The sequence below is a fragment of the Acanthopagrus latus genome, chromosome 7, assembly GCF_904848185.1.
Source record: "Acanthopagrus latus isolate v.2019 chromosome 7, fAcaLat1.1, whole genome shotgun sequence".
Classification (NCBI taxonomy): Eukaryota; Metazoa; Chordata; class Actinopteri; order Spariformes; family Sparidae; genus Acanthopagrus; species Acanthopagrus latus.
Window position 1 is genome coordinate 3,066,804 of NC_051045.1, and position 244,944 is coordinate 3,311,747.

General features: G+C 41.7%; 16 protein-coding genes, 3 long non-coding RNA genes and 1 other non-coding gene across 32 annotated transcripts in view; 10 read left to right on the forward strand and 10 right to left on the reverse strand.

Annotated features, from left to right (window-relative positions):
- LOC119022396 overlaps nt 1-3,798 on the reverse strand; it is a 4,898-nt gene extending 1,100 nt beyond the window's left edge. The window contains exons 1-6 of one of the 3 annotated variants that reach the window (XM_037103200.1): nt 3,694-3,798; nt 2,404-2,742; nt 1,950-2,075; nt 1,574-1,672; nt 160-197; nt 1-84 (exon numbers count right to left, since the gene is read on the reverse strand). The exon at nt 1-84 is cut by the window's left edge and continues 75 nt beyond it. In XM_037103200.1, coding sequence (XP_036959095.1) covers nt 1-84; nt 160-197; nt 1,574-1,672; nt 1,950-2,075; nt 2,404-2,742; nt 3,694-3,733 — 726 coding nt within the window. In that variant the 5' untranslated portion in view covers nt 3,734-3,798. Of the gene's footprint in view, nt 85-159; nt 198-1,573; nt 1,673-1,949; nt 2,124-2,403; nt 2,743-3,693 lie in introns of all 3 variants that reach the window. The other 2 variants (XM_037103199.1, XM_037103198.1) reach the window with 2 other exon arrangements.
- A 1,178-nt stretch (nt 3,799-4,976) lies between these two features.
- On the forward strand, nt 4,977-11,209 carry LOC119023030. 2 transcript variants are annotated; one of them, XM_037104636.1, is made up of 6 exons: nt 4,977-5,127; nt 5,690-6,016; nt 9,514-9,834; nt 10,677-10,772; nt 10,867-10,901; nt 11,019-11,209. In XM_037104636.1, the coding sequence occupies exons 1-6, from the start codon at nt 5,088-5,090 to the stop codon at nt 11,166-11,168; spliced, it is 969 nt and encodes a 322-aa protein (XP_036960531.1). In that variant the 5' UTR covers nt 4,977-5,087; the 3' UTR covers nt 11,169-11,209. The 2 variants fall into 2 exon arrangements, with proteins under 2 accessions (XP_036960531.1, XP_036960532.1); XM_037104637.1 differs by having other exon boundaries at nt 5,693-6,016.
- A 30,105-nt stretch (nt 11,210-41,314) lies between these two features.
- On the reverse strand, nt 41,315-47,236 carry LOC119023420 (interferon-inducible GTPase 5-like). Its single transcript, XM_037105336.1, has 3 exons — nt 47,083-47,236; nt 44,703-45,273; nt 41,315-44,065 (listed from the first exon to the last, which is right to left on the reverse strand). The coding sequence occupies exons 2-3, from the start codon at nt 45,256-45,258 to the stop codon at nt 43,428-43,430; spliced, it is 1,194 nt and encodes a 397-aa protein (XP_036961231.1). The 5' UTR covers nt 45,259-45,273; nt 47,083-47,236; the 3' UTR covers nt 41,315-43,427.
- A 577-nt stretch (nt 47,237-47,813) lies between these two features.
- Nucleotides 47,814-51,530, reverse strand: LOC119023421 (interferon-inducible GTPase 5-like). Its single transcript, XM_037105338.1, has 4 exons — nt 51,482-51,530; nt 50,719-50,875; nt 49,878-50,445; nt 47,814-49,470 (listed from the first exon to the last, which is right to left on the reverse strand). The coding sequence occupies exons 3-4, from the start codon at nt 50,431-50,433 to the stop codon at nt 48,833-48,835; spliced, it is 1,194 nt and encodes a 397-aa protein (XP_036961233.1). The 5' UTR covers nt 50,434-50,445; nt 50,719-50,875; nt 51,482-51,530; the 3' UTR covers nt 47,814-48,832.
- A 5,913-nt stretch (nt 51,531-57,443) lies between these two features.
- LOC119023422 lies at nt 57,444-64,703 on the reverse strand. Its single transcript, XR_005076263.1, has 3 exons — nt 64,593-64,703; nt 63,096-63,188; nt 57,444-58,124 (listed from the first exon to the last, which is right to left on the reverse strand). It is a non-coding gene; the product is annotated as an uncharacterized LOC119023422 (long non-coding RNA).
- Nucleotides 64,704-66,204: 1,501 nt separating this feature from the next.
- Nucleotides 66,205-67,914, forward strand: LOC119023067 (fibroin heavy chain-like). The gene is made up of 3 exons (XM_037104699.1): nt 66,205-66,272; nt 66,618-66,643; nt 67,193-67,914. Exons 2-3 carry the CDS (start codon nt 66,637-66,639, stop codon nt 67,654-67,656), a joined length of 471 nt encoding a protein of 156 aa, XP_036960594.1. The 5' UTR covers nt 66,205-66,272; nt 66,618-66,636; the 3' UTR covers nt 67,657-67,914.
- Nucleotides 67,915-74,112: 6,198 nt separating this feature from the next.
- Nucleotides 74,113-80,182, forward strand: ccnt1 (cyclin T1). 3 transcript variants are annotated; one of them, XM_037105571.1, is made up of 9 exons: nt 74,113-74,332; nt 74,992-75,073; nt 75,173-75,301; nt 75,910-75,970; nt 76,618-76,680; nt 76,793-76,850; nt 76,997-77,160; nt 77,320-77,390; nt 77,490-80,182. In XM_037105571.1, the coding sequence occupies exons 1-9, from the start codon at nt 74,160-74,162 to the stop codon at nt 78,768-78,770; spliced, it is 2,082 nt and encodes a 693-aa protein (XP_036961466.1). In that variant the 5' UTR covers nt 74,113-74,159; the 3' UTR covers nt 78,771-80,182. The 3 variants fall into 3 exon arrangements, with proteins under 3 accessions (XP_036961466.1, XP_036961467.1, XP_036961468.1); XM_037105572.1 differs by having other exon boundaries at nt 76,796-76,850; XM_037105573.1 differs by having other exon boundaries at nt 76,805-76,850.
- Nucleotides 80,183-81,254: 1,072 nt separating this feature from the next.
- On the forward strand, nt 81,255-91,458 carry kansl2 (KAT8 regulatory NSL complex subunit 2). The gene is made up of 10 exons (XM_037105574.1): nt 81,255-81,385; nt 82,724-82,977; nt 83,121-83,293; nt 83,462-83,576; nt 84,439-84,602; nt 84,726-84,889; nt 86,413-86,509; nt 87,198-87,451; nt 89,585-89,791; nt 91,176-91,458. The coding sequence occupies exons 2-10, from the start codon at nt 82,727-82,729 to the stop codon at nt 91,263-91,265; spliced, it is 1,515 nt and encodes a 504-aa protein (XP_036961469.1). The 5' UTR covers nt 81,255-81,385; nt 82,724-82,726; the 3' UTR covers nt 91,266-91,458.
- On the forward strand, nt 86,666-86,799 carry LOC119023635. The gene has a single exon (XR_005076304.1). It is a non-coding gene; the product is annotated as a small nucleolar RNA SNORA2/SNORA34 family (small nucleolar RNA).
- A 171-nt stretch (nt 91,459-91,629) lies between the features above and the next one.
- Nucleotides 91,630-126,453, forward strand: nckap5l (NCK-associated protein 5-like). 2 transcript variants are annotated; one of them, XM_037105568.1, is made up of 13 exons: nt 91,630-91,905; nt 109,139-109,224; nt 116,361-116,492; nt 117,734-117,802; nt 117,902-117,940; nt 118,029-118,148; nt 118,585-118,677; nt 118,962-121,834; nt 122,168-122,297; nt 122,546-122,618; nt 123,875-124,153; nt 124,437-124,585; nt 125,209-126,453. In XM_037105568.1, exons 3-13 carry the CDS (start codon nt 116,361-116,363, stop codon nt 125,467-125,469), a joined length of 4,218 nt encoding a protein of 1,405 aa, XP_036961463.1. In that variant the 5' UTR covers nt 91,630-91,905; nt 109,139-109,224; the 3' UTR covers nt 125,470-126,453. The 2 variants fall into 2 exon arrangements, with proteins under 2 accessions (XP_036961463.1, XP_036961465.1); XM_037105570.1 differs by lacking the exon at nt 91,630-91,905 and adding an exon at nt 92,132-92,430.
- A 1,126-nt stretch (nt 126,454-127,579) lies between these two features.
- On the reverse strand, nt 127,580-134,588 carry tegt (testis enhanced gene transcript (BAX inhibitor 1)). Its single transcript, XM_037105255.1, has 10 exons — nt 134,384-134,588; nt 132,933-133,037; nt 132,739-132,847; nt 131,960-132,080; nt 131,778-131,826; nt 131,509-131,606; nt 131,279-131,358; nt 131,077-131,177; nt 130,695-130,770; nt 127,580-128,533 (listed from the first exon to the last, which is right to left on the reverse strand). The coding sequence occupies exons 2-10, from the start codon at nt 132,986-132,988 to the stop codon at nt 128,510-128,512; spliced, it is 714 nt and encodes a 237-aa protein (XP_036961150.1). The 5' UTR covers nt 132,989-133,037; nt 134,384-134,588; the 3' UTR covers nt 127,580-128,509.
- A 979-nt stretch (nt 134,589-135,567) lies between these two features.
- ctdsp2 (CTD (carboxy-terminal domain, RNA polymerase II, polypeptide A) small phosphatase 2) lies at nt 135,568-145,377 on the reverse strand. 2 transcript variants are annotated; one of them, XM_037105132.1, is made up of 8 exons: nt 144,660-145,377; nt 143,942-143,987; nt 141,988-142,151; nt 140,669-140,770; nt 140,210-140,266; nt 139,475-139,567; nt 138,093-138,278; nt 135,568-137,477 (listed from the first exon to the last, which is right to left on the reverse strand). In XM_037105132.1, the coding sequence occupies exons 1-8, from the start codon at nt 144,783-144,785 to the stop codon at nt 137,352-137,354; spliced, it is 900 nt and encodes a 299-aa protein (XP_036961027.1). In that variant the 5' UTR covers nt 144,786-145,377; the 3' UTR covers nt 135,568-137,351. The 2 variants fall into 2 exon arrangements, with proteins under 2 accessions (XP_036961027.1, XP_036961028.1); XM_037105133.1 differs by lacking the exon at nt 143,942-143,987 and having other exon boundaries at nt 144,660-145,374.
- Nucleotides 145,178-149,838, forward strand: LOC119023306. Its single transcript, XR_005076229.1, has 3 exons — nt 145,178-145,316; nt 147,693-147,807; nt 149,162-149,838. It is a non-coding gene; the product is annotated as an uncharacterized LOC119023306 (long non-coding RNA).
- LOC119023301 (natural resistance-associated macrophage protein 2-like) lies at nt 149,145-160,561 on the reverse strand. 2 transcript variants are annotated; one of them, XM_037105127.1, is made up of 16 exons: nt 160,248-160,561; nt 158,501-158,590; nt 157,475-157,629; nt 157,127-157,249; nt 155,359-155,478; nt 154,595-154,701; nt 153,697-153,767; nt 153,506-153,573; nt 152,384-152,539; nt 152,145-152,303; nt 151,930-152,016; nt 151,559-151,678; nt 151,197-151,346; nt 151,028-151,101; nt 150,798-150,951; nt 149,145-150,007 (listed from the first exon to the last, which is right to left on the reverse strand). In XM_037105127.1, exons 1-16 carry the CDS (start codon nt 160,273-160,275, stop codon nt 149,900-149,902), a joined length of 1,770 nt encoding a protein of 589 aa, XP_036961022.1. In that variant the 5' UTR covers nt 160,276-160,561; the 3' UTR covers nt 149,145-149,899. The 2 variants fall into 2 exon arrangements, with proteins under 2 accessions (XP_036961022.1, XP_036961023.1); XM_037105128.1 differs by lacking the exons at nt 157,475-157,629; nt 160,248-160,561.
- A 3,838-nt stretch (nt 160,562-164,399) lies between these two features.
- On the reverse strand, nt 164,400-179,396 carry march9 (membrane-associated ring finger (C3HC4) 9). Of its 2 annotated transcripts, XM_037105130.1 has the most exons (5): nt 179,272-179,396; nt 178,409-178,678; nt 168,280-168,435; nt 166,501-166,693; nt 164,400-165,822 (listed from the first exon to the last, which is right to left on the reverse strand). In XM_037105130.1, the coding sequence occupies exons 2-5, from the start codon at nt 178,631-178,633 to the stop codon at nt 165,491-165,493; spliced, it is 906 nt and encodes a 301-aa protein (XP_036961025.1). In that variant the 5' UTR covers nt 178,634-178,678; nt 179,272-179,396; the 3' UTR covers nt 164,400-165,490. The 2 variants fall into 2 exon arrangements, with proteins under 2 accessions (XP_036961025.1, XP_036961024.1); XM_037105129.1 differs by lacking the exon at nt 179,272-179,396 and having other exon boundaries at nt 178,409-178,785.
- A 929-nt stretch (nt 179,397-180,325) lies between these two features.
- On the forward strand, nt 180,326-191,827 carry LOC119023305. 2 transcript variants are annotated; one of them, XR_005076228.1, is made up of 3 exons: nt 180,326-180,464; nt 183,597-183,763; nt 191,618-191,827. It is a non-coding gene; the product is annotated as an uncharacterized LOC119023305 (long non-coding RNA). The 2 variants fall into 2 exon arrangements; XR_005076227.1 differs by lacking the exon at nt 191,618-191,827 and having other exon boundaries at nt 183,597-183,933.
- On the reverse strand, nt 188,060-196,553 carry tspan31 (tetraspanin 31). The gene is made up of 6 exons (XM_037105134.1): nt 196,357-196,553; nt 192,887-193,054; nt 192,687-192,767; nt 192,415-192,555; nt 191,679-191,789; nt 188,060-190,849 (listed from the first exon to the last, which is right to left on the reverse strand). Exons 1-6 carry the CDS (start codon nt 196,417-196,419, stop codon nt 190,775-190,777), a joined length of 639 nt encoding a protein of 212 aa, XP_036961029.1. The 5' UTR covers nt 196,420-196,553; the 3' UTR covers nt 188,060-190,774.
- Nucleotides 196,554-206,950: 10,397 nt separating this feature from the next.
- agap2 (ArfGAP with GTPase domain, ankyrin repeat and PH domain 2) lies at nt 206,951-228,262 on the forward strand. 3 transcript variants are annotated; one of them, XM_037105256.1, is made up of 19 exons: nt 206,951-209,532; nt 214,172-214,230; nt 214,425-214,512; nt 214,767-214,852; nt 214,945-215,080; nt 216,285-216,419; nt 216,529-216,647; nt 218,631-218,783; nt 218,935-219,009; nt 220,259-220,363; nt 220,694-220,874; nt 221,704-221,829; nt 221,929-222,063; nt 222,484-222,543; nt 222,862-223,013; nt 223,839-223,929; nt 224,103-224,325; nt 225,370-225,634; nt 226,959-228,262. In XM_037105256.1, the coding sequence occupies exons 1-19, from the start codon at nt 208,413-208,415 to the stop codon at nt 227,163-227,165; spliced, it is 3,516 nt and encodes a 1,171-aa protein (XP_036961151.1). In that variant the 5' UTR covers nt 206,951-208,412; the 3' UTR covers nt 227,166-228,262. The 3 variants fall into 3 exon arrangements, with proteins under 3 accessions (XP_036961151.1, XP_036961152.1, XP_036961154.1); XM_037105257.1 differs by lacking the exon at nt 222,484-222,543 and having other exon boundaries at nt 206,955-209,532; XM_037105259.1 differs by lacking the exon at nt 218,631-218,783 and having other exon boundaries at nt 206,955-209,532.
- A 1,729-nt stretch (nt 228,263-229,991) lies between these two features.
- Nucleotides 229,992-236,596, forward strand: LOC119023323 (zinc finger and BTB domain-containing protein 39). Its single transcript, XM_037105164.1, has 4 exons — nt 229,992-230,113; nt 231,318-232,578; nt 232,662-233,021; nt 233,639-236,596. Exons 2-4 carry the CDS (start codon nt 231,343-231,345, stop codon nt 234,611-234,613), a joined length of 2,571 nt encoding a protein of 856 aa, XP_036961059.1. The 5' UTR covers nt 229,992-230,113; nt 231,318-231,342; the 3' UTR covers nt 234,614-236,596.
- A 376-nt stretch (nt 236,597-236,972) lies between these two features.
- On the reverse strand, nt 236,973-240,963 carry gpr182 (G protein-coupled receptor 182). Its single transcript, XM_037105165.1, has 2 exons — nt 240,811-240,963; nt 236,973-238,742 (listed from the first exon to the last, which is right to left on the reverse strand). The coding sequence occupies exon 2, from the start codon at nt 238,737-238,739 to the stop codon at nt 237,648-237,650; it is 1,092 nt and encodes a 363-aa protein (XP_036961060.1). The 5' UTR covers nt 238,740-238,742; nt 240,811-240,963; the 3' UTR covers nt 236,973-237,647.
- Between the last annotated feature and the right edge of the window lie 3,981 nt (nt 240,964-244,944).

Genomic DNA, 244,944 nt, shown 5'->3' on the forward strand with positions numbered 1-244,944 from the left:
GGCACAAGTGTAAACTGTAGATATTTCTACAGGAGAGGATCTTCTCTCTCTGTCCTCTCTGATCTCCTCATACGCTTGGCTGGCCTGCGGGAGGTGAACAAGGGGTTTGTATTATTATCAGTCACAAACACTGATCGTTACTGATTTACTCAAACTCACCTCAGTCACGTCAGCATACTCAGTTTCCACAGGTTTTCCTGAAACACATCCAGCTCAGAATATTAAAACACATCCAGCACGGATTCACCAAAATGTTCTGGTAACCAGCTGCAGGAGTTCACTCAGACGTGTCACCACCTTTAATTTCTTTGAGGCATCCTGTTATCTCAATCAACCTGCTCAGGTTTCTGATTATTGTTACTCTTGATATGCGGTCATTTCTTGTGTGCAGGTCAATATTTGCATCTATTAGGGGAATCGGTGGGTGAAGGAGTAGATAGAGCTGGGAGAGGTTACATCTGTTGCTGTGTCCCAATTCAGGGTCTGCATCCTTCGAAGGACCTGATCTTTGCAGTCTTTGAAGGCGAGTCCTTCGGAGAGACACTCAAAAATTTCTGTCACGATTTCTGCCACCCAGGCCCGCGAAAGCGACAATCTATGTCATGTGATGTCGCCATCTTCTTTCTTTCTTCTTATTTTTCGGGCATGCGAAGAATCTTGGGACATGTAAGGCCACGAAGGGATAGTAGTGGTGCATCCTCCAAAAACGGAAAAGAAGGAGCATTTGTGGGCTGCCTTTGGAGGAACCTTCGAATCAGGACAGTCTTTGCGCGACCCTGAACTGAGACGCAGCAACAGTGTGTGTGTGTGTATGTGACAGTGTTGAAACTGAAAGATGACCTCACTGCTTAAAGTACCTTTCACATGCTTGTGTTTGTGCTTCCACCACATCCGTCTGAAAGGCCAAAATGAGGAAGTAATTTAGACTGATGATGAGTTAAAAAAAAAAAAAGCAGCAGTTTTCACACACAAGGAAACAATCTGTCATACATGCAGGACTCAGATGTTTAGGTTGGATGTGAGGTTTCATCAGGTCTCGTGTAGTTTTTGGGTCCATAACTGTCAGCTGAAGCGAGCTAGATAGCACTTTAAATCACAAACTGATGGTGTGAGTCGCAAAATGAGCTAACATCTGGTGCTACTGTAGCAACGAGAGAAGGTTTTATTGCTGAGCCAGTTTCTGTTCTGTGTTGACATCAGAGATATATCTGACATACCAACGTACAGAAGGCATCCATTCAGTTGTGGACTCACAGTTCTGCAGGGTTAGCATTTGAAAATCTCCTGCTGGTGCTGAATGTCAAGGTCGAGCACACACACACACACACACACGTCTGTACTTCCCGTTCTGGCTGCAATTTCATCAGACATAGTTCCCCAAATCCCACAGGAAACCGTGATGCAGATTGGTTGTGTTGGTGTGTTTTTGTTGCTTTGCTCGCACAGAATAAAGTGAACGGGAGGCAAATGTTGATATTGTTTCTCACAGCCACACACGGTGTGTGTGTGTGTGTGTGTGTGTGTGTGTGTGTGTGTGTGTGTGTGTGTGTGTGTGTGTGGTCTGTAGCCTCACCTTTGGGTTTGCTGGCCCTCCCCCTGCAGAAAATCACCACAGCCACTGATAACATGACGACCATGAAGAGCAGAGCCAGACCCACATACAGCTGCACACCTGTGGATGTTTGATCTCAACATTATTTTACATGTTGTTTTGCATGACTGGACTTCCAGGTACACGCTGGGACTGAGAGGTCCATTCATGCAGCATCATCATTTCAATAGTGACATCAGCTAAAATCAGTAAAATGATATCATAAATCAACACTTTCTAACAAAAAAAGGTTAACCATCATGTTCCACACAGAGAAGACTACACATTCAGGTATTTGCAGAGTGTGCATGTATTTACACTAACAAACACAAAGTCTTATTGAATCATGTAAATGTAACTGGACCTGCAGTTCTGTTACTCTGTCCAGACTGGCTGCTGGTGTAAGTGGAGGCTGATGAAGGTGTGGAGCTTCTTGGAACGACGTTTGAACTCTGTGTTGTTGTCGGTGCTGATGTTGACGGGACTGATGGTGGACGAGGAGGGAGAGGGCGGTTTGGTTCTGTGATCAGAGCTGTGAAATATGAAAGTCACAATAAAACAATCTGATGTTAAACATTTATTCTCTGCAAACCAGCCTGTGTGTTTATAATCATACAGCTAAATACTGGAGATGAATGTTTCTGGAGCAACAATATTAACTACAGTGAGAGTTTGAGATGATGATGAAAGAGATTTAATCAGAAAATCTGCAGCTATGAATAAAGAAAAAATAGAATAAACATGTTGGTTTATTTGAATCAGCAGCAGCTGACAGTGAACAGTTGATCCAAAGACTCTCAGTAGAAACTCACCATCTTCAACTCTGATCTCAAACTCCTTGTTTGCGAGATAACCTCCGTCCACTCTACATGTGTAGCGCCCCGAGTCAGACTTGGTCAGGTTTGTGATGCTCACATTCAGAAGTGAATAACCTAATTTACTATCTGCTTCTTTCCATTCGATGCTGTATCTGCCTCTCTGAGCTCTGTCAGCAGTTGTTTCAACAAGAATGTCTTTTTCTTCACATCCTTCCTTACAGAAGATCTTCCTGCTTCCAGAGAAGAAGAAGGAACACTCATGTATGATGTTTCCTCCTTCCATTCCTTTAATAGTTTCTGCATTGATGAGTCCAGTGTTTCCATCCTGCAGAGCTGTTGAAAAGATGAACCGTCAATAGTTACTATCTGTTTTTTCCTGCAAGATGTTGCAGTCTGCTTTGTCTCATTTACGGTCACACTGGGAGCTGCCCAGTTCAACCAGTCTGTGACTGTGAGGGGTAACAACATAATGCAACAGAAAAGAATGATTTGGATTACTTCATTTAACATTTTGAGCATGACAATCTGAAACTCTGACTCAAAATGTTCACTCGTATAAAAAGAAGAAACAATAAACCCATTAAAACCTTCAGACTGAATGTGAGGTGAGTCGGCATGATTGTCTGAAAATGTTTCAACTTGATTTTTTACTTAAATATTTGAGGGAATTTAGTGAATCATAGGATTGTTTTTTCTCATCTTAAAACAGCGTAAAGGAAAATATAAAAGAGGAATAACTGATGATAAGGTGTTTTTTATGCAAAACAAAATTGTTGAGCAACACATACGAACATGGACATAAGTAAATATTCTGCTATTATTCTATTATCACTATTATTGTAGATAAAACAAAAAGTCAAAACACATCATTGTTCAACTTCCCGCTCTTTTGCATAAACATAGTTACAGCAGATGTGAAGTTTCGTCTGCTGTGGGACTAAAACTCACTGCTGAAGCAGAACTTGTCTCTCTGTTACCGTCAAAATACAAGAAAACTTACCAAAAAGAACATGTGCAGCAAAAAACGACAGGCGTATTTAAGAAATAAAAGAACACCAAGAAGAGGAAGAAGACGTGTATTTCTTGGAACATTAATATTGCAACATAAAGTGACTCATGCCGGATGCTGCTCATATTTAACCACAAAAACCAGCTGGATGCTGTGAAGTCTGACTGATGAATTGTGCAAAGTCCACTAATAGGAAACGGTTTTCCCCTGCTGAACAGTAAACTATAAAGACAAGAAAAGAGAGAAAAACGATGCATTTAAACAAGATTACTCACAGAGGATGATGAAGCAGATCAACGTTTGGCAGAGTTTCATTTCTGAGGCTCTGATGGTTTAATGACGCTTCTCTTTTCTCTTCACTGGCAAACCAGGAACTTCTCACTTCTCTAAATAATCGAGTCCCTCCTCCAAACACTCTCAACTCTCCTCCCCTCTGGCCAGTTACCTCCGAGCTTGTGTGTGAGTTTGCTTGCGTTGTGACTCAAAGTAAGATTAAAGCAAATTCTTCTACAATGCAAAAGCAAACCTCCATCCTCCCTCCTTTTTTTTTATGTGTTATTTACTTTTATAAGACTTTTTGTCTTCCTAAAACAAGTGAGAATATCAAAACAGTTGAACCGGTTCCCATTAAAAAATCCAGTTCAAACATATATATATATATGTTTGGTTGATCGGAGGTCTTGTGAAAGGCAGACTGGTGCATCAGTTTATGAATCTTGGACTACTAAAGGAACCAATGTTTTTTGTTTTTTGTTTTTTTTCCCCCACATCGTCTTTTACTTTGAAATCCACCAGGAATAATTGCTGTAAAAGTATCATATGTTTCATGCGTCTGATTGTGAGACTGCAGTCTGACCCACAGTCAGAGTGGGTTCGTTACGATTACCGTAAATGTTTGTGCATTTGTGCACTGAAAAAAAAAAAAAAAAAAAAAGGAGCAGCTGATTTGACCAAGCAAATGAAAATAGGAAAACAGACACAAGTTTTCAATGTTTGGTGCATACAGAAAAACTGAAATATCGACTTGTTTTTTTTTTCAATTTTCATTTGCCAGATTGAATGAACTAATTGAATGATCAGATGATAAACGGACCAAATAGTTTTACCAAGGAGACACTCCTGAAGTAAATGTGCACCCACGGTAACAAATCAGATGTTCTTTTGTTATTTAAACATTTGGGGTCAAATAACATGATGGTGTTATCTGCATAAAAATGGATGCTAGCAATACCTAAAAATATGTGTTTGTTGACTTTAAAGTGCTTTTCTCTTCCGTTATCTGATGTATTTCTGCTAAACAATAAGATACCGAGCAGGTAACAGAGGGGAGGTTTTATCATCAGGTATCAGAAGTGAATGGAGGGTCAGACGCAGCTGTTTAAAGATGGTTTCTGTTTGTGTTCTCTGCAACAGCATGAGGTCACCATTCACAAATACAAATACAAAAAAAAACCTTGAGAGGAAGCAACAAGGTTTTTTTTTAAAATGCTTCAGACTGGCATGTTGAGCAAGAGCTAAATTCTGAGAAGTCAGAAAGGAGTGAGATCATGTGTCAAAGGTCACTGAGGAACTACAGACGTTCCGTGCAACAATCAGACAGAAAGCAGCAGGACTGAGAGACGTGATCGAGGCAGTCCTGCAGTTTCTTGACTTTGGTTTTCATTTCAGAATGAACATCCACCATGTTGTGTTCTTCTGCTTCTCATCAGGTGAGACTGACTGTCTCTTGATTGCTGCAACACACATTTCTTTTAAAACACACCCTCGTTGTTGTTTTTCTTGTTGTTCATAACATGTTGTTTCTTCCTAATCTATTGTTACTTACTTAAAAGAAGTCAGGGTAGGGTGTCATCTGTATGTTCAAGATATATATTGATAGTATAAAAGTTACAATACTGCTATTTTTTTTAAGTTCTTTCAGTGAAACCACAGCTAATATCTGATCTGATACAGTACCAATATGGTTATTTTTTAAAATTTTTTTACATGAATCGATATTTGGTAGTACCGATGTAAGTCGGTACTACCAAATATCGATATTGATAGTATAAAAGTTACAATACTGCTATTTTTTTTAAGTTCTTTCAGTGAAACCACAGCTAATATCTGATCTGATACAGTACCAATATGGTTATTTTTTAAAATTTTTTTACATGAATCGATATTTGGTAGTACCGATGTAAGTCGGTGCATAACCCCAGTCAGGATAAGGAGTGTTGCGCATTAAGTCTACAATAAACTTCTGACCATAAGTCTCACTTTATGTTTCAGCAGCAGTGATCAATGGAAACGCAGCCCCCGTCGATTATCATACAAAACTGGAAGGCCTAGATTTCATAAATCAATATAACCTTAACGTGCAGCCAGGAAGCAGCATATATCTCTGTAGGAACGACTGCAGGAGGGAAGACATCCTCGTAGAAACACAAGGGAAACTAACGCAGAAGGACAGATACAGAATTAGATACGACAAAATTGACAAAAAAGTGCACGTCGTCATCGCAGATCTGAACCCGTCTGACACGGGAAGCTACAAAGTTGGTGTGGGAGAATTTTCCTCCTTCAGTTCATACAAGGAGTTTGAGATCAACGTTCGAGGTAAGTTTCACCTGTAAATGATACACAGAAACAGAAACTTTTCATAGAAGAACCTTTATATTCTAAAAACATCCAGTGTGTTCCTTAGTCGACTCCTACGAGCTAAGTGATGATTTAAATCTATGTGATCTGGTAAAGTTTAGGAAAAGATCTTGTTTTGACTTAAAATACCTGGTTTTGTCACCACAGATACTGTAAATTAAAAACAAAAAAAAAAAAGCACTCAGGTTCATCTGTACTTGCTTGTTACTGCCTGTGATCAATTAATAGTGGCTGACCAATCTATTGTTTACTGACGGCAAGTTAAACATCAGTAAACACTGTCTGTATAAAAACAGAGCAGTTTTAAGAACCAAACCTTTAACTGTCTGTGATTATTGACAACGAAATTTGTTCCCACCAGAAAATTGAGAGAACATAATAATCAGCTGTGTCCAATCATGCAAATTCAAGAAGGTGAAAGCTGGTGCAACAGCTTCACGAACACTGGAAACATTTTTGATAAACATTCTTACCAACGTCTTCTTTTCATGTCACAGTGGTATTTTTCTGCCATAACATTCTCTTAAGTACACATTCTGTTAGTTACCTGTAAAATTACCCTTCAGATCCGACTGGTTCACCTGAAGACTGAGATTGTAGTCGGCCAAAGAACATAAGCTTGTAAAAAATAAAATAAAATAAAATAAAAAAATCCTTGTTGCTTGTGATCCCTCCAAAAGATACACATCAGTTAGTTTTGTTAAGTGACAATTATTTGAGGCCAATATATTATAGGATTGGCCGCCTATGAACCTCACGTTTTTCTGTTAACGAAATCCACCAAGAAAATTAAGATTGACTGTCAAAATACTTTCCAACCATGAGACCTCAAAAAAAGGGACAATTTTGAAACCAAAAGAACAAACGACAAAATAAAAAGTAAAATGCAACAAAATGTTCATGTCAATTCATTGACATTGATGCAGCAGATTACACTTTGTACAATGACAGAAATAGGTTGTGGTTAATCTGGAGAAAATTTGAGAAATGGGTGATGAAAGATGTCGGTCTCCTGAGTTTGCAATAATGATTGTAGATCCAGTCAATCTGGCACCATTTCTACCTGCTTTCATCTCCACTATAGACCAACTGAATGGTTAATCTCATGTTTTGTGTTGTGTTCTCAGTAGTTGCATGACTACGTTTTCTTGACGTCAGCAACACAGTCAGTGATACTACTTATAAAATGCAGAGGAACATGGGGGTTGTCTTTTTCTACTTAAAGTTAAAAAAAGGATTTTTTTTCGACCGCAGCTGATTGTCAAAGACCAATCAAAAAGTAGGTCAAAAGTTGCTGCAGGTCTAAAAAAAAATAAATAAATAAATTTAAAAAATGGCGTGAGGTAGTCATGACAGTTTGTGGTCTGGTAACACTGAGTCACTGCAGAGGAACTCAGAGGAAAGCTGAAATCGTGTCGCAGTAATTTTTGGATATGCTTGAGTCATGATTTTTCCTCAGAGGAGAAGAATCACTAGAGACTCTGAAACTCTCGTAGCTGTTTTGGGCAAAATTTCTCCTTTCGCTAAAATCGCTTCCTGTTTCTAGAGAGCGCCAGACTGGGCGGCTCCTATTCAAGTCAGCAGGAGTTGAGGCTGCTTACGAGAATTTAGGTTAAAGGCCACTGCCCCCAAAAAAGTGATTTACTCTTTGTTGCCATTGTTATACATCTGCCTGACTCAGTGTTTCAATTGTCTCTAATGTGCCTTCTTTAGTTAATAAAGAAAATAAGGAAGAATAAATGAAAATAAAGCAATAAAGGTGCAGTGTGTAAGAATTGGAGTTCAAAATATTCACAAATTACCTAAAAGTATCATCTGAATTTAAACAGTGTTGACGTGACACCAAAGAAAGCTAAGTATAGCATGCTAACCAGCTAGCTCTGGCACGTCCTGGTTCATAATACCACTTTATACCTCAACAGGTGATTGTCGTGGTTTCAAAATCCTCTTAATTTAAGCAACATCAAGCTAGTTTTTCTGTGAAGGCTGTTAAAAATACTGGCAGATGTGGGCTGCTTGTTTGTGGCTTTGTAAAGGTGTAGCTGCCTATTTGAGTTTGATTCCCAGGGCTTTTTGTCTTCGCCATCCATAGTTTCAGCTGGGAAATCTTCAAGTTGTAAATTTAGAGTTAGAATAGTTAAAGTCAGCCTGTAAAGACGAACTAGTAAGTCTCCGCATTCGACGTGATGACCTTTAATGTCCCTAGCAACCTCCATAGTCTCATTTAGCCTTGTGTTAGCAACCGAAAGGTGCAATATGTATGTAACGTAAGAATTGTCCACCTGTCAGATACCTATACAGCAACAAATGAGGGGCAGCACATCACCAGAGTAACCGCTAGCTGTAGCTGCTTTTGCCTAGTTAGCTCAGTTAGCTGTGCAGCTAGCTTGGTACCAGGGGATTGTTAGTGTTTAAGCCACCAAAGGAGCTTTAAAAGTGACAATACAGAGTAAGTTAGCATGCTAACTTTAGTAGATATCGTCAACACAATACACATCATATCAAAACTGTTATTTATTCACATTCTGCTGATTATTTTAGTTCATTTTTGACTTTTTCAACCAGAAATCTTACAGAACACATAAACACCTTTTTAATTAAAGCTTAAAGGGAAATTCCGGCGTAAGTTTAATGGTCTAACACAACGTGACCCCAAGTAAGACCCCCGTCAAGAGATCAAGTTTTCCGACTGCTAGCTTATGTAGTTTTAGCAACCTCAGAAAAGACCGCATGATAACAACACACTGCAGTCTATGCCTCCAGCAAGAAACCACCACCAAAAAGCCACAAATTATGCTCAGAACAGCACCAAACTTCAGCAACAGTACAAATAGAGTCCCAGCACATAGTTCGAGGCATCAAACATCTGCTAGCTTTGCCTGATTTCTAGTGAAAAGTGAACACAGCTCACCACTCTCCTGCAGCAGGTTGCTCATTGTGGGGAAGCCCTGACGAGTCGATTACAGAGTGCTGTTAGAAATGCTCAATTCCATTCTTTTCCCTGTCAGCTCTTGATGATAACTGTTATAAACTGGTAGGTAAGACACATATGAACTTTTATTGCATTTCCATGGAGTAATAAACATACATTTTCATCCTTGAGCTGCGGAACTCTACTGCACTCGGTAATCGACTCGTCAGGGCTTCCCTACAACAAGCTAGCTGCTGCAGGAGAGTGGTGAGTTGTGGGGGTCTTATTCTGTGTCACGGTGTGTTAGACCATGGATTAAATTTAAGATGGAATATCCCTTTAATCTTGTGAACCACAGACCTCATTTCAGGACTGAAAACCCTGTTGACTTGGAGACGATGGAACTGGGAAAGGAAAAACTAATCTTACTAGCTAACTCATTTCAAGGTTTTAGGACTCATTCATGCAGCATTTTAATAACCTTAGAATTCATTTGGTTTCATTTGGTAATTTACTTCATGTGTTTTTTGTTTTTTTCCAACAGCTCGATGTGAGAAAGTGATCTATGGAGAGCAGAGAGTCTACAGAGGCAGTGTTGGAGGAAACATCACAATCCAGTGCTCCTTGTCTGCACATTCTTTAAACAGGAAGTTCCTCTGTCGGGACACATGCCACAACATTCTCATTGAAACCACTGCTGAGAGAGCCATTAGCAACAAATATGAAATCACATATGGGAACAACGGGCTCTTTAATGTGACCATCACACAGCTGAACTTGTTGGACTCGGGACGCTACAGTTGCGGCGTGGGACGACAGTTTCAAACAAATCAGTGTCAGGTGTTCGAGATCGCTGTTACAGGTGGTGAGTTTCTAATGGAAGACACAAGGATGTCCCTGCATGTTTCTGGAGGCCTGAAGAACGTGTTTACTTGCAACAATCTCATATATTTTGACAAAAACAAGATTAAGAGCGCAATATGGCCATCTGTTGATTTCATACTCCAAACCAATAGGGGGCAGCGTGGCTGATATTTTTTCTAGTTTGCTCAGTTAGTCAGCTGCAGCTAATGGTCCAAACTTGGAGTTAAGAGCAACATCAAAAATGTTCATTCCTCACATTCTGTTGTTAATTTCTATGAATTATTGCATGTTTTCAAGTCAAATTCTTACGTATTGCACCTTTAAATCAAGCTTCTCTGCAGAAGGTGTCAAACTTTTCTTTGAGTCCAGAATGAACCGATTAAATCCGTCTAGCTTGGTTTGAGTTTGTGGCTTAGTTGTCACCCATTATATCCATATTTACAGCATCATTTATAGCATTTTGTTGCAGTCCTCTTTCATTTCATTTAGTCTTGTGTCACGTCAATAGTCTAATTGGATTTCAGTATTAATATTACAGTCAATTTGTCCAGCAACGTGGTACCACCCAAAATTAAAGTGATGTTCAAAACCAGCCAGCGTGCCACCAGAAAAAGTAGCTCCCAGAGAATTGTCTTGGAAAAATGGCTGCAGAATCAGACTCTTTTTTTTAAGTTTCCTTCTATTACTTTGATTTTATAAGAGAAAAACACATAAATTTGAAGTTCAGACTTCGTACTGAGAAGCTGAGGGAAAATCTCTTTGAGTGAATGAATCTGTCTTTAGTTGTTAGTGATTTCTCTTTGATTGATGGTTATTTTTTCCTCTCTCGTGTCTCTGAACCAGGCGGCGCCTTGCGTCCGCTCATCTGTCTGACTGCGGTCGTGCTGTTGTTCGTTTGCGTGCTGCTCCTCTACAAACGGAGGATCAGAAGTGTTGAGTGTGAGTTGATCTGTCAGCTCTTATCTGCACTGTGAAGTAATTACATCCAGACAACACACAGGGAAATCACCTCTGTCGTACTTTCTGTTCACAGATGGAAACACCAGGGAAAGTGAAGGAAACCCGGAGGTGACTTTCTTTAATTCTTTGAATCTCATCGTCATCCATCGTCTAGGCCTTTAACGTGGCTGCCCATGTATTGCTTGTTACCTCGGTAAAGTGATTGTTTCTTGTTTGCTTTTTCAGACTTCCGTCTACGACGACTGTGCTCCCGTCTCCACATATGAAGTATCAGCCTACTGGGAGCTTGAGCCTCAGAGCAGGGATCACACCCTGTACTGCACACTGGAGATGCTGCCGTATGTGGATGTTCTACCCTCACAAGAACGAGCTTAAAGTTCAGCCGACACAGAATAAAATGAAGCAGTTCATGTTAATTTCTTCCAGTTTTATTTTATTTTTTTTCTTTTAACTTTTTTCTGCTCTGAGCTTTTTACTGTTCAACACAAAGTCGTACTCATCCATCTGCAGCCCCCAACAGAGCTGTGAACCCGGAAATCACTTAGTATTTTTGCACATCTGGTTCCAAAGTCAGAGAGGTTTTTGACATGGTTTTCAGTTAAATGCTCGAAATAAGATGTGTGGTTACCACAGGCTGGAGATATTTACACGTTCTTGTTCCACAACATAAAATGTCCCACGGTTTAATTTTAAAGCTCTTACGCGTGTTAATTAAGGTGTCTAAGTGAGTATAGAGGTTGTCGGGGAGACTGAACGAGCCGTGGAGGTGAACGACATGGAGCCAGAACCTTAAACAACCCGAACGAATCTTAATAAACTAGTTAAACCAGCTGTTTGTCTCCGTCCACCTGTCAGGATGACATCACAGTGCATTTAACCTCTGATCTTTTTGATTGGTCGTCTCTTTTCTTTCTCTCTCTCTCTGTTTCAGTCTCATTTGCATTCTTCCCGTCTTCTTTCCTGCCATGTTTCACTTCCTCCGACCTTGTTTCGTTTTTCAAGACTCTTTTTATCTGTGGTGACGGTGTCTGACCCGCCTGGCCTCAGCTGCGTGGCATCATCCCTCAAATGTACTTTTTGGTCCATAAGTAAAACTTCTCCGCCCTCCGTCCCCACATCTTTCTGTTGTAGCACCACAAAAAGGAAGTGACTCACTGTGAAAGAAGCACCTGGTGTCTGTTTAATTTTCTTTTTATATTACGGCCCTGATCGGGTTTGAAGTAAGAGACTGTAAAATGCTGCTGAGTGAAACTCTTAAAATTTGTGAGAAAGTTTTGCAGCTACAGCGGCTGAGTGAGTCGTTGATATTGTTTTAAACCGGATAAGAATCTAGAGACACAAAGAATAAATAATAACTAGAAAAATTTGTATTTCCTGCGAAAATACAGTGTGAATGCTGAAGGCTGAAACGCTCTCGGAAATCTGCTGAACGTCCTGGCGAAAAGTTGAAAAAGTCAAAAAGCTGGGAAAAAAAAGTTGAACATATTAATAGTTGAACAGTTCCACAGCTGAACAGGAAGCAGAATGGTTGAAGGAGTTGAAATGGCAGAAAGATGAATATTTTAAGAAGATGAAGAGACAGGAAAGTTGAAGAGGGCTCAAAGAGTTTAAAAACATTTTCATAGCTGAATATGAAGATGAATACTTGAAGGAGCTGAAAAGTCAGGAAGATGAATACCTGAAAACGTTAAAAAGCTGTGGCTTAAGAGGGCTGAAAAAGCTTTAAAAGGTGAAAAAATACTGGAAAGGCAAAAAAGTTGTAGAGTAAGAGGGCAGAAAGAGCTTAAAATGGCTGCACACATGCTGGAGCAGCAGCAGAGCTGAAGATGACAATGTTCCCATGAGAATGAATGGGCAAACGCCTGCCAAACTGTGATGAACAACAGGAGAGATTGCTGAACATGGGGATGTCCTTTAATTTTCTGTAAAGAATATTTTAATAAGATGAAAAAGGCAGAAAGATGAATATCTGAATAAGTTGAAAAGCTGTAGAGTAAGAGGGATGAAAGAGCTTAAAAAGGTGAAAAAAGACTGGAAAGACAGAAAAGTTGTAGAGTAAGAGGGCAGAAAGAGCTTTAAAAGGTGGAAAAAGGCAGAAGAGGTGAAAGAATAAAGGCATAAAGAGCTTAAAATGGTTGCACACATGCTGGAGAAGGAGCAGATCCAAAGATGAAAATGTCCCCATAAGGATGAATGGGAAAACGTCTGACAAACTCCTGCAATCTTTGAAAAAACTGTAATGGTTATGGCCAAAATATGTAAGTATGAAGGACAGGAAGAGGTCTGAAAGAAGGTCTGAAAGGTCTGAAGGTCTGAAAGAACTCAAAAAGATGAAAAATGGCTGAAAAGTTTAGAGGTGAAAGGCTAAAAGAGCTTAAAAGGGTGAACATTTTGATAGCTGAACATAAAATTGAATGTTTTAAAGAGTTGAAAAGGCAGAAAGATGAATATCTGAAAAAGCTGAGAAGGCCGAGAAGCTCTGGAGTAAGGGGGGTGAAAGAGCCTAAAAAGGTGAAAAAAGAGTGAAAAGTTATAGAGTAAGAGATCAGAAAGAGCATAAAAAGGTGAAAAAAGACAGAAAATGTGGAAATTTAAATGCAGAGAGGGCTTAAAATGTCTGCCCACATGCTGCAGCAGGAGCAGAGCCAACGTTGAATATGTCCCCATAAGGAATGAATGGGAAAACACCTCCCAAACTGATGCCATTTTAGAAAAAACTATGATAGTTATCACCAAAATATTGGTATGTGGAGTTACAGGAGGAGTTGCTGAATGCGGTCATGTTATTTATATTTCTAGACAGTGCGAAATGAGGGCACAAGGAGTTGGAATGACAGAAAGATGAATATTTGAAAAAGATGAAGAGACAGAAAAGTTGAAGAGGGCTGAAAGAGTTTAAAAAATGTAACATTTTCATAGCTGAACATGAAGTTGAATGTTTGAAGGAGTTGAAAAGGCAGACAGATGAATATTTGAAAAAGCTAAAAAGCTGTAGAGTAAGAGGGCTGAAAGTAGTTTAAATAGGTGAAAAAAGACTGAAAAGGCAGAAAAGTTGAAGAGTAAGATGAAAAGTTAAAGGCAGAAATAGCTTAAAAAGGTGAAAAAAGACTGAAAATGTGTAAAGTTAAATGCATAAAGAGCTTTAAATGGCTGCACACATTCTGCAGCAGGAGCAGAGCCAAAGCCGAATATGTCCCCATAAGGAAGGACAGGGAAAATGCCTCCCAAACTCCTGCAGTTTTCAAAAAACTGTTGACGGTTATGGCCCAAAGATGTATATGTTATGAAGTTGGAATGGTGTCTGTAGCTCAAAAGAAAGACGAATATTTTAAGAAGATGAAAGGACAGAGAAGTTGAAGAGGGTTGAAAGAGTTGAAAAAGTTTAACATTTTCATAGCTGATCGGGAAGCTGAATATTTGAAGGAGTTGAAAAGGCAGAAAGATGAATATTTGAAAAACATGAAAAGACAGAAATGTTGAAGAGGGTTGAAAGACTTTTAAAAGTTTAACATTTTCATAGCTAAACATGAAGCATAATGTTTGTAGGAGTTGAAAAGGCAGATAGATGAAAAGGTAAAAAAAAAAAACTGTAGAGTAAGAGGTCTGAAAGAGCTTAAAAAGGTGATAAAAGACTGAACAGGCCAAAAAGGTGTAGAGTAAAATGGCAGAAACAGCTTAAAAAGGTGAAAAAACACTGAAAAGGTTGAAAGTTAAAGGCAAAAAGAGCTTAAAATGGCTGCATCATCTATGTAAAGTAAAAGATGTGGGATCCAAATCCAGCTGAAGAGAGAATTCTCTCTCCAGTGTTCCAGCTGCTCTCCAATCAGGTGATTGTGTCACTCACTCTCACTGACGCAATACACACGCATTCTACAGATACACACACTGGAGAAGTAGCAGAGACAAAATGTCCCCATAAGAATGAATGGGAAAATGCCTCCCAAACCCCTGCGATTTTACAAAAAAACGTAACTGTTAGGGCCAAAATATCTATATGGTGAGTGAGGGGAGACATGGCTGAACTCGGTGATCTTGTTTTTATTTCTGGAAGGTGAGAAATGAGGGCACAAACGCAAGAGACAAATCAGGTACTGTCTGCTGTCTTCCAGAAATTTAGGCTCAATATTAACATTGCGGCTTATGGGGCGGCTTAGTGACTTCTTGTCACTCCAGGGCTTCCACATCCAAAACTGTAAGTTGTACATCTGAAATGAGACCATCACCTGAAAGCCAACAAGTTTTCCTACATTTCTATGTATACATTGTCCATGTTGAGTGAAAGGTTTTGGATGGAAATCAAGCTGAAGAGAATTTTTTTTTCTCACTTTTGGAGCTGCTCTACACTCTGGGGTGCAGCAGTTGATGATGTCACGCACTCTAGCTCACGCAATACACACCCATTATAAAGTCAGAAGACGGGCTAAAAGTTCTTCAAACTAAAACTGTGATTAGTCCAAAATCGTACAATATCTTTAAAAACTGAATACAAGGCCAGTAGTTCAAGGTTTTGTGACTCTTTTAAAGTTGGAATGGTGTCTCTAGCTCAAAGCAGGAGGGAGAAGAAGAGGCTGAAAGTCGAGGATTTTTGAAGAGGATTTGAAGCTTTTCCCATTTGCGGCAATGTAAAAAAATGTTCATAAAAAGCTGAATTTATGAAAAAGTTGAAAAGGTGGGGCGAAAGAGCTTAAAAAGCTGAACGTTTTAATAGCTGAACGGTTTCAATAGCTGAACGTATGCTGAAGTTATAGCTGAATGAAATTTGAAAAAATCCCCATAAGGATGAATGGGCCAAATTTTGCATAAAAAGCTTAATATTTCAAAACGTATAAAAGATAGAAAAAAGAAAAATACAAGCAGTAATGTCCTTAAAAAGCTGCACACTTTGATACTTGAATGGTTTCTGTAGCACAAAAACTGTAGGAGAAGAAGCGTGTCAAGAAACGTACGGAATCATGAAAAACTTTAATAAACGAGAAGAACAATAGCGTGAATGCCTTCAGCATTCACACTAATAACATAATAACATTGACAACTTACACAAAAGTGTCACTTTGCTTCCATTGAATCAAAATGACAGATGATTTGGAGTTTAAAATACATAACGATTTTAAAATTGTGTTAGTAAAAAAAAACATTAGAAATCAAAGGGGCGTCCTTGTCATGAAACCATATAAAACAATAAACATTATTAGATAAATACAAACAAAGAAACAATCTTCCAGAACTTCAGTGAGGCCATAAAACATACTTTAGTAATAAACCTGTGCTCGTGTTGAAAGAAAATGTTTTAAATGAATAACTGACCTCCGTCATCATCATACTGTGGGTGTGGATGAAGCTATAAACTGTTTAAACCACAGAGAGGAAGAGAAATGTAATCGAGCCGACCGACAGAGACCGGAGAGATCGTTGTGATCGAGGCAGCTCTCCTGCAGATCGATGAATTTGTCTTCAGCAGGATCAATTTCAGAATGATCGTCAACCATCTTCTGTTATTCTGCTTCTTATCAGGTGAGGACCGAACACCTGAACGTCCTTCAGCAGATTTCATTCATCTAAAGGTTGGAAGTGTTTTCTTGCAGTCGCTTCCTATTTGTTGAGATATCTGAGTCACGCTGCTGCTCCATGATTTTAATGCGGTAAATCAAAAAGTGTGTTTTGTCCATCACAACATTGTTGCTGCTCTCTGATGTTACACACTTTATTTTCATGTTTTTGCAAGTTTGTCCTCAAACAAAAACTCAGGTTTCCATCATGTTGATGATTCCTCTTGTTTCCTACCAGCCATTCAAAGATCCCCTCCGAGTGTGTAGTGTAAGAGAAAAGGGACAAAACTCACAAAGTGAATCTGAAGGTAACACAAGACTCAGCAAATAAAGTGAGTTTCTACCAAAGTCATGTGTCACTGTCACTCCTCTGAGGGAATTTTGCACTAATAGTTTTCATGATAGCTTTATTTAAAACAAAGATACAAAAGGGCTTTTTTTTTTTTAGGAATAAAAGAACTACAACAAACAAGTTAGAACAAATACCATCAGGTGAGAGAAAGATAAAGATAGAAGTAACTTTTATGGCGAAACATAAAAAAAGAGGCTCAGTCCGTCTGCCTCAGGGGAAAAGAGCGCCACAATGCTCTCGCTAACTGAGCTTCTGTCGGTTAAAAGCTGCAAATATCTGTATCACCTCAGCTTCTCTGGGATTATGTTACGTTAACCTGCAGTCTCTTCTACTGTAAGTCTACAATACAAACTGTGACAATGTCGATCATCAGTATCCACTGTTTGTCTTTTCAGCGGCGCTGCGTGGAGATCACACCGGCCTCGTCGATGCTAAAACATTTGTCGGTACTGAGGGAAGCAGCATCACAGTCACGTGTACCTTTAGGCTGTTCGGGAGGACGAAGTTCCTCTGCAGGGACTGATGTAAAGAAGAAGACATTCTCGTTCAAACCAGAGGCGACAGAGCTCAGAGTGGAAGATACGGCATCTTGTACAAAGAGGGAAGTTCTCTGGTTTCTTCTTCAGTTGTGCTGGTGATCATCACACAGCTGAACAAGTCTGACCAGGGCCGGTACAGGTGTGGCCTGGAGAGAGCTCTCCTACCTGATTCACACTGGGAGTTTGACATCAGAGTTACAGACGGTGAGTTTCTACTCAGAGTCTTTGTCACCCGTGTACATCGTGATGCTCGAACGCCTGCTTTGCATTTGAAAAATTAACTTTTGAACGTGATTTTAGTACAATTCTAATCTAGATGTCGTCTTGCTTCCACAACCCAGTGCTCACTGTGAGATAGAATATCCTCAGGAGACATAAAAACTGTGTTTGAAAGTCAGTGGCGGTGGTGGACCGCACCTTGAGGCTACACAACTCTTCCTGTTTCATTTCCTTTTTTTTTTTTTTTTCAATGGTGACTGGAGGTTGGAAACTTTCACATGTTCACTGACAGCTGTCAATGTTTTAAATATCCTGGCGACCACGCAAAGAGCAGCTTTATCTGAAATGTGTAAATGTTCACAAATACGTGTTTATGAGCGAATGTGACCTCCTGTAGAAATGATCGTTATCTTTCTGTGTGTGTGATTGTGATTTATTTTTGATATGCTTTTGTCTCTCACAGCTCCAAAGACTTTCCCTGAGACCGTGAAGCAGTCTGAGCAGCAGCAGGCAGCGGAAACAACGTCTGCAGCTCCAGTTCACAGTGTGAAAAGTTCAAACCTGCAGAGCTCAACTATCTGTCCTACGGAAGCCCTGAAGGGCAAGTTGGTTTTATTTATTCATATATATGGAAGAATATTAGGACCAGGGGTGAGAAAAAGAATGAGAGGAGGGCGTTTTATTTTTCATTATCCAGAAAAAAGTTGAAATGTGGAGAATACAGTCGACATTTTGAGACAACATCAACATGCCTTCTGTAGATGAATCGGTGAAACTGTAAGTCAGAGTCAGTTTTAATAACAAAAGACATTATTTCTCTTTTATCTCATGAACACAGTGTAGCTGTCAGTATGAGGACTTTGAGGAGATTGTGTCGACAAACTGCGTTGAAAAAATCAGGTCGTTCCTCCAACTGGATTTGAAGGACCAGAAGAGTTGAACATTTTACTTTATTCTTGAAGTGCATGATAAAAAAAAAAATAATAATAAAATAAAATAAAAATGTCGTCCGCTCATTTTTATGCCTCCTCCCCGGCCCTAATACTCATCCGTAGGACCTGTGATCTGTTCGATGTAAAAAGATTTGGGCAGGATAATCGTTCTATCTGTCAAAAAATGTTAGTAAAAACTGTTCAGTGGGGAAAAAAAATAATTTAAAGTAGGAAACCAAGTGATAAGAATTTGTTTTAGCTGTATGTTGAACTGAACACACAAGAAGAAGAAGAAGAAAAATCTCACAATATATTTTTTGTCACTCAGTTTCACACAAAATTCTTACTTGTCCTTCAGGGCTTCCGTACCGTCCTCCTGTTCTAATGGTTTGTTTTTTGTTTTTTGTCCGCTCTTTCCTCAAAAATCCAAATATTTAGGCAACATGTCGAATACGACATATGAACATTCATAACCTTAGAATTAAGTAGAAAGATCCAAACATTTATAGACCATGTAAGAAAGATGTGATATAATCAAACACGTGTAAATATTAATATTTATATCAACTTCAACTTTCAAGATTTCCAAAATAATTTGCTTCTTTTATGAAACCGTTTCCAAGAAATTGTGTTTATGTACTTTTTAATTTCGACCAGCACATTTTTAGTAAAGTCAGAATAAAGTGTTGGCATTGTACATTTCTGCAAACCACTAATACGTTTTCATATCACGTATTATATAAAATTCGGATTACATGTTTAAGAGCTGACAGTCTCATCAGGAACAGGAAGGGATGATGGTGAAGCGACGTGTTTTTAATGACGAAACGTTTTTAGCAACAAACATAAATGGGACATTTCACAAAAAGAGACACTGTAAACAAACTCAAAGTTGCAACAAAATTCAATTTATCTGTAGTTTTGCAGAAAATGTACTCAGCAAACATTTATTCTGTCGCTTGTAAAGATAATTTAGTCAAACTAGAAGACCGATTGATGGACCGACCATCATTTTTATCACTAAATAGTCAACGGTAACTCGAAATTAGACAGTTTGTTTACTTTTTTTGACGTTTAAACAGAACTTGGATCTTTCCCTTTAGTTGTCTTAATGTAAGATATTACTGTAGCGTAGAAATGTAACTTTTATTTTTGCTTAATTCATCACAATTCAGTGTTCACTTCCTGAATGACTGTACCTAACATCTCTCTCTCTCTCTCTCTCTTCTTTCTCCCTCTAAGTCTCTCGCCCGGGTCACATCCTGCCTCTGCTCGTTTGTCTCACTGTGGTTGTGCTGTCGGCTGTCGTTGTGTTGCTGCTCTACAGGTGTAGGACAGGTGTAGGTGAGTTACCCTCCGGCTCTGTCAGCACTGATGGGGAATATTCCCTCACACAGAGAGACAAACCAGTGTGTTCTTACTTTGTGCTGCACAGGTTTGACCACCAGAGGGCAGTCGGACGAACGAAACACAGAGGTGACTTCCTTCACCTCACTTGTTGAATGTAGGACTGATGATTCGTGTGTAATTATACAATATTCACCGTCATCTCTTGCTCTCTTTTCCAGGTCACCACCTATGAGAACTGCTCCAAACGTGAAGACGACGCCTCCTCAGCTGTAGATGATCAGGACAAAATCTACTCCAACTTCTGACGTTTTATTTTATTTCCAGTAAAACTCTTTATAACATCATTACCCTGTTTTCTTTGAGAAGAATTGATCTTAGCCGTCATTATTTTAAATCTTTTACTTTATTTTTCCCACTGGCTGAAGAAGTACCACTGTATGTAATCATGTACTCGAGTATAAATAGAGATGTTTTTAAAAGCACTTTTTAAATGTTTGTCTAACAGTAGTTTTACCCACTTTCACAGTATCCTATCTTTAAAGTGATGATGTGTTTTGTTTGTAAAATCTAAATATTTAGAGCAGCTCAGTCTGTTCGACAAATGGTGGAGTGAAATGAGCAATTTTTCCCCAAAAGTTTAAAGTTATATTCACATTGACAAACTCAATTAAAATAAAAGTACCTCAAAGTTGTACTTTAAAGGTGATTCCACCAGTTTTACACATTAAATTGTGTTTACAGGTGTTGGGGAGTACAGATGACGTGAAAAACTAGCATAGTGCCTTTCGTTGCTACGGAGGAAGCTGCAAGTAATCTGATAATAATCCAGTGAAGGTGCATTGTGGGTACACCAGATCTGTACTTTATGTATCTTTTGTGGATTGTTTTTTGTGGATTGGACGGTAACTTCATCTCTTATGATCTCTTTCTGTACGTTACTGGCCATCTGAATTTCATCTGTGAAAAACGCTGTACACATACATTTGACTTCCTTAATTATTTGCTCAGAAATGTATATTCTCTGAGTATTTCTAGCAGAAACTACAACGGAAGCGGTTTTAAATAATTCTCCAGGTTTTTATATGTCGGTCACCAAACATTACAGATGTGTAGTTGGGATCAAAATCAAAAAGTCTGAGTATGAAGATGGGTGTGAGGACTAATATACTGATTTCTGAGTGGTCCTGAGTCTGACTGTCGACGTGTTGATGGGTGTCACAGCTGGTGTTGTCAGGTTGGGGTAAAAAGGGGAAACTATGGAAAGGGGAGGTGGACCCAAACGCAGTTACACATGAAGGCAAGGATCAAGGGAAACAAAAGGCGAGCTTTAATTTAAAACTGATGGCAACAACAAAAAACCCCAAGGAGCATGGAAAAAAGAATCAAGGACAAAAACCAAAGTAGCAACGCAACAGCAAAACAAAGTAGCAAAATAAAACAGTACAACAAAGTGCAAAGAAAAAGGCAAAGTACACAAATCAAACATGGAAATCTCAAAACCAAAACATACCAGGCAGGAACAAGGCTGACAGACAGAGGGAGACAGAAGGCAGACCACAGGAAAAACTAAAAGGACAAGAGACACAAGAGGGCATGGAAATACAAAACAAGAGACACAGGACAAGATACTGAGGCATAAATCAAATACAAGAAACCAAAAACCACATACAAAAACACCACTCAAACAGGAATCATGACAGGTGTGACCTGTTGTATCTACAGATCTATGCAGAATATTTCCATCCATCCATCATCTGTACATATTCTATGTACGCCGCTTAATCCTCTGCAGGGTCGCGGAGGGGCTGGAGCCTATCCCAGCTGACTTAGGGCGAAGGCAGGGGACACCCTGGACAGGTCGCCAGTCCATCGCAGGGCTGCAGAATATTTCACCACAGATATTTTATTCCACTTGCAGCAGTTCTCACTCTGGTTCTAGTCCGCCGCCAACATTTCCCTTCAGTGTAAACTACTGACAAGGTCATTTATTATCTTGTTTTAAGCAAGAGCCCTTGAGTCCTGCTACATCTCTTTTAGAAAATGCACGATGAGTTCAGGAGTCTCTTGTCCTGGGAGTGAAGCTGCTCTGTAGTCTGGTGGTACGTCAGCAGATACTTCCGTGTCTTTTACCAGATGGCAGCAGGGTGAGCAGACTGCGGCTGGGGTGAGTGTTGAGTGATGGTACCAGTGATGTTCTGGGCGGTTTCAATTAACGTGAATGTGCCAGTTTGTGATGTTTCCAGTCACTATGCTTTCTATTGCTCCTCTTTAAAAGTTGGGCAGATTCTTGCTCTGGAATTTGGCCTTCAACAATCAGCTTCTTGGTTTTGCTGGTTGTCTTGGTAGTTTCTTATGAGCAGGAGACCGAACACAGGAGAGACGGTCTTCCTTATTCAAACATTTTCAAGTGGACACTTCAACCATCAACATGAAATGCTCTGCTGAAGGTGTGAAACATCTTTTGTCTTAGATACATGCACATAAGCTAAACTTACACCTACACCTGTAGTTCATACGTCACCACTCTGGACTGAATTACCCTTTGTGGCTCCAAGTCAAGAGTAAGACAAGGAGGTTATGTGTCCCAAGTATCATTCAAGGTCTGTCAGGTGATGTAAAGACTCTCAGTGACTTAAATGACGTCACATCACTCTGTGGTCTGATGTCTGAGGGCATCCAGTATCCAGCTGCAGATTCACACCCAGGGTGTTTTCTATTCACTACTTCTGGGAAAGGGAAGTCGATATATTTTCATCATCAGTGGTTGTTGTGTAATGGTGTGTACAGAAGCTTCATTATCATTATTATTATTATCATTATCATTATTTGTGTTGTGTTTATCTACCCCAAGCAGACAGCTGGTCATGGCCATCCAAAACCAATCATATTTTAATTTCCTTATATCTAAAGATGTTCATCAAAGTTCATTAAATTTCCACCTAAAGGAATTAGCGCATACTCGGACAGACAGATTTGGTGCAAACCCCTTCAACAAATGAGAGGAAATTACTGTAGAAACACTCTGCAATGAAACCACCTAAAATTACTTATGCCAAGTTCCCATACAGCTGTTTAAAAAAATGCAGAAAGCACTTTCAACTTGACTGACGGGAGGAATAGTTTGCTGGCCTTGTTTATCTCCTGTAATAAACACTCTGGCCTGCCCAGTTTTAGAAAAGAAAAAAAAAAAGTAAGCAGTAGAGGAAATGTGAGGATAGACAGGGAGGGTCTCTTCCTGTGTGCATTTGTTCGGACATGTTTAATGACCCAGTTTCATACTTTGATTTTCTGTTGCAGTTAATTCAAGCACTTGAGTTGAGCGCATCTTATAACAGCTAAGAATCATGGTAAGACATGATTTTACGTTTATTATGCAAACATGTTTAGACATGATTGTCCAAATTAGCAGTATTGATGGATTTTATTGCTTTTATTCAGTACAAAATACTTCATTGTTCTTCGCTTTTCCTTTTGTTTTAATGTTGCAAATTTGCTGAACTGCTCACGAGTTCATTAGCACACTTATGTTTACTGACCAATGATGTACACATTTTTGTCTCAATGTGTAAATGTAAGATGTCATAAATGATAATTTTCTGTATATCTATACAGAATATTTCCATGACCACACAGTTGTCACAGAGAAGACTCCTCTGCTGATATTTCCTCTTTTTTTTCTAGAAAATAGACTTTTCCAGAAGCGCAAGAGGTAAGCAAACGTCATCTGGAAAAATTGGTTCATACATTTCTCTAAGAAATATGCATTATGGAGGACTTCTGGGGAGACGGATTACATTTTACAGTAATAAATTTATGGTTAATTTATAGTGCTGCCAAATGATGAGCTCACTGGAGGTTAACAAAGAAGCTCAAACTTAGGTTTTTATTTAAAAAGTCTTCTGCTCATGTTCTTATAACGATGAAATAATTGTGATTTCACATGTTTTTATGTTACTTTTATGGATGTTATAAAGAAAAAAATATTTGCTTATAAAAGCCAATTTCTAACAAAGTTTCCCTTTCCTTCCCTTCAGTCATGGACCGTGAACGTAAGTGAATTACTTTGAAGTACTTTTTAGATTTGATTATCTTTTTTACTGCATTGAATAGATTTTGTTTACTGTAGATACAATGATATTTGGGAACTTAAGTGTTCATATTTTGAAAAAGAAGTAATCGTACTTTTGACTTGATTTTAAAAAAGCATCAACAATTATACAATCACAGGAAAAATGTTTATTTAAAATTCTTACGTATAATTTATCATAGAATCATAGAAGAGTAGCACGCTATAATGTCTCATTCTGTGCTTTGCAGAATCATTTTCTCTATAGAAGTATGTTCACTGCAGTGTGCATGTGAATGTCAACTCTTAACAGTAACGCAGTGATGTTAAAGTGACAGTTTGAAACTTGTGAAGTGCTTCTACTTCGTGCTTCCTTCTAAAACTGGACTCAGTGATGGAAAATAAATTATGAGGATGGAATGAAATGTCAGTAAAATGCTAAACTGATCGTGGCCACTATCGCTTATCTACAGATGTTGTGTTATTTTGTAGATTTGCAGACAGATGTTGCCTAAACTTCGGGGCCACACTAGAAGTATTAATACAATAAAAATAAATTTTATTTCAGCTTTGACATTAAATAATGTGTAACTTTGTTTACAGGCCATGCAGAGGTGAAAGCTGCTGGAGAAATATCTGCTAGTTTATCTGGAGCGCTGGACATGATTGACACCTTCGACCGGCCCCGTGATGCTTCCTGTGCTGTAGCCTTTGCAGCAGCCAATGCGTACGCAGATGGATGTAAGGATAAAGCTATGAAGCGTATTCCCAAGGCAGGAGTTTACGCTGCTGCAGGAGTGTTCCATGCTCGAGCTGAATGGAGCATCTGTGAGGCTTCGGCCATGGGCCCAAATGTCCGTGCAGTAGCTACGGCATCTTTGACATCAGGCGCAGGTGCCTTTGTCAAAGCAGAGCTGGGCAGTGCTTCAGCCTCTGCAGGTCCATTGAAAGCTACAGTTGGCCTGTCCATGGAAACCGGTGCCAGCATCAGTCTATTACATGTAGAGGCAAAGTTGCTGGGCACAGGCTTCTCTTTTGGAAAAAAAATGGGCATTTCTCTGTTTGGGAATTCGTTTGAATTCAATATATTGTAAACTGCATGTCTGTGCCAAATACAGCTGTTTATCTTCACTGCAGATAATCCATTTGGAAATGACGAGTGATCTTACAGTGTCTTTTAAACTGGACATACTACAAAAAAAGATTACTGATGTCATACTGACATACAAATAAAAGCAGTTGTACTTGCACTGTGCTAATCAGAAGACATCATTGTCTTGATTGTTCATTTCCTGCCATGAACTTCCTGTTTCCTCCCACTTGTCTTTATCCTGCTTTGCTGACATTAAACTTGTAAACTTTCAAGTAATCTTTACTTCCTTTTGTCTGAGTTTGTTTTAACATAACATCCTGCAGCTTGCAGAAGAAGAATAAGATGCACAGTTGATTTACCCCTGAGCACAGCTAATCCAAGGCAGTGCAGAAGAGTGATGTATTTTAAAGTAAATGTTGATGAATTCAATCTTGTATATTCAGTTTGTATAGTTTCACATGAAGATTTGACTCAAGTCCTGATAAACAAGCTTTTAAAAGTCTATAAAAAAAAACTTGTTTTAAAGAAGTTATTTTTACTATTAATCAATTCCTTATTTTTAAGTTTTTCCAAGTATGGTTTTACAGTCAAACAGACACTGAAAAGACAGAAGAGACGCAAAAAGGGCGTAAAGGCGTAAAGACACAGAATCCCGAACCATCACTAGAAATGACTCAGATGAAAACCATAAGAGGAATCATGGCAACACTTTCTGTGAAGCCCGAGTCTCTGACACACTCTAACACGTTATGAACATACTTATAATGGGGACGCTCTGAGTGAGTTGGACTTTAATAACTTTTCTGTCTTTCTGTATAGAAAATTATATCTCTTCTCTTAATACTTTGATTCAGTTGACCCTAAATATGACACTCAAAATGAATCACTCCGTTCAGTGCAAACAAACAAACAGCTTGAGACGACAGACACATCAGTGCAGCTGACCTGTACGCGAGCTGCTGACCTTCACCTGTTATCAAAGTTTGTACCAAAGTACTCATCATGTTTCTGTTGGATCGAGTAAGTGAAAGTAAAGACTTACGGGAAACTGAAGGTTTTACAATAAGCTCTGCAGCTCTGTAATACAATGATATCAGCAGCTGCATATCAGTGTAACGGAGCATCTTAGGTTTCCTTATTGGTCAGACTGGATTTACTTTCACTTTCTTCTGCAGTCTGGTATTAATGAACTTTGTGTTCACTCCAGCATGACATTTCAAGAATAACAATCAAAGATATACGTTTAAATTTCAACTTAAATATCCATCTCCTCCTCTAAGGGCTGCCACAGGTCAACTTTAATTTATGTAATGTGATTTTTTTTTTAAAGCCTTTCCCTGAGACCATGCAGCAGTCTGAGCAGCAGCAGACTGAGGAAACGACGTCTGCAGCTCCAGTTCACAGTGTGAAAAGTTCAAACCTGCAAAGCTTAAACTGTCAGTTCTATGGAAGCCCTGAATGTGAGAAATGTTTCTTTTCTGGTGATCAGTTTTATGATCTAAATTATTTCTCTCCTGTGTTTATGATTTGTGATCTGACGGATAAAAAAAATAAAAATAAAAAAAATTGCCAGGATAATCTTTCTAATCCTGTTTTCTTCCAATCTGTGAAAACATGTGGAAAAAAAACTTTTCACTGGGAAAAAACATCATGTTTCATAACGAAACCAAGTGAAAACACGTTTTTCAGACGAAAAAAGAATATCATGTTTTGAACCGAGAGAAAATATTTTAATTTTTTCATGAGACAACACACAAGAAGACAAAAACTTCTCACAAATCAAACATGAAAAAAAAAAACAAACAAAAAAAACAAACAAACTTGTTTCTCCTGAAAAAAAAATATTATTTTATTACTTGACAAATTAAAAAAACAAATAATTCTCACTTGGCCCTCAGGGCTTCCATACCATCCTCCTGTCCTCACAAGTCCAAATATTTAGGCAACATGTTGAATTCCATATATTTATTTATTTATTTTATTTTATTTTATTTTTTTTGACATTTCAAAAGACTTTATTTTCAAAATTGTCACAATACAGTTTTACAAACAACAGCCCCGATCCCACCCAACCACCCACCCACCCAAGGGTACACATAATACACACACACATACACGGTTAAATAAATAAATAAATAAATAAATAGATAAATAAATAAATAAATACATAAATAAATAAATAATAAAAATAAATAATACAATAAAATAACATTTTTAAAAAATAAATAAATTTAAAACAAAAAAGGGGGGGTCTGCCACCTGAGGCTAAATTTGACATACTGAGCGACACCCTGTAAGTTTTGTTAGTGACTGTTTATACATAATGTAATTATACTGCACCAAGCTTCCCATTACACTGGCTGTCCTGTGTGCAGTCGAGGATCAGGAGAAGGGTAGCCTGTCTGTGAACTGTATGAAAGGACTCCAGGTTTTGTGAAATTTGTCAGAGGATTTGCCCCTAGAATATCTAAGTTTTTCTAGGGGTAGAAAAGCAAGGACCTCCTTTACCCAGCAAAGGAAAGATGGGGGATTAGCAGACTTCCATTGCCGTAGAATAAGTCTCCTAGCTAAAAGTGAAGCAAACGCAATAGCACGTGCTTGAGATATAGAGATCTGAACCTCCCCAGCTATAACACCAAAGACAGCGGTGATAGTGTCAGGTGAGATGGGCCTGCCACATATATGTGTAAAAGCCTCAAAAATCTGGATCCAGAAATTTGTCAATGCCGGGCAAGACCAGAACATGTGCCCAACAGTACCTATCCCTCGAAGACAACGCAAACAATGAGGGTCAGTGTTGGGATAGATGGCAGCCAACCGATCCCTAGAGAGGTGAAGCCTATGTACGATCTTAAATTGTATCAGATTGTGTCTAAGGCACAAAGAAGAAGTATGGATGAAATCTAGGCTATCTTCCCAGGTCTGCGCTGAGAGTTGGACGCCAAGGTCCTGTTCCCAAGCGCATCTGATCTTCTCTGATGAAGGCATACTGAAATTGAGAATAATGTTGTATATAAAAGAAATGTTGCCCTTAAGAATTGGATCACGCCCCAATATTCTGTCAAGCAAATCATTATCAGGTAGGTGTGGGAATGGATAGTGTTCTCTAGCAAAACTACGGGCCTGTAGGTACCTGAAGAAGTGAACCTGAGACAATGTAAAATCCTTACGCAAAGTCTCAAATGAAATGAAGGTGCCGCCTACAAATAAATCTTTAAAAAACACTATGCCATTATCGTGCCAAGAACGAAAAGCTGGGTCAGATTGTGCAGCAGGAAAAATATCATTATGAATCAGGGGCATAAAGCCACTTGTATGCGTGAGGTTAAAGTGTTTCCGAAATTGACGCCATATTCGGAGAGAGTGCTTTGTCACAGGATTGGAAGAAGAAAAGTTAGATTTCTTAGAGAAGGAAGCACAAAGGCTAGGTAATGGTGAAAAAGAGGGACAAATTTCAGTTTCCATGGCGACCCAAGTAGGGCTTTGCCCTGTTCTGAATGATGTAATCCAGTAGGGCAATCTGGAGAGATTGGCTGCCCAGTAGTATAACATGAAGTTGGGAAGTGCAAGTCCACCAGCTGATTTGGGCATCTCTAAAATAGCCTTTCTTGCTCTTGGGACAGATTTATTCCAAATAAATGATGAAATATGTGAGTACAGATCCTTGAAAAAGGAGATGGGGAGAAACAGTGGTAGCATTTGAAATGCATACAAAAATTGAGGTAAGATTGTCATTTTCACAGTATTGACACGGCCTGCTAAGGAGATGGGCAAGGTGGACCACCGCTTCAGATTGAGTTTCATATTTTCAAGGAGCTTTTTAAAGTTGGCCTCATATAAATTCTTGTAAGAACGTGTGACCACAATACCAAGGTAGGTAAAGGATTCTCTGTCCAGTCTGAATGGGTAAGCACTATAATTAAGATTCTGTGCTAAACTGTTAATAGGAAAAAGAACGCTTTTGGAGAGATTCAGCTTATAGCCAGATATCCTTTTAACATCGTCCAACAGATGGATAATATAAGGTAAGGAATTTGTTGGGTTAGAAAGATACAAAAGAAGGTCATCAGCATAAAGTGAAACCTTGTGGGCAGAACTCCCCCTAACAATTCCAGGCACTCTATTGTCAGCTCTGAGAGCTATGGCCAAAGGTTCTATTGCTAAATTAAAAAGAAAAGGTGACAAACAGCAGCCCTGCCTCACCCCACGTTGGAGAGAAAATGAATTTGAATTTATAAAATTAGTGCGCACAGCTGCCCGTGGGGTGCTATAAATGAGATTAATCCATGTGAGAAATGTTGGGCCAAAACCAAATCTACCAAGCACTTCAAAAAGGTATGACCACTCGATGCGGTCGAAAGCCTTTTCGGCATCTAGGGAGAGTAGAACTTCTGGTGTGTCTGAAGAATGATTGGAGTGAAGTATGCTCAGAAGACGCCGCATATTAAAAAAGGATTGCCTACCAGGTATAAAACCTGTTTGATCAAGGGAGATGAGATCTGAGATAACAGTTTCTAGTCGATGTGCTAAAATCTTTGTAAGAATTTTGTAATCGTAACAAAGAAGACTAATTGGACGATACCCACTGCATTCTAGGGAGTCTTTGCCCTTCTTTAGTAGGACTGTTATTATAGCCTGATTCATTGTTTCTGGTATTCTCTTTGTGGATAGAATATCTACTTATAGAGAACCTAGTATAGGTGCCAGTTTGTTAGAAAAAGCTTTATAGAATTCAATTGATATCCCGTCGGGGCCTGCTGCTTTTCCGCTTTGCAAGGAGCTAATGGCTTGTGTAATTTCTTGCCATGTTATACGGGTATCAATAAATGTTTGTGCCTCTAAACTTATCTGTGGGATGTCAAGTTTATCAAGGAACGCTTGGATCTCCCCAGTATTAACATTAGCTTCGGATGTATAAATATCCGCATAGTAGTGTCTGAATTGGTCATTAATCATCTGTGGATGGGTGGTGGTTTTTTCTGGTGCAATACGGATTTCAGAGATAGCAGTCTTAACTGTTTTCTGACGTAGTTGATGGGCGAGGAGTCTGCCTGCTTTATCGCTGTGTTCATAATGTGTTTGCTTTGTTTTAAAAAGGAGCCATTCTGTGTCTCTGATGGATAAGCAGTCATACTCTGACTGCAATAGTAGACGCTCTTTGTGGAGATTAGAATCATAAGGATCGGAAGTAGCCCTACAGTCTAGATCTTTTATCTGTCTAGATAACTCAGTAAGTCGCAAATGACGCATCGATTGCAAGTTGGCTGAGTAGGAGATGATTTGCCCTCTTACATACGCTTTAAATGCCTCCCAAATGGTACTATATGACACCTCTGGAGTTATGTTGATCTCAAAAAAGTAGTCTATTTGACTATTAATAAAATTTATGAAATCCTTATCAGCTAATAGCAGTGGGTCAAAGCGCCACGTTCTGTGTTTTGTGCTACTATTAGGCATCTGCAGGTCTAATTGCAGAGGGGAGTGGTCAGATATAACGATACTGTGATATTTTGAATGTTTGACAAAAGAGAGAAACCTGTCATCAACAAGAAAATAATCAATTCTTGAATAACATTTGTGTACTGGGGAGTAAAAGGAGTACTGCCTGGTTGTCGGATTAGAGCCTCTCCAGGGGTCCAGCAGCCCGTAGTCATTAAGAAAGGACAGAAGTACCTCCCTCGACTTAGAGACATTAATTTTGGTCCCGGCCCTGAACCTGTCCAAAACTGGGTCAAGAACACAATTGAAATCTCCTCCCAATACTAGATGATGTGAGTTAATATCTGGTAACTTGGCTATAAGGCGTGAAAAAAACTGTGGATTGTCCCAGTTTGGACCATACACGTTAGCTAGGATGATCGGAGTGCCAAACAGTTTCCCTGAGACTATGATATATCGTCCATTGGTATCAGAGATAACTTGAGATGAGACAAAAGGGGTCCCCCTTTTAATCAATATTGCCACCCCTCTGGATCTTGCCCCGTAGTTAGAACAGAATATTTGATCAACCCAGCCTCTTTCCAATTTTGAACGCTCGGTAGCCAAAAGATGTGTCTCCTGTAAAAAAATTATGTCTGGGCCTAAGGATTTCAGATGTGTGAAGACACGGGTGCGTTTAATTGGGTGGTTCATTCCCTTTATATTCCAACTAATAAGACGTGTGGCGCAAGGCGCACCGCTACTTTGTGAAGTCATATGATATTTCAAATGAACAAGTGGGTGTAGTAACAAAAGGTCCTAGTGGTGGGCAGACAGAAAACATACAATCAAAAATACACAAAGTGTGCTGTATAGAAAGAAACAAACAAGTAAATATGTACCCTGTATCCCTATGCCGACCTCCCCCTGAACTGGAGATCGCATAAACAACCCCTAAACAGAGGTAATAGCACATGGCTATATAGGTGGCCTAACTACTAACCAAGCTAGTATGCAGTCCGCAGGAAATTAGAAATGCAAATAAACAGAGGAACATTTCAAACATTGATAAAACATGAGATTAAGAAAATGTAACAAGAATGACAAGCTACCATATTAGACCAACCATTAATCAGATAGCCATCATCTAAATAACTGAATTTATATTGACCAAACACAATGCAATTCAGTGAGGAAAATAGTAATAATAAAAATAAAATATCACCCTAACAGTCGTCACAAATTACTATTGTGGCTTTGGCAGCCCTAGTTGCCTTATTTTAAGGTCGGATATAATACAAAACAGTGAGGAAAAGAGGGGAATAAGAAGAAGAAGAAGAAATAAATAAATTGGCAGTCCTCACAAATGACTAATGTGGCTTTGGCAGTCCTTGTTGTCCAATTTACAAATACTATTATGGTCAAACATAATGCAAAACAGTAAGGAAAAGAAAAATATCACCTTGACAGTCCTCACCAGTGACCATGTGAGCACGGCAATCAGTCCTCATTGACGGCGGACAATGTCCCGGGAAACATACGCACGGACAGCTTCAGGATCAGTGAAAAACGACTCGGCCCCGCTGAATGAAATGCGGAGCCGGGCTGGAAAAAGAAGACCAAACCTAACTCCTGGGACGTCCTTCAGCATCCGCCTGACGTCGTTGAATGCCGCTCGAGCTTTAGCCACTCGCGCAGTGAAATCCACAGAGATGGTCATGCCGTCAACTTGGATCTTCTGTTTGGTTTTTGCCAGGCGCAGGATATCGTTGCAGTCCTTGTAATAGTGAAGACGCGCTATGACAGTCCTGGCCGGTTGCCCTCTTTGTGGAGCTGGCTGTAATGACCGGTGCGATCGGTCAACCAGGGGTGCTTTTTCCAAGTTGAACGCATCTTTGAGCAAAGCTGAAATTGCTGAGGTAGAACAACTACCAGGAGATTCAGGAATTCCAACAATCCTTAGATTATTGCACCAACTAGGTCTTCGCGCAGTTCAAGTTTAAATCGGTCAAAATCGAGAGGCATTGCTGTGGAGCCCTCCCCCGTCGACACTGGACTCGGCGGAGAAGGCCTCGACGCAGATATGGTTGTTTGTCGTGTTTTTCCAGGCTTGGTCGACATCTCGCACGTCTGGCAGTTGCACAAAGCAAAAACGTCCTTAGTTATACTACTTAATAAATAAGTTGCCCCTGAAAATAGTAGTTTTAACGTAGTTTCCTGCGGAGCAGCACAAACACACGTCCTACTCCATGCTTGCTCAGCAGCGCCCCCCTCATATGAACATTTATGACTTAAAACAACCAGTTTCAGTTCATTATAATGTACATAAGGGTGTTCTGATCAGGAGCGCACCGATCGTTATCGGCCGATAAACGTTCATTTACTGTCAGATAAACACATGAGACAGATTGATTGTGCTACAAAGCCACAGCCACACACAGCGCAGGACTCTGCTGCTCCCTGGCTGCTAACAGCTAACTAGCTTCACCCCTGCTAATATCAGTACAGATATTTACTGCCCTCTCGGTTTAACCGGATCAATATATTCACAGGCTCCAACCAGAGAGCTGATAGTGACTCAGGGCATAAAAAGAGCACACAACTCCTCCTGTTAACAAATCAACTCGGCTGGTGCTCCTTCCTTGTTATAACTTGTGGAGTCCACTGATACATGTGATGGCTTCCCCGGGGTTCAGTCGGTAATGTAATGACCTTACAAAGGCTTTGTCCTTTTCCAGTTTATGCAGATATTCTATAACCTTCTTTTTGTATCTACAGGTAGGATATCGCCTCAGCGTCTCGTAGGTGTTAGAATCACTCAGCAGATCAGTGGTGTGTTGGTGTGGCAGTCTGCTGAATGTTTACAGGATGAGCTCAAGTCTAATGAGTCCCATTGGTATGAGTGACTTTCACTTTTTCCACAGTAATGTTTTAGTATGATAACCTTTACATAACACATACACAGAGAGAGAGAGAGAGACTCATACTAAAGGCTACAATTTCCCCCAATTTCACTTTACTGTTGACCACTGTGTGCTGAAAAAAACTTCACTTACACCCGACGATGAAACTAATCAGTGTCAGTTTGTGGTTTCTGCTCAGTGTTTGGCTCCTTCGTTTCAGGCTGGTTAAGCTATTTTCATACTTTCACTTTCTTCTCCCGTCTTGTATATAAGCACTGTGCACTCCACTGTGTTCACTCCAGCATCCGAGCTGATCGCACGCAGCCCACAACTTCTCCTGTTAACAAAGGAACCTTGTTCAGGTGAGTAATCCAGATTATTTCATCTGAAAGTAAACATGCTTTATGGCTTTCCAGATGCATTATAGAATATCATTTTCTATAGATCTGTACAGAATATGTTCAGTACCACATTTATTTTTATTCCACTTGAGGTCGTTCTCACAGAGAAACTCTGGTTTTATCTGCTGCTGACATTTACTCTTTTTCTTTCACAGTAAACTTCTCATCCTGAAGATGTCAGGTAGGCAAAAATCATACAAAAAAATATGTATTTTCTTCTGAAAAGTATAATTTCACATATGTACTGTCAAGTCAAAATGTGAAGTTTATCACTGTTTTGGCACAAATTGAATATTTGTGAATGTGACAAGTTTCATGTGAATATTAATCTGCAAAAGCAAATAACAAAGTTTCCCTTTTCTCTCTTTCAAACACGAGTAAATCATGTTTTTATTAAGTTTTTGTCAGTCAAATAGATTACTTACTCCACTAGGCTGTTGTTAAAATTGTATTTTGGGACTTTATCCTCTGAACCGCGTAACAGGCTTTCTATAAAAATCACTCAAATTAAACCAAATATCAGTATGAATTGTATCATGTGATCATGTGACATATCTGCCAGGAGAAATAAACAAATCCAACGTAAAATATTATTTAATCAAAATCACCTTATTCTACTTTTTTCATTTAAAAAAAAAAAAAACTATTCAACAAAAACAGATCCTGGACAAAATAAACCGAAGTTATTATGATATTATTTTTATTGTAAGTATTGTATTACATTTTTCCAACGCTGACAACAATTTTGGTCATGTTGTAAATGTTTATATGTATAGATTATTCTTTTTTTTAATCAATTTAAGCAGGATAAATTATCAAAGGAAGTCATTTTTCAATTATTTATGGCATTGTAACTGTTATACTACGTAAAAAGCTTCTTCTTCTCCTCACGTCTTTTCACAGAGGTGCAGGACTACTATATTCATGAAAAATGAGTCACAGTGAAGAAGAATGTGACAAATACAAAACATGCTTTGGGTTCAGAAGGTTTAGAGTAGATATTTCAAGAAAAAGCTGTAATGTTATGAGAAATAACGTCATTAGATACAGAGAAGAACGTCAAAATTGAACAGGGAATATTACATCAAAGCAAATAACAACATGTGAAATGATTTTAGTGATGACAGTTTATTCCACCACTGAGAGAATTCTCTCTGTCGCATCAGTTCCTCAGGTGCAAAATGTTTTATGGAATTGATACAATCTGGCTTGATGACTTCTACTTGTCACCCTAAACTAACAAATCGGACTAAAGTCCAGTAAATGTTCTTCTGTGAACTGATTTCTGAGACAAACTGTACTTTTAGAAAGTTTCATCCTTTATGACTCCTTTGAGACTGAAGATAAAATACACAGATAAGCGCACTGTACTGTCCATGAGAACAACTTCCTGTTCTACCTGCTGGCTTCCTCTCAATTTTATCATGATTGTTGACGTCTGAACATTAAAGAAATGTTGACTTCTGATTCTGTTTTCCATTTTCTTCTCTTGAAGCAGAAGATGTATTGTTAAAACTGTCGGTACCAAAGAATGATGCTGAACATGTACTGGAGGCTTTTCATATCAAGCAGCAGTAACTGTGATTGCATGGCTGCACATGAAGCTTTGGCTCAGGTCTGGCCTGAATTACAGCACCTTTTAAAGCATTCATTCATATTATTTTACTGAAGATTAATTAATCATTTACTCATTAAAGACCTGAGCCTGAAGTCTTGTAATGTTTCTCAGCAGCCAGAAATCCAAACATAATGATTTGGTGACATAAAACCATCTTCACACATGTCACAACGCGGTGAGGGATGTCCTGTCTTGGGTTTTTGTCCTGTGATTTTCATGTTTTATTTTGAAAGGTAACTCTCCTCTCGTTTCAGGTCACTTGCCCTTCCTCCCGTGTCCCCGGTCTGACGTCATTCCTGATCCTTGATTGTTTTCACCTGTGTTCCCCTCCCTCATGTGTATAAAGTCTTTGTCTTCCCCTGTCCGCGTCGCAGAAGTATTTCGTCTTATGTCGTATACGGAAGCCCTTATCACAGTCTTGCCACGAAAACCCCTCGAGTTAAGTATTGTCAAGTTTTGTTTTCTGTATTTGTTCTCTTTGGATGTTTGACCCTTTTTGTTCCTAACGTTTCTGGTTAGTGATTTGATTTTCAGTTAGGATTTTCATAGCTTGTTGTTTTCCTCCGGTTGGAGCGCTTTTTGTTGTATCTTTTGTAAATTGAGAGTAGATAATTTTTATAGCCGATGTGCTGTCCTCTTCGGAGTAGTTTTTGTTTTCACATTAAGTTTCATACTCAGAAAATTAAGATTAGTGTAGATTCCTCCTTCGGGAGCGCCTTTCGTTTTATGTGTTATTTGTCTTGTTCGTCTTGTCTGTCTTCATAGAATATTTCATAGCCTCTACTTTGTCAATCATTCTAAAGAGTTTCAAATCAGTGAAATAAAACCTGTCATTACTACTTCATTCTGCATCTGAGTCCTCTCTCCTTGTCTGAGCGTGACAGTATACTTCTGCCAGACATGGACTCAGCAGAAGCCGAGCGACTGTCGGAGGTACTGCGATCACAGGAAGCTCGTCTGACCAGGCAGGAGGAGTTCCAGACCGCCATGGCTGCCAACATGGGTCAACTCTCTTCTCAGCTACAAGAGCTTCTGGTTCAACTCAGCCGACCCAGCCCTACAGCGCCGCCTCCGTCTACCCCCGTCACCTCGGAAGCAAGTACATTCTCTGGAGGAGCCTCATGCAAGCTGGCACCGCCAGCTCAATACAACGGAGACTCTGGTTTATGCAAGACTTTTTTGATCGATTGCTCCATTCATTTTGAACTAATGCCTCACGCTTTCCCCACTGAACGGGCGAAAGTGGCTTTTATGATCTCTCATTTAACAGGTCGAGCCAAGGCATGGGCGTCCGCAGAATGGAGCCGGAATTCCGCTGTGTGTGGGTCCGTTGCGGCATTCCAATCAGCACTGACTAAGACATTTGACCCGGTGAGTTCACACCGAGAAAAAGCCCAAGAGCTGAGTACCCTGAAACAAGGCAGAGAGTCAGTGTGCGATTATGCTATTCAGTTCCGCACGCTGGCGGCTGAGAGCGGGTGGAACAACATCGCGTTATATGACATCTTCCTGAAGGGATTATCCCCTGCCATTCAAGATCTCCTAGTACCCCTGGATTTACCCACAAGCCTGGATGAACTCATCGCTCTCGCTATTCGCACCGACAATCGGCGAAATCAATTGAGACGACAGCGGGAGCCGAAACCGGGAGTTCGAGAAGCAGCGGGGTCCGCTCCGGAATCAAAATGGCGGAACACCGCTCCTGTCGCGTCTGAAAAGCCTCTCCAACACGGCGAGGAGCCCATGCAGCTTGGCAGAGCTCGTCTAACCCTCGAGGAACGCCAGAAAAGACAACAGGAGGGGAGGTGCTTTTACTGTGGCGATCCAGGTCATCTCATCGGCTCCTGTCCAGTGAAAAAGAAGCCTACGGTGAGTTCGAATCAGGTCTCCAAGACCAATTCTCGTCACCTTATGTCGGTTACCTTGAACTCTAATCACATATTGGATGTCATGATCGATTCTGGAGCCGATGAGAGTTTGATAGATTGGGGTCTGGCTCACAAATTACAACTTGAAAGTGATCCATTAGTCAGACCTATCCGTGCTCGCTCGCTCAATGGCAAGGAAATTTTTAATATCACCCACATAACCAAACCAGTTAAAATGTCTATTGGAGAACACCATGAGATGATCCAATTCCACCTCTTCACATCCACATCTCATTCTCTGATTCTGGGACAACCATGGCTATATGAACACAACCCTCACATCAACTGGAAAATTGGACTGATCAAAGAATGGGGGGAAGATTGTAAACGACAGGGGCATATGGAACAATCTGCTGAAATTAACTTGTTTTCTGCAACCCCTGTCACAGATGAGGATTACCCCGACCTGACCTCAGTACCACCCTGCTATCATCACTTAAAAGAAGTATTCAGCAAATCTAAAGCCCTCTCTCTTCCTCCACATCGACCCTACGACTGCTCCATCGAGTTAATTCCAGGATCCACCATTCCTAAGGGGAGACTATATTCCATTTCAGGACCAGAACGCCAGGCCATGAATGACTATATCACCACATCCCTGAAGGCTGGATTAATCCGCCCATCGTCGTCTCCTGCTGGAGCAGGATTTTTCTTCGTAGGAAAAAAGGATGGATCGCTACGCCCTTGCATTGATTACAGTCCCCTGAATGATATTACTGTCAAGAATAGATACCCTCTCCCACTCATGACTACTGTATTTGACCAGCTGCAACAAGCTAAAGTATTCACTAAACTAGACCTGCGCAACGCATATCATCTGGTTCGCATTAAAGAGGGGGATGAATGGAAGACTGGGTTCAATACACCTAGTGGTCACTATGAGTATTGTGTCATGCCTTTCGGCCTCACTAACGCACCTGCTGTCTTTCAGGCCATGATAAACGACGTCTTGAGGGATTTCTTGGACCAGTTCGTCTACGTCTATCTAGATGATATTTTGATTTACTCTCCTGACTTTGCCACACACAAGAACCATGTCACTCAGGTTCTCAAGAGACTACTTGAAAACCAACTCTATGTCAAAGCTGAAAAAAGTTTGTTTCATGCCGATACTGTCTCGTTCCTGGGCTTCATTGTAGCCCCTGGAAGAGTACAGATGGATCCGGCTAAAGTGAGCGCTGTGGCCGAATGGCCTACTCCAGACAGCCGCAAGAAGGTTCAGCAATTCTTGGGATTTGCGAACTTTTATAGGCGGTTTGTCAGAGGCTTCAGCGCAATAGCAGCGCCTCTCCATGCTCTTACCTCCACCCAGGTTCCTTTTCGCTGGTCTCCTGAGGCTGACAAAGCATTCCTGGATCTCAAACATCGCTTCACCACGGCTCCCATCCTCACCCTGCCGGACCCTCGACGACAGTTCGTGGTGGAGGTCGACGCATCCAATGATGGGGTGGGAGCTGTATTATCCCAACGATCTGAGAAGGATGGCAAGATGCACCCCTGCGCCTTCCTATCGCGACGGCTGTCCCAGGCAGAGCGCAATTATGATGTTGGCAATCGGGAGCTGCTAGCGGTGAAGCTTGCGTTGGAGGAGTGGAGGCATTGGTTGGAGGGGGCCGAACAACCATTCATTGTCTGGACAGACCACAAAAACCTTGAATTTATCCGAAAAGCTAAAAGGCTTAACTCACGCCAGGCCAGGTGGGCTCTATTCTTTAACCGTTTTTCTTTTTCTCTGTCCTACAGGCCGGGATCCCGGAACGTCAAGCCGGACGTGTTGTCCCGACTATTCGATCCCGAGCCCAAGACCAAGCAAACCGAAACTATCCTTCCACTGAACTGTGTGGTTGGAGCGGTGACTTGGCCTATAGAAAATGAGGTTAAGCAAGCAAATGGTGGCGCTCCCTCACCTCGTGGCTGTCCCGACAACCGTCTGTTCGTTCCCTCTGAGTTACGGCCACAGGTGATCCATTGGGCGCATACCTCGCTGCTTTCTTGTCACCCGGGAGTCAAAAGAACTATATACGTCATCTCCCGGAGGTTCTGGTGGCCCGCCATGGAGTCGGAGGTACGGGAGTACATCGAGGCTTGTTCGGTCTGTGCACGCAACAAGACGTCATCACGGGCTCGCTCTGGGTTACTCCAACCGCTTCCCATCCCGTCTCGACCTTGGTCACACATTTCGATGGACTTTGTCACTGGGCTCCCGGTCTCTCGAGGAAACACTACAGTCCTCACAGTGGTAGATCGATTCTCCAAGATGGCGAAATTCATCGCTCTCCCCAAACTACCATCTGCCAAAGAGACGGCAGAGACTATGATGAACATTGTTTTTCGTGTCCACGGGTTCCCCAAAGACATTGTTTCAGACCGGGGGCCCCAGTTCGTGTCCAGGTTCTGGAGGGAATTCTGCCGACTCATCGGAGCCAGAGCTAGCCTGACATCCGGCTATCATCCTGAAGCCAACGGCCAGACCGAACGCCTCAACCAACAACTGGAAACCGGCCTCCGATGCGTGGTTCACCAGAACCCCTCTACATGGAGCCAACACCTGGTCTGGGTTGAGTATGCGCACAATTCATTACCCACCTCTGCTACTGGTCTCTCTCCCTTTCATTGTGCTCTAGGATACCCCCCGCCTCTGTTTCCAGACAATGAAGGGGAAGTTTCGGTTCCCTCAGCCTACGCCATGGTTCGACGCTGCAGACGCATCTGGGCAGCCGCTCGACAGACTCTTGTTCGTCAAGGAGACCGCGTCAAGAGAACCGCGGATCGGAAGAGACGTCCAGCCCCAGACTATCGACAAGGCCAGAGAGTGTGGCTGTCAGCGAAAGACCTCAATCTCAAAGTTCCTTCCAAGAAGTTGGCCCCTCGTTTTGTGGGTCCCTTCCCCATCACCAAGATCATCGGACCCGCAGCCGTACGACTTCGTCTGCCCCGGTCCCTGAGAGTTCATCCGACGTTCCATGTGAGCCAGATCAAACCTGCCAGAGAAAGTAAGATAGCTACCACCACGCCCCCACCACCACCCGAGGTCATTGATGGGGGTCCGGTTTACAAGGTGAAACGACTGTTGGCGGTTCGTAACCGGGGCCGGGGCAGACAATACTTGGTGGATTGGGAAGGCTATGGACCCGAGGAGCGACAATGGGTACCATCTAGGCATATTGTTGACCCCGACCTCATCACAGATTTTCATCGGGCCCACCCTGAGCAACCTGGGCCGTCAGGTGTCGGCCCTAGAGGGGGGGGTACTGTCACAACGCGGTGAGGGATGTCCTGTCTTGGGTTTTTGTCCTGTGATTTTCATGTTTTATTTTGAAAGGTAACTCTCCTCTCGTTTCAGGTCACTTGCCCTTCCTCCCGTGTCCCCGGTCTGACGTCATTCCTGATCCTTGATTGTTTTCACCTGTGTTCCCCTCCCTCATGTGTATAAAGTCTTTGTCTTCCCCTGTCCGCGTCGCAGAAGTATTTCGTCTTATGTCGTATACGGAAGCCCTTATCACAGTCTTGCCACGAAAACCCCTCGAGTTAAGTATTGTCAAGTTTTGTTTTCTGTATTTGTTCTCTTTGGATGTTTGACCCTTTTTGTTCCTAACGTTTCTGGTTAGTGATTTGATTTTCAGTTAGGATTTTCATAGCTTGTTGTTTTCCTCCGGTTGGAGCGCTTTTTGTTGTATCTTTTGTAAATTGAGAGTAGATAATTTTTATAGCCGATGTGCTGTCCTCTTCGGAGTAGTTTTTGTTTTCACATTAAGTTTCATACTCAGAAAATTAAGATTAGTGTAGATTCCTCCTTCGGGAGCGCCTTTCGTTTTATGTGTTATTTGTCTTGTTCGTCTTGTCTGTCTTCATAGAATATTTCATAGCCTCTACTTTGTCAATCATTCTAAAGAGTTTCAAATCAGTGAAATAAAACCTGTCATTACTACTTCATTCTGCATCTGAGTCCTCTCTCCTTGTCTGAGCGTGACAACACAGTTCAGTTAAAGCTTTTATGAGAAGCTCAAACATTCACGTGATTATTCACAATAACAGTTTATCAGGTTAAACACAGCTGAATGAATGGCTGCTGCTCAGATGATGTTGCAGACTCAGGGAAACTATGACAAAAATAATGTGTAAACAATTTGGATCAGACAAAAATGACAAATATCCAGAAAGTTCATATAATTGGAAATTTAATATTTCAAGCAATAAAACTGCTAGTCAATCAAAATGAGCAACTGAAAATAATCAAGGTATAATTAGGACACAGAGAATTCTTTGTGATTAAGTATTATGTTAACAAAATAGCCACTGAGATCGACCAATACATTTTATACACCGATAATTTGACTGACTTGATGAATGTTAACATGCTCTCACTGTGTCTTATAGCAGAAGTGGATCACATCACCCAAAACAAAAACAAAAAAACACACAAAATAATACAAATTAATACACTTTCAGGACAGTTTGGCTGAAATTCATTTCAGAGTCGAGGTTCTTTCATTGTCAGGAGGAAATGAAACATAAGAGCCGTTAATGGCTGATGGACCTGAAAATACGAGAGAATGTGGAAGACCTGGTGCGGGTCAGTGTCGTACTATGGGGCTAAACTGTCACATAACATTGTGTCATTAAAATGAAAACAAAACCTGACATAATAAAGAGAAGTCAAACCCAGGTTGCATCCAAGACTCAAACACTGGTCGCTGCCGAGGACTCAACTCAAACAGGTTTTAATTTCAACAACACATTTTATTTTGGACATCAAGATTTAATGTAACTGTAAACTTATATTCAACAGTAAAACAATTAAGGGCTCCAGTTGAACCCTCTTCAGATATGATTTGCAAGAATTTACTTGTGATACGAGTCTTTTACATTTACATTTACGAGTCATGCTGCATCTAGAGAACTACAGTAGATCTGCTCATCACAGACTGTGACTGGACAGAAAGTAACTGAACAGCTGCAGTAAAATCTGTCTGATGCTGAAAAAGCTTCAGATATTATAGAAATGAGAAAAGCTGAAGACAAAATGTTTTAGATAAAGCGTAACAGCTGTGATACAAATACTTGATCTTAATTTTGAATGATTCATAGAATACACACACAATGTCATTAATGAATAAGAAAGTTAATAAAACATGTTTTATAGTTAAAAATCACATGTAAAACCTATATTTCTGAATATAAATCTGAATTGAATTTAAAGAAGAGTTAGAAGGGTCACACTTTGTACACTGTGATCAATATCATTTCAAAAAGCTGCAACAATAATAACATTCAGTAAAAACACACTTGCTAATTAGAGCAATTAATATGAATTGATATACGTTTTTGCACAGATCTGTGACATGAGCAAACTCTCTCACTGAATGATACAACAACCGGTTTCAGTTCATTATAATGTACATAAGGGTGTTCTGATCAGGAGCGCACCGATCGTTATCGGCTGATAAACGTTCATTTACCGTCAGATAATCACATGAGACAGATTGTTTGTGCTACAAAGCCACAGCCACACACAGCGCAGGACTCTGCTGCTCCCTGGCTGCTAACAGCTAACTAGCTCCACCCCTGCTAATATCAGTACAGATATTTACTGCCCTCTCGGTTTAACCAGATCAATATATTCACAGGCTCCAACCAGAAAGCTGATAGTGACTCAGGGCATAGAAGGACCGGTTGGTACCAAGGAACGTTTCTCGTAACGTTAGATCTCAAACTAAGAGGCTAGTCAGTGCTGTGGAGAGAGAGATAACTATGGCAACAACATGAGAAGATGATCTCTTTTGTAATCAACACACTGTAGTTGGAAGCAGCCCATTCAATGTATGATTTGGGATTGTCTTTTCAAGAAAAGTATCATTTTCTGTCACTCCTGAGTGAGTGAGTTTACAGTAAATAAACGAGGTCGAGCAGCGGCCAGGTTAGTGGTGTAGTGTCTGCAGGGCACAAAGACTGAGACAACTGAGAATGACACACAGAATCTTTCCTATTTTATCTGTCCTATTGACTTGTTCTTTCTACAGTTTTCACTTTCACATTTAGTTTAACTTTTTCTTTAAATCAGTATTTAATAAATTGTTTTTTTTCTCAACATTTTGGTGTCAAATTTACAACACCACTAATAACATCTATAGATGACAATAAAGTGAAGGAACATCCTTTTGATTGGTGATTGATATCAGCCATTACTGCTTCCACTGATCAGTGATCAGCCACAGAAATCCTGATCAGAGCACCTTTAAATGTACATCTAAAACCAGTCTATCATGATATCACTCTGTGGTGTTACAGCCCAGGGCCTTTTCAAACACCCTCTGTGCATCATCAGCAAGCTCGTTGAGTATAAAATTCAACATTCTGTAAGTTGTGGTGAAAGACAGGGCCATCGCTGCTGGGATTCCAAGGAATGGAATGAATCTGGATCCTTCCTCTGCTGCCATTAATGCAGCTGCGCTTGCACACTGAGTTAACACCTTGATGATAAGATCAGGGGTTATTTTGGTTGCAGCCAGTGGTGACAAGATGGAGGCCATGAAATCTTTAAATGGCACCCCTGTGCTTTTAGCCAGATTCTCCAGTGATGGGACGTCAAGACCAAAACTAACTGCATATTGTTTGGCAACATGAGCCAGCAGAGCTGCATCAACACCAACAGAAAGACCAGGAAGTGGTACAGCTGCTACAGCTGCAGAAAGAGCAGCATACCACTTTATGTTGGCTTGGAAAGCTTCTTTCTTCTTGTTGATGATCTGCTGGTTGATGTTGGGCATGGCAAACAGCAGAGCGTTCCTCTTGTGTTCAGGAAGTTCTCTCTCCAGTGTCTCGATGAAGAGACTGAAGTCATGCAGGTGGAGCTCAAAGCTGGACACCAGGAAGACCTGTGGAGACTGAATACCTTGTTCCTGAAGACCTGTGTCACAAAGATATAGAATAGATGTAGATTATACAATGTCATCATTCTATAATAGATCATAGAATGATGTAACCATTGAGATTGTTAGTTTTTTTATATTTACACTCAATAATATGCACTTTTCAGTTTGGATGTTGTTTTGCTTCTCATTTTGTTTCTCATCAGTGCAGTAATCTCATGTGCTTTTATTTTCCTAGATGGGTGAATTGAACCGTTAACAGCTTTTATTGTGAAAGTCAGACACTGGCATTGGGTGACTTATTGTTTCTGTTGCTTTGACTGAACATTCCTCCAACTAGAGTTTCTGTACCACACTAAGCCGCAAAGCCTGAGTAATATTGAGTATATGCAGGCATATGATCATCAAATAGAAATGTAATTTCAACTGGTTATGACAACAACATACATGTGTGAAGTCTTTCTAAGTCTCAGCTGCTAACCTTTGCTAGATTTTTTTCTTGGTGATGGATCCATATACTAGAAAATTATGTGTATTGAGGTCAGATAAACATAATGACTGACATAATAAATCCACTCACTTCTTTACTGTGACAATGGGGCTTGTCAGGTTTTAATGATGGAAATCCAATTATTGATCTCACAATTATTCTTACTTGTAAAACAAGTCACTTACATTTAATGCAGTCTTCCTTGATTTGTTCCTTAATCTCGGCCTCACTGAACTCACTCTGACACAGTTTCTGAGCTCGTATATCGTTGTCAATCTTTGAGCGAACAAAGTAGAACTTTTTCTTCATCCTCTGGATCTCCCGAGCGAGTTTCACATCATTTTCTCTGAAGCGAGTGTCTGAGATGATGATGAAGAAGTCATAATTCTCGAATCCAACATCGTTCAGGTACTGATCAGCTGGAAAATGTTTGCCGCCAACACCCGGAAGATCCCACAGTTTAACATTGGGATAGTTTGGATGGGTGTATGGTGTAGGCACTTTGGTGCATTCTCTAACCCCAGTAGGAGCATATCCGGCATCCCCGTGTTTTACGCCTCTAAAGGCATTAATAAAGGTGGATTTACCAGAGCCGGTCTCTCCTGTGATGGCGATATTTAGTGGAATGTTATTCTGCTTGTCCACATACTCTTTGATCTTTTCCATAGCTAAGGCCTGATTGTTTTTTTGCAGAGCTGCTTTAATTTCTTCAACTGATTCACAGTCATGTGGAGTATCCATGGTGATCCTTGGAAACTGCAGTAAAATATAAGTAAATGACAGTTAGAAATATGATCAGATAAACAGTTACATTCAGACCAAATCAGGTGGTGCAGCCAAATGCTGCAGGTTTGTGCTGCAGTGTGGGAGAGTGCACACATAAGGCCCAAGGGGTGCTTGCACCCCTGCCCTCTTTGTCTCATATCAAAAAGTACCTTTTCTGTTTTGTTTTTTTGTTTTGTTTTTTTTAATGAATAAATAAATTCCTATTACACATAGATGAGACTTGACAGTGGAGCGATTTCAACCTTTGTGAGTTTAAAATCCATAAAGGTCGGTCCTCCTGTCTGTCCTCCTGTCTGTCCTCCTGTCTGTCCTCCTGTCTGTCCTCCTGTCGGTCCTGCTGTCTGTCCTCCTGTCTGTCCTCCTGTCTGTCTTCCTGTCTGTCCTCCACGTGAGCGTTTAAGTCCCCCAGAAAAACGACGGAGTCCCCGGTTGGAGCACTCTCCAGTACCCCTCCCAGGGACTCCAAGAAAGCCGGGTACTCTACACTGCTGTTCGGCCCATAAGCCGAGACAACAGTGAGAGACCTTTCCCCGACCCGAAGGCGCAGGGAAACGACCCTCTCGTTCACTGGGGTAAACTCCAACACATGGCGGCTGAGCCGAGGAGTTATAAGCAAGCCCATACCAGCTCGCCGCCTCTCACCACGGGCAACTCCAGAATAGAAGAGAGTCCAGCCTCTCTCAAGGAGTTCAGTTCCAGAGCCCAGACTGTGCGTAAAGGAGAGCCCGACTATCTTTAGCCGGTACCACTCAACCTCTCGCACCAGCTCAGGCTCTTTCCCCCCCAGTGAGGTGACATTCCATGTCCCCATGGCTAGAGTCAAAGGCAGTTATTGGGTCACCAGGGCCCACGCCCACGACCGCCACCCAAATCACACCGCGCCTGCCCCTTCTGGACCCTCCTGCAAGTGGTGAGCTCACTGGAGGGCGGGCCCACGTCGCTCCTTCGGGCTGTGCCCAGCCGGGTCCCGTGGGCAAAGACCCGGCCACCAGTTGCTCGCCCCGGTAACGCCAATCCGGGCAACGTACGCTTCCTTGATTTTATGTCTATCATTAGGGGCTTGACATGTACCTCTAATTATAGACTGATTCCAGTATCGAGGGTGTGTCGGTTACACAGTCTGATAACTGCACAGGTCCTTTGCTCAACTAAATACGGAGACATTCCCCGCAAAACAACTTTACAGGACCAAACAAAAGTAACGTAGTAACTTTAATTATCTTTGGCAACTTATATGAGAAAAATAATAACACAGATATACGTGGAGAAGTGTCCGTCCTCCTGTCTGTCCTTGCGACTCTTCCTCACATTTCTGAACGTAAAACAGCATCTGTCACCGGCAAAAAACTTTAATTCACCAAGTATTTGTGTTTAAAAAATTTTTTTTAAAAAACACTGCGACAGTCAGCCCTCCCGACCGAGACTTCAGTGAACTTTCCCCCAGAAAACAGCCTCCGTCCCCTCGAGTGACAAAGCCAGACAGTGACCTGATTACTCAAAATAAATGATTAGTGTTACTATTTCTGTGAGAATATATTTTTGGAGAAACTGTAATTCATGTGCTTGTAAACAATATTTTTCTGAGCCTAAAACGTTCCAACACAGAACTGAAGCACATGTACTGTAATTCCAAAAGTTTGACATAAGATGTGACATTAAACAAAACAGCAGTGATAAACACAAAGAGAAAAGTGACCTCAGCTCTCCTTTTTATGGGTCAGAGTGGCTGACAGAAAGAGAAATCATTATTTCTTTTTTAAAACATTGAAAACTACTTACACAGAACTCTTTTCTTGATGTTGTAACAGGCGATACTGGAACAGTTTGCTGTAAATGTATGACTCCGACCCGTGAGTTGAAGTGTTAACGTTCAGCTACTGAGAGTTTGGTTTCGATTTAGCTCGTTATATAAGCCTTAAAGAATTCAGTCCAGTTTTTTCCCCCTCATACACTGACCAATACCCTGCAGAGAGGGCAGAGGATATAATATTACACCTGACTGAGACACATGTTTACTCATGTTTCCCATGTGAGTGATTCAGTATTATCTATGAAGCAGCTGATTTACAAGAAATCAGAGGAGTGAGGTGCAGGTCCAGAGTTTCTATGCTTTTCTGTTTTGTGCTTCATAATTTGCTCCGTTCAATAAATGGACTGATTATCGTGACTGTATTGTCTATACAGACGAGTCCTCAGTAACCTGTATGTGAACTGTGCAGGATTAATGTCTCCTCTGAGCAGTTTGGACTGTATTTATCTTCATTCAGCTGCAGAGTGAACATATTCTCTGTGACCAAACCCACCAAGACACTGAGGAATCCCTACAATCCACCTGGCTCAGATTGTTTCCGCTGCACACTGTTATTCTGAGTTAGTTCACAGGATCACAGCCTAAATCTTCTACTGATGAGCTACTTCTAGGAACTCATTTACTTAATTAGTGCTTAAACCATCACAAAAATAATGCGTGAACAATTTGGATCTGACAAAAATGACAAATATCCAGAAAGTTCATATAATTGGAAATTTAATATTTCAAGCAATGAAACTGCTGGTCAATCAAAATGAGCAAATTAAAAAATAGTCAAGATATAATTAGGAGACAGATCATCATAATCAAGATCAATACAAATCAATGAAGAAATAGCCACTGAGACGGACCAATACATTTTATACATCTAGGGTAACACTGTGTCTTACAGCAGAAGTGGACAACGTCACCTAAAACAAAAACAAAAAAAACACACAAAATTATTGCAATTAATACACTTTCAGGTCAGTTTGGCTGAAATTTCTCAGAATGGATAGGTGTTTCCTGAATGACCTCATGGGGTCAGTGATGTACACTTTGACTAATTAAGTCAAATTGTTCCTTGTTTGAAACAGGATGTGGAATTATTGCTGACAACAACAGATCTACAAGACTCTCTGGGGTAATTTCTGTATTTTCAACTTCTGGACACATTTCAGGTTCTCTCTCTGAGTCGAAGGTCGTCTAAGACTCTTAGGTTCTTAAATTTAAATGAAACATTAAAGCAGTTAATGGCTGATGAACCTGAAAATAAGAAAGAATGTGGAAGAACAGGGTCAGTGTCTTACTATGGGGCTAAACTGATTAAAAAAAAAATTAAAAAATCTACATCGAAATAAAACTTGACATTGAAAACAAAACCTGACATAATAAAGGATATTCAAACACTGGTGGCTGCCGATGACTCAACCTTAGTGTGCCTCTGCACAGGTGAGCTACTGAGGGTGCCAAACAGGTCTTAATTTCAACAAGTTTTATTTCAGAGGCAGTGGTGTGCACAGACTTTTTGAAGGGGAGGGGCGAAAAGAAGGGCACTTTAGCGCACATTTTGGCTTCCAAGAGGGCAGTTTATCATGTTTTAACCAACCAAGAGGGCACTTTAGCATGCATTTTTCAACAACTGGGCCAATTTACTACGCAACTACTAACTTACAACAGTAATCAGCCCCAAAAATCCTGATCGGAGCACCCTTAAATGTACAACTGTTTATTATAATATCAGTCTGTGGTGTTACGTCGCAGGGCCTTTTCAAACACCTTCTGTGCATCATCAGCGAGCTTGTTGAGAAAACCATTTAGAGCTCTGTAGGTTGTGGTGAAAGACAGGGCCATTGCTGCTGGGATTCCAATTATTGGAATGAATCTGGACCCTTCCTCTGCTACCATCAATGCAGCTGTGCTTGCACCCTGAGTTAACACCTTGATGATAAGAGCAGGGGTTATTTTGGTTGCAGCCAGTGGTGAAGTGATGACAGACATCAAATCATTAAATGGCACACCTGTGTTTCCAGCCAGACGCTTCAGTGATGGGATATCAAGACCAAAACCAAATATGTACTGTGTGACAACACCAGCCAGCAGAGCTACATCAACAGCAATAGAAAGTCCAGGAACTGGTACAGCTGCTGCAGCTGCAGAAAGAGTAGCAACATACTTTATTTTGTCATGGAAAGCCTCTTTCTTCTTGTTGATGATCTGCTGGCTGATGTTGGGCATGGCAAACAGCAGAGCGTTCCTCTTGTGTTCAGGAAGTTCTCTCTCCAGTGTCTCGTGTAAGAGACTGAAGTCATGCAGGTGGAGCTCAAAGCTGGACACCAGGAAGACCTGTGGAGACTGAATACCTTGTTCCTGAAGACCTGTGTCACAAAGATATAGAATAGATGTAGATTATAGAATGTCATCATTCTATAATAGATTATAGAATGATGTAACCATTGAGATTGTTTTTCTTAAATGGACTCAATATGTACAGTTCAGATTAGTTTGGTTTTATTTTTCTGCCCTCAATTTTCTTTCTCACCAGTGCTGTAATCTCCTGCGCTTTACTTTGTCAACTCTGGTTATTTGAATAACTAACAAGCATGGGGTAAATTGTCTCAATAAAGAGGTATACCATTTCAACTGGTAATGTCAACAACATATGCATGTGTAAAGTCTAAGCCTGTCCAAAAACTAGAAAATGAGGTGTATTGAAGTCAGATAAATAGAATGAACATGATTATTAATCTTGCAGTTATTGATAATGACTCCATAAGTCACTTACCTTGAATGCAGTTGTCCCTGATTAGTTCCTTAGTCTCTGTCTCATTGAACTCTCTCTGACTCCGTCTCTCATTGTATAAATCACTGTCAATCTTTGAGCGAACAAAGTAGAACTTTTTTCCCATCCTCTTGATCTCCCGAGCGAGTTTCACATCATTTTCTGTGAAGCGAGTCGCTGAGATGATGATGAAGAAGTCAAATGTCTCAAATCCAACATGGTTCAGGTACTGATCAGCTGGAAACTTGGTGGTGCCAACACCTGGAAGATCCCACAGTGTAACATTGGGATAGTTTGGATGGGCGTATGGTGTAACCACTGAGGTGGTTTCTACACAGCCAGTGGGAGCAGCTCCCTCAGCCTTGTTGTCTACGCCTCTAAAGGAGTTAACAAAGGTGGATTTACCAGAGCCGCACTCTCCTGTGATGGCGATATTCAGTGGAGTTTTATTCTGCTTGTCCAGATACTCTTGGATCTTTGCAATAGCTAAGGCTGGATTGTTGTTTTTTAGAGCGTCTCTAATTTCTTCAAGTGATTCACGGTCATGTGGAGTATCCATGGTGATCTTTGACTGTGGTGAAAAATAAGGGAAAAAAAGGTTCACTGTTATCGACCATCATACACAAACATAAACAGAATGCAGTGTTTTGAGGTCAAACACATAACACATCATGGAAAATAAATACTTAAAATTACATTTTCTTTTTATGACAGTTCATGTATACAGCTGATAGAGTGTATTTTTGTCCCAAGCGGAACATTAAAGAATTACAAGTACAGTCAGACCACTATGATTTTAATCAGTCTAGGCTCATATTTTGTTTTAACAGAGTGAAAACTTTACCTGATGCTGTTGTGAAGAATGTGTCTTCCAAAGAAAAATGCAGAGACGGCAGCTTGTAAGTTCAAATGACTTTATATCGAAAGAAGCTGAGACGAAGTTTCTTTTATGTTCCTCTTATTCGTTTCCTTTTTTGCAGCTCAACAGCTCAACCCACTTCCTGTAATAAAAAACCACAGGTCTTAAACGAAAGGTCAGAACAGGACTCATAAGTTCACGTGAATTTTATTTATATATATTATATAATATTTATACACAATAATGCCAGACGGACGGTCCAGGGCATCGGCACTACAGGCAATGTTCATGTTCACACAGATGTCAAGGTCATGATGTGTGCTGTCACACGTCTTGGTTGTTATGACCAGAGCCCCACAAAACCAAACAAACCAACTGTGGTAACACACACACCACAAAAACAGCAACGGGTGACCAACACAACTGTGGAGCACAAGAGCCGCCACACAAAAAGGCGTCACTGTGCAGTCACCACTACACACAAATGTTGCTAGCATACACCTGAGCTGCAATCACAAGTGACCCAACAAAAGTGAACTGCCACTACCAAAACACCAACATGGACACCTTGTTGTCTACAGCCAAACGTTACTGTAATGAATTGTGTTCAAAAGAAACAAAGTGACCGGACGAACTGAGAAGCCACGACCACAACTCAAGATCCACTGATCTGTGGAGTGACTCCATCCCAAACACACCAACTAATTAACTAACTCACTAATTAATACAGTGAAGCAGCAACACCTACATGACACACGTCCCGTCTCCCGACTCTGCCAGTTCGGGCTGTCCATCATCGACTTCCTCCCACCTCCCGTTGAAGGTGGACGCCAGTCAAGTCCCTGCAAGAGTTCCTCAGCACGTTGAACTCTTACCACCGCTTCATCCCAAAGGCTGCCCAACTCATACATCCTTTTAACGAAGTGTAGAGTCCAGCCTGACACAGAGAGGCGACTCATTCAAGAGTTTTGAGAGGGCTGCAACTGTAAAAGTGCGATCATCCCTGTCCCCGAACCTGGAATGATCTGAGTGTCCTTGATGGAGCACGTAGTTGTAAAAGGTCAGAGTTGGAGTCAGTTTATAGGTAAACAATAAAATCTTATAGTCAATCCTAAAGTAAATTAGTCACCATGTCATGTTTGTTTGTGATCGTGGAGGCTAATCGTGAAACCGAAAACAAAGAAAAAAGGGACATCAGAAAAGTTGAGTCTCACATGAACTGATGACCTTCCTCTTTTATCACAGTTTGTCCAAAAGTAATCTTTTCAAATTTCATTTTCATACTTGCCAACACTGGGTTAGGGTTAGGGAAGTATTATTTTCTGTCACGCTTGAGAGAGGGGACGATTATAGTCCAGTTCCTGTGTAAAGGTTCACTTCTTGTTTGACCTGCTGAACTTAAATGACTTCATAAATGATATTCAATTCAGTGTTACATTATATTTTATATAAAATTTGTGTTATTGTTTGATTTACCATATTTTCCCTCTTTTTATGGTATTATAGTTTTGACCTGTCTGCTGTGTTTTCGCCATAAGGGGGCACCAACTTTCTGCTGCAGCCTGACTGATGCCTGTCACTGCATATCTCTCTATAAAACCAAGGAATCTCTGTCTGTTTGTGTGGATGTGAGGATGTGTTGATGTGTGGGTCAAATATCTCTGCACATCAGGCTCAGACTGACCTGAGATTCTCAACATGGCTGCTGCTTGGTTCAAGGGTGTGCAACGTCGCATTTGTTTGGACTACGATGATACCGTTAATAAATTATTTCATAAATGCTTTACCAATTCCGCTAGCATTGCTAACCGTAGCCACCATAGTCACTTCCACGACAGTGTCAGTGGTTGAGATACTGACTGTTTGGATGTTTTCAGAAATGTTGTTGTCCTCCATAATGACGCTCTTTATCTCCCTCAGTCTTACAGCATTGTTTTCTACAACCATGGTGCAGATAGCCTCCTCCTGTTCAGGTGTGATAAGGGGCCCTCTGCTTGTTCAACCAACCTAAATGTTGTGGGGGGTGAGACTATTCAACAGAGACGCATTATAATACATTTTGATCAAGACGATAATGTAGGAAACAGCAGAGAATTTTACATAATCATTTGCATGGATGTACCGAAGCATTTCAGAATCAGAATCAGAAATCCTTTAATGTCCCGCAGCCCGGGAAATGTGTTTGTCACAGCAGCAACAGTATCTTACAAAAACAGAAACGTATCATAAGCAATAAAATTAAAAAGGGAGGAAACAGACATATATACATATTTACATGATGTAGCGCAACTTGTTCAAAGAAATGAGGGAAACTGCTTTTTTTATGTGCACAAGTGACACAATGATGTGAAGACTGACCAAGTAGTTTTGAGAATTTCAACTCTAGAAAGTGGAGCCACTGGTGTTGCAGTCTGCATGTATATACAGTATTTATGATCAATGTGGAATGTGTTGTGTTGTGTTGTGTTGTGTTGTGTTGTGTTGTGTTGTGTTTGCTGAAGGCTTTACAATAAACCTGCAGGCTTACTGTAAAAGCTTCAGTTTCCCGTAAGCCTTTAATGTCACTTACTCACTCCAACAGATTTTAATTTGGAAACAAACATCCTGAAATAGAACCAAACGATATCAGCAGCCAGCGGCATTCGGTTACATCAGCTGCCACTAATGTCACACAGCGTCTCAGTGGTCAGAGCTGACATACTTTCACTTTCTTCTGCAGTCTGGTACTTATGCACTTTGAGTTCACCCCACCATGACATTACATGAAAGTCAATCAAAGATATACATTTACACTTCAACTTAAATATCACGCCTGTCCATCTCCTCCTCTATGGGCTGCCACAGGTCAACTGTAATTTATTAGGGCCCGAGCAGGGAACCTGCGAGGACCCTATTGTTTTTGAAGCGATTCTTTTTTTTTTTTTTTCTTCGGATGAAATGATTGCATTTTTCACTGCCTGGACATACCCAAAAACTCACCAAACTTGGAATATAAGTCACACCTGGCGAAAAATTTTATAATCTATTGTCGTCCTGAATTTCCACCACTAGGTGGCGCTGTTATTAAGCACAGCGCGTTTTGGCTTATAACTCCCATATACTTTGTCGCACATTCAAATTCCTTATATCCACGTGTTCAGTGAAGTGGGCTGAGTCTCGTGGTATAGGCCACGCCCATTTCCGCCTACCGTTTTTTTTTCGCTACGTCGCAAAATGTCGAAAACCTACTTTTTCGAACTCCTCCCAGGCGATTTCACCGATTTGCACGAAACTTGGCACACAGCATCTGTGGACCCTCATGACAAAAAGTTATTAAAAGAATTTTGATAGGCCAAACAATACTCACGTTATTAAATAACAACTTCCTGCAGATTTCCTGCCAAACAGGAAGTGTTGGATATCTCCACAAGGGTGTGTCCATATGACATGAAACTTGAGATAATACTTTGACATGAATTCCTGATGATGTGTCCAAAAGGTTAGGCGATGACCACAAGGTGGCGCTCTTTAAATTCAAATAGTTTATATCTCCACATCAGTTGGGCGGATTGACACCAAACTTGGTATAGTCATTGCCACTGCGCTCTTGAGGATATCTGACAAAGGACTTATCAATTGGCCACTAGGTGGCGCCCTGATGCCAGTTTAAAATTATATTTGGCCCTGTGCCCAAACCATAACACTTATGGGAATGAAATTCATAGGCGTGGTATAGACTAGCCCCTGCAACTTACACACCAAAAATGACCAACAGGTGGCGCTGTTTTCCACTTGAAGGCGTTTTTGGCCCATAACTCACACATATTGTGTCACACATTGGTAAACCTTTTATCTACATGTTCCCTGCATGCAGCTGAATTATTTGGTGTAGGCCACGCCCACTTTTACATTAACTTTCCATTCGCAAAATTGCGACAAATGAAAAAGCTACTTTTTCGAACTCCTCCTAGGCAATTTGACCAATTGGCATTAAATTTTGCGTGAAGCATCTATGGACCCCCCTGACAAAAAGTTATCAAAAGAATTTTGATAGTCCTTAAAACGGCCGAAATATAAAACAACAAATTCCTGCATATTGTGTTGAAAGCAGACAATCTTGCACATCTAAACAAAATACGGTCTGATTATCACGTAAATGTTCATAATTGTGTTCCATGGACTGTCGAGGCTCTGTGTAAAATTTGGTGCAAATCGGCCAATAGATGGCGATCTGGTCGCAGTCTGATTACTTTGAATGGAAAGTAAATGGGAAAATCTTAAAATCCTCTTCAAAACTCATCGACTTTCAACCTCTTCTTGTGCTTCATGCTTTGAGCCACAGATACCATTCCACCTTTTAAAGAGTCGGAAGACCTTGAACTGTTGGGCATGTATTCAGTTTTTAAAAATCTCTTACGGTTTCCAAACCATCACAGTTTTAGTTTTACAGATTTTTAGGCCTTCTTCTGATTTTATAATGGGTGTGTATTGCGTGAGCTAGAGTGCGTGACATCATCGCCAGAGTGTAGAGCAGCTGGAAGAACTGGAGAAAAAATTCTCTTCAGCTACTGGACGATGATACTTTCAGCTTCTTCCTGAAACTATTTCGTTGCATTATGCCTCATGTGGACAAGTAATTAAATTAAATGTGAACGATGACTTCATGGGGTGATGTCACAGAAAGGGGCGGGACACTTGTACATATTATGTTTATAGGAATCTGTTTCTTACCTTTTTATTATGTTGTTCATTTTGTACTATGATTATTCATTATTGTTAAATTGAACTGTCCTTATGCTGCTGTGACACACAGATATCCCCATTTGCAGGATGAATAAAAGTTCTGATTCTGATTCTGATCACGATCCATGGGAACTGCATGAGAAAGTCAGTGATGTAATATTCCAATCAGCCATAAATAAGAAAATGTTTCTAATATTTTATCACATTATGTTTGTGTTGGAGGCTGGACAAGCTGCAAGGAGCCATTTTATCTTATTTTCTGTGGGGGTTTTTTGAAGTTTTTATTTCAGTTTTTTAGGAGAATGCTGCCACATTGTCTTGCATTTGAAGCTCCAGAAATGTTTTGTGGACCACAAAACTTCACCTGACTTTCAGTCAGCTTGGGGGTGAGTAGATAAAGAGTGAACTTTCCTTTTTGGTTGAACTTTTAACTTACTTAGTTTCACTGTTGCAGAGACATTATTTCCTGATAAACTTCAGTGGGAGGACACATTGCTTGATCACCACAGTCCTCATCATCAGCACAGTTATCATCACAGACAAACAGTGGAGGAGTTCTGGATGAGCAGAGTTCAGATCCAGAATGACAGCAGTGTAGGAGACCGTGTCCCTCATCTTATTCCAGATGTTGAAGCTCAGGTTGCCCAGATGTTTGGCCTGGTCTATCAGAGCTCCTGAGACCAGCTGTGGATCCTCCAGCAGGAGGCGCTGCTGGACTCTCTTCACTTCAGCCTTGTAGTTCTGCAGGATTGAGACGTCTTCAGCTGTCTGATCCTCCTCTGTGGCTCTGACTGTGAAAGTGCCGCTATTTCTCTGCCCAGAGCAGAGATCCTGGCCTCCTCTTCCTCTTGTAGAAACTGATGAAGCTCTTAAACTGCTCTTTGATCTGCGCCTCTGTGTGTCGGGCCTGGACCTTGATGCCTTCTGCTGTTTGATCTCAGTTTCCTTTAACTTGTTCAAAGACCTTTAGGTTCTCCTGTAAGGGCTTCAGGGACTTCTGGAGCTCTTATTTAAGACCCTGTGCAGCTTCATCGATGGGTCTGAATCTGTGGTTGCTTTGAGACGAGACGCACCGACTCATCTGCAGACAGAAGAGTTTTTCTTTAAATAAGTTAAATAAGACACAAAAAAAACACATACAGTTTAGTGTATTTTTTTAAGTACATTATGGAGCAATACACATTATTTTACCATAAATTACGTTCAGTTAACTATACATCTTTTTATTTTAACCTGGTGAGCTTGTTGTGGAATAATTAGATGGTACAGATAATAATGCAAATTATACCTACAGAGTTCATTGTACATATTTATTATGTTGTGAGAGTGTTTCTTATATTTTTGCTGTCATATAACCTGTCAGGTTTTTTTTAATTTCTTTTTTCTTTGCAGTGTTTCTGAAGCAGTTAAAAGACAAACGTATCTGTACATATCTTTAATGTGAGGCTTCTGAGGAATGTGGACATTTTTACAATCTCATACCGTTAAACACTAAAGAACACACTGTCCTCCGTCCCTCCTCCATTTCTTCTCCTTTGTTTTCAGGTGTTTCACCTTTTGTTTTGTGATTCGTATCTCAGCAGGCTGGACTGAACTTTACTGTGACTCTCAACTGCCTGTGTGGTAAATCATCAAAATCATAATGAAACTAAATATGTAAACTGTTTTTAAAGGTGCTCTAAAAACAAATACATTATTATACATATTATTATTTTTATAAATAAGGTCAATAAGACATACATCCTGGTCATGTGCCGCCCTCATCACCTCAAATGTTGACCGACAAACAGAGATGACATCATGTCAGCTCTGTCACTTAAATCCAGTTGGAATAAAAACAAAGTTGAGAGGTGAAATAAGACTTTAAACAACATTTAGATGTGAAGGTGTGAACATGTGGCCTACATTTAAGACATTAAATGTCCCACACAAGAGCTAAACGGTGTTGACAAGAAGCACCAGTCACGTAAGTCATTTCAGTCACACAGTTACAAAGAAAATGTCTTTATTTTGATTCCATTTGGTTACAAAGAAAAAAATATCAAAAATATTCTTCATTACATATTTTTAAATGTTTTCTCATTTGATTTTTTTTCAAATTAGTACATTTCTGCTCACCAGGTCTCATCTTCTATTTGTTATTAGTAAGTACTCAGTTTAAAAAACCAAGCTTCTCGTACAGGATGAGTAGGTCGGTAGCTGCCTAATTGTTTCCATCTTCTCTGCTTTAATAAAAGCAAAATGCCAATAAAAAACAGGGGAGTTTGTAGAAAGATGATGTGAATTAAGTGAACAAACTGAACCAGGTCTGTTTCACAAGAGACTCATTTGATGCTTCATCACAGACGGACAGAAACCAAAGAGTCTATTTTGATGAGGATGTTCGGGAGTCTCACAGTCTGAGAACAACATGTCAGTCCAAAAAACTAGATTTACAGGAAATCAGGATTCATTTCAGGAAACCGTCGTCCAACTCGTCCTCAGCAGCCTGTTCCTCTGCCCACAACTTTCAGCTCCTGGCTGCTCTCGTTCTGGAGAAACGAGCAGTGAACTGCAGATATATCAGCCATGTTTGATCCCCCTCGTGAAGTACAGGTTCAGGTTCCTGTGGCGGCTCGTCTCCATCGATTGGCTCATCTTGGTGATTCGTCCTTTCAAATGTCCATCACCTGCAAGATGAGAAAGAAGAGCAGTGGTAGTTTCACGTCTCTTGTGCAGGTTTTGTGTCTATTTGTGGAAGTTTTTAGTGAATTTGTGGAGGTTTGAGTATATTTGTGAAGGTTTGTGTATTTGCGGAGGTTTTGTGTCGATTTGTGGAAGTTTTTAGTGAATTAATGGAAATTTTTAATGAATTTGTATAAGTTTTTTGTGGAGGTTTTGTGTATATTTGTGGAAGTTTTAGTGAATTTATGGAAATTTTTTGTGAATTTATGGACGTTTTGTGTATTTGTGGAGGTTTGAGTGTATTTGTGGAGGTTTTGTGTATATTTGTGGAAGTTTTTAGTGAATTTATGGAAATTTTTTGTGAATTTGTTTAAGTTTTTCTGGATTTGTGGAGGTTTGAGTGTATTTGTGGAGTTTTGTGTATATTTGTGGAAGTTTTAGTGAATTTATGGACTTTTTGTGTATTTGTGGAGGTTTGAGTGTATTTGTGGAGGTTTTGTGTATATTTGTGGAAGTTTTTAGTGAATTTATGGAAATTTTTTGTGAATTTGTTTAAGTTTTTCTGGATTTGTGGAGGTTTGAGTGTATTTGTGGAGTTTTGTGTATATTTGTGGAAGTTTTAGTGAATTTATGGACTTTTTGTGTATTTGTGGAGGTTTGAGTGTATTTGTGGAGGTTTTGTGTCTATTTGTAGAAGTTTTTTGTGAATTTATGGAAATTTTTAGTGAATTTGTTAAAGTTTTTTGTGGAGGTTTGAGTATATTTGAGAATGTTTTGTGTATTTGTGGAGGTTTTGTTTGTATTTGTGGAAGTTTTTAGCCTTTTTTGGGAGGTTTTGAGTGTGTCTGTAAAAAGCAGTTAACACGTGTAAACACTGAGAGCCACAACATTAGAACCAGTGACAGGTGAAATAAATAACATGGATCATTGTGTTCCAATGTCATGTTCGGCTGTGAAACTATGGGTCCCAGCATTCGTGTGGATGTCTCTTTGACAAACACCAGTCACCCAAACACAGCTGCAGACCAAGTACACCCCCTCATGGCAGCAGCACTCCTTGGTGGCAGTGCGCCCCCTGCAGGACAACGCGCCTGCAACGCTGCAAAAACTGCTCAGGAACGACCCGAGGAACGTGGGAAAGAGCTCAAGGTGTCAACATGACCTCCAGATTCCCCAGATCTCAATCCAACTGAGCTTCCACTGGATGCAGTCAGAGCCAAGACCGATCCATGGGGGCCCCAACATGGATTGGAGTTGGTTCTGGCGCATCCAGCAGATGCTCAGCTGAAGTGGGATCTGGACAATGAGGAGACCAGTTTGAGGCCTTGGGTTCTTTGCCATGAGGGGGTGCAGTTGGTCTGAACGGTGTTTGGGTGGCTGTGTTTGTCAAAGAGAATCCACAGAAATGACAGAACTCAAAGTTTCCCAGCAGAACATTTGATTGTAACAAGATGATCAATGCTCACTTCACTTGTCAGTTGTTTTAATGTTTCAACTGAACAGTGTATATATATATATATATATATGTTAAATAATTTCCATATTTTGCATTAATTTAGTTTTAACTATATTATTCATACTTTCACAGTACTTTGTCTGACAGCTTTAGTTACTAGTTACTTTGTCGATTCATATCAATATTAAACATTTGCTGATGAAACATGATATATTATTATAGATTAAGTTAATCAGCATTAAAAGCAGAAAGTTGAGATCTTAGAGAGGCCATGTGAGACAAGCCAGTGTCCTGCATTATGGAGGACAATTATTAATTAATTGATATATTGCATGATGCCAGCATACTTATAAAGCAATTCTGTACAAAGACAGCTGCTTTTTGAGTCTCATTCTCAGGTCGTCAAATAACGCACTTTGTGAGCTATTAACAGGACTCATAGAGAGTCAAGTTGTTAACAGTGAGAAGACATGTATTTTCAATTACATTTTATTTCAAGATACATTTTTTATATACATTTTTTGTAATTATCCAGTGGCTGTAAAAACTCTCCTTGAATCCTATGGGTTTTGAGGTGGGACTTAAGTCTGGTCTGGTTGGTCAGTTCACACAAGCCTGACCACAAACAACTGGATTGCTATTACTGAACTTTGGTGCCTGGAACTCTACAGTGGCGAACTGGCTATTGTAGCTTACGGCACTCAACATTGTTTAGCTAACAATGTTAGCCTGAAAACCTTCATACCACGATGTTTTCGCCAGCAGAACAACAACTTCCGAGGGTTCATAAAGCTCATCAAGCACTCTCTGAGCACACAGTTGCGCACTCAAGTGCACATGTACAAGAACTAAAAACAAACCTTCAATACACTCAGAAGGGTGCAAAATAACTAACAACCGCTCAAGCTGTTCCTAGCTATCAGTTCACAAGACAACAACTCCAAAGACTTCATAAAGCTTATCAAGCACTCTCTGAGCACACAGTTGCGCGCTCAAGTGCACATGTACAAGAACTAAAAACAAACCTTCAATACACTCCGAAGGGTGCAAAATAACTAACAACCGCTCAAGCTGTTTGTAGCTATCAGTTCACAAGACAACAACTCCAAAGGCTTCATAAAGCTTATCAAGCACTCTCTGAGCACACAGTTGCGCGCTCAAGTGCACATGTACAAGAACTAAAAACAAACCTTCAATACACTCAGAAGTACTCAGACAAATTAACAACCACTCAAAGTATCTGTAGCTATCATTTCACTACATCTCTACCATTAACATGACAACAACAACAACAACTGCTTCCAAAGAAAAAATGTCACCACAACACATTCAGATCGTTATCAGTGGTCTGCTGGGCAGTGAGGCCGAGGGCCCTGTAACAGCTTTGTAATGATCTCTGCTTGGTGTTATCAAGCAGGATGCTGTTGCACACAGTTGCAAAGAAAATGAATTCCTGCAATTGTTTTCATTTAGTTTTATCACAGAGGTTCAACATTATCTTCAAGCAAAGGCATCGCGCCCATACACACTGAACTCGCGAGGGAAATCGTCATGGACAGTTGAGGGCAGAGATCCAAGCCGCTTTAGTGGCGTCAGGCTAGCTTCTACCGTGGCCCTGAGCATGTCCCTAGCCAGGCCGAAGCCCAAGCTAAACACGCACACCATGTGCACGCTTCTACCATACCATAGGTGTCTGAACATGAGGGACCTGTAAGTTGGCGGGATCGCACGAGGGCTCGTAAGATACGCTATTACCAATACCAGCAACTGATCAAAGGCCTGACTACTGCCATTCATGGAAAACACTGCTTACAGCTCCGATGGACTGCACTCGGGCATTTGCCATTGAAGATAGCTGAAGTCTGGCCAAGTTAAACTATAAATTACAATAACACCAGGTAAGCCTGGCAGACCACTAACAACGGGACTGCTCTTACTGAACTTTTGTCCCCAGAAAGCTCTACACCACAAGGCCTCCAAAACAACACGTCTCAGCTCAGTTCTGCTGGTGTCGTAGCTCTCAATCTGCTGCACTTCTACCATGAATAAGAATGCTACTGCTAACAAACCTTACACAAGCCACCAAAAATTAACATGTCTCCGGTCATTCTGCTGGTGTTTACAGCTCAGTTTGCTGCACCTCTACCATGAATGTGACCACAAGAACCGCTTCTAAACCAAAAACTTCCCCACCACACAGCTGCACGTCAGAAACTGAATAGGATCCTTATTAGTGGCCTGCTAGGGGAATACGCCGAGGCTAATGTTAGTGTTGAATCTACATAAATGAAGCTGTCCATTTAAATGTAAAAGTCCCAGCTCAAAACCAACAGGGTTCAAAGGAAGTACAAGTATTTCAAACAGGTTTTGCTTTATCAAATCAAATCAGGTCAATCAGATTTTGATTTACTGAGAGGAAATATAGACATATAGATATTTTAGACATATATAGAGTATTTAACATGTGTATACACTGAGAGTCATATCATTATAACAGTGACAGGTGAAATAAATAACATGGATGATTTTGTTCCAATGCCATGTTCGGCTGTGAAGCCATGGGTCCCAGCATTCGTGTGGATGTCTCTTTGACAAACACCAGTCACCCAAACACAGCTGCAGACCAAGTACACGCCCTCATGGCAGCAGCACTCCTTGGTGGCAGTGCGCCCCCTGCAGGACAACGCGCCTGCAACGCTGCAAAAACTGCTCAGGAACGACCCGAGGAACGTGGGAAAGAGCTCAAGGTGTCAACATGACCTCCAGATTCCCCAGATCTCAATCCAGCTGAGCTTCCACTGGATGCAGTCAGAGCCAAGACCGATCCATGGGGGCCCCAACATGGATTGGAGTTGGTTCTGGCGCATCCAGCAGATGCTCAGCTGAAGTGGGATCTGGACAATGAGGAGACCAGTTTGAGGCCTTGGGTTCTTTGCCATGAGGGGGTGCAGTTGGTTTGAACGGTGTTTGGGTGGCTGGTGTTTGTCAAAGAGAATCCACAGAAATGACAGAACTCAAAGTTTCCCAGCAGAACATTTGATTGTAACAAGATGATCAATGCTCACTTCACTTGTCAGTTGTTTTAATGTTGTGGCTGAACAGTGGAGATATACATGTTAAATAAAATATAATTATATAATTCATAATATATATAAATGCAGGTGTTCGTTAAACTGAAACAATGCCAGCTGGCTACAATATCGCACTTAGTAAATATTAAAATACTATGACTTCCTTCTTTTATTCCCCATTGAACTAACCTGTACATTGCTTGCTTGCACATTTGTTTGCCTTTTTAATTAGCTTTTTTAAAGACAAACAGAAAAAGAGGGAGAGAGACTAGTGTCCCAACAGTGACACTGTCATGGCTTCTGCCAACCCAAACTGTCGGTATTCAACGACCTGTGAATGAGACTCGACTATCCTCTAAAATCATTTACTGATCATAGAGTATTAATGAGCAGAAATTGACAAAACTCACACTTTCTGCCTCTAATTTTTGCACCTATATTGCACTGACCTGGTTGGACCAGGTGTGTCTCCTCTCCGGGTCTGATCACCATACAGGTCAGAGCTGTTCCACCTGAAGCTGAAGACAAGTCCCACTGTTCACCTGGAGAGAGGAGGAGGCACTTTAGTATAACATGATGACTACATGCATATATGTCTGTGTGTACACACATATTCTGATTGTAAGCAGAAAAAAGATGTATGGACAGAGTATAGACACATCTGGCAAAATGGGATTTCTTACAGGATTATCATTTCATAATAAAGAATGATATAGCGGTCTGTGACCACGTGCATGACATCACCTCAGGAGTCTCACATCACTCTGCACTATAAAATCTACTTTCATCTGATTTAATAAATGTGTTTTTTAAAGGTAAAACAAATGTAAACCAAATGTAATAAGTTCTGAGAACATTAAGAGCTTTATACACGAGTAATATGATTTCAAAGTCTATCTTTTGACACACAGTGCAGTGATTGCAGTAACACATTAAACCAAAACTGAGACAAACACACTGAATACATGCTGTGCAGCTACAATGAGGCTGCTTATTTTGTGTATAAACTACTTTAGCTGCTCAAAATGACCTTCTAGATGCTGACATACTAACATACTGAGACATTATTGAGCACCTGGAGCCTGTTAGCTAACTGTGCTGTACTCAGATATTCAGCTGTAAAGATGATAGTATTAACAAGCTAACATTACACAGCACGATAATGGCGTCATGCTAACACTCTCCAACAGACACACACCTTAGCTAACATGCAAACCCGTCTGTAAAAACACAACGATGAAATGACCCAGACGTCTTTATAAGCTCATTATAGTGTCAGTAGCCCGTTAATAAAGCAGCTGAGCCGCTGGTAACATGTTTCCAAACCTTGCATTGCATCTCCAACAAATTTAAACTCAGCTAGCTAACATAACCACTGACTTAAACTGACCAGTAAACGTTAGCTAACCAGCTTTCATGCCGTTTAAAATAATAAATAAATAAATAATACTTCAAGCCGAATTTAACGAAACTAGCGACTTGTTCTGAGACAGTGACCCAAATTTACTTAACTGTGCAGTGTTCATGTAATAAACACCGCAGATATAAAACGGCCAAAATCACAATGGAGTTTGGTGCATTGGGCAAAACATACAGTCCGCGGCGCGTTTAAATGGATGTAATTACAGAATTATGTTCCAGCCGAATTTATCTCAACACTAAACAGTTACACGAGACGTCTACAGTTTCGTGTTCAGAGTTATTTCAGAAACATTTGAGGCAAAAACAAATCTGACCGACATGAGAGGGAGGCTGGCTCCATTTTAACCGGCACTAGGCTGAGACAACATGGAGGTTACTTTGCAGTGTGGAGCTCTTTGATATAAAGGAACATCACCTGGGCTAATCACCTGAGATCTATACAACTCCCATACAGACATGAACACGCCTGAACTGAGCAGGTAAGCACACACATAAAGCAGATTCGTACAGAAGAGTTTACTGACCGTATTCGTGTCCTCAGAGTAGAGCCGCTGGAACCAGAGTGACGATCCAACAGCTATTTAAATACACATCTACAGTTTTGGAGGGAAATCCACTAATTTCACGCGGGAAACTAGCGAGACCGCCCCTTTTCGGCGCGCTCCACCTGCATTCGTCAGAAAGTCTGTGGGCGGGACTCATTGTGTTTATTCATCCAGTGTGAACTCATAATGGTGTTTAGCTCAGGTGGTAGAGCAGGATGTGAATGGAGGCTTTGCTTCTGCTCTGGGTTTGAGTCCCGCCATGGATCCTTAATTAGGGCCCGAGCAGGGAACCTGCGAGGACCCTATTGTTTTTGAAGCGATTCTGTATTAGGGCCCGAGCAGGGAACCTGCAACAAAATTCCTGCATATTGTGTTGAAAGCAGACAATCTTGCACATCTAAACAAAATACGGTCTGATTATCACGTAAATGTTCATAATTGTGTTCCATGGACTGATGAGGCTCTGTGTAAAATTTGGTGCAAATCAGCCAATAGATGGCGATCTGGTCGCAGTCTGATTAGTTTGAATGGAAAGTAAATGGGAAAATCTTAAAATCCTCTTCAAAACTCATCGACTTTCAACCTCTTCTTGTGCTTCATGCTTTGAGCTACAGATACCATTCCACCTTTTAAAGAGTGAGAAGAACTTGAACTGTTGGGCATGTATTCAGTTTTTAAAAATCTCTTACGGTTTCCAAATCATCACAGTTTTAGTTTTACGGATTTTTAGGCCTTCTTCTGATTTTATAATGGGTGTGTATTGCGTGAGCTAGAGTGCGTGACATCATCGCCAGAGTGTCGAGCAGCTGGAAGAACTGGAGAAAAAATTCTCTTCAGCTACTGGACGATGATACTTTCAGCTTCTTCCCGAAACTATTTCATTGCATCATGCCTCATGTGGACATTTTCGTCAGCCAGCTCCAGAAGCGGACCGTCATCTCAGTCTTTGTCTGGTGAATCGTGCAGCAGTACACGCTGTTTTTTCTGTCTTCAGCGTGCATTACTTAATGCCAGCGGGAGCAGGGCACCAAATTATAAAGAAACGGCTTCTTCGAGGCGTTGCGTGCGGAAGCCCTGATGGCAGCATGCCCCGAGGTGCGTGGACTGCGAGGGCCCGACCAATGCTGCTCGCAGCTTTAATTCTTTATTTATTTATTTATTTTTTTTTATTTGTTTGTTTCCATCTGTCTTTTAGTGACAACACGGTAAATGATAGTAGTTCTCCAGAATCTGTAGGATTTATCCACTGAGGATCATGAATGTCTGTAAACAATCACATAACAGTCCAGATGTTTCTGTCTGGACCAAAGAGGAACATCGACCGACAGACCAACACTGTCGTCCACAGACATCTTACATTAGACCTGCAAGCTTACTGTAAAACCTTCAGTTTCCCACAAGTATTTGCTGTCACTTACTCACTCCAACAGATATTAACTTTTAAATAAACATCCTTATCATAACCACACAATATATCAGCAGCCGGCTGCATTCGGTTACAACAGCTGTCATCAGTGTAACTTAATCTCAGAGGTGGTCGGACTTAAAATACTTTCACTTTCTTTTCCTGTCTTGTATTTAAACACCCCGATCCGTCACTGCAGCAGTTGAGCTCAGCGCACACAGCAAACAACTTCTGTTAATAGCAACCTCATTCAGGTAATCCATCGTGTGAGATTTAATCCCAACTAAATGTACACATGCTGGTTTAATTCCTGTTTTACCATATGTGCCAGATAGTGCAGCATGTATCAGTTATTGTTTTCTTTATTGTCGAATGAATTGTTCTTGAATTTTTTTATTCAACTGACTCACAGAAGGAGGCGCTTCACTAACACAATGATGCTGACTGGCCATTAATGAACAAATACATTTCTGTCTGAATGTGTTATGAATATTATTTTCTTTGGATCTGTACAGAATATGTTCATTACCACAGCTTGTTCTTTCAGAGAAACTCTGTTTTTTTATCTGCTGCTGACATTTCCTCTTTTTCTTTCACAGTAAACTTCTCGTCCTGAAGATGTCAAGTAAGCAAACATCACCCAGAAACATAAGTGCAAACTTTCCCTCAGGAAAAATAGTGTTTTGATGAGACAGATTACCTTCTAATAGACTTAATTTATGACTTGAGTGAATGGAAGTGTCACTACAAGCTGCCAGATCTCACTAGAGGGAAACTCCACATGGCCAAACTTCTAAAAAAAATTAGAAAGGAAAACAGTATAGAAGATGGTACGGAAGCTTTAAAGAGTCATGAGAAAACAACTACATAAGATTCCTGAGAGTGGACCGTGACATGCTCACTGCTCTGGAGGCTCGGTTTTGTGAGTTTCAAAGCAAATAACAGGAACTTTTTGCCATTAATAAAGGTTACTCGAGGAAACAAATTATAAATATTATCACAATATGTTCAACCAATTAGCATTTAGGGTTTCAGACATTATGTTTTCTGTGGACTGATATCTGTTATTAACTGGCAAGACTGTACTTTGAAATCATGGATGAAGCACTGTTAGTATAGAGAAGTATTATGATTTTCATCTTTGTGACTAACCGAAGTGTTTCTCTGTTCACAGAGAAAGCTGCTCGACATGTCGGAAAAGACGTGTGTGTCAGTGACCCCGAATTCATAAAGTTTGTTAAAAACATTGAGCGGCCTGGTAAAGCTTTTGCTGCTGGTACCTACGCAGGTGCCGATGCATTTGATGACGATGATAAGGTTGGAGTATACGCTGCTGCAGGAGTGGGTTATTCCCGCGCTGAGTGGAGCGTTTTTGATGCAGAGGCCAAAGGGCCCAACGCCAGCGCAGGAGCCGGACTCTCTCTGGGGTCGGGTGCTAGAGCCATGGCCAGGGCGGAGCTGGCGAGTGCTTCCGCTGGTGCCGGTCCACTGAAAGCTGAAGTCGGACTGGGAGTAGACACTGGTGTCGGCGTCGGTCCAAGAGGTGTAGAGGCAAAGTTTCTGGGAACAGGCTTCACCATCGGTCCGACTACAAGCATTTCTCTGTTAGGGAATACGGTTTCGTTGAAGTTGTGGTGAAACCCCTTCAGCATTTATACATGAAACTAATTATGCTGCTGCAAATGAAACACTTTGATGAACCTGATGAGTGATTTTCTTATCAAAACTGTCTGTACTGTCCACTGTTTTTTATCTAACATAGAAAATCATACTGAAGGTAAAATATATAAAATGAGATAATTTCCTGTTTCCTTCGTCTCCTTCCAACGGCTTCCTGTTCCTCCTGCTGGCTTCAACCTCAGCTTTATCATTGTTTCAATAAAACACTCAACCATCTCATTTATTTTTTTCACAAAACATCCTGCAGCTAACAGTTAAAGAATAACATGATCACAGAAGCAGTGGATATTTACAGGATGAACTCAAGTTTATACGTCCATGTCAGCTGTTAATATCAGATACTTTCATACTTTTACTCAGGTCACATGAGTCCTGTTGGTATGAGTGACTTTCACTTTTCCCAGAGTAATGTTTTAATACGATAATCTTTACTTCAAGTATGAGTTGTGGCTATTTTTTATTTCCTTCTGTACCGTCTGTCTTTTAGTGACGACACGGTAGAAGTCAGTAGTTCTCCAGAATCTGCAGGATTTATCCACTGAGGATCATGAATGTCTGTAAACAATCACATGACAGTCCAGATGTTTCTGTCTGGACCGAAGAGGAACATCGACCAACAGACCAACACTGTCGTCCACAGACATCTTAAGTTAAATTTCAACTCTGCTACAGTTCTACTGCAGCCGTGTGGCACTGAAGGCTTTACAATAAACCTGCAGGATTATTGTAAAACCTTCAGTTTCCCGTAAGTCTTTACTTTCACTCTCTCACTCCAACAGAAACGAACTTTGAAACAAACATCCTGTAATAAACCCAATCGATATCAGCAGCCAGCAGCAGACACAGCTGCCACTAGTGTAACGGAGCGTCTTAGGTTTCCTGAGTTGTTTATTTTTTAAAAATGTTATTTTATTGTATTATTTATTTTTATTATTTATCTATTTATTTATTTATTTATTTAACCGTGTATGTGTGTGTGTATTATGTGTACCCTTGAGTGGGTGGGTGGGTGGTTGGGTGGGATCGGGGCTGTTGTTTGTAAAACTGTATTGTGACAATTTTGAAAATAAAGTCTTTTGAAATGTCAAAAAAAATAAAATAAAATAAAATAAATAAATAAATATATGGAATTCAACATGTTGCCTAAATATTTGGACTTGTGAGGACAGGAGGATGGTATGGAAGCCCTGAGGGCCAAGTGAGAATTATTTGTTTTTTTAATTTGTCAAGTAATAAAATAATATTTTTTTTTTCAGGAGAAACAAGTTTGTTTGTTTTTTTTTAAATGCGTGAAAAGAGTGAAAAATGATTTGTGAGAAGTTTTTGTCTTCTTGTGTGTTGTCTCATGAAAAAATTAAAATATTTTCTCTCGGTTCAAAACATGATATTCTTTTTTCGTCTGAAAACCGTGTTTTCACTTGGTTTCGTTATGAAACATGATGTTTTTTCCCAGTGAAAAGTTTTTTTTCCACATGTTTTCACAGATTGGAAGAAAACAGGATTAGAAAGATTATCCTGGCAATTTTTTTTATTTTTATTTTTTTTATCCGTCAGATCACAAATCATAAACACAGGAGAGAAATAATTTAGATCATAAAACTGATCACCAGAAAAGAAACATTTCTCACATTCAGGGCTTCCATAGAACTGACAGTTTAAGCTTTGCAGGTTTGAACTTTTCACACTGTGAACTGGAGCTGCAGACGTCGTTTCCTCAGTCTGCTGCTGCTCAGACTGCTGCATGGTCTCAGGGAAAGGCTTTAAAAAAAAAATCACATTAAATAAATTAAAGTTGACCTGTGGCAGCCCTTAGAGGAGGAGATGGATATTTAAGTTGAGATTTAAACGTATATCTTTGATTGTTATTCTTGAAATGTCATGCTGGAGTGAACACAAAGTTCATTAATACCAGACTGCAGAAGAAAGTGAAAGTAAATCCAGTCTGACCAATAAGGAAACCTAAGATGCTCCGTTACACTGATATGCAGCTGCTGATATCATTGTATTACAGAGCTGCAGAGCTTATTGTAAAACCTTCAGTTTCCCGTAAGTCTTTACTTTCACTCTCTCACTCCAACAGAAACGAACTTTGAAACAAACATCCTGTAATAAACCCAATCGATATCAGCAGCCAGCAGCAGACACAGCTGCCACTAGTGTAACGGAGCGTCTTAGGTTTCCTGAGTTGTTGGGGTTGACATACTTTCACTTTCTTCTGCAGTCTGTTATTTATGCACTTTGTGTTCACTCCAGCATGACATCACAAGAAAAACAATTAAAGATATACCTTTACACATCTGTCCATCTCCTCCTCTATGGGCTGCCACGGCTCAACTTCAATTTATTAAATGTGATTTTTTTCTTTGACATGTTTTCGATCTTTTGTTTTGTTTTTGTGCTTCTCTTTCATCTGTCACAATTTAGAGAAAGTAATGACTGTCCTGTCTTTATTATTATTAAGTATTGAAGTTTTGACACACAGACACACACACACACACACACACACACACACACACACCCACACATAGAAGTCAAATAATTATTAAACATGGATGTGTAAGAAATGGATTTTATTGAAATAACTCATGTAAGAACTTCTCTTAAAGCTGCACTACTGAATAAACAACTCGACCTTAAAGGACAACACAACTTCATACTGTTTTACTTTGTTTAGATGTGGCGGACCCTGCCATCTTTCTTGTTTCAAACATGGTTAAAAACTAAATATTTCTGAGTTTGTCTCATTACCTCATTAATAATGTAAATATTAAAATTCAGAGTTTTAATTCCTTCTCCAAAACTATGTAGTGCACCTTTAAAGTCATAGAACTAAAGAGCTAAAATTTGGTCCTCTGAGCTAAATGTCATTATTTCTTCGTATGTATATTTAAAACCTCACTAAATGCTCATTTTCACTGGATCAGGTTGAAATCTGTCCTGAATATCCAAGAGACTGAACTAAATCTAATAAGCTATAAATGCACCATTTATTAATAATTGTTACAAAGTGTTGCTCACGTCAGTGCGTCAAAATCCAACACATTATTTGTTCTTTTCAGAAAATGAAGGTAAAAGCCAAATAATTATCAAACATGGGTGTTGTAAGAACTGTTGTTGAAATGAGCTTTAAGACACACCGATCAAGTAAGTTAATTGTGAAATCACGGTCAATAAGTAACCCATTTTCTACGTGTTGAATTACTTTCACTTCAGTTTATTGACTTGATTTTATCTCTTTTAATGTGTGTGACCGTTTTATGATCCTCTATCTCAAACCTTCACTTTCCTTTTGCCGTTTGGTATTTATACAGCCTGGTGTTTTCACTGAGCTCAGTGCACGCAGCAGCACACAACTTCACCTGTTAACAAAGCGACTTCTTTCAGGTAAGTAATCCACCATGTGAGATTCATTATGCAAACTAAATATGTATGTGCTGGCTTGAAGTATATAATAGCGCAGTATTAAACATTTATTGCTATTTTCCAATTCAAATCTGACTCACAGCAGCTGATAGATAGATAGATAGATAGATAGATAGATAGATAGATAGATAGATAGATAGATAGATAGATAGATAGATAGATAGATAGATACATACTTTATTGATCCCGGAGGAAATTCAAGTATGGAGGAGCTTCACTTGCACATAGCTGCTGAATGATATGTTCATTAACACAGTATGGTTCTAATCTGCTGCTGACATTCCCTCTTTGTCTTTCAGGTTAAACGTCTTTTCCAGAAGATGGCTGGTAAGCAAACATTATCTTCAAGAATAAGTTCACTGTCTTCTAAAAAATCTAGTATATTGAGGAGACAGATTGCCTGTTGTAATTAATAATAATGTAATCTATAATTTAACTGACTCAAAGTGAGACAAAGAGCTGGGTTTGGCTCCAGCCACACCCGTGATTGTGAAACAGATAATGGATGGACATATAATATTATGTCATCGGGTGTGGGTACTGTAGCTGTGGACTGCAGCAGGCATTTTTACTTTTTATACGGTCAGCACATTAACATTTACATACCGCAAATGACACACTGGACTTGTTTTGATATTTGAAAGCAATAAAAACACAGTAGATTACATTATTTAAGTCTGAAATTTTAGGACTTTTCCATAGTGAGTATTGTTTTTCTTTGCAGTGTTTGTTAGAAATTTGCATGATTTTCTGTTCACAATAATTGTTTATTAAGTAAGTAAATCATTTTTTCAGAAGGAGCAATGCTGAAAGATTCTGGTGATGGTGGAGCCAGAGATGATGAAAGATTGTAATAATTTTATCTAAATACTTTTGTTTTTTTTCACTTTCTTTTTTTTCAGCGCCTGTCAATCTATGTGAGTACATTACTTTTTTTTCTTTTTTTTTTAAGTAAAATATTGTTGGGACTAAAGTTGAAGCTGTTATGTTATTATTTGGAAAAAAGGCCATGAGATTTCACATCAAAACATTTAAGTGAAATGTATTATAAAAGCAAGTTGAAACTGTACAACAAGAGAACAAAGTAAAGAGCTGAACGTAATTTTAGTTTGTTTCATCGCTAAGACAAAACTGACATCTGACATGTTAATCAGTTATTATAACATTGAAGACATGTTTCATGTGACTTGTATGTTTTTTTTAAATAAGCAAATAACAGAGTTTCCTTTTCTTTCTTTCAAACACAGACACAACTGGTAAGTCAATTCCTTTTGAAATGATTTTGTCCTCCTTGACCAGCCCTGAGATCGTCAACCAAACACGACAAATTTGATTGAATAGTTTCAGATGCTCTTCAGTGGACTGATATCCCAAATGTATTTCTGTAATCAAATTGTTGAATCTATAACAACCTCAAAATATTACTTTCTTTCCAAAGTTATTCTCTTGTGCAGCTTTTTTCCCAAACAAAATGTCACAACATCCTTGAAATCTCCAGACCACAAAACTTTTTTCCACTGGTGTTGTCGTTCTCTAGTGTTTGAGTTTAAATGTAATGTCTCTGTTTCAGGCCTGGGACCCGCAGGAGCAGTCGTGGACAAAGTCTTAGAACAACTGCCAGAAGCTGAGGCCAAAGCTGCGACTGGTGTGAATCATTCTCATGAGGAAGATGGAATCTTTGCTCTTGACACCAAAGGGCCTAACGCCAGTGCAGAAGCTGGAGTCTCTGGGAAGGATCGCAGTCTTAAAGCCATGGCCAGAGCAGAGGTGGGCAGTATCGCAGGTTCAATTGGCCCAGTGACCGGCACACTCGGTCTATCTGCTGATACCGGCGCCCACATCAGTCCAACACAGCTGGAGGCAAAGGTGCTCGGAACAGGCATCTCCATCGGTCGTGAAACAGGCATTTCTCTGTTTGGTACTGAGCTAAAATTTAAGTTGTGGTAAACTGTGACTTTGTGCCAAACAGGTCTTTGTACCTTCGTTCTCAGCAATGAATCAATGAAAGAATTTCAAATTTCCAACTGAAATCTGTTTTTGTGACAATGTTTGTCTTCAATGCAGATAATAAATGTGAAATAGAAAAGAGATTTTTCAGTGTCTACTGCTTTCAAATAACAGAGTGAAAATAGATAGATAGATAGATAGATAGATAGATAGATAGATAGATAGATAGATAGATAGATAGATAGATATACCACTATATGAGAATGAGTCTTTAAAATAAGTTCATTCAAACAAGATACTGGCAATGAAATTATAATTAACATTAAGTAAGTATCATAAGTAAGTAAGTAAGTAAGTATCATAGGCAGAGGGAAAAGAACAAGAGTGACTGAGCTATAGGTTTAAAAAATGTAAAGCAGACCCAGCAAGACATGAGTACGATATAAATAAAATAATGATGATGTAGAAGAGTAAATATTATTTGTGAGAAAACTTTGCAGATAATCTGTCTGTTGTTGTTGTTGTTTTAAACTGAGAAGAATTTAGATAGAGAAAAAAGAAAGTGTCTTTTTTACATATAAATTTCCTGACGCTGTTCGACTTTCATTTATTGAAAAATGGCAAGATGTAAGGACGAGACCATACAACATAATATACTTTATTTAAACAACACAAACTAAGTAATACATTTTCAGGACTGCGATATGGAAAATAACATCAAACGACAATAACAATACAAAAATAAAACTGCATAATATTAAGGAGAAGAAGAAGAAGAAGAAGAAGAAGAAGAAGAAGAAGAAGAAGAAGAAGAAGAAGAAGACTAAATACACTATTTGCCTTTAACTTACAGCTTGGTCTCTGTAGTTTTATTCATAAAGAATAAAAGCGACATTACATTTTTAATTATATTCATTGTATTTTTATAACCACCCCCACCCCCATCTTTATCCCAGTTTGGAACGGCATCCATTTTGGCGTTATTTAGTTCCACCTGCTGGCCACCAGGAGGAACTACATTGACGTTACACCCCGGTGTGACGTATGTTCCTGTGACGCGCAGAAATTTTAAACTATCGTCCTTCTCAGTGATGGCGGCTTCGTTTCGTTCTCTCCCTGCAACCTGTAATAACAAATGGTACTACACCCGACAGCAGATCGACAACAGCCCATCTCGGCGAGCTGGACTTGATCCGGATAAGGAACTGTCCTACAGACAACAGGCAGCGAACCTGCTCCAGGACATGGGACAGCGGCTCAATGTGTATCTTTTTTTACCGAGGGACGGCTAGCCTCTCAGCTAGCCACCGTTAGCTGGTTAGCTAGCGAAGTTTAGCTCCGCATGAAGCCGGTTCGACCGAGATCAAGGCTGTTGGTTGTTTCTGTGTTTCGTTCGGAGGCCTTTGGTTTGTTTTTGTGTTTTCTGTCTGTTTTAGACGGTGGCTTGTGAGCTTACGGTGGTACCGTTAGCAAGCTAACGGTGTTCCGACAGCGTCGTAGCAGGCTAACCTGAAGGCCTGTGTGGTCGGCGGGCCCACCGGACGTTAGCATTAGCTTTACCTCTTACTGTTAGTGTTAGGTTAGAAACGGTCTGGAGTGGAACAGTATGTTTACGTGTGTTTGTGAGTACGTGTTTTATCTACACAGCCAACCCTTGTATGTGTTATTTCTAAATCACCGCCTTCCAGTCACCGCAGAGAAATGTGGGAAGCTAACGGGGTTTAAACTTTGTTGTTCTGCCACTGATGTGGTAAAAGCTGATCTGATTGATTGATTTCCATTATTCAGAATCTGACTTGAAGCTCTGTTAATCATGTTATTAAACATGCAGATTAATAACCCCACTCATATTCACAATAGCAACTGCTACAGGTGTTTTGATCTGTACTATTTTCTGCATTGTCCTTAACCAACATGTTTCAGGTCCCAACTCACAATTAATACAGCCATTGTGTACATGCATCGATTCTACATGGTCCAATCATTCACCAGGTTTCACAGAAACGTAAGTATTGTTCATCCATCTTACCTGATGTCCCTAATTTAACTGTCTTGTGCTTATGTCATTGAACTCGTGGATTTATTTTGCTTCTCCCCTCACCAGGTTATTTCTCCTGCCGCGCTCTTCCTCGCTGCAAAGGTTGAGGAGCAGCCCCGTAAGCTGGAACATGTTATAAAGGTGGCCCACGCATGCCTCAATCCTCAGGATCCTTCTCCAGATGTACGCAGTGATGTAAGTGTTGGGCTGTAGTGGAAATTGCCTACAATTGTGCTCCTTCGTCTCCTGCGTTTACCTTTAAGGGTAGAGATTATATTTCCATGACATTATTTGATAAATGAAATGTACTTTGACTTTAGACGCAGGCACTTTTTAAGTTGCTAAGTTTTCTGTGTTTTTATATGACACTCGTCATCACAGTTTCCTTCTCCTAGAATGTTTGATTTTCTAACAGCAGCTGACGCTTTTGAACTGTAATGTATCTTGGCGTAAAGTTATACAACACTTGTTTTTTTCTTTCCTGACTCCTTCTTTTCACATTACATTTAAACCGGGTGTAAAAATGCTTTATGAGTTTTTCAGTTTTGAGCTGTTGCACCTCAGGTGTTCACACTGTTGGTTACATCTTTTGAGAGCTCAAAATGCATTCAAGTGTTTGTGTAAGTGGTCAGTCACCCAGGTGTTGTGATGTTTAGCAGTTGTAAAGAGACTCTATGTAGCATTAATTGTCTGAGTACTTGGCTGTTTAGGCTTCGTCAGATCTACATGAAAGCTGGGTTTGATGTGTTAGATAAAGGTTAGAGGCCTCCCAGTGAGTAACGTGCCTGTCCTCTCAACCTCAGGCCTACCTGCAACAAGCCCAAGACCTGGTCATTCTTGAGAGCATAATACTCCAGACCTTGGGTAAGTTGGGAAGGAAGAACTGGGTCCCTTCATTTCCCTCCAGAAACACATATGATTATAAAAAATAGTACTAACATGTTTTACTTTCATCCACAGAAAATCTGTATGTGATTGGCAGCACTGGAAAGACATTCACGCCTCATATTAGCTGCCCTTCCTCATTTGTTCCTTTTTCGTATTGTGTCGTTAACTTTGTGCATTTCCCTCCTTTTTCTTGCCACCTTATCACAAACAATGGCTATTTCAAGCTCGCTATAACCCGCTTAATCCTTTCCCGTGCATTCAAGCTTGGAAATAGATGTCCGAAGAAGATATCATTGGCGTACATTGAAAAAAACTAAATTGTATAATTTTTTTTTTTTACTTTTTACAACAAAGCGAGAGTTGGGAAATGACTTATAATTTTATGTTTTTCACATCAATCTAGTGTTTTTCAAGTCGTCCAGGATGTTATTGGAAGACCCCATGCAAAATAATATTCCACGTTGTTCTGTGCAACACATAGTTTGTTATAACAGTATTCATTTTCTATTTTTCAGGGACCATTCTTAATCTTTATCATGGAAATTGGATGGAAAGAAATCTGCGTGCTGCATGTATTTGTTTCATTTATCAAACATCTCTCTCTTTGTCCCTTTTTATTACAGCTTTTGAAATCACCATTGACCACCCGCATACTCATGTTGTCAAGTGCACTCAGCTTGTCAGAGGTGAGCATCAACTCTTCAATTTTGATAAATTCTGTTTGGATTTTGTTTATCTATTGTAACTTTGCAAATAATATACAAATTTAGCAGATTTTAAGTGTGTTTTTTTGTTTTGTTGTTGTTCCAGCGAGTAAGGATTTGGCTCAAACATCATACTTTATGGCTACGAACAGGTATATTCACAGTTCACTATGAAACTCAACATTTGGTGTTTTTTGCTCTGCTCCATTAAAATTCTCTAACTCAATATACTGAATGTCTGTTCTCTCTCTTCCTGTTTCTGTTTTTATTTCTTGCCGGAACGTATCCTGCCACGTAGTCTGCACTTGACCACGTTCTGCCTGCAGTATAGTCCGCCCGTCGTGGCCTGTGTGTGCATCCATCTCGCCTGCAAATGGTCCAACTGGGAGATCCCTGTATCCACGGATGGCAAACACTGGTGGGAGTATGTTGATCCCACAGTTACCCTCGAGCTGCTGGATGGTATGTGCCGTAAATTACCTCATAATTAGGTCCATTCCAAGCAGGGAAAATGTGTTGGAAAAGGGCTGATCACAAGTCATACACCCCTTAAATATTAGGACTTCCAAATATTTAACTTTGCCTGTTTTTCTTTGCCTGCTTCTTCATAACTTCTTTCAGAGCTCACACATGAGTTCCTGCAGATTTTGGAGAAAACACCCAGCCGGTTGAAACGGATTCGCAACTGGAAGGTACAGATTTATCTCACTGCTTTGTTGTGATTTACAAGTTCAGCCAAGGCATCGTGCTTAGGTGTATTTTTGTTGACTGTCTGTTTTCCTGACTCCCAGGCTGGAGGTCAGACGCCAAAAGCCAAGCCAAAAGTCCAGGAGGAGGGTGACCAGAGGGACACCATGATGAGCATGATCTCCATGGCTTCATCAGAGAGCACCGTGGCAGGCCTGATGAGCCTCTCAGCTCCACCCTCTGCCTCTTCTTCCTCATCCACGGGTGACAAGGAGAAGGGTGCATCTGGCAGTGCTCAGACTTGGAGCGGAAAAGGTGCAGCTGTATCTGAGCAGCAGCAACAACAGCAGCAGTCCAACAACGAGGTTCACGCCCCAGCTAAGGTATCGCTGAGTGAGTACCGTGCCAAGAACGCAGACGTCCTGGCCGCTCAGAAGAGGAAGCTGGAGAACATGGAGGCCAGCGTGAAGAGGGACTATGCCAACGCTGCCCAGGCTCTTATTGGTCAGCAGCAGAGGAAGGAGAAGCAGCCGCATCATCACCAGCAGTCCAGCTCTTCCTCCTCTGACGTGTCGAATCCGTCCCCCATTATTCTGAAAATCCCCCTGGAGAAGGAAAGGCACGACAGGAGTTCTCTCAAAATGCGTTTCCCCCTAGCTGGAGGAGGAGGAGGCAGCGGGCACAGTGCCCGGGGTCAGGATCAGGACATCAAAGTCAGAATACGAGTGCCTGAGAAGCAAAGGGGGAGTTCAGGAGAGGAGGGCAAGAGCAGGGACAAACACAGGGAACGCTCTAACCACCATCACCATCACCACAACCACCATCACCATTCCTCCTCTAGCAGTGCCTCACTCTCCTCTTCACATAAACATTCATCTAGTTCCAGTGGGGCAGTAGGAAGCAGCAAAAAAGTCCCCAGTGACTCTTCTAGAACGGGCTCTTCATCCTCCTCTGCCTCACGTAAGAGGACGCACTCCCAAGACCCCACAGCAGGCTCTCATCCTGCCTCTAAAGCCAGCAAGTCGTCTAGGAATCCCTACCAGCTACCGTCCCTGTCTTCCTCCTCTGGACAAACTCTGGGGCATGGTCCCGACATTCTGCCCACGCTGGGCCTTCCCAGTTTTTCACACTCCAAAGGCGACAAGACAGACACTAATGGGCACGGTGCAGCAGGCGGAGCCCAGTCGAACGAGTACCAGGACACTTTTGAAATGCTAAACTCACTTCTGAGTGCACAGGGGGTCCAGCCGTCCCAGCCGTCCATGTTTGACTACAGATCCCAATATGGGGACTACCGGTACAGTGGTGGGTCCAGAGGCAGCAACTCCAGACCCCCACCTCTGCCTTCAGATCCACCTCCCCCTCTGCCGCCGTTACCCAAATGAGTTCCGGATCGGGAGACGTATTATGTACATTGTACCTGACATCACAAACATACATATTAGTACATAAAGTATTGTTTTTTGTTTTCTTTTTTTAACTCACCTGTCATTTTTAAAGGCATCAGTTTGACAGCAGCGAAATGTAGTGGTGAGATAAAACTTTTTTTTTTTTAACCTTTTTCTTTTTCAGCTCGCTTGTTGGGCAATAATGAGGCTTTAAAAGCTTGAAAATGTGATTAAAAAAAAAAAATAACAGAAAAGTGTAATAAGATAGATAATGTTTTGCTCTTCTGTTCAACTCAAATGAAATGTGATGACAGGACCTGGTATTTATACCATCACTGTTTTGGAGGAAGTCATCTTGAAATCATGAGGAAACTAAAAGATTTCCATCATGTACCTATTAGGTCTTCTTATCAACTGTCTTTTTATAATGTTTTTATAGTATGTTATTTATTGATTGAATGCTTTTAAAAAAAAAACAAAAAAAAACATAGTCCCCCTTTTATACCTTTTTAAGGTTTCCCCTCTGCGTGTGGGCAGAGGGATGTTTCTTCATCCAGACTGTACAGGCTAGTTTGAGAGTGCATGTCTCCAAAGCCATCTTTTTAATATTTTTGTCTTTTTCAAAATATTTTTTTCTTTTAACAGCCATAACCTAAGGAAAATAGGTGACTGCCCCACCCCTGGTGTTCTATTTTATTTCCTGCATTATTTGGTAAACTTGTACAAAGACTGTAAAATGTTTAAAACAAACATGAAATATTTTTTACTTTTTGTTATAAAAGAAAATCTGCAAAAAAAAAAGAAAAGAAAAAGATGTAAATTAAGGAAGCGTGTACTTCTGTTTTTAGATTTTTGAGTGTTGCAGTCATTGTTTTAAATGGTTGTAAGATATTCATATTCAGTTCTCTGATTACACTAATGGACCGTTCATACCAACGATATACATCTGTAGTTTATCAAAGAGCTCAGAAAGCTCAAACATATCAACCTGGTATGGTCACAATGAAGGACGGGCCAACAAAATATATCATTGATCTGTCACGTGTTCATTGGTTTAGGGTGGACATGAGAAAGACAGGATATGATGTATTACATTTAAGTGTTGTTGTAAAATGCAACATGCATCGTTAGAACAGCTGCCCTGAAACTGCCCCCCAAAAGTTTTCCTGCCAGTGCTTTCTTTGTGGTGACCATATTGATCACAGTATATAATAAAGTATTCAAAAAGACACAATATCAAAGACTAATCAAATGCCATCTGTCTGTCATTTCATGTTATGGTTGACTTTCATTTATGCGGTTTCTTTGGTGATGTTTGAAATGTGTAAACCCAGTGTACACCTGTCTGTTTATTTGACAGGTCTGATGTAATGTTTAAAGCGTTTCTTTTTACTCAATACCTTCAAACTACATTTGGTGGATATTCAGCTTCAGTTTGTTGTTTATAATCCATCCACAAGCCATGATTCATCAAAAATGTTTGCACGTGTTCCTCAGTTCTGTAAATCATACACTGCAAGCAGGTTCTCAAGATACCTCCACTACAAGGTCATAAGCATGAAGTATAATACTGTTTAATGAGTTTGAATGAATGAATTTGTGTTTTAAAAAATAGCGGAAGAGGTGCCATTCCTGGCGAAAGAATAGGAAATCACCTGTACATTTAATTCCAAGTTTATGGTTTTGATTGTATAGTATTACTGCTTTCTTTTATCAGTTTTTAAATCCAAAACTCATTTTAGGCAGTTCACAGTAATGCAGTACAACAAAGCAGCCATACAATTGTAAAATATTTTTGTTCCCGTGATTATATGGAAGATTTGCTGTCAGAGTGCAGCTCTTTGCTCAGGCAGCAGAGGTTTTATTAGTTACTCAACTCTTGGTTGTAACAGGGAAACAGTAAATGCACTGAATATTTATCTCAGTAGGTTTGCCTACAATGCAAATGATGACAAAGTGTTACATGTATAATGCTTAGACTATTAGAACAGATGTCTGATATATCATTGCCATTTTAAAAAAAAATACAAATGTTTTATTTGATCTGGACGAATCTTCCAATTTAAGTATTAACTTTATGCTGTGAGAAAGTCATACAAAAGGACGCCCATTTCAAAACAAACCCACATGTGAGAAAAATGGAAGACGCTCATGCAACCTAACAATGCAAAATCACAAAGCTACAGCAAGTTTCATGTTTTTCACGTCTTGGTGGTTTTAGTGACACTCAGGTCTGGAAATGAAACGTTTTAGGATTCTGTTTTTTGTTTTTTTATTTTCAGTTACAAGGTTATATGTGAACACTGTTCTTTTTGATATTATGTGGTTGCTTTATTCTCAATTAAAGTCAATAAATATTTTAAGAAAACGCTCTTTGTGCAGCTTGTTTTGATGGAACTTCAGTGCTGCAGGATTGAGGGTGTTGAAGGAAATTGGTATGTTTGATTGGCTACTAGGTGGGCCAATGAAATGCCTTGTAGCTCAGCCAATCAGAGCTCTGCGGGGGAGGGCTCTATCTGTATCTGCAGTGGCTGTGGCAGTTATCGGGGAATGCAGGAAAACCGACGTAGTGCGCCTGCGGAGCGAGACTAGGGTGGACGACAGACAGGAAGGTAAGCAGTTTTAAACAAAAGAAGAGCATATGTTCGTTTTCTGGCACCGAGGCGTTTCGATGATGCCGTGAAAGACGACTGTATGTGGCCATCGGTTAGCAAAACTCCCCTCATAGCCGCAAATTGTTGAAAGTAGCGGTTAGTTAGCATCAGCAACGGCTAAACAAAGATGGCGACTCCGTAACTGAAAGAATGACGCAGTAAAGAGAGGCGGGCTAAACGTCGGTGTGGCGCCTGGTTAGACTCATTCAAGACGGAGAAATTCATTTATTCTACGTTTTTACATGTATCAAACACATTTTTATTCCTAACGTTAGTCAGGCTTTAACCGCCTTTTTATATGTACAAGTTGTGTTTATTTTCATAATGTATATTAACTCGTAACAAAGTTGACCAGTGTCCAGTCTGACATGCCACCTGATCCGGCACCGCCTGCTTTACTATTATTTGACAACTTTCATTCATGTGGGGTAGACTGTTTGAAACACGGTGTTATCAGTATGGATAAACATAGTTATGTTTGTATCCTGTGTGTTTTGAAATCAATAACTTGTATACCTTAATATTTCTGACCTTTGGACCCAGTTTATTGCTGAATAAGCCACGCGGATCTCTGAAATGTGGACATGTGTAATCCTGTCTCAGAACAGCCTCTCACAGGACATTTCTTTGTTTTTGATTGTAAAATGTAGTTTGTGTACCTCATAGCCTCCCTGTTCCATTACTAGCTAATTTATTCTGTCTATAGAATAACAATAAACGTACAGAAACGTTCCCTGTGTTTTCTCCTAACACAGTAATAGTTTCAGAGGTCTTGTTCTGTCGGACCAGTTCTGCACAATAGACAAGCTTGATGTCTGTCTAGAATATTCACAAAACACAAAATAATGATTCAGATATTCACTGAATGAACAATCCACTGAAAAACTAGATTATCAATAACTCGTTTTGAGTAGTGAATTGTCAGTGCTAGACAAGAACTCCTCACATTCAAGCATAATTGTGGGAATGTCTGGTAGTTTTGTGCCAATATCTGTAAAGTATAGGGCATAGACATCAGATGTCCATTTTTATTTCATTTCGTTGTTGTCGTTGTTGTTGTTGTTTTTAACTGAGCTATATTACAAATCCAAAGATAGTCATTTTACTGTTCTATTTAGCAGAGAAAAGCAGAAAATCCTCACATTCGAGGAGCTTCAAAAGCAGTGTTTGCAATTTTTTTTTCTCTCAAGAAATCAAATTATTAACCAATTATCAGAATGGATGATTAGACTATGGTTCTGTCAGTCGGCTAATCAATCTGTAGATTAACTGTTTCAGTGATCATTATTCTTGCAGACGATGAACAGGATACGAATCCACGTTTTGCCTTCAAGCCGGAATCGGGTGGCCCAGACACCCCGTCCTCAGGAGCCCCAGGCATGCGCCTTCACCCAGCGACCGTGCTCCCAGCCCCGCCTGGAAGGCCTGGAGTTTTGCATCAAACACATTTTGGAGGACAAGAACGCTCCATACAAGCAGTGCAGCTATGTCTCTGCTAAGAACGGCAAGCGCTGCCCCAACGCTTCACCGAAGGTCGAGAGGAAAGATGGGTGAGTTGAAAGTTTAAACAGCAGACCTCAGCTCAATTCATGTCTTGTTGTGAAAAGTAATTTCCAGGTGGACAGAAGACACAATCTCTACACATCTAGTAACAACCCTACCTGCATTCTGATATTTCTTCTCCAATTTTTAGAGTAACGTTCTGTGCAGAGCATGCTCGCAGGAATGCCATGGCTCTCCGAGCTCAGATGAGGAAGCCGCTTTCTGGTCCGTCCCCTGAGGTACTGTTGTCTCAGCTAAGTGGATACAACCGTGCAGAGGCGCACGGTGTCGAAGGAGGTCGTTCTGAAGCTAACCGCATTTTAGGTAAGTCTTACCGAGGCTGAAATATATGCCTCTTTATTGCAGTTAATCTCATGTACAGTGATTTATATAGTATGATAGCGGTAGAATGATGGGGGATATTTTTCTTGTAGTGCATTTTGAACAAGTTTGTATGTTATTGTAATGTTTGATTACATCCACTCACAACAGATGAGGACAGTCTCAGTGAAGAGGAACAGGGTCCCTTGGTATTAGACCAGACGTGGAGAGGAGACCCTGACAGTGACGCAGACAGCATTGACAGTGATCACGAGGATCCGTTGAAGTACGTTGAATTATCTGACCATCTCTTGCTTTTGATTTAAACTCATTGCTGCGTTATTAAGGATCCTGCTGGTTTTCTTGCAAGGCTTTTCCTACTCAGTTTCTGATTGACTTGCATCTATCGTTTTTGGGGTGACTAAAGTCTTTATATCAGCTTCTTGCCCGTGCAAAAACTACTTAAAAATGTTGGAATTCATGTAAGTGGACATAAAGAGGGAGAGTTTGGTGAGGCAAATGTCCATGGTAGAATCAGGTTCTCGGCTGACCTCCCATGTTTTACACACCCCTCGGTGCCCTGGTAGTCCACTGGAGGTCAGTGGGCCATGATGACTTTACCGTTTAATCACAACACAAATGAGACAAGAATTAGCTATCTACTCTGCCGTTTTCCTAGCTGTATGCTCAGTGGTTTTCTGGTATGAATGGGTTGTATGTGTTTTTTCTAGCAGTGCATTTTTAAGCTTCATTCGGAGCCACACAGTTTGAGTATAACGTAGACAAACCAATCAGACGAAGTAGGGCAAGTCTTGTGAGTAAACCAGTGGCAGCCATAATAAATGCACATTGTTACATTTATTAGAGTGAAGTTGGATGCTGCTCAGACATTCATCAGTAATTGCCATGACTCAGTTCGAACTACAGACTTATCTTCAGCGGGTTTTGGGTTTGTAGTGTGATCACACAGGAAAATCTAAAGTCAGAATGCCGTTGTCAGCATTGTCCAATAATGTGATGCACAAAGAGAAGCAGAACCACTCGGCTGCAAAAAGAGAAACAAATCTCTGAAATCTCTCTGATCTTCTTGCATAGCTGTAACATGGCTCCATTCCAATGAGTGTATTTATCTGTTTTTGTTTCTGCAGACATGCTGGAGTGTACACTGCAGAGGAGGTGGCGCTCATCACTCGCGAAAAGCTCATTAGACTTCAGTCGCTTTACATTGACCAGTTCAAACGCCTGCAGCACCTGCTTAAGGAGAAAAAGCGCCGATACCTTCACAACCGCAAAATGGAGCATGAAACTCTTGGTAAATATGTGACCATTTAATTACTAACTAAACATTTCTCCTTTGATAGCGTGGTAACGAATTGTTTCATGTCCACATGGCCTCGCAGCCCTCAGCAATATTTGTGTTTGTTCATGTTGTCAGGGAGCAGTCTGCTGACAGGACCCGAAGGCCTGTCCATGAAGGAGAGGGAGAACTTGAAGAAACTCAAAGCTCTGCGCCGATACCGTCGTCGGTACGGTGTGGAAGCCCTGCTGCACCGGCAGCTTAGGGAGAGGAGGCAGGCTGTGACCGAAGGAGCTCCTCAGGTGAGACCCCATCACAGTTGAAATTAGTAAAACTTGATAAGCGTTTGAAAAGATGTTTAAAGGTCAGGTCACCAAAAAATTAAAATTTACAAACATTTCATTCGCATTTAATGGTTTAGAGACGTGATACATGGGATGATGGAGCTATCTTGTGTGCATGTGGATTTAAACTCTAGGGCACTTTGCCTTCCCAGAAACAACTACATGGTTACAGTTTCTCAGCTTAAACTGTTTTCACTGGAACAGAATTACTAATGAAAAACACAGTCATCCCTAATGAAAACTGTAGCAGCAAAGGGGCCTCAGTTTGCCAACAACTGCTTGATGTAATATATTCTGTGAGATACTATCTCTGCAACTCGATGACAGTAGATATAGAAATTTTTTTTAGGGCTGTAATGATACATGTATTGAAACTGAAATCGCAACACTCAGATCCACAAACCTGTCTCATGGTGTGAGAAGGCAGAATTGCGACACAACCTCCAGTCCAGATCCAGCCCTATGAGCTATAAGTAGCCCCTTTCACACAGACGCCGCGTGATTGATATCCTGGAAAGTGACAAAGTTACGTTTTTCTCTCTAAATTACATAATCGCCATCAGTAAACGGGTCGCTGTCTGACTCTGTCACTCGCGAGGACAGAAGCTGTTTTCTGGGGGAAAGTTTACTAAAGTCTTGGTCAGGAGGGCTGACCGCCGCAGAGATGTTTTTTTTTTCATTAGACACTCAAAAAGAGGCTGTTTTTTGGGCAGAGTCAGGAGGACAGACGTTTCTCCACGTGCAGCTGCGTTTTTTTGGGGGTTTTTTTTCCCCTCGTTGCCAAAGACAGTTACAGTTACTACGTTACCTTACTTTGGTTTTGTAATGTTGCTTTGTGAGACATTTCTATTTATTTAGTTGAGTGAGGGACCTGTGCAATTATCAGACCATCCGATAGACACGTATCGAATCGAACCGTGGCTCAAATCTTGATACAAACGAAACCGAGCACTGAGTACCACAGACAAAATGGCATTTCCATTCTTCCATTGTACTGCAGTGAAGGCTGAAATCTCAAAACCTATTTTTATATGTAGAAGATGTGAGGTTTCTCATAGATTCATGCCATAAAATCCAGTGTGGTAGAGCACAGAGCCAAAACGTAAAAGATGACAGGAGAGAACGCCCTGTTTTAAAAAAAAAAAAAAGGAAAAAAAAACATGATTCATTTCATATATATGTGAGCCTTTATCCATGAAATGTTGCAGGGCAGTTGTGTCCTCAAGTATGTTGATTATTACAGTGAAAGAAGGATGAGACTTATTTTTGATTTTGAGTTTATGCTCCACATATTTGAGTGCTACAGAAAACCCATCTCATGAAACACATCTGGAAGACAAGAATGCCTGAGAAAAGATTCACTTTTACTTTGGGGATTTTTTTTTGGTTAGTTGATGGTATACAGGGATGATTATGTTCTTTATGGATAAGTATACTTTTAAAGGAAATAATGTTGTTTGTTTATCTTTCATTTGTTGTAGCCACACACGAGAACAGCGTTAGAGAAGTGCATCTCCTTTGTGGAGGGAACCCGGTGTACCAACCCCTGCCTGCCTATGACCCGGCACTGTGTCTCCCGTATCCTCAGTTATGTTTTCAGCTTGAGTTTGACCACAATACTATGACCTGTTTATATACAAGTAATCACAGATGTGTTTTTGTGCATATATTTAGAAAAAACCTCTCTGGTCATCCAAACACTCCTTCATCTTTCCCTTTTGAGTCATCTTCACCATGGCCCTGATCAAGACCAGCAGCTTGCAGTAGCTGCTGGTTTCAAAGGGAGCCTATAGAACCTCCTTCCTGTGGTCTGTTGATTTCTCCCAGAGTAACACAGGAGCTGATCTGTTCAGTTGGAAGGAACAAAATCCCTTCCCGACATGCATTCATTCCAACTATTCATACGTAATCTAATCTTTCAGTGAAGTGTGATGTTTATCAACAGGATTAACACTGAGGTTTCCTCTGTGTCTGCAACAAAATAGTTTTATTGCAAGCTTTGTGTTCTGTGTGACATTTCTTACAAACTCTGCTAAGAATTAGTGCTCAGTCAAAGTCACTAACCAGTTTTACAAAACCACCCGGGCATGCCAATAATACCGTCAACATGAAGCTGCTTTAAGGCTTGAGAAATAATTATAGCAAGATCATTTTCAATGATTGTAGAAGCTGAGTGCAGTTTTCTTCATCCGTCTTATTCTTGTGCTTGTTGTTGTGTTTGTGTGTGGACATCATGTGCTGTTGTCCTTGACAACCAGGCCCTCAGACATCTACCAGGACAGCAATCAGGTGCTTTTCAAAATGTGTCCAGGCATGAAAGATGTCCCATGTGACCGTACCGTGCACATGGGTCAGTCTGACGATCCACGCTGCCCGCTTCACCTCACCCTGCCTCCCCCCATGTACCAGCCTGAGCAGGAGCCTCCACCACAGGAGCAGCTCACCGCTGCGAGCAGAGACATGTATCTGAGTGCAGCAGAGCTTCAGCCCACAGAGAGCCTTCCCCTAGAGTTCAGTGATGTACGTAGAGATGATGTTCCCCTAACACACTCCTCTAATGTGTATATGCATTGTAACAAAAATGTTATGTTCAACAATTATTAGTTGATGGTGTTTTGCCTGTGCAGTTTATTCTGTTGGTTCAGCAGGGATGATAAAAAAAAAAAGAAATCAGTGAACCAAAATCTGTTAGTAAGAGCCATGTGAGAACAGTCACTCTACTGGTTAGATACTTCTGGGGCAGGAGTAAGAAACGAAAGAAAGAACAGTCCTGAAGCTGCTCCACGCTTCTCAAATACCAAATACAAATGAAGATGAGATGATTAAAAAAAATGTATAATTAGTCTTTTTTTTTTTTTTAATCTCAACGCTAAGATTCTCAATTTGTGTAACATTTACTCACAAAGTCACAAGAACAAGAGTTCTGGCTGTGGAGGGCAGCAGTAGAGTTGCACTGTTGGAGACAAAACAAACGTAACAAATCAAAGACAAATAATAAATTGCTGAGTCATTAAATATCAAAACATTCATCAGCATTTAAAACACACACAGGTGTCTTTCCCCACACGCCGTTAAGGATCATTTTAAATGCAACAACCTGCTCCTTAACATTTAGGTAATGTTGTAACTAATTCCAAGCACAGGAGCAGAATAATTAAATGTTTTTTTGGACTTTGGTCTAGACAATGGAAATAATGCTGCATTCATGTACTCCCCGAATGGTCCCACTTCCGAAGTTTAGAAGTCATTTTTCCGATTTAGGTGTGATTACATGTGTCAAGTCAGAATGTGAGAGCAACGTGGACGAAATCACCCAGAGCGTTTAAACAACCAATTTAAAGCTGTTTTTTTTCAGAATTTGACAAGGAACAGCAAAGTAAATGGATCATGTAAGCCTTGAAATGTATTTCATAGATATGCATATTACTGTCAACCCAGTGTTTTTCAACCACCATGTTTCAAACATCATATGACAGCAACTTGTGTACCACAATTTTCTCAGATTTTCCAAGGTGTTGTTTTGACTTCGGGGGGGATTGTGAGAATTTTCCTATTTGGAAATGCGTCTTTCTGATTAGTCCAACACCACATGAATGAATTCACTGTAATCCTGGGATTGAAGATGGAAGTATACCAAGAATAGCCTTGTCAATAACAATATGCCAACGGTTGTCCTAAGTGCCATTGGGTCTGCCAGCAAGAAGCTATGGAAGAAAAGCGCTCATTTCCTCATATGAGCCAGAACTATTCAAACCCAGCGAGTCTTGTCTAAACAGGCTAATTGCCTCTTTCACCATCTTTTTTCTCTCCCATAAATATTGTGTACACAGGTGAAAATTCAGGAAGGCATGAAAAAATAGGATCAAGTTTCCACCACAACAGAGCCGCTCCATTTGCTCCAAGAAAGCAACTCAGTCTGGTTCAACTCGACTAAAAAAAACAGTGGTTTGGTTATAGTGACTGGTGCAGACTCAACAACCAGACTGAGACTGCTTGAAAAGAAGGATCAGTGTCAGTTTTGTGTGATAGTGGGTATGAAACTAAAAGCTACAAGTAGTATTAAATTAAACTGCTGATTGTGAAGTGACAAAAGTGTATGTATATCCTCAAGCTGCTGTCGGTCATTTTAAATGCTTCCAGCTCTGTTTGTTGTACAAAGATAGTTCAAACATAAAGGCAAAAAAATATAATTTTCCATCTCGATCCAGACCAAATGAATCGGACTACAGGTGTGGAAGCAACGAGAAAGCAATTTGGGGTTTCGATATTTAAGAGTTGAAAAGTGGACTATTTACAACTCTTAAACAGCTGTTGAGGTGCCTCTACTGTGAGATATAGTTGTACGGCTGCTTTCCAGAAATGCTTTTACAGATCTTTACAGCTCAGCATTTACTGTTTAGTACTGTTTAATGTTCTATGAACAGAACAAAAATGAGCAAAAACTTATAGGTGGATGCAGCATGAAGACAATCAAAAGCTTAAGGTGCATTGACCTCCTCAAGATAATTAATTATACCAAACCCTGTTATGCCTCCTGGTGGCTGGGGATGTAAACACAGTAAGAAAATTAATATATCCGTACATAGAGTTCAAGAAGGCTCCTATGAGGTCTATGTTAAGATCTGGATTTCATAAATGTCCCCTGTTAAACAGGACCTGGATGTGGAAGGGGATGGCATGCAGGGTCCTCCGTCCCCCCTACAGTTTGACACTGCCCTGGCCCTGGAGGACCAGACCATCAGAGCCATCGCTGAGGCCCCGATGGACATCCTGACTGGAGAGGACCCAGACCAGGTCGACCTGGACGCCTCAGGACAGGAGCTCTCAGAGAGAGATGTGGATGCCATCATGGATGACCAGGTTAATTCTCATTTAGGAGCTTTGTCGTCTTGAAAATCTTGAATCCTCCTTTTGAGAAATGGAGCCCAAACATGGCAATATAAAAACACTCCTACAGTTAAATCACCTCACACTGCAAGATGGGTCGGATAAGGTTTCAGTCTCAATCTGTGTCTGTATGATTTCAACTTTAACACATGTCGGATTGTGTGATTGACTGACTGGTTAGGTGTAATAATATGATGTAAGTCGGAATAAAAACCATTCAACTGAAAGCATAGGGTCACATTTTTTCTCTAAACAATTCTCTTATGATCATATTTACATTGAAACGGATGTTTCAGCTACAGTAGTTCCTCCTGTTCACGCTCAACATTCAGAGGTCCTTTCCTGACACACTCTGTGTAAATGACTCCCTGTTTGTGTAACTTTCCCTCCACTAGAGTTCAGTAAGGAAACACAAAGAGGGACTTGTGTATATATTAAAATGACAGCCTGTCTGGAATATGTCAACTTGATTTGATGAACGCAAGACTGCTGGCAAGATTAATGCCAGATAACTTTTGGAATATATTTGTTGCTCATGATTGATGACTGTGGTTATTCTCTTATATCTTACATCAGAAGAATGTTAGGAAGGAATCTCTTCATGGCCTGAGCGAACATGAGGAATGATTAAAGCTAAAGTTACTAAAGTGTTCATATGGCACCTGACTGTTGTATTAAAGGGGCATTATGTAGTTTTGGAGAAGAAACTGAATCTCAGCATTTTAATATGTACAATATAAATGAATGTAAAGGCTGTTCACAGAGGAAAATAAGATCCCCAGAACACTATATGAGGCTAGACAGGTAGCGAAATATAAGCAGAGTCAAACAGTATGAAACTGCATTTTCCTTTAAAGGTCAGTTTGTTTATTCAACACAAAGGGAGTCTGTTTAAGGCAGAAAAAAGATCAGTCAGTGAGATCTTTATCTTTCTCTCAAAAACTACACTAAAGCTCTTGTGAAGCCAAAATTGATGATTTAAATCATGTAATTGTTGCTCTATATTTCACCTACATGTCAGATTCAGGGCCAGCACAGGACAAAATGCCATTTTGTGTGTATTTGTAAAATGTTGATGACTCATCCTGCACTTTGGGGCGTATGCTAATCCCATCAAGTGTTTTCTAAGACCGGGCTTCACTGATTACTGTACAAAAACACAACTTCAGAACTTTTACTCACTGATTTGGGTGAAAGTGGATCATTTCTTTATGGAGAATACGACTCCAGCCGCTCTGCCTTCAGCACCTCTGGACACATTAGCTTCGGTTGTTGCGAGCAGCCAAAAAGAAAAAAGGCGCCTTTTAATCCAAACAAACAGATCTTCTCCTGTTTAACGTCCTGTTCTTTCACCCAGGTGGTGTCGGAGGTTGTAGGAGGTGAAGAAGACACCACTGATAATTCCCTCCAAGATGTGGACACCGCTGCAGTCGATGCACCCAGATGAACAACCCTGTTTTTAAAGTTAGACTTTATGTTGGAGGTTCAGACTCCTAGTGAACATTTCCAATAGACTCTTAGACAATACGTTCATTGATTGTTCATCTGTTTGTCATGTGGGTGTATTTATTTCACCCAGCTATGAAACTATTACCCAGTTCCTTGACGGTTTGTCAAATAAAATAACATTTAAAAATGGACACTCACCTCACATCCACTAATAAACTATTTTCTGATACTTTTGTTGAACCCTTCTAAATGACATCCAGATTTATGCCCAATGCATAAGCATTTAAAGCTTGCAGAGAATATTTTAAGGCACAGAAAACCACTATATAGAGGCAGTTTTTTTTGTTTTTTTTTAAGTATATGGTGAAGTTATGTTTGGCAGCATGGGACAGCCTCTGAAGAAGAAGAAGAAAAAAAATTGGGGCGGGTAATGCAATTTCATGCAATGACATCACTTTTCCTCAACCCAAAACACTGAACGCTGAGGCTGCTGCCGCCGCTGCTGCTGCCGCTGCAGGGAGAAGGACGACACCGCTACAAAATGAGCACAAGCTTACACGTTTCTCCAGAAAACTAGTGTTCGTCTGCGTTTTCTGTCATCATGGCACGGCAGCGTTGACAGTTCCCAACCAAATGAGGTGAGTTTAAAAAACGATAAAAATGTCGTTTCACTGTTAGGCTTGGTTGGGGAGGTTTTTTTTTCTTTTTTTTTTCTGCTTGCTTGGAATACCGACACAGGCTTTTGGCGTGTCTCTCATTGATTTTAAACATCACCGGCGAGCTGACCGTGTGAACGGCACGGAGGGCTCAAACCGCTGCTAGCTTGTTTTAGAACGTTGGTAACGTTAAAACCGCCGCCAACGGTTTTTTTTTTAATTTCTCCATGTTTGTGGAAGAAGGGCGTAACATCGTTAACCCTGTCGGAGGGGGACTCGACTCGGTGTAGGCAAGGGTTTGGGGTTTTGAGGGCCTGTCCCATGAAAGAAAAGACATTTTTCTGAGCCCTGTCTCTCTCTTTTTTTAGCCCCTTTAACGTTTTTTCGGTTTTGTTTAACGGCATAACATGCTAGCTTAAACGCAGCCCTGTCGCAGTTTTAGCCTCGTTTTTTTAGGGGTCGAAACCTGAAACAGGAACATGGAAAAGGAACTGTCATCAGAGTCCTGTGAGTGTAATCACTGTACAGTGTTTTATTTGTCGCCTCACACTGATTCAGAGGACATAAAAAAATGTTTTGATTAGTCATTTAGTGTCTGTCCCAACACTGCAGGGCTGTGATCCTCCACAACCAGCAGGCTAACACTGGTGTTAGTGAATGAGTTGTGGTGTTAATGTGTCTGCAGCAGAGGATAAACCAGCCTGTTATATGTAATATGAATTCAGTGATGGAATGTAACGAAGTATATTTACACAAATGTCATACTTAAGTGCAATTTTGAATTGCTTGTATTTCAGTATTTCCATTTTCTGTTACTCTATGCTTCTATTTCACTTTATTTTGGAGGTAAATATTGTAGTTTTTACTTAATACTTAGTTAATAACTTTAGTTACTTGTTACTTTACAGATTACATGCTGCATCAGAGCCCAAAAAGTTCATTTCTAGAGTAATTTATTTTATCAACTAACCAACAATCATGTAAACATTGCCCAAAAATATTACCATTGATACTTAACTACATTTAATGCATAATACCTTAAGACTTTTACTCAATTAACATTTTCATAAATGACTTATATTTACTTTACTTTGGCCCAAGTAGTATTTCAACACAATGTCGTCACGATATTTGACAATATCACAATACTTATATGGAAGTACAACTTTCAGTTACTTTTTACAACACTGGCGAATATAGTACTTTTTAATCCAAAACATTTGATAACTTTGGTTACTAGTTACTTTGCAGATTATTGCTGTATCAGAACCAAAATAGTTAAACTACATTTATTGTCAGGTACTTTAAGAATTTTACTCAATTAACATTCTCGTAGGTGACTTAGACTTTTACCTGAGTTATATTTCAATATCTAGACGAAATCACAATACTTTTGAGTACTTTTGACAACACTGGCAAAAATTATACTCCTTGATCTACTTCAGTCACTAGTTACTTTGCAGATTACACAGAAAACAATGATTCCAATAATCAGAAACATGCTGAATATCTGATCTGAAGATCTGCCAGGCTTATAGTCAGTTGATCTCTATATACATACATTTAAGTGTATGCAGAATATACTTTTACTTGTGCTGAAGTACTTGTTATATCAGTTACTTCAAGATTTGATGGTTTAAGGATTTCATAAAAACCTTCGTCAGATTACTTGTTTTTCTGACCAAACATACTGCACAAGAAAAGCAACAATAGATGGGGTTGTACTTCAGATTATACATAACCATCAGAGTAATCGATTGGATTGGTGCCCATATGAATTTGGATCGGTGTTGGCACTGAGTACGTGTTATTGAATCATACTTAAACAATGCTGCTTTTCAGTAACTGTGATCCCCTCCACATTTTCTGAATGGCGTTCTAGTCACGAGGAGTGGATTGTTTCTTGTTTGTTTTCACATCGTGAAGGATTTTATTGGCAATAAAACATGTGCCAGTAATCTCAGTAAGTTGGAGGCCTATTTGGAGATTAAACAAGAGTTAAAACATCTAAGATGATGCAGTTTAGCTATTACAGAGTCCTTTTGTCGGGGGAAAACATCCACTGCTTAATGATCTGTGCCTGTTGGTTCAAGGCCAGATACATGCTCATGCTGTTTTCATTGTCTCATCATTTTCTGAACAAAGACCAAACTTTAGGTCAGAAGAAATGAGGATGGAAGGATTGTTTGAACAGTTTTGGCTTGCAGAGATGGCTGGCATTCAGGCTGTAAAATATTTAAGTTACACTGAAGATCCTCTATGAAATGCCCGATGAATCTTTTAGTGTTTGCAGGCTGCTTTCATTCTTGATTTTACTTTGAATAGAAATGACGTATCCCCTGTTCCTTTTCCAAATTGTCTGTTGATGTAATGTTGCAGCTTGTTGTTGTTGGCAGTTGAAGACAAACACCGTATATCATGTAAGAAATCCTCTATGACTTCATGGTACAACAACTCATCAAAACATTGAGCTCACGATTGGAACGAAGTGATGGGAAAAAGTTTGTTATTGTAAAATTCAAAATCCTCTATGGACATTTTTTTTAGAGTACTCCACTGATTTGGCATTGCATTCTAACTCTGTTGGAGGATGAACAGTTTAAACCAACTCAAGTGACATCACCTGAGGACGCAGCGTGTCTCGTCCAGGTAGAGTTTTCCAGCAAATTCATAAAATCCGAAATGTGGCCGGGTGTTCGCTTTGGAAATATTGGCTGTGTGTTTTTATCATGCGCAGCAGATTTCTGCCTTCCTCTGTGGTGTCACTTAACATGAGCAACGTTAGCCTAATGCTCACCTACTATTCAATGTAAAAGATGTAACTTTACAACTTTATCGTCCTGGCGAGGCTGGAAAATCAAGTATCGATGTTGGCTGCATACTCACAATTATGCTCTCTCATCAGAATTGCAGTGCATCTTAGAATAGTGACATTTCTACACCTGTAGAGGTGCAAATCAATCAGAGAGTTCAACCCTAGTACATACCCAAATATTTCTCATTTTAACTAAGAAGTAGACACAAGATATAATTTTCATACTGGAGCTTGACTGTCTCAGATTTAAGTCAGGCACAGGGTAACTTTCTACCTTCAGCAGATGGAAGTAAAAACACCCTCCTAGTTCAAAACTCCGCTCAGTGAAACTCAAATATCCAAATGAAGTAAGAATAAGCAAAACACATTTTTGAACGGAGGGGGCCTTTAAAATCAACCACAAGTGGAAACATGCAGCAGTGAATGTATAGTTTACCCCACTGATTGGGTGGAATTATTGGAATTTCTTCAGTTGATGCTTGTAATTGAAGGAATTGTAAACATGCATGTGAGAGGCTGCAAGGACTTAAGAATAAAGGTGTCACATTTGAAACAATATTTGTTGAAGAACACGGAGACCCACAGGTGCTGTGAACATTTCATCCTGAAGAATGACCTCAGAGCTGCAAATAAATGTGGTTCCACTCGACGCTCGCTAGATTACATTTATGGCTTGTGTGCCCGTGTTTGAGCTTGATTGAAGTTTTGTGAGAACTCTGTCCCGCTGCAACTTTGAGATTGCATATCCAAGCTGTGCCGCATTACATCATGAAAAGCAGAGCCAGTGACTTATTCAAGTGTAATGGGCAGTATAAGTGCTTGCTCGCTCTGTTCGCCTCTAATTGTTCACAGATGTTCTGCACGCCTTTGTGTCCCACATCTTGTAGCAGCCGGCTCACACAGACGCCACATACGGTGCTCAGACTTTATTACAGGGAGGAAACGTGGCATGGAGTAAGTGTTTAATTTGGCTGTTGGGTCTGTTAACTGGTTTTGGTTATTAAAGTATTTATAAGGCGTTGCAGTCCACCATGAAACATAATAGAGTTGAAATGATGAGTTGGAGTCTCGATTCATTAATCCACAGAGAATTAAGAGGCAACAGTGTTGATAACTGAGCCGAGCAAGTATTTTTAAATTTGATGACAAACAAGTAGCATCACAGGGGAAGTGAAATGAGGAAGCGCCATCGCAGGCAAATTCTTCTTGAGCTCTGTCAGTAACTTCAGACTGTTCCACAATCTGTCAGAAACTAACAGATAAAACACTGAAGCTTCTTTTATAATAAATTGATCATTTATGACATGTTTTCAAATAAAAAGGCCAAAAATAGAAGTTTTAGAGCAGAAGCAATTAGTTGATAAGTGAAAATCAATCTTAAATGTTCTGATAATCAGTTGATTTTTTAAGTCATTTCTAAAGTAAAAATACCAAACATTTTGTGGTTGTAGTGTTTTAAATCTCATATCTGTCTTATACCATTTTAAAGGGACAGTTAGCCCCAAAATCACCTAAAGTCAGACTGGGCAGATAATAGATAGTATTGAATATCTCGGTATTTGCAGCTGTTAATTGGTCTGATGTAGTGGCTGCATGCAGGCGCGGAGGCCAGCTTGCCAAACACCACTATTTCAGTTACAGTGACAGTTTTGCTTGGATATGAGAAACATTCAGAGAGAACATATGCCACAAATTGTACAGTGAACCCTGTAATGGTGCATTGTTGATGCAAATGTTGATGATTAGAAAATAGTGTTTATCTATCTAACCCTAATTTGAAAACATCAAATTAGACCTGTGAACTTGTTGAGTATTTTTTCTGTATTTTCTGATTGTGATTGTGATTGGCCTAAAAGCTGAAGATATTTAGTCTAAAAAGATATAAAACAGAGAAGAGCAACAAATTCTCACGGTGGAGAAGCTGGTACCAGAGAACGTTGAGTGTTTTACCCCAAGTTTGCTTGAAAAATGTATAAAACACTAAATCGACTATCAGAATGGTACCGGATGATTTAACTGTTGATCAGTTCAGGTAATTATTTCAGCTCTATGTTGCGGTATCTGTTTTGTTACTGACTCTTGCATCTTGAGACAAAATGTGGGCTTTTATGGAAACAACCTTACAGACTCTTCAAGGTCAGACCGACTGTGACATATGTTGGGTCGTAGTTGAGCAGTTTTACAGGGAGGACAGAGCGACGGGGCAATAATTTAGTCAGTTTGAAGTCTAGTAGGGGAGCGCAGACAGGTCAGAACCTCCTGCAGTCGGCCTATCTCTCCAGTATCTGCCCCCCCCTCCTCTACATAAACGGCCATGCTTTGAAGATAGGCTAGGTTGGGGCCTGGACCTCTCCTTATCAGCTATCAGTTCAGAGCTTTATCAGCCAGATGTCAGATGCATGCAGGTACTGTAGTTACCATGGTTATACACACCAAAGGCAATTCTGGAAGCCTGCATTAGCATCCCAAAATATTCATCAATTACCCCACAGAGTTGGAGCGATAAAACGGAGCTCACTGTGGGAGGCAAGACTGACTGAGAGCATCATCATCATCATCACGATCACCATCATGACTGTTTACACGCATACAATGCAGATATTTAGATCAAAGGAATTATTTCTGCCTGCGTTGTCCCTGTTGAGCCCAACCATCTCATCTCAAGTCTCACTGTGATTATTTGCATGCACGCCAGAGAGAATATTAGAGGAAGAAGTCGCAGAGAACAACTCAAAGCTGCTGCCTTGTGTTTCTGCATCTTCACACAAACTGTACGGCTGCCTGCTGTGTCAGACCTCTGAAATATGCATGATTGAAAACGCTTGAGGAATCCTAATAGTATGCAAGAGAGCGAAGCACTCACACCAAACGCAATCCACCCTACAGAGGAATCTGTGGTCATGCAAACATTGAATTTGGCAAAACACTGCCTTAGCTGCTGCAGCTGTAACAAACATTCAATTCATCCGCCTGGCCAAAGAAAATATTGCTTGGAATGTAACTTTAATCAATTCAAGCAAACCGGGTTCCCTCCACGTCCTGTTTGGCCAAATAAGGATTATTTAAGCAATCATTTTCTTCAGTTTTCATGCTGTTACAATCTATTAGACTACACTCAGATTTATATTGAGTTATGGCCTGCGATAACTTAGATTGTGACTGTAGAAGAAGAATATCAGCTACAGAGGGAGATTCAGACTGTGCTGTATCCTGTGAGTTGAACAGTCTTCCTTTGTGCACCTCTGCAGTTTATTTTCATTTGTCTTAAAATAAAGTTGTTATTGAGGAGCTTTCTGCACCCTCCCCCATCCCCTTCAATCCCTAAACCCTCTCCCACAAGGTGCTCAGTGAACTGCTGGTGCTTCAGTGTTTTTCAAACTCTCGTGAGCTTCCTGTTTCAGAAAGCCTCTCCATCAGCTCGACCTACATGCCTTGAAAAACATCAGCACTCTTCCCATGGAGGTTGTGTTTGTTGGTGTGATTGAGAGCAGATTGTTTGGAGTCTTAAAAAAGGATCTCCATATATAACCCTCCATATTTTCTTTGATTCTGTACCATAAATAGGTCTTCCTCTTGGCCAGACCTTGGGAAGAGGAAGTGGATGATGAGTGTGCTTGACTCGGCTGAGTCCTGGTGGAGTCTGAGCCGCTGCGGCTGGTGGCCAGATGTGGACAGATGTGAAGGCTCTGCCCATCACCAAACCACTCACGCTCCTCCTATAGTCCCTCTTGTCTCACAAAGTTAGTCCAGTTCTCGGTAGATGGATGCACCATTCCCCTTTTTTGTCAGTTCTGGTCCAATAATAGTTTTTGATTAATAAGCTGTATGCCCGACTGTGTGGAAGAGACCAAGATGGGAGTGGAGACCATCTTGTGATGAGATCACATCCTTCAACATGTTCCAACTACACAGAAGTCATTACTAAATTATTACGTGAGTCCTCAGAACTCAACCAGCCTAGTTGAACCACACCTGTAAAGTTCCCCGACTGTTTCTCACGATTGTGATGCTGTCACACTGACAAAAATCTGCGCGGACAGACAGAGAAGCGCCAGGCAAAGTATTTAAGATTGTTTCTGTGGTATGTAGTTTAGCTACTATAGGTGTGTCCAGGAGCACACTTTGTTATGATGACACGTGTCACAGCTGGTAATGATTAAATCATGATCTTGATAAATTGTAACATGGTAAAAACATCAAAATAATCTAAATTCTTGATAAAAATATGCACATTAACGTAAGACATAGAATTCAATTGAATAGAACCAACCACATTGTCATAAAATACTGATCCAGCTGATTAAGTCAGTATCACACTTTGATCAGTGAATACCTACTATTTAGGTCACCTGGCCTTTCTGAAGTTTATCTCCTGTTACATCTTAAATGTCTGTCAAAAGGTTTCATCTCCTCGGGAATAAAAGAAACATTATTCCCATCTATACACAGCTGAGGATGCTGTTATATCCCTGCTGAGTGGAAACATAGCTGTGAGTTTAACTGTCATAGACTCTGGTTCTTATTGAATAATGACTTAGTTTTGTCAGAATCAGGTGTCTTGCCAAGTAGGTTTCTTGACACACAAGTAATTAGCCTTGGGATATACTGGTGCATAATGTGAACATTTCAGTGCTCTATATTCCAGCAGCTCTATAGGCTGGACACGATGGCTGCTCATGACCTGGATTAACTCGTCTGGCCTCGACAGCGTGTCTTGTTCAACCTCCACATATTTTCCAGGCATGTCAGGGTTCAGTAGTTTGATGTGAATATGACTCACAGAGGATCAGGTATTAAAGGCGTTTGCTGACACACATGGAAATGTCGTGCACGCTGCAGCTGGACAGCATGCAGTTGTTCCTCTGGCAGGCAGTCTGGTCAGGCAGCTCGTAGTCTGGTTGGCAGGGGACGCCACCATCTCTCCGGAGTATTTACAGTGGTATGAAACCTGCCTTTATACGGGCCATGACAAATGGTTTTCATTACCAGGCTTTTATGATTGCAGAAATGAACTGGAGCGCATACTTTGAATCTTTTCACATGTGAGGGATTTATTAAGGTCAGCACAGCTCTGGAACCTCTAAAGGGCTGCAACCAATGATTATTTCCATTATAGATTAATGACTTTTGGTCTATAAAATGTCTGAATATGGTGGAATGTGGCTTACAAGGTTCATGTTTTGTCTAACAAACAGTTCATAACACAAAGGTGTTTGGTTTGAAATCAGAGAATACTTTGAGATCTGCTAAGTATTCATAATTAAGATGCTGGAACAAGTTATTTTTATTTTTTTCATTTATTTTTCATTTCAACTACAAAACTAAGTTTTCAGAGAGACTGTTTTTTTTCTTCAGAATTCAGTTTACCACTGAACTCATCTGAAAGTCGGGTCCTGTTAGTCCACGAAACATTTCTGGATCTTCACAGGATCATTCTCCTGAACAACTGAAGTAGACAGGGACTTCTTTTAAAATGTGAAAAAAACAGAGAAAAATGGTTACATACAGCTTGACATCTGATGTAGTCCAGATATCAGGAAGCCCAGAGATCCCAAATTGATTTGACAACCCTTAATACCCTCGATGCCTGTCCAGTATGTGATCACACTTTATATAGTTTTAGCTCAGCAGGTACAGTGAATATTTCAGCTCAAAACAGGAGCATAAGCAACGTTTTTTTGAATCAGTATGGGGGCACCAGATGAGCCATCTTGTCCCAAAACAAGTCCCATCTACTTTTTTTGTCAGTTTGTCGAAGAATGCTTCAACGCCGTTTTGCTGTGAAGCTCCAGAAATACTTTGAGGACTACAAAACTTCACCTGACTTTATTGACGTGGCTGTGAGGAGATGATGATTGAGTGCAGCTCGAAGAAATAGCTCACATTTACCAAATCGATTATTTAAGGTGATTAATTTCATACTTGACAACTAACCTACGAATCTTAGCTGCTCTAATGATTGTCGAAATAGTTGCAGACAAATTTTCTCATGATAAACAAATAATTTTAGCTCTACATGTGGAGTCATTTCTCCTCGCTTTACATATGTTGCACAAATAGCTCAGACTAGAGGCAGCCACTCACGATGGCTTATCGGCTTCACTGCTGACTTCCTAATGAGGTCCGACTAAGCCGAGGCTTCATGCAAATTAACACAAGCAGCCTCCACCGTCACCACAGCTGTAGACCCTGCACATCTCCTCAGGCCGGAGTGTCACATTTCTTCTAGGTGCATTAGCTCTCCATCTTCACATGGAGCTTTGCACATTACTGCCCATTAAACTGTCTGCCCCTCAATGGGTGTTTGTGCCCAAAGAGTCTGATTTACAGCTCCAATTCAGAAGTTCCTTGACAGTTCCCTCGCTTTAGCCGCCATCTGACCAGAAATGGTGTACCATCTGCTAACAGATCGTTGCTTTCTGTATTTTTACTAAGGCTGCCTGCAGCTAACTATTATTTTAATCATCGGCCAATCTTCCAGTTGATTTCATGCATTGATTGGATGATCTCTAACATATCAGAAATATCAGCATCTACACATTCCCCCCCAACAGTCCCAAATCCCTAAGAATTCAAAAGACCATGATATGTAATGAGCATAAGTTCTCAATTACACATTCAAATGTGTAACAGGTGGCGAAGAAAAGCTAGAACCAGCAAGTGATGGAGGAATTGTAGCTGGCAACAAAAGTTTGTTAAATTTATGATTTTCTACAGAAACTGGACAAAATGCTGCAAATGCTCACAATTGAGAAGCTTCATAATTATGTGTTTTGCTTCAGAAACTAAATTATCAAGAAAAGTTTCTGATTATTTTTCTGTTGATCAACATAAGTTCCTTTACTATCATATATGGAAAAGAGAGGCCTCAGCTATTATCAGTTGAGAAACTAGAATCAGAAGTTTTAAGTGATTATCAGAATGCTGTAGATTCCTTTTCTTTACAATCCGCTAATTGACTTATCATTTCAGCTCTAATCTTGTTTGTTTGGATGATATTGTCCTTTGTTTTCGGGGGTCGTTGTCACCTGATTGTAGTCAGGACAGGAGGAGCTGCATGTGAGTAGATTGCTTGTTTGATGATGAGGTGCCAGTCGGTGTCACTTTACATGTTGTTTGCATTGAATTTGAACTCAGTCACATGTCCTGAGCTGGTCTGAATGGAGAAGTTTCCAGGCAACTTTCCCTCCATTAGTCCACACGTTTTACTGCCTCTTGACGTTGTTATGTCTGGCTGTCTTTATGTCCACATTAACGCTGAGTTTTTTTGTTGCAGTTAGTGAAGATCCTCACTTGGGGGAAAGTGGATGGCAGAGGGGGTGACAATAGGCCTTTTATGTTGAGAGTTATCCTCATTCCCTTGTGTTAGCTCCAGGGTACCATGTGACCGGCCCTCATTCAGGTCATGTTGGCCTGTTCAGCCTTTGACCCTCTTAGAAGGGAAGCGAGTCCCTCAATGTCCCATTCATGCCATACAGATGTCTGTGTGCGTTAATGTCTGACACAGCAGAGGTATGACAATCCCCTGACAGGCCTCCATTCAGCTTTTTTTAAAATCTGATATGAGTAGTTAACTGTTTCTGTGCTCTGCTGACATCTACTCAAGACAGATTCCTCCAGTCAGTGATTGAAAGAAGAATAAATTCACATTTTTAAAATAATGTTGATATACCTGCACGAACTAGGGCTTGACTGTCGTATTTCCTTAGATTATGCTTCCTCTCCAGTACAGTTACTTGATGAATTTAGTTACTAGATTCAGGTAAATCAGTGTTTCTAGGATATTAATTAATGATGTGTTGCAGGCAGGACATTGTGTTCGAGAATGTTGCATCAGAGCCAAAGTAGCACATTTAAAAATTTAGTTTATACACAACATTTTGACAGAAACTGATACAGATAATTGTAAAATTCTGAATATCAACCCCAATACATCATCCAGGGCCAAAATTCCCTCTGCCCCCAGTGTGAACATTGAAAGTGTTTTTGCTTGCTGCAATCATTCCTCTTGTTCCTAGTAGGTATTAAAATATCTTTTCCTTGCATGTTTTCAGTGGAAGTGATGGGGAACAAAATCTACAGTCCATGTTTGTTCTTAAAAGATGAGTTTCCCTGGAGAGTAGTTGGGTTCCCATACAACTATAAAGTATTTTTTTTCCAGCTGGGACCACTGACTGTAAAAACAGTGGACAGAGACAGCACGATGTCATTCATAGGTTTCTGAAGAGCTAAAATGAAGCTCAAAGTGGGTGGTACAAGCTAGCAGCTGTAAACTTTTCTTTTACAGGGATTTAGTCAGTTTAATGTCCGGACTCACCTCCCAACATGGAAACCAAGTTTCCCACGACTTGATTTTGCATGTGCATCATTGCTGCATCCTAGGTGTAGTGCCGCCAAAGATGATAGATGTTGGTTTGGAGACATGAAAACTCTTCTTTGTTATTAACTATAGCCTTTCCACTCAGGTTTACTAATGCCCAAATTAAACAGACAGATGAAGACAGACTTGTAGCAGAAAGACAGCAACATGAAGACTTTTTTTGTAAAAAGACAGTAACTGTAGAAGATAACCACTCAACTGAAGCCTCATGAACTGTAGATAAACTCTGAAATCAGTCTTTTTCTCAGATTGGACAGGATTCGTTTTCCATCTCTTCAGGCTACGGATTATTGTTTATCAGACAGAATAATTAACCTCTGTTTTAAAACCACTCGTAATTGAAGCAGTGATGGTCACATGCCGCTTCTCTCTATTTCAGCCACTAGGTGGACACAGATTAGAGATCTGATGAGACCAGACTGAGCAGGACCGCCATATGTGGCACTAATAAGAGGACAAATCCTCACTGGACTCAAGCTCTTTTGATCTGGGTGATTTTTGATGTGAAGCTCAGCGTCTGTCGTGTGTTTTTCTCTCTCTTTCTTGTGGTTAATTCTTGCTGACCTGTGCAGTTTTTTTTCTTTTGAAGGCTCATCTGAGTTCATTTATTTTCTCCATGTTGGAATTATCAATTTGTTTTTGTTGAGTTTGTTCTTCATTTCAGACAAACTACAGTTCTGCTGTGAATCTGGGACATTTGTATTCTCCCCAAACTGGCTCGACTGTTTTGGTCAAATCTGAATGACAATAGCTTGAAACAACTGACATCCATGCGAGCGCCCTCAGGCACTTGATTTTGAGTATAGGAAGTCTGGTGTGGGGGCAAAGTCGATTGAGGTCAGGTCTCTTGTCGACTCAATTAGGGTCAAATTCAAAAAGGAGTCACTCGGCATTCAAATTGGTACATATAGATTTGTTTTTTTTTTAAAAAGTAGTGTTTCAGAGGGATGTTTAGCCATCCGTGTGTGCTTTATTGTGTTTTCCTCCCACATTCAAGCCATGAGACCCGTGTTTTCTACGTCCTGTTGTTGTTGCCTTGGCAGCCAGTCATTTTGTCATCAGACTTGGTTTAGTGTGTCTGGTATGTCTGGGGGGGGAATGAGGATGATGTGGCTTCATTAACTACGAGCACAGATGAGTCACTCGGGGTGAAAACCTGGACAGATGAACCACACTGAGACACTGTGCTGCTCGGATAGAAAACCTGAACTCTGCTGACTAGTTGAGACACGACACAAGTTTTAGAAACAAGCTGCGGCTGTAATACTCATTCATAAAAAGTGCTGTACTGTATGTGAAAGAGTATTAAGGATTTAGAGAATTAGTCGGTTCATGTGGAGCTATTTTGTAATTCCAGCAAAAATGACAAATATTTGAATAGCTTTTCAGACGTGACGATTCAGCGCTTTTGCAAAGCAAGCATTTAAAAGGCAGGCTATTATGAAACAAAATCCACTATTTTCCAATACTTATGCCAACAATCAATCAATCAATTGACAGTTTAATCAGCAGACATGTATCAAATTATTGTTTTCAGTATCGATTGATTGTTTTGCACAGAAAAAGTCAAACTAGTGAAAGGTAGTTATCATTTCCCACAGCGGAATATGACGGCATGAAATTGCTTGTTGACAAATAAAAGCATCAAATCATCACGCCTGAGAAGCTTTATTGTAGCAAATATTGTAACAAGATATCATTTTAGCACAGATATCGCAATGCATAATAGTCACATCGCAAAATGTGCGTTTAAAAGTAAGACAAATTAACTGCAACACATGATGCCATGACCTTTGCTTCATGATACAAAAGCAAGACTAGCAAGCTTGTAATCTTAGCTCTACAAGAGACGACTGGCTAATTTAAGGCTGCTTGGATACATCTGACTTCTGCGGAAACACCAGTCACAATCATGGTTGCTTGTCAAAGCGTGGCCTGCTTCTATTGTTTGATAAAATACAGTCTTCTACGAAATCACCCCAATCATTCTAAAGTGACATTACCAGATAGACCTACTCAAGTTATCTGTTTGTTTTTATAATGCAAAATATATCACAAACAAAAATAGCATGGTCATTTTTTCCAGCATTGTGCAGCCTCAGTTACGACTACTAGGCACAGCTGTAGATTAATCGATAATTAAAACGTCAGCCTTAAATTGTGTAAATCATTTTGTAAAACAAAGACTCTTCATTTACATAAATGAAAAGCAGCAGATCCTGTCATTAAAGACGCTGGAACCAGCAAATATTTGACATTTTGGTTGAAACGTTGCTGAAATGACTGACTTATTGAATATCAAAATAGTTGGCAATTAATTGTCTTTTTTTTCCCACTCATCAATTACTCGAATACTATTGACAGAGTACCGTTGTAACTCGGTCGATGAGTGCTTGTCACTCCTGTCAATTCAGCATCCTGTGTCGTAGACAATAGTTATGATCGTCAATGTTTCGCTATATTCTAGCATTAAAAAGCACAAATGATTCATTGATTTATCTTGGGGGAAATAAAATTAAAAAACAATAAGTATTAGTTGCTGCTCTGTATCTTCTTTTCTGAATCACTTCTGATCTCCGGTGACTTTTCGTCTCCTCAGCACAGTCTCACAGGACTCAGTCTGACACTTATAACCAATGTGACTGAGAAAGACAATCCTCTTAGCACAGAGCCTGTTTTCTTTCTAGGGCACTGAATGGATCTATGCAGAAGTCCTGTCAGTTCAGCCCGGCTGTCGGATATCCTCTCTCTGCTACGTTCCTTTGTCCGCTACATGCTAGGGTCTCTTTTGAAACACAACCCCCCTCTCCACCTCTTTATGGCCTGAGCCGGCAGCTGCAGGGTTAATGTTTAGCAGCAGCAGAAGCAGCAGCAGCAGCAAAGGCAGAGAGGCAGGAGTTGTAGGAGGAGGAGGAAGAGGAGGAGGGGAGTGGGAGAAGGAGAACGGCAGAGAGGTGGGGGCTGGTCCACAGCTGTTGTAGTAGGCAGGGTCTATTGGGGTAGGAAGCCTGCCTCACTCGCCCTGGAACAATGGGAGACATGGCAGCCTCTGCAGACAGCACAGGCACACACACACAATGCACATGCCCAAGGACGGGCCTTTTCTAGCTGTAGCGTAGAGGAAACCGGCTTCCTCGTCACACTCGCAGGGTGACGGCACTTTTAACAGGGAGGAAAATAATCTCCTCCGCAGCCGGAAAACAGAAATGTGAGGTTGTGGCCTTTCTGTCGCTCTCTGTCCCTTTTTTTTCCTCCTTCTTCTGGTGCCTTACATTTCATTCTGCTGTGAGGAGATGACTGGATGACTGAAAAGGCAGCAGGAGCAAGGTGAGATGACACAAAATGTGTTGATAAAGGGATCGGGGGGGAGTGTGTTTGTAAATCTGTGGATACTGATTGAATTTTTACAGCTGACATGGTGTTTTCTGGGCTCCTCGCTGTGTGTTGTGACGATGTTACTGAGTCAAAATAAAACCTCCGTAGCACCGATTCTTACTTGTGTTAGAACTAAGTGACATGACAGTGTGGGGACACATGTTTTATGAGGTTTGATGGTGTTGACTTGACATGAATGGACTTGAGGAGACTCTTCAGGCAGGTCTGATTTGCTGTGTATGTGTTTAGGTTAGCATAAATGTCCATGGGCTAGCTTACATTTTAGGACCGCAGCACTGTTTCCACACAGTGTCGTTTTTTTTTATTTTGGATGATATGACACATAGTCCTGTTGGACTGCAGGTAACGATTGATTTATTATCGATTAATCTGCTGATTAGCTTCACGATTAATAATTATAGTAGAAAAAGACTCATCACAGTTTCTCAGAGCTGAAAGTGTCATCTTCAGTTCGCTTCTTTTGTCCAACCAACAGTCCACAACCCAAAGAATTTTCATTTACTGTCATAAATGACAAAGAAAAGCAGCAAATCTTTACATTTACAAAGCAGAAGGCACGAAAAATGACTAAACGATTAATCAGTCATCAAAATAGTTAACAACTCATTTTCTTTCAATAAACAAATCGACTAATCGTTGCAGCTGTACAGTTTTATATAGGATTGTTTTGGTTGCAGCAAACAATGTGTCATAAATCTGCCAAATGTATATACGACGGCGGGGGACAGCGCCGCCGAAATGTTTGTGGTTGAACGTGTGATAAAACAAAAACACGCTTGGTGTTTGTATCAGAGATGGAGCACCCGAGATGTGCTTCCTTTCTGGGTGTGGAGGTTGCCTGGCACAGATTTTAAGAAGGATCCCTGCGTTCAGTTTTGATTGCTCTCAGACGTACATGGCGCACATCCAACCTTTCAGGCCTTTTGGGAAGGGAGCTTCCCCTCCTCCTCCATCCCCTCCCCCACCTCCTCTCCGCTGCCTCCACTCCTCATCCCCAAAATATTGCTTGTGTACGATTCGTCTCGGTGCATATAGCCAAACATCAGACAGGAAACGGCGCAGAGGGAGTCCGCCAGCCTGATTCTGTCTCACCCACATTTCTGCTGCTCTTTGATATCTATCTGCATCTTTATTAGCGATGCAGACAATCATGTGATAATAGTGTGTCTGCAGAAAGACACCCCACTCTGGCCTACATTTTTTTTTTTTGGGAAGAGATTCAGTCTTCGCCAATCCAGTTTAATTCCGCCATGTGAGGATTTAGGTTTTTGTCACATTGTTTACATCTCCCGCCTACACACTTTGCCTACACAGCAAGAACTTCAATCTGCGCCTTTCCAGATTGGCAGATGGAATGGGTGGCGTTTGACATATCCTGAGACGGCCTTGCCTATGCCAAATCCCCAAGAGTGCAACTGACATGATTTAAGAAGCTTTTGTGCATTTCTCCTCTCTGCTTTGGCTGAGTTGCCTTTGAATTTTTTTATTTTTTATTTTTTTTCGCAGCCTTGCCCTCATTCTATGAATCTCATCTACTCATCCTCATCTGCAGCATCTCACAGAACCTCTTTGAAAAACACTCCATATTTCATCAATTTGTCTGCATTCGGTCGTCAAAAAATCAAAGATCGTCCTCGGTTAATAAATAGTGGTGGTGCGCAGTCGTCAAGGTTTCTCATGCTTTTTATTTTCAAGTCATGTGATCTGCCGTCTTTGTGATCTTGCTCCATGACACGGCTCAGGGATCACGGTCTCTTTTTTTCTCCCAGGACCAGGTGTACCAAGCAGGACACCGTTACGCCAGATCCTCTGCCCATGCTCTATTAAAACCCAGATTAAGAGGGCAGATGCTCAACACCTCTAATCCCATTTCTGTTTGACAAGATCTGAAAGGATCAGGCCCTGCTACCTTATAGATGGCTCCTGGAAATGAAGAGTTAACGCTGCAGCTCGACACCTAAACTTATCTGAACTGATCAGCCAAACGGCAGCTGTAGCGACACTGCAGCAGACTGAACGTCCCACTTAGGTTTTAAATTAAGCCTTTGTAGAAAGTGAACATAATTAACAGGGGACCCTGTTAATAGGGAAATCCCACATTAAACTGAAAACTCAAGAAAAAATCATTGTGTGGCACTCAGAGTGTAAAGTCTGCATGTCCTGCGTTATCAGAAAGACATAAAGGGGAGTTCTTAAACGCTGTGTCTACTGAATTATTCATCCATCTTTCTTTCATTACACTTTACAATGACTCAGAGATGAAAGGAAAGACGAGAGGAGGAGAGGCTGAGAGCGAGATAGAGGAGTGGGGGGGCTTGTGGTGGTGGCATGGCTGGCGTCTGCCGAGCGCTGGTATCTCCCGAGGGCAATGGTGCGCCTTCCTCTCCTCCCGGTTTCCTGTTCACTCACAGATCGGAGGGAAAAGCTCTGCAGCCTTTGCCCGTCCGTAACGGAGGTGACATCGGTCTCAAACCATCCGAAAATCTCCCGCCAGCAAGCTTTCAAACTCTCATCGCTCACACGGGCAGATTTTGTGGTTTCTGTCTCATGATTCAAGAAGACACAAATAGAAAGAAGGATGCTGGGAGTGTGTTTATTAAAATGTGTGCTGTTCTGTCCCTCAGCTCCTTGGTTTTGTTGTTGGGAGACAGAGGTGCCTGACTGGAGACTGACTCCTCTTCACGGATCATAAAGAGAGCTGAAACTGCAGGTGAGTGCGCTCGTTATGACGTCATTTTGGGGGAAAAGAGATTCCGACATTGTACAAATCTTTCACTAGTGTCGCAGCAAACAGATAATCTCCTGGCTGTTTTCTTCATTGAGCAAAATCGTCAGTCAACATTGGACTTCTTCTGGTCACTTGTTTTGTCTAAAAAAGAAAAAAAAAAACCCAAAGATATTAATTATACAGTGACATAAATCAGAATAAAGCAGGAAAGTCTCACATTTTTTAATCTACAACCAGATAGTGTTTTGGTGTTACTGCTTTAGAAACGACTGAAATAAGTCAAAGATTAGTGAAAAAATTTTCTATCTAGTGATCAATATATTGACAAAAAATTTGATCTCTGAAATTCCTGATTCAAGTAGCAGCACGTCACAACAGAGAAGCTGTACAGGTTGCCATTTTATTTGTTAGTTTTTGACGGAGTATTAGCTGTTTTTTGTTTAATTGATTGTTCATACTCGTAGTGATGCTTTTAATTTGCTTGTTTGCGTCTGATTTTCCTCAGACTGTTTCGTATGTCGAGATCAGCCGTTGATTGCAGAGATAGTGTTTGGTATTTTTGATTGAGAAAGAACTAAAATGATTAATAGATGATAGTTTGGTTTAGTGGAAATAGACACACTTCACTGTCTGGACGGTGCTGCACACACCCATGAAAAGTTCAGCTGAGCTCTGCTGCCGTCGCTGGTGGGTAATTTGTTTTAAGGACACAGTGGAGATTTATTTACAGTAGATGACATGTTAGTTTTTCCTCCAGGGTCGAGTTGCACCTTATTTGTTTGCAGATGAATGTACACCAGTGTCCCCACGGCTCACACTCCTCATGTACAGGTATCCATCCGAGTCATTTGAGAAAGAACAAAAGCACCACATGCTCACTTGGCTCGGAGGCAAACACATGATCCTCTCTGTTTTGTTCACTGATTGGAGCTTTAAGCTGTGAACGCTGAGCTTCGCTGCACTGTGTTTACACTTGGAAATGTCGCATTTAGCGGCTGTGTTTTTGAGCAGGGCGGATTTTTTAAAAAGGCAAACAAAAAGCTTTGTGCTGACTTTGACCTCTGCGCTAATCAGTCAGCTTTTTCTCTTATTTGTCTTCTACCTCTTTCCCTTTTTACTATCAATAACAGCATCCTTCCTTTTATTATGTTATATTTCCCCATTTATTGAGTCATGTAACAACATAACAAAACGTTCATTGTTGGATCACTGCAAATGTTCTGTAGAAGCAACATGGTTGTTATGTTGATTACCGGTCAAGCCTGAGGGTTAACGGCAGATATTACACATTACACTTCCCCTGTAATGCCATCTCATGAGCCAGGCTGCAGTCAATGAATATTTTTATTACTGACTAAACAGACCGTCCTTTAATAATTTGGTCTATAAATGTCAGAAAATTGTTAAAAATGCTCCCACATTGACGATAAAATGCAGTAAATCTTCACGTTTGAGGAGCTGGAACCAGCAAATATTTAGCATTTTTGCTTGAAAAGTGACTAAAACTATTGACGGAAGTTCAACCAAAAATGTAAATTCAATTATGATCCAAGGATGTTTAGTTATCCATGAAACATTTCTGGAGCTTCACAGCAAAACAGTTTTGCAGCGTTCTCCTAAACAAGTGAAGTAGATGGGGACTGAAAACGAACATAAAATGTCTCCATACAGTTTGTCTGGAGGTATCCAAGTCTCTGGAAGCCCAGAGATCTCAAATTGATTTGAAAAGACATTATTTTAACCCTTTTTTAGGCTAAAATCTTCACTGTTGCTGCTAAGCTAACAGCATTATCTTGCACTCCAAACTCTTTAAATCACGTCTTTTAAGTTAAGAAAATGCTGCAACGCTGTTCTGCTGTGAAGCTCCTCCTACTTTTGCGTGAACTATAAATGAATGTTAGAGGTCGTAAAGCTCCATAAGCACTTGTCGTATATAGAACAACATTATTGGACTGATGCGTTTCAGCTCGTAGCCTGCATTAGGGTTGGAAACGAAATGTGCTGGTTTGATGAAGTTTGTCTATGTACTACAAGTGTTGCCTGAGCTCTGTGACCTCTTTATACTTTCTGGCTTTTCCATGCACCCTGGAAGTAGTAGGTGAAGTTGTGCCAGAAAACCCCTACTCTGAGTTTAAATTTAAAACTTGCTGCTGCAGAGGCAGAGATATCCTGACATTTATTCTCTAGTCTCAAAAACACTGGATGCTGACGCCTCCCACAATGAGTTACTTCTTTCAAACTCTACACCTCCTGTTGGAAACACACACTAACTGTTAAAACATCTGAAGACTCAGATCCAGGCTGAGATAACCCGGGGGGATAACCCTTAGGGTTATTTTTTTCAGTGAATTAATCATCATATGGTAGCCAATCACTGCAGCCTATCAGATGGACTAAAACAACTAGAATGTAATGGAGTGTTTTCACAGTGAGGTGTGAGGCCTTGACTTGAGTAAAGGCTCAGCAGCAGCAGCAGCAGCATTGCAGAGCAGCAACATCAGCTCTCTTTGCATTCCCCTCGTGGCTTCTCTCTGTCGCCTCTGACAGCTCCAGCAGCTGAACGTCTGCCAGCAGAGCTCAGTGGAAGGAGCTCCCTGGCACTGCAGCCCCACTGGGACACATTGACCCTCTCCTCTGCCCTCTCAATGAGCCTCTGTTCGCTCTGTTTCGAGCCGGTCACAGGCTCCGAAGCCGCCACAATGATGACAGTAATACAGTTTACAAAGCAGCTGGTGGCTCTTTCATTTTCTGTCTCTCACTGTGCTTCTTAGTTTCTTTGCTCTTTCTTCCTCTTTCTGCCATTCCAGTAACAATTCAGACATTAAGGCATGTCGTATCAGATATTTTCACAAAAAAAGGCATGAACATCGAATACAAACAAAATAGTGAGACGTGTTTAGTTGCTGACTCCAATGTGAAAATGTGGTGCTTTTCTCAGTGATTTAAAATTTGTTTCCAAAGTCATCAGTCAGTATTTAATGGATTTTGACAAACAATTGTAAGTACTCGTAAGACCCCTGCTTGAATGAAACTGTTTCCGGCATTCTCCTTGAAGAAAATACTTAGAATAAAGGCAAGACAATAATAATCTGTAGTTCAAATTATCAATAGTTGGTATATTTGCTCTTAACGTCAGTTGTAGTGTTTAAGAACAATTCCAGTGCACCAATCAGAGAGCTGCAGTGATGTGTCCTTAGTAATGACTGGACCTTCTCATGATCTTTAGTCAGTTGATCGTCTCTTCGATCGGGCGTCAGTCAGACTTAAATCCAGCTGTTGTTTTAAATGTGAACGCCTGTTGGATTCTGCATAAATGGGACACAGCTCGTTTTAAGAGACGCTTCTTTCTGGTGGCATTTTCACTGAGGCTTGTGACGTTGCCTCTGCACATAAAAAGAAAACCACAGCGGCGGTGGCAGAACCACATTTTCATGTTTATATTTAGCCTCACTTTTGTTGTCTTTTGGTCCACGCTGTAATTTCAAACTCAGAGACTCTAAAGTGTGCATGTTTCTCGTCTCTGCTGCCCGGAGATTTAATGTGCATTAGTGAAGAGAAAAGCTGGTATTTATAACCGCTCGGCATCGTTCTGGTATCCAAGGTCAAACGGATGTATAATATCTACTTCCGTTCTTAGATGGGCTGCATTGATCAGGCCTCCATTATACGTGCAGGTCTAACTGTGCTCAGTCAATCGCAGTTCAATAAGCACCCTACACTTTGGATGGTGCTGCTCAGGTTTGTCAGTCAGTGAGGATCCACAGGCTGCTGACGTTCAATAGTCTTCCTGTAAACGCTTTGCATACAGCTCCAGTTACACGAGGCCCGGCAGCGCTCTACTGATTTCTTATGAAACTGTTGGAAGCTATTGAACATTTCCCATTAGTGCGTTATACTTGGGGTGTGTGAGTTGTTTGTTCGATTTAAGTGCCAAAATACACGATAACTTTAGTATTTGTGACAACATGATGGATATGTTGACACGATTTATTTCACTATCAGTTAATGTGATGATTATTTGGAAAATAGACTCGTTTTTCTAAAGCGTTTTTCCAGTCGACTGACCGCTCAAAGCTGCTTTACAACACTTGTCAGATTCACCTATTAACACATGCATTCATACACTGATGGCACTTCAACATGCAGCTAGGAGAAGCTGGGGTACGAACCAGTGACCATAAAATGAAAATGTCCAAAATGCTCAGAGACATTCAGTTTATTATCATGTATCACAAAGAGAAGTGTTTAATATTCTAGACCTGGATTCTAGTCAATATTGATTTGGGTCAGGGGTATTTCAGTTACAAATAGTTTTGCTTGGATTCTGGTGCATTGTTAAGAATAGAGACATTAAGGTTATTACATTTGTGGTTAAAATGTGTCTGAATTTTAGCATCTTATAAAAAATGCTGTTGTCAAAGAAAGAGAAAGTGCTGTTAGATGAATGGAGGTAGAAACCTTTTGGTTTTAAACAACCTTTGTGGCTATTCGAGGACAGATTTCAGAGTAGGTTCTCTGTAGGTTCTGATTATTGAGCAGGTGTCGAATGTTGTTGCTCTGCTGTGCACTTAACACGCTCGATGCACTTTATCTAGTAGGTTGTTGGTGTGGCGGCTCATCCCTGTAACGGGTCCTAGTGTCTGTTCACACTGTTTTCTTGTATTTTATTAATTTTACTTCATGATTGTGTGGTTCCCTTGTCTGTGTTTGGGTGAGTCAGTTTTGTCAATATGGCAATAAAGTATTGATTTTGAATCTGAATCCACATTTGCTAATAGGCAAGTGATCCATGGGAAACAGGAATATATATAAAAAAGATCGATCTCAGGATTTTATGGATCAATATTGGATTACGCAAATGAAGATTATGACGAAGTGGAAAATTGATTTTTATTAAACCAAGCCCTAAAAATCGTCAAGCTTTGAAAGCTGGAACTGGTTGGTTTGTCATCAGGATTTCACAAAAACTAGTGAAAATATTTCCACTTAATCTGACTCTCAGCCAAGATGAGACAGCTTTTCCACATTTTCATTCATTCCTCAGGAATAATGCATAGATCTTAACGAAAAATAACAAATCAGCCTAATGTAGGTGCCTGGTATCCATGAGTGAGTACAATTTGATGCAAATCCAAATAATCCGGATCTGTCATATTTGAATATGTTCTATTTGATATTGGATAAGGCTTGTTGAATTAAAGGCAACTGTTGGGCCTTGACAGATGTATACGCTCTACTGAGTGACATTCCAGTGTGCATGACAACTCTTTGAATGCAACTCAGAGGTTATTTCTCACTTTGTAGGTGGTACCATAAAGTCAGTGCTGCAGCTGGATCTCTGATCTGTCAGGCTTTAGAGTCACACACAAACACTTGTTTATGGGATCAATTCATAGTGAGTTTTGTTTTCATGGAATTTAACAACAGTAAGAAATATTAGTTAGCAATAACAAATTTCTGGTTGAATAGTAAGTAAGAAGGTATTGATGATGTCGGCATGAGTTACTTCAAAGTTTTCGTGACATGCTTTGGTTGGCGCATAAAAGACTATTGAAGTTTGATACCCTGCCGTCTAAATATTTGAATGTTTCTGTATATATTTACACTCACACACACACACACACAGCGGTTTGTTTGTGTGTGTCACCTGTAAACTGTGCCAGTTCCTGATTGGCCTCCAGCCACAGAATCAGGCTCGTCTCATCCGCTCTAATGACTCTAAAGACGTGACGGTTGGATCTGGGTCCACGTCTACACACCTAATTCCCCTCACGGCCCTTCGCTGCTCTGACAATCAGCCCGCACGCACACGTACACACACACACACACACACACACACACACACACACACAAACACACCTGGAGCCGTGCCTACGAGACTGGTAGTCGGCCATATGTCCTGCAGTGTAGCGTGCTCACAGACTCGGACAGCCTGTGTGCTCAGCGTGGTGCTGAGGTTTGATCTGTGGAGTCACTGAAGCCGCAGAGGAAAATGGACACAAAGACTTTTCATCCTACGCAGTCTGTGTATCTGAAACAATGCAGGGCGGGTGGATTAATATGTTGGCTCATTGATCCTCGATGTACAGCAGGTACCATGATGTAGTGTCAACAACGAGCTCTGCACTGAAGATGTCTTAGTGCTGTAGATGTGTTGAAACAAAACGCTGCTGCTGTCAGATAAACAGAGTGTAGTGGTGGTAATAACATTAACGTCGGTCTTGGAGATGAGAACGGAGTCTGATGTGAAGCAGATCTCAGTTGAACGTTTGTTTCGGTTTGCTAAGAGCACCAGATGGGTGGGGTTTACTGTAGCATGACAGGTCAGAGACAGTCAGCTGAACTGAAAAGTTTTCAACAACTTCGATCTTCAATTAAGTGACTTATGATAAAAATGTGCCAAACATTCACAGTTTCCTTTTTCTAAAATGTGAGGATTTGCTGCTTTTCTCTGTGTTTTTCATTGTTTTTTTGTCAGAACCCGGCCCAGCCCGGTGGGACTCATCTGGTCGAGTATCCACGCACAAATTCAGAAAGAATTACCATACTTTTTGCTCACAAAATTAATGGACAGCTTTAGTTATTAGTTACTTTACAAATGAGGGTTTTTGCACAAAATGTGCAGCAGACTTATTCAACTGGTGGCCCTTTAACAACCTCATTCTGGCTATTTGATTATTTTGTGAGTAAGCTAATTAGCCCATGAATCATCGCGTCCGTTGCTAAGAACACAAATACAATTATTCCATACAAAAGTTTTAACTTGGGCTGTTCAAGGAGCCAACTGCATGACTGATAATCATCTAATGATATATGATATATTCTAAGGGTCACAGGGGACATGTTTCCACTATGAACACTTTTACTTTTAACGCAAGTTACATTTTCAGTGTGGTATTAGTACTTTTACTCGGTTAACTGCAGTTCAAAGAAGCAGGGTAATAGCTTGTGACAGCCAACAAAAATATAAACTTTTCAGAGAGAAACATTTGCTGTGACTTGAAAGAAATATAGGACATTCTTGTAACGTTAGTCGTGTTTTCAGAGCTGCTGATGTTTGCTGTGTTGTGGCAGAGATTATGACTCTGACTGTTGCAGTGTCACTTTCTGTGTTTCAGATGAGAACAATGTCTGATGAGACAGAACAGAGAATGGGTGACGAGGACTTTGGCTCGGACGAGGAGGGAGACGTGGAGTCTTACCTGGAGGACAACAGCAGTGAGCTCATGGACCGACTGAGAGAGCTGGAGGTGAGAGAACAAACAAAACTCAATCCAGTGCAAGTTATGGGTCATTGGGTGATATTAGTTTTTGTTGTAATCACATAATCCTGCCGCAACGGCCAAAACCTGGCAATTTTCTCTCCCTCCAATCGTGCTTCATGTGTCTCTCTGATCAAATAAGAAAATAAACCATCAAACTAAACCATTTAAAAGGGAAACAAATCATTGAATTACATAAAAATAATAGATTGACTAATACAAGATCTTCTTTTCCTGCATATGAGAGGAACTCTGTCAGTCCAGATAAACTGCAATAAACACATAATTTATGTTTACAGTGTAAACATCATGATGGTCAGTGTTCATGTGATGTGAAACAATTTCTCATATGATGTTTTAAAGGAAACATTTTGAGATATACACAATATTTGATTACTTTCGTAGAATGTGATGAGTCGATTGATATCACAGTGGTGTTTGTAGAAGTATGAAGCTATAGACAGTTAGCTTAGCATTAATACTGTAAACAGATGGAAATAGCTAGCCTGTCTGAAGTAGAGCCCAATCAATATCTGGGTTATTAGTTGAGATTATCGGTGGATATTGGCCGATCACAGATATATTGATATCATTGTCCAGAATGTGCTGATATAAAACAGAATGTTTCTCTCTCTAATATCGGGCCCCAAATATGGATTATCAGTCGAGCTGTATTCTGAAAGTGACATAAACCAACTACCAGCACCTCTAAAGCTCACTGATAGACATGTTGTGTCTCATTTGTTTCATCTGTACAAAATAACAACAATATGCCAGTTTAATAGTGGCTTGCATGCTGGATTATTTCATGTCCAATAACCTCCAGCAGTTTCAGCTGGTTGCCTGGCAACTGATCTTGCCAAAAAGCGAAGAAGAGCGTTTCCCAAAATGTTGAACTATTTCTTCAAGAAATAAATCATCTTAATGTTTCTAAATTTCTTGTGAGTCTTGATTTATTGGATTATTATTAAAACATTTGTGTGTTTTTGTTTTTTTAAACATAACTTTTATATTGATTTTGTTAGTTATTTTCCTGCACTTTGATCTTATATAAGAGGTTTTACTGTGTCTGACAAATGTGTCAGTGCAGCTGTAGTCTTGGTGTCTTATAAGTCAGTGTGAGCAGGACGATTACATGTTCATGACACAAGAACCAACAGACGTGACTAAATAAGGCTTGTGTGTATTTCTCAGTTACATGTTTAATTGTTGTTGTTTTCTCGTCACAGGCAGAAAACTCTGCTCTGATGTTGGCCAATGAGAGTCAGAGAGAAGCGTATGAGAGATGCTTGGATGAGGTGAGTTCATGCTACAGAATATGAATAACTTTAGAAACTAAGAATGACAAGTTCTGCTCAGCAGACTGAATTAAATTTAATGCTCTGTTGTGTCATTAGGTGGCCAACCACGTGGTCCAGGCTCTGCTGAATCAAAAGGTAACAAAGCTTCATTCCTGCATCTGTTTTTTTGGATTGTCTTCACTGAAGTCTGTCAGTTATCTCACTGCTGTGTGTCACTGAACAGGATCTGAGAGAGGAGTGCATCAAGCTGAAGATGTTGGTGTTTGACCTGGAGAGACAGAACAGAGCGCTTTGTGAGCTCTTTCAGCAGAAGCTGCCCAACCACCCCACCGCTCACTACCAGGTGACGTCAATTCACTCCCTCTGATACTGACTTCTGGCTCATATACTGGTCCATTTTTACATTTTTATCAGCAAAATGTACTGTTAACGTTGTTGTATGGAACAAATTCTAACTACTCTAACTAGCAGGTAGTTTGATCTATCTCAAATATTCAGAAATATGTTCTGCTGAGTAAGCAACAACTACAGCTGTCAGATAAATGTAATGGAGTAAAAGTATAAAGTAGCATGAAATGGAAATACTTGTACACAGTTCCCACTTCAGCCTCATTCTTTCAGACGCTGGCGAGCCAGTAATGGATCTCAGCCTTTTCACTTATGCTCTTTATATTGTTCCAGCAGATGCCAGGACAATGTAGCTCCTAGTTGTGTGTGTATACAATAGCCTGCAGTGTATACACAGTCATCATAATTGCCCCATGAATCTCCTGTTACAGGTCCAGGCGGGACCCCTCCCAGACTACAATGCACAGCTGCACAATGACTCTGCCAAACAGGTGGAGCCTGCACAGACTGAAGCACAAGCCAAGGTGATTATTACAAAGCTTATACAGCAAAGCTTCATCAAACATGACGAGTGAAACAGTGGGATTATATCACAGCCCCTGAATTAGACCGCAAACCCCACCTGTGTGTGACGTTAGAACTGGCTCTGACATTTTTCAACTATTGTGCTTTAAAAAGACCTGCTGCTAATCTGCTCTGTGCTCATTTCCTGCACGCACACGCTCTCAAAGGTCTTTACGAGCTAAATTGTTTGCCTCTCACTGAAGCAGTGAGTTGTGCCCTGATAAAGATCTTTTTCTGTCCACAGGGAAATGGCTACCGCACACAACATGCCTCCCCAGGGCCTCGTGGAACAGCCGCCTCCATGGAGGCCCTGTCTCCCTTCTTCAAAAAGAAAGCACACATCCTGGAGGTCCTTCGGAAGATGGAGGAGACAGACCCTCTGAAGTTCCATCCATCCACCACAAGCTTGTCTTTCTGCGACTACAGCCAGGTGCTCATGTCCACGGAGGCAGTTTTGGCTTCCGCGGACCCTCTCCCATTACAGTGCAAAACCCACCACACACACTGCCACTGCTCCCGCTCTGACACTGACACACACCAGCATGTCAACGGCGACGGTGCAGCGAAGTGTGAGGGAGGGAACACCTGCTGTTTACACTGCAAGAGGAGCCCGGACAGTCCTCCAAAGCCATGCAACCATGTCTGTAGTCCTTCTAAAGCCAACTCCGCCACCCAGAGCCATGTACTTCCTGCAGCTGCTATAAGCGAATGTCACAGTAAGAGCAGAACAGAGTCTGTTCCCTCGTCTAAACAAAGCACCAAGAATGAAGCCCACCAGCAACCAGCAGCCGCCCACTCCTCACTGACGGAGACAGCCGGTCAGAGCCTGGAGGTGATGGGAGCAGAGCAAGAGCAGGATAGCTCTGACAACGCTGCCGCTTCTGAAGAGCTCACTGGTTTCTCTGCCACCTCCCACCTGCCCGGTTCTGTGAAGGAGAGCGTGCAGATCCCTCACTGTGACTTGGAGACAAGCGATGGTATTCACAATGGCCTGGCGCTCAACAACGCCATGTCGATTGACCCCTCAGCCGTCCTTGATAAAGACAGCATGGACCAAGAGGCTTCAGTGAGAGCCGGTGCCACCGTCAGCCCCAGCCCCTCCTGCCTCAGTGATGTCAAAGCCGCCGCCATCAACTCCCCGTCCAAACTGCTCAAGTTCTTGAAGATCCCCTCGATAGGCGAGAAGTCTCAGGCTTCAACCTCCGCCGTCCGTCTGAGCCCCCAACTCACCCGCAGCTCCAGGATCCCCTGTCGCACCAACAACTACGAGGTGTACCACTCTCCTGTTCCCACACGCAGAGCCACCACCACAGAGAGGTGTAGGCAGCCCCCTCCACCACCCTCCAGGTCGGAGTCCTACCCCGCCACACACTCAGCCCCGACCTCCCCCCCGCAGCCTGAAGACGTATGCTCCCTGCCCGCTAAGGAAATAAGCTACAGCAGTCTCTCTGCACCTAAAGCCAGCGCAGGCTCAAAGATGGGCGCTCCCCAGTCCTCCTCACCCAAAGTATCTCAGAGGGTCCCTCATTATGAAAATGTCTGTAACATGTCTAGCAACTCTAGAGAGGAGGATTCGACTCAGAGCCTTGAGAAAAGAACCACACTTCCCTCCCAGATAAAGGCGAACGGTGGTGAGAGGAAGCTCGTTAAGTCGCTACCAGAAAGTGTCCTCAACCCCCCTCCTCAACGCAAACAGTCATCCTCGTCCACGTCAGAGTCCACATCAGATGATGAAGAGGATTCAGACAGCCCGGTGTGGGTCAACCATCACAGTCTGCCCAACTCCGCCCTCAGCAAAGCCCAGGGCAGAGTCAACTACTCTCAAACCAGAGAGAAACAGGAGGAGATCACTGTGCAGAGCTCTGAGGTCGCCCATCCTCTGCCTCCACCCAGGAGGAGCGATGCCTCTTCCATCCCCAAGAGGCCTGTGGCTGGGGCAGCCAGAGCCCAGGCTGATTCCAGTCACCACGCTTTCAAAGACAGGCTGGCTGCGCTGGGAAAGCTGAGGAGCTCTGAGGATTTACAAGTTGGTCTCAGGCCAATTGAGACGGTGAATGAAGGCACGTACGGGGAAGAAAGGTGTAAGACAGCTGAGAGGCCCATGGAGATCCATAAAGAGGAACAGAGACACTCAAAATTCACAGACTCTTTGGATGGTAAACCCAAAAGTAGTGGTAGTGGTTTGAAGTACCCGGGGTCCTCTCAGCTGTATGAACAGGCAGGAAAGTCTCAGTCTTCTGGTGCAGCTGTGGTTAAACAGGAACTGTGTGTGACCAAGACTGAAGGCTCCAAGAGCAAAATAGGTCTGCCGTCCCCCAACACAGACGCTCCGCAGGTACTACGCAACAACATCAAGTGTCCTGGTTCCCTGAATCTGGCCTATAACCTTAAACCAGGTGTTGGTCCTCACAGTAGCAACAGCCCCAACAAAATCCCTCCGAAGTCGCCGTCCAAACCTTGCCAGCCCCCGTCCGTCCACAGAGGGGGGAAGCCCTCAGAGGCCCCACGGTACTCGTCCAAATCAGAGGAGAGGACCAAGATCAGCGGGAAAGGGAAAAAGAATCCGATGTACGGAGACAGCCTGCCACCTCCTCCTCCCAGACCGCCAACATCAGACGGGGAGAAGCAGGTGCAGCCGGCCCCCAGCCCGCAGTCAGCCATCGAGCAGAAGGTGATGAAGGGCATCGAGGAGAACGTGTTGAAGCTGCAGGAGCAGGACCGAGGAGTACAGAGCACAGAGGTCAAGCAGAAAGCCTCCAACGGCATCGCGAGCTGGTTCGGCCTGAAGAAGAGCAAGCTGCCCGCTCTGAGCCGCAAAACCGACGGGACCAAAGCAAAGGACGAGAAGAAGGAATGGAAGATCAACATCCCGTCGGTGGGCAGGGACTCTGTGAAAATGGCCTCCAGGTGTAAAGAAGGAGTGGAAGGTCTGAACATCTCGACTCTGATGGAGAAGGCCGAGGGGCTGAGGAGGGCCCTGGAGGAGGAGAGGGCGTACGTGGAGAGGTCAGGCCGGGGTCACTCCTGTGAGGTGGTGATGGACCAAGCTCAGGGACAGCTGGCTGTCATGTACAGAGGAGCGCGCTCCGACAACTTCATGCAGCAGCTGCTCAACAGGTGAGGACGAGTGGATTCTGAGGCTGCTATAAAAACAAATCTTAGCTTTAAAGGAATATTTGACATTCTGGTGATAAGATTTATTTACTCTCTTGCCGGGAGTTGAATGAGTAGATCGATGCCGCTATTTGGGCTTCAGGAGATTTGGATTAAGCTGCATGGAGCTATTTTATGCATTTTCTTATGATCATTTATGGTAATCAGTCATTAGTAATAGTAAAGACAAGCATTAGCCCTATTCACACTATTCTTTTAAATGCAGTAATGTGTGATGAAGGCTAACGCTAACTGTTTGTGGACAACTTAACTGACACTTGTGTTTGATGAACGCAGAGTGGACGGGAAGGACATGATCAGCATGCCACAGCGCCGCCTCTCCTTCGACTGTAAGACCTCCAAGCCGGTGTTCAGCCAGCAGAGCGACATCATCAGTCACACCACCAGTCGAGACGACATGGAGAAGGTACGTCTGTGGTTGTTTCTGTGCTGGTAGATGCGCACATGTAACAGTTACAACAGTGACAAAACAAGAGTTAATTTAATGCATCAGGCTGTCAGGTGTCAGAAGTGCATCAGTAAAACTTGCTCTTGATCATCTTAGAAGCCTAAACTTGGCTCCTGATTTGTTAGTTTTGCTGCATACTGAAGTGCAGCGCAGACTCTCAGTACACTCACTCCTCCATCTGCTGCTCGCTTGTTCTTTTCATGCAGGGATCAGACAGAATCGGCAAGATCACATCAGACGAGAACCTCGCTGATTCAGTTCACTCGCAGCACTTCGCAGGTAAGACGAGTCTGCCAGAGGAAGAAATATGACGCGTTTATTAAGGTTTACGACTGAGTGGAGGATCAAACCCGAACTGTGCGGATCTAGTCTGAACATAGTTAATTTAATGTAAATGAATAAATTAACTGAGCGTGTAAAAATACAACTCCAAACAAAGACGATGCGTGTCTGCTGTCAACATGTTGCTGATAGCGAGATAGTCAAACAAGCTTATCACATCATCAGTGGAGAGTACATTTACTCACATACTGTGTTTAAGTACAATGTTCAGGTATCTGTCTTTATACTTCTACACTATTTCATTTTAGAATAAAATATTCAGGCCCACAGGGAAGCTGCAGCCGACAAATTCTGACGACAGCTGCAGATTTTCTGGCAGAATACAGTTGAAAATGTCAGAACGTTGAGGCGTCTCCACCCTCCTGGTGTCGTGTTCAGTTAGCATGAAGGTCAAAAGTAATAATAATATGCTGTGAGTAACCCAGTAATTAGTAGTCTAGTGTCTTCCTTTAACAGACTCCAGGACAACTGTAACAATAATACAACGATTTGATGTCTGGACTCTGACAGGCGTCTTTCATAATGTGATATTATTCTGTAATATTACAACTTCTCCTTCAGTAAAGAGTCCAACAGTATTTCCTTCAGCGATGCAACAGTCCATAAGGGTTTGACTGAAATATATAATTTGCATATCACGGAAAATTAATTAGCTGATGCTTTTATTAGCATATCAAAGGTGAAATAAACGAGACCACGCCCCCAAGGAAATCCAATCAGAAGCTGCAGTAAAAGATCAAATAAATAATGCAGAAGTCATTAATTTACACATTTACTTCTTAATTATTTGGTGCCTTTTTGTTGGTTTGTTGGTTCCTAAAATGTGAGCATTTCATTCATTTATTCATTTTAACAGGCAGTCTGAGGAATTGTTATTAAATTATTCTATTTTCATTTCAGTTTGTTGTCAGATGTATTTGTTAGGTTTTTTATTATAATACAGCAGGTTTGTCAGGGGGAAGATTTAAGATGTTAAAGCTTTTTACAACACACACGAAGGCAACTGTGAGACGTTGTGTTAACAAATTTCACCAAATTGACAAATATTGAATTGAATGATAATTTTTGCATATTTTTATGCAAGATTACAATTTCTTTTCAGTTGGTTTGTTAAGTTTTATTTTTAAATGTACGATTACTTGAACTATGATCACCTCCGTCACTGAGCCCTCCATCTTCTCCGTCCTCCGCAGGTTCTGGTGCTTCCACGTACACTCTGGACAGCGGCATCGGTACGTTCCCGCTGCCCGACTGCAGCAGCGGTGCAGCAGGACGGGGCCTGTCCAAGACGAGGGCCGGGGCCGAGCACCACTCCTCGGGCTCCCCGGGGAGGGCCGGTCGACGGGCCCGGACGCTGGAGAGAGATCTGACGTCACAGGAGGAGTGCTACGTGCCTCACAAACAGCTGATACCCACCATTCAGTACGGCTCCATGCTGGAGGGGAGAAGCTCCGCCGGCGTCATCAGAGAAGGTGAGAACAAACTAACCAGCTTACACTCAATAACTACAGGTCACTCAGTCCCCTCATGTTACTTTCTTCTGTTAAATTAAGACTCTCAATGTTGATTTACAAGCACAAGCACCAAGTCTGACTTCTCCAGACTGCAGCTCAGACTGATGTGTGACACCCAGCAGGAAAATATTCGAAGAGTCTTTAAGGCTCATACCAAAGGAAAACCTGACAAATATTATTGTGACTTTATGATAAACAGTTAAATTATTTTGATCTGTGATTTCACTCCTTGGATCTGCAGGAGAGGCTCATGGAGCGAACATGTTTTCTCCTCGCTCCAAGACTTGGACCTTCCCCAACCTGAAGACTCCAGCAGGACCTGCAGAGGTTTACCTGGCAGTGGAGGAGGAGGAGGAGGAGGCGGTGTCCTTCGGATCACCATTCAGAGGGGTACGCAGAGAGTTTTTATATAAAGCTTAAAGTGAGAACAGATAACTTGTTGCCTTTCCTTGTCGCAAAGAAGGTGTTAGCAACAACTGCTAGCAGCCTCACTTCTGTCTGAAAAGGCAGAAGAAAACACCTGATTATATTAATAAGAAGGCTACTGATCAAGTCACAGTGCGAAGAGGAAACAGACTTAGACACAACAGGAGCTCTCCATCAAGTGAATGCCGTCTGTTTCTCTCACTCTTCACCTCCATCAGTGGGGTTACCCGGGGATAGCGACCTGAGAAAACAATGACTATTCTTGTTTTAACTGAAGGTTGAAAAATGTTTTTTTTTATTTGATTGTGTAATCGTGGTAAAAACCAGAGAGGCAGGAGCATGAAAAGGGAATTATCTGGGTCACTTTCAGACTGAAAATACTTTGCAGGCAGCAGATACATTTTTAAATCTGCACTCACATCTTACATAATGAAAAATACACAGAACCACATTCTCCCTTTAGAAATTATTAATCAGCTGAATATTAAAGTGGGAAGGTTTCTGTAACCCACTTCTGTTTGCTGAAGGCGTTACATAAGATGAAACACGTGACCTGAAACGTTTCCCACCTCTCTGCGTCCTCTCAGGGCATGAAGGCCGGCGGTCCCTCCTCCAGCCGGGTGGTTGACCCGGGCAGCCTGCCCGTCCCCGCCCAGTCGGGGATGAGCCGCAGGGGGAAGACTCGCACTCCCAGCGTCCCCGAGATGAGCCGGGAGCCCGGGCTGGAGCTGCTCAGGGAGCGTCCGGAGGAAGCCATCTCCCCGAGCCGCCCTCAGGTCCTGGAGACCCCCGAGTCGCTCAGCGATTCTCTGTACGACAGTCTGTCGTCCTGCGGCAGCCAAGGATGATCCAGCCAATGGCGGGGGAGGACAGAGAGGACTGGATGCTCATCTCGTCCACAGACAATAACACATCTCCTGGTCGCTGGCTGTACTGTGATGCTGCTGACCCGCCGCCACCTTTGAGGAAAAGAAACTGTGCCCCGTTGATGTCCGCGAGAATATTGTGGTGATGAAGCCGTCTCATCAGCTGTTTCTCTGTTGCAACTGGAAAGGTGGATCGATAAGACTTCTCCTCAGGATTTCCAATAAACATGAAGCCAAAAGCCACCCAAATAATATAGGTTGTTCACTTTTTCACAATCAGACTTGACTGTGGACTCGTCTCTTTAATTCATGTGTACAGGACTACAAAACGCATGGCTAAGCTAATGATTAGCACAAAAGTTGTCACTCCTGGTAGTTGTTCAGCAACCTGTCTTTTGTTTTTCTCATCCTGGTAGATGGATCTTTGTTCAGTGCATCAATGCAGACGTGACGCGCCGATCAGTTCTGTACTGTATCGATACATCATCATTTCACCACACAATGTATTGAAGAAAACAAAACAAAACATGGAGCTCCTTAAAAAATGAATGTTCATGTCTGTGATTCTTTATTGCTAAACTCATGCATCACGATTTTAAATGTATAAACGATTTTATTGATCATGTTGATATTGTTTTGCGACCGAGGAAGGTTGTCAGTATATGTCTGTTTTAAATCATAATGCATTTAAAGGTAATATATACCAGCAATAATAACATAGATAAGAGAAATGGCTACACTATTCAATGAATATGTATTTCTATTATTTATTTATTTTAAATGTACATCATCTTTTTTTTTTTTTTTTTAAATCTTTTATTCTGTGAAAATTGCAGTCTCTTCGCCTAGTAGATTATGTTCATATCTTGTATTTCAACATCTCTGTTGCTGTTCGTTCCCTAGCCAATAGAGGTCCTATGTACCTACTGCCGTTTTTCAACTTTCTAATTAAAATGTTTTGATTTAGCTCGTTGTGCGAGGCAGTTATTTTGGACGTGCCGTCGATTACAGACGGGACATTTACCTAAAGGCGTTTTTAAAAAAGGGATAAAAGTAGTTGAAGCACCAGAGAAATCTTTTTTTTTCTATTATTCCACCTGTTCGCCATCCTTGTCAAATCCTGATGCCTACATTACCCACAATGCAACCCAACTGAAGAGTTTGTTCAGAAGATTAATGTAAATGCCCTCTCAAGTCAAACAACTTGGCAAGTCAGAGAAAAAATGTTGGTCCAAGAGTTGCAAAGACGTCATACTCACTCAGAATACAGGAAACAGCTGTTTAAATGCTCCTGAGCAATTAAAAAAAAACAAAAAAAAAACTTTTTGGCCTCCATGCTCCAATCTTCCAAACTCGGGGAAATGGGACCAATAAGAGGAGAAGCTCAATGCAGCAAGAGATTCAAGTTTGATGTTCTAGAAGCTGCTAATGTAGCTGCTCGACTCAAGAAAACACAAGGAGCAGCTGTAACATCTGAACCCGTCTTCAGCTCACCTGACACGGACTCAGCTGACGTCACCCGAGTCATCTGCTGAAATCCCTAACACATAATTACAGCGCTTGAGTAAATGTACTTTGTTATATTTCAGGAGGTGTTTAAGCGCAATTTTTAACTTGTGCTTTAGTTGAGAATTTCCATTTTCTGTTACTTTTAACTTCCACTCCACTGCGTTTAACATTTCGTTTACAACGTTAGTTACTTGACAAATTACATGTTGCTTAAGACCCAAAGCAGCACATTTTTAAATAATTTAAAAGTACCTCAACTCGTGTGATATTTTAGGGGCTGCATCCAAAGAATATAATCATGATCGATGAATCTTGGGCGGTACTGACGGTCCAAAACCTAAAGATATAATCAATATACAGTGATCCTCACAGGAGGGAAGCTGGAACCAAAACATTATGTAAGCGATAATAATAATAATAATAATAATAATAATAATAATAATAATAATAATAATAATAATAATAATGCTTTAAAACTTACTTTTTAAAATCACAAATATCATTGGTAATGAGTATTTCTACTGAATATTTATTCCACCACTAAATCTAAATAAATAAAAATAAATAAAAGCCACTTTGTTTCTTCAATACGTTCAACACATTTATTTGAGCAAATGTATCAAATTATTAGTTTCAATTTTACATCAATAAAATAAATTCTTCACAGTATACACCTTCAAATAATTGTAAGGTTAACATCATATCATTTGGCAAACTAATTTCTAGACAACAGATATTAAAGAGAGATTTACAGTGGGAGAGGTCTGAAAGACTCGCCTGTCGTTCTTTCTAGGTTGAGAATATGGACAGATGGCACCGACTCTCCTCCGCCAGCCAAAAGTCCAAAATCCAAGACCACCGAGTGGCCGCGAGTCTGAGTCGGTTACTGTGACAGGTTTTCATGGTTAGCGTTACCAGACTTCACCATTCTTTACTCAAAATGTTGGTCACAAAACAAAATCTGCGGGAACAAAAACAATCACGGGGGAACTTTCTCAAAAAAAGGGGGAGAATCTGTTGTCAAAATTAATGGGACACCATATCCACTAAAGACAACTGAGGAAAAACGATAAATAAGCAAATCAACGACTGAAAATCACATAACTTCAAATAAAACAATAATCGGTCTCAGAAGCTTACACGACCCACTAAAAAGGAGCCTATCATGTCATTAATTTATGGCACTAAATAACAGTGATATCAAATCTTCTGCTCAGCTTCTGGGAGTCTTCATAGGGCAACGCTGCCCTCTACAGGCCAAGCGTGTTCACTGCAGCATTAGTCTATTTCTCCATTCACAGCCATGATGGGACTAGCATTAGCATACCAGAAACTTACATTCAACCCTTGTTGTAAGTTTTTAAAAAATAAATCAAAAAAAGAATTTCTCAATAGTATAAGACCACATAGGAGTTAATTCAATAAATGAAGACAGAAAGTGAAAAGCACCAAGTGCGTTGCAAATTGTGCCTTGTCTGACAGATTGTTTTTAATGTTCAGCCACTCAAACCTTTTACTTCTTCTCCTTCTTCTTGTCCTGAAAGACAGAAATGATCAGAATCAGTATTACACAGATGCATCTATCACGATCACTCTGAGCAATTAAAAGGTCAAGAAATGGAAGGAAAAAAAAGGGGTTTCAAAGGGTAAAGTCATCACATTTGAGTGCACACTGTCCTGACTGTATACTTTCTATATCGTGTTACTGTTTAACAGTGTCTCTGAAATCTGGAAGAACCTGTGCAGAGTCAGTCAGCCCAGGCAAACTTCAGCTTTGGAGGAAATACGGAATATGAAACACGAGTGTTGACTTCAGAGAGACTCTGAGATTAGACGCAACCTCAGATTCTCTGGGAGTGCAGAGGACCACGATGTTTACTAGAAGTTACTGTCATTTTGATGCTCTATGATCTGTTTACGCCGGAAATAATCTTGAATTTAGTATTTTTTAACACGCAACTTGCAGCTCAACTGATTATACATACAAAGGGCTCGATCACAAATGTGGTGTGTTTTTTCCTCATCTCTGCATCATCTCTTCAGTCTGTTGTCGTAACAAACGTCTTATATTCATTGTTTCAGTTAATATCTATATGCAGAACACACAATTAATTTGTTTGTTAATATTTATATCTCAATTTGCCAACTTTTACTTCACTCACTTTAATCTGAATTACATTTCATATAAAAACTCTGTTCACTCTGACTTCTTTAATCCAACTACACATCATGTTGCCATCACAGTAAAAGCAACAGCGTTAGATGGTGAAACAGAAATTGCCTGCTGGGTTCGTCTCTACAGTCAGATGGTTTAATTCAGTGGTTCTCAACTCGAGATTTGAAACCTCAACAACAACTGATCTACTGTAAGAGGTCTCAACTGTCTTTCAGAAACTTACGGAGAATTGAAAGCAAATAGAAAGTGTATGAAATAAATGTAGTGCAGTGAAAAGTAAAATACCTCCCTCTAAACTACAGTAGAGTCCAGGTGGAGAGCGGCTTTAGTGTACTTAGTTTAATTCCACCACAAATAGAATGAAGGTGAATGAAAGTTTGAATCACATTTCTGACTGATGTCACAGATGTCTGCTGATCATATAATCATCATAAAATCTGTATTTGTGTAAAAACAAATGTTGCTGCTGGACGATTTCTTTCTTGATGTTTTCTGCACCACGAACAAAATTCCCTCTGCAACATTGTACTGAAGTGAAGCCAAAAGTCTCGACATCTCAAAATGAAACCAAAAGTATCTGAGCAGCTTCATCTGCTAGAAGATTCTTCCAGTCCACTGAACAAAGTTTGGTGTTTTGTTTTTTTCTTGTTTGGGTGAGTAAATGTTTTCAAAACAGAACTGAATCCGGTGTATTGTCCTAAAACTGTCCAAAGCATTAATGAGTGAATTTATGTAGCAGTAAAAGTATAAATATTTGAACCAGACTTTCTTGTGGGAAAATAAAGGTTGATTTTGGTAACATCCTTTATTTTTGTTACTGTCATCAAATCCAATGTAAACAGCAAAACCAACTTCCCCTGACTTCCCTACGCAGTCACACACACACACACACACACACACACACACACACACACACACACACACACACACACACACACACTTTCCTTTATTTTCTACATGTGTATGTATTATAAGAGAATCTCCCTCATCATATTCATCTTGTTTATGATCCCATGTTTTAACCTTGTTTCCTGCTGCTGGTCTCTGAGTTACCAGACATTATTTGTCATTTGTACGTGTACAATTTAATTAAGTGTCTTATGGTGCATCAGTGAGTAACTCCAGCTGCAGGACGACGTACCCGAGATCAACTCAAAATAAAATTACAGTGTCAATGTTCCTCATAATGAGGGAATATTTCACTCTGTGCAAAAAAGTGGCTGGAATAATAATTAATAATAAATAAAGTTTATGGACATAAATGGAAAAGCAAATAATAAAGCAAATAAAAGCAAATTATATCTATATAACATAATACTTCCCTGTCTGAAATGTATAATTTTAGTTTTCACAAGCAACCCCCAGGATGAGAACCAATGCTTTATAGCACAGAGGATGGAGACATATCTTTTGGTGTTTTTTCATTGGATTTGTAGACAGTAACAAAATTAATAAAAACAGAATATAAACAGACGTATCCATTTAGTCTTAAAGTAGAAGAATTAGGAAAAACTCTCCTTACCTTATCATTCATGGCAAGGATGACCATCAGTTTCCTGAAGATGGTGATGAAATCAAGGAACAAGTCCACACAGTGCCTTCAAAAAACAAAATATATGAAGATTCACAATCATTACAAAAAAAATAAAAAATTCTATACATTCAGTTTTGTCCAGAGAGCACTGGGTTGATTAAGTTTTCCTTTATCCAACAGCTGAACTTATGCAACACCTCTGAAAAAGTTAAATTCACTCGGACCAGGTGTTTCTCACTTTCAGTGATGTGTAGCTCAATTGTTCGCCTCGCTGTGAGATAATGTATTTGCATGGTGTTTGGTTATGAGACGGTGTGAGTCGACAGATACGAGCTCAGGTGTAGTTTGCTGGTACAATAACAATCCTCACCACACGTAGTCCTTGTCTCCGTTCTCTGCTTTCTCGATGATGAGCTGAGTGTCAAACAGGACGAAGCCACACATGATGAGCAGCCCGAGGTACATGTGTGCCTGTCAGAAATCATATGCAAAAGTTAGGACTCTGAAACGATGCAGGCAGCACGCCGCGATACACAGCTGATCACACGTTTAGCGAGGCGAGGCTCAGCTACCTTAAACAGCATCACAGATCCAAAGAACATGTTCATCACAGACATCAGGAACAGGAGGGACAGGCCGGACATCAGTGTGCCTGACAGGAGCAAAAGGAGTACGTATGGGTCAATTACACCATGCTTCATATGAGCATATAATAATGGGTGTTATTTGTAGTATTGTGTCCATGTTGTGTTGCTTGACCAAAGTCAAATACAGTGTCACAACATTCATTAACTGCCTTTACCTCCAAGGAACAGGTAGCTCCTGCGTTTGGCATAAAGAGCGCTGAGACTGAAGCAGATGAAAATCACGGAGGTTCCCATGAAAGCCGTCATGATGATGCTGAGGAGAAACAAGGCAGAACAAAGTTTTTAGTAAGTACACCTGCAGACAGATGGAAAACAATCATCACACCACACTTGTCTCACTGATGTTTTCAAATCAGCGCTTCACATTTATAATGTTTAACTTCCACCTGGCTGCCTGTTGAACACTGAGTAACCTTTCACATACCTTGGGTTGACAGCGATGACAAAGTCCAGTGTGGGGCCGAGGCCGACACCTGGGGACGGAGAGAGAGGAAGGCAAACACCGCTGTTAGTCTCTTACAGGACTTTAAAGTCACAGAGACGGCTCTGTTCACATGCAAAGTAAAAATTTTACTCTTAATGCGCCCAAAACATCTGTCACGTCACCTGTGAGGAAGGCAAATACTGCGAGCATGCCCAGTCGCTTCTTCTCTGTCTCAGGGTTGTGTGGTGTCATGGCGAGCCAAAACATCATCCCCAGGGAGCCGAGCACAGACAGCACGCCACCCTGAGAACAAGGTCATGAGGTAAACACAGGGCAGAGGAACTGTGACACTGAGGGAATTCAGACCTGATGTTAACATTCGTCCTGAGTGAACCAATAACAAATGGACTGTCAACAAGTCAATGACATCAAGCTCCACAAATTAGGCTGCAGGATATTCGACACATGCAGTGTGTCTACAGACATGCATGCTGTTTTCATGTGACACATATATAGTGGTAAATACATGTGTGGTAACATTGTAAACGGCCAAAGAATTTAAACAAAAGGAAAAACTACTGCAACAAAATTCCTCAAATAAATAAATACATGAAAGTTTAACCTTCACAGAAGAAGATCATGTGAATGTGAACTTGTTTACTTACTAAATCATTCACAGAAATAAATAAATGTGGATTTGGGCAACTAACAATCTTCCCAGACAAACACTGAACAAATGATCTGTCTAACAGTTTCACAGTACTGCATGATTCAACTCTTGAGCTCATTCACCTACTATAAATTGTTTCAACCACCAGGTAACGTTCCCTAAATCACAAATTAGGCCTGATAATTTAGGAAGAAATGCTGTTGTCTGTGCTTTGATAAAGGGCACCATTTGCATTGATCTAAGGAATGTATCATCCTGAACAGAAAGACCAGGTGTTATCTTCAGTCTTACCTGAAAGAGGCCGGTGACGACGTGGACGTAGGCGCCGGCAGCAGCCACAAACATGCAGACAGCCAGGCTTGCGTACACATTCTTCAAGTGTGCCTGGGTAGAATGAGATCTGCAAAAAGAGATAACAATGAGTCGGGCCAGACAACGGGAACTTTCGCTGTGGTGGATTTCATTTCTACTGTAAGCCTACGTACATTTGGGAGAACTTGAAGAGAGCATCAATGTTGATGTTGCGGTCAAACACGTTCATGATGGAACCAGGAAACAAGACCTTGAGTTTCTTGAATGGACAATGTCTCCTGTAAACAGAATCACATGATTACAATTCAACTCCAGTTTAAAAGGTTACGATCCAAACTGCTTTACAACCATAACCAGTCCACCCTCTATGTTTCTTAGGGCTGATACAGATTCCCAGTCATTTAGGAGAACAATAACTGGAACAGATACAAGTTTACAGGAAAAATAAAAATCTTAGGTCTCCCAGTTGAGAATAATCAGTAATGCAATGTAATAAACTACAATTAACACAAGTATTGTACTTATTTATAACTGAGGTGATTTCCTTCAGTATTTCCATTTTCTTCAATGTAATACTTTCACTCCACTCCATTTATTTATTATCTTTAGTCACTATTTACTTTGCAAATTCTGACAATTCATTGCTGATCGGCTACTACTCCTGCCTTCAGACTGTGTTGTGGACGCTGAGAACAGGAAAAGGATGCCAAATCAGAGCAGAAGTACATTTTTAAAATGTACTCATTTCATCGGCATCAAGACTCAACTACCACCAATAACGATTATTGTGATAAATGCTGAATATTGGCCCCTATCATCGATCTATCCCTAATTTTCAACTGTCACAATCTGCATTCACAGGTAGCACATAGTGGAACTACAAACAGGTACATTTACTGAAGTTCTCCACTTAATCTAAGTATTTTCTAGTACTTTTTAGTATTTCTATGCAAACTTATTTAACTTAGGAATATCTTCTAATAAAATATCAAATGGATAACTTTAACTTCCAGTATTCTGGTAATGTGCCGTGGTTATTTATATTTAAGTGAATAATCTGGATACAATTACTGCTCACACAGCTCATAACACACACACACACACACACACACACACACACACACACACACACACACACACACACACACACAGCATGTCGCGTATTTCAAGTGCGTAGTTCAGTTAGATAAGGGGTTGAATTATTTGCCAAATTACACAACAGGTTGAAGCTAAATGTCAAGCGTTGAGCCCACTTTAACCAGGGAGCTTCTGTTAACCTGCTATAATATCCGTGTTAACGTTGTAGCTGTTAGCTGGCAAGAAAACCAAAGCAAATTCGTTCAACTAATGAATAAATGTGCGGTTCAGAAATCTGGAAAGCCAGTGGGGTAACGGTCTGACAGCCCAAGTCCTGTGTTTGACGCACGAGTATCATATTAACAGCTAGCTAGCTTACGTTGCTAAGCAGAAAAGCGTTCAGCAAGTTAGCACGACTAGCTAACGTTTGCTTGCTCGACAACACAATTCGACGTTCAGTCAGCAAACAAACGCTGCTAATGTCACGGCCACTATTGGTAACCTGCACCGAGGGCATACGCTCATTTTGCGGAGATGAAGCACCTACCTCTTAGCTTTCCTAGCTCGCTGTTAGCTTTCTGTTTCACTGCCTTTCTTCTTCCTGCTTTACTTTTTTTTTTTATAACAAACAGTACGTGTCAGTCAGCTCACATGATGTCACCATGGAAACGCCCAGAAATGTGTAGTCCTGACCGCGGGCGGTAAAAATCAGGAAATACGATGATTATTCGCGTCGGTTGTGAACACAGACACACAAATCGTTTTATTTGTGATTATCGTGTGTGTGTAAACTTTTTTATCAACCCTTAAAAAGAGCCGTTAACACCGAACTTTTAGATTAAAAGGCACTTCCTGGTGTCACCGAGTAATGTCCCCGGTACACCTAAAATGGCCGACTCATAAATCGAGCTGCACCGTTGGAACGGATTAACGGCAAAACAACGACTTTCTTGTCGCTCTTAAATCTCAACGACAGATCGGCCACACGTTCATTACCCACACCAAAAACAAACACCACCATGATGTGTTTTCTGATCAAAACTACAACAAACAAACATGGCTGATGCAAATGTATACGTAGCAGTGTAAAGGAGTGTGACGCGTGATACAAGTCACGCATGGTGCAACCGCATGCAACGTGTTGTGAACGGGCGACCGCGTCTGAATTGAAATATTACATTTTACAACTGTTGTCAGTTGTAAAACATAAATGTATCTTAAATCAGTGTTTATGATAGATCCACACTGTCAGTGGTGTAAGTATTTTTTAGAAGAGGCACATTTTACCTTAAATTAAATGAATAATAGACTCTTAAAAGCAGAAAAAATAATAGTTATGCGGAATGGCCCTTATCATATTTAATTATAGATTATAATAATGTGATCAGTATGGCAATGCATCATATCATCACCTTTCTATTCAAAGTTTTAATCTATGATGTAACTTCTAACTATAGCTGTCACATATGTAATTAAATAAGAAAACATGACTGACCTCTTAAATGTAATGTGAGATGTAAAGGATAAAATTAGAGTAGGCTTCATAAGTTAAGTAGCCTACTTCACCACTTGTACCTGAGTAAATTCCACCATATCTTATGTAAAAATGTGAAGTGTAAAATATATTTTTATCAGTGAAATAGTAGCTCAAAACTTTTATGTGTGCAAATATTACTGAGATGTAATGTGTGTCCTTTAGTGTCATGGTGGAGAATAAGACACAGAAAAAAGTAATAATATAACCAATTTTTATTTTAAAATAAAAACTGGTAGCACCTTTTTTTTTCTTCTTTTCTTTTAGAGTTTTGGTCAGATCAGGTAGACAAAATGAGTTTCGATTTATTCTGATACACAAAGACAAATTGTGACTGTCTAAACAAATACTTTTGGTCATCACAACTCATACAAATTCATTGTCATTTTTTTTACTGGTTAAACATGCAGGCAATAATTGCATCAGACATTAAACATCATAGGAAAGAAAAAACATATTACACCCGGAAAAGAAACCCCCTAGAAAATATCTGTTCTGAACTTAGAGTGGAAAAGAAAAGTTGTCCTGCATGATTGAATCGTGGATTTACATGTATTGTTTTTTTTTGTTTGTCTGTTTGTTTTTGCTGCTGCTGAATTTTTTGAATCATCAATGAAATTTGACAGCCAAACACATGTTATTTAGGCACAGATGAAAACAGTTTAACACAAGGCCAGCCTCAAAAGTAGGCAACTGGATTACAATACAAAATGTTAAGCATTAAGAATTACTGGACAATACAGGTTTTTTGGCCAATAAATATAGAAAAAAACACATGCTAAAAAAATCAATTTTTGATATTTTCAAGTGTTGCACTGCAAGTACCAGAGCCGCATGGCATTACACTTGCTCTTGACAGTGTTTTCTCACGCTCAGCATGACACATCAGACTGTGTAGGCCTACAAATCTCATTTCAGGCAGAACACCATTCTCTGTCCGAATTTTCAAAGGCACAGTTTTTTGTTTTTTGTTTTTTTACTTTCAGCACTGTCCATATAAAACAAGTGCAAGTTGTTTGTCATATAGTAATAAATGAAAAAAAAACATAGTAGCAAATGAACTATTATCAAACACTGGCTGAAAACTGTGGCATTTACTGGTCGTCCTATGTGCCAACATACTCCAGTGTGTCTGCTTTCAACGGACCATCAAAGACAAGATTTCACCCTGTTTACTTAAAACCAATGTATCAAATATTCATCTGACCACTTGTGTTTTATGTTTGCATGTTTTTGTAGAAAGTATGTTTATAGTACAAATAAGTAAAATACACTTTTTTTTTTGTTTTGCTGCTCATTTACAGGTAAATAAGGCTACAGTAATGTTTACATCTGCTGAATGCAATTATTGACTGGCTACTTCAGAGGTACTGTCCATGTCATTGCAGAACTGGGTTGCATAGAAGAACCATGTTCACCTTTTTAAAAATAGATTTCCTTATAAAACAACCTATAAAAAGAAATCAAGAAATGTATAAAATCTGTTGGAAATTTTTTTAAAAAAAAGAGCTGATGGGTTTTTTTGTTGTTGTTGTTGTTCCTTAAAAAGGCACAATAATATAAAAAAAAAAAAAACCCACAATGTCCAAAAGTCAAGTCAGGGCAGGCAGGCTTCTGCTTTGGCAAAAGAACCACTTTAATAGTCATATTAACTGGAGTGATTGTGATGGGACTGCTTTGGTTGTCGTTTCCCGCTCTTTCTCATAGTGGTTGTCAATAACATCAGCACTGAAGTTCGGAGGAAAAGGCCTCAGATTGCAATCTATCGTTTCAGTTTAGCCAATCTCATTGTGTTTTCCAGGCTTGGTATTTCCTGAAACCAAGCGATAATACAGTTTTTTTTTTTTCTAAACAGAGGATTTTGTGCAGCGGCAGACAGGAAAACAGCGTTGGAAAACTCTAGTATCTATTCTCGGTTCTATTGTAGATGAAGTTTGGAGCTGAAGCTCTCACGGGAGCTGAGCAGGTCCACTGAGAGCTGTTAATGTCCACGAAGCTGGTCCAGCCGGGTGTAAACATTATCAGCTTGACTAAGTTCTTCGAACACAGGCAGAAGGTTGAGCAGCTCGGCGTCGTCCACGTCGTCAAACCACGACACCACAGGGACCTGACGGAAACAGACTGTCACTCACAAACCACTGGCTTTTATGCACCTTTGAATAAAACATATAATAAAAATATAAACTGCACCTGTCTGTTATGCACATACAGTTCTGATAATTTCAACCAGTCCTGAGTGAGTCTTGTGGATCACAGGATCACAACTGGAATAATTATTTGGTTTCAGCCTCTCAGATGTGACGATTTGCCGCTTTTCTTTGTCATATGTGAGACTAAACTGAACGTCTCTGTGTTTTGGGACTCTTCAATCATCAGTTCCAGCTTTGAGCAGGATGAAATTAGGAATGCACTTTAGATATTTAACATCTCTCAAAACATCAAGGTCTGGATCTGCTTATGTCAGCAGTCTGCCAAGTACTTAAACTTTGTGTGATTTATTATTTTGTTTGAGCTAATCTCACATCACCAGACCTCCTCCTCATCAGGACTGAGGTCTGGTGAAAATCCTTTCCAAATTTTGAGGGGAAAATAAGATCCAGGCTTTAATAAAAAAAAACAAGTTAACCTTTTGCAATTCTTCCCCCTAGTGCCCAGGCTTTCTTTTGAATGATAAGTGTCAATATTTATTGATCACAATGATCAAAAGCAGATCAAAACTCACAGCATTATTAGGGTGGAAGATGTAGGAGGCAGGAGAGTTATCCAGGATGAGGGTTTTGTGGAGGTCTCTGCCCAGGCGGCTCAAATCTTTGACATAGCAGCCCTGGTGGAATACGCAAGATTCCCGGAATAACCGGGTCCGGAATACACCACACTGATCCAGCAGGTCCGTCACTGGGTCTGCATACTGATGGAGGCGAGTGGGTGGAGGGAGGGAGCAGGAGAGGGGAAAGCAGGGAGGTGTAAGGTTCGACTAATGAGGTGCTTTTCGTGGATATTCTCTCTAACAGCCACAAGAAAACAGCATCACACATCAAGACTCATCAGACTGATTCATAAATGGATTCCCACAGTTCTTAGTATCTCCTGGCTGGTCAACAAGAGTTCATTTGACTGGGTTGCACCAATAAAACGAGAAGAAGCGACTCTGGCATCACAAATGCAGATAAGAGATAAGAAATGTGTGTTCTGGAGTGAACTTAAGCAGCACTAATTAGCAATTTAGCTGTTGTTAGCGTTACATTTTGTAATCTGGAAGACACCATGTTGTGTTTTTGTCAAAGTAATTTAAAATCTTTCCAGTTTCCATCATTATTTTAACGCAGTTCTATCAAGTATGAGGTCAGATGCGTCCACCGTACTTTAATATCACTTTTATCTTCAATCTCAACAGGTCACATGTTAGAAAAGCCAGTGTTAGCTTTGTCGACTGGTTCAGCTACCTCTGTAAGACTTACACTTGGACGTTGGATGTGAAAACACCACAAAATCATATTGCAATTATTTGTGACTGATATCATGATTGTGAATTGATCTGTGATCAGTGGAGATGATCAATTTTTTCATCACAACCACGTTGATATGACGTTTGTTTGCGTCTGTGCCAAACAAACATGTTTCCTTACACGTGGATTTGCAGGCCAGAGCACTAAAGTACCTCATAATAACGCTGGTTCGTTAAACATTTCACCTTTAGCAGAAAACTGCAACTTCTTAGGGTTAGGCTCATGATAGTTACATTAACTGTGCAGCCCTGGTGAATATTCAGTAACAACTATCTAGTGTGAGTGGTGTGATTCACTATAATATAATCAGACAGAAATCTCCACTTTCTCATTACCTCATTATAACTGGTTAAGTTTGAACTTATGCAGATCTGATGAGCGCAGAAACAAACTGCAGCTTTTAACGCAAGCAGGGCGTCTATGAAGGAGACTAAGAGCATGTCAAGTTGCTGCTATCAGAGTAAAAAGGAGAACTAAAAGGCGAGAGAAAGCAGAACAACAGCTCATAGTTCAGACATTACATCAAACATCAAACAGAAGATACTCTGCGCTGAATAAAATATGAAGATCTATTTCAGGATCTATTTCAGTGAAGTACCTTAGCGAGACTGGCTGTAAACAGCACACATTCAAACAACTCTCCCATTCTCTGCAGGAACTCGTCCACATACGGCCTCTTCAGTACATACACCTGTAAAATAAATAAATAAAACAACAGCCTGTCAGGAAGTAGTGCAATCCACGGTGTCTTTACATCTGTGCCAGTTACTTCTCGTCTCCATCCGTTGGCTGCTAATGGCCAGTTCCTGAAACAAGTAATCAAGAATAGGCCGTGCCAGTGTTAACCAGCCTATCCTGGATTACTTGAACCAGGCAGAGGCCCACAAAGGACTTGCGTACCAGCACATGGGGTCCCAGGAATCACATTTCTCAGTTAATTACATTTCCACATGTCCGAGAGAGGGAAGCTCTGCGCCCAAGTCGAACAAACGGTCCAGTGCTCTGTGCTGGTCGAGCGTGTTTTTTCGACATCTTCGCAGGGGCGGTTATATGTACCGTATTACTTATTAATGAGATTTTTAGACGAACTGTGCAGAAATGACTCATTTTCTTGCTGATGCATCCACTTCCTCTTGCAGCTCCCTGTTCAACATCTGGTCAGTAGAGGGCTCCGTGCACCCGTCAAAGCAAAACCTGGCTGATCAGTTACAAGACCCATCCCTTTTCAGCTCAGCAACCGCTGCAAACACATCAACATACATACACAGAAACGCAGCCCCCTCCCCTCTACTGCAAACACACACACACGCACACACAAACAAGAGTACTTTACCTGGTGTGTGGTCCCCTCTATCTCCACAGGCACGATGAAGTCTGCATTACTAATAGGCTGGAGGGAGAACACAGAGGGGGAAATGGTTGGCATGCTCATTCACATGAGCCGTGCAGTGTACATTCACATGGCATTACATAACAGCTGAACACTGAGAGGAAGGCTCCATGAATCACAGCGCGTAGCCTACACAAACAGAATATAATCCAGTTGATGTTCCTCAAACACATGTGATGTTTTAAGTGCAGAATCTATAATACAGATTAATACACAGCCACACTAACGCACCACTGCTACAAGCTGTCATCATGTGTGTGTGTATATATATATTTATATATATATATAACCTTAGTAAACATGTAGTCATCTGCTCAGAAGAAGCTTCAGCTCATACTGAAATAACACCACAAACTGTGTGGTTAAACAACTTATAATACAAAGAAAAATAAGTCTTGGTACCTTGAACGAGCTGTGCACCAGGGTCTCATCCAGGTCTATGACCACACATATCTTGCCTTGGTCCTGGGCTTCTACCTCAGGCAGGAGGTTGGCTTCATGTTGCTGAGGAGACACACACAGGCTCGTTTTAATGATGCTTTTACACTCACACACCTGTATCATCTGTCTTTCGTGTGCTATGTTTGTTGGAGCTAGGGAGCGTGATTAGTCTCGATAGTGCGGTGATTCCATCGGCATTTTATTTTACCTCTGGGAAATTAGATAAGACTCAGTTCTGGAGGAGCATGCATGTGCGGATGGGCTTCATTGTTTACTGCGTCTATCTTTAGGATTCGGACATGTATTCTTTCATTTCACTTCCCCGAAACATCTCTCTCAGAAGGGAGAACACATTACTTTGATATGATCTCATTTTTAGACACCCGGTTTTCCCCCTTTATTAATTTTATTTCTTCCGAAACACATTCAATCTGACATTAATTATTAAAATATTACATAACCTACATAGCTCATCCATTAAGGAAGGCAATCTAAGACTGCCACTGTGGGTGTACACACAATATTCATGAGCAACAACAATTTTCTTCATCAACTTAACAATAAACTCAGCTCAACATAACGCAATCTGCGCGAATGTTTAATTCGATTTAATTTCAGTTGGAGCCTGCCAGACAATAATCAGGGCTCTACTCCACATCTCTGCTTCCTGTTTGCTCCTGATGCTGGAGGACACTCCTCAACATGAACAAACATGGCATCTCGTTAAAATGCCCCTTACATGGTACTGGAGCTCCAATCGGGCTGACAGCGTTCACCAGCGTGGCCGGTCGCGTGCAGCAGGCGCTCAAGGCTTTATTTTTTTCTCCACCTCAGCAATTACGAGGCACACAATACGGCATTCTCTAGCTCGAGCCGCCTGAAGGATTGATAGTCGCTCTGTCGTTCTTATCTTCTTTGGGGGATCAAGTGCGAACATCAAAGTGATTCCATATCCGCAGACAGTTGCGGTTAGCTTTCAAGATGTTCAGAGCAGGTGCAGTGGTAGTTTTAATGCGCAGTTGTAAAAAAAAAAAAGAAAAAGAAAGAAAGAAACAACAATGCTTGAAGACAATATTAAGCACATTTCTTTTACAGCAGCACTTTCAGTTTATTCCTGCAGATGGTCGAGCGAGTCAAACACCTCCTCTTTTATGGCAGCAGTGTGTGGGTGCGACAAGGAAGTCAGATCTTAAATAAACAAAAATAAAGGAGGGATTGAACCGAGGCCTTCAAATTGTTATGAGTGGTGTGAAATGTTGCTGGACTGAGAAGAGTGTTACCTTGACAACCGTCCCATTTTCCTGTGTCTCCAGCAAGGCCTGCTGGGAAGGTGGTGGTAGTGGTGTTGGTGGTTTGGGGCCATCCTGAGCTTGGAGGCAACAGAAGAGTGCTTTGAAGATGTTACAACTCCGAGGCTGTTTCAGGGCAGAGCGGCTCACCTGGCCTGTTCAGCACAGAGAAAGAGAGACTTTCATGAGAAAACGGCGTGAAGTCAACATGGAAATACTAAGTGGGGCCTTGAATCACACTCCACAGCTCATGTCAGGTACATGTAATCCTTTTTTATTCCACAAATCAGGTTGCAAACAAAGCACCGGGATTAAAACTTAAATCAATCACATTTATTAGCACAATTAGGTAACACGCAGAATGAGCGTCCCCCTTTTGCTCGAGGCACCATCCATCTGTGTACAGGGATGGCACAGCCCGCACATGAAATCTGTTTTTAATGCGCCTGCCTCTGCCTCTGCTGCTGCTGCTGCTGGAAATGGCTGGTACATGTTATATAATCACAGAGGGCGGGAAAACCCACACTTTTCGGCAGTACCTTCAACAGAAAACACAGACAGAAAACATTCCAACCATTTTAAACTGCAAGACATTTCAGGGCAGCCTGAAGCCTGAATCCAGAACAGGCGGTCAAGCGAGCCGGACCAGCAGTCACACCTCGGTGCTCTGTGCAGGTCTTTGATCGGCCTCTGCGACGATGAGCGTCCCAGCCCCATGTGAGACTTTAATGAAAGAAAGGAAGAAAAAAAACATTCCTGCGAGTCTCCTCTGGTGTGTGTTTCATGTGAGGACTTGCAAGCTGATGCAGAATTTACACCCGTCGATGGAGTGTCACCACAGAACGTAAACACACTCAGTTCTCAGTCGAGAGAGGAACTGTTGATTAAAAAAAAAGTGTGCCAGCCAAACTGCACGGTCAGAGATTTACATTCCACCGCGTCCACGCCGACCCTCAGTGCTCTGAGGATATAAAGCAGACACACCTATGACCATGTTACACAACACCATGCTTAAGAGACAAAGGACACTGGAGCTTTACTTGGTGATTTCCTCAGATGCCCTTCACATTTGTCCAGGTCACTTTTTCCCTGAAAATATTAAGATCTTAAAAAAAGAAAATCAATACGATCCTCATTATCTGCATCCCACTGATGGGAATCCAGTCAGTGTAAGTCAGCCTATTGATTCCCCACAGGAAGACAGTATTGGCCATGTATGTCATAACGCACACATAACACCTCTCCGGCATGTTAAAAAAATAAAAATAAATAAAAGGATAGAAAGACAGCAGCAGATTAATCCTACAGGCAAATCCAGGCCTATCACTTTAACCCTCTCAGTCTAATGAGGCTAAAGAGACAACACACTGAATCATTTTATAATCCACAAACAAGACTTCAGGCCACCGCAGCAGTACCTGCAATCATGGGCTACAACATGCACCATGTTAACAATCAAAGTAGTGAGCCAGAATCAATGAGCAAGGCCTCTTTTCCAGAGCAAGGAGAGCGTGCAAACAACGAAATCTTTGAAACGGCGCTACAATGGGCGTGTGCAGAGGGGTGTGTTTGTGCATTCCGCTGTCAACACCGCTGCACCTGGTATTTCTATACAGCCCACCCCCCTGTTAATCCACAACCACTCTGGAACCCCTTTTACACCCACCAGGCTGGATAGTGTTGCATGGTTTAATAAAAATATTTAAAAAAAAACAAAACAAACAAAACCCTGCACTGATTGTGTTTCTGATCAAAGAAAACGCAAAGCAGCTTCTCTTAATCCTGCATGGATCTGTGACCAACAGATTCAGATTATGAATTTAAAAAAAGAAGAAGAAAAAAAAAAACCACCAGAGTGTATAAATGACCACAGCAGCTTTGCTTTAACTGTGTACTGTACTATAGTTGCAGCCTGTGGTGACAGACGAGCTCCTCACGCTGTTACCTGGTGGTAGTAGTAGGATATGGGATGGAGCCAAACAAGCTGGAACCTGATCGACATAAATACAAGGTTTGGGAAGTCATGATCACCAAGCAGCAGCAGCAACTGAGGAGCCATAATCACAACAACACATGTTAAGAAGCGACAGAGATTTTGCACAATAATAGCATCCACTGCAAAAAAAAAAAAAAAAAGGGAGACACAAAAACAGGATCAACAATAGCTAAGCTGTGGATGGCAAAACCCAGTGCGTAATGGAGACTGTGAACTTATACTTGACCCTAAATTGAATAGATGAGATCAAGTTATGAGCAGATGGAGGCAGTAATTAATTGATTGCTGGTGTTATAATATGAGCAGGATGCGATTTTTTTTTTTTTTTTTTTTTAATGATCTGCAGGTGAACACTGGAGAAAAACAAAATACAGCTTCTGGGGTGTGATATCCTCCCAGAATACTCACATTACGACTAAAATAAATATATATATATATACACATATAAATGAATATAATAGATTTGTTTGGTATATGTAAGGGTTTTAAAAAAAAGGGGGGGGGGGGCAATGCGCCTCAAACCGCGCTCAACTGTCAAATGGGCGCACTGGAGCCTTTTTTATTATTATTATTATTAATATAACCAAAATAATAAAATAAAAGCCACAATATACACGGCGGATGTTTCGAGGTTTCCCGTACACGGACACGACGGGCCCGGGCTCACCTGTTTTCGGTGACACTTGGACGTCTTCTTTCTGCACTTGGGTGATAACAGAACTTTCCATCTGACAATCACGGAGCCCTCAAAATCCTCAAATCCTGTCCCCGAGAACTGATGGGCATCCCTCATTGGGTTTCGTTAGCAAGTGGGCTCAATTATTCGCCGAGGTAACTTGTCATCCGCCTCAGTTTACAGTCCTCGATGAGAGTCGGGTTTTATCTTGTTCCTGGGTTTCTTTATTCCCCCGCCGCTCTTCTTCTTCTTCTTCTTCTTCTTTTCGGAGGTCCGCCTGGGGAGGGGGCAAGGCACTTGGATATGTTTTTCGCAGGCTATTTGAGACTCCTGTCAGCTCCGTCGTCTCGGGTTTTTACCGCTACTATTACTGGTAAATTTTCGCCGAGCAGCCCCCCTCTCCGTCGCTCTCTCCCTCTCGCTCCCGTCGCTGCGAAGTCTTCACTCTTGCACCAACAACATGGAGAATCCAGGCGAGAGAAGGAAAACAACCGAGGAAATGGGGCAAGGGAGGGCGGTTTCAAGCCCCCCCTTACTACAGATAAACAACATCGCCGGAAAGAGGCGAGAGAGCGGCGAAAAACACCGACAGACGGTCGCTGGAGCCGCTTTCGGAGCGTGGAAACGGATTCCCGAGCGCAGTTAGCGGTAAAATATGAGTTTTGTCGCTATCCGAGGCTTTGTTTTTCTACGGTTGGGACTCCGCGGGCGCCTTGAAACCGTCGCCGCCACGCGATTGGACGCCCGGGAGGAGGGGGGGCGTGGTCAAGGCATTCCTCCCCAGTCCCGCACGCTCCGCACCGAACACATTCCAGCGCTGCTTCCACAAATGAGATCACGCTGTTTCGTAAATTATTATTATTTTTAAATTAACAAACACATGTTGATCCGAGCGCTTTAATCAACGTGTCAATGATGACAGACGAGCTCTTCGCTCGGACGCCATTTTGTAGTTTCAGACGTTTGTTTTCTTTTTTTTTTTTTTAATTATTATTTTATTTTTACACAAACATGTTTATTTATTGTTTAGTCTGTAGTCTGCGTGTTTGTGTTGCTGGGTGTTATTTAACTTTAATAAACGTGTCCGAGACGGTTCAGATAAAAATCGCAATATTAGTCAATTTAAGCTTAAAATGGTGAAATAATGCATAAAAACAGACATGTTATTGTCCAATCGTCACTTTTTGCATGTTTCAAGCTACACCGGGGTTACCGTTCATTCCACACGCATAAAATTCGCGGTTTTCACGTGTTGAAATCGTGATTTCACAGCGTCTGACCGTGAAAAAGGAAGAACAACAACAATGTTGACTTTAATTAGCTCCACCAGCTAAATAAATAAAAGAAATAAGCAGGCAATCAGTGCATAGCTGACCAAGTAGCCATGATTCTAATGCTCATAATACATAGAACTGTAAATATACAATACCTTTTAATGCATGTCACCAGGCTGATCTGATCCCCCCACAGCCTCCTCTCAATATCTGTACATCAGAGCAGTTTTGTTGGTGGATGTACCTCCCTGCAGGACTACTCTGGTAACTGTCCCTCAGCAGTACTCTGAGGGTAACAGAGGGCAGAGTGAAACCAATGACCCAGGCTCCTTTAAATGTTCTGCCTGCTTCTGCGTTCCTTCACTGACCCAACAGCAAAAATGAAACTTACTTGTTGTTGCCTGAGAGCTGCCTGGACCTCTGTTGTTGTTCATGTTGTTATTTTATCATGGGGGAAACTGGTCGTACACATGAAGACACAAGATGGCTGCGTTACGTAAACAGCAGTGGTGGAATGTAACTGAGTACATTTACTTAAAAAAAATAGTACACATTTGAAGTACTATCTTTATACTTCCGCTCCACTTCCTTTTGAAAGCAAACTTTGTATTTTTTTTTTAGATTAGATGACTTTAGTTTGTAGTTACTTTACTGATTACTGCATCAGAGGCAAAGTAGCACATTTTAAATTAAGTTTTCTGACCAACAATCAGATAAAAACACAAAAATTGATCTGATCCACAACATACATACATGTAAATATATGTGTTGTACTTTAGATACTTCAGTACATTTACTGCCAGAAAATGACTTACTTTTTAAACAATATCAGTCATTTTTAAGTCTTTGGCAAGTACATTTGTTTGGATGGCTTTCACTTCTACCAAAGTAATGATGTATTTACTTTTACTTGAATATGACACTTGGATACTTTTTACTTATATCTTTAATCCACCCTATAAAGACTGAAACGAGTAATTTAGGTGATAAATAAAAATCATATTTCTGTTTCTAATTAGAATAAGTTGTACTCAGCTGCAGACAAATCCTGTGCATTAATAATCATTCTTCACAGTCCTGAGTGGAGTAAGTTTCTCCCTTGTTCAAATAAACAGAAGTGAGTTTGACATGTTAGGCAACGTGGTCGACCAGTGAGGTCCCCTGATATTTATATTTACAGCACAGAGCCTCTGCAGCGCCTCCTCGTCCTCTGAGAGCAAAGGAAACCTCTGAGAAAATCACAGCTATCGTCTTGCTGCAGGAGTGGAGGTTTTTTTGTTTGTTTTTTTCTATACGTAAGCAGCTCAGACACTCGTGTGATTGATGCATGCATCCGTTAAAGACTGAGAGGGAAGCAATAAAAAAAAAAACATGTTAATACTCAGCTGAACTCGTCCGTCCACCCATTCCTAAAACACATGTGGGCCCATTACACCGTGAGGCTCAGCCAGTGCCCACAGTGGCCACAATGCAAGACATAAACAAGAATGGCCCCGCTGTTAGCATTCCTGGTGTCGGACATTTTAAGGCAGCACTGACAGATCTGTGTAAAAATATATACAAAATAAGTACGGACCGCACAGCTGGAAAACGTCATGTGGTTTACAGCTGATGCCACTGTTTACTAAATCAGCTTTAAATTTGTTATCTATGTCTGTTCTCTGGTGCGTCTCCTTCTCCTTCTTCTTCTTCTCCTTCTTCTTCTTCTTCTTCTTCTTCTGATAATGTTACATTCCTCTTGAGGAGACAGACAGAAAGAGCAAAGGGGCCAACTGGTGTTGAGGCCCTGGGCTGAGCGTGGAGGAAGCTGTAACCCCTGGAAAAAATCTGTCCAAAAACATGTGACTTCAAACATCAGACACAAGGTAAGAGCTACGTCCATCTTTCATCGGTCCGACAGAACTAATGCACAGGCACGTAAAAAAAAAACCAAACAACAACAACACGAGGTGAGAGGAAGACGCAGGGAAGTTCAATGTGATTGTGCATAAATAACTCTGACATACAACAACTCCTGTAATCTCATCTTTTGTGGGTTTATTGTGTTTGTTCAGTGGATCACATTAAATGATTTTGGGTTTTTTTTTTACATGTATAATTACACCTCATTAAATCAGTCAGTTCTGGTGAGCCACAGTTAGCAAAACAACAATATCAGGTATACATCTTCTGCAAAGAAACAGTCGAAGATACAAATACAACACTGTTTAAATAGCTTAAATCATGTTCAAGACGCCACCTACACAATACTCTTCATTCAGTTATACTGCATAGTAAAATAAACAAAAAAATCTGTTGTGTTGTTGATATCAACAGCAAGAAAAAACAAGTTAACCTCTTAGACACACACACACACACACACACACTCCATCCATCAGGCGTTGTGGTTCTATTTCTACATTTCACACCTGGGAGTCCACAGCGTCTTCTTACAGCCTCATGCACTCTGCCGTGCATTAGCTATATCCAATCATGTTGATGACAAACTAGCTGTTGAAATGTGCTCGCAGCATCTGAGCCTCATGTAGGGCTGGGACTGTAGGGTCTACAATCATGTGATTTGCTGGAAGAGCCCCCCTCCCTCCCTCCCTCCCTCCCTCACTCTCCCACCTCGCAGGCCTGCCCCTGAGTGGCCTCTGCTAGGCTATGTTTCCAGGAAAGGGGCCTACTGGACAGGCTGTGAGGCCTAGGCAGGGAGACATTGGCTCATTGAGAAAAACAAAAACAGAGAGGGGCGGTGGGAAGACTCTCCCCTCTTACATAACTCTCCCTCCATGACAGGGGGGGAAAAAAAAAAAAAAAAAGAAGAAAAAAAAAGTTCCCCGCCACAATGCAAAGAAAAACCTGTCCATCCGCCTCTCCTCGGCTTGCAAAAGAAAAGAAAAAAAAGGGCCGAGGCACTTCAGGACTGGAATTCGTGCAACACTGAAACCAGCAGCGCTTGCTCGCAGTTACACAATAGTTGCAAGTCTTCAGACACACCACCACCACAGGCATGTCAAACAGCAGCCACGTCTGAACGTACACGCCGAGAAACTCTCAGTCGAGTCCCGCCGCCGCCGCCGCTCAGTCACTCGCTCTCTTTGGCCTGTTTGAAACCATTATTCTGTTTCTGTGCAGCCGTTGCAAAAAAAAACACATAAAACATGATGTAACACACCATGTCATATAATGTGTTGTGTTGTGTTGGTGGTGAGACATGTTTTTTTTTTACTGTAGCTGAGGAAGGAGGCCTCTGTGGCCCCGTGCTGCCTCCCTGTGGCCGAAAGAAAGACTGCACGGATACGGCACAGTATCTGCAACAACGCCGAGTTCAGTTTCCTCAAAACTGACCAAGACTTCACTGGGAAATTAAACTCCAGCTTTTAATTGATCTTAAATATCCTCCTCGCTTGCAGGCTGCCATGATCTAAAAGTGAGATTGTTCTGTCAGTGGTTTCAAACTCATCCTCTCATACGAGACGTGTGGATTTTTAGGAAAAATGTAAAAACAAATGTATTAATTATTGGTTAGCTAGAACGATCCTCGGTCCTGCATTTGAATGTTTTGGTGTGTAAATGATTCATACTTACTGCTGCAAAGACTGCAACATAATTTTCCTCGTGGCAACTCTGACGTCCACTAAAAGTGCTTTTTTTGGTCACTGACAGGCTTAATAAATATTCATCATTTACACACCAAAAACATCTAAATATAGAGTTTAAAAATACTTAAAGACTGCTGGGAAATACTAATATAATGCAATATGATGCAGAAACACCAACAGTCTTTTTGTCTTCCGTCTCATTCTGTGAAATTAATGTGTAAAAACTGTCCTCACACCTGTAAACATGTCACCAAGTCAAACTGTACTGAATTGTTTGTGACTGAAATAAAAAACCACAGGTCAGTCGAGGAGGGCCGCTCACAGCTGCACCTTTTCTGAAATGAACGTCACACTCGGACACGCGTTTGATTCAGGAGTCGAACTCCGGCTGCTGCTCGATCAGGATGGTCGTGTCGTTCGCTCTCCCCGTGGTCGGATCCAGGCAGGAGACACCCAGAGCGATCAGACACAACCAGGCCTGCAGCACAGACGCACAAACAGACACACAAACAGACACACACACTCGTTAATAGTGAGTCTGATGATGAGATCACATAAAGAGCAGCATCACACGGCGAATATGCTGCAGTGTGATGTGATTATTTGTCTTCATTACTCTTTTTTATTGAAGCTTTAAAGTTTAAACACACTCCTCTGCACATCTCCGACCCCAGCAGGCTCCAACAACACATCATACAAAATGATTATTTGTAGTAACAATATGCAAAATAATAAGTTATTTTAAAGCAGAGGATAAGTTAGAGTGCCCTGTTATTTAGAGAAGAAATTTCAACTCAGGTAATACTCAGAAATATATATATTTTTTCTATAACTTAATAAACAAGCTGTTCTCAGAGGAAAATGAGGTCCCACAACTCTCTGAAGCTAAGAAAGGTGGCAGGGTCCGCCACATATAAAGCATCATCATAAATGCAAGGACAGGGCAACAAAAATCAAATATCAGGATGATGCGACGATCTAGTTTTATGTGAAAACATCTTTAACCACCTGGCATGAGAAGAGAGTTTTGTATTTTTCTAAACTTTCAGGATGAGATGACAGATTAAAAGGCTGGAGGAAGCAGAAATAAAATGTAAGTATTTGCAGAATGGAGGTGTTTCTCTGCTTTTAACCTTTCTAACAACATCTCAGGAGGCAAAACCCGACACGACTGCCGCGTCGATTTAAAGTTTAGATTGTTCAACATCAAGTTTTCCTGGATCACAGCAGATCCTGAGCTGCCCCCTCGACGGACTGATGTTACCTACCAAATATCCCACGAATGTCAGGTATGCTATGGAGAGGAACGCCGCCAGCACATACAGCCACACACTTTGGAGCGCGGCCACGTACACAACCACGAAGTACATGTTGATGGCGCACACGAGCAGGACCACCACTCCTCCTCCGATCTTATACACTCTGCAGGAGAGAGCAAGAGGGTTTAAAGGAGACATTTTTTTTGTCTTTGTGTCTCATGAAGACGAAAAAAACTTACAATCCATTCGCAAACTCATTCATGAGAGACGGTAAACTGGTGAACGTGAGGATGGGAATGAGGGCAAACGGCAGCTGAGTGAGAAGAAAATGAATTAATATCTGTTATCACACAATCATGCACGTTATGTTACGAATACACCGCCAGGGAATCCCCGTCGCCGTCTGACCTGCATGCTCTGCAGCACGTTGAGGAAGTCGTTCATGCCCGTCAGGTGCTGTATGTCCTGGAAGATGGCGACCAGCAGCGTGGGAGTGATGGCGAGGGAGCGGGTCAACAACACCCGAGCGAAACGCGACCAGCGCAGGTTCAAGAAACCCTGAGGGGGAGAAAAAAACACATCAGTCTGTGATATTTACTAGAAAGCTGCACTTGTTTACGACTGTTTCAGTAAAGCAGACAGTGCAGGGCTGCACGTGGTGACATTTCTATGCTTGTAACCAAGTTTTTTCACAGTGTAGCACGAGCAGTCAGTCGGTCAGGCTGTGTGTCTGTGTGCAGGGCTGATTCCTCCCTCCCTCCTCCACTGACCTCCATGACGAACTGACCGGAGTACGTTCCAGTCATGGTGGAGCTCTGACCAGCTGCAAGGATCCCCACGGCCCAGATGTAGAGAGCTGCCGGGCCGAAGAAGCAGCCCAGCACCACTCCCTGCAACACAGACAACAACAAAACCTCCGTCAAAACATGAGGCGGGGTTCGCAGGAGAGAAAGGAGGGACGTCATTAAAACAAGCAGACTTACTGCCCACAAGAACACTTTAACAATCGTACAGAAATTGCAGATGTTCTTGCTGATGTTCGCTCACGTAGGAGGGATCAGTATCAAACTGAGAATGTTTAATAACCAGTTAAAAGTTCCTTGCAGCACGTTTCACCCACATGAGAGCGCTTTAAACGTACCCCTTTGTAGATGTCCACCTGCAGAGTCTCATTGTTCAGAGGAAACAGATCCAAATGAGGACTTCTGGTTTGATTGCAGGAGTTGTACTAGAACACACACACACACACACACACACACACACACACACACACACACACATATCTGTAGCACCGCAGCTGAAAGAAAACACACATTTCTCTCATTTTCTTTAATCGGCGGCTGCAGAGACACTCACCACCTCCTCGTTTGTCTGTCCGTAGAACGCCTCGGCGAAAACAGCCACCACGAACACGTTGATGAGGAAAGAGACAAACAGCGCCATGGACGCCTCGATGAAGAAGTACTTGTTGGCCTCTTTTACAGCTTTCCTGTTCGACCGATCCACTTCTCGAGACTGAGGGCGCATTTATTTAAAGATTTAAGGAGTTGCTGCTGCGCTCATACGGCTGATATCTACCGGGCGGCTGATCTCACCTTGACGAGAGCAGAGTGGAGGTAGATGTTGTGAGGCATGATGACGGCTCCAACGATGCCGACGGCCTGGGTCAGCTGAGCGGGCCCGCAGCCCTCGCAGTACGGCACGAACATCCCCTTCAGCAGCTCGCCCTGGTCCGGACTCACCCTCACATACTGACAGAGGAGTGTAGACAATCATCATACGGACACACAAAATAAAACTCACAACAACAGAGGAAAACATAAAATAAGACTTATGTGCATGCTGGGAGGGTTTGCAACAAACATTTTACAGTCATCTTCTATTTTATTGCACGTCTATTTTATTTTTTACTCATTCTTATTTCTTACTGTGTTCTGTAATTATTCTTTATTTAAATCCACCCATGTGGTTTTCTATTCTTCGGTGGGGAGCGACTAAAGTACCAGTTTCCCCCCAGGATCAATACGGTGATTCATGTGGTGAAGGAATAATCGGAAAAACAATTTCCTGACTGGGAGAATTCACACGGACGCTTCCTCAAGACTGAACAACTCGGAAAATTAGGGAAGATATGAGTACTCGACTACTTTGTCATCATATAACATGGTGGACGAAAGTAAATAATTGGTTGTAAGTGTGATAAATAACACACTGTTATTCAAGATTTTGTTTCTTTTCTTTTCTTTTCTTCCCCTCGAGTGGGACTGAGGTCAAATGTGTTTGCTGGTGGTGCTCAGGTGTGACATTCAGGTGCTGTGCTGTGCGCTGACATACAGTTTATCACCTCCGGTTGTCATTTCAAAGGTCTCAGGTCAAAGTGTTTACAGTCACATGCCTGGTTAAAAAATAACCTCCCTATACGACGACCTGATTCCTTCGACTTCAACTTAATAATCACATGAGGCACAATATTCAGCACAGATATACATTATTGTACAGTATCAGAGCAAATCTGCAGTATCAGGCGACGGCGATCTGTGCAAAATATCTGTAATATTCAGAAAATTATTGAAGTATTTGATTAGGAGTACAAACAGGATCTTTAAACTGTCTGCTGACCATCTTTGGACCGTTAACTTAGATGTCACAACCCTCGACAGACTCAGATATGAGAGGAGAAGCAGCAATAACGTACGCGGGAATGTAAATGTTTGTACCTCATATCCAAAGGTGATGGCCATGATGGTGATGAGCAAACCAAAGAAGGCTTCCAGCTTCCTCAGGCCTGCAGCGGGAGAATACAGAGCGGTTTTATTTATTACCGTCGATGCAGCAGCAACATACTTCTGTGTAATCTGAAGATGATGTAAAAAAAAAAAAATAATACGCGAGGAGGAAAACAACCTACCGTACTTGTCCAAGAAGAGGAAGAAGAAGGTGTCGATGACGGTGACGAGGACGCCGCCCCACAAAGGGATCCTGACAGGAAACACACAGATAATCAAACCTGAGGACGTTTCCTCCAGTGCTGATCTACATTTTATTTATTCTGTTAACGTCACTTTCTGCTTCTCCTCCGCTGCAGGTCAGTGACAAAACATCACTTAGAAACTATGCTGAAGATCATTTAAGTTACTTTTTTAACATCTGCAGCTTTTTAGTTTAGACATTAGATCTATTTGTAATCATTCTTTTGCAATTCACTTTTTACTTATTTTGAGGTTTTGGACTGTTAGCGGTACCTCGACAAACAAAAGCAGCAAAATCTGCACATCAATCAATAAATAAAGGACATTTTTCTGTTTTTCTGACTTAACTGATTACTTTAAACACTTTAGGTACATAGATTATATTTGACATACTGTATCTTAAGTAACGTTTTCAATGTGGAACCTATTTTCACAATGTGGTATCAGTACTTTTACTTAAAGGAACAATTCACCCAAAAATGATTCTCCTAAACAACTGAAGTAACTCTGGACTTGTTTTAAAATGTAAAAAACATAAATACAACATAACAAAAAGACAAAAAAAAATTACTTTGTCATGCATAATGTCTCTAGAAGCCCAAAGATCCCAAACTGATTTGAAAATATGTTTTTCTCCACCGTAGCATCTAAGCTAAAGACGTTAGCACGCAGCTCCAGGAGCTCAAACACGTCTTTGCACAATCAGTTTGTGACCTCGGAGCTTCCAGATTCACGTCCACAGTTACTTCAGTTGTTTTGGCTCAACTAAAGGCTCTGACTACTTCCTCCACCAGTGGCCAGCGAGCGTTAAATTGGACGTTGTGTCGTTCACACCACCTGTTGGAAGAGAGCAGGTTGAGGGCGATGGCACAGCCGATGACCTCCTGCATGTCAGAGCCGATGATCGCCAGCTCCACCATCAGCCACAGGATGATACGAGGCACCTGGAGGGACGACGCAGGTGGACACGTTCACAGACACGGAGAAGAGACGCTTAATGAGACAGAGAAGATGTGAGGTGAAGAATAATAATAATTTTGAATGTTATTAAAGGAAACGCCTGATTGTTACAGTTACAAATCGCACTGAAGTTAAAGCAGCGTGGTTTTAATTTGAAAAATGGTGCAATTTAGGGCAGTATGACATCAGAGAAACACCTTTACATTAATGAATATCGTCTCTTTGAGAACCTAAAACTGAACAAATTATCAAAATGAGGGCTCAAATTTGTGTTTTGTGACACGTTTATGCTTTTTATCTGGTTGAAAAGAGGAAGAAAAGACCGAGGATATCAACGGATTTCAACTAGAAATGAACGGTGTAATCCTGGTTGGTCCTCACCGGCTCATTCTGTGTTTCTCTCTCATGTTATAAGCCTCTTAAAATGTGCAAAGATTACAGGAAACACATGTTTGGGGGAAGAACAAAAGAGCTGGTCACATCATTTTCCTCCTCGGGTATCAGGGAAAACATCTGGATAGAAATAAATACTCACATGAATATTTAATAAAGTCTCTCTGGGTTTAACCGTGAATCTGAGTTTATCAGGCAGTGTAAGTATTTCGTGCAGGCGGCGAGCTGTCGATCGGCTCGTATCTCACCGTGCGGTACTGCCGGTTGCAGACTTCAGCCAGGTGCATCCCGGTGACGACGCCCAGCCGAGCCGCCAGCCGCTGCAGCAGCAGGCCGATGATGGTGGCTCCAAGCAGCACCCAGAGGAGCTGACGGGACGAGAACAGAGGAAACAAAAATAAAAAAATCATCTGTTAATTAGCCTCGCTGCAAGAGTCAGATCGTCCTTTTATCAGCTGGGAAATTAAGAGTCTGTGATTGTATAGAAAAGGATTTATAGTGGGAGGAAAATGGGAGAATGTTCTGCACAGATTTGATCAGTGTTGAGGTCCGATGAGCTGATTTTTTTTAAATCTGGTTTGAATTTGTACACAGATGTTTACAAAAGCGCCTCTTCTTTCTCTGAGAGCGTCGAGCCAACGAAATGTGTAAATGCATCTTTCTGGTTTCCAGAGAAGTTTATTTTAAAGTTTACAGAGAAAAGCTGAGAGCGATGTAGGTCGTCCGTCACCTCAAAAGTCCTTTCTGATCGCTCGTTCAAAATGTCAATATAGACCCAACACTCTGCTTAAAGGACCATTTCCAGTTTTTCCAGTCACGCCCTCCTGAGCTGTAGATGCTCTCTGTGTGTTCATGCAGCTCTCAGCTTGTTCCTCGTTCAACCTGACTGATTTATTTGCCTTCACCGGCAGATAACCTGACGCCGAGCTCTGCCTTCAACGTCTTAAAAGGTGAAATTTAACAATTTCAGAGTCACGTTTTGAGTCCACATCTTTCTCCTCGTGCAGGACGGAGCTGATGTCATTCAGACCTTAACAAAAACAACAACCTGGACACATTTTCTCACTAAAATTTAAAATTAGACGGCGTAATGAGTCCCTGTGTTACCTCATCGTTGGCTTAATTTGTACAAAAATGTTTCGCTGCAACTACAAATCTTTTCCTCACACGTACCAACTCGATTTCTCACACGGAGCGTTTTTTTTTTTTCACAGTTTCCACAGAGCGCCATTTATAGGCGCAGATATTGGATCGATTTGTGATCATTATCTTACAAACTCGAGCTCGTTGCGGCGCTTGTTCTGGTGCCAAACCATCTGCTTCTACTTTGTAGTTTTGGTGGAAAAATCAAAAAAAAAAAAAAAAGAAGATGAAAGAAGTGTGGTTTTATTCTTATATCAGGCTGCCAGCGAGGTTATTCTTCTTTCACCCACGTCCGTCTCTGTGTTTGTCTGCAGAGCTGGAGGAGGCGTCAGATATCTTATTTATATCTTCACAGAGGATTTTGTTTGGTGCAATGTTTCTTGTTCTGTCGCAAAATCAACCAGAATGTTTTGAAGTCACCAAAACTCGTCTTAATAATATTGGGACGTTTAATTTGATAGCATTTAAAAATGTTTTGGGGTCAGTGTGTTGGTAGCAGGAGGTGTTCCTTCTAAAAAGAACAACACAACGTTGGATCGACAGTCACTGATGAATTCAAGAATGTGTTAAAAGGTTAAATTTCACCTTCCTTTGTTAAAGTTTGACCGGCAGGATGGTCAGAAACTCCAAAGTCCAACCGATGTGGGAGAATGTAGAGTTGAGCCTTCGTTCAGGAAGTGATAATCAGGGACTTTTTAAGAGTAAAATTCAAGCACTTTCAAGGTAACTATACCAAAAATGTAGAGCCTTTATCATTACATCTTCAATGGTTTCAATAAATGTGATGCACTGAAGGTTGTTTGCAGTCAACTGATTCGATGACGGGAGTAAAAATAAAAAGCAGAACGAGGAGATGAAATGGACGATCGTTACCTTGAAGCCGGCTTTAGCTCCAGACTGCAGGTCGGACTCGATGTTACCTGGGTCCAGGTAGGCTATGCTCATCAGAAAGCCCGGCCCGGTGAAGGCCCACAGCTTCCGGAGGCTGAAGCACGTCTGCAGGAGACAGAAATGTGAGATTTTAACACAATTAAGGTCAAACTTCACACACACTGTGCTGCGTTCTGTCACAACGGAACAAAAACCAGAGACTATACACGTTAATGCGCATCTTTCTATGAAGTCGCTCACAAATATTGGTAATCGCAGGTTGAATTAAAGGTATATTACGTGGCCTTCATCTTCACCTCGTCCTTCACTAAACATGTTTCCATGAATTACCTCGCCGTCCTCCTCGGGAACAGGGACCCTCTGGTCAAAGTAAGTACCAGAAACAGGATCATTGTCTTGTTTCTGGAGGAAGACGGAGGGAGCCGAGCCGCTGTGTGTGTGTGTGGTCTGGATCACTGCCTTCTCCTCCAACACCTCCACCTCACCTGTTCAGGTATCACACATGGAGAAATGTTCACATCACGCACAAATCATAAATTGTCCTTACAGCTAGCGACTGAGAGCTTCTTCAGCGGGTCGGTCTCAGTCTTAGTGAGTTTCTATAGGATTAGATTTTAATTTGTGCAGCAGACGAGAAACAGAATCGGTTTACTCTGATCAACATCGTATTTCTCCTGCAAACTGCGAGCTGTGTCACTCTCTACACTCTCTATAGCCTCCTCCTCCTCCTCCTCTTCCTCCTCCTCCTCTTCCTCTCTTTCAGTCAGACTCCCTTCTGATTTCCGGACCGATCTGGATCGTCACACCCTGGGCTCCTCCTCGGATCTCTGCTCTCCTCTGGTTCACCATCTCCTCATATCTGTATTTCTGTAAATCTCGATGCTTCTTCACGCTGATCTCTCCGTCTTTTACTAATGATCTTGTGCGTCCTGCCCTCCTCCAGGTCAGCAGGGTGGACAGGAGCTCGTGTGGCTCGGGCACCAGTTGGCGATGGATCCACACAACGTAACTCATAAACTGTGATTTGTTGCTGTTTTTCTGTACACGCGACATCTTACTGCATGTCTGTCCTGGAAGAGAGATCCCTCCTCTGTGGCTCTTCCATCGTTTATTTTAGTTTATTTTAGTTTTTCCTCATTCGAGTCGAGGGTCTAATAACAGAGGATGTCGTTCACTGTCCAGATTGTAAAGCACATTGAGGCGATGTGATTGCGATTTTGAGCTACATAAGTAAAAATGTATTTGATTGGATCTGATGGATGTTTAAGTGTATCAGGAGCGACAGTCGGATTTCATAAAAACTGTGACAAGCCGGAACAAAAATACGGAACCTGTCTACAAAACAAACATGGTTACCTTGCCCTCCAGTTTGTTGTGGCTCCGGATCTGTGGGAACGCTGGGAGGCAGAGAGGAGATGTGGATGTTCTCAGCAGGAGGCTCTCTACCTGCAGCCAAACAGGTAATTACACCGTGATTACAGTCGTTTACAGGATCACACGGAAATAAATCCTTCACACACAGAAAACCACGAGAAAAAAAACAAAAACAAAACGTGCAGAGATGATCAGCATGTTGGCTGCTCGTGGTCGCAGAAGACGAAGCGATCTGACATGTGAGTACAAACCGGGACAAAACAACAGAGATCACGTTTACTATCCAGATAATCTTCTAAATATGTTTAATGCTGGACACACATTTTATTTAGAAACACATATTTTTTACGATACAGGAGACGTGACACACATCTTTGTGTCATTGTTTCCTCGCAGCAGTCAAAATAAATAATTAAAAAGTGTGTTACTGAGCCAGAAGGCTTATTTCAGGTAACTCATGTGATTTATTAATCATTTATAAACATCAGCTGTGAATTTATAACGTCATTACAAACTTTACAATCAACATTTGCTTTGTTAACAGTTTACAAAGCGTTTCATTGTTCCGTTACGAGAGGAAATAACTTTCAACTTAATCTTAATCAACTATAAATCAGCCATTTATTACGATGATTGTTATCAAAGTGTTGCCTGAAAAACTCATAATGTCCGTGAATGATGTCCAGGTAAGTTCCACCACTCAGGCTCCTGTGAGGACGAGGCGAACACGAGCTTTGTAAATCTGCAGCTCTTATCTGTGACCTGGAACATCCGGACGCTGTCAGCACATTTTATCTTTTATTACTTCAAAAACCGTCCGTCCTCTTCGTATCGTCGCTCGTAACCTCAGGAAATCACAGGAAACACTGACGTCTACTAACCAAACCGAGTTTATTACGTTGTGTTGTCTCTACAAATGTTTTTTTTTTTAAAAACAAACGTACACATATTTCCACAGAATATTCTTGTTTTTATTCTATTCTTTTGTATATTTAAATCTTTTCCTATTATGACATCCTGTGTCATTATAATAAACATAATTATTATTTTTTTATTTTACTCTTATATGTTTTCTTTTTTACTCTAAATGCAACTTACTGATTGAATAAACAATAATAATACTCAAAAATAATGTTTATCACATTATTGGACATATAAAGAAGGTGAACATGAAGCATTAATTACTAATTTTATATGTGTACTACTTTAAATTTGCAGCTGGAGATGATTAATAAACGTTTGTCTAAATCAGCAGTAACACGTATTTTTAATAAGATGATTTTATTTTGTATTAATTAATCAGAATCTGCAACATAACTGTAGTAGAGGAAAGTTAAACGCAGCACGTGAGTAAAAGTACTTAGTTTATCCACCGTGAGACACAAACTGTGTGACACTGTGAGTAAAAGTACAAAAGTATGAGCATGAAATTGTTCTTAAAGTAGCGTATCAAAGGTAAAAGTACTCAGAATGTGTATTATCTATCAGAACATGATACTGATGTGCTGCTGCAGTCAAGGATCAATAAACTTTCATCTAAATCCACAATAATACACATTGTTTTTTATTTGTTAATTATACTTTATATTAAGTTAGTACCTACAAGTGTCAGATTAATGTAGAAGAAGAGCAGAAGAGTGGAAAGTTCAATATTCCCTCAAGCAAAAGTGAACTTAAATGCAGCACGTGAGTAAATTTAGTCAAAGATATGATGTCAGAGAGAGCTCACCTGAGCGCAGGAAGGAGAACAGCTTCATCTTCTTCTTCTTCTTCTTCTTCTTCTTCTTCTTCTTCTCCTCCTCCTCCTCCTCCTCCTTTTCTACTTCTTCTTCTTCTACTTCTTCTTCTTCTTCTTCTTCTTCTTCTCTTCAAGCTGTAAAACTTCTGTAAACGTGACGCTGAACTCGTCTCATGTTTTTCTTCAGTTTCCGGTGAAGTTTCACAAGCAGCCGACTTACCGGACAGGTAAGAAGGAGGAGGAGGACAAGAGTCCAACACACGCGACCAATGTTTAACAAGAGAACCCAGTGTGAGACCTGTTTCTGTCACGTGACCCGGGTTCTCAACGAACAGGTGATCCACGAGCCGCAGGAAGCGAGACTGACTGAGGAATGTCACACTATCAAAATAAAACACCACATTTTTCTTACATATAAAACTGCATTTTTAAATTATAATATAATGAAAGAAAACTCAGAAAAGAAACACATTTACTGCCTTATTCATTAATGTAATAATCAAATGTTGTGTGTGAGGTTTCCCTTTCAAAATAAAAGCATCAGAAAAAAAATATCAGAAACAGCTTTATTGACCCAAAATGTGAATAAACGAGGTTATAAGCTGCTCTGTGAATTTACACACTGAATATTTTACAGGATCATGGAAGTAATGTAACTAACATAAAGTGCGAGCCCCATCTTTTCAGTCTGGCCTTTAAATGGTTTATACATTTTAGTGTTTATTATCTTTACAAAATAAGACATTTGAGGACATTCCATTGGACAGGGGATGGACATGTCTTTTACTGTGTCATTACATGTTGTAGATAATTAACTGACAACAGAATAAGCAGATAATTAATTAATGATTGATGCTAAAAATAACGGTTAGTTTTGGATAAATGTGATAAATAATCAAGTTTGAATTTAAAGTCCACCTGAAAACACAACTCTCAGAAGTAAAAAAAAAAAAAAATACAGCCTAAAATGTTTAAATTACTTTGATTCATCATATTTTTATCTCTTAATTCATCTGTTGAATTACATATATTTATATTCATTTCTATATAGATAAATGTGCACCCAACTCAGTTTAAATGTTGGTTCAAAACCTTCTCTTATCGTCTAGGAATTGATTGATTAAATTGATATTTATTAGACATATATTTGATAGTCAGAATTTAAGATATAAATATGTTTTAAATCCATAACCACTTGACAACGGCCTTTAAACATAATGTCCTGTTAACAATATTCTCTATTTTGTTCCCCCTTTATGATTAAAAAAAATAAATAAATGGAAAGAAATAAACAAAGACAGACTCAAAACTTACGGGACATGTTGAGTCTGAGGTGAGAGGGTGAAGAGAGCAGCAGCGTCCACTGGGTGGCGACAAATACTGACAGGTTTCCACCAGGAGGAGCTTTTTGTTTTGTTCTGATAGACTTCACTAAACTAACAGACTGACAGGGTTTTTAAAATGAACATCAACACAGATTTCAGGTGACAGACTCCTGAGTTCAGTCCTCGTCTTCTCACTCTGACCTGGCAGGGATTCAGACGTCTTTTCCACAACTTGTCATAGCAGAAAAAGCTCCAGTGCTGCTTTTAACGTTCATTTTCTTAGTTACACCCCTTATTTTTTGTGTTAAAGCTCACATTTATTAATTTTTGAGTCTCAATCCCAACAAGTCAAATACTTCGGGAAAGGTCGAGACGGACTCAGTCAAAAATCAGGAGATTTAAAATGTGTAAATAAATAAATAAAGTCATCATAAGACGCTGTTTGATCTTTGCTTTTCAGTCGGCACGGCTCTGTTGATGACCGGGTCTGTGTAATGGCTCTGACTGAAATATGTCAACCGATGTTCAGTGAGAGTCTCATGAGCCGAGACCCCGGACTTTTTCCTGCAGCGCCCCCATTAGATTTAAGTTTTCATTTACTCTGTGAAATATCTCAAACTCTATCTGAAGGACTGGCACAAAATTTGAGTCCACAAACGTCAATCATCCAAAATCCGACGTGACAGCGACTTCCTTCCTTTGGCGCCACGACGACGTCAACATCTCAGGTTTTAATTGACAACTACTGGATGGATCGTCAGTCAGAACAAATGCCTTGCTAGCATTAGCATTTAGTTTCAAAGCGTTGCTTTAAAGTAACATTTTGTAAAAAGGTGTATTTTAGTGCAGTTTGGCGCCCCCTACAGTTTGTACTATACAAACCCGAAGTCTGTATCAGTGTGTCAGATGTAATCGAAGTGCAAACTACAAACAAAAATGAACACAAATCCTAAACTCTCGCTAAAGTTTCAGTCGATAGAGACATTTCTCACCCTGGAGCATCAACATGATTTTGAAGTTGTTACAGCTGCAAGCGGTTGCTGTTGGCTTATAAGCTCAGTTAGCCTCGACTCGGCCTCGACTGGGAGCTCGACGCGCTGCGGTAGTGTTTATATTCAGACGATCATCCCCTGAGATACAAAGTGGCTCGGGGCTAGCTGGTTAGCATGCTAACTTCAACAGATATCTCTTCAACCCAAATCGTAGATGCCTCAAAAGTGTTATTTCTTCACATTCTGTTGATAATTTCAGTGAATTTTTGATTATGTAACATGCAAATTAATTCACATTCACCTTTAAGGACACCACTGATCACTCCATCTCGGTCGAACGCTTCAGTAACTGCGTTGGTATCTCGGCTCTGCTCTTAACTGGTTCTCATCCGCAAGGTTCAATCCTGGGTCCCATCCTCTTCTCACTCTATGTGCTACCTCAATCTGATCAGCCAGGTCAATATCAGTATCAATACATCCCACCACTGTTACGCTGATGACCTGCAGCAGTATTTCTCATTTAAACGCAGCAAAGTTCTCCTCATCGGTCCCAATAAACTCCATCCTGAACCGAATCCCTCTAGTCACCGATCTCAAACCCTCCTCCAGAAACTTGGGTGTAATCTTTGACCACAATCTGCACTTCGACTCACACATGAACAAACTTGTACAATCCCGCTTTTTTCCAACTCTGGAAAATACGGGATTGTACAAAACTACTAGACTACGAACCAAAACCAACCGCAGATCCCACATCACACCGATTCTTGCATCCCTTCATCGGCTTTCCTTCCCTGCAAAGAACTGTAATTATTCTCTGCATATATCTGTACGTGTATGTTTATTTTAGCTTATCTATTTTATGTTTGTTTTTATTTTTGTTTTCTGTTCCCTGTACAGCACTTTGCAGACCTTGTTTTTCAAAAAAGTGCTATATGAATGAAGACGTACTTACTTACTTACTTACAGTTCAACCCAAAATGAAAATGCCGTCACTATCTTCTCACCGCCACGCTGATGGGAAGTCGGGAGAAGTTTCTTAATCCACAGATCTTTTCTGGAGCTTCACAGTAAAACAGCGTTGCGGCGATTCTCCTGAAGAACTGAAGCAGCTGGAGACTTGTTTTAAAATGTTAAAAAAAAAACAACTCAAAATAAAAGGTGATCCAAGTCTGCAGAAGCCGAGAGATCCCAACTTGATTTGAAAACATGTTATTTACATCCTCAATTCACGGTCAAGCTTTCACAGCCACTTCAGACGCTTTTAGCTGCACGGCTACAGAGAAGATTCAGGCTGATGAAGAGTTTTAAATAACGTCAGATCAGCGTGAGAAGACCGGATACTGGGACGATTTCCAACCATGTTAGTAGAGACAGAAGCCAAAACAAGATCTTAATCAAACTCTGACCAAGTGGATATTATGTCTAAAGATAACTGGACAACAACACAACGTTGTCACAACATATAATCTGGAATTGAATCTAACAAAAAAGTTGCGGTTTGCAGAAACGAACATTACCAACATTCACTCTGGTGAAATTCAACATCTCATTCAGTCCCCAAAATATTCAGTTTACAAAGATATCAGCTTCAAAATATTTATCAAAAATATTCACCAATTAATCTCCTGCCAATCAAACTTATTGATTAACTGACTAGTCGTTTCTCCGCTGATGAAGACTTTCACACAGTTTAAACACGTTCATTAAAGAAAACAAACTATCGATAACGTTGTATTTTACTCAAACAAGACGTCACCAAACACTGAATATGTCCATGCAAAGCTTTGAGCTCCGGGTGGAGTAAAGAAGAGACCGAGTGCGACTGAGTATTAAGAGATCGTCTGATCCCCGTTTTTAATCCAATAGTTTTTTTTTGTTTTTTTTTTAACTTATTATCAAATCTGAATCAGCACACAGCAGCAACAATCTGTATCTGAGCTGAAACAGCTGTTAACACACTGCCATTTGTCCCGTCGACAAAAAGTTGGTGCAATGAAATCAGATGTTGTTAAGTGTTTTATTTTGGCAAGCACCATTCGAAATAGAGCAAATTTGTCATGTGCTTATGTTATGTGATGAAGAATAAAAATTATATACCCATGCAAAATTCCCTGTGAAATGTACATACGTATCTTTATTGCAGAAAGGTTAAGTGTCACTGGAATCTTATTGTTTTCTTTTTAAAAAAAATGTTTTTCCCCCTTCTTTCTTTTTTTCCTCACGCGTTAATGACATTATTGTTCAGCTGTCACCTCCAGGTTCCCCCCTCGCGTCTGCTTGTTTGTTTGTTTGTTTGTTTGTTTGTTTGCTTCAGTTTTCGGTCTGTTTACCAGCATCGGTTAGCTCATAGAAATGTTTTAAGATCATCACACAATAGTCGTCTGGAAATGCTTGGCATGTATGGAGTTACATGATTTTTTTTTTTTTTTTTGCCTCTAAAAATCATACATCCGTACAAAATCAAAGTGAGTAAAAAACAAAAAGAAAGAACAAAAAAACCCAAAAAGGAAATAGATACAAATCAAACCAAGAGGATCAAATCAAAGAAAAAATGTCTCTGTGCATCCTGATATTGAACTGGAAAAAACGTCTCATCGTCTTGGATTAAGTTATAAAGCCTGTTTACAGGTTTCCCCCCCCAAACATTTCACGTTCGATGTCTTTTAATGCTTTTTCGTCCTTGTTTTCATCAGTTCTTTAATAATTGAAAAGGAGCATCTGGCTTCCTTTTTGTTGTAGGAAACAAGAAGAGAAATCCTCGCAGGCTCCTGTCGCCTACATGAGTCTTCAGTATTTAAGATTAGGTCCATAAGTTCGTCCTCTCATTTACATCTGGACACAAAGAGAAAAAAAAAACAAAAAACAACAACAAAAACGAGGTCTATCCCATCACGCATGCCAAAAAAAGTCCCACTCATACGGTGGTGACCCTCATCACCACCTCCCGGTTGGCGGCGGCGCTGATCCGCGGGTCGTTGGGCCGCAGTTGGCTCAGGATGTGCAAGATGGTGTATCCACAGTGGTGGTTCAGAATAGTTCTTAACCTCCTGCTCTGTCGCCCGCCGCTGCTGCTGGCCAGACCGTGAGGGTTGCCGCGAGAGCCGCGAGCCCCCGCCTTGCTGCTCGAGCTCACCGGGTCGCCCAAGTCCTTTGATTTCTCATAGTTCAGTACTTTCCACTGCTGATTGACAGCCTGCCATCGTTTGAAGATTCGATACACTGACGATCCCTCGTGGATGATGAGGCCTGGGCAGAGAGAGGAAGAAGAAGAAGAAGAAGAAGAAGAAAACAGGGTGAAGGACAGTGTGTGAAAAGCCAATGAATTCCCACTGCTGTACATCAAATGTTATGCTAAATGGCTCCATCAGCACGGTAGGTAGGCCGCTTCCACCTCGCCTGTGGATGAGAATAGACGGTTGGCAACAATCACGGTGCAGATATCTGCCGCCATCTGTTTTCAGTGCTGTCGTACGCGAGGCGGCTCGCAGCGGCACCAGAACACTCAGCCGGGTCGCGCCCACTGAAACCGAATCTCTTGTTCTCTGCCACGTCGTCATGATCTGCTTTGTCTTTGTCACATCATCTTCCACCTATATGCACCATCTGCTCCTTTAACTCACTTCCTGCTTTTTATTTTGTCTGACCTTAACAGCTAACGGAATGCGCGCTGAATACATGTTTTTCATTACCGTGTTAGTTTGTCCTTGCATAATGTAACCGATGTTTATTAATATATTTTTGTGTTGTTGCATCCTGCTTTCTTTGCTACTCCCCTCGTTGCATAATGCGTCTCTTTGAGCTCTCTCTCTCTCTCTTTCTCGCTGAAACCTTCTACTACATCCATGTGATATATTCTTATACAATTCATCTATAACTGGAGCTATTTTTAACCCTGCCTGCACATTTTTAAGAGGCCGCCTTTACCTATGCAGACGATATCCATGAAGCCGTACATGCCGTAGCAGATTTGGAAGAGCAGGTCCTGGCGTTGCCACTTGGCCGAGGGGCTGAGGGAGGACCAGATGAGCCAGGAGATGCTGGCGATGAGGAAAAGGGAACCCAGGATGATGGCAGCTATCTGCACCTTCTCTATCACCGTCAGAGAGATGGCCTGCCACTGGAGAGGGAGAGAAACGCTTCAATCATCCTTCACTGAAGTAAAAGTACAAATACAACAATTTAAACACACTTGACACTGTTTCACCGTCCTCCCTCCAAACGCAGGGAGCCCTTTTTTTCCCAGCACAAGCTCTGCTATAAATCTGATTTTGTCATTTTGTTAATCAAACACAACGTAAAGCAGTCAGGAACCCGAAATACATGAAAAATGACACAGCTTCCTGCAGTATACATGAATCTGTGGTTGTACTGGAAGTAGACGAGTTGTTTCCCTACGATATCAACGCTTCTGCATGCACGATGTCGTCACTTGTTCTGTGTAATGTTACTTCTGACAGCGACGTCTAGGAAATCAGGAAGAGCTGCTGCACTCTTCAGCTGCTCCAGCAGTTGTGTAATTTATCATGCGTAATCAGTATAATGCTGGACTAAAAGCACGTAGTTGCCCTCCAGCAAATTACATCTGACCGGAGGGTGAAATCACGATGAACACACAGTGTAACACACATGTAGACGGCCTCCGTGTCTTCAGGTTTGGCCGCCTCTGAGAAGGAGTACAGACGGACGGTGACGCAGGGAGAAAATGTGTCACCGCAATATGGCAAACAGTCCTCGCACCACAGTGACGGAGACGTTCTCTCGCAGAGTGTCGGATCTGATGCAGCAGCATTTACATGTTGTATATGTTGAACCGTCTCTGTCAGCAGCGTGCTGTCGGATCTGCCCCCGTCCGGTTCACTCATGATTGATCACTCAAAAATGACGCCTCACAGAAGCATGACAGCGTTTTACCTGCATGCTGAGGAGGGTTTTACATATTCACACCAGACCATCTCCATCTTGTTTACGTGATGTTTATCCAAAACCCTGAATCCCAGTCGAGAAAGTGTTGGACGTGTTTTGAGAGGAAACTGACGAGGAGGCCGAGCCAGAGCGAACTGAACCGAGCCGTGCTGTGCTGGCCGCTTTGTAAGTTGAATCCCATGTGCAGCTTGAGTCAGACTCGTCCGAGCGGGCACAGAATCAGTGCTGGAGCGGCTTTCGCTTCGATTTCTGCAATTCAGGAGGCGAGCGGGGAGCCGTGTTTGTCTCAGAATCAGTGTTTCAGCTGCGTCGCAAAGATATCCAGAAGTTATACTTGAGTAAAAGTAAAGATATCATGTGAAAATATTACTTTGGTAATACTGAAAGTCCCCCACACAAACAGAACTTGATTAAAGTATCTAATGTATAATATATACGATTATATACAATACATGAATCGAACTCAATATTCCTTTCTTTTTTTTACAGACATCACAATCTGTATGTTTTTTAACCGACTGCCAGTATATTTAATAATTATAATAAATGATAAACAAATTTTAAAAAAAACTGCTACTTAGGCTCTGATGCTGCATGTAATCTGCAAAGTGACAAGTAACTAAAGTAATCAGACAAATGAATGAGTAAAATAAAATATTTACCTCGAAAAATGTAGCAGAGTGGAAGTATAATGTACCAGAACACGGAAATACTCGAGTTAAAGTGTCTCAAGATAGCGCAGTACTTGAGTAAATGTACTTGGAACCCGTTGGTGTTTACCTGCAGAGGGTTCTTGGTGCTGATGGCCAGGACCTGGTACTTGAAGTAGCAGAGCTCGCAGCTCCAGGATCCTCTCTCGCTGATCCAGCGGATGAGGCAGGGCTGGTGGGTGCAGCGCACGGAGCCGTCACAGCGGCACGGGCTCAACAGCTCGCCCTGCAGGACGGACAGGGAAACACAGCAGGGTGAGCTCAGATATTATATTATTCAAACATTAACACGAATTCATGCTGATCTAATTTCCTTTGTGGAGCCCAACATCACAGTCACATTGCCTCGGTGGGATGCGTATGGTCCGATAACTAGTAACCAGTAATATATTTAGAAAAACACATATTTGTTCGATATTAGGATCAATACTATCCCTCCTAGTGGTGCTATTGTCTGCCTGTATTGATCAACTCAGCCTCATAAAAAAACAACAACAATATAGGTCGAATGTAAAAGCAGCTTATCACCACCCATATTTACCTTCCTTGTTAGGTGGCGCCATCTAGTGGCCGTATTTCTAAGTGCTGTATCGTAGTAAACTGGACGCGTTTCAGTTCAGTTCTAACTGACTAGAATCGACTCGCTGGCCTTCAAACCCTTCGTACGTCAGGGACGACCCTCTTCGAACAGAGGAGGTCGCCTACGAGTTCTCTACCCAGACAGCTTAACAACCATTCACACCTGAGCTCACCTAGACAGAGCAACCCACATCAAGGCCACGACCCACAGGTGCCCCCAGCGACTCTGTGAGGCCATCCACATGGAAATGTCTTGTGTGTAAATGATCGTCCACATGGATCCTGTTAAAGCACTTTTTTGAAATCTGGTCTCATGCTGTATAACCCCAATAAAATGCTAGTTTGTCATGTTTTAACACTTGAATATAAAGATATAAAGTGTTGTGAGCTTCAAAGTTGCTTCTGTGCAGATTTTGTGACTGTCTGACGGAGCCAGGCTAGATTCCGATCTTTACGCTAAGCTAATCTGTAGCTTCATTTTTAAGCGAGCGATATCGAGCTTCTCATCTAAACTCTCCACCAGAAAGTCAACAAATATTCCCCAAAATGATAAAAACTGCGTCGCCAATACTCACATGAGTCACTTTTAACCAACAATTCCAGCCACTCTGACTCCAAATGCACAATGCAGTTAAACTTCAAATGTCCTGGTTACACTTTGTTTAGCTGTGGACGAGCAGGTGACTCAGTGTGTGACTTTATATCGCCTGAAAATGAGGGAATAGTTTAGTCATGAACAGACACATTTAATTCGACTGCTTTTTCTGCAAGAGGTCGGATCGATCGCGGGCAAAATCCACACGTGTTGTGTTTTATCGGAGTGATCTCATTGTCCTGCATCAGCTGCTGCTGTCGGGAGAATTAAGCCCCGATGCAGACGATGATTACTGTTATTATTAAATGGCTCCTTACGACCGGTGGCACACATGAAAGTCATCTTGCGGGTGTAAACATTTTGATCTCTTTTATAATCTCACAAATCTCACGAGGGATGAGTAAAAGAAGATAGAGATACTGGGCAGGATTAATAAACAGGACACCTTCAGCTGTTCTACCCTCAGAAAGTGCTCTCCTTTTAGATGAAATAAAAAAAAAAAGAAAATCCCCTCCTATCATCGTTTCCTCGGCGTAGCTTTAGGACCAAACTGTCTGTCTGTTCAGCACCACGCCAGCACCTGAAGCCTGCTGGCATATTCGCCACATTAGGGACGACCACATTAAGGGCTGTCGTCACCGCTCAACGTCAAACATCCATTTTGTCAGAAGCGGCTTAATATTTGATGGCATGTTTTGCATCACTTCCCCATTTCACTTAATGAAAAGCGAAGAAAACTAAAATGCTGCATGTCCCGAAACATGCATCACACATGAGTGAACGCTGGGGAGTCGGGGGGAGGAACACCAGCGCGAGATATTTTTAAATCAATAGCTGCGTTTACGTGGAACATAATAACCTGCTAAGAGATCAGACCAAAACTGGTGGAATAAACCTTTAATAATGAGTTAAATCAGAAAATATTAGCGCCTCAAACTCTTTTGTAGCTGATAAAACCGTTTGTTGGCAATCTTTTTAACAGCTCAATGGTCCAAAAGCATTACAGTTGGGTCCTGCTTTATATTAAGTCCCTTGTAATTCGTGTAATTTGATTGGTAAAAGGAAAAAAATGCTTTTTAACATTAAGAGTGTATAAGCGCTAAAGATAGCATCAAAAAACTAAATAAAGCCTCCGACGAAGCTCAATAAAGGTTCAACGACGACATTATAAGTCAGTTAAACTCACATAATGTATTTGCAGTGCTGTTATAAATAATTAGAACTGCTCTGAATGTGTTTATTGTGCTATTATTATATTGAATTAGTCATAATACTTTTAACGAGGACTTTTAAGGGCCTTATCACCTATTAAATAAGGCTCATTACAGCTTTAATATAAAGCGTTTTGGATCATAAATCACCGTTGATGATGAGGTAGATTAATCCCCTTGAAGATGTGGGATCATTAATTAATAACCAGCGTTCATCACAGAAGCACAGCAGGCAGAGTGGCTCTTTGTGCTGGAGGTCAGCCAGTTGAGAGAACTTCGGGTATTTTACACCTTAACAAACTCGTCCTGGTTGTTTTTTGCCCGACATTCGGTTTCCAAAACTCAAAACAACAACAAAGGCTGTTCCCAAGAGACGATGTGGGTCCATCTTGAAAGTTGTATCAACAGGCAGCGGGAAGCAGCGAATGAAATAATAAAATATTTCTTCTTCTTCTTCTTCTTCTTCTTCTTCTTCTTCTTCTTCTTCTTCTTCTTCTTCTTCTTCTGTTATATTTCTGGCAGATTAGATGCTCCACGGTGGTCGAATCCACTCAGCTCCTGTCAAACACGTTATATTCTGATGAAATGCTTCGGGGCATGTGTGCGCACATCTTACCAGATCAATGTATTTAGCGTTTAATGTAAACACTTAGAGAGAAATCTCTGATCAGAATGATTTCAATTAGGTTTGTGGAAGATATTCTCAGTGTAACCGCAGCTATTAAGGGCGCAGCTTGATGTCAGGGAGGGCATGTTAGCACTCTGCACCAACGACAGTGAGCGGTGGAGCTTCAAGGGCAGGCAGGTGGAGGAGGAGTGAGGAGGTGCTGAAGCCTGACGACGATCCACACACACACACACACACACACACACACATCCAACTTCATAACAATTTACATCTCCCAGCGAACCGAAACAGATCCGGAGGACATGAAACAAACACTGGCTGACAGGAGAGTTCACTTCGGTGGCGTTAAATGCAAATTATGTGATGTTAAGAAGAAATTAACAACGAAAAGCTGGAGCCAGGAGACCGTTAGCTTAGCTTAGCATAAAGACTGAAAGCAGGTGGAAACAGCTAGCCTGGTCGCTGTCCAAAGGTAACCGAGCACCTTTAAAGCTACTGATCATTGTGCCCAGTCAAGAAAGAGTCCAACACGACACCGTATGAAATCACATACTGATGTTTTTACGTTCACTTTTACTACAAATCAATCAAACAAGGTTCAACTTTGATAATCTTGATCAGAACTGCCTTTAAACGACACACAGACTCTGTGCTGAGCTAACGTGTCCCGATCCGTCGCTGAATGCTGACAAACCAACTGGATGATTTCATATGATCCCGAGATTCCACCAGATATGCGTCCGGTGCGTTACAGCTCTGATCCAGTTTTGCGCCGCCGTCGATCAACCCCCACCGGTTGTGTTTTGAGTCCACCATGGAGCAGTACTTTCAATCCGCCAGAAACAGAAGTCCTGCGTATTTGTTCCGGAGGGCTTCAGACTCCCGAAGCTGAACAGAGACTAAAGTGAAACCTATCAGCTCTACATGCAGCGGATACGTATCTAGTGGAATCGCGGAGTAAGTCGACTGTGAACGCAATTTATTACGACCCATATTTATGTTTCTTGTTCATGTTCAACCTCAAGTGGCCGTCGTAGTTATTACAGCAGCAAAGGAGGCGGTCAGGTGAAGCATATGTCCTATGTTAATGATATCAAACTGAGATCCTTCAGATTTGTTGCTAATATTTGTTGTAGTATTTCTTCTACATGTTGTTGCCTCATGATTCAGGGATCCTGGAAATCAAGTGTGATTTTTAAAAAGAGAATCTGATTTCTTGGTGCAGATTTCTGGACCAATATTTCATTTCCAAACTGTGACTCAGAAATATGAATCACACTGTTCATAGTAACTCGTCAGATGAATACCTGTTTCACTGCAGGTTTTATGTGTCGGAGGACGTCACTGACACAAATAATACTTCCATTTTTTTTTTTTCTGTCCTTCTGCATGCTGTCATTCCCCCATCTGGCTCGTTTGACCTTCCCACTTATAATAAAAAGACTTCAAGTGTCCCACCGCATAAAAGATTGGATTTGGCAGATGAGCCACATGCCACTCATAAACTTTAAAATAACTTGGCTGCTGACATTATAAAGATAACAGAGAGAAGGTCAGATGTATATGGGAAACTAAATAAAAAAAACATATGAAAGCAAACATTTCTGAAATGTCAAGCTGTCCTGGCGACGAGTGTGTGTGTGTGTGTGTGTGTGTGTGTGTGTGTGTGTGTGTGTGTGTGAGGAAACGTTTTCAGGCTTCTTCTACGTGAATGTTAATGTCACGATCGACCGGGACAAAATAAAAACAAAGAACTTTAAAACTCTGATTATGATTTAAAAACCTCGAACAGCAGCAGAAACTGTCTCATCTACATCTTAAATTAAAAGGAGCATTTTCATCATCCGCTACATTAATTACACAACACAGATGTTTTCTGCACATCTGTCCAATTATCGCTACTGAAGTGAAACTCTCACCAAAATGCAACCAAGGCGTTCTTCATGAATGTACCCGAGTCAAACCTTCATGTAAAAGCATAATTACGGCGAAAGAGGCACTTTTAAGATTTACCGTATTTCCGTTTTCAGGTCAAACTCATTTTCAGTGGGAGTGCTACGGGCACTTTTACAATAGCATCAAAATCTGTATTTTTAAAACAGTAAGAAGTCTCGACACAACATGAAACTTTGCTGGTAGCATCACCAGGGTCTCTACACATGAACACCAGCACTGACAACATTGTTTGTGTACACAGAGTTACTAAAAAGAAAGTTTTTGAACAGCTCATGTTAGCAGTAGCTTGTTCCGCTCGCCGCCGTCCTGCCAGTGGAGAAGAGACGACCTCAGAATGAGACGTAACCTGGAGGACAGTTAAGGTGGAACTACTGTCGTCCAGCAACAACTATCCACTGTTTCTTTTTCTTACGAGGCTCCTTTTTCAACTTCAAGGTCAATATTGTTTTTCACTAACAACAAAACAACAAATTATCTGCATTTATATGGAACTAAGCTTTAGGATCGTTCCACCTTAACTGTCCTCCAGGTTACGTCTCACTCTGAGGTCGACTCTTCTCCACTGGCAGGACGGCGGCGAGCGGAACAAGCTACTGCTAACATGAGTTGCTCAAAAACTTTCTTTTTAGTAACTCTGTGTACACAAACAATGTTGTCAGTGCTGGTGTTCATGTGTAGAGACCCTGGTGATGCTACCAGCAAAGTGTCATGTTGTGTCGAGACTTCTTACTGTTTTAAAAACAGAGATTTTGATGCTATTGTAAGTGCCTGTAGCACTCCCATTGAAAATGAGTTTGACCCAAAAAGGAAAATACAGTGAATCTTAAACATGCCTCTTTCATCGTAATTATGCTTTTACACGAGGGTTTGACTTATATACATTCACAAAAAAAGCCCAGGTTACACAGTAACCAATTCATTTATATATAAAAAAAACTCAAGTGTCTCACATTCAAACTCTGAGGGAGTTTTTGTTTGATGTTCAGAGTTATTGATCTTCCTCCTCAAGTTCAGAGGATTTAGGCCAACTCGTTGTTTATACATGTACGGAAGACTATTAACGACTTTACTTATAATTGTTTTCAGGGGAGCGACTCCAAACACAACCTTCAGGAAATAAGTAAAAACATTAAAAATTGAACAGCTGAATGATTATCACAGAAATAGTGATTCTACTAATGAGTTGATAAGATTTTAAAGTTTTCTGCAGTGATATTTTAATACTGATTATCCCAGAGGGGCAAATTAAAACCTATGAATTTTACCTGGCTGAGTCAAATCTAATTGAATCCAACTCCAATTAACTCAGTGAGGATGGAATTAAAACACATTTTATCGGACAATTTTTTGTATGTTGAATGTGTCTTTTTCTATTCGGAAGTGCTCCCATTTTAAGAATCCGGCCCGGTACCTGAAGGCAACACAGAATATGAGAGGTCACATCTGGACGAGCTCACATAAAAACATGTGGACGATAAACCTTCTTCCAGATTTAAAGGATTAGGCTGGTGTTTTTTTTCTACATTCTTGTTATTGTCAACAATGAGAAGACCAAAACCAACAACGTGGTTCCTTCTGGAGATGAAAAATCTCTGAAGATGACTCATAAATATGTTCAGCACGCAGAACGGATTCAGGAGGAAACTGTGTTTGTTGGGGAACTATTTTCAGCCACGGATTAATACACATTTGGAGCAGCTGTGTGGCTCTTATATTTTTCCTCCCAGGAGAAATGAAAGCATGAGTCATTTTTGGCAGATCCCCAACAAAATATGTTGCTGTTGAGGTGACACGGCCCCCTAGTGGCTGCAGGAAGCATGACGAGAGCGAAGGAGGAAGTCAGGCGACCCTTTTTTTAAAAGAACATTCAACTTTTTCACAATTATTGAGCTGAAACGAGTTTCCTGAACTCTTCATGTAAAGTGCCAATGTCTGTCTTTGCAATTAAGAAAACATCCTCATTAAGTAGCTGAGTGAAGTTTGTTTTATTTCAGTTTATAACAAGCTTGTACTGTCAGTAGTTCTATTACTCTTTGAGATCAAAAGCATTGATCTGAAGCTCAATTGTGAGGCTGTTCTGTTAATGATTTTCTGATAAATAATGAATACAGAAAGCCAACTTCAGGTTTATACATTTACACCTTGTTTCTACGGAGCTCTGCGTGCTTTAAGCGAGTCAAACCAAAGTCATTCAAACTGCTCTGATCTGTGATTCTCAGTCTGGAGTTTGCACTTTCGCTAACAAGTGTACTTAAAAAAACAGAGAAAATTTGCTTCTCTCTCATGTTGACAATGTTTTTTTTAACTGTCCAGTCGTACAGAAATGCACACGAGGGCACTCTTATATTGATTCTGATGACATTCTGGGCGAGATACAAGCCCTGACGTTTCTGAATCTGTTATTTTAACTTAATAATCGTACGTTTCCATCACAGGTCGTCAATACCACAGATACATCAGCATCAGTGGATATGAAGCCTTTTTGGTTTTTAAATAACACAGTGCACAAAACTATTTATAATCATTACATTTACAATACACATCTTTGTGTTTGATAACCACATCTGGAACACATCAAGGAAATATGTATTTGGGGCCGATATATATATCGATATCAGATCGGTAACAAAATGCATTGCACAGCATGTAAACGAAGGATCCTGTGGCTGTAAACTACTAACGACAGCAAACCAACAAAGTCGGCACGTCATAAAGCTGATTTATGAATCAAAAGCGAGTCTGTTCTTCGAGGCACAGACAAAGAATGATATCCTGTTGATAGTCACAATAACAATTCATCATTTAATTTGTAGGATCTTTCTTTTTCCTGGTGATGGCTGAGCTCAGGTTCTCGGATCAGTTCATTGTTAGTTTTGGTCTTTTTCGTGGGGGTTTGTTGACAAGAAGAAAAACATACTCAACCTTCAATAACAATAGGAACCTTTCCAGACATGAAGGCTGCTCGACCCACACACACACACACACACACACACACACACACACACACACTGTGTTACTGCCGGGTGATGTGGCGTGGGTTTGTCCCTCAAGGCTACTTCACAGAGCATGAAGGTGTTAATTTGGTGTGTCACTCCTATGACTAAGAAAATGGTGTTCCTCCTCAGCTGTAACCTTTAGACAAAAACCTCGGCGAGAGGAAGTGCCTCCTGAGCTCCAGACTGCGTGTCACTGTGGAAACACGCTGCTGGGCACTGCGAGTGAAAAGGGCAGGCAAGGGTGATCACCTCCTCCTCCTCCTCCTCCTCCTCCTCCTCCACCAGCACCTTCACCATCACCTCGCCTCACTCCAACATATCTCCATGCGAAAACCCAACGCGGCCGGCCCCCCTCCAGCCGGCGCTGGCACGACTTCTGTGAATCCAGACAGCGTTAAGTGGAGTCGGTGGCCCAGCTACTGTACCGTGCCGCACACTGACGCCTTTGACAGACAGTTAATAAGGATTCACACTCAATGCGGCCCACAGAGCGAGGTGATTATGTCTGTAGGTAATTGGCCCGCTGACAGCGACATGATCCCGGCCCCTGTTGTGACCCGCCTGAATAATGAAATAACAATGGAATGGCAAACGTGAGCTTCCCCCCCCCCACACACACACACACACCCTGCACCCAAGGAGGCACTTTACCTTTCCAGAAAAACTGAGTGCCGTGGAGGCAGAAAGCAAAAAAAAAAAAAAAAAAAAATCATATCAGAGCGAGGAGCTGAGGTAGTAGTGTAGTCTCAGGGTCTTCCCTCGGTGCTTTGTTTGCTTTCTCTTTGTCTGTAGCTAAAAGAGGCAGCTCAGAGCCATGTTGCACGATGAGTCACCTTGCCGGAGAGCCCAGAGCTCAAAACATCAACCTTTTATTAAAGGGGGATGTTTGAGTGGGCAAGACAAGAACCCGGGCTTGATCCCCGTCTGTAACACGAAATGACTTCCAAAACAAGCCTGAACTGATTTATACTCTCCGGTTTACTATGTCTCTCAGCAGAAACTCTAAGCCAGATGTCATAAATTAGCACATGGGCTGTAATAACACTATAGGCCTATCTTAGGGAAGTGACTAAATGGTAATATCCATCTGTGCTCCGACAGGATTTACAGTGTTTCTAATTATCTCAGGCTTCAGGACTACCTGCTGAGCCAGGCGGCGCAGGTTTCTGCACATCTGGTGAGATCAACATTTGGCCACAGACCAAAGCAGAGGCACTACTTATTGTTTTGTTTGGGGAGAAAGAAGAAAAAAACAAACATCAAGCGGCGCAGAGAGAGAGAGAGAGAAAGAAGCAGAAATAAGGCTGACAAATGAACTTGTCATCTATCGTCACAGTCGACACCGTCGTCTGGAACAGGAACGGCGATCGCCACCCAATCAATCGCCAATCATCCCGTCCTGTGACACACGCAGACGAGGGGACAGTTTGATTTACATTTACAAAATGATTGTGACTCATGCATATTCAGTCCCTCTCACTCTATTTGTCATCCTGCAGACCTAATTGGCTAACTTTCTTTGTTGCTATGCTGGCCGGATTTCAGATGTGTGTGGGAAACTGCTGCCTTGTTCCACCGCCGATTAGCTTAGCCATGAAAACAAGTGTTATTCAGACGTCCAGATCGATGAGCAATCATCTTTTTTTTTTTTCCTTTTTCCAGCACAAAAGGACAATATTTGCCTCTGAGTCGAGGGTGTGAGGACAGATTGTGTCTGGTTCTGTGAAGCCACAAGAAGCAGATTTGTGATTTGATTTTTTTTTTGGGGGGGGGGCTCATAAATAAAACTGATTTGACTATTTTTACAATCAAGGCTTCATCCTAGATTGTTTTTTTGTTGTTTTTTTTTTTCAAAGGAGGCAGCTGAGAAGGTGGGTGGGAGAGAAAGAGAGAGAGAGAGAGAGAGATGTAGGACAGGATGGTTGTAGTAGCTCCACTGAATCACAGAAGAGCCTTTGTGATTTGCTGTATAACCAAAAAAAAAAAAAAAAAAAAATCAAAATGGCAGATTACAACACAGAGCTCAGTGTGACTCTTTAAATCAACTTCCTACCCAAATAAATAAAATTTTCAATAAACCTGCTGACCTGGAACAATTCATGCGTGGTGAAATGGCTCCACTGCACATTTAAGAGCACAGAAATGTGGAAAAAAAACAAAAACACACACACACACACACACACATCCTGCCTCCTGCATCAGGAGCCATTTCTACACTCATGCTGCATGTCTACCTGCTCTGGGCCTTGGAAACAGATCCGGCACTGGGGGGTCCGCAGGCTGCTGGCGGTGCTGGCCAGCGACACGGCGTCCAGGCCCACTTGCAGCTTGGGCTCCTTGTCCTCAAACGCCAGGCTCCGGGGCCGCGGGTCGCTGCCGTAGTACTCCTCCTCGTCATCCCGGGAATGGCAGTCGACGAACGGCGGCCAACCGCAGCCGCCCATCCCCAGACCTCGCATGGTGGCGGTGGCGGTGTTGGACCGTCTATCTGTGTCTGAGCCGGACTGTCTCGAATCGGATCGCATAAACACCAGGACTTTCAGTTCATTGAAAAACATGCGGATCCGATACTTGAACATGTTTGGCTACACACAGAATCCGCCAGACTGGAATAAATAAATTAAGTGTGTGTTTTTTTTGTGTGTCTTTTCTCCTCTTCTCCTCCTTCTATTATTGTTATTATTATGAATATTATTAGTATTGTTTTTATTCATACATGTTCATTTTTTTTCTTCCCATGGTAGTATTTTCTCATTAACACCACATCCAGTGAAATAAAAGGCTCTCGCCCCACTGATGGCATGTGTGTCTAAGCCAATGCGGATGAGAGATTTTCCCTTTCAGCCGGCCGACACACTCCTTCAATATTCATTACTCAAACAACTACATGCATCTTCCACCGCACCCCAAAAAAACACTGTAAGGTTTTTCATTTTCCACGGTCCATTTTCTTCTTCTTCTCCTTCTTCTCCTTCCTCCTCCTCGCTTTCTCTGCTGCTGCTCTCAAAGACACCTTTTTTTCAGATGCACTGGGCTTGCAGCAAAAAATAGCCTACATGTTTTTTTGTGTGTGTGTGTGTGTGTGTGTGTGTGCTACCCAAAGCAGAAGACTGCGAGAGAGTGGACGAGAGGAGGACGAGAGAGCAACACGGAGCCAGGAAACAGGAGATGATGGGATGTAAAAAAAGACAACGACATGCCATCCACACAGTCACATCTGGGACTCTTGTCAAGAATCATAATCCTTTGGGGGAAAAAAAAAAAAAAAAACAAGAAAAAAACAAAACAATCACAAAAGAGGAGAAAAACGGGTGCACGGAGGATGAGATGGAAGTTGGATTCGGATGTGATTATAAAACGTCTATTGTTATTATTATTATTTTTCTTCTTATTGTCCCTCACTGTAGCATCCCAGGCGTCAGATCATGGTCCATTTTCTCCTCCACCTTCCTCTATTTCAGCTCCTCTCGGTAGAAAAAAAGCCTCCGGTTGATCCACGAACAATCCCCGACAATCCACGTCGAGATCAAAAACACAATCCTTTTTTTTTTCCATTTGCATTTTTCCCTTTTTTTTCTTCTTATTCTTCTTCACGAGCCTAGCACAAAAACACCAGGCAGTCCAGTGTATCCCATCGTCGCTCGATGTCCATCGTCAGCCAGTAATAATAAAAAAAAATATTAATAATAACAATAAAAAAAAATACGCTGAAATGTCAAAGAGAGGCGGATGAATAAAGGCACCGTCTTCTAATCAGAGGAGAGAGGGGGGAGAACAAAAAAAAAAAAAAAACAATCGCTGGAGGAGACGCATGGAGATGTCTTCGCATCCGAGAGCAATTACACAGCAGTAATGGCATTGATTATTGGATCAGATAGATGGTGGTGATGATACTGCTGGCGCTGATTTTCCTCCTCGAAATGGTCGGCTTGGAGATTGAACCAACGCAGCAGCTACTTCCGGAATATGGAGAAGAAGGAGAAGAAGAAGAAGAGAGCAGAAGAAGAAGAAGAAGAAGAAGAAGAGAGGAGAGAAGAAGAAGAAGAAGAAGAAGAAGAAGACACAAAAGCTCCGACTGTCATCCTGTAAACAAGTCGCTGTTATTTTCCTCTACTCGTCCCGTCTCCGTCTCCGTCCGTCCACCGATGGGTGCTGGTCGTCTCTCCCCGTGCTCCCAGCAGCCAGGCAGGGATGGAGCTGCTTTATTATGGAGCAGCCGCCGCTGTCCACGGTGCTGATCTCCCGCTGCTGACGTGTCCGCTGCGGCCACATGCAGGAGGAGCCCGCGAAGTATGAACCGGACCCTCCGTGTGTGTGTGTGTGTGTGTGTGTGTGTGTGTGTGTGTGTGTGTGTGTGTGTGTGTGTGTGTGTGTGTGTAAAACCTAACAGCAAAAAGAGCAAATGTGGGTCAGTGTTGGTTAGCTTGTTCCGAAGTTATCTACTGAGAAACAGTAAACGTTTTAGCTAGAGTTACCAAAAATAACAGAGATCCCTCTTTCACACTAGCGCCATTTTGTAGCCTTTGTTTGGGACCAAATTCGCGACCACAGCTGCCTTACAATAAGAACAGCAGACGTGGTATAACATTTACAGATTCATTTTGAAATACAGCACAAGTATGTTACAGAAAGAACTAAATAGATCTTACCCACAGAGCATGCGCACTAGAAACTTCCGCCGACCGAGCCTGCTAACTTCCGGTTGAGCAGCCGGCTAGCATGAAGACAGATAAAATAATTGAATCGTGCGGCTTTTTTTTAGACTTTCCAGATGTTATTGGACCGAATGGCTCAAATTACGACAGTCAATTAAGTCATTTCGCGGGGTTGTAACGCTCATAAAATGTTTTCCTCCGTTTTTAGAGATGCTTCTTTCACAATGTTAGCTTAATGGAAATGCTGTTTTTGGGCCGCAAACCATCGCGTGACGCTGTAGTTACACGGTTCGGCCACTGCGACAAAATGGCGCGATAAAAATACCCGGATCTTCCATGTTGCGGGGCCCTTAGAGCATGCGCACTAGACACTTCCGCCGATCAAGCCGGATAACTTCCGGTTTAGCGCCTGGCTAACTTGAATGGGGATAAAATGATTTAATCTAGACTTTCCAGATGTTATTGGATTGAATACTCTGGTTATGATAGTCATAAATAAATATACAAAGTGCTAAACAAGTGTCTAAATGAGGGTACAGAGGTTGTCACGGATATTAAATGTCATCACAGCAAATACAGAGGCTCATCTATTCACTAGCCTGTCTTTACAGGCCGACTAAAGTCAAAAACTATTTTAACTTTATCTTTTTAACTTGTACATTGATCAGTTTATAGACAACGAGTATCGCAGTTATGTAGTAAGACGTTAAGTGCACTGCTGGAAAAACCAGCATAGACCAGCACCAAAACACATCATATGCTGATCTTGCTGGTGATATGTGGTGTTTTGGTGCTGGCCTATGCTGGTTTTTCCAGCAGGGTGGTGTTGACATTTTTGTATTCAGTCGGTTTATAGCCTGACATTAGCTGTTTACTTATAGCGATTTAATTTACGCTTCGAAAATCACAAATGTGGTGTTCATCTGTGAAGATTATCTTGCTGAGCATCACAAAGATTATTTTCAGCGATATTCCAAAATCCAGTCAAAAAATCCCAAAGGCTTTATGTCGAGGGAACCAGGGTGATGCTTGCTTCCATGTTATCCTATAAAAATACGTCATCCCTACACCACTCTGTATCAGTCGGGCCTGATATGAGTTATCAGGGAGCTGAATCAGGGAATCCCTCGTCTTCCAGATATTACTCAAGATACTACGCTGAGACTGATTCATCTCCTGTAGCACAGACAGCAGACGCAGCCGACATCTACCTGCACATTACTTGTTCTAAAACTTCAGCATGCACTCCACACGCCTCACCGTGTCAAGGTTTTAAGCTGTAAACAGAAGAAGGAGGAAATTGTCTCAGTGCGGTTTATCAGGACGGTGAGACAAGGTAATTAGTGAAACATCGGAGGAAGAGGTCCAGAGGTCACTTTTATCTGCAGTGTGCAAAAAACAAGCTGCCCTCTTACCTCTCTCTCTCCTCCCCCTCTCTCTCCCTCTGTCTCTCTCTCTCTCTGTCGCTCTCTCTTTCTCACACTCTGCATTCTCCTCCATAGCAACACTTCCCACAAAATCCCCTGTCACATTGATCATGATTGATTTTTCACACTCTGCTTGTTACAGATATGGATTTATTTTAAGCATAACACTTGATTTGAGATGCAGACTATACCTTAGCTATCATGCATCCTTCCCCTTATATATATATATATATATATATATATATATATATATATATATATATATATATATATATATATATATATATATATATATATATATATATATATATATATACGTATGCTTTACTGTCCTGCATGTATGGACCATGCTCCGTTGTTAGTAATGATCGAACAGGGGGCCATGAGTGAAGCCTAATTGTTTGTGTATAGAGTCTTTCGACCATCTTAACAGCAGGGCAGGAAGCGTCTCCTGCTCTAACTGCTCTCACACAAAGCAGGAACAATTAACAACATAAAATATAAAAAACAGCTATTTTGTTTAACCTTAAAGACTATAGCACACGATTTGGACAATATATACATTAACACAAATTGATAATATTCTCTGCAAGTGTAGGAAATGTCTGATAATATGATGGTACACTGTGTAGGAGGGTTATTTCATGATGATTCTGTTTAGGGAGGGAGGGCTGGTGGTGGATGTTAATGAGGCGATCATTTGTTATGTTTTTTTGTTTTTTACAAGATTAATAAGAGGAGGATTTCATGTCTGCTCACCAGGAAGTCACATTTATGTTTAACGTTCTGTAAACCTGATTTTTTTTCCACCTCCTTTCCATTTCTTTCTCCATTTCCTTTGAGTCCTTTTGAACCATTTTCCTAATTTTGCTCATCATCTACAGTCCCGTTATTGTCTGATGCAGCCCCACAGCGCTCTAAGATGAGCTGAAATAACCCTTATTAACACCGCGCGTCATGTTCTAAATGTGTCCTCCTGAATGGATCTAAAATTGGGTGTTATTTAACACTATGAATTATATTAAGTGGATATTGTTTCAGAGATTATTCCATTCAAGGTTGAGTCACAGTGGCAGAATCTGGACATTTCAATCATTCGGTCGAATAAAGCTTCCTGTCCTTCAGCTCACGTGGAGATAAGAGATGAGGTGCTGTTTTAAAGTGAAATACCTCTTTAAGACATGAATCCTCTGATTAACTCCCCTGATGGCCTGTACTGCCCTTCCATCTGAAGACTAACAACATGCCTCCCTGCTCTGTTTCATTATTGATAGGCCATATTGACCTGTTTGTCTCCCTTCACTGATGAGAATGATTTGCCTTCCTGTTTGTCCTCACAGAACGCTGAGAAGAATCTAGATCCGGATACAGACCCAATGAAGCTGCACTGGTTTGTCCCCAACAATCCAGTTCAATCCTGTTCCCTGTGACAGCAGAGACTCCTGGTATTCATGCAGGATGTAGCTGGATGTAGCAGCTGTAAAAAAAAAAAAACATATGGGAAAAGGTGATCAGTGCAAATGGAAACAGCCTGTGGTGTTTATTATAACCTTAATGATTGAATGGTGAATTTATAGTAGATCAAACTTAATTTAGTAGAAAGCTGAAGTCACGCTCCCTCCGGTTTGCCCCATGAGACGTTATTTCAGAAAAACCCTGTGTGGTGGTGAATGGAGAGAGAATCTCTGCACTGTTTGAATCGTGTCGTGAATCAAACATGTCAACATCGTCTCGTTGAACTCTCACCAAACCCCCTAACCTAAACCTTTCAGAGCTGCTCACAGAACTGGCCATATATCTGCAGTTGTCAATATGAAAAGATTTATTGCATTTTTTATCGTTTATAGGACCTTTTCTGTGCCGAGGTCGGCGGCCATGTTGTTGTTGATGACGTGTGTTGAGACGATTGTAGCTCACTGAAGATTTTAACACAAAACAAGATGATACTTTACCTCATCATGTGTGCAATTCATGGCACAAATAAAGAAATGATCTGTCTCTCTGCGTTCACTATCATACAGAGTTTTTCCAAAAAACATAGTTATGTCACGGTTATCAAACAATCGAATACTCTAAAAAACATTTATTAACATTTGTAATGGTTTATAAACATCTGTTGTAACTTGATAACGGCCATCCAAATAATGTTTATAGATGATTTTAAACCATTTAGAAATTATTATCAATGCGTTACAACTTAACAATAAACAACTGCTTCATAAATGGCTTATAAAGCATTTAATTCTATGGAGAAGAAACTAACACTAAGTATTTTGATATTTATAAAATATTTATGAGGTAATGATACAAATTCTGAGATATATACATATGATTTCAATCACTGAATAAACAAGCTGCTCTCAGAGAAAAATAAGGTCCTCAGAACACTGTTTGAAGCTAGAAAGGTGGCAGGGTCCGCCACATATAAACAAAGTGAGACAGTGTGAAACTGTGTTGCACTTTAAGGCCCGTTTGCTTCTTCAGTAAGGAATACAGAGAGAGTTTGATCATTCAGTTAGTTTAAGCATAAAAACAAATCAGTTAATGAAGGTCTTTCTCTTCTGATTAAAATGTGTTCCATTAAACTACATAGTGCACCTTGAAGTTGATTTAAGTGACTTAAAATAGTAACACAATAACAGGTAGTTATGATGAGCGAGTCAGGGATGAATCAGGAACGACTTGATTGTTACTGAATCATTAATGTTTCCTAAATGAACTGTTATTTTGAGGACTATATGATGATGATGAGTTACTAGAAAACAGATTGGGAGATTACAGATTAATGAATCATTTAGTAACCATTACTATATGAATATCTGTGAATGGACAGACTGACCATTTGAGTGGCACAAACTAGTGACGCACACATTGATGAACATTGATGAAAATAATCCAGTGTTATTTAGTATTCATGAGTGAGTGGAGGTGACGGGACTGTAAGTGATTTCCTGTTTTTTTTCCTCTCCCATGTTTGATTTTTTAGAGCAAACTAAAATATGCCAATATAGCTGTGAAGTATGAATGTGTGTATGTTATATAAACTACCTAAGTAGCTTTTGAATGCAGTACTTTTTTACCCTTTCTACAGCACAGCATCGGTGCTTGTACTTAAATAAAAGATCTAATCTCTCACCGCTGAAAGTAGGACTATTATAAGAAACAATTCATTGGTCCCTCCTGATCTGGAAGCTGCCTTTTCCTGCCCCCATGCTGAAAAGCTATACATAATTAGTTCTGCCTATAGGACGGGCCCTTGTAAAGCCCATTCATCACAGCGCTGTGATATAATGGACCAAATGTTTTAAGATCCTGCCTTCATGCGCTTGCAGAGTCCATGCTATATCTGTAAGAGGACAGATGGCCATCCCTGTTGGTGCGATTCTCCACAGCTTCTCCAAGCTAATACACCCGGCATATGGACATGCATCACAGGGTGGGGACTGGCACCGGGCCCTCAGGAGAACACGCTGACAGGATAGGGGATGCGATTTGTGGTGCAGTTTTCTAAAATGCTGGTACTTCGCCACCGGAAACTCTCAAGACCCAAAGCCCTTACCAGGCACATTTTACTTACATAATTGTTCCTGCGTCTCAGGAAAATGAACCCGCAGGTGCTCCCTGGCAGGGTGCACCCACGCCAGAGATTAGGTCACGCCTTTTCTCGAAGGGGGGGCAGCGGCGATGGCGACAGTCTGCCATGGGCCATTAGGACGAGGGCAGAGGAGCAGTTTATCCTCATTTAGGACAACCTTGGTTGAAAGTTATCAGGATAATTTCCTTGTGTGTCGTCTCTGTTCTCCTATCAGAGTGTACTTGAGCTCTCCTTCTGCTGTGCTCTGCCCCCCCACCCCCACATCACTGGACCCATCCCAGCTGAAGGGATTAATGGCTTCTGAAGGAATATCACAGGGAATCAAAAACCCACTGCCTGAGTGAATTAATTTTATAGCTGCCACGTTGATGCTATCCACCTTCGACTCGCAATCAATCCTCGTGATAGCAGTCGCCGGAGAAAAAGCCACCATTGTTTACAAATTCCCTGCTTGTCTGGAGGTATTTACCCATATAAGAGCAGGCTGAAATAACAAGTCAGTGGTGGAATAAGAGATGGCAGCTGCACAGACTCTGTACTGCCATCATGTGGTGAGAGGTGTCGTATCTTTAGTGCCATCACGACCACGACTCCATCCCCCTCTCTGAAGACTTAACTTCACAGCAGCTGCAAACCGGCCCTCACTGAACTCTGCAATATAAAACTGACTACATGGAGTATCTTCAAATGATCACATCTCTTAAATCTGTACAACCTAAACTAAATGGTTATAAAGGCCAATCAAACATTTTGAATGATAAAAGTACTGAAATTATGCCAAGGGATAATGTTTTGACATGTTTTTGAACTGGTGGTTTTGGTAATCATGATGGTGTTTCTTGGAATATCTTCAACTGCTCAATTAAACAAAATACAACAAAAACACGCGATGTTCAAAACTAATAACTATCTCTGTTGAGTGCTGGCGACAGGAGGTCCGATTTTATAGAGCCAAAGAAACAAAATAATAACATCATTACACCGTTCAAGATTCAGTTTGTCATTGTGCTGCTGAGCAACAGAACAACACAGCAAAAATACAGTGGTGCTCCCTGATGTTAAGAAGAGACAATATTTAAAAGAAGAGCAATATTTTCTTCATACAAAAAGGAAAGAAGATGAGCAGTATAAAATTAGGTAGATATGAGGCAGCTGTATGAGAGTAAGACAGAATTCAGAGTGGTAACAATAAGTAGTTTAAACAAAAACAGGCACACTTGTCGAAATACAGTACGTCTCCTTTGCATTTGTTTCGATAGAAGTGATGATATCATCTCAACAGTTTGAGTGAGAAGTTGAATATTTGTGAAAAATGTTCACGAATTTCAGAATATTTTAGGTTTTTATCTGGCGGTGTTTAAAGGTGCACTCTGCAGATTTGGGGGAAGAAATGTTCATCAGAAGAAGAAAACAATCTTCGATGGTTGAACTGAATTAACAGACTCGTTGTTTTACTTCAGCTCGTATTTGCAGGAACCTTCTTTGCCTCCTCGCTCACTTCAAACACTCTTCCAGAGAACTTATTCCCATCTGAGGACAGCTTGTTTCATTGGTGTCAGTTACACTGGGGACCATGGGGACATGTCCCGACTAGTATTTTAAATGATCAGTTTTGTCCCCAATCCCTTTTTGAAAGCATAATTAGTTGCTTTGCTCTCCATCAGCACCTGCAGCTCAAACTATCTGGTGCTGGTTCTGGTGCCAAACTGACAACATTTTGACGGGATGTAAAATGTGAAGTAGCTCAAACTAAGACAAAGCCTACAACATGTGAAGGAAAACTGTTATTGGTCACTGAATGATGATTGAGATGTGATCAAAGAACTCTACACTGTAACATCCATATATGTAATATTGCATATTCATCCAGCCTGGCCACATCTGTCGACCCATTATGTTGCCTCACATGTGAAATGTCGTGAAGACTGTTTTAAACAAAGAAAATTCACCTGAGCATCTCTACTGCAGAAACTGATTCGGGTCACTTTGGTTCCGCCTGATCGTGCTTTGGATGCAACTGATCCAGTATCTGTAAAGCTTTTTAGAGTTACATGCACTGCCCCTTTAGAAACCTTTAGACAAACCTTTAGACACGAAGAAAGACCCACGCTGAATATTATTATTTATTTCTAGATGTAAGAAATCTCCAGTGTGCTCTCAGACATTTGAACCCCGCTGTATAAACTGAAAACAATGACACAAGGGAAGCAGTTTCCAATTCAAGGTTTTATTATTTGGAAAATTAGGTCTCAAAAAAATCAAGATAAATTGAAGGACAAGTGCACACAAATTCAAAGTGAGGTGTAATATACGGCATAATAATGCTTAAGATCTGTCAAAATGTTTTTTGTCATTGTTTTTTTTTTTTTTTTAACACCAGCGAGAACTCCAAACCAGCAGCAGGGAAATCCATATCAGCCGACAGATTCAAGTAAGACAATATAATTACAGTTAGTGTTAGTCCTTTAAGTTAAAAGCAATTCAAAAGAGAGAAAAAAAACAAAAACACATCTTTTAAAAGAGAGAAATTAATGAGCCATGATTCATCAAATGACCAACATCGAGCTCGGCACCAAAAACTTCAACATAACTTGAGGCTATCATGTGCATCATCATCCAACGGAAACTTAAATACATCCTGAAAATATTTAACACGTCTTTTTTACAAAGCATTTAATAACACTGATGAACGAAAAGGAGCTGATGGCAACAGAGAACAGAATTATTCTACAGAGGAATTTTAAAATATTAAAAACAAGAAATATTGCAACCAAAAGCACATTTTCACAATTAACACTATAAAACAAAATTGGGTTTAAGCAATGAGCAGTTTTGGCCAAATTTACCCAATTACCTGAAATCAAACAGCACTTCTTATTACTTTTTTTTGTTGTTGTTTTTTTTTTTTTATAATATTGAGATTTCTTCCAGTTACACAGGAGGTCATGATAAGTACCTGAATCCACTTCTCTACAACCAGAATCTAAACTAAGCAACGTCACTGTGCGACACAAAGGAACAGAGTAAATACAGGAAGGAGTTGATTATAGAGAGGAGAAGTCCCGCCTCCTCTGGTGTTTCCCATGAGACACTGCTTCAGAAACAATATGTACAGTAGTCGATGGCAGGCACGTTTTTTAACCTATTCGAATTGTGCCATGAATCACACACGTTTGTAAAACAAAAAGATGCATTTACAAGCCAAGAAAGTCACAGTTTGTCATAAAAAAAAGGAGTAAAATACAATCGAGATTTGTGTGAAATAATTTTCAACACAATATATGATAGCAGTGCCAAAATGGCCGTCACGACAGCACAGAAAAAAGTATTTCAAAAAACACAAGAAATCTGGCCATTCTGACAACCGCAGCTATGTTTGAGGTGATTTAGTCTGTGAGCGAGCTAATATACACGACAAGGCTTAAAGGCACAGTATGTTAAGATTGGACAACCCTTGAATTCATACTCAAAACAAACAGGGGGGGCAGCTTATCACCAGAGTAACCGCTAGTTAGCTCAGTTAGCCATGTAGCTAACAGTAAGCTAAGACTGTGAAGTCGGAGCAGTGGGGGAGTGTTGGTGTTAACACCGCTAACACAGGAGCGTGCTAATATAAGTAGCTGTCTGCAACACAAAACACAGACCTCTTCACATTTTTGTTGATGATCTTAGAAATTATTTCATGTATTAAAGTAAAATTCAAACATATTAGAGCTGTAATGTTTTGGTGTCAGTTAAGACAAGACCACCAACACAACTGCTGGGTGTGTATTCTTTAAAATTACATATTTATCTCATATTTCATAAGCTTTATGACAAAACTACGACTTTCTAAAGTTTATAAAATATCTTTTAAATTGACAACAATCATATATGTAATTCATGGCAGTACCATATATATTTTTTCTGAAATAAGATCCGAAGGTGGCCCGACAGAACAGGAGGGACTCCGCCTTTCAAATGTGGCCTTCAAAGACCTCATATATGCAGGCAAACCTCCCAACAAGAGGAGCAACCACATGGCAAAGAATGACTTCGAAAAGATTATGTACAACATCAAGGCTGCAGTCCATTGGCATCCTAACATCTCCATTAAAAGTTGGTTGGCTCAGTTACAGTTCACAAATATTTGAACCAGAATGACTAGCAACTACGTCACCTAAAATCTAATCTTGCTTCCTAATCCTGTTAATCTGGCATTTATGGCATCTGGAAAAAAAACTAACAAAGAAACAAAAAAAACAATTTACATACAATCCAAAAACTACTTTACAACACACGTCCAGAATGAGCCTTCGTCCCTCCTCAGCTGACAACATCACACTGGACGTGTTTTGGATATACAGTTGTACACATCACCGACAGCACTGACCAGAGGAATATATTTGTTGTTAAAGTGGTGGCACTACATTAGAGACGAGAGGAAAAAATGCCTAGGTGCATACAAGTTAGCCGTCGAACACTGCACAGTCATTTGATTGGTGTGAGGAATGAAACAAACAAAGAGGCTGTTTGTCTGTGCAGGCGGAGGACACATGCAGAGATGTCTCATCGCTTGTGAAACTAGCAGGCGGCAATCAGGAGATCTGGAACTCAAATCGAGGCTGGGTCGCGACACCACACCACCACACTTGTGGTATCACAAGTTATCCTTTCATACATGAGTGTCCAGGTCTTCCAGCTTGAGCTCTTTCCCGAAACAGGTGACAGACGTTGTAGTTTCTCGGTCTCAGGTGAAGGTGTGTGTTGTTTTGCTTCTCAGTGTTTGTCAGGTGCTACGTGCGCTCGTCCGTTCTGTGCTGTTGTCGTTGGTGTGGCTCTGTATTATATGCCTGAGTGTCTGCCTCTAGGTGTGCGTGATGCTATGTGTACCAGTGTGTCTGAAACTTCATCTATGGTGCTGCACTGTGTACGTGGGACAGACTATAGGAAAGCACTTGGGTTTGCTCGTGGATCCTTCTGGTTCCTGTAGCGCACAGCGAGCCACACTCCCAGGATCTGTTGAAGAAGTTAAAAGGGATTTCTTTTAAATCAAAATTCCCTGAGTCAAGCTTCTTTAAATGTAAATTTTTCAGGGTTCAGTCATACAAAGAAGAAAAGGTGATAGCTGCTAGCTAGTTCATGTTCTTGCCGTTAACAGATTTGTGTTAGACTAACTTCAGCATGTACATAAATCTTAAATCTCAAAGTTGTTTGAAAATGAGCTTTCAATATCCATCATCGAAATTAAAGGCCGCATCAGTGACCCTTTGTTGATAAAGAGTTGTTAAAGAGCACAGCCAGAGATCCTTTATTGATGTGCTTGGGAGGAGGGTTTACTCTGGACAGTTTCAAGACGTTAGATTTTGGGCATATTGCACCGCCTCACTGTGCCGTTTAGTCCTGCTCTCACAGTTCGTTCTCATTTTGCACATTATTTGATCAGATTCACTCAACCCTGCCGCTAACGGGACAAATTGTTCACACAGTTTATTTATTCAATCATTGACTCCGGTCTGTATTCTGACGGAATGGATGTTGCATCACAGTAAATAAGACAGAGCAGCTTCCTCTCGTTAATCAGCACTGTTAGCACTTAGAAATTGACCAAATTTAAATGCCGGTGTCGTCAGACAATGTGATTACTGGAAATCTCATGTAAAAACCAAATTTTAACTAGATGGAATATTTCCCAAGAAGTGGACACATGCAAATATAGGTGGACACATCCATTTAGCTAAACACATTAATCAGTCCAGTTATTTGTCTTTCTTATGTCTCTTACAGAGAGAGACAGAACGATGAGGAGGAAGGAGAGCAGATAAAGGTTTGCAGTGTGGACTCTCACCTCTGTGAAACTGAAGAAGAGTCCGACGCCCCCGAGGATCTTCAGAGCCTCTGTTGCATGATTCAGCATCATATCCCCGCAGGTGTAACAGAAACCTTTCTTTTTGCATAACTGGAGTGAAAGACACAAATAAAGAAGAAAGGCCTTTAGTCTTCAGCAGTATGAGTCAACGGTTTGTGAGCTAAACTGGTATTAGCTACGAAAAATCTATTCTGAGAACTACAGGAAGGCTTTCTTTCAACTTATTCTGGGTGAGGCAAACGCTTATGTCACATTTTCTCAGTGGGAGATATTGTGTAACTTGAAATACACAGTGAAACCAATATTTACTGCAGACTGTATATTATTAGAATGAAAGGGAAACTAAATATTTTTGTTATGCAGCAACAGAAGGCTGCACCTCTGTTGACTTTAGACTCAAGCAAGAGTGATTTCCTGTTTGATGCAACAAAAAATAAAACTTCCTCTCTGTGTTTTTCAGAGGCACACTTCAAACTGTGGGTTATGAGAAAAAAAGGATGCTCATTTGCTGATATTTCCATAGCCAACTAGCTAGTTAGATATGCCCACAGCTAAAAACAGCATGCTGAAAATATCCTGTTGCATTTGTACATGAACACCATCGATTCATAAAAGGGGAGATTTCAACTACTACCCCGTGAAACTCTCTTCTGAGGGGCAAGAGAGCACCTGAAAGTGAGGGGAAGAGGAAATTTCAATTAGGATAGAGCCTTACAGCGTTGCAGTTTTGTAAGTCTTGATCAAACTGTGCTCGACTGGCGGTGACATTGAGCAGCCCGCAGCAGTTCAGCTGGCTCTCCAGGTCTGTCTTGGTGTTATTTTCCAACATTCCCCAAGCAGAGTTCAGAAGCGCCTCCTTAAAAAAAAAGCAAGTAAGAGGAATAACATGGAGTCACAAAGATGCACTATTTATGCAGACACGAATATGTTTTAGTATACACTGAATTAACATGGATGCAGAATAACAGACATCCTACGACTGCTCACCTGCTGCCCGCGGTTCATTGCCAGGCAGGAGCAGGAAACTCCAAATTGGAACAGGAAAACGATGAAAAGGATGACCATGTACTGGGAGCAAGAGGTCAAAGAAACAACCATGCAAAACCACATAACTTTGAAATCACTGTTGCATCACACGTTATCGGTCAACTTGTGCGTGACCTGCTGACGAGGCGGGGAAAGGATACAAAGAAGAGCATGACTTGGTGGTGGTGCATTGCTCCGATGAGTCCTACGATGGAGATGAGCAGCAGGAAGACGCCCACCGCGATGACCCCACCGATGATGTGGATGCTCGACACCAAGCCGAACCCCTTCCCCCATGCTGCCACTCCGATCAGCAGCAGCCCAACCAGCTGAAGGGACGAGAGCGGAAGGAAGTTAACTAGAGTCAGCTGAGGCAGCACGCATCTGATTACATAGTTGCGATTCCCACAAACAACCCTGAAAACACCAGCTATGCTGCTGAGAGTTCTGTGATGAGTCAAGTCGAGGTATTAATAATGCAGGTGAAGCGGACTGACAGAAAATGTGCATTAAACATTAAAAATTCTTCATGCGGCTCCGGGTCATAAGACTGCTGGCCTCTCGACAGTGTTTCCAGATCAGATCATCTGAAACTAATTAAAAACACTCATTTCATTGTTGAGTTTTGTCACATTTAGTTCTTTAATTTTTTACTTTTAAAAAGGATGCAGACACTGACCGCGAATATAACACAATCACCAGCTAAAATCTATTACTCATAATGTACACCAATCTGGTTGAACTGACAAAACGTTATATAAGTTATGTTGGCGTGCTGGCGTGACCCAAGTAGGTTAATCTTGTCATGAAGGGACCGTTTGTCCTTCCTGTCTTTATACGTGTTCCTACACTGCTGTCACTGTCTTCCTCATTCTACACAGCAACTACAGCGTCACCACACAGATGACAGTTACAGTGACTCAGCCGTCAATTTGATGGGTGGCACGTGTACATGTTCCAAAGGTTTCTGACTGGGTGGGTCGTGTCTCATGCGTTTCTTTCAGCAGTGAGGTCGACCGGGACTGTCAGCTCTTCGGCTTAAAGTGCGGTTCGCTGTGTGAACTATGAAATGTCAGGTTAACTCCCATGACCTTCACAACATGTTTACCTGGCAAGCGTAAAAGGAATTTAGACAGCAGCTGATAGTGAGCAAGACAAACACAATCAAGATGTTCATGCCTCAAAAACTGATTTAAAAAAACTTGATGTTCTATGTTTTGTCATGTTAACTGTGGGTACTTTACGGTCTCAGAAACATTATGAGCATGCATGAACAGAGGCATTCTCAATTACTTTCAGTATTAAGCTCAGCTCTGAAAATTGTTTTACACTACTGCAGTTCAGCAGTGCAATGCTCTATCACAGCAACATTAACTCTTCATCTATAGATTGTACAAACTGAAGAGGAAAATATGATAACACTATATTAAATTCACCTAATGCTGAAGGTTCAGTTATTTTCTCCCTCATGTTGATGGAAAGTTGGGTGAATATTCAGAGAACACAAAACATTTCTGAGGTTTTACAGCTTCTTCTTTTTAAACTTCAGTTGTGCAACACTGTTTTGCTGCGAAGCTCCAGAAATATTCTGTGCACTCTGAAACTTCACCCAACTTTCCGTCTGTGTGTGGATGAGAGGTTCATGATTTCATTTTCATTTTTTGGGTGAGCTTAAACTTATGTCTGATAACCCCAGATGACATCTTCATGTTGATTTTCATTGGGTTGCAATGATGTACCAGTTTTAAGGTAAACTGTAGTATAAAATTTGACAGATATCCTACCTTGTACATTTGCTTATCTAAGTTATTAAATCCTACTGTATAAGTGTTGTTACAATCATATAGATCAGGACATTATATTTTGTCAAATTACAATAAAGTGTTTGTTCAACCAAAAAAACCCCACCCCTCTGTTTTCAGTCTTTTAAGGGTCACTGTAACCGATAATTGTGTCATAACATATAGCGTTAAACTGTGAAATTGTCTGAGACGGTTACTGTACCGCAAAAATCTCATAACGCAGCGTTGCAACTCTTCCTGGAACTACCAGGGAGGTATTTAAACTTGAGGTATGACTTAAATGTAGGGCTGTCATGAATAACACTTCTGGGCTACAGAGCTTTGGTAGTAATCATCAACAGATATTTAGAGCTTCAGTCCAGGGGTGTGAGGTCTCGTAGCATAACTCGTGTGTGACTCAGACAGATATTTCTCTGGTCGTGGTTGAGGTAGATGGCATAGTGCTGCAACAAATGACATCCGGTTTAAGTGAATGCCTTCTGTTACTCTACTGAACTGTTGTTTGCATGGTTCTTTGTTATCTAATTAAATAGTTTGGAGTGTTTTCTGCATGTTTGAAATCTTGAGGGGTTCGGTTAAACAAAGTCTATCTACTTTTTTGCATTTTTGTGACAAAATAACTATAAATATATATGGCATTTTTTTTCTTTGATTGATGGCCTCCATTTAGCGGAAAACAACAACAACAGACCTGTATCCAAAAATTGAGAACCGAGGACCTACCCAAAGAATGAATAGTGAAATAGTCCAATTTACATGATTAATCAGTATGTAAAATGTTAGTCCATTTCTTTTTGATTGATTTCTTATCAACTGATAGTTTCAGCTCGACATATCATGATTACACAAGACAGATCGGCACATACTTACCAGTAATACTGTGGACATGTCAGAGGAGGGGTCAATAACAACTAACAGGGTCAACACGTCAGTAAAACTACGCAACAGTTAGACAATGGAGAAACCTGTGTGATATGATGCAATGCAACAGGCCTGCATGGACACAGTCTTACTTGGATACAGGGGTCACATTTTGTTGAGACAACTTGTTGTGATTAGTAGCCTCAAGCGGGTTTTACACTTTGTGCTGGAGGCTGGTTGTAGGTTGACTACCTCATTTGACACATGTGGAGGAGCAAAGTTACAAGATATAATCCACTAACCGCAGCCTGAACATTCACCATAAAACCTACTGTCTCCTAGTGTTCATTTTAAATCTTTTATAATATTTACTACAGGACAGATGTTGTGGATCACACTAGCGCAGGAGTGTTTTATATTTCTGATCTCAGTTTAACCATCTGTTCACGGTGAGGTTATGTTAGCTAGCTATGTTGACAACCACAACTCCCATGACTGTTAAGATACAAACACACGAGCTGATTACATCTTGTTGTGACAAGATACGAGAGAGGCTGCGGGGAGACAAACCACTCGAGCATGTCCACTTGGCATTTTAGGTCAGCTGGCCTCAAGCTAACGGTGCCTTCTTTACACATAATGGCGATAGCTAACAGGCTAGTGGGGTTAGCTACAAGCGTAGAATACTACTTTCTACATCTCTGTCTACTTGGCTAACGTACACTACACATTGTCTAACACTCTAACATGTAATAAACCAAACTGAGTCCATACCAATAGTCATCTGCGGAGTGAAAACAGAGGCATGTGGAGCAAAAGACGAAACCGTTAGTGATTAGCCTGCGCTGTGGCTGAATCGGTAGCTAACGTTACGCTGGTACATTCAGAAGCTAGGTAGCCTGAGCTAATGCTAGCTAGCTAGCTAGCTAGCTAACACTGAACGTTGATGATCCATTTTGTACACTCACCATATAAACCACATTCAGGGAACAAAGCGCATTTTTGGAACAGGTGAAACCGCCACAGACCATATTCGAAAGACCTCTGTGGGCTGATTCAGGCTAATGAATAAGACAGAAAAAAAAGTTTTTAAAAAACCCGGTGTTGTCTGGCTCTCTGGAGCGCTAACGTCTGGACACAAATGTTTTTGGCCAGCAGAGAGGGCGTAACTGATGACGCCCGCGCCGCATGTGACGTCAGCGTGTCAACTACGTCATCGATGGAGGAGCCAAGAGGTTTGTGATCAATTTAGTAAAGATGCTGTTTGTCTGTACACAGTTTTATATAATGTATAGATATATTTCTAATTACTATAAAATTGACCAAAAGTGAATAGTTTATTGTTGTTCTTTTAGGAACCTATCCACTCCAACATGACTGTATTAATATATCAATATAGGTTCTGCATGTGTTTAATAAAGCCGGGCGTTTCTTTTCTTCGTTTAGTCTCTGTGTGACTGAAATAAGCTGTTTTGTAGCCTAATATTTAAGTCTAATCCTCCAAGCGCGCTTTAATTTACATTCCTGAATCACATATGTCCATGCAAAAGAAAAAGATGTTATATTATACATCATAGAAGGTATAGGTTGTTACGTATGACTAAGCCTACGATTAGAAATATTTGTTCCTTTCTCATAATATATCAGACTTCAATCCTTTGTCTGTCCACTCATCACTGCCTCCAAGGACATTCAAGTATTTAAGGTAACCAAAAAGAAGTGAAATAAGTAATTTATAACTCTACACAGAGAGTAATATTCTCACATCATATATTACTTTGATAATTAAGGTACGTAACTTTCCCAACAAGTGTTCCAAAACTACATCTGAGGGATTATTGTCATACTGTGAAAATGCATAACACACACAGCCATTCCCTTTATATTGAATGATAAATCCTTTGTGAGTAAGTAAGGATGATTTACAAAAACAATAAACAGTAATAATAAAGGTGAAACTAAAACATAATGTACAGGACGGTGAATCAGGACTCTCAGTGTGTGTGAGCAGTGTGTTCTCTCCGTGGTGATGACAGGACTCTTACACAAGGATTACACAATAGGCTCAGTAATGCATCAGATACACGTCCTGTTGTTTGTTCACACATAAATTTTGACCCAACTGTCGTCACTGCTGAGAAAATAATAACACTCTCAATTTAAACACGTTTCAGAACTAGTCTGTCACACCCTGCTTCCTGCGGAGCGATGAGCAAACATCACTGTTGCGTCTCATCTGTCGCTCGGTTGTGAGATTTCACGGTCTGCCGCAGTGGTTCTCGGCCTTTCCAGACCTGTTAAAAACGAAGCAACGTCTACCTGTGACCTCACATCGCAGGTGACAGCCTTCATGTTGACACTGATTTTGGACCATTCAACCACAAGGTTTCAGTTTTAAGTTCTTTTGCTTTTGCTTTGTGCTGGCGGTACAATGGAACAAAACCCTTAAATGCATGCGTTTAAATCATAAGTATTTGATTTTTATAGTCTTGTACCACCTTACAGTATATGAGCTACTGCAGGGTTAGCGGGTTAGCATGCTAAAACAGGCAGACTATGCAAACAAATGAGCAGCATGGAGGATATGGTGTGATTCACATATACTGATGTAATGAGGTTACTGATGTGGAGGCAGAGGAACACCATGTGCTGCGGTCCGGATTAACACAGAGAGCACATCATCTGTTGCCATGTTGACCCTGGATAATATGGTCATGTTGATCCAGGAAAATGAAATTGTTTGCATGCTACGTTACGTAGAGGGCTTTACATCCCGGAAGTTATTGTAAAGACAGAGAGAGAGATATCTGGTGGCGAACGGCTTGATCAGCACCGTGTGAAAAGTCACGTTCATATTTTTACTGAAGCAGAAAATGAGACAGGACTCCATCCCATCAGACTCGACATGTAAACGAGTGGTAATTAGCCAAAATGGTTGCGTACGACCTGTTTAATCACCAATAATTTGTTGTATTTTATTGTGTTTTTAATGTAAAATCTTAATCTGAAAACTGTCAGATAAATGTAGCTCTGTAAAAGTACAACATCTCAGTCTGAATATTGTGGGAAGTAAGGAAGTTATTTTACTGTGGATATTCTAAATACATCTCCCACCTGCGTACGTCACATGTGCTGTCTTTACACTGAAAGTTTCCAGGTAAGAACAAGAAACAGCGTTTGACTGTAAAACAATTTTGTCACATTAGCAAGAAACGCTGGGAAGTAGAGCTATGAGGAAATGATGTCAAACTGATCAGCTTCCCATGAACCCATGTCTGAACGGAAGTGGCTCTGAGGGCAGTTGCAGAGTGGCAGACAGGAAGTAGGCCACACAGCAGGTTTCATCCTGCTGCCATGGCGATAGCTGCTGAGGGATGTTGTCATTGGTTTGCCCCGGTCCAGAGGCTGACTGGTAAATAAATTCCACCATGTACAAGACTGCCAGGAGGTGAAATTTTTGCCCTCAGAGTGAAATGAGAATGAAAATAAACATGGGCAGAGGAAGTTGTCCTCGACTGAACCGACTGACACAGGAAGAGCGCAGGAAGATATCGATCACCTATACGATCATGTTCCCCCACACACCTCATGACTGATGCTGATGAAAACACTAAACTGAGTGTGAACCAAAGTCTGCATTTTGCCTGTTTGTCAAATCAAGAAATGCATTAATGCGTCCTGGAAGTCAGCCAATGCACCACATCCTGGTGGTAGTGTAGCCGACAGGTAATATTCTGCTTTGTTCTCTAAATGCAGCGAACAAAAGTCCTTCACAGAGAGCCTGAAGAAAGTCTCAGCTTACCTTGAATACTGTGGAGGTAAACTTTCAGGCCCGAGCGCAGCTGTTGATCCGCGACTCGCTCAAACTGCTTGGAAAGTCTGTTGATTGCACTCTGGAGGGATTCATGCCTCTTGATCTCTGCTTTGATTGCAGCGGAGTTTGGCGATTTACTGTTGCTGTTCATCCTGACACGTGGATCTGTTGTAAACCGAAGCAAAGTCCCGGCGGTTTGTTCCACGAGAGGAGCACAAACTTTAAAAACAGACGCAGCGGAGCAAAAAGCGGTGGTTGATCCGGGTGTCTTTTTCTCTTTCTCTCTCTCTCTCTCGCTCTAGACCACAGAAGTCAGCTCACGACAATGTGTGTCTCAGTTTCCTCTGCAGGTTCGAACTGAACAATCCACTTCCTCATTTTGAAACTATATTCTTCTCTATAGCAGCTCAGACTGCTGTGGTGGCCACAGTGTTGAAGAGGTGGCTGATGTTTACCTGAAACAACATCATCTTGTGACACCTGGAAAGACTTAAACAGATCCACTGACGTCAGACACACAGAGGGGATTATATTGGACTTAATGCAAACAGTGTTTACACTTTCCCTTGATCAGTGACCCAAATTTACATTTATCAATACACATAATACAATGTGCAAAAAGTGCAGTTAGCAATAATATCCATCAGTCCTCCTAATAACCGACCAAGACTTCATAAATCATGGATCTTAGTAAACAAAAAAAAAATAAGCTTCAATATGTAATATAGCTTTATTACACTATGTTTAGAGTTATTTATGTCTTTAGCATTGTAGCTAACATCATCTTCAAAAAGCATGCGAGCTACAGAGCAAACACTCCTGCAGGGTTCTCATCTTTGGGCGCCCGGCTGGAGTGAGATGTTGATGCCGTCAGGAGAAACAGCACATATGCTGCAGGTCAACGGTGAAATCAGCTGACGACGACTCATTAATGGATCAACACGAACAAGTTTTCCAGGGTCAGTGCCACAACGCTAGCACTGAAAACTTAAACGATGTTCCAGCTTCGTATTGACTTCATACGACCAGAGGTGTTGGCACGTAAGGTCATTCTGCAGACACTTAATTATGTCTGTGTGATAATGTGAAAATAGAAGTTTTAGTCAGGCAGATATTTTTGACCTGGTCCAGCCGTGATTAAATTATTAATCTGGCATCAAAATCTGGTGGGCTGCCCAAAGTTGAGGACCCTGTAAGAAGTATATGCTTTGTTGCTAACATGCTGTTAGCAGGTGACATTAGCTGAGAGGCTACAGACAGAAACGAATATAACTTTTTAACTAACACATCGTAATATAGCTGTTTAACATAATTAATTCGTTTTTTATGACAACCAAAGTGTTTGCTAAAAGAGATCAAGCTATCAGGGCTAGCCAGTGACGGTTAGCCTCAGCAGATAATGTAGAAATAAGGTTGTTTGTGTTGCTGAAAGGCAGTTTAATGAAGGATGTAAGAATACTGGAGGACCCACTACATCACTGGGCTTTCATTTGAGTGCTAACCACACTTTTTGCACATTGTATTATGTGTGTTGATAACAGTAAATATGAGTCACTGATCAGAGGACAGTGTAAATACTGTTTGCATTAAGTCCAGTGTAGAGTTACCATGTGATCCTCTCTGTGTGTCTGTCTCAGTCAGAAACAGACTGTCGACTAATTGAGAGCCAACATGAGACAGAAACATCAGCTGTGATCACGATGTTACTGATTCTAATGTTTTTCTTTTTCTTTTTAAGTTTTAACAGGTGACAGAAGAAGATGTTGTTTCAGGTAAACAGCAGCCACCTTTTCAACGGTGTGGCCACCACAGCAGTCAGAGCTGCTGTAGTGAAGAATATAGTTTGAAATGAGGAAGTGGATTGTTCAGTTCGAACCTGCAGAGGAAACTGAGACACACATTGTCGTGAGCTGGCTTCTGTGGTCTAGAGCGAGAGAGAGAGAGAGAGAGAGACACCCTGATCAGCCACCGCTTCTTCTTCTCTGCCGCTTCTGTGTCTTAAGATCGAGCTCATCTCGTGTAACAAACCGCCGGGAGTTCAAATGGGCTGAAGCGAGCACTTTGCTTCAGTTTACAACAGATCCATGTGTCAGGATGAACAGCAACAGTAAATCGCCAAACTCCGCTGCAATCAAAGCAGAGATCAAGAGGCATGAATCCCTCCAGAGTACAATCAACAGACTTTCCAAGCAGTTTGAGCGAGTCACGGATCAACAGCTGCGCTCGGGCCTGAAAGTTTACCTCCACAGTATTCAAGGTAAGCTGAGACTTTCTTCAGGCTCTCTGTGAAGGACTTTTGTTCGCTGCATTCAGAGAAGAAAGCAGAATATTACCTGTCGGCTACACTACTGAACTTCTGCTTGATGGGACGTCAGAATTTGGTGCACTGGCTGACTTCCAGGACGCTTTAATGCATTTCTTGATTTGATAAACAGGAAGAATCGTTGATAGTAAACGCAGACTTCACAGTAAGTTAAATGTTTTCGTCAGCATTAGTCATGTGGGGTGTGGGGGAACATGATCGCATAGGTGATAGATATCTTCCTCCGCGTTTCCTGTGTCAGTCGGCGTGTTTCTTGTCGAGGACGACTTCCTCTGCCGATGTTCGTTTTCATTCTCATTTCACAAAATTTCACCTCCTGGCGGTCTTGTACGTGGTGGAATTTATTTACCAGTCAGCCTCTGGACCGGGGCAAACCAATGGCAACATCCCTCAGCAGCTATCGCCATGGCAGCAGGATGAAACCTGCTGTGTGGCCTACTTCCTGTCTGCCAATCTGCAACTGCCCTCAAAGCCACTTCCGTTCAGACAAACAGGGCCTTTTTCATTTGAAGCTGATCAGTTTGACATCATTTCCTCATATCTCTACTTCCCAACGTTTCTTGCTAATGTGACACAATTGTTTTACTGTCAAACGCTGTTTCTTGTTCTTACCTGGAACCTTTCAGTGTAAAGACAGCACATGTGACGTACGCAGGTGGGAGATGTGTTCAGACCCTTTAACCACAAAATTCTACTTTTACCAGAAAAATATTCTTTAAGTACTGAAAGAAAAATGATTTGATCCCTTTCAGAGTGTCAAATTATGGAGCCTCTGATGTTCTGACGGGTTTTTTTCTTGCATGTACACAATAAAATAATTTGTCCACAAGTGATTAGAAGTAATTTACTCAACTACTCTTGTAGTTTAAACAGGTTTTTGCTCTTTATACTTAACCAGGACATTACAGAGTGAACTTTTACTTCACTACATTTATCTGACAGCTTGAGTTCCTTTTCACATTGAGATTTTACATTTAATCACATGAAAAAAATCAAATCGAGCGGAAAGCAATGTTTGACCAGTGGGCTGCTTTCCAAATCCCGGAGCCTACAATACCCACAATGCAACTTAGCCACAGTCTGAGTGACACCAATGGAGGCAAATTATCAGATTACATGCAGCTTCCTCTGGAGCCTCAGAAGGCTTTACACTGCTTTTTCACATAATCTGTAGCACTTCCAACACACTTTAACACGTAAGTTAAACTTTGAGGTCGTCGCCTGTGATGTGACGTCACAAGTCGACTCAGTTGCTTCATTTTCCGTCTGAAAAGGTTGAGAAGTACGACGGTAATCTGTGACATCTCGCAGCTGAGGAACAGATTAGATGCAGCAGGTGAAAACAGTCGGCTGCTCCACAGAAACACAGTGTGACGGATAACGTTTGGCTTTCACAGAAATATGCAATGTATCGCACATAAATTGCGTTTTATTGTAATTTATTCAGCAGTGATGGCAGCTGGGTCGGCAAATATACACACTTTTATTGCATAGATCCCCCAAATGTGACATCAGTGCACTGAAACAGTAAACTTCACTGGGAATTTAATCATAATAAATCACTCAAGCATCTTTTTCTGGATTATAATCTCCAAAAAAAAAGGTGCACGCCGGCGATATTTCAATATTTGTGTTATCATTGGACGACTGATGTGTCTGTCAGATAAATAAATGTACTTTGAGGTCAGACTCGCTTGGACGAAGCTTCATGAATTAACCAGTTTTTTTGATTTAATGTGTTTATTCATTATCTCGTTAGTCTCATCGCGCTGTTTACTTCACTCGTCTGTGAACTGAAGGTCTATCAGCTCCCTGACGGGTTCTGCTTGAGCTTTGAGGTCTTTTTAGGATCTGGCGGACCTTGAAATGCTCTGAGAGGCATCCCTCCCCCCCATGTGTGAAAACATTCAGCTCTCTCTCTTTTTTTTTTGGTATAATTAGGCTTCTGTAGTGAGGATCAAAGACAGCGAATCCTCCGCGGGGCCTGGGTCTGTGAGCCGTAGAGTTCACTGGTGCTAAAAACAGAGCCACCTCTCTTTTGGACTTAATAAACGAGTGGGATGTGGTCGACGAGTGACGCTGTGCGCCGAGGAAAGGATGGGGAGGGTGAAGATGGAGTGGGAGAGGAAGAGGGTGAGGTGGAGCTTAATGAAGACATTTAAATGTGAATGTGAGTGGTGGTGGTGGTGGTGCTCACTGCAGCATGGCAGCAGAGTGAGAGATTGAAGTGGGGAAACAGAGAGGACGGCTCACAGCGAAGGAGAAATGAAAAATCACCCAGCATGACCACTTGCCCTTGGCCAGTGTCCATCTGACAGCGCCCACCCATGGGTGTCAATGTGTGTGAGTGTGTGTGTGTGTGTGTGTGTGTGTGTGTGTGTGTGTGTGTGTGTGTGTGTGTGTGTGTGTGTGTGTGTGTGTGTTGAAGCTTTGTCTGTATGCATGTGAGTCTGTCCACACACACACACAGATGAAGAAAGAGAGGGAGTGTGTTTTTGAGTGAAGACAAAAGTGAAGACAACCAGATTTTCTTTTTCGTTGTGGGTGTCGATTTCACAATAATCAGATTCACCGTGCAGCACTTTCCAAACTGCTGCAACCTGACGTGCACTCTCACACACACACACACACACACACACACACACACACACACACACACACACACACACAGGTGCGTCGTGTCCTCACGCTCGTTATTAAAAAAAAATGGATCTTTACACATGTAGGACGTCACTGTTTTTGGATTCAGCTCTTTTCGCTCTGAGCCTTTAAATTTATGACTCTTCCTCTTCCACTCCTCGTGTGTCGGTGGGGGCTGCGGTCGCCGTTGCTCTCAGGTCGTGCGTTTTTTACCCTTGAGCCAAAGGCGGCTGTCAGAGGTCTTTTGTATTCAGTGAGGGTAGTTATTGCCCTCTCACTGACTGAGGGAGGGAGGGAGGGAGGGAGGGAGGGAGCCGGGCTGAGCAGGTGGACGGTCAGATCGTGTGTTATGAGATGATGGTGGGAGGCTGAGAGTGCTGCACTGTGTGGAAAGGCATCCTCTGATTTCACATCAAGGGCATTTTTGTTTAATCAGAGAGCAATTAAGATGAAATTACACCCAGTAATAATGCACGAGACGGACGTTTTTATGGGTTTTGCTGCAGTGTTTATTGTTGTTGCACATGGGTAATGGTAGTATTTCCTCTTGTTTTTTTTGCTTTTGCCTAAAAATTACAGCAAGTACTGGTTTAATATATTAGGCGATTGGGTAATCGAGCAATTGTTTTTCAGGCAAAAATGTCAAACTTTTCCTGGTTCTAGCTTCTTAAATATAAAGGTTTTGCTGCTTTTGAGGAGTCTTTGTGTTTTGGACACACTGTGGAAATTGTGATGAGCATTTATTTTTGTTTTTGCCATTTTTTGCTAAAGGATTAATCAATTAATCATAAAAAAAACTCCCTAATTTTAAAGTAATCATAAGTGTTGTATTAGTAACAGTGATTTGATTATAGATGAGTTATTGTATTTCAATCCAGAGGATCATTAAAGGCAAATAAAAACTGTTTTTCTCATCGTTCATGGTATGAAAATAATCGTTAGTTGCATCCTGAAATGATTAATCAGTTAATCAATTAGTTGAGCGACAGAAAATTAATCTGCAACTATAACGACAGTTTCAAGACACAATTTTATGGTTTATGGTTTAATTATGAGAACTTACTGTAGGAAAATGCAAAATTTCCTCTGAAAGTAATCAGCAGATTAATCAAGCTTTAAAACTGATTGTGAGTTGGAGCCCTAAAAATAATTAGTTGATTAGTTGAGAGACAGAAAATTAATCTGCAACTATCGATCAAATGTTGATGCTCGAAATGTGAGAATTTACTTTTCTTTTTCTTACATCATAATAAACTAATTATCTTTGATCTTCACATTTGATGACACAGCCTCGAGGATGACGATCGATCAATAAATCGTATGAAAACATTTTCAAGAAAATCATCAGTCTTACATCGTAATAAACTGAACATCTTCTGGTTTTTGACTGTTGAACATTTGAGGACACCTCTGGGAAATCATGATTAATTGATTAATCAATCCCTTCAGCAACAGAGGATGAATCTGCGCTAATCAATCAATGGTTAAATTAAATATTCAAGAAACAAACATTTTACGGTTTCAGCTTCTTAGATGTGAGAATTTGTTCCTCTATCTTTCGGTTTTTGACTGTTAGTCAAACATTTGATGACATTATTAAACAACGTTTACCAGCACAATTAATCAAGTGAAATAATTGACAGTTGCAGCCTGAAAAAAGATGAGTCGATTAATAAAGTTGAGTAGTTGAGCCACAGAAAATTAACCAGCACTTATTGATTAATCGTTTGAAAAGATTTTCCAGACGCCAAGAAAAAACCCCAAAACTTTTTATCGTTCCAGCTTCTTGAAGTTGAGAATTTGCTCTGTTGTTTTTTGTCTGCTGGTCGAACATTCGATGACACGGCCTCCAGGAAGTGGTGACGCAGTATTTTCTAGTGTAAACCAATAAGGAGGAAGGAAATAATCAGCTGATTAATCCACAACAAAAACAATCATTAGTGTCATTTCAAACACTGTATTTTCACAGAGATGCTGCTCTTGTATCTTAATCAATACATCTTTAAAGGCACGTAAGCTCCTTGCCTCATGGTTCATCATATGGAGAACCGTCTGTCTGTCTTTGAACGACTTTTGTTTTATTCACACAGAAAATAACAGCGTAAGTGTTCAATTCTTTTGCATCCCGCGGTCCAACTATCGATGTCCGATACGCTCTCATCCTCTCACGCCATTGTTGGGTTCATGCTGCGAGCCCAGAGCTTTCCCACTTCTGCTAATGAACACATGCCATAGTAGGCAATAGACTACAGATCAATACACTCACACAGGAAACCTCTTTCACTTACATGTGCAACCACACACACACACACAATGAGACACTCACACAGAGAAACACCATTTTGATGCAGAGATCCTGGGAGCGATCGCAATACAGAATGCACCGAAGAGGGAGGAGGAGGAGGAGGAGGAGGAGGAAGAGGAGGAGGAGGAGGAAGGACATGGAGGAGATGATTGTGCCACCAGAGCCAGGAAGATTGTAACACCTTAGCAACAAACAAGCCAAGCCTCCTACTGAGGAGGAGCCACACACACACAGACAGACAGCTGAAGACAGATGGATGATCCTGATGAAACTGTTCTGGCAGCTGTATAAACGAGCCGGGGAGCCGACGACCAGCCCAAGTGTCTTTTCCCCGCCACAAACATGCATCCATCTTTTTTTTTTTTTTTTTCACCCCCCAATCTTTCCCGCTCTCCTCGCCTCGCCTCGCCTCTCCCTGCCACTGATCTCTCTCCTCCTGCGATCTCCCCCTCATTTACCAGGTCCAGCTTGTGTGTGTGCACTGCTGCTTTACCACCAGCCGTTACCCGCTGCCTTCCTCCCCCTCCTCCTCCTCCTCTCCTCTCCGGCACGCAGGGGAGAAAGATGGAGGGGAGGGGACGTGGATGGGGATGGGAGGGATGAGCAATAAAGAGCAGGGACCCTGCACACAGTCTGAGAGGAGCAGCAGGAGAAGCAGAAAGAGAGAGAGAGAGAGAGAGAGAGAGAGAGAGGGAATAAAGGAGGGAAAGAGGAGAAGCAGGATCCTTCTGCATTGTATGGATCGCCTATTGGAACAAGGAGGGGCATGTAGAGGGAGGGACGCTGGAGATTCCTATCAGTGTGTTTTGTGGGAGAGAGCAACGCAGAGTGTGACAGAGCAGAGCCTGTGCATGTGTTGAGGTGTGTGTGTATGCATGCATGCATGTGTGTGTGTGCGTGTGTGTGTGTGATTGTGTGACTGGACTCGGTGAACCTGTGCGACGCCGTCTCCACCGGGGAGCTGTTTGAGCAGCGACTCGCCTCAGCGCCTCCTCTGTTGCCGGTGCCGTGTTGTCATGCTCAACGCCTGATGAGCTCAGAGGACACAGGCTGCCAGGGAGTCAGCGAGAGGGGCGTGATGGCCGGACGCGCCCTGACTCGGTCATGCATCTCCAGATATCCGCCCGGGCTTCTGCTGGCTTCTCCTCCTGATCCCCTTCAGCCCTCGTCAATGTCCTTCCTTCCTGTGCGTCTCCGTGAGGCTGCCTGCCTTCCTGCCGCCGCGCTCTCTGAATGGATGCTGCTGTCAACACACATGTGTGGCTTGCACTGAGAGCCCAACGATCTGGACGGGACCGCTTTAGGGTGACACTGATGAATTTTTAAAGACTTTTACCTTTTCAGGTTTACAGCTGCTGTTGATCACGTTCTCGATGACGTACGATGCGGGGCAGCTGTTATTCTGATTTGTGAAGAGGATGGAACATATAAGATGGGGCTGCTGCACATAAAAATTAAGGTCAAGTAAATAATTACCATAAGGAATGAGGCATCAGACACCATAATGAAGATTCATTTGGCTCAGTGGCTGCATACAGATGCAGTGGATAGATTTTAATTGGGTGTTTTCTAGGAACAAAAGAGCTGATTGGACCGCACTGGCAGTGTGCTGAAGGTTGTCAGGAAGAGTGGATTTCTTTTCTGTGTCCCAGAGAAAAAAAAAAGAAAAAAAGAAAAATGAAAATTGCAGCCAGAGAAGAAATCCGTGACTGAAATTAAAATCCGAAACAAAGAAACAGGGATTTTGGGGGATGGATGAAACCAGCAGCCCCTCTGCTCGCGTATCTTCCGAGGAGAAACTTAATCTCCCTCCGTGTAAGTTTATTGTCTCAGTCGTGCTGTCAGATTCTTTCACATCCCAACACGCTGGCAAACTGTCAGTTGTTCATGTCGCTCTGTCTGGTTTCATTCATCTACTGTGTGTCTACTGAAGCCTGACCACATGAGTGGAGGCGGCGCCCTGCAGCAACGCACCACCTACCTCATCTCCCTCACCCTGGTCAAGGTAGAGGCTGTGGAGGAGAATGGAGGGGAGGCCAAGAACAGCACCCAGGGGAAGGAGGTGGAGGCCAGGCCGGGAGGAAGGGCGGGAGAAGAGGCCGGGGTGAGAGAGGCTCCCGCTCAGACTGAGAACGGAGCTGGAGTCGATTTAGGACAACCACAAAGGGCTGAGGACGCTGCTATTTTGAAGAAGGGCGAGTTAACCGATGAACTCAAAGATGGAGCGAGGAAAGACAAACCACCGTCCGCTGAGGCCCCGACGACAGGGAGTGAAAAGCCCCCCAGCAACCTCTCGATCCCCGTCCCTGCCGAGAGAGCGACAGCTCAGAAGACAAAGTCTGCAGAGATCGATTTAACTCGAGTGGAGAAGACGCTTTCAACCCCAGAAGCGAAGCAATGCACGTCACCATCGCTGACCCCGACACCACCGGCAGAGGCGATTGAGCCCAGTCGAACCCCAACCAGGACCAGCCTCCCCATCCGCCCGGTGGGGCAGCGTCCCGTGAGTCTGCTCAAGTCCCACAGCAGCGCCACCACCCGCGGTCGCGACTCCAGAGATGGCAGAGAGCGAAGCCCGACCTCGGCACAGAGCCTGGACCGAAAGGACTGCCGCATGCCGACGCGCTCACCAGGCCCCTGCAGGGCGTCGTGGGCCGAGGCGAGCAGGCCCGAAGGATGGAGGGACCTGCGGGACGAAGCGCAAGCTGGAATACCTCTAGAGATGGGAGGTAGCATGGCCGCCGTGATGAGAGACATCCCCAGGAAGGAGAGACTAAAGACCGGCTCGGCCTCCCTGCCTGCTCCGGCCACCCAGGCCTCCAAACCGGCTCGCAAAGGTAAAAGCCGCACGCTGGATAACAGTGACCTGAACAGCCTCTCTGAGGACCTGGGACTCGCCAGGGAGGCCCAGCAGGGCCAGCAGGGCCAGCGAGGCTCCGCCAAAGACCGGAAGATGCTGAAGTTCATCAGTGGCATTTTCACAAAGAGCAGTTCGGGGGCAGCGGGGTCGTCCTCCACAGCGCCTCCCGTCTACATCCAGAGAGACTCCAGCGAGGAGGAAGGTAGGAGGTCACAAACACACACAAACACACACACACACACACACACACACACAACACATCACAGTCGTCTACATCCGTGACAACGAGCCGTTATCGCCAGACTCTCCTGTGCTCAGCTCACTGCCAAACAATTATCAGAGTGCAGCCCTTTCATCTGTGCACAGGCATCCATGTAAAGTGGGCGTGGGTGGGGTTGGGTGGGGTTGATCTTTTCACGGAATACACACACAGAATACATTTACAGACCGTAATTGCCGTCACGTGCCGGGGGGACATGTTCTCGCGGCCATGTGCGACGACAAATTGATGACAGATGAAGTTCTTTGATGTGAGAAACCGACAATAGAATCGTCTTGGACAGCCTTAATCTAATTCCCCTCAGAGCAGCGGGCAGATTTCACACCGCTGGAGGGGTAATCTCTGCACACACACACACACACACACACACACATACACACACTTAAGCAGCGTTCCCAGCATGAGTTTAAATCTCATAATGAAGCCGAAGCGGGGGGAGAGGAGAGGGGAGCTGGCTGGCTGGCTGGCGTGAACACACATGTGCCGCTCCAGTTGGTTTTTGCCTCGGCTTTATTTGAAGCGGATGGGAAACGAGGGAAGAAGACATGAGGCGATATTTGCTCACCCACGTCAAAACGGGAAGTGCGGCTCCACAGCCAATCGAGAACATTTCTAATCCCGTCTTTGATGGTCCACCCACTACATGTTCTGCCTCTACATGACGCTTTTTTTTTTTTTGTACCCTCTGCATCCTTTCACACTCTCGTCTTTGTCCCCGTCAAGTGTTTGATATAAATTCCTTCATGTTTATCGTGTGACACGATTTCAGGATCGTTGGTTGTGAGTTGCCATCGCTGCTTTTTTTTTTTTTTTCCCCTCCACGCCTAACAGAGCATCTCTTTCACAAACATGTTTGCTCAAAGAGAAAGAGTGAGTGTCAGCCAGCGGGAGAGAGCCAGTGTGTGTGTGTGTGTGTGTGTGTGTGTGTGTGTGTGTGTGGTTAGTGTTTTATGTATTCATTCACTCATTGTGTATTCACACTGTTACACATGCACACTGTGGATTCACTCAAGTAGTGAGACTAGCCCTATACACACACACACACACACACACACACACACACACTCAGGGGCAGGAGGAAGTGTTGCCATGGCAACCGGCAGGACTGCTGCTTCTGCTGCTGCTACAGAGGCAGCAGTCTGATGAAAGAGATGGGTGGAGGAGGTGTGTGTGTGTGTGTGTGTGTGTGTGTGTGTGTGTGTGTGTGTGTGTGTGTGGAGACGATTCTGACAAAAAAATGATAATAATCCGAATAAAGCTGAACTAAAGTTAGACAATTTTGCAGGTTTTTTTTTTTTTTTGCATGTGAGCTACAGGTCACGTGATTGGCTGGCTGCGAGCGAGGCGTGTGGATAATTGGCTTTCTGTAGAAAATGTGTGTGTCGAAGCAGCAGAAGGATCACACTGTCTGATCACTTTTGGCAACAGGAGCAGGCCATAAAGAGAGCTTTGAGTCGGACAAAGATATGCAAACTGTGTGTGTGTGTGTGTGTGTTTGTTTGTTTGTGTGGTACTGTAGTTGAGTTGCCCTTTTTCCCGGGGAGCTGCCTGCAGCGGTGGCTCGTATGTAAGCTCCCCCCCTTTCTTTTTTTTTTCCGTCATGTGAAGCTCGTCGTCGCCGGCTGCATCCGGACGCTCCGTAGATTCAGAAAACAGGCTCGAGTTTAATCGTCGTCTGTCTTTGAAGGACACATCACACATTCACACCCAGTAGAGGCTCTATATCTGTCAGCGTGGCCTGCCAAACAAAACAAGCTCCCGGTCTTCCTCTGTTGTCTTTTTCTCTTTTCCATCCCTTTTTAGTCCTCGTGAATCTTTTAATTTGTGTTTATTCTGTCTCTGAATCAGTTTATGGTGTCATGGGAGGGGCATGATCCAAACTGCTCCGTCTCTGCTGATCCTCTGAGCAAATTCTCACTAATATACAAGCATACAGGGGGTTTTTTTGGTTTTCAGACATTCAAGGTTCGCAGATGATGACTCATAGAGGACAAATTCACCCATTAATGAAAATTCAGTCATTTTTCCCGTGGAGAGTCAGGTGAGGGTTTTTTTTTTTGTTGTCCATAAAGGATTGCAGCTTTCTCCTAAACAGCTGAAGTAGATGAGGAGTTGTTGTAAAAGATAATGAGACAGATGATAAAAAAAAAAAACAATATTATAAGCTTAATTAAAGTCTCCATAACACTGATTTACATCCAGGAAGTGCAGGAGCAACTTCAGGGCTTAAAAAAGGATCTTAATAACATCCTTTCAAATCGATTTGGGGTTCTGGAGACTTAAATTACATTTCAAAATAAGTCTCCAGTTTTTTTTAGGAGAAGGCTGCGACGCTGTTTTGCTGTGAAGCTCCAGAAATCTTTTCGGCGACTAGGAAACTTTAACCGACTCTCCGTCAGCGTGGACGTGAGGAGATGATGACTGAATTTTAATTTCTGGGTGATCTTGACATTTAATGACGTAAATCCCTTCACGGCAAAAACAAATACGTGCCGTGAAGTGAAATAGTATATAAAGTGCATGTAGGGAGGGAGGAGGTCCCTGTGGGTGGATGAGTCATATACAGCAGACTGGAGGTGGTGTTCTACATGCTGACATGTTATTTTTAGACCTAGCTGACTTATTATTTTCCTACAGAATCACCTGAATAAATGTTGACAAAAAGTATGTTTCTGCAAACTACGGACATGCTGACATTTCTTTATGTTGCAGCTTTGTGTCTGTGCTCTGGTCGGGTTTAGGAAGAAAAAAAACATTTGGTCAGATTTAGAAAAAGATCGTGTTGTGGGTTAAAATACTTGGTTTGGTCGCCACCAACACAAATATCCAGTGGTGTTTTCTAGAAATATCAGTATGGTACATAGCGTATGAAATATACAAATGTGAACATGTCTGTGGTTTGCAGAAATGTTAACTGCCGACATGTTATCCCGCCTACTGGCCCGTGTTTTCTGTTTCATTTGTTTTTAAGCTTTTAGTTGCAGTTTGGTTAGATTTTGGCGACAAATCTACTCGAAAAGATCATGTTTTTGACTGTTAATAGCCTGTCTGGCTCTTCTGGCAGGAAAACATCCCTCATGTGCTCAGAATTTGAATTTGTTCAATCCTTTTACTCCTCCTCCTTCAAAACTAACAGTATTCCCATCAGCCTCAGCTGTCATTCCTGTTTAGTGAGACTAAACGAACGGTGTGCACGAGGGAATATTAAGCCCTCTAAACATCAGCACGTTTGACACAGTCACTGTGAGCGCGTTAGCTTGCTGATGTTAGCATCCGGCTGGAAGCACCGCTGTGCCTCGGTGCAGCCTGACAGAGCTGCTGTAGACTCATCGATATAAACTCACTTACAAGTTTCCTTCGGTGCTGAAACCGGCGCAGTCCAACACAACGGAGCTGTAACACATCATAGCACAGGACTGTTGTGTGAGCCTGCGTGAGTTCCAGCCACTGTTGGTGTTCCTAATAAACTGGCCACTGAGTTGTTGTTGTTTTTTTCTGTCTCTGGATCAGTTTTTAGTTCCTCCTCAGGGTCTCTCTCCGTCTCTATTCTGGTCCCTCTGAAGCTGCAGCTGGGTGTTTGGGTGTGAGCGTCACATCACATTGGGGGCACGTCACCTCCTCTGCCCAGCGGGGACACGGACACAGCTGTGTGCAACCCAAAACCCCTCTACACCACTGTAGTGTGTGTGTGTGTGTGTGTGTGTGTGTGTGTGGTTTGCTCCAGCACACCACACACACACACACACACACAGCTGAAAGGATTAAATGATCAGTCTATGGAAGAAAAATGAGGGATAACAACTCCGATTTCATTGAAAAGTTGGGACGCTGTGGTTCTTCTTAGTGATCCCAGCTCTTTTTCACGGTCGTATTTTTTACCTGTATTATACCTTCACGCAAAAATGACAGTTCAGTTTCTGCAACATTTCTGCACCAAGTGAATATCTTTGGGTTTTGGACAAGATGTCCGCGGATGTCGTGTTGATCTCGAGGAAATAGAGATGCAAAACCACTGCAGGGAAGCATTTGTCGGCCCTCCGTGGATCTGCAGGCAGCTAGACTCTCCTTTCACATCAATGGGAACGTCAATATGGGCAAGATGCCGAGGCGACGGCCGTGTTGGCGTTGGGGAGATGATGTAGCTCTCTGAGTGGTTTTTACACAAACTTTTACACCTTGCATGGCCGCCGCTGCCATCACTGAGTGAGAATCTGTGAATGCGGCAGGTGTCGAGTCCATTCACCGCTCGCTCTTTGAACGGCAGCCGACCTGAAGCCATATTAACGCCACGCAGCTGCCCGTTTGTCGTTTGCTACGGTACAAAGGGAGCAAAAGTGGATAACGAGATCCACCTCGTCGGGTTGTGTTCGTTAGGACGACCTGGCGAGGCCGCACGTGTTCTTACGGCGAGCGGTCACGTAGCGGCGGCGTGATTTATGGCTCTCCCACAGGGCCGTTATGATGGCTGCCCTTTTTACTGCACATGATGGAACTGATGAATCTCTCTCTGTGTCTCTGCCTCGCTGACTGATTGTCTTTGTCTCTCTTTCTCTCTCTCTAGTAAATATTGCCAACAGCCAGGAGTGGACCCTGAGCAGATCCATCCCGGAGCTCAGACTGGTGAGACAAGAAGTGTTTTTCAGTGTGGCTTTCATTTTTTTTTTTTTTTCGGTGATCTTCTTCAAAGCAATCTTATCGACGGAGGAACTAAGAGATTGTGCTGTAATTCAGTCTGAGAGTTATCTGATATGTTATATGCTGTAGTCACCCTGACTTGACCTCACGGCGTCGTGTTTCCTTCCGTCATCTCTCAGGGCATTCTGGGAAGTCTGAAAAGTGGCAAGTCAGCGCTGGTGAACAAATACATCACCGGCAGTTATGTTGCAGTCGAGAAGCCGGATGGTAAGAAACAGAATCTTTTTATAGCGTGTCTAGTTGAGTTAATGCTGGTCGAATACAGCGTTTGTGTTTTTTAAATAACAAATCATTTAGACAAATATATTCGGGCTTCTCGCCGCTGAGTCTGGTTCTTCAGGCTGCAGAGGCATCTGAGCGTATTTCCTGCTGCCTGCTGTGTGATGTGGCTTCATCCTCCGTCTGTCACGCTGCCACCGGCTGCTGAGTAACCTGTCTGTCATTGTCACTGTCCTTGTCAGGTGGCAGGTATAAAAAAGAAGTGCTGGTGGACGGACAGAGTCATTTATTACTGATTCGGGAGGAAGCTGGACCGCCTGATGCACAGGTGCGTATTTGTGTGTGTGTGTGTGTGTGCGTGACAGTAGTTAGTATGCAAACCTGCTCACTTCATCATCCATCATCCTCTTCCTCCTGCAGTTCAGCAGCTGGGTCGACGCAGTGATCCTGGTCTTCAGCCTGGAGAACGAGGCCAGCTTCCAGGAGCTCTACCAGCACTACAGGCAGCTGAGCGAATACCGCACGGACATCCCGGTCATAGTGGTCGGCACCCAAGGTCAGCTGGAGAGACACGGTCGTGTAGATTTACTCACGCCGGGAATAAACCGCTCCGAACTGGCTGACAGTCAGAGCGACGCCATGTCCAATCGCTACCCTGTAAAAGTTTCACGGCTGTCTTATGAACGCGAGTGACCTGAACGAGTTAAACAACAAGTTCAGAGTCGTTTCATGAGGTGTGAGGATGAAAAACCCACCAAGTTAAAGGGTAACGCCACCAATTTTACACATCGAAGTGTGTTTAAAGGTCTTGAAGCGTTCCACTACGCAGGAGAAAGAAGAAGTGGCTCCAGAGGAAGCTGCATGCAATCTGATCACACATGTTGCATTGTGGGTAATGGAGGCAACAGGTTTTAAAGAAGCACTGTACCTTTTTCTATTCTCATTCTGGACAGTTTTAAAACAAATGATAGAAATTGACACAGCAGAACAAGAGATATCATCTTTTTATTCCGCTTCCAGTTCCAAAACACAGCGGCCACATTACCCATGATGCAACAGATCACGCAACTTCCTCTGGAGCCACACGAGACTCTTCAACACCTGTTACACTTTAAGTTCTTCAACTGAGAAAAGATGTAGAATTTACTTCAGATGTTAATTTCAATCAGCAATTTGAAGAACAATGAAGTGAAATACTCGTGTTTATATTTAATAATCTCCAAAATATTAGTCATGCAACATTAATTACTCTGTATACTGAATTTCGACCAGTTTATTATATTCTCAAATTAATCTGATGGGACAGAGAAGCGGCTCCAGCTGTCTTTAGACATAAAACCATCGCTGATTCACACTCGTAGCTGATTTAACAAACTAATCAGCTGAACGAGAGCGTCATCAAAAGTGTAATAAATGTGGATCACATTTGACTCAGGAAATCACCTCAGACATTTTGTAAATTGAGTCCTGTTAATGAAACAAATGGAGGAGAAATGTTCGGGCGACTCATCGATCGGTCGATTATGAGAAGATTTTGATAGATGACTCATTATTCGGTCATTCGTCGAGCACGTTCTGGTTCTCAGAGATGAAGGTTTTGCTGCTTTCTTTGTCGCCTGATAGTAAACTGAATATTTTTGATATTTTTTTTATCGGCTGAGAATAAAAGTGTGAAAGTAAAACTAGAAGGCAGCAGTGTGTGCACTCTTTGCGGTGCTGTTAACAGGTTTATTCTCGCTCATCTTGTTTCTTCCTTTCAGATAAAATCAGTAGCACAAACCCTCGTGTGATCGAGGACCAGAGAGCGCGGCAGCTGTGCATCGATGTGCGTCACTCGCTGTTTTACGAGACCTGCGCCACCTACGGGTTCAACGTGGACCGCGTGTTTGCAGAGGGTGAGTTTCACCGCAGTTCTATCCATATTGTTTGACTCAACGTGATGAATCACTGTTAGTTAATTGATCCAGTTGTAACGGCTTCTGTGGATTTATTTTTTTTCCCCAGCCGCTCAGAAGATCGTAACTCAGAAGAAGCAGGCGGCGCTTCAGGCCTGCAAGTCTCTCCCCAACTCTCCCAGTCACTCCGGAGGCTCCACACCTGGATCAGCATCGTTCCCCAGCCAGGTAAACACACAGATGTAGCTCAGAACTTCTTTTATTTATATGACACACAGACGCAGACAGGCTGCAAACAAAAATCCAACGACCGAAAAATAAAACTCCAGGAAGCAAGCAAAGAAAAATCCAAGTAAAAAAACAGAGAAGTGCAAAACTGAGGACGAACCAGAAAACCACAAAGTACAAATGAGGAAGAGACGAAACAACAAACGGTTCGTCAACAACGCCGGCTCAGAGACTAACGAGGGGATGAGGTGCAGGTGGAGCGACGCCGGGAACAGAACAGTGCTGACGAGGCTGATGTGAGACCGGTGCTGGGGGGGAAAACCAGGGCGGCGAGGAGCTCACGAACACTCGAGAGCAGGAAGTAGAAAGTGACGAGGGGATAAAACTACAAAATAAAACAGGAAGTAACAAAACCAAAAACCAAAACCAGCACGTGAGATAAAAAGTTCTCTTAACAAATTCACCAAACCAGAAGAAAAATCAGCTCTGACTTTATACATTGCATCAATATTACAATTCTGAGGAACTTGTTTTACAAAATAGGGATTAACTAATCAATTACATGTTGTAATGAGCATATAATGATAATTAGAATACATATTATTCTGAAATGCAGAACCAGAAGTCATACTTGAGCAAAAGTAAAGAAAATATTACCTCGGTAAAGGTGAATATTATGAAAGTATCTCAAAATAGCACGAGACTTGAGTAAATGTACTTAGTTACATCCCACCACTGTTGAAAAAGGCCATTATAAGTAGCCCATTTGGTATTTTAATGCTAATTTATCGTAATCGTATTTTTAGCTACTTTTACTCAAGTAAAATATCTGAATATTTCTTCCTCCATCATGAAAACACAATTTATGTACTTTCAAACAGGTTTTACTCAAAAGTAGATTAGTGGAACAAAGTTTTATCTCAAATATCTTCAATTCTTAAATAAATGTTAATAATTATCTGTGTATCATATTTATATTCTGATATCATAAATGTGTGCACTGTACATGTATGTTAGCTAGATGTTCCCTCATCTCATCTATTAGACGTTGGATGATTTCTACAAATATCTTCTCATCCCTCGTCTCTCGTTACAAACTTCTTTTGTGCTTTTTAGCGGCGCTGATTCACACGTGCGAATGTTTCCAACTCCCCAACAGAAGGACGAGAAATTGAAATGTTTTTGTTCTGTAAAATCGAGCGTAAATTCTCATTCCTCAGCAGCCATCAGCTGTCAGAGAGCTCAGTACTCAAACGTGCAGGTGTGAAACTTGTTTGGTAGTCGCTGTTGTTGTTCCTCTCTTTGGTTAAACACAATCTTCCTCCCGTCTAGACTGATATTATGTAAGAACATGATAAAAATAGGACGCAGAGGAACGTGTTCTGCTGTTGCCATGCCGGTGTTTTCTTCACAATTAAAGTATGATTTGAGCATTTTTTTAAAAAAATTTCCTGCCCACCTACACAGAGGATCACGATGCTCTCCCGCTGCCAAAACAGTCGTCTTTGTCTGTGTATCTCAGAACTGATGGATAAAAGACACGACACTGCGTCTATATGAAGGTTTAACAGGGACGATATGTTGTGAGAGCGTGACTGAAGGTTTCAGACTTCGAGGTGAGAACGTGGAGCTCTCTCTGGGCCGCTTAAAGCTTTCATCCGAGGAGGAGTTACATGCATTATAAAGTTCGAATCATCTATCAAACTGAAATGTAATTTTCGACGCCATCTCCCGGACCGTTCATCACTTCCTCTAAATCCATCTCAGCGCCACGAGTATCACATTCCACCGCGTTCACGATGATCGACGACTGAAAAATTCATGCTGTCGATCATCACCCACTTTTTGTGGATCTGTTTCACCAGTGTTTCATCTTTCAGCCCATTCTCACTCTCTCCATCTCCATTCCCATCTCCTCCCTCCCTCCTTGCCTCCCGACCTCTTGACCCCGCTGTCCTCCCCCCGCCTCGCTCCTCCTCTCAGGCCAGTAATGGCCAGAGTAGCGGCTACGCCTACTCCCTCCCCTCCACCCCCGTGGTGGCTCACAGAGATCTACGGGTCGCACAGGGAGAGGGGGTTGGCAGCGTCAACTCCCGTTCGCTGAAGAACATCCCCAGACGACCCTCCCTCTTCAAGGTCAGTCCGATGTCTCACACCTTTTAGCCTCCTGTCGTCTCTCACTATCATTTCCATCCACCCCCCCCCCCCCCCCCCCCCCGCCTCCCTTCATGCTCAAACCTTCCTGCTCTCATTAAACGCTTTCACACTGCTGTTGGATTTGTTTCAGAACCGGGACCCAGATAAGAAGTCTGGTGATGGGAAAGGAGACCAGAGCGGCACCCGGGGAGTTCCCATCAAACAGGTTTGGATAACATTTCAAACGGCGTTCAGCTCAGGCGCCAGGATTAAATGTCGGCAGTTAAAAGATTATGCAAACCACAGATACGTACGTGTCACAGGCTGACATCAGTACAATTTATCACCTGACGATGGTGAAGATGGTGGTGGAGTTGCATCAGGGTGCCAAGCCACTGATCACAGTTTGAGGCTGCATTCCAACACTTTTAAGTGTCACATCACTGGATCGTTTTAAGGCGATCTCTCTGGAAATTTACAGCCCTGAGTGTTGCAACCTAAACAGGTATTTTAAGCCAAAACATGATCACTAACGCAACGTCCAAGGCGTCAAATACAGTGGCCTGGTGAGTGACCTTCACTTTGAGGTTTGACACTTTAGTTACGCCCTCTTGTGTCACATCTTGAGGGAGGAACCGGAGTTTACGTCCTGTTTGTGGCCGAGAGTCAAGAATGACTCATGATACGTGTAAATTATGTAACTCAAGTTCCATGAGTGATGCACTTCCGTCGCTTACCTTGCATGATGTGAGCAGGACTGTCACCAAATCAGATCTTCGCGACCGTGATATTTTGGCGATATCTGTAGAAATATGAGAACAAATGTCTTTCCCTTATGTTTACTGTGTGTTTTGTCTCTTATTTGGGTCAATAAATCACTCTCAAAATAAGAGTGTAGGGAGGTGAAGAGAGACAATTACAAAAAGAAGAGTCACACAGTCACTGAACGAAAAGGCAACAAGATGCATATGTATTATTGCAAACCCGACTGCTGAGCCCCTTCACTTCCAGAAGGGTTTTGGTTACACAGGTGAAGGTAGAGCATCATATTTTCAAGCTTGTGTGTTTCCCTGAGAGAGCAGAGAGAGTTCGGCCTTAACCGAAGCAATCGGTGCCATAAAAAGGTGTAAAGTTTCAAGATATCTGTGGTTTGCAGAAGCGTACATTCTTCTATTACTCTGGCAATTGAGCTGCAGTTAAAGAAATAGACATGTTAGATATTTACAGCACAAGGTGGGTGCGCACAAAAAAAAAAATGCACATGTCTATTTATTTCATCTTACATAAGCAGCACAAAAGAATCCTTTGTTTCATCGCTTTCAACCAGCCGATCTATTAATACTGCGCTTACAGCTCCTGCCGTTGGACTTTGAAGAGCTCGTCTCTGTTGTGTCGACTCTATATTTAGTCAAATTCGCTTTGTTTTCTTGCGAGTTTCAGTGACCTCGGTTCGTTTTTTTTTTTTGTTTCGACAGAGCATCCTGTGGAAGAGAAGTGGGAGCTCTCTGAATAAGGAGTGGAAGAAGAAATATGTCACCCTGTCCAACAACGGCACGCTGTCTTACCACTCCAGCTCCAGTGTAAGAGAACACCACCAGGCAGATCAATAACGGCAGTAAAACACAGGGAACATTCAGCACCCGGCCGGAGGAGAGAATATCTGCAGCTTTACAGATTCAGCTGCAGTTTTTCAGGGCCACATTTGTCTTCGGCAGCACTGTAATTGCTTCGAAACTTGTGCTTACTATTGATTGAGCGATTCAACATTTGTACAGTAATTTAGGTTTCTGCACCAGTGAAAAGGAAGACTAAAAAAAAGCTTTAAAGGGCCAGTTTACCCCAAAATCAAACAACCATACACACATACAAAGTCATTTTGTGAGAGGACGTGTCGTTGTGTCGTCTTTCAGGACTACACACAGAATATCCACGGGAAGGAGATCGACCTGCTGCGCGTGACGGTTAAAGTTCCCGGGAAACGTCCTCCGAGAGCCGTGGCTCCTGCGGGCCCCTCACCTGTCCCCCCCGTCCCTGCACCTGGAGTTAACGGGCTGAGCAAAGAGCCGGCGGCCGCTGATAACACCAGTACAGGTACTTCTTCTTCAGGCACTGATACTGAGGGTGTGTGAGGGGAAGGGAGAGTCTCATTTGATGCTCCTTTTTCCTGCTCTGTTTGGTTTAAAATCGTGCAGAAAGCTCTTAACTCACCTCTGCTGTGAAAAGTGATGCATGATAATGTCCCGTGATTGAGCGCGATCTCTCCAAAGAGCCGCCTGTACACGGAGAGAAGGAGTCAAATGGAAAGATGACAAAAGATGATCGTCATAATCGATCAATCTGCTGATCATTCTCCTCAGTGATTAGACACTTTGTTTGGTCGTCACAGCGACAGGAAGAATTGAAAAATGCCTGTCAGGTTATTGTAGGTTCAGGAGATCATCTTCAGATTGCTCGTTTTGTACCATCAGTTGGCCAAAACCTGAAAAAAAATTCTTACAAAGTCCATCTCATGAAGGGTGCAACACAATGCATGAGTGAAATATAGACTCGATAAAGAATATTACATGCAAGGACCTCAAAAATTCATCCACAGCACACTGGAGGATTTGTTGAAACAGACCTACCATGTTATATATTTTGTACAAGGTGATATTTCAGGTGTGCAGTGAGCTTTTCACAGGACGGAATAAGCACCTGTAGTTTCCAACAAGCACGTGAATGTGACAACAATAAAGACCCAAAACTTAAATCATTACTTCCTTATAGAAATTGCACATTTCCATGAAGGTGGGAGCTAAAGATGACAGCATCCCCTTAAAACTTGGCATGATAAAAACCTTCAACCTACTTTCAGTCTTGCACATCATATAAATATAATACACTATAAATAAACTTGTTATGTCCTCTCTCTTGCTGTCAGTTCCTCAGTTGTGTCCGGCCACCCTCTCTGTGGCTGACGACCGGTCTGGAGCTCTGTCGCCTCAGGGAGGAGATCGAGGACTCCAGCGCTGCCCCTCCTCACTGTCCACCAAAGCACAAAGTGTCGGTAAGTATGCATGAAACAGGAAAAAAAACCCTCCAGTCATTACCACCAGTTGGCTCGTCATGTGTATATATATGATTCATTATTTGTGCACCGCCACAGATGCCCTCGAAGGGGCCGCCAGCCCTTTCTCTGGAAAAGACCCCGGCCAGGCTTCTCCCATGAGCGACAGGAAGAAGAACAGGAGGAAGAAGAGCATGAATCAGAAAGGAGACGCAGCTGTCGGCCAGGCTGAAGGTGAATTAACGACAGAGAGTCGAGTGTTTTTTACCAGGAAGTGTTGGTAGTGGTTTAAAAACAGAGTTTGTACATCAGCTGTATAAATACACAGATTCAGCCGTGAGTGATGAAAAGCATTAACAATAAAAACAACAGAGGTTTAATAATAAACAACTGGAACATTAATAAAACATTCAGGAGTGCAGTTATTATAAATAACTTGCATCAATCCAGAAAAACCTCATGTTTATATTCACAGTATTTACATATTCCCACGCAGATTTTCCTTCTTCTCTGTCTTCTCTCTCCGTCTCCTCTGTGGGGATAAAGATTAAAGGTCTCTGAATGTTTCTTAACAGCCTTTTTCTTAACACTTGCACTTTCTCTGTTTTCTCTTTTTTTTCCTCCTGTCTCCTGTGCTTATCTCTCGCTCTGCAGCCAAACGCAAAATGTGGAAATTAAAGAGCTTTGGTAGCTTGAGAAACATTAATAAGACAGGTAACAAGTTTGGGGGGTGATGGAGCAACACCTCCTCCTCATGTCTGTGTTCCCTCCTCAGTTTGCCCCGAGTTGTTCGTTTGACTTGTGTTTTCTGTGTAATAACCAAGATTTTTCTGTTCTCACCTTCCCATCATGTCGTTTTTTTGGTTATTTCTGTGGTTTTGAATTTCGTTTTCATTGCACTTCCCTTCAGTAACTATGGATTCATAACACCCATTGTATTAATCCACGGTGAATTTGTTGTCTTTGCTGCACATGCAAATCTGACTCGAGTTTGTTCCGCTTCCCGTTTTTTTTTTTTTTTTTTTCTTGCAGAGGAAGAGAACGCAGACTTTATCGTGGTGTCGTTCACCGGGCAAACGTGGCACTTTGAGGCCCAGAGCCTGGAGGACAGGGACGCCTGGGTGACCGCTATAGAGAGCCAGATCCTGGCCAGCCTGCAGTCCTGCGAGAGCGGCAGAAACAAGGTACAAACACATAACAAAAATATACCATAACATGTAATAATTCCATAGTAAAATGTCTACAAACAACTACATTTACATTTATATTTAGGGCATTTAGCATTTGCCCAAAGAGACTTACAATAAATACATTTGTCACAAGAGAGAAACCCCAACATATCACCATCGATGGAGTAAGAAATGTAGACGTTTGTTATGATATTTGTTAAGTTGTGTACTAAACCCAGAGAAAGCCACAAGTTTCCTGAAGGTAATAGGAGTTTTTTACTTTGTCGCTGCTGCAGTCGGGTTGATAAACAGGAGTGAAGATCCCAAAATTTACAAAAAATAATCTCAGGTTTTTCCTCCCGTCAATAAACTGCTCCTTATCAGACCAGAACCTGATGGGACTCTGGTGTGTTTACTCCCCCAGAGCTAGGCTAAGCTAAGAAAGCTTGTGACTAGCACTAACACATACAGCCTGGGCTAGCATGTTAGCAGTTAGCGCTCCAGCCACAGTTGTTTTCTTGCCAGCAGTCGAGGATTTTACGTGCCATGAAGGTGTCGGGATGGATTTCCCAGCGTCACTTTGAATTTCAACTTCGATTGCTGCCAGTCAAGTCATGTAAAAGTAGCGTACCGATATCAAGACTTTAAATTTGGAAATCAATTCAGACGCTTTAAAGTCTGTAGAGGAAGCTTTTTACACCCCAGATGTTAAACTACACATTCACATAGAGGCTAAGGATTTTAAATATAATTTCTTCTCGTTATGTAACTGTGTGGACAAACAAATTATTTAAATTGTGTGTGTGTGTGTGTGTGTTTGTCTGTGTGTGTGTTGTTCAGACTCGGAGGAGCAGCCAGAGTGAAGCTGTAGCGCTGCAGGCGATCCGTAACGCCAAGGGCAACAGTCTGTGTGTGGACTGTGAAGCACCAAGTGAGTTCTTAATGTCGGCGTCTTCCCCCTCCAGCCGCTGGTTTCCTCAGGAGGATTACTCTGCTTTCTTGCACCACCCACTGCCCGCGGTGTTGTCACACTTAACTGTTTGTTTTGACTCGGTAATCTGTGTTATATACTGACCCAGGGCTCCCTTCTGTCTTGCCCTGCAGATCCAACATGGGCCAGTCTGAACCTGGGTGCGCTGATCTGCATTGAGTGCTCGGGGATCCATCGAAATCTGGGGACTCACCTGTCTCGCGTGCGCTCGCTGGACCTGGACGACCTGCCTGGAGAGCTCACGCAAGTCCTGGCTGCCATCGGAAACCACATGGCCAACAGCATCTGGGAGAGCTGCACCCAGGGCAGAACCAAACCCACACCCAATGCAACCCGGTGGGTTCAGATCATCGCAAGATATTTAGAGGACCGGAGCTGTTTATTGTCGGACAGCTGGTGTCAGTTCATCCCTCGATGGTAGTAAAGCTGCACTGTGTAGTTTAGGGGAAGACATTTAAATCAGAAGAGAAAAATATTTATTTGTTTGTATCATTAACTTTTTATTTTTTCAATTATTATCTTTCTGAGTTTAAAGGTATTTTCCCAAATTACCTGGTGCACCTTTAAAATCAACGCAGTCAGCTTTCCTTATCAACAAGTTGTGTTTATGATGTGAATTTCAATTATTTGGTACACTTACATACATTAATAAATCGTTAATAACATGTATTAAATGTTTATACTCTGTTTAAAACACTTTTAATAAGGCCTTCATTAAAGAAGTATTCATATATAAATAAAATACTTAAATACATTATTAAATAAACAGATATATATTAAATCAAAGCTTCGTATTTGATGCGCAGATAAATATTTACAGGTAATTATATTTGCAGTGATTCATTATTTATTCATTAGTTCTTTCACAGGATGAGTTACAGTTACATCTGTTTAAAAAGGCTGAATAAACTATTTATTATTTGTTTATATGCCGAACTATTCACCAGAGTAAATGCTGGGAAGATTTCTGGAAGCCACTGATATGTTGGAATTTTGCGTTTCTTTGTTTTACAATCGTACGTTTCTTCATGTTCAGCTGCTGGTTTCTGTCACAAAAACTCTTCTGGAAAATGTCCCGAGGTCTCGTTTTTAAATATTCAGAGGTGTAACACTTACAAATGTTGAAACGCTGTCTTGAACTGTGGTCACTGGCTTGGCACCTCTTGATATGAAAGTCATTTCATAAACATTTAAAGTCGTACAGAAACGTCAACATGGTAGCCTCCGCATGATATGTACAAATGTGAGCGCATCAGTGGTTTGAGAGAGAAATCCTTCTCAGTTTGTTTCTCAGATTCTCAGACATCAGAGCTTCCTGTTTTTGAAGTCTTGAGTGTTCACATATTTGACCGGATCTCTCTTCTGTGTCTGTCTCACAAGTGAGGAGAGGGAGTCGTGGATTCGTGCTAAGTACGATCAGCGGGCGTTTGTGGCGGCTCTCCAGACGCCCCCGGAGGACGGTATGCCGGCGTGGCTGCTGTCCGCGGTGACCGAGAGAGATCTGCCCAGACTGCTGCTCCTTCTGGCCCACAGCACCAAGGACCAGATCAACGCCCCACCGGCCGGGTCGAGCCCAGCGCCTCGCACCGCCCTCCACGCTGCCTGTCAGCTGGGAGACGTCGTCATGACCCAGCTGCTCATCTGGGTGCGTGTTGATGTGCAGATATTGTACTTTTCACTCCACTGCATCCGTCTGACAGCTTGAGCTACTTTTCAGTCGCCACCCCTGTTCGGTGAAAACAACATACGTCCAAATTTGGTGATTTCTATTTGAATTTGAACTGAACAATATGATTTGAATACTGGATATGAATTCTTCTGAAAAGGGGATGTGCAACAGTAAATACCCGAGAATAACAACACGTCTCTGCGTTGTTGTTTCCTCTTTCTTCGATGAATCATCGGTTTGATTAAATTGATCTGTGCAGGTCATCAAATTTAGTGGAAATACAAACAAGGAAGAAAGGTTTAGTTCATGGTTCTGGTCTTAGTTTAGTTCCTGTGGTTCTGTAGTTCCTCAAACTTCTCAGTCTGAAAGAGCTTAATATGCTCAGAGAGTCAAAGATGGTTTTAACACAACAATAACGTTTTAGCACCATCTAAGCTTAATATTATCTCTCTCTCCCACAATCATATTACGATAATAAAGCCTCACAATGAGATTTTGACGCAGGGCGCCTCTAACAGGATTACAAGATTAGCCAGCGAGCTAACAAGCTAACGTCTTGTTACCTGTTGTACGAGTGTTTCAGTGTTGAAGGAAAAGATGCTCGTCTTTTTTGTCCAATGGTGGCTGCAAAAACATATCCTGTAGTTTGATTTGATGCAGAAATGCAGCAGCACATGTTGTTTCTAAAGGGACAGGTCAACACAAAAACAAATACACTTTTTCCTCTTACCTGCGGTGCTGTTTGTCCATTGAGATGTTTTTGGAGATATCGGCTGTGGAGATATTTGCCTTCTCTCCAATATAACGCAGCTGGATGCTACTAGATGACTTGTGGTGCTCTCAATGTTGATCCCATAAGAGCTCATACATTGTGGTGTGTTTTGTTTTTTTGTCTAGAAAATAGATGAAGACGTTTATGTTGGTTATTTCAGATAATATCGGTTTTCCTTCCACATGTTTGTGTTACTTAAGTCGGCATTTGCGAGGTCAGCTGTAGTTACTAGTCGCAACTCAGGTTCTATGAGTGCATGTTAAGTCATTTAACTGCATGTCATCACGACCACAGTGAAGAACAAGATTTTTGAAATGTCGTAGAAGAACTAAACTAAACTCACCAAAACAGTCTCGATGGATAAATGGCTCTACGGATCAGAGGAAAAATATGACTTTGTTTTTTTTTTGGGGGGGGGTGAACTGTCCCTTTAATGGCAAACTGCTGCATTTCACTGCACACATGGTTCTAATATTAATTGTAATTTAAACGAAAACCAAGCTAATTATCATCTCTCTCTCCCTGCAGTACGGAATCGATGTGAAGGCGAAAGATAACCAAGGCCAGACGGCGATGAGGATAGCCAGAAAGACAGGGAGCAAAGGCTGCATGGATATTTTGCTCCAGCACGGCTGTCCCAGCGAGACGTCGCCCCCCACTGCCACCCCCGTCCTCTCCCGCCGGTCCAGCACTGCCAGCCTGGGCCGGACCAGCTCCAGGAAGCGGGTGTCGTAGCCTGAATGGGAGCTGGCGACGACCGGAGGATGCTTACTGTTTAGAGAAAAAGAAACGTTTTAAAACATGGATACAGGCAGAGACTATATCATAGAACCAAGGATTTAAAAAATAAATAGTTTCTGAAGACTGAACAACATATCAAACAACTTTAAAGCAATATTCATTCGATTTGTTTGACGACAGATATATTGCTGAGATACTGTGTTGTTGTTGACCTCATTTAAAAACAACTCAAGTAGAACTCTGTAGCTGTCTTCTGTAACTCTTAGAGCAGACGCTCGAACTGCTTCTGTTTCACTTCCTCCAGAAGAAGTGCAATAAATCCAGCTATGATGACGAAAAAGCAACAAGTTTTAAGAGCGAACTGTACGGTGAGAGAATCAGTACACGGAGAGGGTGCTGCTTTTATTCAGATTTGTTGTGACTGGACCAAAACGGCAATTATTTCCTTTGGCTTTACAAATAAATTAAAAAAAAAAAAAAAAAAAAAACCTACAGTATGTCATGTTGTTAGTTATGTGTGCCTGTCGCAGCAGTATAACGGTCAGTTTTTTCGGGCCAGTATCAGCTGAGATTATTCTGCTTAGACTAGAAAAATGAATGGTTTTGGAGTATGAAATATGTCAGTGTTACTCTCACAGGTCAAAGATATGGCGTTTTAATATACTGTAAATGTAACTATACTACATACTTAATGTTAAACTGTAACGAAGACAACTGAAAAATCAAAGACTCAATTTTGTAAATGATTTCTACTGGTAGTTTTGAAAATATGTCAGGTTTGTTTTTTCATCGTCTCTGTTGATTTTTCTTATTCTCCTACATGTCATGAACCAGTAAACAGATGCTTTTACGTACGTGAACATGTGGCTATTTGTTTAAAGCGTTTTATCTGGGACGGCCAAGACGACTGCGTAAAGACTATGACATTATTCACGTTCATGTTACTGTTGTGTAGGTCGAATCCCGTGAGTTCGCAGTGAAGTTCGGAGAGTTGCAGGTGTCGCTGCTGACACCTGGCGGGTCGTGTGAATCCCTCATGAGCTAAAAGAAATGGTTACCGGAATAAAATAAACTTTTTTTAATTAGCATTATGTCGGTCTTTTGCTGTGTTTTATTTTATTTTTGTCTTCGTGTCTTTACATTGTTTCATAGTGTGTTTTGAGCCACGCTAGCAGTGAAGATGGCAGCGTCGGACGATCCGCCATTTTGGTTCCGAGCACCGAACAGTTTCCTGTGACAGTTCTTCTCAGACGTTCACGTTCCGATACAGAATAAAGGATTTTAGTTTTATTTTGCATTTTATCAGTTTGAAAAAATGCATCAACCAAAAACATTTCCCATAAGCCTCAGCTTTGCTCTGTGTTGAGTGCTAATTAGCAATTATTAGCATGCTAACTGAGATGGCGAACAGGGCAGAGATTATAACGTACGTCATAAAAATCCAGCAACCTGTATTAAACTGTATGTATTTTGATTTCCTGCTCATAGATCCAGTTTTGCAGATTTTAAATTCCATGATGATAAAAAAAAATCAGGTAAAACTGAGAGCAAGTGTTTCTGTAATAGTTATTAAAGCCAAAACACTCGCTTATTTAAGAACGTGCACAAAAAATAAATGACAATTGTTGATCAGCTTTCTTTTAATGCCACTTAAATTGTGAAAGACATCATTTTAAAAGCCTTAACTCTCTTTAAAAAAACACACTTTCAGATTGGATGATTGTATATATCAAAACAATTAAAAAAGGAAATCTGACTCCCTTTTCTGTACAGTGAATGACATCCTCATAATAATAAGATAATTAGCAGTAAAATGAAGAGGTGAAGAGTGAAGAGGCGTCAGATTTGCCAGAAATACTGATATAAGGAGACGGTAAAACTGAGGAGAGGAATGATCCAGCGGAGCTCCGGGTGTGACAGTCAGGATCCATCAATATGTGAGGCAGCTGGGGCCTGGAGAGGTGGATGGTCCCAGGGGCCTGCAGTCCATCAGAAGGGAGGAGGAGGAGGAGGAGGAGGAGGAGGAGGAGGAGGAGGAGGAGGAGGAATCTATAAAGAGTGGACAGTGAGAGAGCGACACAGCTGCTTGTGGGAACAGAAAACAATAACGAGTTACATATTAAACTATGATTTAACAGCTTTTTTGCAAATGAATGAATAGTTATATCTAAAAATGTTGGTTTCTTGCCAATAAAACTTGCTAAATTAAAAGTGAGTCAAATTAACTGATTTTGTAAAATTGAGTGTAAGCGTTCCCGTAACAGTCTGTGAAGCTGATTAATATTTGTACCCAGAGTAAAGTGAACTGAAGTGATTTTAAACTGTGTGAGGCTAAAACTGTCTTGTTCATGAAGGGAAATGAAAAGTTACTGACACTCATCATTACATTTACATACATACATTACATTTAATTATATATATTACATATATATTTATTTATTCATTCGTTTGTTTGTTTGTTTATTTATTTATTTATTCATAAGTTGTGATTAGATAAGGCCCATGCTGAATTATCAGCCCATGCTGAATTATCAGCTAAAGATTCATTTCAACAAGTAATTAAAAGTGCCTGTTTTCTTATTCACTAATCTTTTGTTGTAATTAAAAATTTCAATAAATCAATCAGCCAAAATTATTTTAATCCAGGTGTCCAGTTGTAATAATGTCCTTGCTTTTGTATATATCGATTGAATTGATAAAATCCTGTGAATCTTGAGCATCAATCAATAACTTCTGAACCTCCGTCGCTGCGATGACTCATCCGGGCTGCAGGGGGCGCGTTCAGGGCGCTTTTGTTGACATACGTCATCAACGTGCGACGGCCGATCAAAAGGGGGATGTAATTACTGTAATTATAAGATCCGTGGACGAACACCGGAGTTCCACTGTGAAAACACCTGAGAGCAGCAGCTTCTCCGTCACCTTCCGACATATTTCAATGGGTGAGTTGTGATAAAAAGACACACGGGACGAAACAACGTGTCGATTTATTTGTAAAACGTTTAAAATCTGTTGAAATAAATGTGTGTCGGTGGAGAGAGTTGCCACAATGAGTCTGGACTGTCTGGGGGAAAACTGGTTTAGCTCGGTTAGCTTCGCGTTTGTCTGCTGCAAGTAAAATTAACATTTAGAGGATAAAACACACAAAAATCTGGTGTTATTCTGAGATTTCAGGGGGGGAGAATGTGTTTGTTTCTGTTTGTATGAGCTCCTTCCATCTGCACCACTGACTGTGATGACTTCACTTACACATGAATCTGTTTTAACAAATGTTCGTCCTGAAGTATCTCACAGTGAAATGAGTTCTATTTTAATAAAGTTATTTAGAGTAAAATAAGATGATGGTGCTTTGTTATTGCTGTCAGTCCTTGCAGGACAGATTTATTTGTATAGCACCTCTCAATCAAAAATGCAAAGAAATAAAGGATTTTAAATACAAGAGTAAATATAGAAATGTATGTTGTTGTGTAAAATAGAAAGGTGGTAATGCCGGCCAATAAAAGAACTGAGAGTTGGAGCGGATCTCATGTTTTCTGGGAGGTTGTTGCAGATTTATGCTGCGTAAAAACTGAAAGCTGCTTCTCTGAGTTTTAGTTTTGACTTTTGAAAAATGAGCAGATGTGACTGAGATTATCTGAGAGATGTGGGAGGTTGATAACGGAGCAGCAGATCGGAAATGAACAAATCAGTTCCTTGTCAGACAGGAAGTCACTGCAAATATCTGACAACAGAAGTTAAGTGTTGTCTGAAACTTGAGTAATTATGATGTAAATGATGATGATATGATATGAGGTGTTGTTCTGTCACAGGACTGAAACTTTCTTTGTCTGTAACGTGTTGGATAGTGAATAAAAGTCCACTGCAGTTTCCCAGAGCCCAGTGTGAAGTTTTCAAAATGTCAAAATGATATAAACGGATAAATTATATCACGAGTACGTTATTATATCATTAAGTGCTTTTGGTCCCATACAGTCGTCAGCCCCATCACTCAAGTATGAGTAATTATTTTCATGTAGATCTCTTTAAGTTATCTAGAGGAAATTCCTGTATTTTTAAAGAAATTGCAATACAGTTTTTTCCATTATCTCGCAGCCCTCGTGTGCATCTCACTTATTCTTCTCCCGCTCTGCTCTGACTGTCTCGCAGCCCACCGGGAGCTGCAGCAGCAGGGATGAGGATCCGGCTGCAGGGTCCCGGCCACGCTGCCAGCCTTCTCGCTGAGCTCAACCGCTGCCGACAGTCCCGTCGATACTGTGATGTGTTCCTACAGGTTGGCAACCGCACGTTTGCGGCGCACCGTGCGGTGCTGGCCTGCGCAGGGACGTACTTCCGCAACCTGTTCGCTCGGGCTCCGGCCTCGTCCACCGCTGCCTTCTCTTTGGAGTTCATCTCCCCGGCCAACTTTGAGAGGGTGCTGACGTTCGTCTACACGGGAGACATCTTGACTGATCTCATCGATGTTGGGGTGCTGTATGAGCTAGCTGAGAGGCTGGGCATCAGTGAACTGGTGAAAGCTTGTCATGCTACTTTTCCTGACCTGCAGGCTTCTGTGTCTGCGAACTGTAAAGCAGCTGGTTCTGGAGATCTCCCCCTGGACTCCAGCATGGTGGCTGCTGCGGCGTCCACAGTGGCTTCTGTTAGTGCAGCTTCTGTATCTGCATCGTCTGCGTGTTCGTCTGCCGCCTCCTGCTCGTCTCTGTCTTCGTCTGCTGCCCCGACCCCTGCCGCTCCATCACCTCTCTTTCTTACCAGGACGGCGAGGGACGGCCGGGAGGCTCACGCTGGGGCTCTGACTCTGGACCTGAAGGCAGAAGACATCCAGTCCCACATCGGCTACGGGCAGATGTCGACAGATCATCCACCACCGGAAGGACACAGTCTTTTAAGCAGCAGCCATTCCAGTCATTGTGACGGCGTTCTGCCTCCTGGGCCAGTGCTCCAGCTGAAGACGGAGCAGGTGCTGGAGGACGAGGAGGCAGGAGGCAGCTGTGATCCTGACAGAGACAGACAAATGGTTTCTGAGAGTGCGGGAAGCTCTCTGCCTCAGAGCAGCGATGCTGCACCGTCTGACTCCTGCTCCTTCCCCGACTCTTCGGCTCAGCTCGGCGCCGAGGCCTGCGACCCGACGTCGTCCTCAGGAGAGCCTCCGGGCAGCCTGCAGGGAGCACCGCTGGACGGCAGGCTGACGTTTGGAGATGTGGAGGAGGGAGAGAATGAGGACGAGAGGGAGGCTCTGCAGGGTAATGGAGCAGTGGAGGGAACAGAGGAGGAGCAGTGGAGACAGCTGGCAGGAGAGATCATCGAGCTGAGCGACGATGAGACCTTCATGGAGGAGGGAGATGAAGAGGATGATGAAGATGACCTTGTGTGTGTTGAGAATGGAGGAGGAGGGAACTCGAGCAGCCAGGTAACGTTTGGCCTCATCAACACTGAAACATTTGGGGTAAATTTGATTCCACACGACAGAAATAATGTTCTTCTTTCCTCCAGGTGACGGGCAACATGTTGTCATGTAAAGCCTGCGCAGTTTATCTCCCAGCTGACTCGGCTGCCGTCAGAAAACACGCTGAGACCCACCTGACCGAGCTCGGGCTCTGCAGAGTGTGCGGAGCCTCGTTCTCGGACCGCGCCGCCGGCGTCACCCACTGCCTCTCGCACGTCGGGGTGCAGCTCTTCACCTGCGACATGTGTCACTTGCATTTCTGCAGCCAAAACAAACTGCTGCGCCACCACCGCCAGACCGCCTCCAGTTACACCATTCCACAAGCGGCGCTGACCAGCAGCAGCCAAGGCCCGAGCGCCGAGCTGCAGTGTGCCGTGTGCGCCAAAACGCTCAGCAAGGACTTCCAGGTCAGTGTTTTGTGGTGCTGCAAAAAGCACAGTTTCAGGCCACTTTTATAGATTATGTTCTTACAATAATAATGATGAAAATAATAACGACCTTTGTCAGGACATTTTGAGTGTGCCTGATTGTTGGTGCATAGTTCAACACTTTTATTACAATTTAAAGATGACAGTATTCAAAATTTGATACCTGTCATATTCTGTTTGGATAATCTTAATTAGGCTTTATTCCAAACGTAGCATTTTCTGATACAGACAAGTGGGATATGTCACTATGAGGCGTGAAGCAGTATTGAGGAGAACGTGAGGCATATTTTGTAAACTTGGTCAGTGGGAGACAGAGAGAGAGAGTGACGGACAAAATGGCCGACAGACTGTAGGTATTTTATCTCCTCCTGAGAGACAGACAGGTCACAGAGAGAGAAACAGGGTGGTATTGAATAATGATCAGCAACATACAGTGTGTTGAGGCGTCTGTTGTTTGTATGTAATTAACACCAGAGAGCTGATTTAGCAGAGAGACATCTGACAGTAACTGAAATCAAGAGTATGGAATGACTCTTGAACCAACTGTTTCACCCTCTGCTCTGCTCATTTCATTTTTTTTTTTACCTCCGTCACAGACTGTCAAAGACCACCTGCTGAGCCATGTGTGTGCGCAGAGCCTGAGCTGCGGTGTGTGTCACCTCCCCCAGCTCTCCTTGTGCTCCCTGCTGTGGCACGCCCTCGCCCACCTGTCTCTGCCCGTCTTCACCTGCCCACACTGCGCCCGCTGCTTCGTGGAGCGCTCCCTGCTGGACAGACACATGACCGCACACGCCGAGGAGGCGGAAGCTAAAGAGAGGGAGCTGAGGGCTTTCAGAGTCGGGCCAGATGGAGCCGGTGGAGGTGGGAATGCAGGAGTGGAGGAGTTGCATTGCTTCCTGTGCCCACAGACTTTCCGCTCCTCCTCTTCGTTTCAGTACCACCTCAGCCTGCACACCACCGAGTCCCTGGGGAGCGGCGGAGGGGTCGGGGGTCAGGGCTGGCTGGGCAAACGTAAAGCCGACCAGTCGTTGGAGTGTCCTCCGTCTTCCTGCTCCTCCTCCTCTCCACGGGAAGTCGGCGGCCATGTTAAAATGAGCAACCTGGGTTTGGGGCTGGGGGTGGGCTTCAGCATCCCAGATAAGTTCTTTCAAGGGTCAGTGCACAGCCTGTCCTCGGGGATCCTGGCCAACGGGAGTGCAGGGCCGGACGCGGGAGTCGGAGCAGCAGGCGTCCGTGGGAAGTGGTACCGCTGTCGCTACTGCGGTAAACGCTTCGCCCACTCGGGGGAGTTCACCTATCACCTCCGCATCCACACCGGGGAGAAGCCGTACCAGTGCAAAGTCTGCCTACGCTTCTTCAGGGGCCGCTCCACCATGATCTGCCACCTGAAGACGCACGCCGGCGCTCTCATGTACCGCTGCACCGTCTGCGGCCTTTACTTCTCCACACTGAAGCTGGTGTCGTCACACATGGAGCTGCACAAAGACCACCTGCCTCCGGACTTCAACATCGAGCAGACCTTCATGTACAATGATCACTCGAAAGAACCGCTGCCCACCATGGACACCTGATCAGCCTGGTGTCACTTTCTTTCCCCTCCTCTGACACTTCCTGTGTGTCTGGTTGTTGTGGACCACATACTGCATATCATAGAGTAGGGCGGCAACTGTCGATTACTTTTTTGATTAATCGATTAATCGTTTAGGCGTAAAATGTCAAAAGAAACGACTGTGACGATAGAGAGCAGCAGGGATGAGGTACATTGGCAGGCTGAACATCCTGGTTACACCAACAAAAACGCTTTTTTTTAAATTGTTTTTTGAGTTATTCTACAAAATAAGCTCTTAAGTTAATGATGCTTAATGATTCTTGATGTTTTATGATTTTTAAAGCGTAAATATACCAGAAGTAAAAAGCTAACGCACTACGTCGTGGTAGCATCACTCAATCTACAAGTCGTAAACTCAAGAGTTCAAATAGTTTGCAGCTAAAATAGAAGCTGAGTCTTCATGTTCGGTATCAAAGCGTTTCATGTACCCGACATTGTCTCGCCGAGCCGCTTGTTAGCGACCTCGTCTTTTGAGGTACGTAAACGTTAAGTGTTGCAGTATTCCTCTAAACAACTGAAGCAGCTGGAGGCTTGTTTTAAAACAGAACAAACTAAAGAAAGAAAATGGCTCCACGCGTCCGGTGTAATCCTGAGATTCCCAGATTGATTTGAAATTATGTTATTAACACGATCGACGACCGGTCGAGCTCGTGCGCCCGCTTCAGATACAACATGCGCTAATGATTTGATCTTAGCAGCTACAGAGAAGATTTAATTGCCAGAGGCATTTCATGTTTTCTTATATGTTGTTTTTTTTTTTTTTAAATGAGTCTCCAGCTTCTTCAGGTGTTCAGGAGAACGCTGCACTGCTGTTGCTGCAGCTCCAAAAATATTTTGTGGACTGTGTAACTTTACTCGACTTTATATCAACATGGAGGTGACGAGATAATAACTGAACTTATCCTTCAAGCACAGACCTTCATTTTTAGGCATCCAACCGAAAACCCATTTAAAAAAACCTGATTAGCTTTGAGACTGTCGATGAGTCATTCCTGCAGCACTCTGTTGAGTCGGAGGTGAAATCTTCAGCTGGATCATTTTGTCCAAAACCTCAAAGATATCCAGCTCAAAATTATATTCAACAGCAAAACAAGCTGCAAATCCTCACAGTTTAGAAGCTGAAACAAAAGAATGTTTTTTACTGAGTGATAAATGACCCGAACGACTGAATCGATTATCAAAACTGTTGCAGGTGAATTTTTTACCTGTTAGTCGACAGATCGATGAATCGTGTCAGCTCTGTAATAGACGTAGACTTTTAGAGAGTAGTGGACATATTATCTGTCAGATGCTGTTCGCTGATTCAGCCCGCGTGGAGGTCGAGTCAGTTTGAACTGAGATTAAAAAGAGGCCACGTGGTGGCAGTGTATCCTGTTTGTGTGTCGGTGGAAGAAGGGAAGCTGTTTGTCCTGCAGCGCTCTGAACAAGTCTGTAATCTTTATAACTTTAAATATCAGGATAGCTTTTTATGTCAGTGATTGATGATTATTACACTGTTATTAAAAGTAGCACCTCATTGTAGCATAGAAATTATTTTCTTATATTTGCAGTCACTATTTTCACACACTTGATTTCTTTTTTTTAATGTCTTTTGCAGTTTTCACGTCACTGTTAGAAAACGACCAGCCACGTAAAGAGTTTTACTGTCCGTCACTGAAGCATAAAAACATGTTGTTGATGTTTAGGGAACAAACATGCCGTGTAGTCACATGCTGTACTCAAGCACGTCGTGCTGTAAAAACATGATATTTAAGTGCCCATCACATTTCTGTGTGTGTAATATTTGTGTCTTACCTCATATTTATGACCACAGTGTGACTATTTATTTTGATGCCTTTATACGTTTCATTATCTGTTTCTAAAACAATCTATGAATGTTGGTCTTTTTTTAAATATTGTTTTTAAAAAGAAATAAATAATAAAATGCCTCTAGGAACGACTGTTATCACCCTCGAGTGATTTTTTTTTTTTTAATCTGTTTTGCTTCTATTTTTCCATCCATCATCACAATTTCAGTGTTGAACTTGCAGAATTGTGCGTCGTATTGTGACCCCTCCCGCTTCATGGGGCTCGTGACCTTTAACCTTTTAAAAGCCCCGTCTCTTCCTGTTATTGTGCCATCTGTGGACTGACTACCCCCCCTCTCTTTCCTTTTTCTGCCTTCTTATCATTGAAACTGTTGAACGTGACACATTCCAGATGGAGACAGAAATGGAAGTAAATGTAATAAAGAGCAGCAACTGCGAGCGGAGAGATAGCTGAAGTGCAAGAACAGCAAAGTGTGGCCAGTAAAATAAACACGACAAGCTTCCAAGCGCGAATGTTCCTGAACTTTCTTTATTGCTCTAATCTGGTGTTATGATAACAGAGTAAACAAAAAAAAGAAAAAAATCAACTCTCCAGCTGAAATGGACGGAGATTTAATGCATTTTCTTACAAGCGACAGCAGTCGTAGACAACAGCAGCATCCAGACAAACAGATAAATAAGCGTTAAGTAACGTGCACTTTTATTTATCTGTTAGATTTGTGATGAATCAAAACACTCGTCTGTTCAGGTACATTTTCAAATTATTTTTGCAAGATGTTTTTTTACGTATGTATTGCAGATTGCTCTTATCTGGCGCTGGAGGAGACAGCAGACTTGTTTACATACATTCCTGGTGTGGCACTATTCCTTCCCCCCTCTGCGCTGCCAGATTTAAGAGGTTGCCATGAGTTCCTGTGGGAGCTGAGCAGCTTTGAGGGGGGAAAAAAAAAAAAAACATCAAACATTTCCTGCTTTCCTCTGTTTAAAACAGTGTGCGATCAGATAGATGATAAAAACAAACAGGAAGTGGATTATTAGGTGTTTTAGCCCAGACCATCTGTTTACGCGACACATTGAGTCGTTGACCACCAGAGTGAGATGACATGTAAAAAAAACTACACCTCCGCTCTTCTGAACGCACCGACACTCGACTCAGTTCTGTCAAATCTTTCTTCGCTTTAAGCTTTCTTACGAGCCGACGTCAGACTGGCTCGTGCTGGCGTTACTCAGCTTGCGCTGCTTCCCCGGGTTTCCTCCGTCTCCGTTGACAGCGTTGGGCTGAGTCCCTGCACCCAGCTGGCCCTCAGTCCCCTCTCGGGGTAAGTATGTCACCACCGTGTTGATCAGGTTGTTGCGGAAGCTCTTGCTGAGGAAGTTGTAGAGGATGGGGTTGGCGACGCAGTGGAACAGCGACAGGCTCTGCACCAGGCTGAACGAGAAGTAAAGCACTTCCACCGTGTTGCAGCTGAAGATGTAGGGGTTGATGTCGTCGATGATCATCAGGAACATGACTATGTGGTAGGGCAGCCAGCACATGACGAACACCAGCGAGTACACGTGCACCAGCCACACCTCCCGGCGGTCCTGCACATCCGGCGCCGTTTGGACCGCGCGAGCGATCAGCACGTTGCAGGTGATGATGACGATGGCGGGGCCCAGGAACTGGAAGAGCAGGCACAGGAACTCCACGGTGACGAACCACTCGATGAAGTGGTGCTCGGGCATCATGTAACAGCCGGGCTCGTCCCACTCCAGAAGATCCACGTGGACGTTCTCCATCAGAGCCAGGAACAAGGAGAACGTCCACAGGCCTCCACAGAGCACCCAGCGGCGCCGGCCCACCACAGGGAAGAAGGCGGGAAACGCGGGTCTGGTGAGTGACAGGTAGCGCTCCAGGGTCATGAAGGCCAGGAACAAGGAGCTGCTGTAGAAGTTGACCACGTAGATGAGGTTGGTGACCTTGCAGAGGAAGCGACCCCACAGCCAAACCTTGTCCATGGTCACCTCCATCATGAAGAAAGGCAGGATCACGATCACCATCAGGTCCGACAGGCTCACGTTGATGATGCAGAAGAGAACCCCGCTGGCCGAGTGGCGCCGACGCCAGTTGACCCAGACGACCAGCAGGTTCTCCAGCAGGCCCACCATGAAGACGAAAAGGTAGAGCAGGAAGAGGGCGATGCGCCGATTGTTGGCGTCCAGCTCGATGCTGCACTCGTAGATGAACCACGGCGTGCCATTCAGGTGGTCCAGTGAGATGTTGTGCTCGCTGACGCTCATGGTCTGGAGTGAGAAGCAGAGGGGAAATTGTTTCATATCTGGACATAGTTCAGGTTTTACTTCGGGGTTAATCTGATTATGTTTTCAGGCGTTACATAACAGAAACACAGGAGGAGGAGGAGGGTGGCAGACGTGCTGGGTTGAAACGTTACTTTACTTTAAAAAGCCATTTCACAACCTGCAGCGTGCAGATCAGAGAGTATCAGTGTCTCACTGTCAGCACATACTTGGATTAGTTTAAAGATTTATTGCATATTTTCTCACTCAAACAGGGACGACGCCGCTGATTTAACAGGCGATGGGGCTGCACAATATGGACTTCTATTAGCCGGCCTGATCATTTTGTATTTTTGTTTTCTAAAGCAACATTATGAAGCTTTTTGATTTTAAAATAACAGCTTCAAAATCATTTGGATGGTACAGTGTCTTGTTATGGGGTGACTGGTGTCAGTAGTCCTGTTTCCATAAAGCATTTTGTAGAAATTTTATAGAAACTTCCTCAAAGTCGCTAAAAGAGTTGGTACCGTCGCTTGAGGTGGTTGTTGTTCTGTGCAAATCAGAGTTAAAATGCAAACTGTTGGATGGATTTGAACAGATTTGCAGAATAAACTCTGACGTGGTGAATGTTCAGCTCACATGACCGACCAGCTGTCTCCACACGTGACGTAACCGACGCCGCGTCATCGTACTGACGAAATTACGCTTCACATAGCCGAGTTCATTCACTCAAACATTCGCTTAAAATGAACTTTTCATGGAAACATGGCTTCTGTCTCAGCCACGCTGCCCCCCATCACCTGTTTCTGCACCGTGTAGCTTCAGTGAGAAGATTTCAACGTGTAACGTGACGACGTCATGAGATCTGTTTGCAGTGAGCACCTGCATTATGTCTGACAAACTGCTACACACCTGGGATTTGGCACAAATGCCAATTCCTACATAATGTTGCTTTAAAATTACATTCATAACCTGTAGTTTATGCTCACCTGACAGTACGAAAGCGAGCAAAGATGGAGGATTTAATATTCGATTGCTCTAATTACATTTGTTGTGTTAAAAGTGAATCACAGGTGGAAGTGATTGGTGGTCGACATGTCACTTCTTCTTCTTCTTCTCCTTTTTGTTAACTGGCGTATCACAAACAGACTTTCAAGGTGCGAACAGCTTCCTGCTGTATCAGAGTTTTTAAGTTTGGCTTCATATTATCGGCTAGAATTCCACAGATATCGATAAATAGCCAGTAATAAAATAATTCCTAGAAACGAGCTGATAATTTATCGCTCTTGTTGTGGAATTTCAGCTCACTTGATCACAGAGGAGCAAAATAACATCACGTCTGTCTGCACATAGTGCTGCCATGATAATCTTAACGAGTCTTCTGTCCAAATTCTATCTTCCAGCTTCAGGAGGCAGAGCTTCCATGCATGGTTATCTGTGTAACAACACAGTAACACAGTGATGCAGAGTCTCTCCCGAAGAGGTAGAACAGGTCAGAGACACTTAGTCTGTAAACACAGATACATCGAAGGCCTCCTGAAGATGTTTTAACACTTAGCTTAGCCTTGGCTCGTCAGACATCTGCTCTGTAGACATATCTACATTAACTTTTAAGTATCTGGGTTGCAGAGACTGTGAGAAGATTGCTGGTATCATTATTCAGACTTAAACGTGTGTACAAGACACATATGACCTCCTGTTGTTTGGAGACATCACCCACAATGCAACTCAACCACTGACATTTTGGAGATTCGAGCATGTAACACCAGCAGCCTCTGAAAAAGCCTCCAGCCTGCAGCAGAGATGAGCTGCAGGCTCTTCTGAGCTCTTTTCTCCCCGACTCCACATCCCCAGAAACCCTTAAAACGGTCAAAACGTTCAGTTCTCTGACTCAGGTGATGTCACCTCTCGCAGTTTCCTCCAGAGCAACAAAAACATTTTCCACATATGCAGAAATCCTCCCTAAGATCTGCTCCATCAGTGGAGTTACCCTTTCACATGTACATATGTTTTATATGTTTTAAAGCAGAAGTCTTTAAAAAAAATAAGTATTCAGAGCTGTAGCTTCCCGTACCGTGCTGTGATGATGATGATGATGATGATGAGTGTGCTGGAGATGAAGAGGGCGGCTCCCTCCTCAGGCCTTGGTTGAGTTTTCTGAGTGAAGCCTGCAGACACCAGATGAATCCTTCCAGCTCTGACGTTGAGGACTATCTGAGCGATCAAGCAGCCACGAGTTTCTACCCTCCCATTTCTCATGAACACACACACACACACACACATACACACACACACACACACACACACACACACACACACAGATCTAACAGGACATCCTCAGTGAGTCCTGGGGAGTTGGAAAAAAAAAAAAAAAACTGTATACAGACAAAAACATGTTTATCAAATGACCTGATCAATACATGTGGGAGTAACAGAACGAGACCAATGAAATAAATTCACCCCCAAAAAAGAGAATTCAGTCGTTATCTCCTCAGCACCACGTCGGTGGAAAGTCAGGTGAAGTTTCCTCGTCCACAAAACATTTCTGGAGCTTCACAGAACAGAACAGAGCTGCAGCGTTAGAATAAAGAAACCAGATTAATATAAAACGTCTCCATAAAGCTCGTCGGACGTCATCCAAGCCTGTGGAAGCTCTGAGATCCCGGTTTGATTAGCTGCTACTTGCACCCTCGACACGGTCGTGCATGCTAACGCTTTTAGCTCAGCAGCTGCATTAAAGATTCCAACTGAAACAAAGCGTGTAAATCAGCTTGAGATCTCATGTGCAGAAATGTTGTGTTTTTGTTAGAAAATAACTGAATTCAGATTTATGGGTGAATTGTTCCTTTAACAAAGAAACATTCAAACCAAAACAGAAAGAAAACTGACATGTAAGAACACCATGAGGATGTTATTTTGGATTTAACAGACGCGGTACAGCTCACCACACGTTCCTTTAAGCACCGCTGCGAATATTAAAGGAGCATTATGTAGATTTGGGGAAGAGATTTTAACCAGGGGAGAAAGATCTTCATCGACTGTCATTTTTGTTTAATGCCTAAACAAACTTAAACAAAACATTTAGTTTTGATTAAACTGAATAAACAAACTGACCTTAAAGGACAACATAACTTCATACTGTATCATTGTTTATATGTGGCGGACCCCGCCACCTTTTTTAGTCTCAAACAGTGTTTAGAGGATGAAACTACGTCATCCCCCTTTAAAGACAAAACTTAGCTATGTGCTACCTCGCAGCTCTTTGAGGCTGTTGTGAGACTTGAGTTAAATGCTAACACTGTGCTAACATGCTCACAGTAGCAATGTTAGCATGCCGATGCTAAACAGGTGTAATGATTAGCATATTTACCATCTTCAAGTGTTAGCATGCTAACATTTGTGGTTAGTTTTGCGGGTATTTGTGTACAAACCAAAGTATTGGACAAATTCAAAGTTTGATGATGATTTAATGATTATTAATATTATTATTAAACTATATTTTTTAATATTGTACTATGTTTTATTTAATTGACATTGTGTAGTTATTGTTTTAACTTGTATTATCATTTGTTGTTCATGTTTTAATATTTTCAGTAGACGTACTCTTTGCTGTCTTGCTGAGCATTATTCTGTAGGTGGATGTTGTAAATAATCTCCTCTATGCAGCAGACGTAGTTCACTGTGTCTTTACAAAGGTGGAGGAGTTTCTGTGAAGCCAGACAGTTTTTTTTTTTTTACTAGCACTCATAAAATCCTCAGGAGGTTGATATCACTTTTACACAGACCTTCAAGAATCCGCCCAAGAGGAATAAAAATTGTTTACGGCTCGTGTACAGACAGTATAGAATCTGGCCTTGTCGTCCGTCCATTTGGATTTCTGGGGTTATAAAAACCTGAATCATATCTGAAAAATGGAAGATGTGCAGACGAGCGCTTCTCTTCTGGGTCGGCAACCAGAACCAGAATATGACTAAAACAGTTACATTAAAATAAAGAGGGAGCAGTAACATGTCGCTTCATCAGATTTTTTAATTTAATCGATCAAATTAAAAATAGATTACCAATTAATCATTAATAACATGACATATGCTGAACATTCTTCCTTTAGAAGACTGTTGTAACTGCTGACATGATCTGTGTTTGATATAAAATCAGAGGCAACTACATTAGGAGCTAAAAGATCAGATAAAGTAAACAAAGCTGTTGAATTTTAAAATGAAATAGCACAAAATAATGACTTGCAGAACAAAATCCGATCAATACTGAAGCGACTAAATGGCTAAAACGTGATATCAGCTTGTGTCAAATGTCTTTTTTATATTTCTTAAAGTATCTTAATAAGTGTTTTGTGTTTTATTGGATATATCTGAAAAGAAAGTATCTGTAATGTGTTATTGTAAAGTAATCTTTGATGTATTGTGTCGACTTATTGTCGATTAAGACTTTTTTAAATCATCATTAATCATCAGCGTCAGAGACATTTCATCTTACACTCGGTTTCAAGAGTTTCTCAGTGAATCCATCCTCCTGTGTGAATGTATTTTGCTGGTAGAAATGGTGCAGAAACAGTAAAACGGGCCCCACATAGCCGAGAACAATGCCAGGAAGCGCTGTGGGTGACAGGCAGGAGTGTGTGCAGGAGGTGGGAGGCCTGGGGCTCGTCAGCCTCACTGAGGAAGGAGGCTCTTTAACCCAGACGGACTCACACACACACACACATCCTACATTCTCAACGCATTTTCAGCGCTGCAGACGCCGAGCTGCAGACGGGCCTCACTTTCAGCCCCGAGTCAGCGATGACAGGGCACAAAATGTTCCACAGAGTTTATCAAACCCCTGATCGAGGGGGGTTAAGCTAAGACGGGCTCGTTCGGGTCACGACTCGAGTTCAGCCTCGCACGCACGCAGTGAGCGCAGGAACGTTTGTGTTGGCTGTGATTCACACTGATTAATGGGATCTGCTCCCTGGACTCCTCCTGGCGGTGTTCCTGCTGCCTCTCCGGAGGCGTCAGCAGTTTGCAGCTTAATGACCCCTTCAACGACGCCCTCCTTCTGTCTTGCTGCTCATCCTGCCTTGACTCCCATTGTCTGCATCCATTCAGGTTTTTCTGGTGAAACATGTAGGAACCAGTCAGCAAAATTCTGCCTCCTCTGATGAAACAGGAAGGAACCAGTCAGCAAAAACACATCTCCTGGAAAGAGTGAGACGCTCAGCAGTCCCTGACCCCCCCCATCAGCACGTTATCTGAGAGTGGATTAAAACAACTGTGATGACAAACAAGCTACAGTGGACCTGAAACTCTGGCCTGCAGAAACCGCTCAGCTGCAGGAAAACTACCTTTAATTGTAGGTGAACGACTATACAAGCAGCACAGTGAGGCTACACTCTCAGCTAAATGCTAACATAACATTAATTCACAACCCTGTAAAATCCTTTTTAGTTTCTGAAGTTATTCGTTTGTGTATTCGAAGCCTCAACGATCACTTATGTTTTTTTTAAGTAAACTGGGTTGAAATTTGTCCTGAACAGCCAAGAAACACTCAGGAGACTCAGCACCACTTATTCATTTAGATGTTGCTGAGTGTTAGAGCTGCTCAGGAAGTCAACAAAATATCCGTCGTTTAAAAAGTTTTTCACTTCCTTGCAGCCACGTTCACATCCAGCCTGTTAAATGCAGCTTTGGAGCAGAAAAAAAGACACTATGTAACAATATTTTGACTGCAGATTTTCTTTTATGTCCTTAATCTTTGTGAAATTGTTGCTATTTATTGCATATATATGTATAAAACATCATTTCTGTCACACACTCTGGATCCACGTGCAGTTTTCTTTCATTAGAGGATGTTTCAGCTCGACACAATCGTCCTCCTGATTGTTGAGTGTTGGAGCTTGACTGCCTGATCACTCTCATGTGTTACGTGACGTATATAATACGAGTGCTTGACTGTCAGCGTGTGTTGATCCTGAAGAAGGCCTGAGGGCTGAAACATCACCTAATCAAGGTACATGCTAAAAGAGAAGACTGACACCTGCTAATTAGTGTAAACACAGTTCAGCTGATGGGATTGTAGACTGAAGGCTGACGAGCCGACTCGTCTGATGGTTTGGATGCTTTGTGTCTTTTCTTTTAGCAAACAGCACTTTTAACTTTTAACTGGTTATGATTCAGACTTAACCAGGTTGGATATGGAGCCAGAAGAGTGACGG

Excerpts from the sequence above, each read along its gene's own strand:
- ctdsp2 (XM_037105132.1), bottom strand. The coding sequence starts at position 144,785 with ATGAGGGATGCCCATCAGTTCTCGGGGACAGGATTTGAGGATTTTGAG. Across the intron at positions 140,267-140,668 it reads TGGTGCACAGCTCGTTCAAG|CCTATTAGTAATGCAGACTT; the intron begins GTACCAAGACTT and ends TTCTCCCTCCAG. Across the intron at positions 137,478-138,092 it reads TCTTCCACCCTAATAATGCT|GTCCCTGTGGTGTCGTGGTT; the intron begins GTGAGTTTTGAT and ends TGTTTCCGTCAG.
- march9 (XM_037105129.1), bottom strand. The coding sequence starts at position 178,753 with ATGTTCAAGTATCGGATCCGCATGTTTTTCAATGAACTGAAAGTCCTG. Across the intron at positions 168,436-178,408 it reads GTTTCCAAGGCCCAGAGCAG|GGCGAGCTGTTGAGCCCGTG; the intron begins GTAGACATGCAG and ends TCCGTCCTGCAG. Across the intron at positions 165,823-166,500 it reads CATGGATATCGTCTGCATAG|GCCTCATCATCCACGAGGGA; the intron begins GTAAAGGCGGCC and ends CTCTCTGCCCAG.
- agap2 (XM_037105256.1), top strand. The coding sequence starts at position 208,413 with ATGAGTGGAGGCGGCGCCCTGCAGCAACGCACCACCTACCTCATCTCC. Across the intron at positions 221,830-221,928 it reads CACCAAAGCACAAAGTGTCG|ATGCCCTCGAAGGGGCCGCC; the intron begins GTAAGTATGCAT and ends GCACCGCCACAG. Across the intron at positions 222,544-222,861 it reads GAGAAACATTAATAAGACAG|AGGAAGAGAACGCAGACTTT; the intron begins GTAACAAGTTTG and ends TTTTTCTTGCAG.
- ccnt1 (XM_037105571.1), top strand. The coding sequence starts at position 74,160 with ATGGCGGCTTCGTTTCGTTCTCTCCCTGCAACCTGTAATAACAAATGG. Across the intron at positions 75,074-75,172 it reads TCACCAGGTTTCACAGAAAC|GTTATTTCTCCTGCCGCGCT; the intron begins GTAAGTATTGTT and ends TCCCCTCACCAG. Across the intron at positions 75,971-76,617 it reads CATAATACTCCAGACCTTGG|CTTTTGAAATCACCATTGAC; the intron begins GTAAGTTGGGAA and ends TTTTTATTACAG.
- tspan31 (XM_037105134.1), bottom strand. The coding sequence starts at position 196,419 with ATGGTCTGTGGCGGTTTCACCTGTTCCAAAAATGCGCTTTGTTCCCTG. Across the intron at positions 193,055-196,356 it reads CCCTGAATGTGGTTTATATG|CTGGTTGGGCTGCTGCTGAT; the intron begins GTGAGTGTACAA and ends TCGTCCCTTCAG. Across the intron at positions 192,556-192,686 it reads CAATGAACCGCGGGCAGCAG|GAGGCGCTTCTGAACTCTGC; the intron begins GTGAGCAGTCGT and ends TTTTTTTTTAAG.
- kansl2 (XM_037105574.1), top strand. The coding sequence starts at position 82,727 with ATGAACAGGATACGAATCCACGTTTTGCCTTCAAGCCGGAATCGGGTG. Across the intron at positions 86,510-87,197 it reads GACCCGGCACTGTGTCTCCC|ACATCTACCAGGACAGCAAT; the intron begins GTATCCTCAGTT and ends CCAGGCCCTCAG. Across the intron at positions 87,452-89,584 it reads TTCCCCTAGAGTTCAGTGAT|GACCTGGATGTGGAAGGGGA; the intron begins GTACGTAGAGAT and ends CCTGTTAAACAG.
- LOC119023420 (XM_037105336.1), bottom strand. The coding sequence starts at position 45,258 with ATGGATACTCCACATGACTGTGAATCAGTTGAAGAAATTAAAGCAGCT. Across the intron at positions 44,066-44,702 it reads CAAGGAAGACTGCATTAAAT|GTCTTCAGGAACAAGGTATT; the intron begins GTAAGTGACTTG and ends TTTGTGACACAG.
- tegt (XM_037105255.1), bottom strand. The coding sequence starts at position 132,988 with ATGAACGTGTTTGACCGCAACATCAACATTGATGCTCTCTTCAAGTTC. Across the intron at positions 131,827-131,959 it reads AGTATTTGCCTTCCTCACAG|GTGTCGGCCTCGGCCCCACA; the intron begins GTGACGTGACAG and ends CTCCGTCCCCAG. Across the intron at positions 131,359-131,508 it reads GAGCTACCTGTTCCTTGGAG|GCACACTGATGTCCGGCCTG; the intron begins GTAAAGGCAGTT and ends TGCTCCTGTCAG.
- LOC119023323 (XM_037105164.1), top strand. The coding sequence starts at position 231,343 with ATGAGGATCCGGCTGCAGGGTCCCGGCCACGCTGCCAGCCTTCTCGCT. Across the intron at positions 232,579-232,661 it reads GAGGGAACTCGAGCAGCCAG|GTGACGGGCAACATGTTGTC; the intron begins GTAACGTTTGGC and ends TCTTTCCTCCAG. Across the intron at positions 233,022-233,638 it reads CGCTCAGCAAGGACTTCCAG|ACTGTCAAAGACCACCTGCT; the intron begins GTCAGTGTTTTG and ends CCTCCGTCACAG.
- LOC119023421 (XM_037105338.1), bottom strand. The coding sequence starts at position 50,433 with ATGGATACTCCACATGACCGTGAATCACTTGAAGAAATTAGAGACGCT. Across the intron at positions 49,471-49,877 it reads CAGGGACAACTGCATTCAAG|GTCTTCAGGAACAAGGTATT; the intron begins GTAAGTGACTTA and ends TTTGTGACACAG.
- LOC119023030 (XM_037104636.1), top strand. The coding sequence starts at position 5,088 with ATGAACATCCACCATGTTGTGTTCTTCTGCTTCTCATCAG. Across the intron at positions 9,835-10,676 it reads CGAGATCGCTGTTACAGGTG|GCGGCGCCTTGCGTCCGCTC; the intron begins GTGAGTTTCTAA and ends TCTCTGAACCAG. Across the intron at positions 10,902-11,018 it reads AAAGTGAAGGAAACCCGGAG|ACTTCCGTCTACGACGACTG; the intron begins GTGACTTTCTTT and ends TTGCTTTTTCAG.
- LOC119023301 (XM_037105127.1), bottom strand. The coding sequence starts at position 160,275 with ATGAAGCTGTTCTCCTTCCTGCGCTCAG. Across the intron at positions 157,250-157,474 it reads TTCCCGAGGAGGACGGCGAG|ACGTGCTTCAGCCTCCGGAA; the intron begins GTAATTCATGGA and ends TGTCTCCTGCAG. Across the intron at positions 154,702-155,358 it reads GCAACCGGCAGTACCGCACG|GTGCCTCGTATCATCCTGTG; the intron begins GTGAGATACGAG and ends TCGTCCCTCCAG.
- gpr182 (XM_037105165.1), bottom strand. The coding sequence starts at position 238,739 with ATGAGCGTCAGCGAGCACAACATCTCACTGGACCACCTGAATGGCACG.
- nckap5l (XM_037105568.1), top strand. The coding sequence starts at position 116,361 with ATGAGAACAATGTCTGATGAGACAGAACAGAGAATGGGTGACGAGGAC. Across the intron at positions 117,803-117,901 it reads ATGAGAGATGCTTGGATGAG|GTGGCCAACCACGTGGTCCA; the intron begins GTGAGTTCATGC and ends TTGTGTCATTAG. Across the intron at positions 117,941-118,028 it reads AGGCTCTGCTGAATCAAAAG|GATCTGAGAGAGGAGTGCAT; the intron begins GTAACAAAGCTT and ends GTCACTGAACAG.